This window comes from Pezoporus wallicus, unplaced genomic scaffold (genome assembly GCF_028554395.1).
Source record: "Pezoporus wallicus isolate ANWC-B61680 ecotype Strahan unplaced genomic scaffold, APGP_CSIRO_Pwel_v1 contig_13740, whole genome shotgun sequence".
Lineage (NCBI taxonomy): Eukaryota > Metazoa > Chordata > Aves > Psittaciformes > Psittacidae > Pezoporus > Pezoporus wallicus.
Genome location: NW_026639057.1, coordinates 773669 through 1061333, shown reverse-complemented (window position 1 = coordinate 1061333; position 287665 = coordinate 773669). Strand labels below are relative to the sequence as shown.

Sequence of the window (287665 nt, the reverse complement as noted above, 5' to 3'; positions counted from 1 at the left end):
CATTTACCTGCTCCACTTACACCTGCTCCCCCACGTTTCAAACACTCTTTGACACCTCCGGTTTCAGTTTCGAACAGAAATCGGTAGGAAAGCAGTGAGTATCTAACATACAATTAGCAAAGAAATGAGTACGAAGCAGAATTAGCAAACCTAGAGGACTTTTCAAACAAGATGAAAGTGCACAGCAGAAGGACAAGGTAAAACACTTGGGACTGGCAGCTCCATTTGGAAGAAGGAGCATCTTAGCAACAAAGCAAAGCCAGGACTGTGACAGAAGCAGAGAAGGATACACTAGGATGCTTAAGATACTCTTTTAGGCTGCGGTGGTCCCTGACTATAAAATGCAAGGTGCTAAGCTGCTGTTGAATCATATTATCTATCCCCAAACAGGATGTTTCCCACTTTGCCACTCACTAATATTTGCTGGGCAACCAGAAGAGCTCAGCAGAAACCTAGGCTGAGATTCATGTCTGTTGTTAAACATTACATTGCTCTGCACATGGGAGAACCTAACCAGCAAGCCATAGGCCTCCCAGCTCTCCACACTGCAGGAGCATACTGCATTTTTGTCCAGTTTCTGGTGGTTCTCACCAATGTGTCCTTCTGTCAGCACCATACATATCTGCAGAGTCCAACACTGTTGCCCTCCAACACAGCTACACAGAGCAGTCGGGTGGATCTCTGAGCACACTGTGGTTACATTCAGCAAAATTCACCTACAATAACCAGGTAAAAAGTCATTTTGGGGACCTGGTAATTAAAAGGGAAAGGAAAAACAAACCACAACAAACCACAAATTATGTGGACAGGAAATAATGTCACCATTTCCCCAGTGCTGGAAGGATCATAGAATCACAGAATCAACCAGGTTGGAAAAGACCTTTAAGATCATCAAGCCCAACCGTTACCCCACCAATACCACCACTAAACCGTGTCACTGAGGGCCTGATCACTCATTTGCCTTTCTAACAAATCGAAAAGTGCTTCAGGGCGACTCATAAGACCTTCCCTCCGTATGACTGAAAATGGCCTTGCTGATAGAAAAGAAAACCAGTGCTCAACATCTGGGAGCCCAGTTTATGCTGTTTAATGAATCAGGATGGGGTTAAATAGCTAGGCAACAGAAAATAAATTACAAGGTACCTACAGCTAACTCCTGGGTACCCAAGCTGTTCTAAAGGGTACCATTTCTCACACCTGAAAAACAGTTTCTAAGGTCTTGGATTCCTGTTTTTATCTCTAAAATCAGCCATTCAGCCTGCTGGTAAGTGTTGCAGAAATATGACACTGCACTAGTTGCAATGTAGAAGTTATAAATGTGAATAAGCGCAAAGTTGTATTTTCTCGTTTAGCCAAAAACTTGTGACACAGTTTAAGTATGTCCTCACTTGAGACAAATACTATGAGAACTCATAAATCCACCCACTGTATTATCTGGTAACTGATCACAGTGTAAACAAGTGTATTTAAATATAGAATTTACCTGCCATCATGCAGAAGGTAACACTGTGAAAGAAAATCATAGTCAGGGTGATTCTGATAAGACAAGGACAACAGGAAAATGCTTTGAGGAACACAAGTCTAAGATATTATGTAAAACGATTACAAAACACCCCTTCTGAATTTCTGCTGTAAAAAGCATTAAGCACAAAATGTCAGGAGGCCAGAAACCCATTTGTCCTTTCAACGCTTAACTGTCTCACTGCATCATCTGAAGAATTACCCTTGAAATTTCCCACCTAGAGCTTTTCCTCTACAAGAGAACCAGGCAACGTTGGCCCATGTTCTCTGCAAAAGGCCCAGACCTTTGAACTACCAGCAGCGTTTAATCAGCTAACACAAACACGCTCAGCCCTGCTCCTGGATACAGCCCAGTACCCCTGCATGCAATAGTGCAACTTCTGTCATTTCATATGGAAAGAAATCTTCACTGTGATGGGGGACACACACTGGCACAGGGTGCCCCAAGAAGCTGTGGCTGCCCCATCCCCGGCAGTGTTCAAGGCCAGGTTGGACACAGAGGCTTGGAGCAACCTGCTCTAGTGGAAGGTGTCCCTGCCTGTGGCAGGGGTTGGAACTGGATGAGCTTTAAGGTCCCTTCCAACTCAAACCAGTCTGGGGTTCTATGGTTCTATGAAATGCTTCATATCCCTAGTAGCTCTACAAAGATGTAGCACAAAAAGAGATACTACACCTTGCAGTGGTGTAGCATTACAAGCAGGAATAAGTCCGGAGGTAACAGAACTAAGACCAAAGTTGAATTTGGCCTTCACGGCAATGTAGAGTTACAATGAGATAACAATGGGATTGAGGTGATTAGCTATAAACAGAAATAAACCTTCTGCATCAAATATGCAACTGCAAACACAGTAATGCCCTGCTCAGCAAGCTCAGACTGTTAAATAAATTTAATAGCAAGTGGGACAGATATTAAACTGAGTTTTTATTTTCAAGATTTTATTTCTCTCCCTTGTATCACACTTAAAACTCTAATCTTACAGACCACTCAGAGTGGCATGAACACCAAATTCTTCCCAAAGCAGGAGTACAGTTACTTGAGATATAAGCAAGACCTTGGAATTGAATTACACACGCCGATACTATAACTCTTCTCTGGTCAAATACTCTGCACTGTGTTTTAACATCAGAAGTAGTGCTTTATATCCACTCACCCCAGAATGATTTTCATTCCTGGGACCCAGTAAGTCCTTAATGCTGCAACTAAGATGTAATCCTTGTCTCTCTACAGGGAGCAACCTGTTCTTTTCACTATCATGACTTGTCTGGTTTAGTTCTTTGCCTAAACAGCAAATCAGAGGATTTCACAGCAGCTGTGAATCTGCTGAGCACCATCAGGCCCACTGGATCTTTAGACATCCATTGCTAACACATCTATACATTAAATTACAGAATTCTTACTATCTCTTTTTTTAGAAACAAGTCTTGTGTAAGCATTAAGTTTAAAGTCAGGGCTTATAAGGAACTTAGCAAAAACATGATGGGAATGGGATGCCAGGGGAATAGATGATTCTCTCATCTGAAATGCACAATTAGCTTTTGGTTAAGTGTGCAATTAACATTAAAATTTACAATCAAATATGATGATGTTCTAATTTTACCTCCTTTAAATGAAAAAAATAATCTTAGTTACCAGATTTGTTACTTTGAATCCGTTCCCTATGAGGCAAGCTGCACAGTAACATCCTGTTATGTGAGTGACAACAGATGCAAAGAGCTTTTAAAAACACTGCATATATGCCTTCTAGACAGCTACACGGCTTAGGTTTTAATGTGGGTTAGACTTTTCCTGGTTAGTAATGGTGAATGCCATTCAGCATAATTAGCAGTTGTCATATTCCTGTTTGTAGAGATCCTTCCAACAAAACCACCCTCTTTGCACCCTCTTCCCAGCTGTGCTTGAAAGCTGTAATGCGTGGTTCAGACATCCACTACAGCTAATCACAAACCCCTCCAGGTTTCAGTTCAGCCATGGGAACATTTTACTAATGGGAAAGAAAAAGCTGTACTTATCCTAGCAGTTTAAATCTGAGTAGCAGCACCTTAAAAGAAAAATCATACTGCACTTTAAATATGCTGTCCCCACCTGAACATCACATCTCTTTGCCTTTTAACCTGAAGTTAAATTTAACCTCTATTTGCCTTTAAAAATGGGGGTTGAAAGTAGTTTCAACTGTAACATCAGCTGCCAAACTCTGCATTTAGTTATGCTCATTATAATCAAATGTATGCTTATGTGTAGTATGTGCAACAAAAATGAGACTCGGCTGTGTAGGGTGCTGTACAAAAGTATAACAAAATTCCTCACGCAAAGCACGTATTCTGTGGTGTGCAAAGTGTGGCATGCAAGGTTTGGGTTAAACGCTGACAGTGATTTTCTACCAGCACTTTTGTGTTACTAGCCAAAAACTTCACAGAATTAACCTAAACTGGGCCAACATGAAGGACCAGAGTTTGCTCCTCAGGCAGTTAACATGAATGCTATGTAGCTCAAGCATTCTGCTGTTATTATTACTCACCACCAACAGACACACAAACACACAGGAGGAAAGAGAAAAAGAAATCTCACATTGCTCCCACCTAAAACCCAAATCACTTTTATTCATTCACCCTTCTTCCACCTGGCTGTGGACGAAGTGGCCTTCTCTAGCTGCTAGGCAACCTGAACACTGCATTGAGTGTTAACTCTGTGCATTTGCTAAAAATATAATAATGTTACCTTTGAGATTTATTTCTAATAAAAACCACGCCTAGCTGAAAATACAATAGCTTTCCTTTAGTAATCAGTAATTAGTAATTCCAGGAATATAAAATTGTTGGTCAAGAAAAAAATAATCAACATGTATACCCCAAATGCAGAGAGATATAAACTGGCTCCTTACAAATATATGAAAGTGTTATTACAGATGACAGTGTGATAAAAGAGTTCTAATCCAAAAATTACATTTATGTACCTATTAGAATATCTACATAATAGGTGAATATATTTACATAAGTAATGTGCAAATTACCAAACCTCATCCAACTACAAAACGAACTCTCTCAGTAAAGGTCATTTATTCTATTTACCATACCCAAACAAGACTGAAAATACTTGAAATTAAACCAGTTAACTAACCTTGGAGTTCTTTAAAGAAAAAAATACAACTACAAAACATCATTTTACATAAACCCTCTCCAGACCATTTTCCCATTTTGTTTTATCATTCTAAACCCACCATGAATACCTTTGCCATGCTCCATTCCTCTCAAACTCAAGACATACTCAAGTCCTTTCAAAGCAGATCATTTTCCAGGCTGCAAGGTCACTAGCACACCTGACTGGACTCATTAAAATAGCAGTGTGGGTGATTGAGGAGCTAATGTCAAAGCAAGAGGCCCACCAACAACCTCAAATTGAAATGAAGGAGAACTCTTTTTTGATCATTACATTTGACAGCTTGCCAAATCCTGATTCACAAACCAGACTTCCTCAAACTTAGCACAAGCACAATAGCTAGATCTCTAGCTTAAAACCACTCACCAATTCCTATTGGAGATATTAACCACAAGACAGGCCAGAAAGACATTTACTGACACAACGATGTGCTGTTAGTCTTTATATGCAGCCACTTGGTAGTTGAAACAGTGGAAGTTTTTCTTAGCTTTAAGAAAACCCAAGGAGCTTTTTTGCAGCCAGGGTCCTACACCCAAATATTCCTCTTTTTTTGTTCAACAAAGGCAAATAGAAACCCCCACTGATCTCTCTGAATCATAACCCACCAGTAGTAAGTTCCTTCCCACCCTGTGATCGTAGGACACAAAACAAGGTTATTTGTGCACAGCTTTAGCACCTCTAGTGTGCCACAGCTGCATACACTTAAGAGCTCCACAAGCACCTATGAACTGAAAAAGACCTGGCTTCATGGAGCAGAGAACACTAGAAGTTCCTAGAAGTGCTTCTCTATGGATTTTATAAAGACATTTGAAGTGGTTAATTTAAACACTTGTACATTCCCCTTCATCACTTAGTTTCACGTTAGTTTCATATTCAGCTTGATTCAGGTGAGACTTAACATCAAGCTTAGGGAAGGCATAATTAAAAGAGCCAAAAAGCCAATGTAACTGGAAAGTTTTAAGTCAAAGCAAAGTGTTCAATGGAGCCGCAGGGTCCCACACTCCAGAAACTCCATAGCAGCTGGAAATCAGACTTAATTGGAAGACAGATTGGTAACAAAACTCCTGTTCCTACACATAGGAACATATAGTTTTGATATGCTAATTGCTCCCACTCCTACTACATGTACCCCAAAGAATACACTGACATTATAAGTTTAGTCTCATGATAGGCAGGAGGTAAACAAGTTCAAATACTGTGGTGTTTATGGATGTACACACTTCCTGTTTTTCTTAAGGTCCTTAAATCGTGACTCACATCAGAGATCCTTGCGAGGAGCACAGAAAGAGAGACAAAAAGAACACCAATCACTCTGGAAAATGTCAAAATTCCACATGAACCTTTCATTGAATGTAAATTTTAAATCAACAGTGTTGATGGTAACTCCAGTATTACAGCTCCTATAGATAGCACCTACCAAGGAATCCACCTGACATCTCTTTTCATAAGAAGTTTAAGGCTATTACAGCCTTTTTCCCCTCAAAGCCTTCAAACATTTAATTAAAATTATTGCTTAATTCATTTTAATCCCTGTACCTTTACAAAAAAACAACTATTTCATGGTGTTTTCTGCCTTGCTTTTAATTACCTCACTAGAAAATGTCATGTTCCAAGATTAAGAAAGACAAACTGGAAATCATCTTTAGCTGCTTACTTATGAGGCCTGAAGTACAAATATCTTTATTATGTAAACCTTTAAATCAACCAGTTTTATGTCAGATTACCTACATTAGTTTCAATGCCAAAATTCTGCAACATAAAAAGCATCTTTGATTAAATGTTTTGTTGTATCTGGTATCTGGCAACACAGCTCTGAAATGAATCATGCAGTTGCAGTAAAAAAAAAGTTCCTAATTTTAGATTCTCTCTGATTTATTGTGACTGTTCGAGAGCATCACAATAAATTAATACTATAATATTATATTTCCATGCAATAACTAGAGATTAGTTATATATCAAGCGTATCTAGACCAGTCAGAAGACTATGCTTGCAGCTGGGGCTAAGAAGTATAGAAATGCTTCTACAGTATGGATAGAAATGCTCTACAGTTTCAACTCATCCTCAAGACTGAACCTTAAGATTAACCTGTGGGAGAAACCACTAAGTAGGCAGCTACTCTGAGTTAGTAAGCCCACTCCTTTGAAATTGTTTAAGAAAATAGTAGCCTCATATCTTCTCTTTGAGATCTTTTTATGCAAAATAGAAGAGAAGAATCTCCATAACTGGAATTCCAGCTGGAGCCCCCTGATACTTTAAAACACAGCAAACTGAGGGTTTGTGAGTAATTTACACAGTGAGTACACAGTGAGTAATTTACAGAGACAAGGAGAGTTTAAGCATCATCAGAATAAACTGCATTTTCACTGCGGGGTTTAAATCATTTGCCAATAAGTAGAATAAAAAACCCCACTTGCTTTCCATAAGAAGGAACATCGAGAGCTCCTGACAATTGCTTGGCCTTGGTCTGCCACTCTGCAGCTCAGGAATGTTCTTTTTGTTGAAACTAGGTTGGGATGCTAACATGAAAAAGGCTGAAAGGGTTCCATGCCAGGGTGTTTGAGCAGAGGGAGCCTCCAGCTTACCTGCACAAGTTCTCCTCCCGTTTGATTTACCAAGAAGTCACATCAGCATAGATGGTTTGAAGCACACCTCTGCCTTCCCCCTGAGGAATCCATCAGATGACATAAGCTGATAGTAGAAGCTATGTGTAGAGTTCACTCACTGAGTGCTCACTGCATTTCCTTGCCTACTAGCGCTCACTCAGAAAGTGCTGCTGAAGGACTCCAGACCTGCTTTGGGTTTGTTGCAGTTTAAAAGTACACTTACTCTGGAGAATGTAGAGCAGCTGCCTAAGGCCAGATCAGGAGTCCCACCAGTTGAGCAAGACAGCAACAAAAGAGAACCTACTCAGCTATACTGCAGGGATACAAATGATACAGCCACACAAAACATGAACAATCAAAATCAATATTAATCCAAAAATCTACTTCCAAACAAGCTATTATTTACCATCATATCTTTGGTAGGATTAATATAAACACTGTCACTTACCCAGATCTGCAGCTTCACCCGCTTGTCATTCCTATAAACTGTTTTCACTTTGAAGTCAATTCCTACCGTGCTAACAAAGGCTGGTGTGAAAGTGTCATCGGCGTATCTGAAGAGGAAGGATGTTTTACCCACGCTGCTGTTGCCAATGATGAGGAGCTTGAACATGTAATCAAAATTTTGATCTGAAGTGTCTTTCTGCCTGTATCTGGCATCTGTTACTGAAGCCATCTAAGAAAATGACAAACATTGAAAAAGAACAGATTTCAGAGCAGTTCAGCATTTGTTTTCTTTAACTGTGTACCATCTGTTTAGCTTCTCTCTCTTCTTTTCAATATCATAACCACTACATCTGCTGAATAAAGAGCAACACACCTTGAAATCTTCTTTTAAATCCTAGTTTTAAATTTTATTGTCTGCTTGTTCTGGTAGTATTTCCCAACCCAAGAAACAAACCTGTTGCACCGCTTCGTGTTTAAAAGAACAGGCAGTAGACTGTTCAAATACTAGTGGGGAAACAGCATTCTTTACTCCTGTGGCAGGGTGCCACTTCTGTTGCTCCAACAAATTGGAGTACTGGAACCAAGAACTAAAATCTTTGACAGAGCATCCAACTATGCAACTCAGTAAGCAGCCTTCAAGGCAGGTAGTATGACTACTAGGGAACAATCTGCATTTCAAGCACAGGCACCCCCAGTGTTTTATCCTTAGGAAAGTTGTGTCCTCAGCATTTACAGAAGGAAAAAAAGCAAGCAAAGGGAGAAGATGAAACACCAAGAATTTCAGCTGAAAACTTTGAACCCATCTAACACCTACCTACTCTCACGACTGCACTTAAACAGTACCTGCATAAAACATGAGGGCTCAGTGGGCTGCAGGCAGTTTTTGGAACAGGTAAATTATCCCTTTTTACTATGGGGACATGAGAGTTGGGGATGTTAGTGGGGTCAGGAGGAGGGAAGATGAAGCCTCAGAGATCTCTGCTCCTCTTGTGACCCCAAATTGCATTCGGAAATCAAAACACTGTGGAATCTGCAGTATCAAGACACGTCAAACCCAATGAGCAGCCCTGGATGCTTTAATGTATGCAGCTCAGACACTCCGTGGGAGAAGGCAAGGTCCTGACTTCTCATCTTTGTACAGAGCAGAAGATAACTACACAGACCAAATTACTATTGAGAGTAGAAAAAGGAAACTTTACATTTTAACAGATATACCACACTTTTAATCTCTAATGCTGTTTCAGAATCTGCCCCACATCAAACAAGCAAAGGTCTCGGCTCCTCATAATCAGTCATGAGGCTGGCAAACTGCAGCAATGACAGCACAGGTCTGATTAGCAGCTACTCATCCAAACTAGACACATTCCATTTGTGTGCAGTGTCAGAAAGCACTGAGTGGAGACTAAAGCCTCTTCTTCCCCTGGCAACCAACCAAAGAAGTTAATTTTCACCTCAACTCATTCATGGGCACCTTTGGGAACAGAACTCCCACCAATATCTACTCCCAAAGTGCCCAAACACTTTCCTTCTCAGCAAGCCTTACCTGCACACCGGACTTCACTCACCCACTGGAAACAACCCGAATAGCTCAAAACTCACTGTAGTTAAAAGCTCTAAACCAAAATTCTGTCCAAAGGCAGTTTAAATAGGAATGCCAATTTGACTTAAATTCCCAGCAGAGGGAAAACAAACCAAAGCCAACCCCATTTAACCTTCAGTAAAGTATGCACGATGGCTTATCTCTGATTTAACACATGCAGCTTTCTCACATAGGAGAAGGCTGGAGCAGCAAACATGTTCACAGCTTGTAATAACAAGGACAGTTTCTGAAGGACTTTATGAGTACCTCAATAGGCAACAGCTGCACTGACTGCAGTAAAATCTTCCCACAAGTGATTCTGTAGAGTACAACACATTTCTGATCCACACTCTTGTGGACTTGAGCTGCTATTCAACAAGACTGCAGTCCTTGCAAACACTCTGGAAAACACAAGCACAGACTTGCTTCTCACCAGTGTATCAGAAAAGGGCTCTTTTACCCATGTTTTGTGGTTCATAACAGGAATTTCTGAAGTGAAGAATCTAACATTCAATTGACTTCCACACACGCTCAGGCCAATGCACTCACTGCCTCAGCTGAAATGTTGGACATCTCGGTTGCAAAAATTATGAATCCAGATGATTAGTTTGATCTGTAACATCCCCAAGTAAGAAGTTACCTAGATGAGTATGCGTATGTGTATCCTCCTCAGACACATACATAACTTCCACAAATGCCATTGAGAACACGCGCTTGCTGAAGAAGAAATAAAGAATAATAATAAAAACTCTCTACTTCTCCATTCCACTCACAGAGGTTTGAAATAGGGAGATGCCCCCATCACTTGAAGCCTGTCCATTTAAAGATTCAGAGGCAGACCTTTCACAAAGAAGTATTCCACTAATCACACCAGAATCAATATCTTCTTTCTACCCTTGCCTTCGCAGAATCCGTCCACATGCTCCAAGCTGATCTTTTAAATGAAACACTGCTGCTTCTATTAACCCCTCTAGATTGCTATAGACAAGAGTGTACCTGGCTACGAACGTGACTTTCAGATGTCAGTTAAAAAAGCAATTGCAGAACGTGGCCAGCTCGAGCAGCTTTGTTAGAAGCACAATGCAGAAAATAAGATCAAGTGATACTTGCAAAGAACGGGGCTGTTGTCATAGAAGCACAACACTCGCTGCCCTGTGCATGCCACTGCGCTGTGCTTGAAGATGCTGCAGGTCAGCTCCTCGAATCATTAGAGGCAGCATCGGAGCATAGAAACAGCAAAGGAAATTCCATGCCCTTCCTTAAATTTGACTTTTCCCTTTCCCCTTCTCTGGTCGATAGAGGGAAACTGAAAGGACTTCAGCACTAATTACTGATCACTCCCCCAACTGCAGCTCATTACTGAAGCTGTACTCTACCAGCATTTGAGCTGAAAGCACTTGCAGGGCTGCCCCTGAATGTGTGCTTGAATCCTGAAGGCAGGAACCAGCAGACCTTTCTCCCAGTTCTCCTCCCCTCCCTTCTTCTTCCTCACTTGTTGCCCTAAGAGACTTGTTCTCCAGGTGATCCCTGGTTACACCAGTCCGAAGGACCACACAGAGAACAGAGAAATCCCAGTTATAAATAAATCCTCCTACAACTTCTCCTGTTTTGCATGTTTTTAAAGTGGGTTCAGCTCCTGATCCAGCAGAGCTGAGGGGACCGAGCAGTGGGAAGCGATAGCAGTTGCTACGCTACTGAGAGAAAGGTCCACAAAATCACATCTCCTGCAGGCCCCTGGGACCTGGTGCAGATTCAGCAGCAGAGAGAAAAGGTGACAACGTGCCGGTGTCGAGCAGCCTCTGTCCATCTCATCACAACAGCTCTGGCAGCCATTGTTCCCAGGGGATTTTAGTCCCTCCTTGGTGAAAGGATGGCAGTGTAACCCCCTGTTCTGCGGGTACACAGCTACATGTGCTCTTTGCCAGCATGACTCCAAATACAGCAGCGCCTCTGCTTTATTACTAGGACATGCAGACTACCTAGGGGTTTATTGCAGAATCAGAGAATCATAGAACAGTTTGGGTTGGAAGGGACCTTAAAGCTCATCCAGTTCCAGCCCCTGCCATAGGCAGGGACACCTTCCACAAGAGCAGGTTGTTCCAAGCCCCTGTGTCCAACCTGGCCTTGAGCACTGCCAGGGATGGGGCAGCCACAGCTTCTCTGGGCACCCTGTGCCAGAGCCTCAGCACCCTCACAGGGAAGAATTTATTCCTAATATCTAACCTAAATCTCCCCTCTGGCAGGTTAAAGCCATTGCCCTTGTCCTGTCCCTACAGGCCTTTGTCCAAAGCCCCTCTCCAGACTTCTTGTTGGCCCCTTTAGGCACTGGAGCTGCTCTAAGGTCTACCCTTAAGGAGCCTCCTCCAGGCTGACCCAGCCCAGCTCTTTCAGTCTGGCTCCAGAGCAGAGCTGCTCCAGCCCTCACAGCACTTTGTGACCTCCTTTGGACTCACTTGATCAGGTCCACATCCCTCTTGTGCTGAGGGACCCAGAGCTGGCACACAGGGTACAAAAGAGAGGCTCATGACTGTTTCCATTTTGATTGCCTGGGAATAATCGTCAAGAAAATACTTACACAGAAAAAGATTTAGCTACATGACAGAAAACCCATTACACGGGAGAATAAAAACCTGCCAATCAGACTGTCCTTGAGAGCACTTCAGCATGAGACCTTGCTTTGCTTAGTTCTTTGCCAGGGTAGCTCACTTCTTTGTAGCTAAGAGCATACTAATATTAACAACCTGATTTCTCCATATGCTTTAGTGATGGGAAGAAGGTCTCAAACACATCCACTTCCAACTAGTTTTGTTAGAATAGGCACTTATGTAGCTATGAGACACCTTATTATTTCCCGACTGAGGAAAAAGCCTGCAGTGGAAGCTTGTCTTATTACAGTGAAACCACTTAGGAGGACGATGTTACAGATGCTCTACAGCAATAAAATCTTAGTCAGAGCTTATTAGCCACCAAAGAACACGTTCCTCAGTCAGGGTGGCTCTTCTACCTTTAGTTTCTATTTTGTTTTAATGAAACTTTAAACAAAAAGAAGCCTATCACTCTAAGACACCTCCACGGCAAACCAGCATTCAGTAGTCACTGAAACGTGTCAGAGATGACTTCACATAGCTGTGCTCTTTGTGACCAGCATCATGCTGAAGAGTCAAATTGTTTTGCTGTGTGACACATTGTTCTTACAAATCACTAAAGGTGGTCACTGCTGCCCCTGTTCTGCAGTATTTACTGCCTACAGCCAACTTCAGCGAAGAGCAGTACATGAACTGTCTAAAGCTGATGGTGTGGGCTAGAAGTCAGCTTGTATAGGTCACCATCCATTTATTCCCAGAAAAATAAAAACAAGGTTGACATCCAAGTGTTGGCAGCCCTTATGGCTTTGGCTACAAACTAACGGAAGGCTGCTGTTCTCTATCCTCTTACAGACAAGAAACAGGAAATCTGATCATTACCTTAGAAGATAAGGCGCCTCCCTATTAGAAACTGCATGGCTCTGCTCACAGACATGGCTATTTCCACATCCCATTCCCTCTCACAACATTGCAAGGAAGAAAACTGGATTTCGAAATGAGTTTCCTTATCTGCTGACCTCAGTTAACTGTGAAATTCAGTCACACTGGTAGAGCTTATACTTCCAACTATATACACGTAGACACACCTGCAATTTCAACTTGTTATAAACCTGTGTATTCTGTATATTACAAGTTCTGTGAATTTCTGATAGTAAAAACATCTTTTACTATTTGGCACTGCTTTATTTTTAAAGCCAAAAATGAAGTTTACAACGTGTGTTTTGTATTACATAGGACCAGTGGCAATTTAAATGTAACTGTTTCACCACCATCCACTAGCACACGTTTCTCTTCTTAGGCAGCTGAGAAGATGGGGATGAAACCACCCCTACATATTTCTAAGAGTCAAAGACCTTATGACAGCGTGCTGCTCCAGTCTGGGTCCAGCTCATTTTGTTTGTGTTCAGCAGCTGAGCCTCTGCTGTTTCTTCTGCCATGCTACTTTACTGCCTTACAGAGCTAACAGCGCTAAATCGTTCCTTCATTTCAGAATCCAAACTTCCTTTTTCTCATTTCCATTTTACTGTTCCTGAGTTCCACTGCTCAAGATCAGCCAACAGAGAAAGAAGGTAATGACTAGAAGGAATAACTGGCACCAGGAGGCAGCAAGAGAAGAAGCAGAGCCACAAACACAGCTGTACCTGTTAGACTCCTGGTTATCCATAAGCATTGAGGAGTGTGGAAGGAAAAAAAGAGATTACTAGATACACTCATTTAGTAAAAGCAGAAATAAAAAGGCTAAATAAAGGTAGAAGTTTAAAACAAAACAAAACACATACTGTTGGAGTCATTACATTGTGCTAAAGACAAACAGATCACACACGTGCCAAGGCTCTTACAGAAGCATAGCACAGCAGCACTGCAGGCAGCTCTGAAGATATCAAAAGACAGTGGCAACTATGCTGTAAGTTGTGGTAGGGAAGAAACAAAGAAGTAGCTAAACCGAAAGATTTCTTAACCTCTAATATCTACAGCTTACCAGTAAACGATGAGGGCTATTACTGACATGCAGCATAACTTCTTTTCAAAAGAGTTAATTCTTTGGGGGAGGGGGGGTCCCCAAAAACATCTTAAAAAGTGCATCTTCATTAAAAATATTCCAGTTCACAAATCACACATTTATGTCAATTTTCTGTTACAGAAACTCACTCCTTTATGTGCTCTGTCATCAGGAAAGTTTTTTGTTTGTTTTCTTTTTCAGGAATTAAATCCTAAATCAGAGTCCTGGAATTTTTTACAGCCAATGTATGCTGTCCTAGGAGTAAAGCTCATAAAGGAAATAAAGCCGTGACCTTAAGGAGACTTACACAAATGCTGGACTAAAAGAGAGATTTATCAGAAGCAGAAAACACAGCACGAGCAATTAACATAACTGCTAAGAAGTATTTGCAAGCAAGCAATAGTTACCAATTGGGATCTATAATCCATGAGACAGATGGAGGCTTTGCTGTGAGTATATGAATCAAGAGAGTGGTCACGCTGTTGTACCTGTGATGTAGAAGCAAAAGGATTACAATGTTTATGATAAAGATGGGCAATGAGAATATCATGCAAGAGACTAATGGGAGGCAGGTTAGACTGTGAACATGTTGCTGTGTCAAGGTCTGAGCTTCCTTCACCAAAGGCAAAGGGTAAAGCGCTGTACAAAGTATACAAAGAACAGAAAGAGTGCTTGAGTTAGTGACAGGTATTAAGATAACAGCAAATACTTGGAGCCATCAGTTTATTAAATGTTTATTAAAGGGAGACTATCTAGATTAATCTCAAAGGAAAGTTCCAGGTAAATCCTACAAGCGGATGCAAAACCTCAGACAGGCATCGTGACATGTTTCCTGCAGAAACGCAGCAAAGTAGATGGAACCAAGGAGCAGCTGAACTGCACCTGTACATCAGTGTTTTGCACAAAGCTTGGGTCAAAGTCTACTGTGCTGCAAAGGCAAACCGCAATAGGATGTGGAAATGTCTGCAACTTGCAGCACATCTATACAAAAATAACTGCATAAAAGTAACAGTTATTCCAGATTTAGAGCAGCAAAACATAACAGAACTCAGTCCTCTTTTCCATGGCTAATATAATCTGAAAGCTAACTTTGTCTCAGGTGCATTTCCTCTCTAGCAAAGAAAGGCACACCACCATTTGTCACCTTGACTTACATGATTGTGCCTTGTGGAGACTGCCAAAACACATGGACAAACTCAGATCTTATGTAAATAACAAGCTGGAGCCACCTATTTCAGGTCAAAATTGATAATCACCTCACTAGGCCCCAAGACAGCACTTTACTCTTACCCAAAGTATTGCACATTTTGCAGTATCAGTTATGTTTCCTCTTGTCCTCGCCCCTGACTGCTGCAACAGTTGTTCCTGTGGCAGCCCCTGGCTTGTACTTCAGTACTGTCCAGAACATGAGTCTGAGGTGTCCTCTAAATAACTTAATTGATAGATCTAGAACAAAAATAATTCAACAGTGTAAACAGAAAGAAAATGGACCCTATATTTATTGGTTAAAAATGTGAGCCCCTCATCTTGACAGCAAACACTAAAACTTGAGTCTTTGCAAGACGATGCTTGTAACAGATTTGGTCCAGAATTCACACGCTACAGGTGAGTTCAACATACACAAGACAAGTGCAGGATAAAAACCTCTAATCAATGTAGGTGGCTATTTATTATTATTAGCTATTCAGACTTGGGAACACAGGCTTTAAAAAGCCTTCTAGGAACTTGGTGGGTGTGGAAGAGAAGTCAAGAACCTGTTGATATCATGCTTTTCCCATCAACTCTATGACTTGACAACTACATTTGGTTAGGCAGCAGCCTGGGACTGCTGTTAGAAAGATTTCCTCAAGACAAGCATCTCTCCGTGTCTTGAAGCCATGCCTCTCCCATTTCCTGTCTAACGTTCAACATCCTAAAAGTCCATTTTAGAGCCACAACAAAACTCTCAGGAAGGAGGAATTAGTCACTCTGATCTTACAATGGCAAAAAATGCAAAGAAATAAAAAAATCACACATTTTTTTTACTCTCTTCTATGTGTGTTTTCATTGCAGCTCTTTTATCATCATAGTTCCATGCCTGCTGGCAAACAGTGGTCGAGAAAAATATTTAACAGTACAAAGATCTCCCCTTCTAAAGGGGAGCCACTAAGTCCAGCTTAAAACTAAGCTTAAAACTAAGTTTTCTCCCAAAAGATGCATGGAAGAAGAGATTTACATCCTCCTTATGCCCTAAAGAGCGGAAGCAGAGATTTCCACAATTCCCTGAATATTCAACTGAGTTTGAGAACCCCAGGAGCCAGCCAACTTCTGGACCTACAGAACTGTTAGCTGAGCCTGACCCTTAATCCTGTCTCCAGAGAACAGCAGAGAACTGAAGAGGTTGACTGCTATTACAAAACTCACTGTCACCAAAGCCCTTGCTTCCTGTCACAAACACTGCAGCAAAGGCCAAGATAACAGACTTAAATCCCTTTCTCATTACTCTCCAGCCTCCCGGTTCTGCCTCAGCTTCTCTGAGAACTAACTGGCAATACTGAAATACTTCTGAGTATCAACACTGAAGCACTCAGAGCAACACACAAGGTTAGTCTAGATCTGCTATAAGGTATGTGTAACCCCCTGCTGATCCTTCCCCAGCTGGAAGGCAGTATGCAGCTCCATTCTGCGCTGGGATACAGCCCTCCACAAAGAAAGCTGTGATCATGCCCTCTCACAGTGGTGGAAGGTAAGGCAAGTTCAGGTACGAGATGGAACTCACACTGTCTGGAGCCAGAGTCAAACCACTTGCAGATTTGGGTAGGTACCCCTCCACCAGTGTGCAGGAGACAGAGTTACAGATTTTTCTGCATCACCAAGTCTAAAATCTTTCATTTACCATTAAAAACAAGCTGGTTTGTTGTCTTCACCAAATCAGATGACTGGAGGCTGGTGTGGTCTGTAAACCTGATCCACATGAAGACAAGGCCAGCTAAGAATGCCTCTGCAGTGCAGCAGTAGTTAAATTTGCTGCCTTTTGTTCCCCTCCTCAAAGCACAAAACCTGTGATGAGCAAGTTAATTCATTTCTCTGTGCTGTGATGTTCTCCATGCTGCAAGCCACTTGCTAACCAGTATTAGAACAACAACCCTCACAATTCCCTGTTTTAATCAGCTAATACTTCCAAACACAAGTCTTACTGCTCACGTCAAAGATCAAGTACCACCATGCCGCAATAAGCTAAGCACACATTTACAAGAGCTCACTAACAGTGAACCTCAAGCACAAGATCTAGTTTCACAGCAAGAAGCACACCTGAAACTACCAGTTCATGACATTTCTGTGCTAGCCACTGAGAACTGCCTCAGGAAAGAATACTCCTTCAGGCTGAGCTAGTAACAGAACAGATATGGGTATACTGGGGAGGGTTAAGTGGATGCGAGGGTCCTTCCCTGGTACCATGAGCTGCCAGCACAACACAAGACCCCGAAATGTGTTGCTGTGACCTCCCCATTTTGATCTGCAGCTGCATCAGATCACATGAAAGTGAGAGCAGGAAAAACTATCTGGACTACACACCAGTCAGCCAACATGACAATCACAACAAGCATGCTAATGAATACTACATGTATTGCTTTGCTGCACATGGATGTAGCAAGAACCACTGCTACTAAAGCCTAAAGCTAGTAAATCTTCTCAATTTGATACCCAAAATGTATCAGATCTGCAAAGAAGGCAGCACCGTTTTGTAAAAACTGCGAAGGGAGCTTGATTTAAAGACTGGTTTATTTGCCTCTCTTCTGATTTACACTACAAATAGTCCTGACAAAAGAGTCCTGAAGGTAGTGGCCACATCAAGGTCTCCCTGAATGCAAATACAACCACTTCCAGGACAGCAAGCACAAATAACAGGAAACAAAAGCTTTTCTTACATACATACGCTTACATACAGCAGCATATAGATTTGATCTTGTACCCACTATGATCCAACGCCAGTGCTTCCATGATCTAGGTACATATTCAAATACACAGATCAAGACTAAAGTTCCACTGACATTTTTATCTTGGGAGGGTGGAGGAAGGAAAAGAAAACCCACCTAAAAGAGGAGGTTTATTTGAACCCAGAGCTAATCCAGGCTGCTACGAAGCCCCACAAACTGTTATTGGCACCACTGAGAGCACAGCACTGGATCAGGAGTGAGCAATAAGAACAAAGCAGGAGAGGTTGAAACCAGATTTGCCACCACCAAGGAAGCACACAGAGACATGAAATACACTTCAAAGGCCACATCGTCTCTGGCCAAGGGAAAACCCAGGTTGAGATTAACACCCACACCCTCTATATTTTGGTCAGGTTAGTCTTAATTCAGGTTAGATCAACCTGATGCACTGCACACACGCACCGCTGCTCCTGCTGTAAGAAGGAATGGACAGCGTGGAGACAGCACCTGAGGAGGCAAAAAGGTGGAAACGCTTGTGCCAGGGTTAGGGATATTGCCTGCATCCCACAGCAAAACGTTACCCTGCGCATCGGGTGACACTGCCTTCCTGCTGGCAAGCACGGAGAAAACAATGCGTGGTCTGAAAACATACGGCAAGAAGGCACAGTATACACCGGGGAAACCGGAGTTTGTACTTTCAATGGACTGAAGGAGAACGATCGATCCGGTCGGCTTTGTGCAAGGGGCTGTGGGTCAGCGTGGTTGCGGCTCTGCGGTGGCCGTGCAGCCGCAGGTCCATCCCCTCCTGAGAGCAGCCACCGCGGCGGCGGAACCCCGCGCGTCCGGCGGCAGCACACCCCGGGCAGGCAGCAGCCGCGCAGGGGGACGGAGCTGGGAAGGTCCCGGTCTCCAGGCTCAGGTTAAAGCCACGGGCGCACCGCACCGGCTGTCACTGCTGACACACGTTTATGTAGCGATGTAACCGCTGTACCTCCTCCCCTTGGCTCCCCAGGCTCTACTTTACGCACACCTCAGCGGCACACAGCACCCGTCCCGCCCTGCCCGCCGCCGTGGGACGACCCGTCGGGGCCGAGGAGGGCGGGGAGAGTTTTACCCCCCCCGCTCCCGGGCGGGAACGCTGAGGTGAGGCGAGGCGAGGCGCGCTTCCCTCACCGTTACTTCCGACGGGGAAGGGAGCGCCCCGACGGCGCGCACAGCGGCGGAGGAACCCGCACCCCTCCGCGGGGCCGCGGCTCTTACCTGAGGCGGAGGAGCGGGAGCGCCGGACAGCGCCGAGCCGAGCCGAGCCGAGCCGAGCCGAGCCGAGCCGAGCGGGTCCCGCGGCCGCTGCTCGCGTGGCGGGAGCCGCCCCCCCGCCAGCACCTGGGGCGGCCCCGGAGGCGGAGCCGCGGCGGGGCGGAGGCGGTGGCCGGCTGCGAGCGGTGGGGCGGGAGCCCCGGCGGGGCTGAGGGGAGGCCCTGCCCGGCCCCGCTCTGCTTCGCGGCCGCAGGAGGGCAGAGCCCTCCGGGGGGCCCGCGCAGGTGCGAACCCTCCGCTCCCCCCCCCGGGAATGTGAATCACCTCAGGGGTTCTGGAGCCCCGGTAGCGGGGAACGACGTCCCAGTACGTGAAGGGGCCGACAAGAAGGGCATGGAGTGACAGGGAGAGGGGGATTGGGCATTAGAAAGAAGTTCTTCCCTGTGAGAGTGCTGAGGCGCTGGCACAGGGTGCCCAGAGAAGCTGTGGCTGCCCCATCCTTGGCAGTGTTCAAGGCCAGGTTGGACACAGGGGCTTGGAGCAAGCTGCTCTAGTGGAAGGTGTCCCTGCCTGTGGCAGGGAGTTGGAACTGGATGAGCTTTAAGGTCCCTTCCAACTCAAACCAGTCTGGGATTCTATGATCTCTCCTGTGATTGTTCCTAAACGCACGCCCTGCCTATATGTTGTATAGCACTATCGTGCTTCAAGGAACACCTCACTGCACGTCAGAGATGCCATACAGCTTCTCCATTTTATCCAGCCAGGGCTACCTGCCAGGCGGCCCAGGGGACAGTTCTACCCATCACGGGAGTGATTTTCTACCCTCACCCAGAAGAACAATGTTGATTTGCCATCGAAAGCCCAACTAAAATCACTCTTCTATAAGCCAGGCCCTGATTTAGCCCTTAAGCAAGACTTTTCCCTCCTTCTGCTGACTGATGCTCCACTGCGAGCAGCAGCCCTGTAACGCACAAACATGGAGGTCAAGTAAGGGCAGATACCTGCACCTTGGATGCAAAGGGCATGTTATGACTTAGGCTCACTTGTGCATCTGCTTATTGATCAACTGATTTAGCATTCCATGATGAGGGAGGTTGGAACTAGATGATCTTAAGGTCCTTTTCAACCCCAGCTATTATTCTATGATTCTATGATCACAGCCACAGGTGCAGAGCCACTCTTCAGCCCAGTTCCCAAAGGCTTTTCCTGCCATCCCTGAAATACTGGTGCTTATACACAAGACCTTTCTCAGACAGAAAGAAGAAAGGATGCACCCTGGTAACTGAGAGACAGGGAATGTGTAATGATTCTTTCTGTCTCTCATGTTGGTTAGGCATGTACCTGTGCTTTATGGAGTGAATAGCTAGGTGTCCTAGTGCCCTTCCCTTTAACGTTGTGCGGTCATGAGTTGCTCACACAACTTCCAGTGCAGGAGGTCTGTGTTGTTTTAGGTTTACAAATGAGAGGAGAGCACTCCCACAAGCCCAGGGAGGTGGCAGGGAAGGGCAGATGTTATGCTTTGTCTTGTTTTCCAACATGTGGATCTACCTCACTCTCTCATAGCAATCACGCGAACACATTTATCAAGCACAACATGCGTGCTCTGCTCCTCTCCCAGCGTTTCTAGCCCGTGTGTTGCATCCACACACAGTGTGATTGATCTAAGGAAACAACTTCAATCTTTTCGGTTCCCCCTTTTCTAAAACCAGTGTTTTGTTTATTGATTTATTTACTAAAGCAAGAGAAGAACCAAAGCTCTTAAATCAAGAATGATGGTAGTGATAATACTAATTACCCTGACTCTAAAAGACCCATTGTCTAAGCTCATGATAAGTACTGGGCATACATAGACAATATTGTATCCCAAAGAAGCAGCTTGCACACAGAGCAGTGGCTCCAGCTCATTACCAGCTGTTGTCCAGGGAAGTTAGGTTGAAAACATGCCAACAGCAAGGAGAAAACAAATCCTCCGTATTTGAATAGGTAGCACTCACCCAGGCACTTCTTCACCTCCATGTGGAATAAACAGCATGTATGCCCCATGCTGTGCCCCCAATGTGCAAATTTCATTCTCTTTTAATAAGTCTAATGCACCAAACCCCTTACAAATGGGATTGTGAGAACTGTTCATAATATTAGAAACAGCACAATAAAGTGACATCCAAATTTGACTGTGCTGCCAATGCAGGTTCTTTTATGCACAGCAGGTTATGTTGTGTCCTGAAACACACTCAGAAAGTGGGGAGAACACCTGCAGTTCTTAATAATTTATATTTCTACAACACATCTACCTACACTATGCTGTACATGTGCAAAATGGTCCAAAAATGAGTATATACTGACAAACAATCTCTAATCAGCAACCAGTTACCTACAGCCTGAGCCTAATTCAGCCCAGGCTGCCTTGCCCCTTCAGCCCTGCCCTAGCTTGTCTCACTGCTCTGATGGGTCTTCACTCCCTGGCTTGGAGTGGCAGCAATGGGATCATGCCCCTTTGAGAAGAGGAAACTCAAGGAAGTTGTCTCCGCTTCATCCCCCACATCACACAGGGACACGAGGGGTGGAGGAGGAGTCACCTGTGCTGGTCGGAGGAAAGCAGAACACAGGAGCAGCTCAGACATGCTTCGTTGTTTTCACAGCACCAATCTACCTGGTGATCCCATGCCCGGGATGTACCCTGCCTGCTCCCGCACCTTGGTTTGATGAGCTGCTCTGCCCCGTCCTGGGACAAGTGCCAGCACGGGGTGGTGTGTAACAGCCTCTGGATGCTCTGAGCCAGAACCTGGAATGCTGTGAGCACAGGTCAGACAGTCCCTGCTCCCAGAGTAGGTATGAACAGAGAAGCTTGGGGTCTCTCACTTGGCTTTTTCAGTCCCTAATCAAAGGAGGAGCCTACTGCAGATGGAGCCACTACACAATCGTGCCATGGCATTTGTCACAGCCTGGAGGGGATCACGCAAGTCTTGGACCCTGTCCCCACTGCTCGTGTCAGGCCACAGGAGTGGGCTGGCAGCTGTCAGTGGAGATTCCTCCTCCTGGGTCATGCTGACGTGGTGGCCCCAGGCTGCTGCTGGTGCTGAAGGAGTGAATCACCACCTCTGGTAGGAGTGGTGCTTCCCGGACAATGGCGTGTCTGGGAACTGTGTGCAGCCACTCCTTACGCTAGGCAAACTTTGAAAGGAAAAGCAAACTGAGTTTATTTGACTAAACTGAACAAATCGGTACCTGATTCATGGAGGAGGGAAGGGGGAATAATGTGCCAAATAGTTGTGAGACAAAGTGACTTTTACTGTTTTGACAGACCTACATCATTGTCTCCTGGTTCCCTCCATGCAGCGAGCTCCCCCATCCAGTTAGCCCCGAAGACAACTTACACAGTGGTCTGGAAGTGGGGTGCAACCTTTTAGATAAGCTTCATCCTTTGGTTCTGCTTTTGAGATGAGCATGAACTTGCACTGAAGTTCCCCTCCTCATCCCACTCTGTAGAGGGTTCCACTTGGTGTAATTCTGCCTTTATCACTTTCAGAATCTCCATCCTCAGGCCTCAAGTTTTGATCGACCATTGTCAAGGAATAGCATTGGAATGGTTCTCCTGGTTGGGCAAACCCAATCAGGCATAGAAGTGAGTCAGCTGCAAATAAATACCACAGCATAATGCAAATGCAAATGTCTCTCCTCTTGCCAAAAGTTGAGGAAAGTTCCATCACCTCCAAGGATATGACCTTGGAAGTACATTCATTCGGCTGCAATAATACCTCACTTCAGAGCTATTCATTACACAAGCTGTGAGTACAATGAATGAAGCTCATTAGCAGCTTGATACAGGCTGACAAACAGCCATGGGGACAAAAGTGTGTTTGAAGTGGCTTACTCCTAAACTCAGCATGCCAGCATGATGGACAGAACTCTCTGGCCGTGCTGGTGCTCTTGGTTGCTGCACCTTTGTTCCCTGCTGCTAAACACAGCAAAGGAGAGGTTCCCTGAGTCTCTTGCTGACACTTCCTTAAAGCTTCAGCCCCAGGTGCACAAAGCAACCTCTGCTCCCAGGCAGCCAGATGGCTAGCTGCAATCCACTCACTCTTTAATTAACTTCGGGTTGTTTTTTTTCTCCCCTCTGTAGGTTGTTTCTGGGAAAAAGGGAGCTGACAGCATGTTTGTTTACACGAGATTGATTTGGCCTAGCAGCCCCCTGGGTCTATACTAAGAATTTGGAAGGGTCTTTGGGTTTTGCTGTCACTGGAAAAGGAGTAGAAGCTGAGAATCCAAGGGGGTTTCTAGGAGGCGTCTAAAGAAGTCAGGTAAGTACGCAGGTTTACTGCGAGCCATATGCAGATGGGCAGAACATGGAACAAACCTGATGGGGGCAAACTAATCTGAGGCCTTAGTTACTGTGAACAGTTGAGCTGCTGCAGTGTGTAATTAACTGTAAACACAACAACAACAAACACTGGCCTGTAAACAGCTCCTCTAAATCCTGTAGAGTTGCTTGTGTGCATAAGGTTACACAACATACATAAAAGTTCTTCCCCTGTGAGGGTGCTGAGGCGCTGGCACAGGGCGCGCAGAGAAGCTGTGGCTGCCCCATCCCTGGCAGTGTTCAAGGGCAGGTTGGATGGGGCTTGGAGCAAGCTGCTCTAGTGGAAGGTGTCCCTGCCTGTGGCAGGGGTTGGAACTGGATGAGCTTTAAGATCCCTTCCAACCCAAACCAGTCTGGGATTATACGATCCCATGAAGTAGAAGTCTGGAAGGCATAAAGTGCTGAAGGAGAGGGGATGCCTGAAAGAGGAGGTGAAGGAGAGCAACTTTTAATCAGGATGGTCTCACATGTAAAGGATGAAGCCTGTTGCCCACATCTGTCACTCTCTAAGTTAAGAACTTCTTCACATTTACTTTGAGGCCACGTTGCTTCTGCTATCTGAGCATGTTGCAAAGAAAGGCACAGGTGATGTGCATCTCACAGGCTGTAATTTCACTGCAGAGACAGGACAAGGGCAGAGCTGCTGCAGAAGTGTGTCTGGGAGCTGCACCCTGCTAGTTTGCATCAGAGATTGTTTCTTTAATTATTCTTTGTTGAATCATCCCCCTGCTGAACAAGCAGTGTCCTCCCCCTGGTGGCAAGTAAAGAAGATGATTTTCACTTGCCAAATAGCAATGGTTCTTTCACAGGCTATTATATGAAATAAGGAGCATCAGACAGGACCTGTCTTTTATTAGGTCAACCGATACAGCTGGGGATAAAAAGAGAAGTTTGCAAAACACAAATCCTTTCCAGGACTTACGCAGAATTACTTCAAAGGCTGATACCACTTGGGAATAGTTTCTGAGTGCAATTTTGTTAATTTATTAGACAATTTGTAAGAGAAGCAAAGGATAAAACCTGTGCAGGGTAATGGTAATGTGCAGTAATCCCATTATTTCCACTGAGTCTTTTAGTGCCCAATTGAGTTTTGGTGTCTACAATCCCTTAAAGGCAGGCTGGTGTGGAAAGTAAAATTCATAATGCTACTGACGAGTAAAAAAGGGCTCAGTAGACAAGTTGGGTTTATTGTACACAATGATTTCCCCAAGTGAAGTCTTCAGATAGCTCTTCAACAATTATCTGTACAAAATGGTCTGTGTTTGTTGTAGGGAATTACAGCAAATGCTTTTTGGACAGGATTTTGGACTAGTTTGGTGGACGTGGAGAGAGCAGGAGGTGTGGTTTATTTCGGCTTCACTAAGGGTTTTGATACCGTTTCCCATAGTATCCTCACAGACAAACTGATGTAGGACAAACTAAATAAATGGGCCGGAGGGGCAGAACTGGCAGAACCACTGGGCTGAAAGGGGCTCATGCTCACTAGTGGGGTACCCCTGGGGATGATACTTTAACATCTTCATTAACAACCTGCATGAACACAGTCCCCCCTCAGCAAACTGGCAGATGATACAAAACTGGGCAGCGTAGCTGATAACCAGACGCTGTGCTGCCACTCAGAAGGACCTCAACAGGCTGCAGAAATGGTCACAGAGGGTTGTCAGGAAGCTCAAGAAAGGGAAATGCAAAGTCCTTCACCTGGGGAGGAATAACCTGTGCACCAGGACAGGCTGGGGGTTGATAGTCCGGAAAGCAACCTTGGAGAGAAGGATGTGGGAGTCCAGGTGGAGAACAAGTTCACCATAAGCCAGCAATGCGCCCTTGTGGCAAAGGCGGCCAACAGCATCCTGGGCTGCATTAGGGAAAGCGTTACCAGCAGGTCAAGAGAGGTGATTCCACTCCCCCTTCTCTTTTATTTTTTCAGTCCTAGTAGATAACTACTAGTTGTTACCCTGCCCTCAACACTATAGGTAGTATAATAATGGCTGTATTGTAATTATATGGAAAACCAACTGTTGCCTTTTAATTACAAAAAGGTGAAACTTTCTCCTGCTGTAGCATTCAACATTAATAACCACTGCAACATAAATATATTCCCCCCATCCTTAAGAACGGAAAGCAACGCCCTTCATCCCAAAACACCGTCTGCATGCTTATGTTTAAAAAGGTTTAATTTTTCACCCAGGTACAAAAATACAGTACAATGTGATGGCAAGGCATTCGCCAAAAAACATTCAAAGAATAAAAAGGGGAGCCCCGTAAAGCTTTAACGTAACCCACCCATAACCTCACTTGATAAAACAATCAAAAGGTGAGTGCATAAGGAAGAAGTTAAGTTTCTGCCCAAAGGCAAATAAAGATGAATCACACAGAGCTTTACACAAAAATATGTTTGCAGAGCTAATATTTTCACATGCTACTTGGACATTCATGAAATTTATTCTACTTGGCTTAGTGGCAGAATTCATGGTTTGGGATACCTGACCCAGGAACATGCTCCATTCATAGGGATCCCCAGTAAAAACAGTGGGATCATGTAATACCAGTGAGAAAAGAGGGATCCAACCCTGATTAAGTGTCAGCATGTTGGCTACTTCTAGTTACTCCAACCACGCTGTCTGTCTGCAAATAACGTTTTGCCCTACACTCCTCCCTTTTAACACCAAGTATCAATGGTTGCTCAAACACATAAACCGATGTGTTTGTGCATCACCTAGTTGCAAATAACCATTATGGTACAAACTGCCAGGCAGAGGAGGAGATAACACTGTAACTGATGCATGTGTGTGAACTCCAAACGGGGTTTAACCTAACGCTGTTGACAGGAGAATTATGTCCCTTCAGTGCATCTACATTCTTGGTCTAATTGTTTTCTTTTAGAGTTTTGAAGTGACGGAAAAGCATCAATCAGTGCATTCATTATAGCTCATCTCCCAGGTGTTTTTTTTTGAAAGCATCACCTGTTAGCTTCTCCTGGGCCTCCTTCATGCCTTGGACAACTGAAAGATTAGAAGAAGAGGTATCAGCTATTAAGCTCAAGATGAAAACATCAAGGTGAACTGGTAATTATGTGTTTTAAAACAGTTACAGAATACAGGTCTACAAAGTAACCTGTGGGTAAAACACTCCTGCACCCTTTTCCCAACTGTCTGTAGCTGGATCACATGGATTGTATGATTTTCCATGACACATCTGGAGACAAAGTTTAGGTCCTATAGACATTCTAGTAGGTATGAATGTGAATCGTGATTCTGAATATGGCTCCTAAAAGCGTAAGAGAACCACTCACTCATGTGGTACCTAACAGCTGCCAGTTCTGCTGTGAAGTATCATCATTTTTCTCCACTCAAAAGTGAAGGTGTGTCCTCCACCTAGAGTTTCATCTCATTAAAAATGCATTTCAAACTCCTTTGCACATACCTTGATCAGCATTGGTATAGAAATACTTGTAGCTGGGGTTTCCCTTCTCATTTATGATTTCAGGGTGGACTTTTCCACTGGGGTCTATGAAACAAGAAGTCAAACATGACATTTAGGTGGTAACAACAAGAACCCAGTCCTGTGAGTGGACACAATAGCTGTGGATGTCTTACCCATGAAAAGGATTCTGGGAATATAACCTCCATCAGGACTAAAGGCTTCATCCTTTGGCTCTTCATCATCCTACCACAGCAAGACAGAAGAGAGAACATATTAGCAAGATACCTAATAAAACACAGCACTCATTTTGAAGAAACAATCTACTGCCTTCAGATTTCATTTCTCTGAGCAATTTACAGCTTGAACAGACACTAAGTAACTGCACTTGCACAGGAAGGATTATTTCTACCTAAACAAGTAACATTTGTGAAAATAGCATTTTTTTCTGTTCTGTCAATTTGTATTGAACACTCCACTTTGGTAGAGAAATGTCTGATATATCAGGAGAGAATGAATATAAATCCCTTTATTGTGGCAACAGAATGACACAAGGTACAAACATTGTTAGACACAAGGTACATACATTGTTAGAGACAATGGCAGAGAGCCAGGTTTAGAAGCACAATTAAAATAACCAGACCAAAGAAAATCCTTCTTAAAACAATCAGCTCTATCAATCAGTCCTGAACACCTATTCAGGAGTGCAGGATTTAGGATGTACACAGAACAGGATGTAATCAGTTAAGTAGGATTCCAAAGGTTTAATTATTAGGCAGTACCATGGATATGTATCAGAGGGCAGCCTACCTCAAGGTTGACCATGACAAAATTATGGGCAAGTTCAGAGATCTCCTTGGATTCAGCAAACTTTGGCTTCAGAGCTATTGAAGGGAGAAAAAGAAGAGGTGTGTAAAGGCAGTGGAAAGTATTTCAGGTCAGCATCAGAATCTCAGCTTCATCCCTCCCTCTGGAGAGCTGGTGCTTTTCAATAAGCAGTGAGTAAATGGAATATACATATCTAACCGTTCCAGGCAGGCTCAGGCAGCAGGTAACTGAAGTACTCTTTGCTGGGCAGCCATATGATGAAGCCTGGCCAACAGACATATGAGGTAATACTGGAACCAATGGAATAGAAGCTAAAAGCTTCCTGTAAACCACTATTCTCACCAGCTCACCCTTTAAGCTTAGTCATTATGCCCAGCTTGCTTACTTGCAACACTCTCCTTTGAAGGAATAAGGCAATTTACACTGAATTCTTGAAGGTTGTTCATTCTGTCCCATTTTTTACAGCCTAGTGCAGTACTACAGATGTTATTTTGCTGGCATTTAGGCATGGCTGGCTTTTGGCAGTGCTAATAGGGAAAGCAGTGCGATATTATACTGCTCTACATGAAATACAAATACCATTAGCTACATTTTAAGTGCAAAGTTCATGCTTCTCATGGTTACATGCTTGGTATGCAAAGCCCATTGGAAATTTCAAGCCAGCTCTGGTATTAAACACACTTACCTTTGCAAGCTCCACACCATGACTTGTGGATGATAACCATAAGAGGCAAACCACTAAAAAAAAAGGCAAGTAAGCAAGAAGATAGTCAAAGAAAGCTTACAGTTAAGCCTCTAAAGCAAATTCATGTACAGTTTAACAGTTGAGACTTCTATGAGGCTAAATGTAACCAAAAATGAGAGATGTAAAGAGTGTGTTCTAAGGCTGTCTTGCAAAAAAGCCTTCCTAATCTTAAAACATGTATATTAATAATGCATTATAACTGGCAGCCAGTAACCGCTCGTGGAGAGGAAGAGACTTTCTCTTTGGAGAGCATGCTCCTACTAGGCCAGATATGCTCAGATCCACAACTGGTCATGTTTTGTACTGGAAGTGGTTAGTGACAACAGCTGCTTGAGACGCCTCAGGATGGATTTTCATGGCTGCTTAAGGTGATCCAGTGGATGAGAGTCGTGTATCTATTCCTCTCCCCTTTATGGTCTGTACCTTTCAGTCACCTCCTGTGACTGAGACCCTCCATTGAGCAGTAATCAAACACAGTAACCCAGCAAACCCCTGCCTGCCAGGCTAGCCTCCTATGTGTTGGTACACTGAAACAGATCCGTGACAAACGTGACAAGTGTCAGGACTGAAGACTGGGATTGGGGGGGCTGTGTAGAACTGCAGCCTAAATAAGCATGATGCAAAAGGACCAAAGTTATTCTTTACTATTCTCTCTCCCTTCCCAAAGAATTCACTTGACCCCTATTACATATGCTTAAACCAGGGATTAAGTTTCCACTGTCCTATGTTTTATTTAACCTTGTTCATCAAAGATGCCTTCAGCATTTCACCTTCTGATGAAGTCAAGCTTTAAATTTCCTTAAGTTCCTTTACAGTATGTACAGGCTGTATTATGAGCTTAGCGAGAGAGGCCTTAAAGACACTATAAATTTCACCTATTTCCTGTCCTTAGCGCTGGTGATCCAATGAATCCACCACTTCACTGCTCCTGACTATTCTGTATCAATTGCTTCTATTATCCAGTTGAACTGGTGAATCCTGACTATGGTAATAAACTAAGGAACACTAAGAACAAGGAACTGGGAATCTCCTCCCTTTTCTCTTACCAATAAATCCCTTAAACTATGGCAAAATATCCAAGAGAAGCTGGTAATAATGATATAGGTTCCAGAACAGTAAGAACAGCCTAGAACTAGGTGAAGCAAAGGAAGAAAACTAGAGAGAACATACTGCATGGGTGCTTCTTTCAGCATATGCCAAGCAAAGCAAAACGTAACCTTTCTGCTATGTAAGCTCTGTAACCATATTAAGGGTTAAAAATAAAGCAGCACTTTCACACAGAGAAATTAAAAATGCCATTGCACAGAATGGCAATAAATTAATTACTACCAGAATGTATAACTTTAGCTGTGGATAGATGTGAAAGGAAATCTCTACTCAGCAGCAATTATGGCCTTCAGAAGCAGGAAAGGGTGGAGGGGAAGCCATTAACATTTAGAGGAGCTCAAACAGAAGCCATTTATAATTAACCAGTATGTTATCACCTTTACATAGGACTCTGCAGTAAGGAGCAAGAATACACATCTTCCTAGTAAAGCTTGTATTGCATCAGCATCCTCCCCCTGATGATGAAAAAGCCCTTTTTAATTGTTTCCATACAATCCAACATGATTTTGCCTCTTCCTTCAAGAGGGGCTGATTTAAATCTGGAAACACACTTCATACAGTTAAGAGCAGCTTTCAAAGCAGATTTTAAATGGAAGTACTCAATCCTGAAACACCAAGTCTTAATCAGTGAGAACTCACCAAAGGTGGATATCCTGAATGTGTTTTCTCAGCTTTATTCTCTTTAATTTGACAGGTAAACTCAACTAATTTACATCAAAGCGTTCTTGTAGTGATTTCTCAGTTCTGCAGTACCCTAGTCCACCTATGTCAGATAAAGAGCCGCTGTAACTGAAGTAACCCTTCCTGCCCCACTTCACCCTCTCCTCCCAGGCAGCATTACTCATGCCATGAAAATCAAAAGCCACAATTTATTAAAATGAGGAAGCATTCACCAGAGTGAAAAGTTTATAATGAGCTATAGATGGGGTACAGCCAAGACTGGGATTGTTTGAGCAAAAAAGTAAGTCACCTATCACAGCTGGCACAGGCTTTCACCTAGAACCCTTTTCCTACAACAGCACTCAATAATTAGCATTTTAAAGGTGCTTAATGATGACCTTGTAGATAAAAGACACATCGACTTATTTCAATGACACAGTCCCCCAGGCAAATTAAGACTTTACTCCACTTAAGGCACGCATTTTATTGTTAAATCTGAAACAGAGGTCTGAGTTTACTAAGCCAGCACCCTTCTGCAGTGCAGAGTTTGCAAATCTATCTCTTGGGTTCAGTGGGATTTTTTGATACAGTCACATCCTAAAGACACAGCCTGTTCCAGTCCTAGACCTGAAGTCTCTTCTGCAGTTTGACATCACCTGGAGACGTCCTTGGAAAAACAATCTTCTTATTCAAGACATACACATGCTAATGTGGAGAGGTAAAGTCTTCCCTATGGTCAGTGCCTTCTGGGCTTCCATGTTCAGATGCTGTTTGATTACTGACGTTTACATCTCCATAGGAGACTTCACTTGCTTGAAGATGCAACAGTGGCTCTCCTTTTTGGAAGATAAAAGTGGGGACAATACAGAGGGATGGGGATGCTCTCAGCGGTATAGCTTGCTGGCTACTGATGCGATAGATGGGGTCCAGGCTCTGCAGGGTCTGTGGCCTCTGTGACTGGACCACGGCCGCTGCTGTGCGGCTCACCGGATGCTGCGGCTCAGGTACTGCAGGAACATGCCCGCCAGCTGGGGCAAGTTCTCATCCCTGGGCTGCATCTTGGTGTAGCTGATGAACTGCCTCCGCAGCCGGCTCAGCTCGGCCATGCTCACCGGCCGGCTCAGCACCAGCCCTTCACTGACACCGGGCACACGGACCATCTCCCCGGGCTGAGCCCCGTTCCTCTGCGCGTCCATGACGGCGGCCAGCACCTCCTGGGTGACACGGTCGAGCTGGTGCAGGAAGCTGGAGGACTGCAGGGGCTGGGTGCGGGTGGCGCGGTGCGGCGGCGGCGGGGCGCTGTCGAACAGGGCGGCGCGGATAGCGTCCAGCGGCAGCGGCTCCTCCCCGTGCACGGTGAACAGCGGCCGGTCCCACCGGTTCTGCGGGTCCGGCGCCTCGAAGGGCGGCTCGTCGGGGCGGCCCGGGCCGCCGGCGCAGTGCAAGAGGCAGCGCGCCGTGCCCGCCTGCCGCGCCGCGCAGTACAGCTCGTAGCGGATGCTCCGCAGCTCGTTACCCGCGTCCACGATCACCACGTCCCGCCGGCTCAGCCGCCGCTCCACCTCAGCCCTCAGCGCCGATCGCCCGCCCTCCGCCTCGGCCACGACGTGCGCCTGTCGCTCCGGCCCGCCCAGCGCCGCCTGCAGCTCCGAGGCGCGGCGGCTCTTGCCGCTGCCCGGCCGGCCGCACAGCACCACCAGCGGCATCCCGCCGCCATGCCGACCCGGACGGGCACCGCGACTGCTTCCGCCACGGTCACTCCCCGCCCCGCCACGGTCGCCCCGGCAACCGCGGCGTGTGCAGGCCCTGCCGCCGGGGAGCCGCATGGAAACCCGCCTCGCAGCCCCCGGGCTCGGGTCCGGCACTACCCAGCGGCCAGCGCATCAGCCGGACAGGGTGTGGGCATCGCCGGGCCTCAGCCCGCGGCCGGTGCAGGGACACTGTCCCCGAGGTGTCCTGGTTAAGTCGCCATTGCACCGCGGTTACCCCGAGCACCGCACACCGGTAGCTGTGTGATTGCTGGGTCCGGCGCACAGAGAACTTAAACCCAAGGCGTCTTCAGCGTCTCTAACACATCCAGACTGACCAGTCCACAGGAATGAAACAGAGGGCTTGAAACCTCCGAGACCCCTGGCTCTGATGCATCTCACTCGATGCGTAACAGATAACTTCGTATCATCTCCTGGCCTATGGTCAGACTTAGACCAAAAGTCTGGTTTTTAAGTTTATCTTCCATTTGTTGTTGTTGGGTTTCTCCCAGTCCTTCAATTCACTAACACTCAAACGCTGCCAAACTCAAACCATGGAATCCCAGACAGGTTTGGGTTGGAAGGGACCTTAAAGCTCATCCAGTTCCAAACCCCTGCCTCGGGCAGGAACACCTTCCACCAGAGCAGCTTGCTCCAAGCCCCTGTGCCCAACCTGGCCTTGAACACTGCCAGGGATGGGGCAGCCACAGCTTCTCTGGGCACCCTGTGCCAGCGCCTCAGCACCCTCACAGGGAAGAGCTTCTTTTATGCATTTAATAATATATATATTGCCCATATATATGTAGGTAAAATACAAACCAGCAAGCAGGTCTGTGTTTCTTTTCCAGTAACAAAAGGAGAGACGGGTGCATTACACCTGTCCCTTGCTGCGGGGCAACACTCACCCTGCCTAAACCTGAGAGCTCCCTCCTCCTCCGTCTCATTTTACAGCTTCTTCACCTTTGCTGCAAAGCAATGCTGCAGTTCCTCCTGCAAATACTGAGATCATTTATTTTCTTGCACAAGGAAATCGAACAAGTGCTAAAATATCCAGTAATAAAACCTTGTGAGGCTTCTGGACTGTACCACCTGGGTTAATTTGGTGTCTAGAGTGTAGAACTTGCCAGATGGATCAGTTTGAGAGCAGAATTCAATTAAGCAGCAAACCTGGAAGGCACCATGAACTTCTGCTCATGCCAGCATTGCCAGATCTAGGGTGTACATTTTAAAGTGTGAGTGGAATTTATAAGCATACGATTTTCCTTCTGACATTTTAACAAGAAACAGAAGAAATTCTGAGGGGAAAAAATGAGTCTGAATGTCTTTGCTTTTAACACTTCCATAGGGACAGTGTTCTTTTTAGAGTTTAAGCTTAACCGAGAGGAGGTTCTACTTAAACAACTCACCTCTTCACTACTGTCTGAAAGTTTCCAACTCTGTCTGCAGATGCTAACAAAGTAATTCTCTCATCTCACACTGAGTTCTCATCTATACAGGCACACTGAGTTCTCATCTATACAGGCACACTGAATTTTACCCAATTACTGTTATTCACACTGCTGAGTTTGAGCAGAGTAAGTACTACTAAAACATGTGTTTGTGGGGTTGAGAACCACCTCTTTCTTTACTCTAAATACTCAAGTATTTTCTTCTCAGTTTAAAGACATGCTAGGACTTCAAGGTTAGGTTGGACAGGGCGACATGGTCTAGTGTGAGGTGTGCCTGCCCATAGCAGGGAGGTTGGAACTGAATGATCTTAAGGTCCTTTCCAACCCAAACCATTCTGTGATTCTGCGATTTCCATCATTTAATTAGACTGCAGTGATTAAACCATGGTGGTGCTTCAGCAAAGTTAACAACACTGTATTTTCTCTCTAACAAGCTATAGGGATCCAAACAGTCTCCTAAAACACTTTCATGTTTGCTAATAATTACTATTTTCTGTGGCTAAATTTAGGATTAATACAGAACTGCATTCAGAGGAGGCCACAAAGATGCTTGTAGGGCTGGAGCATCTCTGCTATGGAGACAGGCTGAGAGAGCTGGGCTGGGCCAGCCTGGAGAATGCTCTGGAGAGACCTTAGAGCAGCTCCAGTGCCTAAAGGGGCTGACAAGAAATCTGGAGAGGGACTTTGGACAAGGGCCTGTAGTGACAGGACAAGGGGGAATGGCTTTAACCTGCCAGAGGGGAGACTGAGATGAGCTCTTAGGCAGAAGCTCTTCCCTGGGAGGGTGCTGAGGCGCTGGCACAGGGTGCCCAGAGAAGCTGTGGCTGCCCCATCCCTGGCAGTGTTCAAGGCCAGGTTGGACACAGGGGCTTGGAGGAAGCTGCTCTGGTGGAAGGTGTCCCTGCCTGTGGCAGGGGTTGAAACTGGATGAGCTTTAAGCTCCCTTCCAACCCAAACCATTCTATGGTTCTGTGAATGTTTTTAAGAAGATGTCTCTGTATTTAAAACTAACATACCTGGCTGCTGCCTCTTTCTTCCCATCTTCCAGTGTTCTCCAATGGATATGATCTCCAAAACCTGCCAGAGAGAAGGGTTTATAAATGCTGCACAACTTACTGCGTCAACCAACAGAGGAAATCAGTCCAACCCTTAAGAATATTTCTAACTCATTTTATGTGTTTTTCTTAAAGCCAACTGTACTCCCAGACCTGGAAAGACTTCTGCAATTACTTATAACCTACATAGGCTTATGAGGAATCCCACTGAAACTAATTAGCAAAAACATACCACTCTCATGAATATTTGATATACATGCAAAAGACACCAAAATCCCTTAAGCAGAGATTAATAGTGAAGGGCCTTCTGATTATTCCCCATTCTTTTTCAGACTGTGAACACTTATTAACTGATTAGTGACACATTAAACATGTCAGCATGTGGCTTTCAAACTCCCATCGAAGGTGAAGTAAAGGAAGACTTAAAAATTCTTAGGACAACATATGATCATCAATTGCTCTGAAAGGATGGTGCTAAGTATTAGCGATGATGATCTCATCCAAGAGCAAGGAAGAGCACCAGTACACAGATGTCTGTTACAGTGATGGAATGACGCAGGGAATATTTTATCCCCTTTCCAGATAACAAATCTGTTGTGTCAGTTGAGATAATGGTGAATGAGTGTACATTTGACAACTGCAATACAGGGACCACAGGGGGTTTTGATCCTGTAGCCAACACAGCACATGGCCAAAAGCCACACGGAGAGCTGGGACAAAGTTCTTCATATGGGACGCCCCTGGACAACCTCCTCAGAGGTCTCACAGCTCCTGTAATGCAGGGCAGTGCTGGACAACCAAACATCAGCCTTGGGCTTCCCCTTCCCATCACTGAGGGTTTGGATTAGTCAGCAACCCCCAGTACTCAGGGGGTAGATTTTGGGAGCTACACAGGGGTCAGGAACCACAGACTGCCCGATGCTGACGCAGTGGAAAGCGAACATTGTGTCCAGTAGACAACTATGGCAAAGAAACAGGAGAAAGCCAAAAGCAGGGTGAGCAAAACCTCACGGCACCTTAGCTCAGTATCCGGGAGGCTTGAACAGTTGGCACAGGATTTTTATTACCTTATCTTACACCTGCTAGGAACGACTGTGAACATACATGATGCAACACAGCAAATATTGAGTTGTGCCAGCAGTGAGGCGGGGATGCCTTGTTCATGTCCAATCACACGTACCAACTGCAGAGGCAGCTTCGGACACAAGGCTATGTTTGCACCCATGGAACGCAGCAGAGCAAAAACCAGCTGCATTAGCAAAAGTCACGTTTACTCAGATATTGACACGTCAGCTATTTCATTCAAAGGCCAATATGCTCCCTGTGAGGGTGCTGAGGCGCTGGCACAGGGTGCCCCAAGAAGCTGTGGCTGCCCCATCCCCGGCAGTGTTCAAGGCCAGGTTGGACAGGGCTTGGAGCAAGCTGCTCTAGTGGAAGGTGTCCCTGCCCGTGGCAGGGGTTGGAACTGGATGAGCTTTAAGGTCCCTTCCAACACAAACCAGTCTGGGATTGTATATTAAACCAGGGAAAACCTATTGTGCGATCTAGGAAACACTTTTTGAAAGCTTTTCTTTTTCCTTTTTTTTAAACTAAAACACACTTCGTGGTGAGCTTCAGCACGTTTTTAAAAGCATTACACATCACATTAAGGAGTGTTTCTTTTGAATGGAACTCATCTGAGGCGTTAAAAGGGAACGGCTGAGATCGCCACCACAAGGCTTTGCTCTCATTGATCGAACTGTGCTCCCACCAGCCCCGAAGAGATGGATTTATCTCCAACACAGACTAAAGCCACGACGCCGGGGTGAAGGTCAGCGCCCCGGCACACCCTTACTGCACAAGCCATTAGACATGGCAATTACACAGGGAAGCCTCGGCGAGCCAGAGGCGAAGTGAGGAGCGGTCACGAAGGAAAAGGGAAGCCGAGGGCGGGAGGGCAGAGCCATTCATCGCCTGCCAGGAGCCGGCGGCAGCGGCCGGCAGAGCTTGGGCTGTGCTGACCGGGGCGGGTGGCACGGGGAGGCTGCTGCTCCTGTCTCCGCGCCACGGAAAAGCGGGACCCCTCCAAAGGGAAACTCGTTGGGAACAGAACCCCAACGGCAAAGATCGCGACAGGACCCCACCGTCTCCCTGTGCACTGGCAGGCTGGACCGTCCCCACCACCAGCACCCCGCGTCCCCCCCGGTCCAGCCCGTCCCGGGGCACCCTGACAGGAGCGGGGAGGAAAACCCGAATAAAACGTATGTCTGACCCTTGCCGAGCCCCTCCGCGGCGGAGGCGGCGGAGGCCGCCAGCACCAGGCACAGGCAGAAGATGGAGGCTCCGGTGGGCTGAGCCTTCATGGTGTCGGCGCGGGCAGCTCTCCGGCCCCCAACCTTTCCAGGCGGCACTTCACAGATAAGGTGGTTTTTTTTCCTCTCTTTTCTTTTTTTCCCCTTTTTTTTTTTTTTTTTTAAAGCCCAGGAAGTGATGTGAAGCGGATGTGGGCGGTGCGATGCCCGGCCGTCTGGTCGGGGATGGCGGGGCTGGCTGAAAGGGGTATCTGATACTGGGGAGTGGGGTCTCTCAGCCCTCTGAGGGGTGTCCGCCCTGTCCGTCTCGGACGAGGGAGCTCAGCTTCGCGCAGGCAGCCCAAGCCTCTGGGGCGGGAGTCCCTCAGGCACACCGGGGACCCCACAGCCGTGGTTATCCCCGTGGGAGCCGGCAGCGAGGGGCGGGCTCCGGGTTTACGTTCCCCTCCCAGACACATCCTTTTGTCCCGCTACTCTGCGGAGCTGCCCAGCCGGTTGGGGCGGCAAAACCGGCCGCAAGCACTTGTGTGTGAAGGAGGGCGCGCCGCGGTGGCGCGTCCGGAACCGACGGGGTGCGGGTCGGTGTAGGGCCGCAGGGACTCCGAGTCCCATAACACACCACAACCGCTGCGCGCGCCTTCCCGCCCTATATGCAAATATAGCTCCGCGGCGCGCCCAATCCTCGGGCGCGCTGGCGTCGTCACGTGGCGTGAAGCTTCCTTTCTCTGTGCTCCTCTCTTTCCTTCCTCGGCCGCCATCTTGTTCCCACCTCGTGTTGGGCTGCGGAGGATCCGCCGGACTCAGGTCAGACCTTTCCCCGCCACCGCTCCGCCGGCGCGGCTCCCGCTCCCTTCCCCTGCCGCTTCCCGGGCCGCGGCAGCTCGGTCCCCTGCCCCATTGCATCCTTGCCCTCCGCGCTGGGCCGTGACTGGGCCCGCGGGTGCCGGCTGCTCACCGAGGAGAGGATGGGCAGCGAGGCCTGGCGCCGGGATGCAGCATGGTGGAGGCTGCTCTTAGCCCGGGTGGACCGCAGCTGTCCCGCGGAGCGGCGGTGCCGGGGCCGGGCGGGTTACATTTGCTCAGAGGGATGGGGTCTTCATGGCCTCCCGCTCCCCGCGCTTTGGGGGCGGCCAGCGAGCCGCTCTGCCGTACCCAGCACCTTCTCCCGCCGCCCCGGCGGAGTCCCACCGTGTGCTGATTCCCCTCGGCCGTGCTGCGGCCTCGGTGGGCCCTCTCCCTATCGCTTCCCAGGCACAATGCACATGCAGGGAGGCTTTTCCTTTCATCGATGGGATCACTGGTGATTTACTGGGGCAGAGCAGCGAAATACCCTCGTTGTGTTGGAAGCCTTAAGGTGTTTTCCATCCGTTACAGATTTTCAAGTCCTTCAGACTTAAAGGTCCTATCTGACCCGTTGAATAAGCCACCTAGTCGGCTAGCTTCCCAGTTATTGAACTGGGTGAATAGCAGCCTGGGGTTCATATAGGAAACCTGCGAAGGTGTGACCTTCGTTCAGAGCTGGCTTATTACCTAAAAATGTCAGATTCGTTATTTGGAGGTGGTATCCAAAATAGTGTAGTGATGAGTCTCTGGGCTCTCTTATGAATAAAGATGTTTAAGGAATGGTTGTGCTGTACGTGTTCATTTGGGTCTGTTCTGAGTCAGTAGTTCAGTCAAATGGTTCCAGCAGTAAACTAACATGCTTGGAAATGTACAGCTACTGCTGCAGACTGATGCAGAATGAAACGTGCTGCTGCTTTGCCTTATCATGGTACAGACAGTTCATACGTGGTACAGACAGTAAACATACTGCTGCAGGGCCACTTTGTGTTATTTAGGCAATGTGGCATTAAAGCTTTTTGTTTATGTGTATTTGATGCCCTGTTTTGGTGAAGTTTAGAACCCCACTGCAAGTCTGAGTGCTTTTAAAATGGATTGTTCATGTTTTTTCTTACTATTTTGATGGTTAACCTGTATCTCTTTCTTATTCTTTAGTCGCAGCACTATGAACCAAGAAAAACTGGCCAAGCTTCAAGCGCAGGTCCGAATAGGAGGAAAGGTAAGAAAACCATCAGACATGAACTGTTCTCTGTAAGTTACAGGTTGAAGGAGAAACATCTCCGAAACCTGTTTTACAGAATGCAGGCTTTAGTTCATAGGAGGGGAGGAATACAGGGTTTTCGCTGTCATCTGGATCATAGTAATGATACCTGAATTCTGTTTTTCCTTGAGCTCACAATTGCTGGATGAGTAGTTTCCAGCACGTAAGCTTGCTTTATAATTCAGTGACTTGTTGTGACCTGTGAAAGCTCAAGCTGAGCTTACCTGTTGGTTGTTCCAGTTCTGCCATTCTCGTCTCTCTGTCGGGGAGTTTCCTCCCTTTGTGCCGGCTCCGGGGCTTATCTGACTCTGCACTGAGGTTCTTTTCTCTGAGCCAGCAGGTAGCTAATGTGACACACAAACAAAAGCATGTAGTTTGTTCAGTGTGGTGTTCATCTCCTAACCATAGGCGGGGTTGTACAAAAGTCTGCAGAGTAGACATTCCAAAATTGCTGTCTATGGAACAAGATGTTAATTACTGGCTTACAAAAGCATCACCTTTGTAAATCAATGTAGTTGTACTTCATCTTGGGGAAAAAAGAAAAGTCCTTTCTTATAAATTGCTTAATATATATTGCTTAATAAAAACAATGAATTTGGCTTGTAGGAAGTAAGAACACTGGTTTGGTGTTTTTTTGGTCTTTTGCACTTAAGAGGAACCTTAACATTGAGACTGACAACTAAAGCTGTAGGTAAAGGGAAATAAGAGGTTTTGACTACAGAACTTAAAAGATCTGTTGCTTAGAGTGTGATATGGCTTTAAAAATCAGTGTTCTGATGTTTCGAGCATACTGACTGTTCCTTCTTTTCCAGGGTACAGCTCGCAGAAAGAAGAAGGTGGTGCACAGAACAGCTACAGCTGATGACAAAAAACTTCAGAGTTCCCTCAAAAAACTGGCAGTAAATAACATTGCTGGCATTGAAGAGGTAGAGTGATAAATATTTCCTGTCTGAAACTAAATTCACTGTCTTGTTTTAGTGGTAGTGGTTTTTTAACAACAGTTTTCCTTGCAAAAGGTCTGGTTACTGATATGTAAATGAGACTGTTGTCTCATTCGTGTTAAGGCATGCATGCTGGAGAAAGAAGGGATAAGGTTCTGCTGGCCAGATAGGGGTTATAGAAGCCAGTAAGCTGTTTGTCATGTATGCATCTTGCATTCATTGCAAAACAAAACTCCTGATACTTCACTTCATGAACTTGATTATCTGCTCTAGAGGGCATAAACACACTTACTATGCAGGCACATTTAAAGCAGAATATAGAGAAAAGCTTGAAAATACCTGGAGTAAGGACTTGTGAGTCTGTGTTATCAAAATAAGGCCCTTTTGCTGCATGAAAATTGCCAGAATTGTTTGTCGTGGTCACAGGAGGTGATGGTTCTTACAACACAGCAGAGGCTCTACAGAACCAGCTGCTTCTGTGTTAATATAATTAGGAATATAAGTGATTCAGATATTCCTTCAATACCTCTATCTTGCATGTATAAAACATGAAATGAAACACTGGTATTTTCCATAACACTGGTGATGCCCATACATGGAAGAAGGTGCTGTTTCTTCATCATGAACTCTATATTACTGTTGCACTTGGTTAAAGAAGCACAATGTTTAATCTGTGTTTAATTAATTTAAGCAGGATTGCATGGTCCCTCCAGAGGTCACTTAGTGCATACCTCTCTTCCAAAGGCAAATACAGATCCAGTGTAGGAGCCTGGTTTGCCTGTAAGTTTTCATAACTGCTACAGAAACACTTCCGTTTGTCTGTTTTCTTAAGCTTGTTAGATACATGCTGAGTTACACGAACCCAAAGACACAGTTTTTCTGTGTGTGTATTTGGTTTTCTTTCACATGGAGGATAAGATCTTCATTCAGACATAGTTGCTAAGCATATTAAATGTCTTGGTGTGAAGGAAGACGATACAGCATGCTTCTGCCTTGATAGCTAGGTACATAATTGCAGTATGTTATATCTAGGTGGACAAAAGCTGACCTTGGAATACTTGGTGTAGATGGAAGAGTTGGGGGAGGCTGGTAATATCGAGTCAAATGTTAGAAACACACCTGTGTGCTTTTTAAGAGACTTCTGAGTAAGAGGATGACGGTGCTTGAAGCCTTTACTGTTTCCCTGTGTGCAAAGGCCAGGACATCCTTCAGTTCTTCAGGAAAGCAACACCTGGTTTTCCTGCAAAACGTATTTTGAACTCTGCTGCTGTGTGAAGACTGATAACTTGCATGGTTTTGGATTTAGGTGTCTTCTTTAGTTCCCAAATTTCTGTTTTCTTCCTCTAAGTTCTACTAAAACAAATTCTTGAGAGCTTTGTCACGTCATTTTATTACTGCTGCTTGGTTAGGTGGGCAGAACTCTTCCTTTTTTTCAGACAGTTGTTTTCCACATAACCATTTTTTTTTATGGTTAAAAAGGAAGAACTTTTTTAACTCCCCATTCAGTTTCCCTTTAGGTTAAAAAACCATAGCATAGGCCCATGCAAATATGGCTGTTTAAACTTCGACAGTAGGAGCAAAGCAGGCTGCTGTACTGGCTGCGAAATGTAATTATTAGTGATTCAGAAAACCAGGGAAGAGGAAGAGAGCAGGATCACTGTACAATATTCTTAGTCTTAAGAGAGTCATCCTAGAATTACTGGGCAGGCACAGAAGCTTGGTACATAAACCTCCAGTTCACTGTGTGTATACGTGTGGGAAGCATCCTTGCCTCTGGCAGCTTCAGCAGGTAGGCCAGAGAGTGAGTCTTGTGCCTTTGCCGATTCCGCAGAAACAATAACGTTTCCCTGATAGGTGACACAGATAGCTGTGAATGGTGATGCCATGTCTGACATGGCAAGGCTGCTCTGGTAGAGTTTTTAGTTTCTAAAGAGTTGCCAAAGAGCTGAAGGCTTTGTGGGTCTTTTTACTTTCCCTAGACATTCCTGATACTAACTTGTTTATACCTTAGAGTCTAATAACCTATGTATGGGTTTTGCCTGTGTTATAAATGAAGTGTGATAACATACAGTCCTTGTATATTTATTACTTGGTATTTAGATAAGTATATTTTATGAAGGAGCCTTAGCTCTTTAAGTTCTACCTTTTGATATAGTATGTACCAACCCATATTTTAGCATTAACTCTTGATTTACTTCCAGTTTAAATGGTGTTAACTCCGGATGCTTTTGTCATGGTTATCCTCTAGGAGGAGTGCTAGTGTTGTAAATTCTATTTTAATATTTTAATGGTTTTAAATACAGATTTGAGTTAATAATTTCTCATGCTCGTTCAACAAGCTGCTGCAGCATTTTGGTAAGCCTTGTTAATATATTTAAACAGGTGAACATGATAAAAGATGATGGAACAGTTATTCACTTCAACAACCCCAAGGTTCAAGCTTCCCTCTCTGCTAACACTTTTGCAATCACTGGTCATGCAGAGGCTAAACCGATCACAGAAATGCTTCCAGGCATCTTAAGCCAGCTTGGTGCTGACAGCTTAACAAGTCTCAGGAAGTTAGCTGAACAATTCCCAAGACAAGGTAGGTCTCTTTGGAATCTTTTATCACTGATTGAAAGAACATAGGAAGTATGAAAAGTTTTAACCCAAATTTAACAGCAGTATGTGTGACAGAGTGATCAAAGGCATATGTGCTTTTATTTATTTACCGCTGTTTTGGAAATACAGGAAGGGAGGGGGCACTTTCTCAGGCATGCTGTGATTCCAGGTGTACAGCTGTGGATGACAAAATACTTGGGAAAGCAAGTTCCCATTTTCACGTCGAAAAACTCAACAGGTTCTTTTTGTGAGGGAATTGATTCAGTTTTCTGTGTTCATACAAAACATTTCTTCTGTGGATATAGAGGAAGAAGTGTTCTTCATCTTCTACTCTACAATTCCATTTGGAATTAAACCGAGACTTATTAAATAAAAATAAAAAATCAGATTCTTTGTTCTATTTATTTTAAAACTACTGTGGGTCATGGTCTGTATTTATGTTTGTGGTGTAACTGTTACTGTAATTTTACAGGTAAGAAATGGAGTCTGGGGACAGTTCCTGTTTAGACTGTTAGGGCCATTAAAAAACCTGGACATGTTGCAGTTGTCTTTATATTGAACTGAAAAATACATGATCTGTTCTAATGTTTTCAACAAAGACTTCTAATCAATAATTTTAACTTCTGTATTTCATGTTGAATTGAAAGTAAAGGGCTTATTTTTAACTTCTCTACTAATATGCAATTACCATTTAAATTTTGGAAAGATGGGTCCTCATAAGTGTATTTCTTTGATACAGCCTTGGTACCAATAGATACCTCCTGTGCTTTCTTAAGCTAGTAGAGAAAGACCAATGAGAAATAGCACTTTCTTCTAAGTTCTTGCATTTCTAGATTACTTGCAGCATGTCTGTGACTTACAGAGATGGGGTTTGATGCAGGACCCTTAATAGGGAAATACTTTTTCCTACCGTAGCTTTTTGGTAATTGAATCATATTGATATTTTGGTCCCTGACTGGTACCACTTTGTGTTGAAACACATGACTTCAGTTAAAGATTTCTGTGTCATTTGATCTTTTGCTAGCCCTCCATTAATACCCATAGCTTTTGAAAATGGCTCTGCTAATACTGTGGTATAAGAATGTTCACAAGTAGACCTTTTGGTCATGCTGTTGATACCAAGCCATTGCTGTGTTTGTCACTATTATGGGCTGTGGAAATGCTTTCTTTTTTCACATGTATATCGTTTTTATGTTGTTGCGTGATTGTCCCTAATTCTGTATGATGAGCACTCAGCACCAAACTTTTTTTTATAGTGTTGGATAGTAAAGCACCAAAATCTGAAGATATTGATGAAGAAGATGACGATGTTCCAGGTAGGCACATATACATTTATATATGTGTTTAATGTATAAATACTCATGCATTTAAATACTTAGCTCTTGATGACACCCCTCACATGCTAAGGCATGATTCATATACTGGGCAGCATTAAAACATGAGCCTGGATTCCAGGTTTTGAAAAACGTCTGTCTTGTGTAAATTGCTTTACTCTTGAGTGAAAATAGGTTAAAATCCTTTCAGTGACACTGAAGAGGTGATGCAAATATCCAAGTAGAGTTTTAGGGCTGCAGAATTACACAATGGGCACAATCATTAGGTTGTCTTTAAGTCATTGTCTGGGCTGGGTTTTTTTATTTCTTATGTCAGTATCTGTAAGTTTCTCTAAATAAATATTGCAAGTTCTTAATTTGACAGTGAATAATTGTCTGTCAGTCACCACATTGTGCTGTATCCATCAGTGTGGTGTATTAGCTAAAACAACAGATGGGTGGGCCCAGAGATTCAATTACTCGTGCTCTGGCACTGGTGTATTCCTTGTGACCTTGCATAAAATTCAGTTCTCAAATTCTCTGCTTCCTGGAGTACAACAGTTAATAGGTGCCTAACTTGGGTGCAGATGGCTCAGGCAGCTAGTAGAGCACCTCTGAAAATCAGGTCTTTATCACCTCATGTTAGAACTTCCACTCTTCTGAGTGCTCCTGCATTTTTAGTTCTTTGTGTGTGTTAAACTATATTTTCTAAAGCCTTTTGAAATCTGCCCATTAAAAATGGTGTACATAAGTATGGTTAAGAGCTACTTAACCTTTCCTATAACATATACATTTTCACTAAACTTACAAAGGTAGTGTTACTGGGAATCACTGCATTAAATATCTTCATCTCTTTCAGATCTCGTAGAAAACTTTGATGAAGCATCAAAGAATGAAGCTAACTAAAACATTCATAGTTCTGGAAGCTGGCATGGACTAGATTTAAGAAATCAGCTATGTGGTTCCAAAGTTTTAAAGAAATGGAGAACATCATCTGTTAATAATTCAGTAATATAAATATTTTGTATTTTTATGATGCTGTTTGTTCAGCATTTTCTGTCAGTTGATTTTGCATTTTGCACTTACTCCCAGGATCTACTCTTTTGGTCAAAAAGAAATGTCAGTGCAGTTTGAGGGGTGTGTGCATGTGCGTGTGTGTATGTGTGTGGGTGTATATATAGTGGAGGACAAATTGGAGAACACTTATTTAACCTTTTCCCCTTTTCCTTTGGAAGTAGAAATAGAATGGACCTTTAGCATTGTTACTTTTGATGATCATGGAATAGTACATGGAAGGTAGTTGAGATGAAAACTTTGTCCGCGTTTTGTGACCTGAAGGCATCACACCATTAAAACTTGGGTTTCATTTGCTGTTAACTGTTGTACTTGCAGATGTTTCTCATCCCTGTTGCACTGTCCACGTGATACTTGCTATCAACCTTGTGTTGATCCCAGATGATACCAAGGACAAGCTGTATTACTGGCCTGTTTGGTGCAGTAACTTCTTAAACAAGAGAACTTGGTCTTGGAAAAGGTGCTTTTTTTTTTTAATTTAACCTTTCTGAACTTCTTTCTTTTTTTTTGTCATCTCTTTAACCTTTTGAGACAAGCTGATGTTTGACTCCTTCTGCGTAAGCTTAGCAGTGTGTTCTCCTCTTGGTTATGTAGAGCATTCCCCATGTCAAAAGGAAAACCAACACCTTGGTTGTCTACTATCAGGTCACTTCCTAAACTTGGAGGTCTAGTCAGTAACAGTCCAGTGCACCAGTTTTGCACAGTAGCAGATTTTTGCTTGAGTAACTTCAAGCTGTTCTCTTGGCATGACTGCATTTACTAGCAGCTGATGATCCACTGTCATTCTTATGGCACTAGGAATGAAATGCATCGTGTGAGCAGTGTTTAAGGTGGGAGGAAGAAGTTGTTGACATTTTGCCTTGCCTCCTGCTGGGCAGTTTGTGCAATGACTAGCTCTAAAGGGATCTATTTTTTTTTGCCTGTAACTTACCTTTGCCTATAACCTACCTCTAGGTTTGGTGTCATCTTTATAGCAGCTTCTTAAAGACCAGAAATGCTCCTCAGGCATAAGGAGGACATTAGGAGGTACTGTTGGTACAGTGCAGTATTTATGACCTTTCTTTAAAATGCTTAATGTGAACTCGTTTTCTCAGAGGCTCTTTCAAGGTTCTTGATGTAATGTGCTTTACAGTGTAGTTAGACATCATTGTAACCTGTGTCAAGGCAGCTGTGGCTTAACAAAGCCAGTTTTGGGGTTTTTTTTCCTCTACATCTGTCACTTAGCTATGGCTTAATTGGAACATATCAGCTTTTTATGTAGGCTCATATGCTAGAGAACTGTAAACGTACACAGTAAATATGAGTTCTGGTGACATGATCAGTAACCCACAAAAGCAGAGCTGTAGTGGTTCGTCACCCGAACTCCTCAGTTTATTTTATAGGCTTTATTCCGTTTTCCGTTGTTTTATATACTACATGGATCTTGCTACAAAATAAAGTAACAGTACAGAAGAGGAAGTGCTTCCTCTTGTGTGTTATCTCCTCTTCCCACCAGTAGTAGCTGAGGGATGATAGACGGATGCGGCAGCTGTTTCAAACAGCACAACGTCCTCGCATATGGTGGCAGAGGAAGATAGATGCAGGACTAGGGAGGATCCTGTTAGAGCCTTAGGATATCACACTCCCATATACCCACTCTCCTCTTTCCCCTGCCATGTTGAATGAAGCTTTGGTTTGTTGTATGTCTAATCTTAAATCAGCTGCCGATGCATTTGTTCTGTGTTTAAGGAGGAGGTGTCTTCATTAATGTGTGCACAGGCATGCTGAACTGTTTTGCTGCCTCTGCAAGCTCAGAAAGCAAATGGAGGATACTAAGAAACAGGTATTTGCAGTATTCTTCCATTTGCTTAAGGGGCATGAGTAACGGATGTTTTGAAGTAGCAACTGTACTGAGTTCATGTATAGGACATCCCCTCCCCTAAATACTAATCAGGCACTGAAAATTCGTGCTCATTGGCTTCTGATAGAGGAAATATGTCAGAAGTAATTTTGTGAGAGATTGAGAGTAAGCATTGGAAACAGTGATTTGTAAGTTTCTATAGTTGAACTTTCTGATTCCTACAGAATACTCAAGTTTTGCTCTTGGTCATGACAATTTACATGTTAAACCCTCACTTTTTCCTATGTTTGGCAACCAGTAAACTAACTAAATATGCTAGCTGATGTAGTTATATTATCTTCAGTTTTTTCACTGTATCTGGAAACAGTCGACCACTTATGATTTGCTGCTGGAAATACTAGAGCTTATCAATGATTAAACTGATTTTAATTAAAAGTAACCCATCAAGGCTGTTGTGGGCAAAGCTCTTTTTCTTTGTATTTACTCATGGTATAAATCAAACAGTGTTTGCACATGCTGATGGAAATGCAAAGTTACTGAAAGTAGTTCTGGGGGGTGTTGGTACAATAAAAACTCCCTGCACGAAGACGAACATTAAAATGTTCTTTGCTTGACTTGAAGCATGATAACCACTATTTTTGAAGCTCTTGAGCTTACTTGCTCACTACTTAAACACTGTTGACATATAAAAGACACTGGTAAAGATATTAAAACACTAAATAAGAATTAAGAAATTAAGAATCTTGGCTAAGATTTAAGGAAGATAGAGCAGAAAGTGAGTTGAAACATCTCTTGCATCCATGAGAATCAAAGCTGAATTAATGAAGGCCAAAGAATTAAGAACTTGGCAAATGTGTTAAGATGGCAAATGCTGGTCTTCCTTCACTGGCTGCTGGTGGATTTGTGTTAGGTCCCTGGTTTATAGCTGGGAAATCTGGGTCTGGCTGGCTTCTCCTGAGTGCATAAAAAAGAAAACCCTTGCAGTTGTGCATTTGCTGTGTGGAAAAAAAAAATGCTCATGTATGATGTTAGTGATGCTGGAGACCTGGTACTGAGTGCTGGAAGGGGATTTCTCTTGCAGCACTTTAAAAAGAGTAAGTCTGCAGCTAGTAGTGTTGGTAGGGTGGAAGGAGTTGGTACAGACCCCATGCTTAACATACAATACAGACCTTGAGGGGGGAAAGAAAGGTGTGGGTTCGTTCTGAGGTTTTTCTTAGTTTTTGTTGTGCATTCTTCAAATATTCCAACATAAGAATGATAAGGATGAATTTAGAGCTGCTGCTGAAGTTTTACTGAAATATGCTGGTAATTCACTAGTATTTTTCAACTTCCCATGGGAACTAGGAGTTGCTATGGACTCCCTCTGCCAGGATCTTCACAATCAGCGTTTTGGATTTGGTGTGTATGCAGTGAGCACTGGAGGTCTTGCAGATGACCAAGTAGTATATTGGTTGACCAATGTATTGCTGTTCAGAGGAAGGAACTGAGGAAGTTAGCTCAGTAAATCTGTGCTAAGTGTAAGAGATGAATTCCTGCCTCTACTGAGGAATATCCCAGGAAGGATCCTCTTGAGTTTCCCTGGAATTGGACTGTGCTGCTCCAGGCAGCAGGGCTATACAGAGGGGCTGAGCAAACTGCCCTGTAGATGGAGGTGAGTGAATTCTTCCACTGGCAGTTAAGACTGGCCTTTTATTATTCAAAGTCAATGTTGATTTGTTCAATGAAGTGAACAGACTGTTCTGGAGATCAAGATTACACTAAGTAATTGATCCATGTTTTCTCCTCAAGCAAATGAAGTGATGCAGAACAGAAGCACATCACAACAGCCACAGCAGCTTTACAGAGGTAACAGCTGAAGTACAGGGAATGGTTATTCATATTCAGCTCTTCGCTGTCGCACCAAGTAATTTTATTACTTATTTTTAATCACCCCCTGCCAAAGACCAGGTTGCAGATGCTGGAGAACTGAATGGATTTATTCAGAACCTGGTTGGCCATAGTGACAATCGAGGCTTCAGGTAGCCAAGCAGAGACAAGTGAAGAGGCCTTGGTATGGTTGGGTGGAAGCTTGGGTTGGCATCTAGAGAAGGGTTATAGGGAACTGGGCTGTTATTTATAACTGGCACTGTGTAGTTGGCACAAAAACCCACACTTGTACCTCTTCCAGTGCTTTGTTTTGCCTTTATTTCAGGAGTGCTGTAACCAGGCATTCTGTAAATTAATGAACACAGACCCTGGGTGCTTTTTGACAGGAAAGAACTAGATCTGTGCAAAGAAAAAAAGCTGCTCTACTTCCACATGATAAAAGCTGGTGGGCTGTGAGTATTAGGAAACACCCTCTCACTAAACAACACACCTACAGCTTGCTCAGGCACTATTTCTTTTCTTGGCAACCTGGTATCTGTCATTCTCAAATATGAAGAGAATTAGGCAGCATTTCCTTGAACTTTGTATTGCAGATGGGTTTTGTAACTATGCTAAATTAGTTGCCTCCTTGGAGTTAAAAGGGATTATTTGCTCATTTGAGATCTTGAAGTTGTTATTAGCATTTTTAATAAAGTATCAGTGCTAAGGCAAACATTGACACAAATATATATCAAGGCCTTTTGACCTTTCAGTGAAGATACCCCAGCTGAATAAAAGGAGTTACATGACCTCTTGCCTTTTCTTGCAACATCCTTGGGCGGCTCTAATAACTGCTTATGTCAAAAAGTAATATTAGAAAGTATTTAATGTATTTTTAGATTGTCTAATGCAACCTGGCTGACAAAGAAGAGCCAGTGCCATGTGACCAGCTCTCTACAGACATTGGGAGATGTGATGCAAACTACGTTCTGGGAACATCAGATTTGATTTTGAGGCCATGTGTGAAGCTGGAAATTTCCAAGTGATGCAAATTCTTGCCAGAGGTAGGTAAATGAAGACTTAAAATCTTAACAGACTGTCAGCAGGGTACCAGACCTTTGCACACGAACAGTGAAGCTCCCTGAAAGGAACCTTAAAGGTCGTCCAGTTCCAACCTCCCACACAGGCAGGGACACCTTCCATTAGGGCAGGTTGTTTCAAGCCCTGTCCAACCTGGCCTTGAACACTGCCAGGGATGGGGCAGCCACAGCTTCTCTGGGCAACCTGTGCCAGTGTCTTGCCATTCTAGGCCACCTAGAACTTCTTCCTAATGTCTAATCTAAATTTCCCCTCTTGTAGCTTAAAGCCATTCTTCCTTATGCTGTCACTGCTTGCCATTGTCAAAAGCCCCTCTCCAAGGTTTCTTGCTAGCCCCTTTAGGTACTGGAAGCTGCTGTAGGGTCTCCCCGGAGCCTTCTTCAGGATGAACAGCCCCAACTTTCTCAACCTGTCTCCATAGAAGATCGTGCAATTTGCAGTTTGATTTTGACCTTTTCAATTGTGAAATAAGGGTTCAGTACAGTTCACTATGCCTTGTAAGGCATGTACACTGCTGCAGCATGTGACCCCAGTGTGCCAATACCACAGCCAGCCTCTGACCCAGCCACACTGCTTTGCTGCTACACAGCACCCAAATGCAGCCTTTCTCCATCAGCCCATTTTGTGTGTGTCTCTTCAGATGAACAGTGATTTTTGAGGCAATCTCAAGGTTTTGATTCATGCTCTGGGTCCTTGTTCACTGAAAATCGCTATTTAAGTTATTTAGTGAGATCTTTAATAAGGAATTTCCATTTCTGTGACAAGACCTGGTTTCAAAGGGTTTCTGACACATGCTGTTTAATTGAAAATAGCTAACTTGCTTACAGCATTTTTAGTCTCCAGGGAGTAATGATGCAACTAAAGTTCTGTTCATTTTGAAAGGCTTGTTCTATTGCTGGAGACTGGTCTGCTCTGTGTGATTGGCAGTTGTCAGTGACGGTTTGCATTTTTGCATGTTTCTGAAAGAAAGGAAATAGGGCCTAAAAGAATTCTTACTTTGAATAAGGGTTTCTTCACCTGTTTTAAGTTTCCCACAGCCTCTTTTCCTCAGCTAGACCAAAAGACGCCAGGTTTTCCTATAATCTGCTGCTGGATATTTGGGTATTTTGCTGAGATTTCTATTCTGACACAAAAGTGGTGCCAGTCTTCTGAAATACATGGAATGTGTTACATCTTCTAGGCTTTTCTATATCACCTTTCTCTCAGCCACATGATTTCTGTGTTGTAAATTATTAACTTTTGAACATAGGGCTATTACTACCTCTCTCTCTTCTGCTGCCCTTTGAGTTGCAGAGTTGCTTTCATTGGCAGTGGGCACTGAGGAATCACGTTGGCCACTTCCAGCCCTGAAATTGTAGTAGTTTATCCCATTACATGGTGATTTTTTCCAGCTCATTTCTCCTGAGAACCTTGAAATGGCTTTTCCATAAAACTAGTCTGTCCGCTCTTTTTCTTTTAAAGGCGATAGTCAAATTTGAAGGGATAATCCAGCTATTGTTTCTAGTGGTGTGTGTGTTCTGTCCTGATGATTTTGTTAAATTATAGAGGATTTTTATGGTGCAGGTCTGGGTCACTGAGAACTCGGTGATTTCTTTGAGCAAGATTGCGTGTTCTTTCGGAGCAAGCTGACACACATCATTAGCATCTTCACTGATGGAAACTGTCCATGAAAAAGCATCTATTTCCTCTGTTTTTAATCTGCACAGCACTCCATGAGTTTGCAGTAAGCTGTAATAAAGGGCTTAGATGTCTTATACTGACATTTCCTCAGTGGCTCACAGGCATCATCAGGAATGTGTACCAGGTGCATTTTCCTATGCGACTGCCAGTTTTGCCTTCCTTTTCTTTATAGCTGAGGTGAGTATTGTCTGAGATACAGAGCTGTTCAGTTTGAGCTTCCTGACATTGCAGTATGCTAATATTTTCCAACTGCTTCGGCCTTCATGTTTGTTATGGTTTGGGATGGCCAGGATTTGTCAGGAAAGAACAAATGAACCAGTAGCTATTCAGAACAAGACTTCACTTGCATTGAATAAGCATGGTGAGAAATTCTTTTTGTTAGCTTCTCTGCTGAGACATTAATCTGTGTTAAAATTTGCATGAGATGTGCCTTGGTTTAATTTTTCCCCTTCTGTGTTAAATCTCAGATGAGCCAAGATGAGAGAGGTGATTGAATACTTGTCCTCAATTGGTCTTACTCTCGGAAGCAGTCCCGTGAAAAAGGCTGTGGGAAGTATTATGTGCATTGTCTCCTTGCACAGTAAAGCAAGCTTTAACAGTTGTTGCTACCATCTTTAAGTAATCCTCTTAAAGCAAAAATATTTGTAGGTTTTATACCCAGAATGTCTCTAGTTTGGTAAAAGCAAACATACAGGAGAGATGTCAAAGATACCAAAGACTTTTTTTCTTTCCCTTTTCCATCAAGCAAGCAGGTTCCTGCTGTGTGTATTATGATTTACTGTGCCCTGTTCTATTGGCTAATATTGTCTTTAAACCTATATGGTAGTCAAAATTGTTTTGCAAGGGTATCTGGCAGTTTGAAATTGCCAGAACCTTTCTCAGCAAGCTCAAAACATTCAGCTGACTGACTTGGGAGTTACAAACCTGAACAACTTGCAGACATCTGTCATTGAGATGTTGAGGAAATGGCTGGTCAGGGCTTCTCAGGTGCTCTGACTCACAGCACTCCACAAAATCTCAATCATGTGATTTAGCAAGGCATAAATAAGCCTGGGGTTTTTTATAGGCTTAATAACACCCAGTGAAGCAATGTCATTTTGCTTAAGCAGGGAGTTGCTGGGAAGGCAAAACTTTGCTAGGAGAACAGGAAGGTTCAAGCAGAACCATCAAGATCATAGGACAAGCGGAAGGAGTGTGTGTACTTACGGCCCTGTCCTCTCTACAAATGTACGCTTCCATGGGACTTAGTGGTGGGGTTTGTCTGTGATGGTAAGACTGAATGATTCCCTGTTTGCCATCACTGCTGACTTAATAAATGACATGACCAAGATGAACATGTGTCTTTTTTTTTTCTTCTCCTTTTCCCCTTGCGTACTAGTGAAAGGGAAATGAACTGATGGGGAAGAGGGCCTGGAATAGTGACATTTGTATTCAGCAAGGAGATCTTTACATGACACCAGTGACATTGTTGCTTTCATTCACACATGCACTTTTATTGTGTGACTTGGTGTCTATATGCCAATGCCTTCAGGATTTCAGACTCATCCAGTCCATGTTCAGCACCCCTCCTGGCAAATGGGAATTCAGGGTATATTTTCGTGTTTAAGGAGGCTAGCACAAGCTGGTGTCCAAAGCATTTGCTGAGCCAGTACAGCTGCAACTGATGGGGTTATTTCCACCATTCGTGGCAATGGGTGTAGCCAAGGCCATTCCAGCCACTGTTGGGCTAATGCTGGATCTCAAGGTTTGTCAGATGCTGAAGGTAAGCCCCTGGGCGAGAAGACTGTGCAGTTAATGTTGCATCATGATCATATTGTGTAATGGGTCTTTCTGGATACTAACTCCTTGTTACACTGTTTTCTGTAAAGATACAGAATAAAAGATGGCCCTTTACCCTACACAGGGATAATCAAATAATTGACATCTGGTTTTCAGTCATTGTAAATGGCAGTAAAGTCCATTTACAGGGCTCGGGACTCCATACAGAAATAGCAATAGTGTCCTAGGACAAGAGGAAATAAGTAGCAGGATCCCCCCAGCACATATTCCCTTTGCAACAGACATAAAACTGTTGGAAGAATCACCATTTTGTGAAAATTGCACTGGGGCATTTATCACCCTGGCAAAGGGAACCATTCTTGTTTTCTGGTCAGCTTTTGGTTCTGTGGCCTGTTGTCCCACACATAAATTATCCTGAAATTCAGTCTTTTCTTCACCCTCTAATCTGTTAATCACCTGGACACTGTCACAGTTCTGCTGAATTCTGAGCTTGCTTCCTTGTAGCCTTACCATTTTTATTCACACACTCTCCGTGACGTACACATTTCCATGTTGCCATACCACATAAAGTTCTGGCTGGGTTTTAGCTTGGTTCCCTTATTCAGTCAACAGACAAGATTTTCTTATCATTAAGGTGCTCAGCCTTTTGCAAACTACAGGGGGTGATGTTTGCTTACGAGTTTGGGGGTTTTCAGTGTGAAGTACTCATTTCCCTTGGAGTGGGGGGAAATAAACCTTTTCTTCCTGGCTGTGCAATGAAAGGACCACCTCATCACCAAAGAGAAATGAGGGAGGAGAACTGCACTGTTTCATTTTGGTTTTGAGATGTTTGGTTTAATTCTGTGTTTGGGCGCTGTTGTTACCCTTTGATGGCTGGTTCAGGCATGAGTTTTCTATCCAGTCTGCTTTCCACTATATTATTCTTTTGGTTTGCTAACATTTACATAAAACTGTTATTTTATACAAAATAATCTATTTAAAAAGGCTGTCCTATAAAGAGAATAAGGGGTTTAGTGCTAGCTGTATAATGGCTATAAATAGATAAAATAATTCCAATGTTTTCCAAGTTTATTCAAGCATCATTCCCTCTGCAGGGAGTTTTCTCTAGTGTCATATGTGTTACTAGGGATTCAGTGAACGTGAACTTTGAACTAAAAGACCAGTAACAAACCTTTCCCAAAGCTTTTTCCTGCTTTACAGTAGCCTGTGTTGTAGCAGTCTGGAGGGAAGGTGCCGCTGCTGGAGCCAGGCCATGTGCATAGCTGCACTGACCACAGTCACTTAAGGCTCCCGTTTTATAACACTTCCAAAACATCAATTTCAGAAAAATGGTTTCAAACACACGAAAGAAACTGTCATGTGAATGTGATCTTCAGAGAGCAAATTAAATGGGGTATAACTGTCTTCCCTAGTGAATTTGTGGTACGGCGAATTTGATGTCAGTTCAGCTGCCTGCCTCATTTTTCAAAGCCTTTCGCTATGGGTTTTACATTTTCGGTTAAGCTGTTGCTATTTAAAAAGATGACTTCCATGTCATTTGCAAAGCATGTAGAAGCTGGAGGCAATTCAGCATTTTGACACTCTTAATTAACTGACGGCCTGTCATGAAAGTAGATTGTAATTAAATGACACAGTAATTTTGGCCATGCTGCTTTTCAAACTATTTTTATATCCTAGCATAATAATTCAGGTGGCGATAGCACGTCAGTGTCTGTGCTTCTCCTTCCTCAATGCCTACTCAAGAATTGTTGCTTGTGGTTCAAAAGAGCTTTAAGAAAATAAATTCCAACCAGTTCTTGTGAAAGAGGAAACAGAAAGTTAAAAGATTTCCTGTCACATACTGTGGCCTGTCATCCTGTTGGGGTCTGTGGAGATGCCATGTAATATGTGACAACCTACATGTCCTGTAAGAGCTGTTCACACATTCAGAGATCTGCGGGGTTTCTAGTTCTTGAAAAATGACTGGAGAAAACAAAGGTATTTTGATGGCTGCAGAGCCTTGTGCCATGTTTTCTCTGGGATATTGCTAATGATTTAAGATTGTGCTTGGATTTAGCCCCAAATATTTTTTTATTAATGAAGATTATGTGGTCTTCATCTAGAGGGGCGGATGTTGAAATGGAAGTGCTTTTACTGGATAAGCAAACACAGTTTTATGGAGGTATTCCAGGATGGACATGTCGCTGACACAGCCTGACAGTGTTACTGTTCAGAAATGAGTGGGAATTTGCCAGAATCCGGTAATACCCTCTGCTTTCTGAGCCAGGTTCTTTTGATGTCCATTTTCTGATGTGCTGCCCTGCAGAAATCTGCCATCTATTCATCTCTTCAACCCTGTAATAACATCCCTTGTGCCAGGAACATCGTAATGCTGAATGCCATGGCTGAGACATTACTATGAATATGCTGAAGATTCTTGCTTTGTGTGATGAAATGATCTTTGGGGAATCAGTGAAACAAAAGCGTGTGTAGGATATCCTTTAATTCAATGAAGAATGTGGGTGGAGAAGCAATTGAAATGAACAAGATGCTTTGGATTTTCGCTAATGCCTTGAATATTTCAGAGTGTACTTGGACAAATTTGTGTGTGTGTGAACAAGAACTGCTCAAGGAACTCAAGAAAGCAGAAGGAGCCCATTTTTCTAACCATCTCTTTCTCTACCTGCCCTCCATTACACCTTTCCCCTCAAATATGGGCACTGTATTCCCTGTGGCTGTTCTGATAGGGGAGAAATAACCATACAAAGAAGTCTAGACCTACAGGTAATGATAGTACAAAGGTAACGGCTTAAAACTTAAACAGGGGAAGTTTAGATTGGATATAAGGAAGAAGTTTTTTACTGTAAGGGTGGTGAGGCACTGGAATGGGTTGCCCAGGGAAGTTGTGAATGCTCCATCCCTGGTGGTGTTCAAGGCCAGGTTGGACAGAGCCTTGGGTGACATGGTTTAGTGTGAGGTGTCCCTGCCCATGGCAAGGGGGTTGGAACTGGATGATCTTAAGGTCCTTTCCAACCCTAACTATTCTATGGTTCTATGTGGCTCACAAGCCCTCTGCTGCTAAAAGCTGCTACAGTGGATGCCTTGCCTTTGCTGCCCTTGGGGGGGCAGTCATTTGTGACTTTCTCCTAGAGCAGTTACCAGTTGCCTCTTTCAAGTGTGGTTGAACTTGAGCAATGTATTCTTGAATTGTTTAAGGGGAAAGGAAAACTTATCTGCATCTGCAGCACAGATGTGTGAGCCTTTCTTCTTTAAAAGACTTAGCTTAAAAAGACTGTATGTACAAAGGATTGTGGTTTTGATGCCCACCACACCCATTGTCATTAAGGAAAAGAACAGCAGATAACCCAAGATACTGTTGCAAGAGTGGAGCCTGCTGAACTCCTTCAAGAATAAAATCCCTTTTGCTGGAGTTTGACTCCATCATGCATTGAGTGATTTAATTACAAAAAAGAATGAGACAGAGCTTGAGAGTCATGTATGGCCATGTATAGAGCTATTCATTTATCTCCAGCACAACAAAGAAGGGAAATGCTTAAGATAACAATGAGCCAACTGCATCTACCACTTCCTTTCAAGTAAGTTTCAGTTCTTTTCCTTTCTAAAGAAAACCCAGCTCTTCCTTTCAATTCAGAAAGACTTAAGGGATAAATTTATATATATACTAGATCTAACCTTTCACATAAACACAGAAAGAAAAGAAGATATACTAGATTAAGGTTTATACTTCTGTTTATTTACATCCTCAAAAAAAAAAAAGCAACCCTCAAACAACAAAACTGACCATACTGGAAATACGTAAGTGCATGTTCATAGGCACGTTGGCAACTTTACATTTGGACTAAAGACTTTTTCTGAAACATATTTCCTACCTTGTTCAGAAGTGATGAGCTTCATGCAAGATGTGTGTTCTCACTGCTTCTGCTGTTCCTCATCCTCTGCCTTCTGATGCCCCAGGAGTCTCTGGTCTCTTTTCCTCTGTGTCCTTTCTTCTCCTGCCAAGACTGGCAGCTTTCTCTCTCCTCCCTCAGGTTCACAGACCTGCAGATCTGTGGAACTGATGAGGAAGGAGGGTATAGAGAAAAAATTATATTGCAGCACTCCCTCACAGTGCTCCACACTAATGTCTGTAAGGCACACAAAGATGGGATGCATCACTTTTTAGTGCTGCTCTTACAGTATATACAAGAAATCAGAAGTAGTAGTTTCTCACCTTAATCTTTTCTGTTCCCACCTTGGCCTTTGTTTTATATTTAGGTGCCTTTCACATAATCACAGAATGGTAGAAGTGGGAAGGGATCTCTGGAGGTCTACAAGCTTCTGTTCAAGCAGGGTTAGCTAAAGCAGATTGCCCTGGACCATACTGAGTAAGGTTGAGTATCTCTAAGAGTGGAGACCCCACAACCTCTATGGGCAACCTGTGACAGCGTTTGGCCACCATCACAGCACAGAATTTTTGATGCTTAAGGTAAATTTTGAGAATGTTAAATATTTTTTACAAAAGCAACTTAAAGCTGTCTAGGGCTGTTCCAGAAGGATGTGTTAATATTTAGGTTTGACCATCCAAGAAGAAAACCTGACTTTTCAGCTGGTCTGGTGCACAAATGGATAGCTCTGCTTGTTGTTGTGTGACTGTTATCCCCCAAAAGAGAGGGCAGCAACACCAAGGCTGTGACAGTGCTTGTCTAAGTTACAAAGTCCTCTCAACTCTGGCCATAGCCCTCAGCATGTCAGTAAGGGTATAACCAGGAACCTAAAAGCTAAAACTGACACCATATAAGATGCACAAAAACTTGTGGTTTAAAGAGAAAAGAGAGTTTGCAGAACAAAGATGAATGAGAAGGAACATAGTGGAAATAAACAGAATAGAGGATTATGTAAAGTAAAATTGATTGTTCCTATATGGGAAAAAAAGGGTATTAAGTTAAATTGTGCAGCAGAGCATTTATATTGGATGAAATATAATACTTTTAAAGTACCACAATTAGTGCATGGAACTCAGTTACAAGACATCACAGATTAAACCAGGATTTAAATATGATTAGATATTTTTCTGTATGAAATGCGTGTTCATTTGTATTAAATAAGTACAACAATGAACAGATTCATTTAATTCATATACCAAATCTGTAAAAAAATCAGACAGCTTTCTTGGTCATAAAATACAGTTACGTTGGGAGAAACAAAAGAAAAGCCTCTCACATCAAAAAAAGCATCACTTCAACATTCTTAGTAATGGGTTATTTAATAATACCTGTGCCAATACGATTTTTTCAGCTTGAAATAGTTTTATTTTGTACTTGATATAATTAAAGTTTAAATTGTAGTGGTGTGATTTCTCTAAAATTGTTTTGCTATTAGAATTTGCCTTGCATCTGAAGTGTTGACACTCGAGGGAGTGGGTTTCAGTTCACAAAACCAGTCATTCAAAAATTCTGTGCAAAATATACTCTGTGCTACTGTTTGCTGGTGGAATTCCTTTCTGAAGTGTCTGATGGGGTTTGTTCTCAGCCAGCATACTCAGTAAGTCCAGCCTCTATGATTGAGTGCATCAAGCACTGAGTATGTTCACCAAAACCCACACAGATGCCTGAGACTGTTGCTATGTAGACTGACTTCATGAGCTTGTAAGCTCTCTTGTGGGCATGTATTTGGTCCAGTTTTGGAGAATCTCAATTTGAAAATCACCATTATGCTTCCCCTTGGCCATGAAATGTAAGTATGTTGGAAAAGTGCATATGGCTGTTACGAAAGGGCTGTCAACAACTCAGAAACTTCATTCTAGAAGCTGTGAGATATGCTGATCACTCCCCACCAATGTATCAAATGTAAGGCAGATTTTTTACACCAAACTAAATGAATTAGAACTCTTCCCCAAAAAATGAGAATCTCAATTATCCTAACTTCCACTATCCACTGGCACAGCTCCAACATTATTCCTGGAGTACTATAGCTTTTTATATGTGAAAGGTTTTATATGATTGAAGAAATTAAATCGCATGACACTCAAGTGATATACCAACATACATGGGATAGTATGCAAGATCAGGAGTTCTATGATTCTAGACCAAACTCTTAAATGCATTTTTTAGCCTGCTTAATCCTCATAGAGGTTTAACAGGTTGCAGCTATTTGTGAAGTACTTTTAGATCTTCAAAAGGAAAATGCATATTTCTCAGCACTTTAGGAAGACGCAGTGCTGTAGATGAAGCCAATCTTTCAAGCTCCTATTCATTTTTGAATCTCAAAGGTCTTTTGTTTCAGTGAACCAGAAAGCACATATTTAGGTGATGATTTCATATCTTCCAAATGATAGTTTTTCAAGTAATCGTCATAATAGCAGTTTTCATGGGAGACTTTCAAAGTGGTTTCTTTGCCCTTCTTAAGGTCTCATGCAATACTTACTCATGCTGTAAATAGAACTACTTTTACTGTACACACCAGGAGAGAGGATCAGACAGGCTAAATGTCACTCAGCAAGTCAGCTGAAAAGTGGAACGAGAACCTGTTCCTCCCGATTCCAAATCTGGCAGGTTTTTTGTTACTGAGCACAGACATGTTCATCTGGAACATCCTCACAAATACTCAAATCCCATGGGTATTCACTAAAGGCAGTTCCAGCTTCCGGCCAGACCGGGAATGTAATCAGAAAGGTGCTTAAGCATTACCAGGGCTTCCAAATACAGATGAATAGGAAAATAAGCAGTAAGAATTAAATTATTCAAATGTTTATTGTTTTCCTGTTAACAGGGACTACCAAATCCTGTAAGTTGACTTCTTGCTTAGTAGAGGCTTTAAAATTACCCAAGATCACATTTCAGTCTCAAAAACTGAGTCCAAGTAACAGCCCTTGAAAAGTTGTCCTGGGAGTATTGGAAAAACAGCCCTTGTTTGCACATAGATTTGTGTCTTCACCCTCTGATCTCTTCCTTGGAATAGCTCTAGCCCTGCCATGTCCTTGGTGACCCTCCTACCACAATGACCTCAGCTTCCTCCACATTCCCTGCAATGCTCCTAGGCTGAAACAGCGTATGCTGGGAGTAACGTGGCAGTGTGTGTATGCTGCCTGAGTGTGCACGTGCAGAGTAACAAACCAGCTGGGGCCACACAGGGTAAGTACCAGCTGAGCTGATCTTGCTATGGCTCATCCCTTTGATGTTTGGCCATGGATTGCCACAAAACTTGTAAGAACTAAATTTCCTTTGAGGCCTACCACTATTTCAGCTGTAGCAGAAATTGGCCAAGAGATCCTAAAGATATGGGAAGGAGGGAGGGGAACATAAAGACAAACAATTTAACTGAATAAATGTTGTTTCCTTATGAAGCTTGGGCTAATAAGCTAAAATGAGTGCCAGAGGGAGAGGAAAAGAAAAAATCAAGATGTAATTAAAGTCCAAAGTGCTTGCTCAAGCTCACAGAAATTTAGCACAAATACACACACAGATCTTTTAGAGCCTCTAGGCCAGTATCCAGAGTATGGAGAGAAAAGTGATGCATGTTTCAAGATTTAGTCAGCACAGACAGTAAAGAAGCTATTGCCCCCTTTAAATGCATAACGAATGTGAGTGCACTGTTGGAAAAGAAAAAATGGCATGTTTATAATTTAAACTGAGCAAAATAAGAATAGGTTTTCAGCATGAAATGACTCTAAATTGACCCATGCAAGGAGAAGGTGACCTAGCAGGTCTTTCTCTTTTCAAGAGATTAAGTCTTATCTGGTGGAAAATGCATCATAGATTAATTTAGTGCCCATGTATTAGTGGCTTTATTGTATGACTCACTGAGTTAACCTTAATATAGGAGCCTGAGGACATTTAGCCAAGCACTGGTATTGATTCAGATTGTTTTGGTGCAGATATTACTTGAGTATAATGGATGAAGCCTACACAGAATTAAAAAAAAATCCAAGATTCAAGGCTGATGAGATCATCAAGGCGTATAAAGACACACACCAGAGGAGCTGGACTAGTCACTCATCCACTAGAGGGCAAAATCAGGTCTGCATATTACAGCTCACAGTGTCTTTCTAAGGGTGTAATCAATGAGTTGTTTTTTTTCACAACAGAAACTGGTTAAATGATCACTAAGCACTCCACTAGCAGTGGTGGGAGTAATGACTATTTAGAGTATTGTTTCTGTCAGAGCGTGGAATGCAATCAGTTACTAGCAAGCGTGTGGAAAAAAGCCAGCATTTTATTCCATGGAGCTGTGAATAAAAGCTTCAGTCACCAATGAGGTTTGGAAGCTTAGGTTCACACACAGGCCTTTTCTACTCGAGGTCTTACATATCAGTAGAAGACTGAGTATTTGTATCAGGAACTATATTTGGGGAGTAATGAACATTTTGCTGCAAGGTTTCCTAATTGAATGTACCTTATCAGATCTGGAGACTCCCGAATGTTTCAACTGATGCCAGATGCTGGAGAGGTCCAGAACCTCATGTACAATCCCCTACCCAAGTCAGTCTTTGACCTTCTTACACCGTGTGTTCCTGTTCTTCTCTCCCCTAGTTCTTGCCGTCTCCAGCACCTATGCCTATTTATTATCAAGTGCCTATTCTCTGCTCCCAGTAGAACTCCCACTCCACTGTTCAGAGATCAGGAGTGGGTCAGTGGTATGGACCTGAGAGACTGCTTGCCATGAGAAAGATGCTGCCTGTGATAGTAGCCAGAAGCAGATGCCAGAGGAAGAGTTTAGTAGTAGGATAATCATACAGTCACACTTGCCAGGAGTAATCTCCCAGCTTCCAGCAATGTACGTCTCAGAGTTCTTGAGTGATAAAAGTTACCTTTGTATGCAAAACGTGTCAAAGGATTAGCCTTCTGTGAACAAATCCACCCATCCCTTCAACCAGTGTAAATATTACCGACCACAGGGCTGCTCCCATCATGTGCTCAACAGCTCATGATCTGTGTCAGATGATGCTGAAAGGATCACAGGTTGTTATTTAGTGCCCAAGGAAACTGGCTTCTGCATAGACTAGTAGCCAGAATCCACAGCTACTGTCACCTGGTTGTACCTCATAGGTAACAGACTTACAGGACTGAACTCCTGCTTGTGTTAAAATATATATAAAACATCACAAATAATGAAAGTTAAACAATTTTTAAAGCACCTGATTTTGACATTTCCAGTGCTGAAAAATCTAACTTGTTTCTCCTTAAAGTCTCCTTAAACTCTTCACTGGTAGAAGGCTCACCAGGAAGCTGAATAAATCTGCCTTTAGCATACAGTCACTGAATTTGGAAGTACTTAAAACCTGTGATTGAATCACCCATTCACCTTCTTTTCTGACACTGAAATAGATTGAACATTTTCACTTTCTATCTAAATAATTCTTACCATTCTTCTCTGAACCAGCTCTTTCCAGCTTCTATTAAGGAATTAAGGAATTAGGATATCAGGCTTCAGGAGCATTTGGACCAGTACCAGAAAAATAAAGACATCTTCCTATACTCTCCTGTTTATAAAGCCAAGGACTGCATTAGCCTATTGGTCACAGCACCACATCACCTGCTCATTTTCTTCTCATTATATGTGACTCTTGAGGTTTTTGAGCATTAGAGCACAAATTCTCTCATCCTATAATAACTGTCTTTATCCTTTTGTGCCTGATTTTACATTTGGCTGTACAGAAATGTGTATTACTCGTTATCAAGCTGTCTCAGATACTTTACATCATGACCTGTTATTTATGCTTACATCACTTGCAAACTTTGTTAGTGATGACTTTATGCTCTGCTTAGAGACTTCAACAGAATGTAGTGTAGAACTAATTGCTACAGTCCCCAAAACCACATTCTTTGATGATGACTTCTCCCTTCCCCTCTTTGTATCTGTCAGTTAGCTAGGGTTTGAATAGTTTAATACATTTTGTGATGAGTCTGTATCATTTTGGCTTCTTGATTAAAAAGCCACAAGTTACCAAAACAAATATTTTGCAGACCTACTTACCTCGGTCAAGTAAACTTTGATGCCATTAAAAATCAAATTATTCTGGCAAGATTTATTTTCCACATTAATTTGCACTTAATGTGTTTTCATCCTTTAGTCCATTTTAATCAAGTAATGTAGATAATGTCCCATTATTTTACCCAGAATTCTTGTCAAGCTGGTAGGTCATGATTACCCTGGGCACCCTGTTTACCCTTTTAAAATACTGGTACAATATTTCATCCAATCCTGTGGAACTTCAACAGTCTTCCAAGATTTATTGAAAATCAACATTAATGGTCTAAAGATACTCTGTGCCAGTGCTTTTAAAACTTTTGGATGAAAGTTACCTAGACCTGCTGATGCCCAACTTTATTAGCTTCTGTTTAACATCCTCCTCAGTGCCTGTTGTAATGCAATGCATTTCATCATCATCATGTGATATTCATATATCATCTGGCTCTTTCCCAAATACAGAACAGAAACAGCTACTGAGCTCTTCTGCTCTTTCTTACATTATTGTTAGCTGGTCTACTATTTCCATCTAGTAACAGACTGATGCCATCACTAAGCTTCCTTTTATCCCAGGTTTCTGCAAGTTTTACCAAGTAGTTAAAAAAAACCCTCATCTTTAACTCTGTTGTTCAGATTACTCTTGCACCATTTTGAATCCTGCATCAATTGCCCATAACTCCTAGCTCTGAGTGTAGAGAGATTGTTACAGACACACATTTTAATATTAACCTTTTAATTCTCTCTGCTGCTCCCTTCAACTAGGGCATCTCACAGCTTCCCCTCACCTTTCTGACTGTGGTCTTCTCACTTGCTTCCCAGTTCCTTGCCTCCTGCAAACTGGAGTCTCCTCTTCTACATGCTCTCCTTCATGCCTCTTCCTTGGTAGCTTCTCATAGCAAGCTGGGCAAAGATGTTAAAAGACTTAAGAGAGGTGGTAAACTCAATACCAAATGTCCTTGTGGGGTACTGTTGGGCATGACTTCTTGTGACAGTGCAGTAGAGGCTCACTGATGTGAGGCTGATTTACATGGAAGAGCTGAAGATACTTTTCAGGGAACTTGTAACTCTGACATTTGTATTGAATGTGCCAAGTCGAAAGTCATGATCCATGTCTTACAGCCTGGGTGGGGCTTGGGATCAAAGTATTGATTTGGGATCAAAGTATCCATACCCAAATGTTTCCTGTTTGGACACTAGCACAGGGAGCACACTGAGAACACAGGCAAACTCCCTGCTTTAAGCTCAGGTGTCTGGCGCCACAACTGCCTGGAGCAGCAACCTGAGTTTTGCTGAGTTCTTACTCCTCTACATACATTTTCATTGGGAGCAACTCATGTGGCAACCAAGTTACATATAGATACCAAGACAGGACGGGGTGTGAGACCATGTCCTATGACCTTAACTCATAGAGACATTTCCCATTGCTCCTAACTCCTTTTTTGCATGTATGAGATGACACCTTGGAAAACAGCCAATTAAGACATCCTTCAGGTAAAAGCTCTCAATGCTTGGTGAGAACACATTCCAATGAATGGCTGTATGCAGAGGGATTAAAGTAGAACAAAATAATGGTAGCGATATGCCTCTGTGAGCTATAGTTATGTGGCAAACCTACACGCTTGCATGCATTTGGCCAGAGGGTACAGAGTGTTAAACTGCTCACCCTTTAATTCATTTCCCTTTTGTTTGTCAGGCACATTGTGTGTTTAGCAGTCTGAGGTGTTTCATGAGAATGGTTTTGAGGTAGTAATTGTGTATTGGACTGATCTGTGCTTTACAAGCATAACATCACTAATTGCTACAGAGATAGCAAGTCGAGGTTAACCAGGAACGCTTTATGGGAGAAAATGAACTCCATCTCCATTAATGTGCTACTACCAGCTATGATTGATCAGCATTTTTGATCTCCTCAGCTCTTTTCCCATGGATTGATGATTCAGTTGATTGGGAGTATCTCGTATTTTCTGCTTGAAAAGCACATAGTTCTACCAGAATCAATGAATAAACATTAAGTGCTTCCCTTTCATTTCAAGTGGGATGGGCTGATGCTCTTGGAGCAAGAAGGCCTAGATTTTATCACCGGGGCTCATTACACCGTATTCACTGCCAGATGCAGGAAGTTAATGGAGAAGCCTAACCTGCTGTGAAGTGATAGCCTGCGAGCGCAAAGACCTGAGGAGCGGGAATGGCGGTGCAACCGCACCAGCTGCCACCACACTCGCCTTTCCCTCCTTCCTAGGGGTGACATGGCGCTCCGCCGCGGCTGGGGGGAAGCCAGAGGCCGAAGGTGAGGGGACGGTGGCGGTTCTGCTCGCCTTCCCTCGGGGATGGGCGAGCCGTTCCTGCGGGGGAGCCGAGGTGAGGCACTGTTGAGGTGAGGAGCGGTCTGAGGCGGGGTCCTACCTGAGGCGGGGGGCTCCTTCAGGCCAGGGACTCCCTGAAGCGAGGGGCCCGATGAGGCGGGGGGAGGCTCCATGAAGCAGGGTCCTACCCGAGCCGAGGGGCTCCCTGAGGTGGCGGCTCCATGAGGCAAGGCGGCGGGCGTTCGCGCGGGACTTTCAGATTCGGTTATGAACGGCACAACCTGTCAGCTTGCCATCGTAGTTTTGACACTGCTGCTGCGAGGAACGACCGTGTGTGTTTTGTTTTGTTCTCCCTGCTGTCTAGCTTTGCTTTAGAGTTAACGTGTCTTTGAGCGGATGCCTCCGCGCACATGCACCCCTCAGGGTAGCTGTATGGCTATGCACGGGCGGCTGCGGGCGTCCCACAGGACGGGGTGCCCCTCTCGTGATTTCAAAGGTACTTCAACATGAAACGGTGAAATAAACCACCTACGGCTCACAGCCGCGAGCCCTCGGTTCGTCTCCCGGCCGCGCAGTGCCGGGTAGCGGTGGGTGCCTCCCCGCGGCGCGGGCAGCGGTACAGCCGCGCCTCACGCAGCCCCTCTGCCGGGCTGCCTGCGGCTGGTTTGCGGCCCCCGCCCGGTGCCGCCCTCCCTCCGCGTCTCCATGTGTGTGGAGCGGTGTGTGCAGGCGGGAGGCCCTGGCTGCGGGGCCGTGCGGGCTTGGCGGGACCCCGCGGCGGGGTGAGCGGCTGGGCTCCCCTCCGCGCCGCCACAGTTCCGTCCCCCCGCCCTAGGTGACTCCTCCCGCTCTCCACCCGCATACGCCCGGCGTTGAGCGGCCAGGCCGGAGGCGGCGGCGGCGCCGCGGCCTGCCCGGCCCCCCGTGCCGCGGGGCGGGGGTGCGGCAGGCTCCGCACAGCCTCCCCGGCGGTGCCGCAGTGCCATGCGCTGCCGCTGGGGCCGGCCAGGGGGCGCTGGCTGCCGGTAGCTGCGGCGGCCTTGGCCGCGGAGCCAGCGAGCGAGCCGGGCCGGCAGGCAGTGAGGGGGGGCGCCAGCCTCTCCAGCGCTCGCGGGGTCTGCGGGGCCCGCCCGGCAGCGAGCGGCGGCGGAGCGCGGCCCCGGGGAATCCTTCTCGCCATGCAGACCCGGTGGCGCCTGCTGCCTCCCGAGGTGAGTGAGCGCCGCGCAGCCCTCCGCCTTCAGGCGCGGGAGGCCGGGGTAACCCGCTCCCCAGGGCCCTGCCGCCCGCAGCGAGGCCCCGCGGGCGGGCGGGAGTGGAGGGCTCCGACGCCTCAGCGGAGCCGCCGTATAGGCGACACCGCCCCAGCACAGGGCTTGGGGGGCTCCAGGTGCCCCCTCACCCCGCCGCCCTTGTCCTCCCCGCACCCCGCCGAAGGGAGAGGCGCCTCGTCGCCGAAAGGGAAAGGCAGCGATCGCCTTCAGCCCGCACCGGCGCTGGTCCTGCGAGCCCCCTCATCGCCATTCTCCCCCGTCCCCGGGTGCTTTGACTGGGTGACCCCCTCGTTCGGCGCGGCCGGGGCACCTTTCACCCCACGCCGGCGATCCTATAGAAGGGGTAAACAGCTTTTGCTGGTCTTCATCGGGTCTGCCCCTCGGGAGGACAGCCCGTGTGTGCTCGGGTGCCGGGTGAGAAGAGGCTGTTCTCGGGCTGGCCGAGGCCCGCGGCCGCGCCGTCCGCACGGAGGCAGCGGGCAGGCTCGGCGCCTGCCTGGAGCGGAGAGAATCCCTGTTCACATCTCGTGCCCTTCTTATGGCCTGATCCCCGCTCTGTCCGCGGGCAGGGAATGCGACTTGCTCATCGCGATGTGTAACAAGTCACTCCTGCAATGGTGGTAGTGGTGGAGGGGGATGGGGCGAGCGGGCGGGATGCGTTTTATAACATCTCTAATTACGTGAAACTGTGGTCATGGCTCACTCTAAGAATAACTGGCACTCTTGGCATGTCGGACTTCTTGCAGAGGTGGGCTAGTTGCTTGCTCATAAATGTTATGGTTAAATAGGTGTGTGTGATGGAGCATGGCTGAAGAACTGTTTTTACCTCGTTAACCAGATTGAGAAACAAGTAGCGGATGGGAATTGATAGACTTTATGTTTTGGTTTTAACTATCTTGTTTATATATGGACAAGAAATTCCTGATTATTTAGTGACAGAGGTTTTTCAGGGGATTAATTTTTACACACATTTTCATTCAGTTCAAATATTAGAAGTTGACTGAATTCCTGCAGTGTTTTTTGCTAAGTATGGTTGTATCAGAAATTCTGACTAACACTGCCCTCATTATTTTAGTCCAGGCTGTATCCAAAAGTGGAAGGAGCTCTGTATAAACAAGTAAGATAATAACAAAAAAAGATGCTGTACTTGAATAAAAGCTTTTCTTTGGGCACCATTTGACTGCCTAGGCAATGTTTTAAGACATTCTAATTAACTTTTATTAGCAAATCATTTTTGATTGCATGGAGAGAATCCAGATTTTTAGATACACCTTCAGTGGCTGACACAACATCAAAATCCTTTGTTACTGGCTGAGCCCAGTAGTGTGCTTCTTTGTATAAAGTTATGGCATGTGATACAAGATGAGAAGAGCGGTCTCCTTGACCCAAGAGGGTTGAAATTAAAAATCTCTTCAGAGGCTTGGGGAAGCTGAAATAGAAGCTGAAGAAGGGCCTCAAACCTCAAACAAGCTTCCCTCCAATTCAGGCCCTGCTCTGCACCTCGCAAGTCACTGTGTTCTGACACCCTGTGATTGATTCTCACTGCTTTATGGCGCTTTCTTTAGTGTGTGAGAAAGGAAGAAAACAACCCCAAAACTGCAGTGCTGAGTCCTGGATTGGGTGTTATTTTTGTGTGGTAGCTTTGAGTCAGTTATTAGGCTGGGGATTAAATACTTTCAAACACACGTTTCAGGATCTGAAGCCTGGGGCTAACACTGAGATGAAATACAGTTGATGTGTTTTTTTTTAGTTTGGCATAAAGTCTGGCTGTGATTGTCTCGGGGAACAAAGGTAGAGGCTGAACAAAGATGCACTATTAAAACCTGTGGCCAAAGAATGATAAGCTTTTAACGTCTGTTGTTGCCTGTCCACTTGCTGTGCCAGCTTTAGCAGAAAATAGCTTCCTAGTTTCCAGGTTTATAGGCTGTCTATAAAACATTACCTGACAATTATTTTGCAAAAAGATTAGCGTGAAGTTTTTCTTTTGACTAGGAGCTGGCCAGAAAGAAATGGATTTTGGGAAGAAGTTGTGTATTTGTGTTTTGTATCTCAGAAAAATCTTTTTGATGCACTGAGATTCTTCCAAATAAAGGTGAGTTTCTTGACAGAAAATCAGATGAGGGATAATAGTGCATGGTTAGTCTGTGTGCGGATGACTCGGTGATCTCTTCCAGAACATTGTACTTTGAAAGCTTTATATAAAGGCTACTGTTTATTTTTTAAATGTAATTGAAGTCTGTAAAGAAACTGAAAGGTGACCTGCTTTAGAGCTCTATTTGTGATTCTTTGAGACTTGAACTTTGAAATGAAATGTGAACTAACATGCTCAGTTTTCCCTCCTGTTGTTTTTGTGAAGGATTGAGAAATGTGTCTTTACAATGAAACTAAAAGTTTACAAAGCTTTTTGGCTTGGTAAGAAATACATAGTCAAGAGTAATGGCTGAAAGTAAGTTACAGTATTGAGTTTTAGGTGATAGAAACAGCTTTTCCTTCTGTGTTCGTTTAAAATGTTGGCTACGTCTTGCAACGTGAATTAATGTAAATGAATGGAAAGGTTTAAAAGCTCTATTAAGGATCTTTCATTGACATAGTAGTTTCTCTTACATTAGAATTCAGAATACATACAAATTTCTTTGACTAGTGGCTAGAGCAAAGCCTGCTGTATAGCTATCAAAAGAATAACACACTTTGAAAAATCTGTGTGATAAAAATAAATTACCATTATAAAACAAATATATATTTTATAATTAAGAATTATTTATTTTATAGTTATAGATAATTCTATTTTTATAGGCAAATAAAGTACTTTCTACTTACTATTTGGCTGGCTGGGTTTCACTTGCTTGAAACTGAAGCATAACACAATTTGTTTACTTTTAATTTAGCTGTTATTCATTGAACATATGTAGATTTTTAAGGTGCCCTGTTAAATGTAATTCTCAGCTAGAGTTTGTGGGAAGGAATGAGTGTGTGTGTTATACCTATAATACTAAATTGTGTCATTCTTTAAAACATTAGTTTCTAGAGAAAATTACAAGACATTGCAGATGCCAGGACTTTTTCATTGGGATTAGTGGAATACTGCACTCAGTGCTTTTGTTTTTGAAATGCATTTGTTTTCTGGATGTGCTTTATGATGTTTTCTCCTTTTTGCATCATACACATGCAAAGTTTGGGATAGTTAGGAATGCTGCTGTTCAGATTGTAATAGCAGACAGGTGGAATAGGAAAAATACTTCTAAGGGCAGCTTATATTTGTTCTTTCACTGAGTCTTTTCAGTATTGTTTATTATTGGAACATTACAACAACAGTTACATTACTGTTGCATTGCTAGAAGAAATAAGTACAAATGTGTAATATTGATACTTACTTTTCAGAAATAACAGCGTTCCAACTAGTACATCAGCATCAAATGAAGGTGAATGGTAAAGGAAATCCATAAAGGGTCAATTAAACCATTTTAAAGGTCATTACTAGAGAAACGTAATTAATTTAAAACCAAAGGTTAAAGACAAACAACGCACAGGCAGGAACTTACGGGTGACAACACTGCATAAATTGTTCCTTCTGTATTCTTTCATCCGGATCTGCTCAAGTGAGAGTCGACTTAAAGAAGCAAGTCCAGTCAGTTGAATTTTACAGTCACAGTTCTGTTACAGTAAAATAAAAAAATGGCCAAAAAGAGAAGAAGGAAAGTGCTAAGCTGTGTGAAAACCAGGTGTGGAGTCACCATCTGTAGATTTTCTGTGGTTTAGAAAGTGTGGAGCTAGCATGCTCTCTGAATAGCATCTGTGGTACCTTCAGTCCAAGTAAATACTAAGGCAATAGTTGTGAAGGCCAGTAAGGAGAGCTTAAAGAAACTGAACATCATTTTGCTTCCATGTAAAATCAGGTAATTTGGAAGTCTTAATATGTGACAGTCTGACCACATGTTATGAGGCTTTGGTGCCCATAGATTATTAATATATGTAGACATGTACAATGGACACTGGGGACAGAATACATTGGGCAAAAAAAACCATGGACATCGGTGTTGGATTTCCATTTGCATAGGTTTTTTGTCTGTGTTCTTGAGTAGCAATTACTAACCTTCATATTGAATTATTTGGCCATACTGCTAATTGCTGTATCCTCTGTATTCTGTCTCTATGTTGTATATAGAATATATAGATACATTTGTTTTATTGCTATATATGTTAAAATTATTTATATCTCTGATAATTTGGTGGCAACTGAAGCTACAGATTATGAGTCAGTGGGGTCACTAGTTTCAGTTAAGGTAATACGCTGAAGGTCCAGAAGCATTCTGGTATGTTCTGCTAGGACCACCTAAGGTTTTCTATCAAGAATTGTGTTGCATGCTACTAGTATATATTCTGCTTCTGTTTTCTGTGCTTTTTTCCCCTCCTTTTATTATCAGGAGGAAGCTTGATTAATGTTTTCAAGACATTGATAGCATAATGAAATTGTGTAGGACTTTGCAATTGAAACTGGTATTGCCAATTAATAATTTTTCTTCAGATTGTTTTGTTGGATTCCTGTTACTGGCTTGGTTCCATCAGAGTAACAAAGGTAGAAAGCTTTCTGCAGGAGGCTTAAGCCATCAACTGATAGTTGAGATAGTGATGCTGAACCCTGGTTTAGGGTATGGATTTGTATATAAAATAAGGCAGTAATGTGTCTTTGCTAGTGTCTTCTTGCTTTTTGGATTGGCTCAAGCTGAACTGATGTTTGCAGTAGTTATTAAAAGAGCACTAAAGCCTAATGTAGATGAAGCTGGAACTGTTTATTCTTTCTGCTATTTTCTATATATAAAAATACTTCTGCATTGTAGATCTAATTTTGATCACTATTTTAGGGCTATTCTTCATTAGTGACAGAGGAATTAGGCATGACCAGAGATGCTGGGAATGTTTTAATCCTTTGCGTTATGACTACACTTACTTGTAATGTTTCATTGTGAGTCTTACTTATGGGCTTCTTGTACTTCAGTTTTGCCAAAGAGCAGTCATGGGCCTGCATAAAAAGACAAAATGTTTAGTGTATGTGGTGAAGTGGTAGCTGGGAGGAACCTGCTATTCCCTCTTCCCAGCGTACAAAGAATCTGGAGGTCATTTCCTATCAGGTGATAATTTGAAATTAGGCCATACTTATGTCAGAGATTTGTGTGTCTCTATCAATTAGAGAAGTGCTGTAGCTGCCCTAGTAATACTTACCAGCCTTCCTTCTGGATTCTTGCAATGTCTAAAATGACTGTAATAGGAAAGGTTTTATTTACTTCTATGATACACTGAAGCCTATTTTTATAAACAGTACAGCTCAGTCTTTATGCATGTGCTCTGTGTACAGCATTTGTATTTCACTCTAAGTTTAACATTTTATTTGGGGGAGCAGTATGGGTGAAATACATTAAAAAAATCATAGAAGAATGTCTGTGAAGGAACATACACTGGTACATTTTTCTAAGCGGTATGATGAACTTAAAAGGAGTTGGTAGTGTTCCGTGTGAGAAGCAGATCAAAAAGCTTTCTGAATCGCATAATAGCTTCTTTATCTGTGAATGCCACTGACTATTAGAGGAGCTTTTCTGTTTCCAGATTCAGTTTTGTAGTGTCAAAACTCTGCTTTGAATGCAGGGTACATGTTGACTTACCTGCTTGCACTCTGAGTGTGATCTAGAAGATTGATTTAGGATGACTAAAATCAAGGTTGAGCCATTTGAAGTTGTGATACTTCTATAAATTCAAGAAGAATTAGTAAATCATGTGAATATGCATAATATCTATTGCTTTATTGGGTTGCCAGTCACATTACTGGAAGTTTGGGAGATACTACAGGATAGAAGAATTGCAGATATTTTCAAATCTGTGACTTTTTGTTAGTTATTATTTACTGTACTTTTCTTACATTTCTTTTAACCTGGACAGTGAAACTGTTCTCTCATCTGTTTCCTTTTCTTTGTCAACTTTATTTTCTTCCCTCCCATTTTTTTAATAGTTGAATTTTTAAGAGGAAGGTTTAAGAATGGTGTCATTAGCAGTAAAATATGGGGCCCGGTTTCTGGTCATCTAGATGTCTCTGATCAGTGTTGCACTCAGACCTCATTCTGATCTTGGGTGTGCCACACATCCAGTATCTCTGAGGTTATCTCTGCCCCAGTCATATGCTGAAGATGCCTGTCAGAACTGAATTTATATTCCCTCTTCAAGTTCTGCAGCTCTGAGCTTTGCATGTCAATTTAAGCATAATCAAATGAATTTTGTTTCTGTTTAGATTGGGAGGTGCAGTGACTGAGGAGGTAGCTCACTGGATTTTTCAGTAGGTGGTGTAGAGAAGGAAAGGCAAGTGGGCCTCAGTGATCTATCATAGGGGGGCAGTGGATGTCTGGTACTGGTGATTTCTTAAGTAAGCATGATATGGAAGAGTGTTTATCTTGGATCTTCCACTAAGTATTGAATAGGGATAATACTTCCCTAGCTTTTTAAGACATCACAGATCCAGGGAACATGTTGCCTGATGTCATGCAAGACTGAGGGCTGAGAACTGGGCTTGATTAAGCCAGTGCTCGAAAGACCTTAGTGGTTCCTGGACTGAGTCAGTGCAGTGTGTTGGTGCAGTGATAAAGGAGCTCCCATCGCTCTCGCTGAAACAGTGGAAATCTAAATCCAGATTAGTTTCTGATAGCTAGGACTTATTTTCCACCCACAATTCTTTAGAATTTATGAAAGATTTTTGTAAGTAGCAGGGAAATTCTTACAGGATCTGGAGATGGAGAGAACTATGTTTTGTTTTGAATTAGAAGATGTGTTGAATGAGCTTTATAGTGTAAACTGAATCTGATGTTTTACATAGCCGTGTCGTTCGAGATACTTTATTGGTAAGCGTCTACCATCAGTGGAATGAGAGAAGCTTGTTTTTCTGTAGATTTAAATCGTTTTTGCCCCTTAGTATCTGTTCCTTCCCTTCCTCCTCTGCAGTGACCCCAGCTTTCTCACATAACACCATGATTCTGTTTTCTCCAGAGCTGTGTGGGTATTGATTGCCCAGCAGGTTGATGCCAAAAATACATATAGCAGTTTGCTTTTCCCTTGGAGGACACTCAGTTGAATTTGTTTTTACTGTGCAGATACTAATTTTCATGAATATATGTATTTTTTAAAAGATGACCATAAGGAATAGTAAATGACCAATATGATCCCATATTCTTCATTTGTGTAGTAGATCAGATTAAAGATACAGCACTTGAAAAGTGATAGTATCTGAACACTTACCAGTATGTAAGTCCTTTTCTTACTTGTATTGCTGAGACTGTGAATAGCAAGTTTTATTTGTAGGGTGGAGAACATACAGAAGATATATGGTTAAAATATACTCAGCAAACCAGTCATGTCAGTGTAATTTTTTATTCCCTGTCATCTGCGCTGTAATGCAGATAAATGAACATTAAATATGAATTGAGATCACATGAGGGGAAAGTTCCTTCTTTGCCTATTATTTTTATTTTTTCATTTTTTTAGGAGTCTCTTTGAACTTTCATGTTCTTCTGCAATGCTGTAGAAATACATGCTATAGCTTGCTTCTGAGGCTTGTGTTTTGTGCAGAAAGGCGCAGGTATGTGATTTACAATCTCTTGGGGTCTATACCTCAGTATATAGGTACTGTGCCTGTTTGCTGTCCAGTTTGATAGCTTAGCAGAGCATATTGGTTGTCCTCATGTTACAAAGTTACATTGTGGGTGCTATTTTGGTTCATTCAAAATTAATATTTTAATGATCTCTTATTTGGTGAACTTGAAAATATGTTCAAAGCCCTCTTCTTAAGCTATGTTCTTAACAGATTGCTTTAAATATATGTATTGAAACAACCTCTTAACTGAAACATCAACTTGCATTGATGTAGGAATTTCATACTGTGTTTTTGTATAAATGATGAAGGTTGAATAAAACCCCAGTATGCTTCATGTATTTCACATCTCTCTTGATTCTTTTGTAAATGTAAAAGGTCATTACTTTAAGCATCAGCCTACCTACGTACTTGTGTGCATTCAGGTAATTATATTAATGTACTGGCGTAATAGCCTCTCCATTGTGTTTACCTTAGTTTTACTTAAGTCATCTGTAAAACATATTTTAACCTATTGCTGGAATTTGCGCATAGATTTTTATTTCTTTTTTTGGTATAGTCCTGCAGAATGAACATGGCTTTTATTATTGCAAGAATTAGTAATGGTTTCTTGAGAATTATGGACAGTAAATACATCTATTTGTAGTGGATTTGGAGGTTGTGTCCTCATTCTTTTCCTGTAATGTCCTTTGTCTCTCTTTGGTATCTCTTTTTTTCTTCCCATTAAGCTTCATTTGTGTACAGAGTGCTTTTAGATGCAGTTTTACCTTCTTCTGCTTTGAGGAAATATGTAATAATGGCTCTTACGTAGTTAATAATACCTCTTAACTTGAGGTTTCTGATACATAAATGCTTGAGGAAAGCAGATAGCTGTGCTCATCCTGGATGTTGACTGCCCAGTGTGCGTATGTGTCAAAAATTGTATTTCATAGACTAAAAGTCTGAGAGTTGAAATGAATTTGTGAAGGAGCCATAATGACGGTGTATAAGGACAAGGACAGGTAGATGGCAGGTTGACACTGAACACAGTTACTATGATTTCGTATGATTTTACTGCTGGTTTGGTCATGTGTTTTGTTTTTTCCAATAGCTGTTTTGTCTAAAGGCTTTCATTTATGTTTGCAAAGTGGATGCATCACCATTGTTGTTGGGTTTGCTCCCTCCATTTCTAGAAGTAAGGAATAATATTGTGCGGTTAATAAGGTTGTTTACAACTGGTTTATGCCAGTGGTTCTGAACAGTAATGTTGAAATGTATTTTTGTCAGAGCAGGAAAGAAACATAGGTAGAGAGAAAGATAACAAGCACAGAAAGAAGTGAATGGGCAAGGGATGTGTTTGAGAGGGAATAAGAAGACTAACAGACAAAGAAAACAGAATACAAAAATATAGTACAATATAAGAAAGAGAGGTGAAGAAGTAGGGATTCATGGCTGAGCAGAGGCAACCACCTGTTCAGTGGAATCAGCAGAGGTTTCTCAGTTTTGGACTATCTAAGAGATGTTTCATCTGAGTTTAGGAGGATTTTATGTTCTTGGAGCTCCATAAGATTTCTGAAAACTGTACTTTGACTCAATAATGAATGCTTTCAAATTTTATTTTTTATTATTATTATATTTTTATCCGTTAAGCCTTTATTTCCCATGACTCCCAAAATAATACTGAATTATGGTTTTGTCAGTGAAACTTTGTTACTGAAACAGTAAATGCCCTGATGTGTATATTGCACCACTGCAGCAGTGAAAAAAACCCAACCTTATAGTGAATCTGACTGCAAGTTACCACTTCTGCTTTTTAGTGCTCAGTCCCATCAGCACTGTTAAAAGCACGTTAATGGACCTCAGGTTAAATGAGAACCGTATGCAGAAATAGCAGTTTCAGTACACACTGTTACCATGGATGTACTGAGTTGTATTGAGTTACTAGTTACAGATGACTTGAGACATAATGCACTGTAAGCATCAGCAATGTGGTTGAATCGTGATCACAAACATGGGAGTGAACTTTGCTACATTTGACAAGAGTGTCTCATAGTGTGTTTGTATTGTGTGTGTATATATATGTTTAACGTTGGCGTGATATGAACAGAAAGATCAACACAAAATGGGAATTAAAAGTTAATAGAATCACAGACTGGTTTGGATTGGAAGCAGCCTTAAAGCTCATCCAGTTCCAACTCCCTGCCACGGGCAGGGACACCTTCCACTGGACTGAGTTGCTCCAAGCCTTGTCCAGCCGGGCCTTGAACACTGCCAAGTATAGGGCAGCCACAGCTTCTGTGGGCACCCTATGCCAGCACCTCACCACTCTCCCAGGGAAGAATTTCTTCCTGGTATCTAATCTAACTCTACCATCTTTCAGTTTAAACCATCCTCTCTTGTTCTATCACAATCTGCTCTTGTAAAATGCCCTTTCCAGATTTCTAGTGTGTTGATAAAGGTGGCGTTAGCAGCTGATGGATTGCTCCTCAGTAGAAGGTGACTGTAGACTTTCAGACTTTCCTCCTGGGCAGATTGTCCTTTCTCTATAGAGCAGCTGAGTGCATAAATTGTGTTGCTTCTAGCAGCTTCTCTCCCCAGTGGGTTCAACTCAGAATTGATGGGTTAGTCAGTGGTAGCAAGGCACTTGTCTGTGTGTGTTGTCCTTTTCCTGTGTCCCATTCCGGTTGCATGGCACTAATGGCTTTGATTAGCAGGTACAGGTTTTGCTCACGGTGCCTGCAATTATTGGCCCCTCGTGGGTTTTTTAAAAAGGACAGTTCCATGACAGTTGTAGACTTTTAATTAGAGATTCTTGGGGACCTCAGTCAATGTTTCCTTCATTGCCCAAATCTGGGAAACATCTGAAACAATGATCAGTGTATTTGGGATTCATTCGTGTTACTGCCCTACATCAGAAAGAAGAAAAACTCACAATTAGAATACAGGATTAATACACTCAGATACATACTCTGGAACATTAGTTTTATTCTTCAAATCTATTAAACATTAATTTCTAATAGTCAAAACCTTATTTCTCAAATACAAAAGCATAAAAGTCATAAATTTATTTTATATGGCTTAGTTTGCGTTTGAATAAAGTTAAATATCAGCTTCAGTTCAGTATGTTAAATGTATTGATTTGTTTTTTAAAAGCACAGTGTTACAGTAATGACATTACATGGAATCCATGCACAAATTAACAAACATTATTTCATATTAAATTTATGTTTAATACACTGTGCATTAACTTCTTTGGTAGTCTACAATATTTATAGTTGGGGGTTGTATGAAAGAAAGTGTTAGAAAGCATTAGATTTATAAACCGCTAAATTTTGAAGTGAGCTCCATGAGCATATGAATCAGCTCAGGAAAGCATTTTCTCTTTTTTTTTTTTTTGTCCAACTGAATTCCTTTGGAAAACCTTGTCGAGAAGGCAGCACTGCAGTGTAAACCTATCTACTTGTATTTCCAAAGAGCTGGTCATGGACACTTTTCCAGGCAGGCAAAAGTAGTTAACGCACGAGGGATGTGTGGTTCTTTGTCTGCAAGTGCAGAGAGCCATGCCTTTGCACTGTTTTGGAAAGGCTGGTTTTTGTATCAAGAAAATAAAGTCTTTCTCCTTGAAATAGTAAAAAGGGTAGGAAATGGAATTTATTTTCTCCTGCAAACTGTTATAAAGCAGGTGTCCTTTTCATTTGGGCTGCTTTCTCTTATTTACTGGGGGACACAGGTTGATAATGTTGCTATAATTTTTCTTGTCTCCCTGTTGCTTTTGACTGTGATACTTTCTATAATGCTCCTTTGAAGTTGCTGCTCTTTTGACTGCCTTACTACTGCTCTGGCATGTGTGAATGTCTCCTTATGGAAACTTGGCTGGAGACAAAAGTGAAAATAATAGCTTTAAAATGGCATGGAGAAAAGTCAAGGGAAAAGATGCAAATATTAGTGAAATAATTAGCCTGTATTTTGATTTAGGTGTTGTCCATCTGTTTGTTCAGCTGGTTAGAAAAAAGGACAAACCAATGCAACACTAAAATAGTTTATCTTTTCTCAGCATTCTTGGGTCCTGAGCTGGTACAAAGTGTTGTATTACACAGAAGTAGCCTGCCATGCCCCAGTCTACTCTTTGGTTAATTTACATTGAGCAGTAGGAACATCAGCAAATTATGGCATATAAAACCAAAAGATACACAACCATTCTGAGCTTTTGGTTCAGGGAAAGGATTAGCAGTGACTGTATCATGTTTGTTACATTTAACCTCTTGCTGCTGTTTTTAGCATTTCTTATTAAATGGATTTATGGTGAGTTTTAATGGGATTTTCTAATCCTGAACTGTTTCTTAGACAAGGTATTTTGAAAAATCCTGTTGTTACTTGCTGAGTCTCCTTTAATAAATTAGAATTTTAAACCTAATTATTTTTCTTTTCCTGCTTGCATTGCATGGCTGCCACTTTAATTTATTCATAGAACAATTCATGTTGAAATGTTAAATTTCCAGCTTAATCCATACGAATTGTAGGTGCTGCTGTGACAGTGTATCCTGAGACAGGTCTGGAAGACTGCCTTTGCTGGAGGAGTGTTCCTGGGTAGTATTTAGTCTTTCTGCTTACATTAATTCTTAAAAAATAATAGAAACACGTAGAATCATTGAATTAACAAGGTTGGAAAAGACTTTTAAGATCATCAGGTGCAACCTTTATCCCAGGACTGCCAAGTCCAGCACTAAACTATGTCACTGAGGGCCTCATCTGCGGTTTTTCAATGCTTTCATGTGAAATTTGACTGAAAGTTTCTGCTTTATTTGAGAGAGGCTGAGAAGGAACCATTATGAAGTGACAAAACATGTTGGGCACTTGGTAAAGTACCATTATCCCAAGCATTTCATCACTTGAGTGAAAGAAAACCACCTTTTCCACTTGTGAAGATCTAGCTTCCAGGTTAACTGATCAGATAAAATAATTCACATTGTAGAAACTACATGTCCTGAAACTTTCTTTTCCCCCTCTTGTCTAAGTACACTGATTTCCTAATGCTATAGTATTTCTTATTGTAGTCTTTATTCTTGCAAAGCTAGGACCTGAATATGTCCCCTCTCTGTAGTCTCTCCAGATCTCCCATCTGAGAGTTCCAGAGTGCAGACAAGTGAGGAAGTTACCAGCATTGAAATCTGGGTTTGCGTTTAAGATAATGCCTAGTTCAACTAATACAGCAATAATGAAGTGCCTTAAAATGGCTGCAAATGTATTCCTGCCTACTCAAAGACATCTCACTGGTAGCACATTATAGAGGATCTGTAGTTTAGTTAAGAGTTGGATTCTTGCCAGTACATGGGAGCATTTTTTAGCATCTCTTCATGCTTTGAGCATTTTCCGCATTTTTTTAACATAGTATCAAAATTGCTTCTTTTTCAGTCTCTTTCCATTTATTATAAGCTATTCCAATTTGTGCTGGTTCAAATTACTTCCATTTGATATTGTAAACGTTTTTTACATTTTTTTTTGTGGAAGATATTTCTAATTTTATATTTTTAGAGATCTTTTCTGCTGTTCTTTATCCTGTCTTTATTCTGGGCATGTCTCTGCTTGTCATATTTCTCTTCAATTCCTGTTTTGCTTTTGCTGTATTTGGCAGTTGCCCTCTTGGAGCTCCTGAGGGAAATCATCCATGTAGGGTATAACCAAAGCAGCACCTGAGTGATACCACTGTAGGGCAGGAGACGGAAGAATTCAGCCAACCATCAGCAGAAGAGATAACAAACTGTGAATTGCTCAAAGTAAGCAAACTGGAACAGCAGGCACTGGGCCTCCTTCATTTGCAATGATCTTAGGTCTCAGTAGGATCATAATGTTTAGGTGGAAATATATTTTTAGCAACATGTATGATTTGTGAAAAACCTAATCCTCATTAGGTTATACATTGTTGTGGATATTCCTGACTCTTCTTTGTAGTTACTCATTTTGTCTTTTTGATTTTAATATAGTTCTCTTACAATACCTTCTTTTTGGAAAAATAATTTGGCTGTTACCAACTCATTGATTTTTTTTTTTTTTTTTTTCTTTTCAGGAAATCCAAACCTTATAATTTACTTCTTTGAAATTGCTTTTTGTTTAAATATATTACTTTCATATCTGTAAGCATGCTTTGATGTCTGCATAGATCTTAGTAAGGGGAAATGGCTGCTGAGTGCAAATGTTGAATTGTAAACAAAACGCTCAAGGACCTCCAGGTAATATCTCTTCAAAGCATTCTTTGGCAGCTGGTAGGGATTGATTGGATCTGTGTTCTTCTGTCTTGCATGGTTATGGATGAAAAAGTTATTACCTTGGAATAATAGAACAAGGAAAGTGGATCAGAATAAACCCAATGAATAATAAAGGTGTACTGTTGCCCTGGAAGGCTCGCTGTCTTAGGGCACTGGTTACAGCACATCACATTTCAGATGTGGGTTGCTAGGACTGATCCATTTCTTACTGGTAAAGATTGGACTTCGTAGTTAATGTATGACCGACTGGTTGCTGTGTAATGTGTTTGATGTTCATGCGGCAGTTCTATAAATCACAGATAGAATTGTCGTTAATTGATTCATCTTTTCAAGGGGGTTATGAAAACGGAACCGTTTTCCTCCTCCTCCAGGCCAGAAGGGGACCTAGTGGTGGTCCTTGCCCTGCTGCCACATGTACTTCACAGCCTTTTGGAACAGTTTATCATTCTGAGGCCTTTCAGAGGAACTAAATTTCCCTCACCTCCATTTTTGCATGCATATGAAGCCTATCTGAGGAACTTCTTGATATAATAATTTCTATTTACCAAGTATCCAAACCCCATCTTGGTTTATCAGAGTAGAGCTATACCTGGCATCAAAAATTTTACTTGCACACAGGAGCAGTTCTGTTGGCATACAAAGCTGTGGGATTTTATTCTGAGCTTGGAAACAGTACTACTAGGAGTGCTACTGTGCAGTTCATTAGTTTCCTGGAATTATTACTGTAGCTTATTTCTGAAAAGAATAATAAACAGCCCTGGGAAAATTGAGGTATAACACTGAATATTGCCTTCATGCCTGGGGAACTGTTGTTTTTTTTTAGCTCTGTTCATTTTGCTGGAGTTTTATTTTATTTTCTAACATATGCTGCTGTTTCATCAGAGCACCAGTAAATATTTCAACTACCTACACCAGGTCAGATACCAGCTCCAGAACACCTTAAAACATGAATTGAATTTACCTTACTCTTTATTCTTCTCGTACTGTTTCTCATATACTAGTCTCATTTCTTTCCTGCGTTGGATTTTTGAGCGATGTTGGCTGTTAGGATGCAGCCTGTGAAAATGAGCACCTGACCTATAGAAATGCTGTTGTTAGAATAACAAGACAGTTTCCTCTGTCCTATTTTTGGCTTTGGCTGTCCCTTCTATTGAAGGTTGATGCCATTGTGGGTTTGGAGAGAAGAAGCCTTTAGGAAATGAAGGGAGCCTAAAATTGTAGGGGGAATAATTTGAAGACAAAACCAGTTGTTTAGCTGTTAGAAAAGCAGTGGGAAGCTGATGAATACAGTTTACAGAATGCACAGGGCTGTGAATTTTTGATGAGTATCAAAGCTACTAGCTCTTTATTTTTGGAAGGCCTATTGTAGTGTAATATAATTAACTTCAGAGGGGAGTTTTATAAATGAAGCCTTACAGTCAAGGTCATCAGGAGTACAAGGAGTGTTGGAGTTGCTGCGTCACTCTGTAGGTTTACAGTTAAATGAAGAATAATAGTAAGTAGGTAGCAATGTGGTTTTTATAAGCAGCTTTTTTCTCCAGCATATTGGAGTGCAGTAGTGGCATAGTGCACAGATCCCTGAATTTAAAGCTGCAAATGTAATCCAAGTCATTTGAAGGCTTGCAGCATTTGCCAAATGTGCCTGTGCTAGCTGCAGTCATGTGCTGAAAAAACATGGGTTGTGGCAGAATTACCAGTCATAAAATACATGTTTGTGTTTTGTTTCCAGGATCAAGTAGAACACACTGATTCAGCAGAACTGGCTGGTTGTGCTGCAGTCATCATGAGTAGGCACAGGGTCATTCGTTTCTTAACACATGTATAAGAGGAAAAGGTAAGAAGCAAGTTCTGCTTTAGAATGTAATGATTCAGGGGTATGTACTTGCAGTGCATGTGTTTGTGTATGCTTATGGATATATATTTATATGCATACACCTCTCTATATGGATATATCTTATATAGAAGATGACGGAGTATTTTTAGCATTTTGTTGTTTTGGCTTTTATTGAGAGTGATTGCCTTGTTTTACAGCAAAGCTGTGGCTTATTTTGTTTGGGGGAGGGGGAGAAGTGGGCAAAGTCTTTCTTTCTCAGTCTGTGCTGTAGGCAGATCTCATCAGTTAAAAATACTATTCAGCTATTGCTAAACTCTCTGAACAAGCTGTTCATTACAGCAAAGGTGCTTGAGTTCTTCCTCCCAGGAGCAGATGATACAAAGATTACTAAAGGGAGCTGCAACAATATGTGACTCCACCGTTGTTTCTCGGGGTTAAAGGAAGTTCTCAGGAGCACTAGATCTAATAAATTAAATTGTCCAGTGGATACATAATTCCCTGTTGTCATGCTATGGGAAAATGTCATTTTCTGGACGTCTGAGGTTTTTCAGCATGAATGAGCAGTGTTTGGTTTATTCATGCCCCTTGTGACTTTCATCTTAGGAGTCCTTCAGATATATTTTTGGTGAAGACTATAATAAACTACTTGAATATTTTCTTTAATAAGAGTTTACTGAAATGTGTATATTCACAGTTTCATGCTGACATGATAGCTAACAGAAAGTCCTTATTGAGGTTCTTTACAATTATTAGCCTTGCAGCAAAGGCCTAAAAATCAGAGAGCATGTATGTTGGTATCACTTCCTTTTGGTGCAGTTTTTTTATTGTAGCATTTTAATGTGATTGTGTGCTGGTCATCTACTATTAGTGTCAAGGAAATTTGGAAGACTTAAGGCTGTCAGTTCCAGTGGTGAAAAAATCTTGAGGGTAAGTTAGGCTTTGCAGTGTAAAAGATCATAAATTACATAATCCCATATTGTAGAGACGACAGCAAATTACGTGTCTTGCTGCTTTGCAGGTGGAGCACAAGGCCTAGTTCTCTGTACAGTTTGCTTCCCAAGAAGAGGCAGTCTCCAAGGTTAAGCCTGTTCAGAATACTATCTAATTTTGAGGGAGGTTTTTCTGTCCTTCTGTCTTCTTCCCTCCTCACTAATCAGTTAAAGTTTGTCTTATATCTGTTGTGGTTTAAGCCCAGCCGGTAACTCAGAACCCCACAGCCACTCACTCACTCCCCTCCTCTTCTTCCCCCCCACTCCTGGAGGGATGGGGAGGAGAACTGAAATAATGTAAATCCCATGGGTTTAGATAAGAACAGTTCAGTAGCTAAGGTATAACACAAACCACTGCTGCTACCACCAATAATAATAATGATAAAGGAAATAACAAGGGGAGAGAATACAAAACTAAAAAGGGAAAGGAAAGAAAAAACGATAAACACAAGTGATGCACTATAAAGATGCCCCTGGCTGTCCCTCTTAAATGCTACAATGGCATGGATAGTAACTCTGGATACATATGACACAGATGTTCTGATATGTGCACCTTTATATTAGGCATTAGAAGAGCGTAGAGCATGTAAGCTTGATGAGACATAAGTTGTTCAGAGTTGTTATCATCATCTACAATGATGATGAGTACATGCTGTTGGAATGAAGAAATTGACAAATAAAACACAGAGTTTCGGATTGATAGGCTGTGTGTTTTTGTTAGCTTTTTGCCATGGGGAACAAGTGATCTTGGGCTGTGGCCTTACTGTACCACTGGATAGCAGCCATTGAATTCTTCTTTTTTGACACAATTAAAAAAAAAATAAATTGCTATTTAATGTTTTTGTTTTGTTTTGGGGGGGTGTTATTTGTTTTTTGCTTATAATTAGTCTTTTCTGCCAAATTTGCTCAGAGGACTGTATTTTTGAAAAGCCATCTTGTGCTTTTAACTCATTAGTGGTTTGTGTCTTGTTTTTCTTGCACTGGCACCATATCTTCTAATTCATATTGTTCATCCCAATCTATTCTAATTTAGAAAGTGTCTCCTTTTTGGCAGTATACAGATAAAATTGCCATTGAAATTTCATAGAATCCCAGACTGGTTTGGGTTGGAAGGGATCTTAAAGCTCATCCAGTTCCAACCCCTGCCACAGGCTTGGACACCTTCCACTAGGGCAGGTTACTCCAAGCCGTCCAACCTGGCCTTGAGCGCTGCCAGGGATGGGGCAGCCACAGCTTCTCTGGGCACCCTGTGCCAGCACCTCAGCACCCTCACAGGGAAGAACTTCTGCCTAATGTCTAATCTAAATCTTGGCTCTGTCTTCCTGATTTGCTCATGATTTCATTCTCCCTTTTCCAGAGTGTAAGTTGCGTATTTGCTTGTCAGCTTCTCTCCATGCCACAGCTTGGAATAGTTAGGCAATGCTGAAGAGTTTCACAACTATCAAGGGTCCTTTAAAAACATAATTTCAACCTTTATACTTGGAGGAAGTTTGGAACTAGGATAATTCCAAAACTGTTCCAAGCTTTTTAGTGGTACCTGTGAGTTACAGTCAAAGTTTCCCAAGATGTGTAAAGGAATATGTTTGGGAGTTTTGTTTGCTTGTTTGTTTTAATTTATGTTGGATATTTTATAAAAATATGAAAAAGCAGTACTGAACCATAGGGAAAGCAGTTCCTGGATTACTACAGCATGTTGGGTTAGAGCACTTTGTGTTTTCTGGTTTGAGCTGAAGTTGCTGGCTATGCAGAGTTAAGTATTAGATCTTCAACTGGCAAAAATATGAGTTGCTGACAATGTATTGGTCACGAAGCATTCCAGGTATCCGTTAGGAACACAACTGCTTGTCCTCCTTTTCTTTCAGGAAGAGGTCATAAGGACTTCTATGGCATTGATGATGTGTTTTGCCCTTGGACAGAAACTTCTGGAAAAGCTGTGTGGGGGTTGTTGTGTTCTAGTGTATAATAATAATAGTAATTTTAGATATTAGACCTGAAGATTTGCAGCTGACCTTTTCTGAGAAATGCCTGCTTGCACAGGCAATGAGATCTCATTTAGAGAGGCTGTCATCTTAGTGGCTCTGAGTTCAAAATGAAAAGATTCTTCATGTATCCTGGTACATCAGTAAGTGAAATAACAATCATGATATGAAAGGTCTTTTCTTTCTTCAGTTTGAACTATGAGCATACATCAGTCTGGGTTTTGGCTCATTGCCTGTTTGTGCACCAGTATTTGAGTTTCTGAATTCATATGGTCGTATATATTTTGTTTACACATAGTTCTATCTGCTTTGAATTTTTAAAAACATAGAAAAAATCCTTCTGTTATATTGGACCACATTTAAACTTGCAAATACAGATATTAGATAATACAGATGTTAATAAAATAACAATGTAATGTAGTATTAAGCACATTGAGATTGTAAGGGAGAGGGAACAAAAGCCTAAATCTTCTTTATATGCCCTTCTTATTGTTAATTGAATGGTCTCCTAAGTCTGAATATTTGTGTTTTCCTAATGTTTTAAAATCACACTTAATATAAAACTTTAAAGCTAAACCTGACTAAGGTAAATAAAAATGATTATTCTGACCTTCTAAAACTGCTTTCTTTGGTTAGGCATATCTTATTCCTGATTTGTATGGCCATGAAAAAACAGCTAATATAGGGCTAAATTTAGGAAATGTTCAGTTTGTTCTGAAGTCATTTTATCAGGCTTTCAGTCAGGTTTTGAAATTGTCTGAATGGTCAGGTCCTAATTTTGATAAACATTTGAAAGTTACACAGAATCAATATGCAGCTGTTCCAAGAGTTACTTAAACCTCTGTTTTCAGCAACTATATAATCAGCAGAGGGTTCCTTCCCCATCAGTGTGCTTGTCAGTAATCATTATCTTCTCTGAAATAAGCAAACAAAACCCAAATCAATGCTTGTAGCCTATTTTTTGGGGGCACTCGTGCTGCAGGGTTTGTGTCCTAGAGAATTCCTTGACTGGATGTTCTTTTTCACTGTGAAAGTGCACGGAAATCTGACAGCGGTGGCTTCAGCCAGCATCACAGTTTATTTAACTCTGGAACACAAAAATTCTCTATGACACTTCTCAGTCTTGCTGTGCTTCACTGACAAATACTCTTTGCATCATTGATCTTAGTAGCAGGACTTTGCCTAAGAATGATTATTCAGATCTTCATCAGTTATGGCTAGACTGGAATTTTATCATCATCATTTGAATTAAATACATTGTAAATGGATGTGAAATTATATGGTGTTTTGTACAGAACAGTCTTAGTACAGTGGGTTAATTTTGGTTGATGTTTAGAACTCTGAATAGAAAAAAAAAGTCACTGGGACAGGCAACATAGTCTAGTGGGAGACATCCCTGCCCATGGCAGGGGGGTTGGAACTAGATGATCTTAAGGTCCTTTCTAACCCTAAACATTCTATGATTCTGATTAACTTTGCAAGATTTAACATTTACTGAGCTCATTGAAATGAATTGAAATGAGGTGGAAAGAAAGGTGCAAGAGAATCTCCAAACTCTGACATTGAAAGTATTTGGTATGAATGTAGTATTTGCAGGTCTGGAGAGAAGCATCTGCTTTATAAAATATTTTGGTTTAATTGAAATGTGTATATTAATTGTTTCAGTTAAAATGATATGAAAGATTTTTAATACAATGACTTGGTGGGCAGATTGAGCAACACAAGAAGACCTTACAGTCTGTATCTAAAGAATCTGAGAGTATGCTCTGGCACAGTTAGAGGTCAGAACCTGGCTTTTGATAGGGAACAGAAAGTGTTGAGCTTCTTTAGATTTCTGCAATGCAACTGTTGATCAAGGTGGCTATTGTTTCCATTGCTTTTTATAATCTGTGCAGCCATGTACAGTAAATTATATGGCCAGCTGTATTTTCCTTGCAGAAAGAGTTAATCATAGAACCATAGAATGGTTTGGGTTGAAGGGACCTTAAAGCTCAGCTATTTCCAACCCCCTGCCACAGGCAGGGACATCTTCTGCTAGACCAGGTTGCTCCAAGCTCTGTCCAACCTGGCCTTGAACACTGCCAGGGATGGGGCAGCCACAGCTTCTCTGGGCAACCTGTGCCAGTGCCTCAACACAGTCTTCTCTTCTCCAGGCTGAGCAAGACCAGCTCTCACAGCCTGTCTTCACAGGAGAGGTGCTCCCCCTTTGATCATCATCGTAGCCGCCTCTGGAGTCACTCAAGCAGGTCCATGTCCCTCTTTTGTTGCAGGCCTGAGAGCTGGGTGCAGTACTCCAGGTGGGGTCTCGTGAGAGCAGAGGGGCAGGATCTCTCAATGTGCTGGTCACGCTCCTTTTGATGCAACCCAGGACACTTGTTTTCTGGGCCATGAGCACACACTGCTGGGTCATGTTGAGCTTCTCATCGATCAACACCCCTAAGTCCTTCTCCTTGGGACTGCTCTCAGTCCATCCTCCGCCCAGGCTGCAGTTGTGCTTGGGATTGCCCTGACCCAGGTGCAGGACTTTGAACTAATCTAAAATCCTAGATCAGGCACAAATCTGGGAGTTTGTAAGATGAGAGTCTAGTTTATATCTGAATTTCTTTACAAAATGGTCTTTGTTTGGGTGATGCTTATTGCAATTTCTGTGTTGTCGTTATACTAATCTCTTTAGGATTGCCTTTTGTATAGATCTTTAAAACATCATTTAATCTGATTATATTAAACACCCATGTATTTATGTTGTAATATGATTATGTTTTAAAAACACTGTCAAATTTTTAGGGCAGCCTTAAAAGCTTGAACTCTGCATATTGTGATGTTATAATGGATAACCTTTTTGTACCAATAGCCTATAGCTGTTGCTCACAATAATGTGAGACTGTATTTAATGTTGTAGTAATTGAAATAACTGGTTGATGTTTTCTTCAAATGCAGATACTATGGGGGTAATGGTATAGTTTAAATTGAAAATTCCTCTGATGTGTTTATCGTGTCTGTTGTACCTCTGGTGCTAAAGAACACGTTTTTAATTGAACTGGAGTCTCGCTGTCAGGTCTAACACCGTTTCTTACTGCAAAACGTTCTCACCCTCTCCTCCTCCATCTTCTGACTGCACAACATTGAAAGCCAGCTCTGAAGAGAATAAGGTTGTTTTGGATGATGTTCAGAGAAAGATCAAATCAAGGTCTCTCTTTATGGTATATAGGTTATGGCACACATTTCTCAGTGAAAATGTCTCTGCTGGTACTGAATGTTTTTAAGAAAATGTATCAGGGTGTCACGTTGCTACAAGCCTCTGGTAGCAAGAAGAGCATATTCCTACTGTTAGGGCAAAAATGGTATTTATTATGTAAAGTTGTAGAAAGTTATGTAGCGACTTAGGGTTGTGTTTTGTTTTGTTTTCATTCCTCCCTTGTTGTCTTCCTTTCTAGTCTGAGAGTATTATCTTTTGATGAGACTATTTACTTCTGTGCGTTTTGCTTGATTTCCAGTGCCTGCCTTTCAGGTAAACAAAGGTTATTAAAGGAGGCATTTTAAGAGCTAGCACAATTCAAGTAACACCCATTGAGTTCTTTAACAACTTCTACATACATGAATCTGTGAAGAAGCTCTGGGAGATGAGGAGTGACACACAATACTGCTAGCCTAATATACACGAAAAGTCAGAAGCATGGAGAGTTTAAACTACTTGTTCAAAGCCACATGAGCTAATTGGTGGTACTATGGAATTGAAAGCTGGATCTTCAAACTGTTAGTTGGCCTTCTGGTTCTCTCTTATTTTCTGACCATAGTCAGAACAGTTTTGCTCTTGCCATTATGGTGATCCTTATGGTTAGATACGTCACTGTGGGAAAGTGGAGGTAATAAAATCCAAAGCAAGTTTGATAAGGTTGTTAATCTGAATTAAATGAGTTTAAGCACACAAATCATTTTTATTCCTGGAAAATACTTCTGATTTGTGCATGTAATGTATGTAAAATTTGAATTACAAAGGACTTCTTTTCCCCTTAAAGGCAATATGTAGTGGAACGCTGCTGACTGAAGGCTACATATCTGATTGTAATTTGTTCTCTGACAGGTTCAGACAAGAATCTGGTGGTCTTTCCCTGACAAATGGAGAACTATTTCCAAGCAGAGGCATATAACCTCGATAAGGTTTTAGATGAATTTGAACAAAATGAAGGTGAGTCATTTAAACAAGATTGTTGATGCACTTCAGATGTTTTCTACAGACAACACCACCGAAGAGGGAGAGATCTATGGTACCCTTTTTTGTTTTGACTTGCAGATTAATCTCAGAACTGGAAAAAAACATCAGTTAATTTTGCATGGTGTATCTTCAGCATTTATTAGTAGTGTTCTCTTCTGGTTCCATTCATCTTGTTTACATCTTTTAATAACAAACCTTCCATACATTTTAAAAATAAAGGTTTTATGAAGCTTGATCTCAGTGGCAATAATTTTAATCATTTATTTTAAACAGATCAGGCAAAACTTATTTTAAGCTTCTTTTGCAGTTTTGGGAGGCTCATGCATAGAAATGTTTTATTAGGTCACATAAATCATATAATGCAAGTTATCATATCTGAAGTATTAGATTTTTTGCTTAGTATAATTGCTCCTTCTGTTCTGTCAAGGAAGTTTAACATTTTATGGGAGTGGGAATCTTTCTAGGCATTTCTAGCTGTCTAAAGTATATTAATCAATAGATTGAAGTTGCTTGTGCAAATTCAGTCTGATATTAATCGTAGCTCTAAACTTCTTGAGTTCAGGAAGCATTATGCAGTTACACTACTAATGGTTGATCAAGGGTGTTAGTTATCTTGGGCCCATTTTTCAACATCTCTACATTTATATTTGGGGTATTCTAATGCAACAAGAGTTAATAGATCTTGTGGTTTTAATAGGGCAGTAAGTTCTCTTATTTAAACACTTTTCCAGATGCCGCTGTTTCACCTACACTTTTGGGTGCCAAGTGGAATCAGATTCTAGATCCGCCTTCTCGTTGTCTGTCATTTAACCCAACCGTGGCCAATGTAAACGAAGCTACAACTCCTAATGAATGTCAGCAGAGATTAAAGTCTTTCTCCTCGTCTCATTCCGTGACTACTCCAACAGGAGGAGGGGATCACTGTGATAATGGGAAGGATTTTAGCATAAGCCCAGAGACCCCAGTCATGTGGATTGATGATCAGGCAGCAGGAGATGATCAGCTGCTTAAAAGAAATAGTAATCGGGATGATCAGTGTAACACTGTGGAAACAGGAGAAAAGAAATGTGGGAATACTTGCTTGCCAGAGGAGAAAAACGTACTAGTGGTGGCAGTAATGCATAACTGTGACAGAAGAACACTACAAAGTGGTGATGTGGTGGATTGTAAAACTTACAACAGTCCGTCCCTAATGGACACTATTAGCTTTACACTGGATAATGAAAACGGACAGACTGATCAGTTTAGTGTTACTGTAAACGGATCCACGGAAAAAGATACAGATACAGAAAAGCAAGTAAATAGGCTGTGCACTGAAGATGACTCTATAAGTCATTTGCTTAATGCTTCATCTGAAAGCCTGACTGTTGCATCCCCCTCCTCTCATTTAAAAGATGATTTTAATATGAATAAAGATTCTCTGTTTTCAGAAGCTACAACTGCAGGGATTAATGCAGTGACTCTCTTGCAGAGACCAGTTGATGATACTGCTAGAATGCAAGAAAATTGTGCATCAGTTGAGAACTTTGCTAGTAAAGCCATTCCTCAGAGAATGGGTCTAGAAGCTAAAAACTCTACTTCTGGTTCAAGTAATGGAAGCTTAATTGTGGAACAGGAAACAACCCAACAGTTACAGTCTAGGCTGTCTGGGCTTATGGAAACTTGTCAACCTAACGTGGCTGGAAGTGGCAATTACAAGGAATGTGTTGCACAACATTTTGCCCCTGAGGATGTTAGTGCCACTGAAAGCGAAGTCATTGAATGTGGTAAAAACCTTGGCACAACAGAATTGCTCAGCATGGCAGAATGTTACCCTGAATCTCAGGAGATGACTAATTGGGAACTGACAAAGTTGAATGAGATGAATAATAAGCAAACTTTGGGAGAGAATGAAGAACTCTTGCAGACAGAACAGCCTGATGAGGCATGTAGTAAAGAAGGTGGAGATGGGATGATGGAGGCAGGCATAGACTTTAAAGGGACTGGTATACATGAGCTTGAAGGGTCCAGTCTCTCTGATGTGATGGCTACATCAGCAGAAAGCTCTCTGTCTAATGGTTGTGATTCCTATGGAATGCAGAACCCAATTGTTGTTCATGTTCCAAAGACTTTACCTTCCAAGGAGGACTCGGTAACAGAGGAAAAGGAGATAGAGGAGAGCAAGTCAGAATGTTACACTAATGTTTATGAACAGAGAGGAAATGAGACCACAGAAGGGAGCGGTCTTATTTTAAACAGCACTGGTGACCACATTAAGAAAAATTATTTGCATAATCTTTGTAGTCAGGTTTCATCCATGCAAGGGCAAACTTCACCTAAACCAGTGACTAATTTGCAATCTATCAGTGTTCCTTTTGGTGGTGCAAGACCTAAACAACCTACAAATCTTAAACTGCAGATTCCAAAGCCATTGTCAGACCACTTACAAAATGATCTTGTTCCCCCAAATTGTGGAGGTAATAGTAAAAACAAAAATGTCTTTGGTAAGACACAATTAGGTGATACAACAAACGTGTTTCCTGGTGAAACATCTTCAAATGCCTCTGTTACTGATGCTAATGGGGAACATTTGGAAGAGTATGAATCTGGAGTCTCTAGTAGTCCGTGCCTTGCTGTAGCCCCAGATAGTCCTGATAATGATCTCAGAGCTGGTCAGTTTGGAGCTCCAGCCAGAAAGCCTTTTACGACTTTGGGTGAGGTGGCTCCAGTTTGGGTTCCAGATTCTCAAGCACCAAACTGTATGAAATGTGAGGCCAGATTTACATTCACCAAAAGAAGGCATCATTGCAGAGCTTGTGGGAAGGTAAGTTTGTATTTTGTAAGCTCAAATCACCCTTTTTTCTTCTGATACTGCACAAAATCAAATCGGAGGACTTAACTACTGGCTGTAGTTAACTGTGACATCTCTTCCTAAAAAGCTGTGTTTGGTTTGTGAAGGAAAAAAAAGGAGTTTGTAATCTTTATTTAGGGTCCTAATAGATGGTAACTGTTATTTGTAACTGAAAGAATTATTAGCCTGTATGAGCAGTGTATTTGTTGATTGCAGCAATCAACATCATTGGGTTCATGTTGAACTGCTACAGAATGGCCAAGTGCAGGAAACTTTTTGCAGAAATTACTGCATCAATAATCCCATTAAAGATACAGAAACCTATTGATGTGAATTGGAAGTGTGCTGTTGAATTGCTGGTGTTCCTGCTGTGTGAGATGGCTGATCAGCCATACATTTGCTCCTGGAAAAGAAAATACAGTAAATTAACTGTAACCTGATGTACATGCACATGGTGAGAAATTTTGTGATGAAGACAACTAAAACATTGTTTTTGTATCATTTTGTGTTGTGCAAGAAATATTTTATTGTTAACTTTTTTTATGTTTTACATATATGCCTTCTAGATCAACACAAATTCTTGGGTGATAAGTTTTTGGTAAAGGATTAGCTTGTAAAGTATTTCCAGGTATCTTGTTACTGAAGTAAACATCAGTGGCACGTGGGAAATATGAATTTAGGAAAAAATATGATGATTCAAAAGCAGTAAACCAACAGTCTTGTCAAGTAGATATTCATGAATATTTTTAAGATTAAAAGAAATGCTATGCTCCACTAAAAGCTGGAGTAAAAGTAACTTTGGTTCACTTAAGCCCTATCCAAAGTTTCTGAAGTTGATTAGAAGACCTCCTGAGTGCTATGGCTGTTATCTTTTGCTACCAGAATAGTGCAGGGAAGCAGAATGGACCAACAAAGGACTTAAAAGTAGCAAATATATCTGGAAAGCTCAAACCCTTATGCCACCTGTTTTTGGAAGCAGCCTAGCAGAAAATCCAGGCTTGCTCCTCTGTAATGGACTATATATGTGTCCCATTTGTCCCTTTGAGTGCTGTGCATTTTGGTTACTAATCTCTTCACTGCCAGAGAAGTAGATTTTATTCAAATTTGATTTTGAGATATGCTGAAAAATCTTTCCCAGGACGCTTTTCAAAGCTAAGGAGACATTCATTGTACACTGGTCCAGGACTTCCAGTTGCTTCTGCCATCCTCTTGCAGGTTGGTGGCAGTCATGATGTGGAGCTAGCAACGCAATAAGCATTACATGAGGTTCCTGCCTACCTTTTGCGAACCTCTTGATTAATATCAGAGGGCTCAATCTTTTTCTCATTGCAGTTAAGGAGAATCTGTAAGGCATGTAAATTAAAGGGTTGTCCCTTTTAGCTTTGCTATATTAACTTATACTGTCAGTTATTTAGGTCATTCTTTTGGGTTTTATGAGTTTAAAAAATATGACTACAATGTTCATTTACGTTAATGCTTTCTACATATTTTTGTGTTTTAAACAAGTTTAGTGCTTGGATTTAATTACTTCCCTGTAGGACTGCAGCCCTGAATTGCACAAATGAGAAGCTGAAAATGAAATTATCTGTAAACAAAATGGATAAAATGCGCACAGGTAGAGCGATGCCAGAACATGTAGTGTGGTTTCTTTTTGCTTTTCAAATTGCTAAAGACAAGCCTTGAGAAGAACATCCAGCATTGTTTCACATACTGTGTGGGGAATGGATAAAATAAAACGTCCCTCTGTAGACAGATTTGTTTCTCAGATGTGAAAAATACATCACATATTAGTATTTAACGTTCTAAGAGTGTTAGAATAATCCTCAGAATAGCTTGTTTCTAGAAGCTTTTGTTAGCTAATGTTGTCTGGACAAAATCTGTACACATGCAGCCAAAAAGATATGGCAGAAGAAAATTCTGAAGAAAAAAAGCCACTCATTAACAAATGCTAGTGATCAGTATAAGTCAAATAATACAGCAAATTGCTTTACAACGCTTAATTCCTGTAACAATTCCAGGTGGAAAGAGACCAAAGGTTTTGACAGGCAAGTTCTGATGAATCTAGCTGGTGGCTTGAGACACAGCTATTCTCAGCTGTCTACTCTTGCTTTCTGATTAAAATCCCCATTCCCAAAGCAAGTCATTCTGACCACGTGCCTCTGGTATAGGTAACTACTGAATCACAGTGACACTTCTACTGTTTCTATTAAACGTATGAATCTCATTTAAAGAATTGAGATCACGTTTTCAGCTCTTGCAATTAATTGTTTCAAGGGAAGGCATGGGACTAAATATTTCTGAACAAAAGCTTTAGCACACCAGTTTCTTTTAAAGCTTTCTGACCATTGTGGCAAATCATTCTGGTAGGAGTGAATGTATCTGTTTCATTTGGGAATGGAAATTGCATTTAAAAATAGGTGAGTGGCACCTGGGAAGTCTGCCTCGGCTTTTAATTTCAGGCTAATAATTGCAAAATTAATGGACGATCTGAACCTCAAGGGAGTGGTAGAAAGTAATACACTTGCAGTAAATTCTGAATTAAAATTCACACCCTGAAGAATGTGTGTGAACACATGCATAAATTTTACCTGATTTTACCTTAATGTATTGTCTTGGGTTTAGCACTAGTAGTCAGTTTTTCTCCTTCTTGGTAGCTGGTGCAGCGCTGGTTTTGACTTCCAGCCTGGGAACAGTGCTGGTGATAACCTATGTTTTCGGTTGTTGCTAAGTGATGTTTACCCTGACCAAGGACTTTGTGAGGCTCATGCTCTGCCAGGGAGGAGGGGAAGCTGGGAGGAAGCAGAGACGGGACGCCTGACCCAAGCTAGCCAAAGAGGTATTCCATACCACAGCATGTCATGCCCGGGGTGGGGGGTAACTGGGAGTTACCTGGAAGGGCTAGGACTGCAGGGTTGGAGGAGGTATCGGTCGGTGCTTGGTCAGGCTGGGGGGTGGCGAGTTATTGGTTGGCTGGTGGTGAGGTGATGTATTCTCTTGTTATTTCCTTTATCATTGTTATTATTGGTGGTAGCAGTAGTGACTTGTGTTCTACCTTAGTTACTAAACTGTTCTTATCTCAACCTGGGGGAGTTGCATTCTTTTCGGTTCTCCTCTCCGTCCCTCTGGGAGTAGGGGGAGAGAAAGAAGTGGGGGAGCGAGGGAACGAGTTACCTGACTGGGTTTAAACCATGACAGTTCCTTTTTTGGCACACAGCGTGGGGCACGAGGGGTTGAGATAACGACAGATCTGACCAGATTAATAGTCACTTGTCACAATGCTGATTTATTGGCTCTCAAGGTTGTTCCTCTTGATCTCACAGTTTCAGTATATCGTACCTTACTTCCATCCCATATTTGCTGTATTAGTGTTTCTCAATTGTCGGGCTTGGGCTAAGCTTTTTGTCTCATTGTATTTTATGGTAATGACTTGTAATACAATAGAATCATTGATCATGAAACTGATCTGGCTTATGTTCCCAGTGTGGTCACCACCTTTATGCTTTGGGAGGTATATGATAGAAGTGCTTAGCAATTACACATCTTTTTTCTCCTTCTCGGGTGGTCAACCTGTGAAGGAGACATCCTTTTACCCTCCCAGTCCTCCCCCCAGACCATTTACCACATCATTTGAGAGTTTTGAAGTTTTTGAATGGCCTTTTAATGCTGTTGAGACTTGTTTGCTGATCGTGATGGGTATCGCCATGTTGACAAGCATACAGAGTGTGTTTTGTCCATGACTGATTTCAGGAGTTAAGCAGAGTAAGGTCTGGGTCTTGTCTGGGGTAAAACGACGATGTAGGAGGACCAAGAGATTTTCCCTGAGGCTGGACAGTCGTGAGTGGCAGGGTGTGTGGGATAGTATGGGCAAGTATCTAGGTCAGTGGGCTCCTTCAGTACTTTGGAATTTCACCACCAAACAACTGTAAAATCCAGAAGAATTAGTAAAACACTCAAATGAGGTGTGTGGTCATTCTGGCCATACCAGAGACGGACAAATCATGGCAACGTGCTGGGGCTTGGCCTATGCTTACAGGGCCTTGTTCAACACTATCCAGCACCTTCAAAAGGAAAAAAAAGTCGGTGGATCTGAGGGCAAAGCAACAGTCAGTGCAGGTACTCCAGCTCCAAGCACAGCAGCTTCACCAACCCCAGTGACAAGTACAGTCGCTACTCAAACTTTGGCCTCAGTGAACAGCGCAGCTACCCCAGTGGCAAGTACAGCAGCTGCTCAAACTTCGACTGCAGCAGACAGCGTGGCTACCCCAGCTCCAAGCACAGCAGCTACACCACCCCTAGCAACAAGTACAGTCGCTACTCAAACCACAGTGATAATCACTGCAGCCAAACCAGAGGACCAATTTGTACCAATATCGGTTGCCCCTGTATGCAAGAGAAAAAGCAAAAAGAAGGCAAGAAGGGTGAAGCAAGATGAAGAAACAGTGTATTCACCACCCAGTCTAGCATCTGATCAGGAGTCATCATCACATGACGAAGAAGAAGAAGAAGAGGTAACTTCTCGACCTCGGACCTCAACCAAGCTATGGAATATGCGAAAAGATTTTACCTGTCAACCAGAGGAGCACATCATCACCTGGTTGCTCCGATGCTGGGACAATGGGGCCGATGGTCACGAACTAGAAGGTACAGAAGCCAAGCAGCTGGGATCACTTGCTAGAGAAGGGGGAATTGACAAAGCAATTGCAAGAGAGAAAAAGTCCCTCAGTCTTTGGAGGCGGCTCTTGGCAGCTGTGAAAGAAAGGTTTCCATACAAGGACGATGTTATGAGTCGTTCGGCCAAGTGGACTACTATAGACAAAGGCATCCAGTTTCTGAGGGAATCAGCCATCGTAGAGATGATCTATCACATCAAGCCGAATAACGGGGATATACCCATAGATCCAGATGAAGCTGAATGTACACGACCCATGTGGCGAAAACTTACACGGAATTCACCGTCCTCATATGCCCTTTCATTGGCAACAGTAACCTGGAATGACATAGTACCACTAACAGTGGATGAAATGGTTCATAAACTCTGAGAGTTCGAAGACAATCTGACCCCTTCCGTCGTCTCAGCTGTGGAAAAACTGTCCCAGGATCTCAAACAATTGAGGGACGATCTGTCTGATTTATCCAGCTCCTCGCGTGTACCAACACACGTCTCAGCTATTAACAAAAGGCGTCCTATTGTTCGAGAGAGGAGATACAGGAGGTATACGCCACAGGGTACCCTATGGTTTTACCTGTGGGATCACGGAGAAGACATGACAAAGTGGGATGAAAAACCTACTTCAGCTTTGGAGGAACAGGTGAGTGAACTGAAGAGGGGAGCAAGGGCCAAGACTGATCATCCCATGAGAGCTATGGCTTCAGTCTCTGGTGAGCAGTTTCCCAGATGGAGTGGAAGAGCTGATTTTACTCCAGCTCCTGTGATAACAAAGAATAATCCCTTTCACCACGTTGTGATGACCATTAGAGGGGCCCTGCCTCCAGCCAGGTGGAGGTAGGGGACAGTCGGATTTACTGGACTGTGTGGGTCAGATGGCCTGGCATATCAGTCCCACAGAAGTATAAGGCTCTAGTAGATACCAGTGCACAGTGTACCCTGATGCCATCAAGCTGTCAAGGGGTGGAACCCATCTATATTTCTGGAGTGACAGGAGGATCCCAAGAGTTGACTGTGCTGGAGGCTGAAATCAGCCTGACTGGGAGGGAATGGCAAAAGCACCCTATTGTGACTGGTCCAGAGGCTCCATGCATCCTCGGCATATACTACCTCAAGAGAGGGTACTTCAAAGACCCAAAAGGGTACTGATGGGCTTTTGGTATTGCTGCTTTGGAGACTGAGGAAATTGAGCAGCTGTCCACCTTGCCTGGTCTCTCAGAGGATCCTTCTGTTGGGTTGCTGAAAGTCGAAGAACAACAAGTGCCAGTTGCGACCACAACAGTGCACCGGTGGCAATATCGCACCAACCGAGACTCCCTGATTCCCATCCATCAGCTGATCCGTAGACTGGAGAGTCAGGGAGTGATCAGCAGGACCCGCTCGCCCTTTAATAGCCCCATATGGCCAGTGCAAAAATCTAATGGAGAATGGAGACTAACAATAGACTATCGTGGCCTGAATGAAGTCACACCACCATTGAGTGCTGCCGTACCGGACATGCTAGAACTTCAGTATGAACTAGAGTCAAAGGCAGCCAAGTGGTATGCCACGATTGATATTGCCAATGCATTTTTCTCAATTCCTTTGGCAGCAGAGTGCAGGCCACAGTTTGCTTTTACTTGGAGGGGTGTCCAGTTCACTTGGAACCGACTGCCCCAGGGGTGGAAACACAGCCCTACCATTTGCCATGGACTGATCCAGACTGCACTGAAACAGGGGCAAGCTCCAGAACACCTGCAATACATTGATGACATTATTGTGTGGGGCGATACAGCGGAAGAAGTCTTTGAGAAAGGGAGGAAAATAATCTAACTCCTGCTGAAAGCTGGTTTTGCCATAAAACGGAGTAAGGTCAAGGGACCTGCACAGGAGATTCAATTTTGGGGAATAAGATGGCAAGATGGATGTAGACAGATCCCCACAGATGTGATCAACAAGATAACAGCAATGTCTCCACCAACTAATAAGAAAGAAATGCAAGCTTTCTTGGGTGCGGTGAGGTTCTGTAGAATGCACATCCCAAATTACAGTTCGATTGTAAGCCCTCTCTATCACGTGACCTGGAAGAAGAATGATTTTAAATGGGGCCCTGAGCTACCACAAGCCTTTGAACAAATTAAACATGAGATAGTTCACACAGTAGCCCGTGGACCAGTCCGGACCGGGCCCTATGTAGGAAATGTAATGCAGCTGGGGAGAACGGTCCTACCTGGAGCCTCTGGCAGAAAGCTCCAGGGGAGACTCGAGGCCAGCCCCTCGGCTTTTGGAGTCGGGGATACAAAGGATCTGAGGCCAGCTATACCCCAACTGAGAAAGAGATACTGGCAGCCTATGAAGGGGTTCGAGCTGCTTTGAAAGTAATTGGCACTGAAGCACAGCTCCTCCTGGCACCCCGGTTGCCCGTGCTGGGCTGGATGTTCAAAGGCAGGGTCTCCTCTACACATCATGCAGCTGATGCTACATGGAGTAAATGGGCTGCACTAATTACACAATGAACTCGAATAGGAAATCTCAGTCGTCCAGGCATTCTAGAAGTCACCATGGGCTGGCCAGAGGGCAAAGATTTCGGAATGTCACCAGAGGAGGAGGTGGTGCGTGCTGAAGAGGCCCCACCATATAATAAACTGTCAGAAAGTGAAAAGCAGTATGCCTTGTTTACTGATGGGTCCTGCCATATTGTGGGAAAGCATCGGAGATGGAAGCCAGCTGTATGGAGTCCTGGATGACAAGTTGCAGAAACTGCTGAAGGAGAGGGTGAATCGAGTCAGTTTGCCGAGGTGAAAGCCATCCAGCTGGCCCTGGACATTGCTGAACGAGAAAGGTGGCCAGTACTTTATCTCTATACTGACTCATGGATGGTGACAAATGCCCTGTGGGGGTGGTTGAAGCAATGGAAGCAGAGCAGCTGGCAACGCAGAGGTAAACCCATCTGGGCTGCTGCATTGTGGTGCTGCCTGGGTGCAGAACTTGGTGATGAAGGTACGTCATGTAGATGCCCATGTACCCAAGAGTCGGGCCACTGAGGAACACCAGAACAACCAACAAGTGGATAAAGCGGCTAAGATTGAAGTGGCTCAGATGGACTTAGATTGGCAACGTAAAGGTGAATTATTTTTGGCCTGGTGGGCCCGTGACACTTCAGGCCATCAGGGCAGAGATGCAACATATAGATGGGCCCGTGATTGACGGGTGGACTTAACAATGGACACTATTGCCCAGGTTATTCATGAGTGTGAAACGTGCTGCAATTAAACAAGCCAAATGGTTAAAGCCTCTTTGGTATGGAGGATGATGGTTGAAGTATAAATATGGGGAGGCCTGGCAGATTGACTATATCACACTGCCACCAACCCGCCAAGGCAAGCGCCATGTGCTTACCATGGTGGAAGCAACCACCGGGTGGCTGGAAACATACGCTGTGCCCCATGCCACTGCCCGGAACACTATCCTGGGCCTTGAGAAACAGATTTTGTGGCGACACGGAACCCCAGAGAGAATTGAGTCAGACAATGGGACTCATTTCCGGAGTAACCTTATAGATATTTGGGCCAAAGAGCATGGCATTGAGTGGGTATATCACATCCCCTACCACGCACCAGCCTCTGGGAAAATCGAACGGTACAATGGGCTGTTAAAAACTACACTGAGAGCAATGGGTGGGGGAACTTTCAAGCATTGGGATACACACTTACCAAAGGCCACCTGGTTGGTCAACACCAGAGGATCTGCCAGCAGGGTTGGCCCAGCCCAGTCAGAACTTTTACATACTGTAGAGGGGGACAGAGTTCCTGTGGTGCATATGAAGAATTTTCTGGGGAAGACAGTCTGGGTTATTCCTGCTTCAGGTAAAGGCAAACCCACTCGTGGGATTGCTTTTGCTCAGGGACCTGGATATACTTGGTGGGTAATGCAGGAAGATGGGGAAGTCCGATGTATACCTCAAGGGGATTTGATTTTAGGGGAAAACAGCCAATGAACTTAACTGTATGCTGTTGCCCGCTGTGTAATACTTTTGTAGCCCATCAACTAGATGTCTCCAGGTCACCAGCGACTAGCTCTGACTTCCCTCCAACCATCATCCCAACAGAGAATGAACTTTGAAAGAACCGGATGAGTTCCGCAGTAAAGGAACGATCAGCATCAGCAGGGAACGATCCAATACTGCACACAGCCTTTCCTGCCCTGAAAGATTGTTACAAGAGGTGGAAACTGACATCATGGACCGAATGGAATCGGCAGCATTATAGGGATTGGTCCATGCACTAAGAAAATGATCTCTTTCTCTTGGTCTGTGTGTATATGGGTGTATATATGTGGGAGAGCAATGGTATATTGAAAATGTGGGATCTGAGCATGACGTGAATGGTATGGAATAAGGGGTGGATACTGTCCTGGGTTTAGCACTAGTAGTCAATTTTTCTCTTTCTTGGTAGCTGGTGCAGTGCTGTGTTTTTACTTCCAGCCTGGGAACAGTGCTGGTGATACCGATGTTTTTGGTTGTTGCTAAGTGATGTTTACCCTGACCAAGGACTTTGTGAGGCTCATGCTCTGCCAGGGAGGAGGGGAAGCTGGGAGGTAGCAGAGGCGGGACGCCTGACCCAAGCTAGCCAAAGAGGTATTCCATACCACAGCACGTCATGCCCAGGGTGGGGTGTAACTGGGAGTTACCTGGAAGGGCTAGGACTGCAAGGTTGGAGGAGGTATCAGTCGGTGCTTGGTCGGGCTGGGGGGGCGAGTTATCAGTTAGCTGGTGGTGAGGTGATGTATTCTCTTCCCTTGTTATTTCCTTTATCATTGTTATTATTGGTGGTAGCAGTAGTGATCTCTGTTATACCTTAGTTACTAAACTGTTCTTATCTCAACCTGGGGGAGTTGCATTCTTTTCGATTCTCCTCTCACTCCCTCTGGGAGTAGGGGAGGGAAAGAAGGGGGGAGCGAGTGAGCGAGTTACCTGACTGGGTTTAAACCACAACAGTATTTAGCATTTTCTGTTGTCAGATGAAACAGTCATCCTTGATAGGAAAACCAGAAAATTTGTATTTCATTTTTATACTGCCAACCAAAGCTATAGTTTTCCACAAAAATATATTAAAAACCCCACCAAACCCCCTAGCAACTAATGCTTTAACAACTCCCAGTGAACCTGAAAGCCCTAATAATAGAAACTCGCTTTGACACTGCGGTGTTATTCTTCTATAGCATGATATACTGAGATAGTGACTTGGTGATTGTTAATAACAAGACTGAATTGTCAGTTGTGCTGGACTGTGTTCTTCCTCAGTGTTACTACTGTTAGAAGGCTGATGCAGCCTAAGAAAGGAGGTATAGGTGTTCTATCATTGCTTCTGTTTTCTCTCCTAATATTAGATCATTGCACTCGGGAGCTTTGCTGAATGCACAATGTGTCCTAAATGCAAAAGGGTCCTAAATTAGGTATTAATTTGTGTAGGCCCTTCATTTATGGTTGAAGACATTGATTTTTTCCATGTTCAGTATTGAACTTTCAACTGGAAGTTTCTCCCAGAGAGCTAAAATGATGTCAGATGTCTCTAAAATATGCTGTGATGTTATTAATACTCCCTAGAATGCTTGTAAATTGGGTTAATGTGTAAATGCAGAAATGAGATTTTTAAAGTACATTTGCCTTTTTTAAATGACTTTTTAAGATTTTCACATACGCAAAAGGGTTGAGTTTATTTTTTGCATTAAAATGCCAGTGTGCACTCACTTCTATTTTGCTTCTGAAATGTTTAAGGTGACATAATTAGGAAACATTTAAACTGGTTGATATGAGGCAGGGTGAGCTCTTCTTTCTTCACATTTGATTTTCAGTTCTCATGGTGAAATCAGAGCTTATTTTATATGTGCTTATTATAAACACTTGCCACTAAAAGACTGCAGATGGAACAGGCTGCAAAGTGGTCATAGTTTGGTGTGATCCTTAACTCAGCTGAGGTTTAGGTAGGCTTACATATATTTATATATGAGAATCCTATGTAGCTTCTTGTCTGTATTACAGAAATACTGCTGCTGAAGTGATGATGGAATAATTGTTTTGATTGCATAATGGATTGTAGGTATAATATCCATCTAGAATGGAAATTTGAAAATCTCTCTTGATATCTGAATTCAGGGTGGCTGCTGCTGTTTCTAGATTTCCTGAGTGTGACATTACCTCTCTGCATGAAATGGGTGTTCATCAGTGTCATGTCACCTGGACTTTAACCTTTTAAATAAAGAAAATACTATTATTTGAATCAAATCAATCATTAGGGCAGCCTGATTTGTCTGTTCTGCAGGATTTTTGGATGGAGGTGACTGTTATAGGATCATATCTGCATGCAAATGTTTGTTTTGGTGCACAAGTCATGCTCATATTTTATGGTTTTGCTTGTGTGGAGGAAGCCTCAAGATTGTTTCCTGCCCAGGACTGGGGAATTGTTAGAGCTTGTTCAGGTGAGAAGCACTAGCGATGCGACAGCATCTCTACAGGAGGTTGTCCTTCCAGGGGTTTTGCGCCAGATCTCCCCTTAGCAGCCAGTGTGTGTAAAATGCAGTTCCTGATTTCTCTCCAGTGTTGAGATGCTGTAGTTTTTTGTAATCATTTAAATACAAGCTGCTTTTTTTTTTTTTTAATATTGAGAAAGATTTTCTTGTAGTATCAATGTCATTCAGCTTTATTAGATGTCTTGTTTTATATGTTGAACACTTTTTGATACATCACTGCTCAGTTAAGTCTCAACTGAAGAACAGCTTGTTCGATATGAAGAGATTAAATAGCTAGAGTTGCTAAGGCATGTAAATTGCCCTGCTGCAGAGAAAAATGACCTGTTTGAATTAATCTGTGCCATAGCAATGTCTTCTGTAGAGAGAACTTGTGCGTTTAGACACAGTTGGTTCTAGAAAGTACTCATACATTTTCTAAGACTGAAATTAATTCCCAGATGGTTAATTCAGTGAGTAAAGTGGTAGGAATTTATTAACCCAATGTCATGTATGCCAAACATATGTTGAAAATGCCATAGTGCATTATCAGAACAGCATGCATCTGTGTGTTCCATGTAATACTGCTTCATCAGGATTAGTAGGAAGGACATCCTGGGCAGGTATTAGTCACTGTGGCTTTAAGAGGAAGATACTAATAATTAACTTCCTTATTTTCCACATCTAGAGCTTTACAAATACTCACTTGTCTGAATGCGATCAGTTCCTCACGTCTTCTGAATAGCACTGAAAGTGTTTCCCCTTTGGTTCCAGGTTTTTTGTGCGGCGTGCTGTAGCCTGAAATGCAAGTTGCTATACATGGACCGAAAGGAAGCCAGAGTGTGTGTAATCTGCCATTCTGTACTAATGAATGGTAAGTGGCAAGAGAATCTGAGATGCAGCATTTCACTGGCTTTGTGTTGAGCTGCAGTGATGCTGTTAAAGAAAATAAATCAAAATACCTTATTTTGAATGGGTAAGTATTCTAAAACAGTGAAAGCCCTGGAGAGACCAGCATGGAAGCTCTGTGGAGAGTAGGGATTACTAAACTAAATATGCTTAACAAAAGGTAAAAACTGGTAAGGTTGCAATGGGTTTGAAAGCTTTAATTTGTAAGTGCTATACCAGCATTGCAGAAACTGTGGATTTGGTGGCTTTTTGTTTTTTTAATTCAGGTGCCTACTCTCTGTCCTTTGATACCTGAGTAGTTAACCTGTTACACTTTTTTACTGGATGTCAAAGAGAAGGTTAATGCAGTTGTTCCTCTTCTAGATTATGCACTATAGGAAACTGGGGAAGTAGTCTTTATCCACAGATTAATCCAGTTTTTCTTCCTCGTTAACTCCTTGGTGCTAGAGTAGGGCATCTTATCTAAAAGCCTGTCCACAACTGTGGACAGCTGAGTTGGGATTATTGCTTTGGGCACGTTACTGGAGAGTCTGTCAAACCCAGGATGGTGCTGTTTATAAAAGCCTGATGTGAACATGGGACATATGAGAGAGGTCACAAGTAGTTAGGAAGTTAACAACTAGAACAAAGAAGAAGTTGTATTACTTCTGCTTGGTGTAAGGAAAGACTTTTATTTGGGTTTGACCAGATGGCCATGGAATCTAATCTGAATTTCGTGCTTTATATTGTTAACACTTCAGATATGTGGTTTAAAGAGGGGCAAACACAGACTATTCTTCCCACTGTATCTTGAGGCCTTTGAAAATTTCAAGAACTTCCTGTCCTGGCTTTGGGTGGTGATGCTGCCCAATCGACTTCATGTCCATGAACCTGGGACGGCTGTTGCTGAAAGACTCAGTGTTCACCTCTTCTGTCTTGAATTGAGAAGGTAGAAAAATTGGATTAGGTTGCGAAAGTATCCATGTGAGTGCTTAAATCATGAGAAATCCTGCCTCACTGTGAGGAGTTCCAGGTGCTGTCTTCAGTTTATTAGTGGTCTTTGGATAACTGGAACCTGATGATCAAAGTAACTTCAGTTGTGGAGGAAGGTCAGACAGGCACAACTGGACATGTAAAAGGTAGAATGAGAAGTGGACAAATCCAGGTTCTCAGTGCAAACTTGGAATCCTGGAATCTCCATTGCTACAAATGTTTAGTTAAACTTTGGAGACTTTTATCAAAGATGGCTGCTGTAGTTAAAACCAAGAATAAGTTGGGAAAATGCTGTGTTATGTCAGCTTTCAGACAGAGCAATTTTGACGGTATCTTTACATGTTACTGTATAGTAGATTATTTGGGCTCCTGGTTTCAGAAAGATCTTTGGATTTGCTAAGAGTCTGGCTAAAACAGTTCATAGCTTTAATTTTCTCCAAAGAAGTTCAGTATTATGCAGGTTTGATTGAAAGTAGCTGAGTGCTTAGGCTTGAGATGAGCATCCAAAATTAGCAGGCACTTTATAGAATCACAGAATACAATCATAGAATAGCTAGGGTTGGAAAGGACCTTAAGATCGTCCCAGTTCCACCCCCCCTGCCATGGGCAGGGACACCTCACACTAAACCATGTCACCCAAGGCTCTGTCCAGCCTGGCCTTGAGCACTGCTGGGGATGGAGCACTCACAACCTCCCTGGGCAACCCATTCCAGTGCCTCACCATCCTAACAGGAAAGAACTTCCTCCTTATAGCCAATCTAAACTTCCCCTGTTTAAGTTTGACCCCGTTACCCCTTGTCCTAATCACTACAGTCCCTAATGAGGAGTCCCTCTCCAGCATCCCTATAGGCCCCTTTCAGATACTGGAAGGCTGCTATGAGGTCTCCATGCAGCCTTCTCTTCTCCAGGCTGAACAGCCCCAACTTCCTCAGCCTGTCTTCATACGGGAGGTGCTCCAGTCCCCTGATCATCCTCGTGGCCTCCTCTGGACTTGTTCCAACAGTTCCATGTCCTTTTTATGTTGAGGACAGCAGAACTGCACACAATACTCCAGGTGAGGTCTCACAAGAGCAGAGTAGAGGGGCAGGATCACCTCCTTGTACCTGCTGGTCAGGCTCCTTTTGATGGAGCCCAGGATACGGTTGGCTTTCTTGGCTGCGGACGCACACTGTCGGCTCATGTTCATTCATTCATGTTCATGTTATGTTAATGACCAGGAACAATTTTTTCCAGTTTCAAAGTGTTTAAAGATTAATCAGTGGTAGGTTTTAACTACTAATAATTCTTTTCTGTAGGCCAAATGTGTGAGGTGATAGGAAATTTTAGGTTATAATATCTAAAAACTGAAACCAAGTTGTGACATTGATGTTGAAGGGGTGGTAAAATATGACATTTTGAGATGGAGAAAGTAACGTATTTCAAGGTGTACAAAACCAAGGAATTACACATACACCTGGCAAAAGGCAGCTGGCTCCTTTTGGTGGTGAGTAGGATTTGTTTTCATCTGGGGGAAGGGAAGAATCTGAAAGTATTTCAGTTGAAACCAGAAGTGTTCTTGTAAAAAGGAATAATAAAATTGATCATATTATAATGATTTCCTTTTAAAAGCCTTTCTGTCCTGTTGCCAGGACAGATACACATTAATGGCAACAAACAGTGACACCACTGTTTGGTTTATTACAGGGAGAGTGCTGCTGCCTGCTTAGGTGTACTTGCCCTGGGCTACCTCTCTCTTTCTATCCCTGCTGCAGTGCTGTGTGATGATGCTTGTGGTTACTGGTTAGTTAACTTGTAGCCTGATCATATCTGATCCCTCCTGATAGCTGCAGTTTCTTTGTGGGTACAGTGTTGGGGTTTTTTTCCACTCAGTGCAGCAGGTTAAGCATTAATCTTTGCACAATCTTGGAACCAGGGGTAGGAATTCTGCTTTCAAAGTAGTTATTTCATTTGGTTGCTTGGTATCTGGTTTGTGTTTCACTGAGGTGTGGGGGGAGGGCTGTATGTTTTCTGGCACTTTTCCATTGCCAGGCTATGTTTAATAAGTTTCCAGTGCTATTTTTACTATCTTTTCAATTGGTAGATGTCCTGAATTGGCACTTTGCTTGATTTAGGCAAGGCTTTAAAAGTTCTTTTACCATGCTTTGACCTTTCTAACAAAGGGATCCTAGAGATGTAACTTTTCTTTGTGCGTCTTTAACGGTTCCTTCTTCCAGGCCCTCTACTCCAAACGAAAGCAGAATTGCTGTTGCAGAAATACTTCAATTCAATTAATCTTCTCAAATGGCCATGTCAGTATCTTTTCCATTGGCAGGCATTTCACTCCATTGGTTTTACAGGTTGAGGAGAGGAAGCAGGAGGGGTTTGTGTTCTGTTGTGTTCTGTTTGGGGTTTTTGGTCTTGTTATTTTCACCTTGGTTTTCTGCAAATTCATAGCCAAAGGAACCAAAAGATGTGCATGATTTATTCAGGCTTTATAGCTGCTCTGAGTGTACAGGTGACATGATATTTATGTCTGACTAGGGAAGTGCATTAACTGTAGCATACTAATATGGTTGAAGGTGCAAATACCCATGAATTTTCTGGTACCTTCCATAGCTACAAGCCTTCTTTATAGATGAAAAAGAAGTAGTACTGTGGAGATACAGTCAAACAGCTATAGGGGAGATTTCCCTGTGATGGATGTTCTTGACAAAGCAGTTTTATGTGTTACTGTTTGGCCAATTGAATTAAAGCTCAAGTCGTGCCTTCAGAATGAATAGCATAAGTTGGTTTTATATATATAGTTAAGAATATAAGTTGTTGATCTGTACTGATCTGCCCTGGATATAAAGAAATGTAAGATGGTTTTTCTCATATACAAAATGTAAATCTGCTGAAGTGTCCTGTGGGTTATAAAACATTTGTAAGAGGAATATCCATCTGTCCATACAGTGTGATAAATATACATATATAGAAGTATTAGTTTTTTTCAGGTAAATCTTTTGAAGAAGAAACAAAACGAAGCATGAGGAGCTAATCTTCGTACATAAAGTATAGTTTTCAGAAAATATTTCTATATGAACTACTTCTTCTGTGGCACAGGACCAGTGCTGTTTCTCCTCCTGCTGTGTATTTTCTTGTTTAACTAATGAAGTATCCTGGGCTTTTAAATAAAGGAAGAGAGATGGTCTTTGGAAGGTGGCAGGGTCCATACCTGCTGTAGGTGAGAGCTTAACACAGTGTTTTGGATTGTTAGATACCTTCCTTTGTGTTCATGTTTCTTGTTCTTTGTTTGCTTCAGCTCAAGCCTGGGAGAACATGATGAGTGCCTCAAGCCAGAGTCCTAACCCTAACAATCCTGCTGAATACTGTTCTACTATCCCTCCTTTGCAGCAGGCTCAGGCCTCGGGCGCCCTGAGCTCTCCGCCTCCCACTGTCATGGTACCTGTGGGAGTTTTAAAGCATCCTGGAGCAGAAGGTAAGAGGGCTTCTTTTTTCTTTCAATTTGCCTATAGCAAGAATTTGGAAAGAATATCTGTACTTCACCCATTCCAAATACTCTAGCTACAGCCAGTTCTGATATTCCTGCCCTCAGTAGGAACATAAGGTTTTTTAAGGACAAGTAAATTATTCTCAGCAGATGTGTTTATACATGATGCTGCCATAGGCAATGCACTAGATGATGTCTTAAGCCCTTTCCAGTTCATATTTCTCTGTTTATTAATTTTTTCCATTTTGCTCTTCTGTACTCAAATTTCCAGTCAATGTTGCTGTGTGATCTTAAATCCTGGTTTTTATGTTCTCTCCAGTGGCTCAACCTAGAGAACAAAGGCGTGTTTGGTTTGCTGATGGGATATTACCCAATGGAGAAGTTGCTGATGCAGCAAAACTGACAGTAGCTGGGACAACTTCCACAGGAACCTTAGCAGTGTCGCATGATCCATCAAAGCCTGTCAACAACAACACTTCAGCAGCAGAAGTAAGGAAGTGTTCTGCTATTCACCACAGAAATACCAAGCTTGCTTTGGTTGTGTAGCCTGTGTCTGAAAGATATTTGTGTAATGCATGTTTTAAAGAAGCCGTGTCCTGGTCAGTAAGGAGTTTGAAACAAGATTGTCATAGCACAAAGCAGAAAAACTGTGACACTTCTTATAAAATGATGTGTGCAGGAGAGTGCAGGTACAATCTAACAATGTTAAATTTACCATACCCTGTGTGAGTGGAATTGAGACTTTGCAAAAGTTCAAATGGGCATAGGTACATTTAGATATTGTGAAGAAATGGGTATGTGTAGTGCTAGAGAAGGGAAGTGCAGTCTCTGTCTAAGCAGACTTTTAGCAGTGGCTCACATACAGGAGGGTTAAAGAGCCAAATTACTTGGTGCTTCTGGTTCTGAAGCAAGCACAGACTCCTTCACCTACATCTAGTAATCCAGCCAGCCAGCCAGCTCATATATATCTATCATTATTACTTTTGTAATCTCATCCTTTTTTGTTTGCTTCTTGTAGACTGATAATGCTTCTGTATTCTCGGGAAATATAACTCAGGTTGGCAGTCCCGTTGGCAGTGCAATGAACCTAATTCCTGAAGATGGTCTTCCTCCAATTCTCATCTCCACTGGAGTAAAAGGAGGTGAGGGTATAATTTGGCAGCTAGCTTTTATGTTTACCAGTTGCGCTTAACCTAATAGTTACTGTGCTGATTTAAAAAACAAGATGCTGGCAATATGCTGAGTAGTTGAAGAGATTTACATTAAGTACTTTTAGCTAAACGTTGTGACAGTCCTTTACACCATTGGTACTTACTGGAATCCAGGAAAAACCCCGTCTTGCCATAGAATTACTGTAAAACATAAAGCAAAAAGAAAATTAACTTCAGTCCAGAAATGTGGGCTAATTTCTTCACTAATCGGACTGTGGGGAATGTTTCACACAGAGATACATTTTAATTAGCCTTATGAATATTCATGCTTCCCTCTTCTGAAATTCTTTTGGATCATCCTCTCTGTCTGAAGCATCCCTAAGCACTGCATTCAACAGCACTACTGTACCTCTTGGCCTACAGTGAAGCTTTTGGCAATTGTGATGCTCCCTTCCAGAGTACCCAAATGGAGGAGAATTCAGAGAAATAAAACCTTATTTTTATAAGATTAAAAAAAATATGTATTTGTTTATCTGACAATTGCTTTCCGCAGTCTGATTCATGGCATCCTTTAATACATTCCTGGGATTAACTTATTTTTTTTCATTTGTTTATTCCCATTACAAGTTTTGCTGACTGAGTGCATTTTTAATGGCATCTGAAAGTAACCTTTTATTGCAGGATAGTCTCAAAACCAAAATGTGAGCAGCACTGAATTTCAAAACAAATCTGTTCTATCCTGTCTCAGCTCATAACTCACCCTGCTCATATGGATGTCTGATTATTCAGTCTCCTCCTCAGAAAAGGAGTAAAACTAGAATAGGCTTTTCAGCTTTTATGTAGATAACCTCACATAAACTGTACTTTGTATGCTAAGTTGATGTTGTTTCATATGCTGTCACATACCAGATTTTCTGTGCAGCATGATATTTTTTATATTCTAATTCTATTTTAAGAAGAATTTAAAATTTTCACATTAGAAAGCAAAATTACCTTTCTTTCTAGATCATTCTAGCTGGAAAGGTAATTTCAAAATTTCTTTCAAAAACCTGTTTTTACCAGTGTAACTATTTTTGTTATATCTTAAATGCAGAGTAGATTATAATCACATGGATGAAAAATGTTAATTTGCTAGTCATCTGGGTCTTAATCACAGAGGGACACTACAAACATCTTTGAAGTTTTATGTTGGGATCCATTTTACACTGGATTTTGACCTTCTATGATTTATGGAATACATTAGTTTATGTATTTCTCCCCTCTTCATTATCTTCCTAGTAGCTAATGCACAGAAAATGTATAAATTATGTGTTTACTTGTTTCTTTCATAGACTATGCTGTAGAAGAGAGACCTTCTCAGATCTCTGTCATGCAGCAGCTGGAGGATGGTGGCCCTGACCCTCTTGTATTTGTTTTAAATGCTAATTTGCTGTCCATGGTAAAAATAGTAAATTGTAAGTTTTTATTATTAAGTAAGGATTCGGCTGGGGGGGGGGGGGAACGTTACCTATGTTATTTGTAGGAACAGCAGTGTATTTATTTGGTGGGATAGTTTGAAAATGTGCATGGATTGAAAACTATACTTAGCCATATTAAGGTACATTACAAAAGGCTCTTTTTCAGTGATTTAGACATAAATACAGAAAACTTTGTGTAGAAAATATAAACTAGACTGATAGAGCCTTAAGTCTCAGGTCTGGAGAGAGGTTTTGTCTATGGAATTGGTAGGGCAAGGTGTTGTATCACCAGTTCCTCCTTTGTTGCTTAACTCATTTGCTTGTCATCCCATTCTGGAAAAAGCAGATGAGATCCCATAGTAATACACAGGTTCCATTTCGCTACTCTGTTCTTTCCTATACTATGTGTGTGCATGTGCATGTACGTGTGCAGGGAGAGGGAGGAATGAATGGGGAGGCATACAGATGGCTTGCCATGTTAGTACCTGAGTCAGTCTCTCCTGGATAAGAAAACATTGTTTGAGAAATTGAGGACAGTTTTGCAGTAAAATACTTTGTTTATGTGAAAATTTCATACAAGAAATTAAGATGTTTATAAACCTTTCAGCATCTGGTTAGATAGCAGTACGGTTTTTATGCATGCATATAAATATGTCATTACTGTGCATATATATACATATTAGATGGAACATTTTATTTCAATAACTTAGTGCTCTCAGCAAATGAATTGTGACGCTTGGAGCATGTGTCATCACTAACATTCATGTGAAGCAGAACAACACAGTGATGTCTCATGAAAATACCTGACATCCAGCTATCCATCTTGAGAGAGACATAACTGTCTGAAAGGGGTTTAGCTGTCAAGATTGTGGTACGCACAGCCAACAGCCTGGCCTTTTCCCAGGTTCCTTCATTCCTGTTTAAATGCTGACCTTTAATTTGGATACAGAAACTGCTAAAAGTTAATACCAAGATCTGATTGGAAACTGTAATGCTTTGGCTCCTCAGCTGTAAACAGGGAATTATCAAGCTGCTTTTGTTTTAGTTGTGCTTTCTTGCAAGTCTACAGATTTAGAACCTAGTTTGTCTGTGTGACAGATATCACAATGAAACACGCTGTAAAAGTGATTTTTGAAAGAGCTATTTTCATATAGTGAATTTGAGACATATTTTATGAAATTTTCATCTTCTGATCCACATTTTCCTCTCTGCAGATGTGAACAGGAAGTGCTGGTGTTTCACTACAAAAGGCATGCATGCAGTGGGACAGTCAGAGATAGTCATTCTCTTGCAGTGTTTGCCTGATGAGAAATGTTTGCCTAAGGATATCTTTAACCATTTTGTGCAACTTTATCGGGATGCCTTAGCAGGTAGGAATGCTCTCTGTTAAAAATGGCTTGAATAGATGATTGTACTGGGTCAGATAATCACATTTTAGTCATTTTGCTAATGGCTATTTTTGTATAAAAGAATAAAATAAGTGAATAAGGATTAAGATTAGGAGGAAAGCGAGGAGTTGTTATTATTATCCAGTGTTACATTCCTCTCGCCAGATGAAGTGCTGGTAACCTGGAGAGCTGCTCCAAAGATCTTCCAGCCTTCCTCTGGGTGCCAGCAGAACAAAGAAGTTTGGGCTGTAAAGGCCATGCATAGACTATTATGGCAATGGAGCAGGGGGACTCTGCCTGTGGCAATTTTGTGTTTGGCAGCCATAGCTGAATGTCTGCTCTGGCAGCTTCTGCTAGGTGTTAGGGTAGGAATCTGAATACAGCTATCATATCTGAAATTAGTACTGTACTTCATTTAGCAGTAGGCATAGTAGGGTACTCAGCAGGGCTCATGGGTACACTAATGACATTACTTCTAATAATTATTTTTCTTTCAGCTTGAAGTCAGGGTAGCTTTTTTAAAGACACAAAAAGAAAATGTTGAGAATCCTTGTGGATAGAATCATAGAATAGTTAGGGTTGGAAAGGACCTTAAGATCATCCAGTTCCAACCCCACTGCCATGGGCAGGGACACCTCACACTAAACTGTGTCACCCACAGCTCTGTCCAACCTGGCCTCGGACACTGCCATGGATGGAGCATTCACAGCTTCCTTGGGCAACCCATTCCATTCTTCACCCTTACAGTAAAGAACTTCTTCCTTATATCCAATCTAAACTTCCCCTGCTTAAGTTTTAACCCGTTACTCCTTGTCCTATCACTACAGTCCCTAATGAAGAGTCCCTCTCCAGCATCCCTATAGGCCCCCTTCAGATACTGGAAGGATAATATATTAAATATCCCCAAATCAGGTGGTTCAGAAATTTGATTCCCACAGTGTGTGTGTCTATTGCCACATTATGGAGATAGTATTTATATTGCAAACTAATAGGAGTACATATATAGGTGTGCCTGGAATGAACCGTAAGGCACTGCAGAAATTATCCCTAAATTTTGAATTTACTATCTCAACTGCAAGATTGCATTATGTAAGCCTTTATACTTTTTTACATTTGCTGTGTAAATGGGCTTCTACTTTTCGCTATTGTTGAACCTTAGAATTCAAAAATTACTGCATAAGGACAAATGCAAGTATTTGGTTCCACTGATTATAAAAGAAAGATAGCTTTCCAGAGGTGAAACGGCATCACATTAAGGTTATGTACTGAAAATACATTACAAAGGGTTCTGCAAATCATTTGCAATACCTTCCCAATATTTTAATAAAATAATGAAAAAGATCTTTGTTTCCTAAAGTGTCTTGGTACAGCAAAGGTTAGCTTGTCCAGAGAGGTTGTTATGTTCAGGAGGTGCTATTATCCCAGGTTGTAATGGGATCTTGTGTAAACTGGAAACGAAACCTTTCTAAACCTCACTTTACTTGCAATGCTTTATATTCTAATTATGTTGTTATACTGAGGGAGATATATGTGAAAAATTGAGTGCATGAGTGTGTGCATGGATATTGTAGATATAAATCCAGCTTGGTGTGTATATTGCAGTGAACTTCTGTATAATCACACTACAGAAATACATAATTTATGACTCCTACATAATGTATTTGGAATCCTTTTTTTGGTGCTGTAGTGGTAGTAATTTGATAACCTACAATTGCACTGGTGCAAAAAGCTGCTTTCTATTGTACAATTCTTAATGAGAAACCAAATTTCACTGTATAAGAATTCCACTTAATGTGTAATGTTCTTTTGATCAGATTTGCACTGTGTTATGTGTCAGACATGTAGTAGAAGCAGATAGACGCCTTGAGTTGCTATGTAATCCCATGTAATACCAAACTGCACTGAAGTTTTTGTTGAACATAGCACCTTGATAAATTCACATAGCACTTTATAATGCACACTCCCAGTACCCTTGCTTTTTCCTTTCCAAGTCATGTTTCTTTGAGAGGGAGAAGTATATATTAGGGTACTTTCAACTCTGGCTGTTTTAAGCATCATTCAGCCAGGGACACAAGGATGTGATTGATGCTGGAGGGGTTTCAGTTTGGTGGTTGTAATCCCTTGGAAGTGGTTAGCAGTTTGCATGCTGTTGGAGACGGAACCATGCTTCTGAAGCTGTTCATTTCAGAGGTACTGCACCTCTCCTGGCAATTAGATGATGGACATTTAGAGTAAATGAGAATTCCCATTAGAAGTCAGAGACTATTTGAAGCACTGCTTCCCAGTTTCATTGTTCATTAGATAACATATTAGTTTAAATTTATTTTGCCGTCAGGAAACTGAAATTACTTTGATGGATGTTTTTATTTATCTCCCTTAGTCAATGTGTTCTTAAAAAGTCATAAAACAAAAAGACACATGCAATATGTTTTTACTGGAATGGAAACAAGAATTACATCTAGCGATGTTGAATTTGTTGCAGAGTGATTTGGGGTTTCTTGTTGATTTTGTTTTCTGCTGAAAAATACAACATTCCCTTTTTGTTTATTTAATTAAAGCCCATATCTATAGCACATTATTTTTTCATGGGTCATATCTATCAGCTTTTCTTGCTCAAGTTTGAATTCTGCATTCAAGCCTAGAAGCACAGACTTGTATGTGCAGATGTTTCTGCTTTCCTTGGGGGATAACTTGTTTCTTGAGGCTGAGTCCTTTCCTCTGTGCTAGGTATTCCTTTCAGAGCATGGCTCTTGCATGTGCAGGTAGTTGACAGCAGCAGAGCTCAGCCTCCAGACCTGCAGGCAGGGACATTTAGTCTGCACACTCAATGCTTTGCAGTTTGTCCTTCAGATTCATCTCCTGTTTCAGTATAGGTAAGATGTCAGGCTGCTGCAGCACCAACTTTCCTTAGTTTTGTTACTAGAAATCCTCAACCTCAAGCTATGGTCTGGTGTTAGGACTTTATAATAGTAAAGCAACAGAGAGGTTTTGAAGGAAAAATGGCATTTTTCACTGTAGGCTGTATGCATGTGAGTTATAGATTGTAAAGCTGTTAATTAAGGCAACTCTTAATTGCTGTTCAGTTTCCATCACTTTATTTTTCCTCTGGCCCCTCCGTCATCAAACTCCCCGCTGTGCTGTTTTTCTTGTTTGGAAATGGGAAGCTAATGATTTCTGTTGTGGTTGTAGTAGTTGTACTGTTGTAGTAGTAATCCCATGATTATCCTTGTCTGTTGGCTATAAGCCTGGCAGGAGGTCTAGTGAATGGAAAAATGAGAACTTCTGTCTGTCTGAATGGGTACTTTGAAGCAGTTGCATGTGTCAATATAGAGCTGCCAGATACGCCCTAGTGCATTAGCTCTTTGATGGAATACAATAAATGCTACTGTTACTTTGGTAGTGAAAATGCAAATCTGGCAACTGCTTGAAATAGCTTTGTAATTGCCCTGAGTTTGGGGATATTCAGGGTCAGGATGGATCTATCCCAGTCATGGTCTTGTGTGTATTTTACCCAGCCTGATTTTAATTAAATAAGGTGGTAGCTAATACAGAGTAGATGTATAAAGAAGCCCATGTAGATGTTCTGAACAGAGAACAGATTAACTGAGTGAGTAATATACTCCTGCAAGTGTAATGTGGAAAATCAAACATCATATAAGGTGTGATAGTGATTGATTAGGAGACTGCTGCAGAGTAGTCTGAGGAAGTTTTGAATGCTGGTAACTGCTACTCACAGTGATAGTAAGTGAAGCATTATGGCCCTTGCCAATACAAATAACTTGCTGATGTGTTTCAATAAAAAGATACTGAGCATGGTCAGAATGTTGAGTGTTGAGTTTCATGGGTTTTCTCAATGTTGGCGTCTGCTACAGATGTGTCATCAAGTTGCATTCATGGTCTTGTCTCTTCTGTACCTCTCTGTCACTCTCGATATGGTAGTGACAGGGTTTGTATTGCTTTTTGTGGTCATATGCTCTTGAGGAAAATCCGTCTGGCAGGATTGTTCCCAGGTGACTATTGCTTTGCATCTCTTGCTACAGAACTGAGACACTTGGGTTTTCAGGATGCTGGCACGGGGTTTGGTACTTGGCAGTTCTTGGTTGTTACTGATGACAATGAAATGAGGCCATACAGATGCCCAAGCCACATTTGATGCCTTCCCTGAGACTGGATGCTTTTTGATCTGGGATTAACCAAAAGATATGAAGCATGTATAAGGAGTTTAAGCTTACTGGTTTTGATAAATGCACCTAACTGGCTTCACTATATATTGAGGGCAATAAACAAATGCAGGAATCTATTTTCTTTATCTTTCCTGATATAAACTATTTTATTTGAGTCCAGAGGGGATTGCCAGACTGATATGCAAAGTATATTGTTCATCAGGGGAAGATACTTACGTGAAGAATTCAAAACAGCATAGATCGTGACTGAAGAGAAAGTCACATCAGTGGTTAAAAGTGTGGGATTTTTTAAAGGACTTTATAGAGCTGCTTAGGATTTAAAGTCAAGGGTAACCCAGCATAACTGAGAAGAGAGTAAGTACTAACCTCCTGCAGAGCTGCTTTAGATGCATCATCCACACTTCAGGCACTTCTGAATAATGTCAGTTGTCTGATGTCAGGTGCTAGAACTTAATATAAGGAAAAGCACCTTTCTGTTCACTCTGAGATTACTTGTTTAGAAAGGAAGTTGTGATATTTTGTAAATTACATGCTTTTGAGAAGGATAGCTTTGTTTGAAAGCTTTTCTGAGAGCCACGCTTCCTCTGAGCTTCTGAAACACAGTTCTTGGCTTAAAATGTGTAACAGTGCAGTGGGTTGGGTTTGACCATGTCAGGCTGGTAATAGCAACTCATCAGCGGGGGCTTGACCTGGAACCACCTTCAGAGACATGACAGGAAAGGCTGGCAGGCCCTGGTCAGTGCAGAAATGTTTGTGGGACAAGCTGAAAGCCCAGAGAGGGTTTTTTGACTTGGGTTTGCTGGTTAGGCACTAGAGAGGTGTGTATGAAAACGCTTGATTCTTCCCATGCTCTCCAGACGGCAGGCTCTTGCATGCTCTTATGAACAATGAATTGCAGCACAACTACCTAATCCCAATGGTTTCTCCTTTTGTTAGTGGTACCCTATTGGAGTTTGCACTGCGACAGTTGCATGTGTCAAAAGGAGTAACTTTCAGTGAATGCTGTGGCTTATGGTAGCGCAGTGCTGAAAAGCTGAGTTGCAGATTCCACTCTGAGGGGGTTTTTCATGTTTCTGTTGGCTGAAAAAATTCCTGTTAAGGCATCCCAAGCCTGGAGCCTCGAAGCTCCATCTCCTGAACGGAAAACATAAGTAGTCGTCCCCTTCTGCTGCAGCACTTGGCATCAGTCACAAGTGGAAATGTCTGATTGCTTTGTCATCCCAGTGGGCAGTATCACACGTCTCAGAGCTGTATGGCATTGTACAGCTTCACTTTGCCTAGCCTCTTTCACGTAGAAGGTGCCTCAGAAAAGGGTGCACAATTCAGTTCTGCTTAGCAGTTCATATGCTTTAAACGTTTTAAGGTTAGGAAGGATTATTATGGTCATGTTGTTGGAAGTGAGAACCTCACCAAGTAATTTTACTATCAGGCCCTGTAACTTCTATTTGGGTAAGAACAGATGGGAAGAGGAAAAGGAAGTTATAAATGAAGAAGAGGAGATTAGTGAGGGTAGGTGGGAACTGCAAAAGCAAACGAGTGGTGCTGAGATAGAGAAGTGCCAGCAGCTATTTTAGATACGTGAAAATCTTTTCCATGAGCACTAATTGATACATTGGTTTGCACTCACCAGCATGATGCCTGACTTGGTGCATTAGCGGTGTATTCACTGAGCAAGCAGTAGTGTCACAGCACAGGCTGACAGGGAAGGGCATTTGCACATGAGCAGGATCGATGCTTTTCAGCAGCTGACAGCATTTGATGTGGCTCTATTAATCATGTTAGTCCTTCGGTTTGACCAGTAGCTACTTTTCATCAAGTATGCTCAGCTGAGCATTGCAGAAGTAGCCACTGTAAGGGTTCTGAAATACGATCTAGGTCGATGGTGGCAGCTCTGTGTGTATCTGTAAAATGACAGATCAGCTTCACAGGACAGTGGCAATGTACAAATGAGCTGTACCCTGCCATGGAGTGCCTGGGCTGCTGAAGCAACCTTGTAATGGAGAACTTGAGAACTTGGTTTATGCAACAACTTGTGGGTACAGACCAAAAAAAAATTCCACTAAGATGCTCATACATTTGGATAGCAGGGAAAGCCCTGAGCTTTGTCAGCTGGAGTATAGAAGGAGCCTTTTGCTTAAAGACCAGTAGCTGTATTTAAAGCTGGAGGTCTCAAGGTCATGTGAAGGAGGTAATGCTCAGTGGTGGCTATGCCCACGTGGTCTGTTTGGAGGGGTGCAAAGTAGCATGGCCACATCTCCAGAGCAGGGCAGGAGCAGCTGTATTATTGTCATGCTGGTGCTGGCTTTGTGGAGAGGTGCTGTCATTTGAGACTTTCACAGGGGTCTGATGTAAGGGCAGATCTGAAAGGACTCATCAGTTATCCTTTCCTTTGCTGGCCAGAACAGTACCTCCTGTGTTTATTTGTCTTGCATTTTTAAATGCTTGTGTATGATCTTTAGGCTGTTTTACAGCATAAAAATAGAGAAGGCTTAGCTTGAATACCATACTTGTATTACTGAGGATGTCAGAGTTGCACTTTTGTGACTCATGTTTTTATGTACTTAAAACCTAGTGTGAGTGTGCCTGTATGTGTCTTGTGTAAAAGGGAGAAACCCTTCAGTTACTGTCCAGTTGATGTGCATGTTGGAGCCTGCCTGAAGTTCAAATACAAACACTCCATTACAGAATCGTAGAATAGTTAGGGTTGGAAAGGACCTTAAGATCATCCAGTTCCAACCCCCCTGAGCAGGGCCACCTCACACTAAACCATGTCACCCGAGGCTCTGTCCAACCTGGCCTTGAACACTGCCAGGGATGGAGCATTCACAACCTCCCTGAGCAACCCATTCCAGTGCCTCACCAGCCTAACAGGAAAGAACTTCTTCCTTATATCCAATCTAAACTTCCCCTGTTTAAGTTTTAACCTGTTACCCCTTGTCCTATCACTACAGTCCCTAATGAAGAGTCCCTCCCCAGCATCCCTATAGGCCCCCTTCAGATACTGGAAGGCTGCTATGAGGTCTCCACGCAGCCTTATCTTCTCCAGGCTGAACAGCCCCAACTTCCTCAGCCTGTCTTCATATGGGAGGTGCTCCAGTCCCCTGATCATCCTCGTGGCCCTTCTCTGGACTTGTTCCAACAGTTCCATGTCCTTTTCATGTTGAGGACAGCAGAACTGCACACAATACTCCAGGTGAGGTCTCACAAGAGCAGAGTAGAGGGGCAGGATCACCTCCTTGTACCTGCTGGTCAGGCTCCTTTTGATGGAGCCCAGGATACGGTTGGCTTTCTGGCCTGCAAGCACACACTGAAGCCGGCTCATGTTCATTTCCTCATCAACCAACACCCCCAAGTCCTTCTTCGCAGGGCTGCTCTGAATCTCTTCTCTGCCCAACCTGTAGCTGTGCCTGGGATTGCTCTGACCCAGGTGCAGGACCTTGCACTTGGCATGGTTAAACTTCATAAGGTGGTGAATTATGTGGTGGTGGAGGTGGAGAAGGAGGAGAAAGTTCTATTTACTGGTCTGTGTCTGCAGGTGGGAAAGCCTGGGATTGCTGCAGAAGCCCAGGAGGTCTGCATGAGTGTCTCAGACCCATGTGGTTCCTCATGCGTGGTGTGATCAATCACACCATGAGCTCTGAAATTGCTTGTGTTCTTCTTTGAGAGCAAATCAGCACTGTTAATATTCACATCTTCCTATGGAGAAATTGTGATCAGCTGTTCTGTACATTATTTGCATGCTGTTGTCATTTGATAAAAGGAATCACACCATGGTTCTTTGCTTCAGTGTTAAATGCTGTGTTAGATGCTATAATAGTCTAATCAACATTCAGAGTCATTCAGCCCTTCTGGAGTAAACATTTTTGGAAATTGAGAGCATCAAAGAGTAAAAATGGGAGTAAAAGTCAGTGATGTTTCTCCCCTGTGTCTCTCTCAGTTGTGTTTTACATTAAGTATACTAATGAAATAAACACCCTTTTGTGTAATTCTTAAAATGACCCAGATTTTCAGTGTGTGTCTGAGCAGGCACCCCAGCAGTTTGCTTAAGTAGAGGGACAACCAGTGGGCACAGATTATTTGATCAGGTTCACAGCTCTCCTTTAATCATAGCTGCATCTAAAAGTTCAGTCAACAGCAGCTTCTGCAAGTGGAAACCCCTTGAGTATCTGCCAGACACTGAAAACAGGCTTTCTTTGGTGCTTGTGTGGTGCTAGGGTGAGGTTGCAGGTACCACTTCCTTGGCAGCAGTCCTGACCTGAGCCATCCTTCCTTTCCCTGGCTATCCCTGGGATGCATCATCCCTTCTGTTATACTGCCTTTACCACTTGAAACAGACAGATCACTGGTCTCCCTCCCTGCTGTCCCGGGAGAGGTGGTAAGTCTGTGGTTGTATGTACTGTCCTGGTAACACTTGCAGGCATGGCTCTCTCAGCCAGGTGCAGAAATGAAGGTACGTGCATGTATTCCCACGAAACCTACCTTCCTACTGGTGATAGTCACTGAGTACATGTGTCACCAATGGGGGATCAACCAGAAATGCCATGGCTTTTGGTGGCTTTAGTCTGCAGCAGTTATTCCATAACAGTTTTGCATAAGATGTAACCTGAGCCCCTTTGTGCAGCAAAACATTGTTTCTTGTGTAATAAATAGACATCAATGGTTCAGGAAACAAAGTGAGTTTAATATGGACTTTTTCCCCCTCTGGAAAACTCTACATTCTTAATATAGCTCTCAGTCCAATGAAGTAATGAGCATTTGTTTTTCATAGGTAACATTGTTGGCAACCTGGGACACTCGTTTTTCAGCCAGAGCTTCCTTGGAAGCAAAGAACATGGAGGGTTCTTGTACGTGGCAGCTACATATCAGTCCCTGCAAGACCTGGTGCTCCCAACCCCACCGTACTTGTTTGGCATCCTCATTCAGAAATGGGAGACTCCCTGGGCTAAAGTGTTTCCCATTCGGCTGATGTTGAGACTTGGAGCTGAATACAGACGTAAGTAACATGCATTCCTCCAGCTGCAATTAGTTCTGCAGGGGAATGTATTCTGGTGTAGGGCACACACCCAGCCCTAGATTGTTACCTGTCAAAGACACACAAGCTTAAAGAGGCAAGTATCAATTGTGTTGGATGCCCACGTTGCATCCAGCTAATAGCACAGAAGTACTGAGGTGGTGGTAGGGCTTGCAGTCTATTTACAACTGTACTGGCTCATCAGGCAGATTTCTGTGGAGACAAATCTAGGTCTGAGCATGTTTGTAGTTCAGTGAGTGACCTGAAAGACAGTTATGTGCAGTTAGGACAAGGGAGAGATGTTCTTTCAATGCTGAAATGGAAGCTTTTGCTTTTAGGCGTTTAGAACCACACTCATTTTCCAGAGGGTAACAATATGTGTGCAGGGGCAGCTGACCTGGCAGTTTGCTGCAGAGGAGAACGTGTTTCAGCTGGACAAAATCATAGCAGTTAGCCTGAAAATAGCATAAAGTTAGGATCAGATCTTTTTCAAAAGACATTTGCTATTGCTGGAGCAAATAGGTTACCGGGTATCTGTCCACCCTGGTGGGCTCATCTGCAGTTTTAATTGGAGCATCCTATAAATCTGAATTACTGTAAAAATGGTCTCTGCATTTCTCTGCAAAACCTTTTCATTACTTATTAACAAAATAAGTTTTAGAATATGCTTTCTAGGGATTTGCAAATTTAACTTGAGATGTTTAGGGAACACTGGGATTTATTTATAAAATACCAATGTCATTGGAGAGGAAAAGGGAAGTCTTCAAACTTTGCCGCCTGAGGATGAGAGCTGTAAGGTAGACTTGTCAGAAGAACCAGTGTTAAAGGTGTGTATGTTTTTGTGTGTATCCATGAGGTTTTTAAGCAGTGTATTTATTCCCATCAACATTTAGAAAAGCAAACAAAGATGCTCATATTTTGGATGTGACATCTGTTTTTTAGCACAGAAACAAATGATACGAACAGAAATACCTGCTTGGAGTATGTTGGGCAGCAACCAAACCAGTTCTATAGCTGTGATTTGGATTTAGGGGTATTCATTTGTGCTGTGACAGTTGTGACTGCAGGTCACTTGCTCAGTCCCCTCTGGAAAAGGGCTGCATTTGTATCCCAGATGTTCTTGGATACATCTCTTTTCTGGTGGAATGGCAGATATCAGCCATTTGCTCAGCACTGCTGGCTGTGCAGCAGATCAGATGCAGGAGTCACTGTGGGCTGCTGCATGTCCAGCCAATGTCTGCTGAGCATCAGCAGATCAATCACACAGCTCAATCTTGGGGTATTTTATGTATCTGGGACGTAGCTGAGCTGCTGTAAGCAGCCAGGGTGGCAGGCATGGGACGTTCAGCACTTCTTGGTGCCTCAGGACACTGGGCATGAGTTGGTCAGCTGTATGGTGTGCGTGTGGGAGCTGTGATGCTGTCCAGATATCGCATCAGTGAGCAGAAGCTGGAGCTTATTTCCCTCAGGAAATCCTGATGATGTTCTTCCAACCTGCTGAGCCCCTTCTGGCTGCACTGGGCGCTGTGAAGATGTGTGGCATTTTGGGAAATCAGGCTGTGTTTGCCTGAGGGTAGTTCAGGAACCTTCCTTCAAACATCTGTTTAGAAAACCTTGGCATTACGTATTACTGTGTGAGTCACGGTTCAAGCATTGTTATGGCTTCTGCTGCAACATAATGTCATGCAGCCAGATCCATACACTACACTTCGAATTGCATCATAGATGTTTTACAAGGATGGCTAAGTCAGCCAAGGAATGTGGATGGTTTGCATTGCCGACATACCATAAATGTCCTTTTAATTGCTTTTGACATAATCCTGTGGAGAATTTGCAATATTCTTCCGAAAACATGAACACAGAAAAGGAAAGAATCTGTATTACCACTTGAATGTCGCACACATCAGCCACAGAAGCTAAAAGCTTACAGTGCCATAGTGGAGAGCGGCAGGATGGTCATAAGAGAGGAAGAAGCTATTTCCAAGAAGTGGGCTGAGAAAAGCATTTAGAAAGGTCATCTCTGCAGTCAGCATCCAGGTCACTAGGTTCAGTCTTGCAGCGTGGCACTTGTAAGCATCCCACATAATTCTTACTGTTTCTAGTGTGGTGGGCAAGGAGCCACGACACACATATAGGGAGCATTAGAAAGTTAAAGCCTTCTTCCCTTTTGCTTCTTAAACTGGCCTTCCAGGCTCTTCTTTTGCTGCTGCTTACCATATTGAACTAGAGAGATTGTATGCGAGTCTGGTTTTGCAGAATCTCAGTGTGTTAATTTCAGTCTGACCTGTTTCTGTTTTCTTTTATCCTAGTTTATCCATGCCCACTTTTTAGTGTCAGATTTCGCAAGCCTTTGTTTGGAGAGACTGGACACACCATCATGAACCTTCTTGCAGTAAGTGCTGAGACTCAATTCGCGTGTTCCATCAGTGTGAATGGGTCAGTGTGGGGAGAACTGTACTCCTGTTGTGTGCAGTAGTAGGCAGGTTTAGAAGATGACAGGAGGAAAATAGTGGGCATGTGGGTGAATTTGCCTGATGTTGGATGTTAGCTTTCAACAACACAGTGAATTGTAACAAGGTACCCAAATCAACATCCAAAACCCCACCACCTGAGGTGTTTGGATCTGGAAGCAAGTGCATTAGTTGCTTGAATTCTCTCCTCAGAAGTGCTAGGTCATCAAAGTGTGCAGTCACAGCTCTCTGATTATACAGCACTTCAAATGAAGTAGAATTATTAGCTCTTCCTAATTTGCTAATGTTTCCAATATAGAAAATTCTCTTTGATGTGTGACTTAATCTCAACTGCTAGAAAGGCTAATATCCAGTAATGTAATGGCATACAGAGGGCAAATTTTCTTACCTATAGTGATGACATTCAAGGCTGGAGAATATTAATTTTGATGTAAGAAAATCACTGAAATGACTTAACAGTCACGATGATGCTTTTTCATTTGTGTTCTTCCATTATATAGGTTACAAGCTGTGATGTCTGCATCCCTCCCTGCCTGTCAATCCCTCATTACAATTGTTTTAATGGGCTAACTGGTAGTCACCAGGATAGTTATGAAACTACAGTGTTAATGATGCTGATCATGCCTAACTTTTAAAAACATGTTTTAATTACCAGGACTTCAGAAATTACCAATACACGCTGCCTGTTGTCCAAGGTTTAGTGGTTGATATGGAAGTCAGAAAAACCAGCATCAAAATTCCCAGCAACAGATATAATGAGGTAATGCTTATAAGAAATACATTTGTGTGCAGCTTCTTTGTGGTTGGAGGACTTGGGATCTAAAGGCTTTTTGTTTTATGCGCTACCACTAGGGAAAACTGCCTCAGATGAGAAATGCAGGATGCACACATCTTTGGAAAGGGGGGGAGGCTGGCTTCTCCCTCAAATGCCATTCAATTTAGTATTTATTAAACTCTTAGACTCCTTTCTCTTCAGGTTTTTACCTGTTGACATACGAAGTGTAATACTGGTTTGATTTGAGCAAATAAGCTGATGAACTTGAGGTAAACTGGGAGGAAAAAGTGCATTAGCTTTCCTCACATATGTTGTGTGTGCATTTATTGGTGCTTGGTTTATTTTATTTAAAACTTCTCTCGACATCTAAATTTTATCCTTGATTTCTGGTGGGCCAAAACCAGTTGGAGTCTTTAGGATGTGTGGTGCTGTTGAGAACCAAGTGAGAAGGGATTTGAACAACAGTGGAAGAGAACACTGGAGAAAGTGACTGATTTTGTGTTCTGTCTAAAGAGGAGAGGGTAACTTGGTATTTTGAAACCAGTCAGCAGTTGGGGTGAGAGCAAATCACCTGGGCAAACTGGTATTTGTAAGGTTTTGCAGAATCAGAGCAGAATGCAGTTTTATCTCAAGAGAGTTTCTCTGCAAGAAGCATTTGAGTGAAATAGCAGTGAGGACAAAGAAATAAATTGAAATAAAGGAAGGAGTGTTCTGGTGCGAGGTTTGTAAAAGATGAAACTGCTGAAGCAGGAAGATAAAGGGTCTGTTAAAGGGCATATTAATTCTTGATGCAGCTGTAAGGTAACAGAAGAGGTCAGTGAAGTTTGCATGAATTACATAGGGATTGGCACAGGGTGCAGCTCAGGGAGCGTTAGCTGTGCGTTATGCTGGTGAGCGCATCAGCTTTGGTCCTGTTAGACACTACGCTAAGCTGGGCTGTGATGATGCTGCTGCGTTAGGCAGCTGAGCAAAATCTCTGCACCATGCTTGGATTCTCCTTCCAGAGTGAAGCAAGGATTCCACTTTTTAAATGAAATCGGTGTTAGTTATTTATCTATAGAATCACAGAATGGTTTCCATTGGAAGGGACCTTAAGGCTCATCCAGTTCCAACCCCTGCCACAGGCAGGGACACCTTCCACTCAAGCAGCTTGCTCCAAGCCCCTGTGTCCAACCTGGCCTTGAACACTGCCAAGGATGGGGCAGCCACAGCTTCTGTGGGCACCCTGTGCCAGTGCCTCAGCACCCTCACAGGGGAAGAACTTCTGCCTAGTATCTAATCTCAATCTCCCCTCTGTCAGGTTAAAGCCATTCCCCTTGTCCTGTCCCTACAGGCCCTTGTCAAAAGCCTCTCTCCAGGTTACTTGTAGCCTCTTTAGGCACTGGAAGCTGCTCTCAGGTCTCCTCAGAACCTTCTCCAGGTTGCCCAAGCCCAGCTCTCTCAGTCTGTCTCCATAGCAGAGGTGCTTCTTGGAGAACAGTCATGGCCTCCTCTGGACTTGCTTCAAAAGGTCCATGTCCCTCTTGTGGTGGGGCTCCCAGAGCTGAACGCAGTACTGCAGGTACTTGCAATCAGGATGGAAAATTGAATTACTAGAGTTTTTTCATCTGAATGTAGTTTGAATTAAGATGAATTAAACCACAAGACCTTTTCCCCATGTAAAGCAGTATTTAATTAGAAGCGTGTCACTCAAGCTATCTAGAAAGTGAAAAGCTCACTTTGAATTCTCCACGTCTAATCAGTGCATGAGATTTAGTCTGCAATTAACAAACACTAATATATAGTTTTCCTATGAAATACATATTTTTGTCTTCAAATCATTTAAATTTTCTGCAGCTTACAGTGATAGTTAGCTGCCTGTTTAGTCCCTCAGCAAAGGTGACTGTCATTTTTTAATCAGTTGCCTTGTCCCAAAGCACAGTTGCCATAGCACCATAGCATGGTTTGGGTTGCAAGGGACCTTAAAACTCATCTAGTTCCACTCCCCTACCGTGTCCACTTGTTTTCTGTTACACAAAAGACAACTATGAGGCCCCATAAAGCTGCTGCTGAGCTCTGGTCTTGTTTCTGGAGCACGACATGATGAACTAGATAATGAAATACACTGTTGTCTGATGTGAAATCTTAATTAAGTTTGCTCCCCAAACATTACACCTGTGCACATTTGTCAATAGCGAGCATCAGCTAATGTTCCTGACACTATAATTAAGGCTTTATGTTAGACTGAGAGAGATAAATGCATTGTGTGTAGGGTGCATGCTTATCAGCTGCAGAGGATGGGAGTGCTGTTAAGAGATGTCAAATAACTCAGCATTTTCCTTCTCATAAGGGTTTAAGTAAACATGATTTTTCGGGTTTGAAGCAAATTGCGTAGATAGGTGACTCCCTCAGGTTTAGTTTGGATAAAAACCTCATAGTCTGAGCTTCCATGAAGAGGAAGAGAGGAGAAAAGGAAAGAAACTGTAACTCACATTTGTCAAGGCAGGTAACTGGGTGTGTTAGATGATAATCGGCAAGACTGAAGTGCAGATGCATCACAAATGTTTTGGAGGCCTCCTTTGCAGAGAATTAACCTTATTCTGGGGATTTATGGTTCAGATCTCTTTAAGAAGTCTTCAGATTGGCGACTTTGATCTCAATTTCTGCAGTTCACACAGGTAAAGCACAGGGATGCTAAAGCTTTGGTAGCTGGTCGAGGCACAACCAGGATTAAATGCTGCAGCTCTGAGTGTCAGTCCCTCACTGAAGTGGGGAGGCAACATGATTTATGTTATAAGCAACTGTAGCTGTGTAAAAAAGCCAGGTTTTGTCTCTCAGTGTTTTTCTAATGTGTTTTCCTGTGAATTTATTGTTCTAAACCAGCTAGTGATAATAGCTTTTGCAGCCTGGATAGCTCAGCTAGCCCTTGTACCATTTATCTTAATTACATAAAAGGTACTTTAAAGCATCTAAACAGGACAAGACCTGAACCCTCTTTTCAAAAGCAGCTTATGGTTCTGAGTGCTAAAATCTGACATGAGAATATGAGCGCTGGTGACAAGCTTGCTCTCAGTGCTCTGTCCAATTGAACTGTTCCAAGAATCCCCTATTTATGGTAGCTCTTGACAAGCAGGGTAGGAATGATAAACCTTGTTGTTTGCAGATGATGAAAGCCATGAACAAATCCAACGAGCATGTCCTAGCAGGGGGAGCGTGCTTCAACGAGAAAGCAGACTCACATCTGGTGTGTGTTCAGAACGACGACGGGAATTACCAGACACAGGCCATCAGCATCCATAACCAGCCGAGGAAGGGTGAGAATGGGGGTCCACGAGGAGGCTGGACCCTCTTTGCCCTTTGTGTTACCTGTCAGAACTGGGTTTGTCTGCGTGTAACTGAGTTTGTTAGACCCTGAGAAAACAATTCTGACTGCTGGGCAGCTTTGGGAGTTAGACAAGTGCAGCGCAAGGAATAGTAACGTGTTGCTCTGTCTGCCCTTTACCCCTTTGGTGTTCTATTCCTCTCACACAATCCATGATCTCGGATGTCAGGGGGCACACTGTGCAGTTTGCACATCCCTCCTCTCTAGGCCAACAGTGCTGCTCTGGATTTGTCCAAGAGGTGCTCTAGCCAACTGCATAGATCAAGCAGACATAGAATAAAGCACACAACAGCTTCCCCCCTTGCAAATATAGTAACGCTGCTTGCACAGTACAGCCCAGGACTTGTGCTGCTCCAGAGGTCACAGTGCTCTAACTGGCTTAGGCAACATCTCTAGATTATTAATGAGAGGTGTCGTTAGCACAGTTGGAGACTACAGGTGAGGCTGTGGCTGCCTGTGCTCATCCTATACTATGAGAAAGGAGGAAGCTTAGGTTTAGTCTGAGAGAAAGGTAAATAGGAATAACCAACCACAGCAGCATTTTAATAATGCAGCTTCAAGAAACGTTTGTTCCCTTCAATTAGACCATCTAATTTCCAGGCTTTATTTTTGTTGGAGGCTGAAAGGCTGCAGCAGCACTGTGCTGGGAATGAAAATACTGTGGGTTTGGGGAAAACTTCTGGCAAAGACATTTCAACTATCTCTAAATGAGAACAAGCGAGACAGAGGCCAGCTTTTATGTTCTGCAAGTATCCCCAGTCACTCCAGGGAGTATATTGGGACTGATGGGCTTATCTGACTTTTACATGAGGGACAAGAAGAGGGATTTCCATCAGGAATTTCACGATGCTCAGTGGTCATTTAAGAGCATTTTACTTTTAAATCAGGCGGCTTTGAGCTGTGGCCTTGCCAGCTGTGTGGGAACATTTAGAAGGTAATTATGTACTTGGTTACCCTAAATTAATAGTCCTGAATCTTAAAGGTGTGTGTGGGGAGAGTGATGAAATACGAGCATTCATTAAGGTTGACAGAAACTCTTTTCCAGTTTAGAAAATAACTCGGTGAATTTGGCCTTCCATACATCAGCTGAGAGGTGCATTAAAGTCGCCATAATTCTAAGTAGTGTTTGATTAATCACCCTCAGATGCTAGGGCTGCATTACCTGGTGCTCATGTAAGGCATCGTTCAGACAAAAGCATCACTAAGTCACTCCTGTTGTTGTTGTTGCAGTGACCGGTGCCAGCTTCTTTGTGTTCAGTGGAGCTTTAAAATCCTCTTCAGGCTACCTTGCCAAATCCAGTATAGTAGAAGGTAAGAACTGAACTGCTTGCTTAAAGCACACTGCTTTCTTAATACAGCTTGGCTCTGTGGTTAGCAGGGCTCTGCTGTTACGCCTTGGGCATTTGAATCATGTTGCTGCTTCAGCTTTAACCTATTTCTTAGCAAAAAAAACCCCAAATCCCCTGTTTCCTTTAATGAGGAGGAACTTGTCCAGATGCTGTAGAACAGGGACACAAGAATATGAAATACCTCACTTGTGTGCCTCTGGCCAGTTTACTGGTTTGGGTTGAATGAGGACATTGTGAAGCTAAGAACTATGGAATGCGTATTCCACAGACCAGGAGAGAAAGCCCTGCTGAACTTATTCTGTTCACACATAGCTCTGCTTTACACACAGTTAGGGATGTGCATTGTTTATACGTTTGTATGTGGGCAGATGAGAACACAACAAGTTGAGATTGTTGAGCTGGTACCTCTCTGATGCTGTTTGTTCCTCTTCCACCGGTTGTCATGTCACAGAGACAAACCCTGACTGCACACACTGCATTGAAAACTGTTCCTGCTCATTAGCTGAGACAGAACTTTGTAGTCTAACCTCACTGCAGATGTGACAGTGCAGGCAGGAGTGGTTTAAGTGTGCTCCTTACAGTGCGAGTGAGGTATGCGAGAAGCCCACGCATGCAGTCAGTCAGTGAGCTCCACTGATGAGCAGGAGCTCCTTCAGCTGCACCAGCTTGTGAGCTGGCAGCTGAATGAGCGTGCAGTCCATGGGTGCGTGGTCACCCTCTTGCTGTAAGTCACTATCTGTAGGTCATTGCACCATTTTGTGTGTCTAAATTGGTGGTTTAGTGTAAGCACTGTAAGTGGTTTAATGGTGGTGGTGGTTTAATGTTCAGTTTAACCTCTGTTAAACAGAGGTACAGGTGGATTCAGGCAAGGAGGCTGTACACAGGGGAAGTGTTTCATTCTCAAGGCATTTCTATGGTAATTTAGACTGACCCAAGCCAAAGCTGTATCATTTGCCACTGTGTAGCAAGCACTGACTTCTCACAAGCTCCTGTCACGCTGGAGTGCTGCTTTCAGTGCCAGCAGAGGTGGTAGCAGGAGGGATGGAGGGACATGGGGTTCCTGAGGGTTGCCTAGAGTGGGTGTCGTGTTCTGAGACAAACTAATGTGGCTGTTGATAATAGCTGACTTCTCCTGATAGAAGGACTTCCCTCACCCTTGTGTGACCCTAGTCAGCACTCATCAGTGCCGTGTTTTGGGTATCTGAGAGTTCAGAAATGGTCTTCTGTAGCACTGCTGCTTATGACTCCTGTACTAGATGTTTTAACCTTTCTGTTGGAAAAAGAGGAAGGATGTTTGTTTCTTTTTCTGCATAGGCTCTGTTCAGTGTGGCTTATCTTGGCTTATGAGGGTTTCTTGGTTCCCTAGATGGAGTAATGGTCCAGATAACCGCTGAGAACATGGACTCTTTGAGGCAGGCCTTGAGAGAGATGAAAGACTTCACCATTACATGTGGCAAAGTAGATGCTGAAGATCCTCAGGAACACGTTCATATTCAGTGGGTAGAAGATGATAAAAACTTCAGTAAGGGGTAAGCAGAGGAGCAACCACTTGACATTGAATGGTGACTGCCTGTGTTTGTGAAAACTTCTAATTGCTCTTACAAGGTGCATGAGTCTTCACATCAATAGGAATTACAAGTCTGTGCCTCTATTTGGAGTGATAAGGTGCAATTAAATGTAATGAAAATGGAATTGAGGTACCAGAGCTTTGGGGCATCAATCTAGAAAGTTGTCTATGCTATGGATTTTTTGCCATTGCTAATACCCAGTTATTGGAAACCACTAATCTGTCTCCAGCAGTCAGTGCTGAACCTTGCATATTGTGGTCACTTTGCTCTCCTGGTGCTTAGTTTGCAGTAAGTAATGCTGGAAATGAAATTGCTGAACATCAACAGTGTACCTGGATTCTTCATAGTTAAGACAAAACAAAGAGGTTTATGTCAGCAAAATGTTATTGTGATGGGTACATTTAAGGACTCAGCATCTAGAAGGAAGAGTAGTTTTGGGCTCTTCAGGTCAGTCTTAGGCTCTGTGATCGAGTTCTGGGCTGTGTAAGTAGTGTTTCAGGTATTGCTGGCCTACACTGTTACAAATGCATGAACCCCATGCCTTATTGCTGTGTTAGCACCTCTGAGATCTCAGCTCTGGTACAAAGCTTTGCTGAAAACCTGCAGGAAGATCCCTCCCGCACCTGGTGTGTGCACATTGACCAGGGTGGGCTGCAGGGGCGATGCTGCCTCAGCTCTGAGCCCATTCTTACAAGGCTGCTCCTGCTGAAGCTCCAGGCCCAGCACCATCCTCACAATTAGCAGTTGCAATTAAGATCACTGGTTTTGGCACTCTTAAGCCTTTGGGTTCCCTTCTGAGGGTAATTTTGGTCTGTGCCCCATTAAGCTGATGGGCTAGGCTGCTGTGTTGTAGCAGTTCCAATTGCAGAACAGTTACGAGAAACCCTGCAGTGAGGCAGTTGAGGATTCAGGTGCAGCAGCAGAGCTGCCCTTTGATTCTGATGCAGTTCTTTTGCAGTGGTATCTGTTCAGCTCATGTCTTCTGCTGAGTCCGAACTTACCCTTTTCCCTCCCTTCCAGTGTTGTGAGCCCTATCGATGGCAAATCAATGGAGTCTATAACAAGTGTGAAGATATTTCACGGCTCAGAGTACAAGGCAAATGGAAAGGTCATTCGGTGGACGGAGGTGAGTCAAAACAAGCTGCATGTAAAGCAACACTTGGGCCTTTTGGGATTGCAACTCCAGCCTTCTGCTGCTTTCGACCTGCTCTCCCCACTCACCAGAATGAAAGCAGTAAATTCTTCAGAACAAACCAAACCTGTAGTAACTTTCCTGCCTGCAAGGAAACATTCAGTGTGGTATCGTGCAGGATAAAATACCCTATGGCTGGTACATGCGCGGGCCTGGCCACCTCCTTGCATACGGTTTGAGAACAGGGGGAGTGGGACCAGAAAAATACTGTCTTACCCCAGGTGCCAGTTGGGTTTCACCTGCATTTGTATTAAATCCAACCTTTTAAATGGAGATGAAATAACTGTTTTTATAAAGTGGTTCTTTTGAGCCACCCTCTCTAGCCTGGCGCAGGTTAAACTGGAGGTGCTGTGGCATCAGTCACTTGCAGAAACTGCTTGCCTTGCTGATGGACCTGTGACTCTGCCAGCACACAAATGCTGATGTTAGAAGATTTCTTCAAGTGTTTCTCTTAACCTGCCCAGGAGGAACCACATTACCCCCTTGGCAGCTTGCCCCTTTGTATGCTGCTTTCCCAGGTCCACGGGGCTCAACAGAGCCAAGTTCACTGACAACAGCAGTACAGATCTAGGAAAACTGTGAAATGAACATCTGTTTAAAAGCTGGTATTGATTAAAAACTATGTGCAATAAATAGTGCATTTCTAGTGTGAGGCTTTTGCTCAGAACAGGGTTTTGAGAACACAGCTGTTCAAATCTTTCCTTTTGAAGTTTGCTTTTTCCCCCCTAAGTAAGTGTCTTGTCTTCAGGGTCATTTGCTGGTCATCCCTGAACAGCTCTTCTTTAAGCCCTCACTTGTAGAAAGATTAACTGGTGTCTCAGTAACCTTATTTGCTAGAAGAGCCAAGGGTTGTGTCTTGTCTCACCTCTTTCCTGCAGGTGTTCTTCCTGGAAAATGATGAGCAACATAATGGTCTGAGCGACCCAGCTGATCACAGCAGGCTGACTGAAAACGTGGCAAAGGCTTTCTGTTTAGCTCTCTGTCCCCACCTTAAGCTGCTGAAGGAAGATGGAATGACTAAGCTGGGTCTGCGCGTTACACTCGACTCGGATCAAGTAAGTCCTGAATAGTTTTAACTGTTCCCTTGTTCATTCCTCAGAAAGGGAATACACACTTCAACCAGTCCCTGGGTTGAAAAAGTACCACTATCAGATGCCAGTGTTGTGGTGCTGACTGGTGTTTGGTGTTCTGGGCCATCTGTTAAAAAGGGAAGCTAGTGCCTATCCTGAATTAACACCAGGCTTGATCCCTGTGTGCCAGCTGGCAGCACCTGCTCTGCAGCCAGAGATCCAGGACCAGCCCTGTGAGCTGCAGACCTGCCACATGCTTGGAGAAGACTCTGAATTGGCCTTTGCACCAGAAATGAAGATATGGGAGTGTAGGAAATGTATTATTGGGGGAGCACAAAGCATTCCCGAGCATGGGTGGTCTTAGAAGATCACACTGCATGTGAGACAGAGGAGCAGCTGAAAGGTCCCTTAGGGAGTGTTCTGCAGCAGAAGCCAAAGGCAGAGATAAGGGAGCACAGCTCCCTGGGAAGGGAACTGGCCTTGCCCTGGAGTGGAGGTGTTCCTGGTGTCAGCCAGCTTTTAAACACTGCCTGAGCTAATCTGATAACACAGGGGCGGTTCCTGCAGGTCTGAATGATCTGCTTTGACAGAGCAGTGGGGTACTTCTGTGTAGGTGGCCATTGGGAACCTAAAGGAGAACAAAAACAAGGGGAAAAGCTGCCTTAGTGCCTGCTAAATCCAACTTCCAGGGCAGAGGCCACAGCACCTCCCCCAGCTCATCCTCCTGCCCACCAAACTGCCGCCTGTGTCCTGTCCTCTGTAAACCCCCCCACCTCTCACTTTGTATTTTTTAGGTTGGTTATCAAGCTGGGAGCAATGGACAGCCACTGCCCTCTCAATACATGAAGGACCTGGACAGTGCCTTAGTTCCAGTGATTCATGGAGGGGCATGTCAGTTGAGTGAGGGGCCAGTCATAATGGAGCTCATCTTTTATATTCTGGAAAACATCTCATAAAGAGGACTTCATTTTCTGTTCAGACCTGTTCCAGCAGCAGTTGTATCTGAATCATTTGCACTTTAAAACTGGAAAATTAAGCTTTTTGTTAACACTATTGGGGAATGGGAGGGGGGAGGAGGGAGGGACAGTTGTTCCATAACTCTAAATCGTCTATGCATTGTCAACAACCAGAGGATCAGGGCAGCTTCTATACTACAACATGGCTATGCTATCCTTGCAGCTAATACACTTCTGTTACTGTTTAGAGAAATGCTCATGTTTAAAGACTTACAGTCATGTAACTCTAAATGCTCAAACGGGTGCGAAGATCACTGGGGCATAAATAAAAAGTGAAACTCCACTCTTGTCCTGGTTGTAGATGGACATGTGAGAACCACCCCCCCCACGACCACCGTTCTGACCTCGTCCTCATGGCGCTGGTGGCTGTGCTGTAGACGTTCAGAAGTCATGTTTACATTATTTTGACCAGATTATTGGTTGAAAGACATTTGGAGTGGCCCTGGAGACGGGGGCAGGTTACCCAGCCATAACTGCATTGGTCTGTGCCTCCAAAGGAGCAGAAGGGCAGGTGGGATTACGTAAACTGCAGTTTTGTGTGCGTGATAGGCTAGTTCCTTTTTTCCCCTCTATTTACTGTAAACCCCTGTCACCTCTGCCAATTCCTGTGATGGCTCCTGGAACAACTCTGCAATTCTGTACTTTGTTTACAAATCTGTTACAAAGCAGAGGGAATATTAGCCCTAAAGCGTGGTTCCGTCTCATTGCTCTTCCCCAGTAGGTCCTGCTTTTAAAGAGAAGTAACACCCAGGGCAGCTTTGAGTCTCCTCCTCGCTGTACGCTGTAGTGTAACGCTTGTGTCATGTAATACGAGGCAGCTTGCACTTCATCTTAGCAGCCCCACGTAAAAGCTTCCCCATGCTAAAAGTCTAGAGTTGCTCTTTCCTGCATGTTCTGCTGAAAAAAAGGCTTTGTGGGCAGCTCCCAACACTTGCACCTGGCCCAGCTCATTCGAGAGGGCTTTAGTAGGGAAAGAAGCTGCAACTGAGACTCAGTCGGAGACAGGAACTGTGTTTCCACCTTCTCGGTGGGAAGCTGCTCACCTGTGGCAAGAGCTGAATGCAGGATTAGGGGGTTGGTTTGTTTAGCCATAGCCATGTGGAGCTGCTGGTTTGGGTCCCCCGCGGAAGGGGACGAAGGTTTCTTCTCCTGTCTGTACAGAACGTTAACCTGGGAAGAGAGGTGCTCACTTCTGGTGACCCTTGCACTGTCCTTACTCACAGTCAGTTCTGGTGGATGCAGCAGGGGTTACTTTGGGTTTGCTGTAAATGGGTAACACAGGTGCCCGTTCACACCCAAAGGGAAGTGTGAGGCTGATCTTTAACAAATACACAGTATTAGCTGGGAAAAGGAAAAGGTAACCACACATAGCAATGTGTTATGCATAGAGCACAGTGTATGTACAGAAGGTACTTGTGAATAAATAGTTACTGCTTTTGAAACAGTCTGACAAACCCAAGGTGGCAAATGATGGCTGTCCCCAGCCAGCACTGGGAGAGAAGGTGGCTTGAGAACTGGGGTCCAGCACCAGAAACAAAAGCTGGGCAGTAAGAGGTAGCACACTACTACTGCTAATACGCTATTGGGTTAAGTGTGGCATCAGAGCAAGACCTTACCTCTGTGCCGGGGAGGAGGTGGCTGGCTTGGTGCAGCTCACTCCATGGGTCACGCTGGACGAAGCCCAGACTCTCACACAATCCCTGTTCTCCCCATGGATTTGTGTAGCGGAGCAGAACTGAGGTTGCTTCCTGATTCCCCTCTGCACACTGGTTTGGGACACACTTCACAGTGTAGGCAAGATTTGGTTCCTGGAAGAGCACTCCATAAACTAAAATTGCCCATCTTCCTTCCAGAGCCTGCTCTCCAGCTTTGCCACAGCAGCAGCTTTCCAGTTCCTCGAGTTGCATTGTTACACTGAATCATGCAGTAAAAGAGGTGAAAAATCTTTTCTCTTCTCTTCCTTTGCCCCAAAAGTCTTTTAGGTTTGGATTATGTTTGTGCAAAACACTATCAACTGGTGACTGACATGTTTGCTTCAACCATAGCCTTTGAAATGACCTTAATTACCATGTTGTTAAGAAATGAGTACTTGTTTTAGAGAAAAAAGAACTGTACTTTTAAAATTCAGTTAGTTAACACTGCAAAAAACGGCATATTATATTTTTATTTTCAACATGTAGTTTTGTATATTAAATTTATTGAAATTAAAAACTAAACACTGTATTGTCTTCATCTGCTCAGGAAGACAGAGGCAGCGCTGCCTGACTCTTACCCGCCTGGACCCTGCTTGTCTGTGCCCTGCCCTGCCTAAAGAGCTGGTGCAGGAAAGGCTCCGACCCCCCAGCGCAGGCACGTCCTCTCCTCTGAGATCAGTCCTGTCTCTGAGCTCACAGAGGTTTAACACCACAAACGTATTTGGTACCATTTTGTTGTATGCTGCTGATCAGAAGCATTCCTGAAAATAGTCTTAATCCCGTTTCCTACGTAACAGTGGCTATTTTCCCCAGCACCTGGAAGAACTGTAAAAGCCTATTTCTGTACAAATACAAGGAACATTTGGGAAGCAGCAGTCAGAGCTTACTTCATTTTCTCTTCCCCTCCTTTTTACATTTAAAGAGAAAAAGGATGAAGGCACAGTACCAGGGCTGCACTGACCACGCAGGGCAGACAGCTGGGAGCCAGAACAAGAATGTACATCTATAAACACCTGCTGCTCTGGAGCCTGCCATTCCTTCCTCCTCAACAGCAGCATCCCACTGAGCTCATGCTGTAGTGGCACACACAGAGGGATCCACTGCCCGAGTTCCCTCTCTAGTTAAGAAATGAAAAGAGATACATCAGAGAGGTCTTGATAAGGAAACAGAAGAAGCAGTAGCAGACTGCTGGCTGTACCACAACACTGGAAAACATGAGTTCTGGTAAAGGTCTTACCTGTGACTTGACCAGAAAGTTCTTGCACTGCCTCAGGGAATTCTGAAGGGGCTAAACTTTTCCCACACCACTGTGCATAGTTAGTGTAACATTCATCCTGGTGCTACATTAGTAGTCCCACGTTAAGGCAATTCTGTCTATTTTGTGTAGACTAGTGACAGTCCCCTGCAGCAGCAAACTCCCAGAGCCTTACATCTGCCCCGACGTTATTAGTAAGCACTATGGCTGTTACCAAAATAGACATTAGGTTCAGTAGTGCATTCATTTAACATCTTTGGTGCTTGCAGCTAGCAGCATCTCTCTGCAGACGTTCATCCCACATCTTTAACTTGCCAGTGGAGCTGGGGAAAAACAAAGGGAAAACACCAGAATTACTTGATGCAGCTCTTACCAGATGTTCACAGTTCAGGGTCACATTAGATGTGAAGTGCTGACATTCATTTTCTGGATGGTCAGCTACAAAAATCAATGAAGCAGTATTGTTAAACTCTAGTGATTGGAGATGCTTAAGTGTCCGGTCGCTTGGTCTTGCAGATACGGCCATCAAATGTGTCCCTTCAGAGAAGCCCAAAGCTCACAGGCAGCTCACTGACCCCCATGGCTGCAGGGCAGAAATCCCCAGGCAAACAGTCCCTTTGGTGCTACAAATTCGGATTCATGCACTGAAACAAGACCTCCTGGCCTGTAAATCCTAACACAACGGGGAAGCAAAGGTGTGGCAGAGAGGTGCTGTGGCCGTGAAGCTGATCACCATTAATTTAATTGCCATTTATAAATGCAAAGCTATGCTGAAGAAGAGGGGTGCACACCAGACTGCAGGTGATTGCAGTGTACTAAGGGAGAACTGACTGTCACCAGCAAGTCAGCATCCCTCTGTGGTTTATCAACACAGGCTGTGGGAGAAGTGAGGACTGAAAGTTTCAGGGTGTCAAGTGATTGTGTCCAACTACTCTGAATTTCTTTCAGACATCAGACACAGAAGTGGGCTGAGTTAGAGATTCCACGGGCAGGGGCACTGCTGGTGTTCATCCTTCAGTAACTTTATGTAGGAAATGGCTTAAAAAACAAAGACACCAGAGTTTGGTGCTAATTTGCTTTGGATTTGTTTTAAAGAAGAGGGAATTTGTGATACCTAAAAAGCAGAGTCTGAGAAAGGAAGATAAGCTGCCAAGCCAAGCAGTTTCTGCAGAGACTGGCAAGAGGAGGAAGCCTCCCTCTTTCCCATCCTGCTAGTACACAGCTACTTTGGCAGCTCTTCTGTACTTGATCTGAGCACAGTGGGGCATCAGCCACAGCTCTCTGGGAAACCTGTATTCAACTGCACGGCTTCTCCAGCCTTAGAAGCCTCCAGTATCCAGAAGAAAGCCGGTCTTCAACAGCTTCCCTGTCAGATAAAGTCAAGCAGACTTCCATGGGACAAAAATTCCTTCCTCTAACTTCTGGTAGGGGCGGAAGGGTCCCTGCCAACTCTGACAGGTTCTTTGCTAACAATAGGGATGGTCAGAAAGCATTGTCCCTCCTAGAAGGGACTCACCAGTCTTGTTTTCTAAATGCCATTCTAAATAAGGGGGATGTTAGAAGTGATTGTGAAATAACATCTTTGATACACAAACTGATCGGAGATTGGGTAACCTCATTTCTGAAACTGTGCCAACTCACCACTACAGCTACGAGAAATGATCCCAAAGCCAGAGCAATGTAATTAGGTCAATGTCAACACAGACATTAGTCAAGCAGAGTTCCTCTGTACCCTGTCAGGTTCTGTCAGCCCATCGTTGGATGCAGCATTCCTACCTCAGGCAGAACTAACGCTCAAGGACCAGCCAGTTTTCTGTAACTGTTTGAAGATCTTGACCGCTGAGGGGCTCCCTGAGTCTCACTTTCACCTCCAGTTTCCCTCCAGTAGGCTTTCTGCCATCCAAAATCTGGAAGAACCACAAAGAGCAGAGCAGTCAGCACACATACAAGTGACACCGTCAAACCAGGGTGCCTCAGGCATTTCCCCATGACTAGAGGATGACAGAGATCACCTGCAGGTGACCACAATGCTGAGGGCAGTGTGTCCTGGGCATGTCTGTGTTGCAGCCCAAGGCAGGGGGTTATTAAGGTTCCAGTTAGGGAGCTCCTGCTGGATCTTGCAGCAGCTCTCTATCCACTCGGGCAGTCTTCACTTGACCCCTTCATCTCTTAGCTACCAACACAAATGTTTGGGGGAATCACCTCAATTTCTGGTCCTGACAAAGAAAACTCTCCTGATACAGGAAATTTGAGGAAGAGAATCCCCAAGACGGGGCTTGGAGCAAGCTGCTCTAGTGGAAGGTGTCCCTGCCCATGGCAGGGGGCTGGAACTGGATGAGCTTTAAGGTCCCTTCCAACCCAAACCAGTCTGTGGTTCTATGAATGGTAACAGCTAACACAAGCTTCAAGAGATGACAAAACAAAGAGCAGCCCACTGTTTATCAACCTAACTAAACAAAACTCAACTGTGCACAAACACATTCATGCAATGTGTATTCATTTTCCTTTTGTATTCAAGTACTAAACCAGGAGAACTCGCCCCACCCAGAAAACGTACCTCGATGATCTCTCTGACTTCACATTCTGACTCCAGCTTCTCCAGTTTCAAGTGTGCCGTTCCCACTTGCTTGTCACTTCTAAAAAAGGACCTGTTTCAAAGAAATCATCTTTAATTCAGTGGGTAAGGTTTTGCAGAACATGAAAGAGAAAGCAGGCTCAGGTCAGCACTGTTTGCACCATCCCTGCATCCAGGAGGGCCAGCCAAGAAGTGTGACAGAACCCTACAGGCCAGGGTGCAAGAGGCAAACCCTGAGTGAACCAGACTACAAGGACAAGATACAAAGTGCCCAATTACTCCCTTGCAACCAAGTTAAAGATGAGGACAGTGGTGAAGAAAAATGAGCACTAGGAATGGCAGCAGCTTGTGTCCCTGCACAGCGCAACAGGGAAGAGTGGCCTCACAGCCAGGACAGACAGCAACCTTCTGCAAGGGGCTGTTCAACAGAAGCTGCATCTTTCATCTAAACAAGCCTTCACAGGCACGTGCTGGTTTTGGCAAACTACTTATCAGGAAAAAGTCACTTGGATCACTGTTTCCTTTTGATAAACCTGTTTCAACAGCTAAGAACAGCTCATTGCAGCTGTTGGTTTGATTCACCTCCACACCGGTAGTTTGAACCATCAGGAACCATTGCTTCAGACTTTCCAGTCTGCTGGAATTAAGCACAAAGCATTTCATCCTGCAAGGGAAACAATCACCTGTTCTCTGCTACAGTCACTTCTGCTCAACAGTTTGATCAGCAAGACATCCATCTTTACCTTAAGAGGCAGGTGGTGCAATCCTTACCCACACAAACTCCCCCAAAAGGCAACAGCTAAGACTAACACACACTAATTCTACTGGGTTTCTCTGCCTGCATCCAAGCATTTTCCTTGCTTTGGGAATAAGTCTCCAAAAGGCGTGATAAACAACTAAACTGTCCAGAGTCTGGAGGCAGTAAAGCCAACCAGCCATGCCTGTGCCTGTCATGTTTTAGACAGGAAGCCTGCCAAGAATTCAGGCGCTTCCTTTTTTCTGCCACTATCTGGGAAAAAACAGGCAAGAAACCCAACAAATATACAAAAAATAACCCCATTAATCCACTCTTATCCCTATTATATATATTATCAAGCAAGACTTGATGTATGCAATGAAAACTTTGAGGATTATTATATAGAGCCTCATGATCATGTCATCTGTGGCAACAGCAGCCAGTATATTAATACACAGATCTGATGTCAGTTTCCAAGGGAACCTCTGTGAACTGGATGGTCTAAACTTTGACTGGGAAAGGGGGAAGGCTGTTTCCTCACATCCACCACCTCAACAACTGCTCCACCCATATATTCTCCAAATAGCTCAGATCAATCACCGTATAAGGCACCTGGCATCCAGATTTTACCTTCACTTTCTGGCCTGTTTGTTCAGAAACAGCATCAGGAAGGGCCCTACAGCACCTTAGAAATCAGGTACCATCAGCCCAGGCTGCAGCGAGCTCCCAGCAGGGAGCTCAGACACTTCTGGATGGCATAAAGACCCCAAGACCTCTGCAACTGAATGCACTGGCACATGCAGCGAGTCACTCTTAGGAAGTACATCTCCTCCAAGAACCTGCTGCTGAAGGACATGAAAGACTCCAGCTCAGTTGTCAGATTACTCCCTAGCTGTCAGTTTGTCCATCTCAACACAAAGTGCTGCAGTAAAGAAAAAGCAGTGCCACAAGGAGTCACCTCAAGGGCTGATAATGCTGCCCCAAACACGATGCCTAAGAATTCTCTTGGCAGAAAGCCCTCCAAAGATAAGACCTCATTCTCCATCGATACGACTACATCATTTAGAGACAAAGCCATTTAGAGAAGTTCAGACTTGACTCTCTTACATGCTAGAATACTTCCTTGACTTCACAAGCACCTTAAAATGAAGAGGGATTACATAACCGTGCTGCAGTATGCTGGCACCTTGTTCATAAACTCAGGGAATCAGCGATTCTTCTGGCTCAATGCTTCTTAAAGCATTTTTCCACTTTATAATTCAAGACACAATAAAGACTGGTTCAGCCCCCATCAGTTCTAGGGGGGTGGCTGTGAAGGATGTGAACTTGCTCCAGGCCATGGCTTCAGAAACAGCTATGGGGAATCTCCTTTTATCTTCAGAAGCTTTTAAGAGAAGCTTAAGGAGAGACTTTTCCTTTGGAGAAATCGCTGCTGGGATTTTTAGTTTAAAGTGTTCTTTAAAGCCAGGTTTAATATCTATGACCTGAAACAAGTCTCCTCTGCTCACTGACAGAAAACAATTCCTGGGAGACGGTCAAAGAGCTACCAGAGACCCCAAACCTACAACATCTACAAGCACTTCTGAAAGTATTATTCATGTATAGTCTTACAGACAGGCAGGGAGCGGGCAGCCTTTAGAAGAGAGCCTGCATCATTAATCCTCTTTTCTCCCGAGAAGACAGCCAGGGGAAGGTGCTCAGTGGGCTTTTCTTCTCTTCCTCATTCCCTATTGCTGTGGGCCCAGGGAAACTGCCACCCCTCCACCCCACACCAGCAACAAGCACATCTTTATCTTATTAAATTCCTGTCCTAAGAACAAAACCAAAACCTCAGACCTAGAAAAGGGACGACCTGCAGAGAGTTTTTTGCTAATCTTCAAAAAGGCTTCAAAGGACAATCTGGAGCTGGCACATAACTCATGAATCACCGGAGAGTGTTTCCAAAGGGTGAAGTTGAGCCTGAGCTAAGACATTAAAACCAAGCACAGTTCCAGCTGGTGAGAGAACAGGATGTGCCCCACATGTACAATGATGTGCAAAAGATAAGGGAAAACGTTTTAAACCAATGTAAGTACTGAACAGTTCTGTGCATAAGAGGCTGGATCTGCAACAATGACACCGTGAACAACAGAGCAGTAGAGCAAGCAGGACGGGCAGAGAAAGAGTAAGAAAATCAGCTTTTGCTTCAATGGAGATGCAAATGGAAGACCTGGACTTCAGCACACAAATTAAAACATCTACAACTTGAAAACCACCCCAGAGAACCTATGGATCATTTCTGCAAGTCCCAGTAAGAGGAACAAAGAACAGCACAAAGAATCACCCAGACAAAGCTAGGTTAGCTAACATCTCATCCACGTCATGGATCACAACCAGCTCAGGGATCAGGGAATACAGGCCACTGATTCTGAATAAATCAGTAATAAGCATAGACATAGGATGAACATTACCAACTGTTAACATCCACCTCACCATCTTGATCCCTGAGATGAGTGGAGTCTTCTGTCTCTCTCAAGACAGTTTGCTAGCAGCGCTCAGTAAATACTGTAATATCCTCAGAATGAAGTACAAAACCATAGCACTAGCTCTGCCATCATCTGACAGCTGCTTTGCTGCTGTTCATGTTTTGCTGTTACTTGTACTTCCTATTCTACAAAGTTACCCACTTGAACACATAAATCTTCTGATGAAAAACCAAACTGGGTGAGAATCCAAACAATCTGAACTGAACCATGATGTTGTCTCATCAATTCCTCTTGCACATGAGCCCTCCACTGATGTGACAGTTAGGAATCAACTCCTCTGAACTTCTGCCTTTTCTTCACCCCCATAGGGGAACATAACAGAGCTCAGACACGAGAACCAGCCAACACTTTACTGTTGGCTTAAAGATGGGGCTTCATCAATTTCAGCTACTTCAGTCTCCTCAACTGTTTCAGAGAGACAATGAGAGGGAGCAAACTGGAGACTTACCCTTTATGAAATACTTCAAATTTAATCCCTTTGGATCGAATTGCTCGCCGGAAACCTCGGTGATTTCGGTTGATGTTCAGCTTAAACAACTGGTTATATTCTACAGTGAGGATACAGAGAAATGAAGGTAAAACATGTGCTGTGCTCTATTACATGCACATACTCAGACTCCTGTTTATCTTAGTTTTGTCCACTTAGAAACACTTCGCATCTTTATGGACCTGCTCCTCAGGAGGTTATTTCAGTCATTAACAAGGCATCACTTTACAGGGACAGAAACCAAGCAGCAGAAAACCAAATCACGAGGTGACAGCAAATTACTGGAGAGCCAAAACTGGAGAATCAAGGTCTTTCAGCAATAAACAGATTGTCTGTGGCTAAGAAAAAGGTACAAAATAATAAGGAAACAGCACAGGAAGCTTGGAATGACTGGCAAGGGGGTGTGTGTGATAATGCAATTAACACTGGTTTAACACCAGTTTGATTAATGAGGATAACAAGAACTATGCCACAGGATACCTGTTTATCAGAAAGGCCCACAACATTGTGCAACTAATGTTCAAAGACTTTTATCTGCTGTGCTTCCCAGGAACATTCATCTCCGCTTGTGAGCCTGGGATCCCAAAACATTACAGCTATGCGGCTGCTCAGTAAGCGCCAATCATGTTATTGGAAGACTTGGAACACCACTCTTAGCATCAGAGCTTCAGGAATTCCACTTTTAATAGGAAACACATATGAACTCAAAAGATACATATTTCTATATCCATATGTATCTATCTTGAGATAAATTCACAACTAGTAATTTGAACACTGAATTCAAAGGGGTTTGATAGTAGATGGCTGCTAACTGCAACAATTAAAGGAAAAAGTATAGAGCAATAAACCAAACTCAGTACAAGAGGTTTAATTCTAAACCACATGATGAGTCTAATGGTGGTAGTCAGTGGCCAGGTACAAAGGGGTATTTTTCAGAAGGTACAAGGGAAGTATTTTAGTTGGGTTTAAGACACACTGTCTTAAAAAAATAGCTATAAGATCTATTTCTGCAGCACTGCTTTGTCAGGTTTAGAAGAGGCAGCTGACTGCCAGTTCTGTCATGATCTTTGCTAACCTCCAAGGACACAAAACCCAACTGAAAAAGATCTGATCCACGGAGATACTGAAATTGATGATTTAACTTATTTAATATTTATTTATCTGGCCCATCTCCAGCAGGGCTGATGGCAACAGCTGGAGCACAACTGGTAACTCGATGATTTCACTAATTCATAACGTAACAACTGCCACCAATACTGGGATGAAGGGGAAGAAACTCTCATCACAGCTGGACTTCACCCTACAACAAACCCTTTCACAAAGAAAGAAGGCCTCTGGCCTGGTTCGCCATATGGGACTAGCCTATACTCTCCCATGATCCCTAAGGTGCAATGTTTTTCCCTCTGTCCCAGATAAAGTACTAACCTGGAGAATTGTTATTGTTTATTACAGGTGTTTTACTCTTCTGAGGTTGCTCCTATTAAAGAGAGAGACACATTACATAAACCATCAGATACTGTTGCAAAATACAGAGTAGTAGTTTCTATTAGCAGCTCTTTTTTATACCTACACAGTGAACATGAGGTTTTAGGAGGTTATGAGAATGATAAGAGCAGCCATGGTACATTCAAGACTGAAATATTTGGGTTTCATTGTGGTCACAATAGTAGATAAAGCGTAAGTCAAAACATTACATTAAATACAAGCCATAGATAAGCTACATGGTCACACTCAATTCAATCCAATCATCACAGAGTTACCGACTATGGCTGTTCAACTACATGATAAACTGCACACGTTCCACGACACAGTAATTCTGTTCCTTCTGCATTCATTGGAATAATAAAGCTACACAAGGAATTCATCACAAATCAGTCAGGGAATTGCCCTACTATTATTTTTCCTGACAATCAATCTGCCACCAAAATGAATTAACTTTTAACCTAAAGTGGAGAACAAACCGAATCTCGGGGGACTGAACAAGGACAATGTGACCTAATTACTGCAGCTACTTTGCAAACCTGATCCCAGCTATGAAGGGGAAAGGTGGTGGATTGACTGCTGGTTAAGCAGCAGAGACCTGGTTTCTTTAAAACAAAGACAGATTAAAAGCAACTCTGCTGAGTCTTACTTATTCCCTGGAAAATTCTTCATACAGACCAATTCTGGTTTTAGCCACCCCTCATGGAGGGGGGGAAACCCTCCATTAAGGCCCCATGTAACTCAAACCTAACCCCAAACCTGATCTGACCATCACCAATTTCTCACAGGTAACTGAATTTGATTTAGTGGAACTGCTGCAAATTTTATTAGGAGCAATAAATCCTAGGCTCTGCATTCTCACAGGGGTAAGTATTAGTCCTGTAAGAGCAACGACTGCTATTGGCCTACAGCAAAAGCAGCAGAAGCCCTAGCACTTCTACTAAGAGTAAGACTAGACAGCTCTCAATGGTTTCTGTATGTCAGCTCAATGGTTTCTGCATTTTTGAGACCAGAGACTGCTTCTAAAAGTGTGGGGAACAGGATGACACTGAGGAGTTTCAAGGAAAGAAGCCATATGTATGTGTACTGGTATTTTTATACACATACATATGCGCATATATATATATGCACATATATACATGCACGTAAGTATTAACTAGAAGGTCAAGAAACTTGTATGGCCTAAGTCAGATATGCACATACATATTTGCTAATTGAATCACCAGGAGTCACACGCATTTATTTGATGGCAAAGATAAAGCTTTGCAATCCATTTCTATAATTAAAGAGATGTCCAAAAGCAATGCCTTTAAAAGCTTGTTTTCTGAAAGGAATGGGACTTAGAGGGAGATCCCATCTAAGGTGGCCCCTCTCCCCTACTGACAGCTTTGCCTGTCCTTGTGTTTGAAGTCACCAGCGATTTTGCACCCCTGTAAGAAATGAACTTCTACATACTTTGCAGACACAGTCTGATCAGTTATCTTGACAGAGGAAAATGTGGGCATGGCTTAGCCCTGTGAATGCTGTTCAGCAGAAAGCTGGTGGTCAGGCAGCCAGAGAACATGCAAGCCTAAAGCAGGTTCCACGCTGCTAAGTGTAAGATGTGGAGAACATCAAGGGGCAGCAAAGCTCAGATCCGCAGGAAACTCATTAAGCAGTTCTGTTTCTCAGAAAAGCCTCTGTTTTAGAACTAAATTCAGGCAGTATGGCTGGAAGTGCTCTCCCTTTCTAGAAGAAAACCCACACTTCCTCCTTGAAGCCCTCCCACACTAACACAGCAGTGGCAAGGGTCAGACTGAGTAAGGGCAGAGCCAGGACACACACTCACCGCACTCGGGTACTGAAATTCAAACTTCACAAAGGGATCCAAATCTCTCGGGGATACACCTGAATGAGACAACACCATCAATTCAAACAGCCCATATAGGTATGTTCATTGCATCTGTAATGCTGAGCAGGGTTCTCAAGAGCACCCGAGTGAGTTTCAGTAGGACTCATGACCTGTCTGTTGATAACTGAAATCCAATGCACCAAAATCCAGAGAGAGCTGGTGTCCAAAGAAAAACACCTACTTCTCTTAATGCTGCTGTTAGTCCTGAGATAGACTGGCACAGATGGTTTACAAGCTCCCAGAAAAAAGGGATTAAGAGCAGGAATACTGGCAGGAACAACTCCTGTCTACTGAGGGGTCAATACACATTAACGTGGTGCAGAGTTAAGGCGGGCATAACAAAATAGGAGATAAACACGAAACTAAAACTATGACCCAGTTATGAGTGAACCCAGGACAATTTAAAGTTCTTCCCTCTGTCCAGATGGATCCCAGATTCTCTTTATTCTTCTGGGGGTTTTGTTTGTTGGGTTTTGGTTTTTTTTAATACTGTTTAAAAGTTTGTGGGGGCTTGAGCCTGAACCTTGGTTACTTCGTTTTAATGAGTGCTGGCTAAAAGTCTTGACTCCTAAAGTGGTCTTTTAAGGTAGAAAAATCTCATGCCCCACTACTTTCCTTACCTACCCAGGGGAAAAAGCCCACGTGCCCCTTTGAGTGCCTACCTGGTGGAGCTGGTAGGTTTATCCCCCTGACAATAAGAAGGTGCATTTCTGTGCTGTTGAGCTCAGAAAATATCCTGTTAAAAAAGAATGACAAAAAAGTGTATTCATCCCAGTAGCCCACCGCCAGATCCACTGCCAGACCAGGACACCAGGAATGTGCCAGACTGTTTTCAACTCCTACACAGAGCATCTTCATAGGTTACAAAAGAGCAAGGAAAAAGCACAAACCAAGACAAAAACATCTCTGAGGTAGAATGGAAAATGCCATCAACAAAGCCTAAAGGCAACAGGATTGAGGGAGGAACACAGAGGAAGGAAGAGTATCTCGAGTAACAGAATATGACGAGATGAAGCTGAAGATATTTTGAAAACAAAAGAACCCAGAAGAGAAGTTAGAGAAGAATTTCTGTGTATTTAAGTTGTTGTGTGTCTTTTAAGGAATGCTGAGCATAACCCTAGGTGCTACCCAAGTCTGCTGAAGCCCACAATTCCCTAAAGAAGATCTAGAAACCAGGAAACTCATTCCAGCATGCCTGAGAAATCCCTTTGGTTTTCCATACCTTATCATCTTGAAAGTTCTTTCCTCAAAGTGATGGCTTGGAGGCTCCATTCCTTGTGCTCGTGCAAGCTGCAGGATGTCCATGTCCTTTCTACAGCCTTGTGCCATTTTCTCAAACCTATAGAAAAGGCAAAGAAACAACAGAAAAGCTACAACACACACTGGGACATCAAACAGAGCATTCTGCCAGATACAGCCCAGACAGTAAGCCTCACACCAGAAGTCTGTAACCTGGACATGCAGGAGGCTTCACAGGTCCTGACCCTTTCACTTAATGAGAAACAACCTGAAACCCCATCATCTTCAAGGGGGTCAGGCAGACTCAAGCCTGAACTGACCACATTGTGGGATGATTTAACAGCGGGTCTTACCGAGTCGTTTCTGCTACATTTCCCAGATGCATGAATTGCTTGGAATACTGCAGACATCTCTGTCAACAGAAACAAACCCAAACAAATACAGTTGCACTCAGTGATCCTTATACACAGACTTGTGACTGGCAGAGTTTTGAGGCTGATGACAACCTAAGAAATGGCAAGAGTTTTCCCAAGACACCCAAAACCATCCACCCACCATTCCCAGTAAAACAGCACAGCATTTAAGCTGTTCTGCCCTTTTTAATTGCTTTTTAATCACTTCATTTCCAAATATGAGGTTCAGTCAAGGGCTGGTCTTAATCATTCAGGTACTATTTACAAACCGGAGTGCTCATATTAACAGTGGCAGTTTGATAGTCCCGAGGCTCCAAGCACCGCCACTGACTTCAACAAGTAGAAAATCTAACTTTGAAAATGCTCCCCTTTAGGACACACAAAATCAGAAGTAATTTAAAAGAAAAGCAAAAGACCCCACAGAAACAATGATGGGATGGATGATAATATTAATAAAACCCAGAGAAATATTAAAATAACAACACCCAAAGCCTCACTAAAAAAGATAAACTGGTCACCTCATACTGGTCCTTCAGCAGCTTTATGAGCTGTGCATACACTTCATCTGCTTTCTGAGACAGTCTGACATCTTCATGGTGTATGAAGATAAAATCGCCCTCATCATCTGTAGGGGGTGATGGCAGCTGCAATGTAAGGACACCACATTTCAGAGCCCTTATAGGGGAAAAAATTAAGGAAACAAAAAGCAGCCAGAATGTATGGAAAGGTCAGTGAAAGGAGGGGGGTTGTGCTCCTTCTCAAGGCAATTCCAACCCAAACCATACTCACACCACTGACAACTGCTTAAATCATAAACCCTGCAACATGTCTTACAGGCCTAGTTCCCTGATTATTCAGGTCAGCAATAATGAACAGTGCAGTTTAGTTTCCCATCTAGCCAAATACCAAGAGAAACCAGGGCATCACTCCATCACATGCACCTGATCCTCATCCCAAAATGGAGCCAGGACGTAGCTAAGAGATGTACTCACACCCTAACCACAGGGGATACTTCTAAGCTGCATGGTTTAGGTGTAAATCAAGGAGCAAACGGTTCATGGAGACTAAATGTTCTCAAAATCTGGAACACTTGAGCAGCAGAGGAAACAAAATGAAATGAAAACTAAATCAAAAATATAGGAGGATTTCAGAGCTCAGCACCCAGACTTAAACTAACTTAATTGTGTCAAGAAACGTTTATTAAATCATTCAGTGTTTGAAGTAAGCACTTAGATGTCCAAGAACATGAAACAAAGCAAGATACTGACAGTCCTACTAACCTTGGAAATATCAACAGGTTTGCCACATTTTGCTTGCTGAATCTTTATGTCAAAGCTCTTGGCTGTCCTGAGATACATCTTGGCCTGTTCAAGGTTATTCTCCTTCTTTGCTTTGACAGCTGCCCTTATGTATTGCTTCTTTCTGTTCTCCAGAAATTCCAGCTGTTCCCTCACTGAAAAACAGTTGAATAAAAACCTTCATTCATCTGACACTGCCATGCTCCTGAAACAGGTTTATCATGTTCCATTTATAGCCAGAAAAAGGTCAGCAGAAGTACAGCTATCCAATAAGGACATTTCCTTACTGAACTTAATTGTTTCTTGGCCAGATTCAATGTCAAGTATCAGAAAAAGAAACAAACTTCCTTCTATCACGGCATCTTCATCAAAACCTCCTAGCACATCACAAGTGTCACAACAGTGATTACAGCCCTTTATTTGCAGATCCAAAGCAGAAGGTGAATACAAGCTTTCAGCTTGACATGTTAACTTCTAGAAGACAGCAAATATGAGCATCTTCTGCACTCATTTATTCCCTCAACCCTGAACTGTCAGGAAAGAGACACAGATGAACCAATATGCAGGCACACTCAGATTTATCACCTCTGCTTATTTGTGATTCCTTGCCATCTTCATTTCTTATTGGGTCTCCTCTTTCCTTCCCATAATATAAGGACAACTGTGCAAGTCAGGAAAGAACGCTTTACATTGTACCAGGTGAGTGCATCCTGCCTCTTTCTATACCTCACTTAGAAAATGCACAGCATGAGCCATTTTCAAAGACACTCGTATTCACCACCGCACTCTACTCGTGATTACACAAGCTAAGCAGCACTTGCAAGAGGTGCCTGTCTTGGCAAACAAATACACCAATAACTCTCACACTATGTTCACTGCTGGCAGATGACAATCACCTTATTCCCATCTTCACAAAAGAGCCACTGTCCTGCTGCTGTGAGCAATTTGCCCAATCAGCCAAACCCAAATTAATTAGCCAAGGTAACTAGCCCAGATTCCATTGAGACAAAACCCACAGTGTGCTCTGTGAGCCTGAGACACAGAGCACAGGTATTCCAAAGAATATCTGTGGAGAATGCACTGAACAAAGCCATTAATCCAACTGATCTTGGCTCCTTGCCTTTCCTGGTGGAGGCATTAAGTGCAACTGCTCCACTCTCACACCTCCCTATGCCTTGTGCCCTCCAACAACACAGTTCTGTTACAGTCGATTTATCAGCTGTAAGTTGCATTTGGGAATTCTGGGGGACAGGAGGTAACATCTGGATCACAGAATGCACTTTGGCTAATGAAATACAGCTTTACATTAGTGAAGTACTGACTGTTTCACTGCAGTGAAAATCATGTCAGTATGATCTGTCTAGGCTCCTGTTGCACCTACTGGTCTTCTTTTACAATACGTGAAACACCCAGGAGAAATTACTGTAATATCAGAGACCAGATATCAGTTCCTTCACACTGTAAGTCGAGAGCAATTCACTCAAAAGATTAATATGTCAGCTAAAACTGCAACACCCCAAAATCCTGAGGATTCACAGATTTTCAAAGTCAAAATGGACAACTACTAAGTTTTAGCAGTATTTATAAAACAAGTCATGGAATTTTTCTAGACAGAAGGCTTAAGCTTGGCACTGTGAAATGTTTGTCAGCCTGTAAAAGACCCTGCATCAGCAGTCCTGAGGGAACCACCCAGGGCAGAATGGAAGGAGGATGGGATTATGAATGCTCCATCCCTGGCGGTGTTCAAGGCGAGGTTGGACAGAGCCTTGGGTGACATGGTTTAGTGTGAGGTGTCCCTGCCCATGGCAGAGGGTTGGAATTGGATGATCTTAAGGTCCTTTCCAACCCAAAGTATTCTGTGATTCTATGATTCAATTACAGTCAAGGCAAACAACAGAATCAGTGAGAGCCTGAACACTGCTGGTGTGTGCCCAAATCACACCATGAGGAGGCGGCTGCCCTTGACTATCTGTACAATTAATCTTGTACAGACTGTTCAGTGACCTTAGCAACAGGAGACCAAGAAACTGATGAACTACTGCCTATGTATCAGTTTGAGATCCTCAGATAAAGCACTAGGCAAAAACCATTGTTTGATGTAAAAGCTGCATTAGATCAATGAATAATTCACACTGGCAAGCTGTCCACTTCAATGAGAGTACACACAGAGTTCAACTGTAAACTGAGTTAAACATTATGAACGGATACATTTGTTACATCAAAATTAATTAAAAACCCAATCACCCTTAGAATTACACATTGCTGCCTCTATGAAATAAAGCTGCATGGCTGGTCTGGATCTGCCCTCCAGCAGACACATATACTGAGGCCCCTGCCAGAGGACACTTATGGCACATATTCACAAGCTCATATCTAAAAGATAATGAAGTCTTTACCAAGGTATTAAACTAAACTAGTACAAGCAACTTGCTAATGGATCACTAGGAATGACAATCCTTTCATCTTACCAGCTGGAGGGAGGTGATCCATTGACTCTGCCTTATGCACGGTGGAAGGTGATGAAGCTCGTTTCACATGCTCAGGAGAGCTCTCCTCCCCAGCTACAGCAGATGGCACTGTAATTGGCTTAACAACTTGAGTCGGCTTTGCAGGCAGCTGAGCAGGCTTCTTGGCAACAGGGGCCTGTGCCAGAGGTTCAGTCTAACATAACAAAAGGAATTTCATATTATATAAATAAAAATCTATTCCAGGGCTGAGGACAGCATCAACAACCATGGTTATCATTTATCAGCCTTCTGGTATCACTTTTGAGGGGAACATAACATTCCAGACAGCAAATTTTAACTTCTGGAGGTTTATGAGTCATGCCATTAGGTAGTTAACCTGTGCAAGTGGTCAAACCTCCACTATAGAAGGGACAAAAGGAATGTTCAACAAGGCACTGACTTCAAAAACAAGCAGATGCATGCAGAAAAAACATCATCTAGCAATTCTCTCCGTTAAAAGCTACTCCAGTTGAAAGCATAAACAATCAGAAACCAAATCCAGAGACAGAAAGAAATCAAACCGAAGTCTAAAGGCTGGTGCTGCCTGACAAGAAGTGTTGAAAATTCTGGGAAAGCACAGAGGAGCTACTGGGATGCAGGATGAAAATACAGATTGAAGTACTTTAGAACAATGTGAGGGGGTGACTAGGATCTGAAGTGTTTGCTTTGAAAATAAAAGCCACACGTAAGACAGTTATGAAAAAGCCAAACTCTGGACTCAAAGACTCTGTAGGTAATGACTCTAATAACATCTCATCTCTCTCCTGCACTATAATACAAACTGAAATTACTACTGAGATCATATACTCTTCAGAGTTATGGGAAATGTATTTCATCTTCCTTGACTGGAAATCCAGTGGCCTCATCTCTGCATATCAAAGAGACAGAGTTTTAACTTTTACACATCCTACTAAGAAATACAAACCTCCTCGTCATCTTCATTCTCCTCCATGTTTGCCAGCTTGCCAGCACTTTCCAGAACAGCAGCTATTGAGCTGTCACCATCCGTTGCTGCAACACCAGGAAGAGGGGGAAATCCTGTGGAGGAAAGGAACACAGAAGAGGTGCATAAGACCTAAGATCTGTCTTCCATATTTCTTCTTTTCATAAAGCTATTTCTATCCAAGCATCTATTACCTCATTTATTTCATAACTGAGCATAACCACACTGAGACCAAGGCCACAAAGCCTTGCTAGATAAAGTCTGAGTGGTGGACTTAAGATCAGATCTCTCACAGATATACAGACTTTAAGATAATGCAGTAACAGAGCACAGTATTCTAAGCTGAGCAACCGGTAGCCAGCCACGGAACCATGCAAACTCAAGACTTTGGTAACAGAGATGCTTCCAGGACCAGCAAAGAATTCAGTCTCCTTTGCACAAAGTACAAGTTGTTGCTGGCTCTTTTTCCCCTCTCACTGCTGCCTCACCTTAAAGGTACATAGTCCAGCAGAAAACCAGTGCTATTCCATACAGTAATAAAACAACACATCGCTAACATCTAGATAACACACTAACAGCCTCTGCTGAAAATCCACAGCAATACAGAGGTTGCAAAGTAAGGCAGAATCACAGTAATTAAATGTGAAGTATATGAAGAACAATCCTTTTTGCTTTTATTATCCTTTTAAGGACGGGAGGAAGGCTGGATGATGGAAAATAAACTCACTTCCACACTCCCACTTCAGTGTCAGCTTTGAACAAGACACAGAGCAACTACTATGAAATGTCTGTTAATAAGATTTATCTTATTAATATGTACCAAGTATTCTTGTTGCTGGTCTCATCAGAGGTGCCAAGAAATAGCAACTAAACTGCTTCTAAACCTAGAGATAGCTCCTACAGGGACAGAACATGTTTAGAGGTACAGAGACAGGCAGAACCCTGTGCTGCTGCCCCCAGTTTGATCCATTATTCAGCAGCGTTTCTGTCTCCAAGGAGATCAAGGCTGGCTCTTATCATCATTCAGATGCAATGAAATGCACTGCCAGTCTATTATAATCTCATTGCTGGTCCCAGTGACTGCTTGATGGTTGTCTTCAACCAAAATCATATGGCCTCTAAATGATGGCTGAAAAATATGTAGCTAATATGTAAGGAAATGGAGGAGTTATACGTATTTTCAGAAGTGTAAATATGGAGTACCTCACCCTTACAGAAACTGGGATTTACCAAGAAACTGATCACTCTCTAGAACGAGGGGTGCCAAACTGCTTTTCATAGAATCACAGACTACCAGGTTGGAAGGGAGCTCAAGGATCATCTGGTCCAACTTTTCAGCCTTCCAGGAACACCTTCAAAGCAGGGAACCTTCACAGCAGTACATGACCTGACAGAGCTGGCACTGCCTACTATACTACTACTACAGTGCTTGCTACTGCCACATTTGACAAAGACAAAAAAGCCACAAGGTCCATGTCCTTTTCCTAAAGTAAAAAGCCTAGGCACCTCTTTGCAGTGCTAAGTATCTTTTCAGGAGAACACACCAGGCACAAGATAAAAGGAATGATGCTTCCTAGGGGAGAAACAGTATCATGCAAAAAAGAGGTGGAACATTCATAGACGACCTTTTACAGATACAGCACTACGTGTGCTCTGAAGAAGTTGAAAAGAACACACAGTCTCAAGAAGCAGCTTCAGTTTCTGCCCATGCCAGTGTCTCAGTGTGACCACAGGCATGACTTGCTTCATCTCTGTACACTGATTTTACTGGTCATCAGAGCTGAATTACAGGTCTGACTTGTCAGGTGCAAGATGATGATTAATTAGATAGAAAGTTCTGAGGCTCCTGGTGGAAATCAATAGAATGGGGTCAAAAATCTCCTTCCTGTAAATTAAAAAGCCAATACATCCCAAATTCAATCTTTCCTCTAGGAGGAAAGACAAACCAGGGCAAATACACAGGACAAACAGGCAACATTTTCAGCACCTGCCCATGGTTAAACTGTAAAACTTTTCAAACAGCACCAGTTTTAAGTTCCAATACTGTCAAACAGGCAGTTTGGAACTTACAGTCGACAATCAGGACTATTCACCAGTGTTAACATTTGGGTGCATATTTATAATCACTTTCACAATACCATCAAACAGCAAGGCCACTGAGAAATACGAGGAGCTGTTCCACAGGATGAGGAGGCAGTATCTGCACAGCTCCTTCAGAGCCCAGTAAGTATACAGAAGATGGCATTAGGACATTTCATATTCACACTTACCAGGAGGAACAGGTAGCTCAGAAAAATTCACTTTTCTCCCTGCTTTATGGGCTCTTATGGCGTCCTGGTATTGCTGCAAACAAAGGCACTCAGTAAGACATAAAACAGAGTTGACTATAAACCAGCAATCATCTGCACTTAGCCACCACAAATACTGCAGAAGACACAGTATTTTACTATAATATGTGCATTGTCTCTCTATATTCTTCCCTCTGTATGCTTTACAGCTTTCCTACTGGAGCTCTTTACAAACAGAAGAACAATACACAAATTATTTCAGCCCTGAAAAAGTTTTCAGCAAGAGAACTAACTCAAATGGCTTTGCTGGATGCAAGCAGCCTGCCACACTTTCATTTACCTTGGCTATTCTCTCGTGCATCCTGCCTTTCCGATCATCCCCACTCGCTTTAGCCTGTGCTGCTGCTGACTTGTACTTCTCAAGCCTTTGCTGCAATGCTTCCAGCACTGTTTTTGGCTGCTGCAGGGAAGCTTGAAATAAGACAGACAAAGAAATGGTATGTGATTTGGATTTCAAAACATAAGAGCTGCTTTCTTCCTCCCCTTCCTTACCTTCTGCAGAGACAAAAACACCATTGCAAAGTCTTACTATGAATACAAAAGTATAGATGGGATCAGGAGCAAACAATACTCAGGACCTAGGTTTACTCAATTCTGATGCAGTTCAGTGCGATAGGGCAGGCTTTAAAGTGCCTTTCACCTGTGCTATTTCTATGGCTTGCAAGAGAAACCCACAAGTCCTACCTGAAGCTTCTCGGGTGTGAGGTTCAGGTGGTTTAAGATCCTGGGAACTTCCCACTGGAGCAGGTACCTTTTGCTTGGATGCACCTTGTACATTTACTAGGCTCTCAAGATCTGCAATGCAAGGAAAGCAGGAAATTTCACTTGTTCCATAAACACCAAGTCAACCCATGTTACTCTGAAAACCATCAATTCAGTCACATCACCTTCCTGAAAGCTTTCTGGCTTCAGAACAGTATCTGCATGGCTAGATAAGTGTAATGTTCCCATCATTCAGAGAAAATGCTTCATAACAGGAAATCTCAAATACCGATTTAATGTAGGTTAGTGCTGCTTGCGAGAAAAGGGAAAAAAAAAAAAGCACAACCAGTTCAAGTATTCTAAGAATTCTCTCCTCAAAATACAATTTGGTGTGGTGGCAGATGGAAGGAGTGAACAAGATTGCTAACTGACTAAAATATTCTAGTAACAAAAGATGTGCTGAAAAAGGAAAGCAAGTAACACCATCCATTCAGACACCCAAGTTTCTGGCATTGTGTAGCAGTGGTTACTTCAGAAAACTATAGAACTGCAAAAATCTTGCACTTTTCAATGTAAGATTGTGTCATGAGTGAACTTTCTCTCTAATGCCACTTGGTGATCAGTTTCTAACCTAAGGAATCATAAATCAAGTAACTTACTGAAATAATCTATCATTTAATTTCTTAGAATAAATTAATTTACTAAAGTAAATGGTTTAAAACATTAAGTTCAATTAAATGTTGGTGGCAATACCAGACCTAGTTTAAAAAGCCCTCTCTTAAAAAGATAGAAGTATCTTTAAAACCAGTAACTTCCTTTAAAATTAAACTTCACTGCACTGCAACCTATTTGGTAATCTCTTAACCTGAACATTACGAACTTCAGTTGACAACCCATAACACCATCAAATATCACAGTAAACTTTAAGGATTCTTTCCCTTCCATTTTTAAATATGATCTATTGTATAAAGCTATAAACCCAGGAATATTAGACATCACTGCCTACTTGAACTTGTAATTCACAGAGAGTAACTTCAATATAAGAACTCGGTTTTCTTCTTAGGTTTTGATTAGAATTTGAACATGCAATAAGCCTCAGACCTATGTGATCTTCAATTCTTACAGTTTTGCAATCAAATGCAGAATCATTTCATTACAGCACAGAGAGACTTCTAAAAGGGCTTCTGTAAGGCAAATCTTACCCTGAGGAGATGGAGGCATATTCTCCAGGTCTATTGGCTGCCCACTGTCCAAAGCTTCCAAGACCACATTAAATTTCTAATGCAAAAAAAACAGAGGATTTATTCTAGTATGTCCAAGTCTTTCTAGCTGCCACAATAAATATTTGACACTCAATGCATGTTGGTAAAGCACAGAGTATGTTTATAATTCATGACTTCTTGTGTGCACACCTTGCCTGCCTTCATGTATTCCTTTGCTTTCTCCAGGTCCCCTTGCTGCTTGGCTTTCAGAGCTGCTAATTTATACTCCTTCTGCCTCATAAGTAGTATTGCTCGTGTGCTGCTCTTCTGGAGATCTGTGAGAATGAAACAGAACATTCAAGACTTATACAGAGCTTGCAAGATGTGCTTCCATTGCTATGTCCATCTATTCAATACCTGCATTTGCCCTCTTTTGCTCTGAACCACACAGCCATCTTAAGTAAGTCCTTTTTTCACCAGTCTCCAGAAGTTCTACCAGACATCATAATCCCACTTTTCCCAATTGAAAAGTGGTCTTTTGGTCAGTATCTCAAAACCCCTTAAAGCTTGGAATTCCACTTGACAATACTGAAGGAGAAACTGAGGCAAAGGAAAAGTTAAGTGAAAGATACTGATACAGTGCAGGTAAGAGCTCTCCAATAATAATTGATGCCACTGCCAGAAATTCAGCATCTCACTGACTACTCTATCTGAAACATTCAGCAGGGAAGTTCCAACATAGTGCTTTGCTATAAATATCAAGAAAGATATAGCTTTAAATAGTGTTGCGATTGCTTATCCCCTCAGATCAGGGTACCTGTTTCTGCAGTGGGACTAGAAGCATCGTGACCCTGTAGAGACTCTGATTCCACATGTTGCACTGCTTCATGAGGGGTCTTCTGCTCATCATCTGCAGCAGACTCATCTTTATTCTCCAGTAGGTCACCAACTGAATCTCCTGTATTCTCTAGCTCCACTCCTGTAGCTTGGGATAAGTGAGAAGAACTCTTTCCTGTTGCAACAGGAGGTGGCATTTCTTCCTCATTGATTTTTTTGCCTTTCTTCACTGCAGCCAGCATGGTTTCTAGTGTCTGGCAGAGATGGAACAGCAAAGTCAATAGGAATTTTCATCAAACATGCTACTAGCATAAAATCATTAAAACACAAATTCATTCCCTTACACCTGATGAGATCTATTACACACATCACTACAGGCTGCTGCCCTTTAGCTCTCTATTTCCCTGCAAGGCCAACTTCAGTGCTAGTGAAAGGTGTCCAATTATCAGAGCAACACAATGCAAAGGACTTGCTACCCAAACTACATAACTGCAAGTACCTCAATACCCAGAACTGTTGGATAACTGATGTGGCCCACTCAGCTCTGCCACAGAAAGTCACCAAGGAAGCCATTTATACTAACTGCAGATGGATTTTGTGTCTTCAAAATAAAATACACTACTGTGAAATGCCACTGCCTATGTGGATTTAGGGAAGAAAGGAGCATGCATACCTGCCCAATGCAATGAGAAAAGCCATTAATTATTAACAAAGGAAATGGAGCTTCAGCTAGTGACCTACGGCAAGCAGCTCTCACCATACGTAACATGGGTTAACTGCTGCTCGTATTTTTAAACCCCTTCCTCCAGCACAAACACTACCTTCCTCAGTAAGTTGTTGTAGTTTTGTTTGAAATTTAAGGTTCAAAGACCACCATGCACTTTAAGCCAAAACAAAAATTCTACTTCTTTCATCTTCCACAGAAACCAAAATAGAAGCACAGAAAGACAACAAAATAATCTCATCAGTGCCAGAATTGCTGCTATTTTTGGCTAGCCATGACATTGTTTGACCTATTAAGCAACAGAGATACCGGGACCGACAGCACGCAAGATGGGGATTCAGACCAGTACAGCAACCCACACACAGGCCCCTCTCCTCCACATGTGGGATGACAGACTGACGGGAAATGGAATTAAACATTGAGATTAAACTTCACAGTTCCAAGAACTAAGGACACCTTTTGTTGGCATGTCATTTTGCTAATTAAGGAACTGTGAGCTGTGAAATGCGATCTGCTCTATTATCCTTAGTTACACTGCTTAGAGACAGAGCAACTCCCTGCCTTGAAAAATAAAGGAAGTGGCAAACAGTGCACTAAGCTTCGGTGTTGGATGAAATAAGCTGCTTTGCCCATCTCGCTCTCTGAAAGGTCAGGTAGTTTAATGTATGTTCCTTTCAGAGGTAGCAGGCAGAGGACGCATACAGACATCTTCTTTCTTGTGCATTTCCTCCCCTGGGTTTGACTTCAGCTGTTCCCTTTGTACCCTTGTAGCTAGTGAGACATTCTTCCCCCAGTGGACACTGCTGAGCTATAAAGCTTTGCTCAACAAGACCAAGCCGGCTGCTGTGTGAGGTGATGCAAGGGACCAGATAAAAGCGAACAGGGAAATACAGGCACTCTGCACAGCAGCAACCACCAAGCACTATCAACGAACTACAAGCACGCCACCTGGCTGAGAAGATGCAATACTGAAGAGAACACTCCTTGCTGCAATTTTTAATTGCCTTAATGAAAAATCCTGTTCTATTCATTTTCAAGCACAGCCAATGCACTCACAGAAAAGGTTTCACCTTCCTTTGTCTCACAGAAGTGAGTGGAGGGTTAGTATTAAGGTGTTTGTGTTAGGAATGCTCCTAAACTTTGCTTTAAAGTAACATGGAACAGCTATCACAAGTCAAATTCAGATCTAGATTGGCGAGTTTAACATCAGCATTTGCCACAAACCTTGCCTCCAGCTACCCTTATTACCCATTCAACAGAAACAAAGCTAACGTATAAAAGGCATTTGAAGTTACACTTTATCTGTATATCTGTTACATCAAATTGGTAGTAACAAGAAATGCCTTTAAAGTAACTCAAGGCAGCATATTAGAATTTCTCTCCCACTTCAACAAATCCACACATCTGGAAAGACTCTAACCACAGTTTAGAGAACAGACTTTGTCCTCGCCTCATTCACATACCCGATGAACCCAACTCACCTTAAGGCCTCTTTCGTATCGGCGTATTTTGGCCGACTCACCCGACTCCTTTGCGTTAGCAATTGCTGTCCTATAGTTAGCAAGCCTCTTCTCTATTGTCTGTTGCAGCTCACTGGTAACAGCAGGAAGTGAGGTGGTCTCAGAAAAGATAATAAAACAAATCAAGAAAACTTATTTCATCCAACTATATGCGTTTTCTCACAGCACTGCAAAAACAAATACTCCTCTTCCACACACACTCCTGTTAACCAAGAGCACAAGGACGGAACAGTCTCTCAAACAGAGGAACACTTGTACTACCCTAACAGTCCCTGGATCCACCTCTGGGCTTTCTCTCAAAGGCCTAATAGAGAAGAATGGGTGGAGACATCTAGAAAACTCACAGTTACAGGGTAATTGGAGCCATGTGGTTAGGGAGTAGGTGAGCAGAACAGTGAAGTCTCTCAAACACCACACAACAGAGGGTGTGAAGAAGTATTCTGGCACAAATCTTGACTTTTTCTTTTCTTATTTTTAAAACACGCTAGTTTACTCCCTTCTGGGTTTCTTCAACCTGGTTTTACTACAAAAAGAGCTCTTTCTCCTCCTCCTACAGCCTGGAATTAGTTCAGTGACACAAGCAGCCTAAGCAAAGTTATGAGTAGCTACTTACAAAGACTCCCCAGCTACAGGGCTTTTTCAGATGGCTACTAATGCAATTACTGCCATTATCTCTACAGAAACTCTCTCAGACCCATTTATTAACAGGCCTAATGCACAAGGGCACCGGAATCTGTAGCGTAAACAGAAACATGGCAGTAACTGAATAAACTATTTGATTGCATGAGGATTGACAATGAAGCTGAGAAAGCAAATCCTACTGAGAAAAATTCCACAAAGATGCCAAGGATGCTGAGTGCTAACAAGTCTCACAATTTTGGCATGCTGCTCAATAACGGGGAATACAGGAACTCTGGAAGCCTAAGCTGCAGTCTGTATGCTTATATACATGAGGGACAAGACATGCTTGATTCCAACTGTTTACCTCCTCAATTCTATGCTAATATTAAAATATATCTGCTGAACAAAGCAAAAAAAATCACCTGTACCAACACAGCACTGGTTTCCACAGAGAAGACACCAATAGCATAGCTTCTCCTTCCTTGGAGGGCAAGAAGACCTCTCTAGATCCTTGTTTATGACTCTTGTATAAGCAGTATGACAGCAGTGATTCAGCAAAACTGTCAGGAACATGAAGCTCTTTCCTACCTGTGGCTGCAATTCCGGTTCCTCATTTTCTGGTTCAGCAGTGGATGGCTCCATTGCTATTGTTTCATCCTCACAGTTTTCCGTCTCACCTTCCAGAACTTCCTGCAATTCTGCCTAAAGTAAAAGTAAAAGCCAACAAAAGGCTTTTCCTCATACTTTTCTATTTTCTAAAAAGACAAAATAACATCAAGTCTCAAGCCCCAAAATCTTTGGATGGACTTTGAACCCAACCAGAGAGTCTGAAAGTCTTCTATTCCAATCTTTTATTTTATTTTATTCTATTTTTATTTTTAAATGAAACTGGTCACACTTGTATTCACAATAGGAAGCCAGACACCACTTAAAAGCTCCAGGATCACCACACAAATTTGCAGTTAGAGATCTGAAACTGGAGATGTTCAGAGAATTACTTCTACAAAGTTCATTCACACCCAAATTTGAGATTTCCAAAAAGCATCTATTAACACTGGCAGTAAAAACCACTGCTTACCACTCCTTCCCTTAGATCACTCACTGAAATGATAAAGAATTTTTTGGGAGATGCTCTCTCAGGCCAAGCACTATGCGAAGCAGTAGCTAAACAGTGACAGACGTCACTTTAAGGAGAATGTCCCTGGTGGTATTCCCCCAGCTGACTTGGAATGGGATTCCTGCTGTTCCCCCAATTCTTGAGGACCCTCTTGCATATGAATGTTAGTTAGGAAACTCTTATGCTTGTGCACAGGGGGCTGGATCCTGCGAAGCTCTAGATCTAGGGAAACACTTTTGCAGTATTTTAGCTTCTCACTACATAGTTAAGACTTTTTTTGCTAAATGTAGTTCCATCAAAAATCAAAAGCAAAACCCCAAACACAATAAAGACGCACTGAAACTTCTTGCTAACAAAGTTATGCATACCAACAGGTCTGTATCTTTCTCTAAGTCTTCATCATCTGCTTCGTCTTCCTCGTCTTCATTCAGGTCCTTCATACACTCTGCAGCCATCTTTTCAATATGATCCATGGGCAGAGGAGCTGTAAAAAGAAACCACAAGGAGCCATAAAGCCCAAGTAACAATTATGCAGTCACTGGATGTAAATTTTAAAGGAGTTGCTACCAGCTGAAGAAGAGCAGTGGCTTCTTTTGTTTCCCCTTATCAGATACTGCCATAATTAAATGAGAGTATAGTCATGGATAAAGGGCAAAGACTGGGAAGTGAACAACCAGGAAAAAACAATACCAGTATTTCTGAGAGTGACAGTCAAGGCAGGCAGTAAAACAAAGAAAATGACTGCATCCAATAACCTAGCTCAGAAATTAGATGTCAGAGAGAAATAATGTCTGCTTACTAATACTAGGAGCCTGAATGGCATAACCATAAGCACTGTAATAGACTAGCTGGTATGGTGGGACACAACAGTGCTCAGAAAGGACAGACATAAAAGAGAAAGGTATTGTGGCAGACTTGCACAGTACTGACAGTTAAGACTGGGCAAGACAGACAAGCGGGACAGGATGAAACAACTGCTTCAGGAAAAACTTAACAGAATTCACCTCAAGCTCCTTGGCTGATTTAAAATACAGATAAATACTTCTATGATATTATTTACAGAAGCTCTGTCTTTACAAAGTCTTCAGTTTTTCACAGAAAAACTGGGGAATACTACTATTCTTGGCTGTTATATCAAAACTGTATTCTTCAAGATAAAAATCAATGTTAAGATAAAAATCAGTGGTGGCACAAGAGAAAATTAATATAAACTGTTGATAAATAGACCTGATTAGAACTTTCAATGCATGAAAGGGAATTACTGGGGCAGCCTCTGTCCTCAGTAGGAATAAACATCTGATCTAGTTTTAAGCTGATGCTAGGTACTTATGAAAGGGATTTATGACATGACTGTCCGTATTAACAAGGCCTGGATTCAGCATCCCCACTAGGTCTGTTATGTGTCCTTTGCCTCCTGTCAGTTTACCCAAACAAATGTAATTCACTCTTGGTGTAGCCCCTGACTGACAGAAGTAACTTCTGACTCAATATGGAAGAGAAGTGGTCCACAGCCATCCATCCCTAAGTGCCAACAAACTATTTTTTTTCCCCAGTTCTGTCCCTTTTCTTCTCTCCCTCATGTTGAACTGATTGGAGTTAAAAGTATTCTAGTTCCCAAAGATCTGCTGTTATGGATATAACTGAGTTAGCCCAACAGTTAAATGCATGAGATGCAAACACTTTCATTAACCATCCCAGCACACCTGCCAGTGAAACTTCTGTTCACATTTTCTTTTAAAGCCCCAAATATGTTATTCTATGTATTACAACAGCACATACATCTATAAATCAGAACAAAGTTCAAGGCATTTACCATAAATGGTGCTGAGCTCAAAGACTTCCAATGAAACACCAACTAATTAAATCACTGGAGTTTGTATAGGGTCTGCATTATGCTTGAGACTCCAGCTGCTGATCCATTTTCCCAGTATACAGTCTACAAGAATGTCTCTCTCTCTCCATCTCATGTTAAACTAGGTATGTATCCTTTGAATATGATGAGGCACATTAACATCAGTTTTGGAGACATACTGAACAACACAAGCCTTAAGCCAAACTCCTGGTTGTTACAGCTGTTAACATGACAAGCAAGGAGGCACAGCAAATTATCCATATGCTTGAAGACAGCCAGAAAGACAGACAAGGATATCTTTCTACCTTGAAAAACTATTTGTTTTATACATCAAACACCACTGCAAAGTCACACTTGGCATACAAAAATAGAACACTCCACATCAAGGCATCATACTTGTCCTGAGCCTAAAAGTAGCAGCAGAACACTGCAGAGAGAACTGCTAAGGAAATCAGAGAAAGTGTTGTTTCTTCTACCTCTCTAGCTACACTTCTTCGTTTTCTGCATTGCTGTCTAACTCTGGTCTTAACACTGAAAACTCTACTTAACTCCTCCTTGGAGATTTCTCTGCTTCATGCTGTGGCAACCGAAGTTCCTTATCTATCAGGTTCTTTCACCAACTCTCCAAGGTGAATTTATTTGCATACAAACCCCAACCATCCACACAAACGCCTCCGATACTTCCTGATGCAGACACATGACTGTGACTCACAAGTGTCATTAAATGTTGCATAAAATATACATCTTCAGGACAGAGCTTTACAGTCAATTTAAATGCATCTTAAAATGGATCCCATCTGTCTACTGCATTTGCTGAATCAGCTGAAAATGAACTCAGGTACAAAGCTGGTTTTGTTCACATAACTTAATCTACCATATCAGTGCTTCAGTATCTATATCAAACATGCTGCTCATGGATTTAACCTTTAGCAAAACTCTGCAACTAGGACAGTAGGCCATATCCAAAGGCAACTGGCTGTAGTGCAAGGCTCAGAGTGCTCCTTACATGAAGCCCCACTAAAGGCAAAAAAGCCAGTCAAGCCTTCTCAGAAGCTCTAATCCAGTACAGCAAGCTGAGGCTATGATTTCAGACATCCAAGTGGCTGATCAGCTGGCATTTATCAGTCACAGATAGCAGATATCTCCGTACTTAAGATGTTGCAACAGTACAGCTTTTGTTGCCTGTATCTTCAAGGTAGAGGGAGAGACCACCTTCCCCCTTCCCCTTCAGAGCTCTGGAATGTAAATCCAGGAGTGAATTATTGCACCTTGTCATAGCCAAGAACTGAGCACTTGAATGTACTGTACTGGGTCCCTTTTTTTTGGTCTTTCTCCAGACAGGAAGTTTCCTCCCGTCCTTACTGTACCCTCCTCCTTTCCAGGTGCCCCTACCATGCACCATGCCCTCATCACTACACAGTACCAGGTCTCATGAGTCCCCAGTGCCAGCTATCCAGTTGTTCATCTTCCATGAGCTTCTAATCTACATACTCTCAATTCTACCAGGAAAACAGAAGAGCTGGAAATGATTTTGATATAAACAGATTTAGGAGCCATAGAACAGAATCATAGAACACATAACTTTAAAAGGCAGAGTAAATCTTAGTTTTGTACTGTCTGAAGTTTCATTTTCCTCATATGAATAGAGAGACTGAAAAAACACATTAGGTGACATAAGCAAGGCAGGAAGGAAGTCAGCATTTGAAAAGCTGACAGTTCAACGGACACAGATTCACCCTCAAAACACTTTCCTGCATGTTTTAACGATGAGCAACCTTTGCCCAATGGCAGAAGTTCTGCTATTGCACTTCTTAGTACAGTTATGCTTATTAGATTTATGGGTTTACTACAATTTTGACATCTGGAGAGTGGAAATGATTTAAAATCTAGTTTTAAATATAAACACCTCCTCTGCCTCTCACCAGTTACAGTGTGTAGACAGTCTCTTTTTCTAAATACTTGAAATTCTTCATTTCCCTGCAGCTCTGTGTGAAGTCCCTTCAAATATTACAGGCAAAATACTGCAGAACTGTAGCAAGGGTAGGTCCCACTCTCCTTGTCCCATCTCAACCACTTCCTGCTGCCCCTCCCTTGCAGCCACAGCAGCTTTCAAATAAGCAGGTAGCAAACCAGATCAAGGAACTGATTCAGGTGAAAACCCAGCACAACAAGGGAAATGTATTTTTACAGATCAGTTTCCTCAAGCAGCTCAGCCTGCAGCTCTGTAAATATGTACAGCAGCAGCTTACAGGCAGAGCATGTGCACAAGGGACTGCCCCTCTCAATGGCAGCCTTCATTAGCAGCAGTTTATAGCAACCCTGTAAACCACTGAATAGCTGCTTGCAAACACCATCAGACAACATTAACACACGCTTAAAATGTTAAGAATAGTAAGGATCCAGTCCAAGAGACACTCTAACCTCCTGTCATTTCATCAGTTTCACGATCTCCCTCTTAGAAGGATATTCATTGTTGTAACAAGTAACAATATTTGAGTACATTCAGTAAATTCAGTTTTCAAACAACCCAAACATAACAACCAAACAACAACCAACCCTCCACAAGAAACAATTCCCTTTTGATGATTTAATTCATCTAGCACCTACTATACCTTTTTATGGCTTCATAGGCTAAACAAGCATGTCTTTAGTCTTTAAACTGGCTAGCCATCACGCATCCTTATCCTGTGGCTATAGGAGCACAGACAAATAAAGCTCATGCCCATCTTGTGGAGTTACAACTTAAACCTTTCAGGTTTAAGAAGAGTCGTTGCAATTTCAGCTTCTATCAGTGGTGAAATAATAGTTTAGATAAGCCAGTGATTTGTAAGTAAGTGGCTTAATAATTTTATTCTGGTTGTCAATAAATAAAATCCAAACACTATAAAACTTACTTTTCACTTTTGGTTTTGATTTCTCTTCTTTCACTTTCACTCCTGTGATAGCTGCAAGCTCTGCTTCAAGGTCCCCATCATCCCCACCATCCTCTGCAGCCAGCAGCATCTCTTCTGGATTGAAATCTACAAAGAGCCCCAGCTGGAGCCAAGGGAAAATAAAATACCACAGTTAGAATAGAGATGACACTCAAACCCATCACATTGCGTCAATTACTGAAACACTGTCATGCATTCTGGATTCTGCTCTTTGGTTTTTTTAAGGCCCACTCTCATACCACTTCTATTACCAAAATAATGCACACCGGGCATTAATCACTAACTGACATGAGGCACATAAATCTTAATAAGCCACAAATACTCCCTCTAAAACTCCACACAATCAATGATTCCTTAAAATCAAGCCTTTTTAACAGTCTGACATAATAAAGTAAAACAAAATGATGTCTGTTATACTGAACCTCATGAAGCAGATATCATCAGGGAAGTTCAGGGCAGTTCCTGCTAACAGCTAAGCTAAAAGGTATGTAATCATCATTCACACAATACCAGTCTGACATGTGTACACTGCAGAGATTTACCCCTTATGTCTTGGAAGAAGCTATATTCACATATACAGAACTGCTCTGTGCTTCTCCTTACCTCAGTTTGTAAATCACAAACACATGGAAGATGCATGCGCACACACAGCCTTACAATGTATCATGGATTACAAATCCAGGATTGCCTATGGTACACTGGAGAAAACAACCAACTGTCTGGACATATTATCAGCTAAGCAACATATCACCATATGCTGCTTATCGTCATATCATCAGCTAAGCAACAGCATCTTCAGCAATCTTATTAATAACAGTAATCAGAATTTGTCAAAGTAGTAGGGTTATCACTCAATTGTTGTAAAATATGCCAAAGGACATAGGTATCAGAGAAACCTGAGGTCTCAGACTAAAAGATATTCTTCTAAGATACCTTTTTATCACAATTGTTACATTGCTGGTTAAGACACTAACTGCCCCAGAAATAACATTTTTATTCACAGTATGCTAAGCTTTTTTGATAAACATGAATTAACTGAATTAGGTTCATCCTCTGAGGTAGTCAGAATAACTTCCCTCAGACTTTTTCTAAGCACAGGCCTCAGTGTGACTTATCCATCTTCACATGGCCAAGCAGGCAGCAGTGCAGCCTCTCTCAAGCCAAGGAATAAAACTCAGTTGTCATTATTACAACAGTTAACAATCTCTTCCTGCCTCTGAGGACGTGCAGTGCTGCCAGAAGCTGAAGCTGCCTTGTGTAACAACCTTTTTTAACCCTATAGGAATTGAGATGTTGGTGGCTACCGCCTTGAAATGTTTTATGACTCTCTTTGAACTCTTCCAAAGAAGAATGTGAAATATGGCTGAGAAACATGGATTCCAAGGACCAGGAACAGTATTCAAAAGTAGCAGCTATTTGCTAGCCCTGATCCTGCAAGACACTGGGCAGATCATTTAGCCACCTTCTGCCTTATCCACCTCCCTTCTGTAAAACAAAACTAATACATTTGCAGTCTTGGATAGAATGGAAAGAAGATCAGGATACGATTTAGTTAGGAAATATTTATAATGGAGATCTAAATATTAAAGTGCTCTGGAACATGCACACACATATCAATGTGCAAAATGGATCAGGAGCACATCTGAGCCATTCTTCACTACAAGTGCAGAAAGTTAAACAAGTGTAGTAATGAATTCAGTCAAGAACAGAATCCAGCAGTTCAAGCACTGAGTCTCTCAATCTGTTCAGTAAGCAGCATTTCCAATGAAATGAATGGTATTAAATAAATACTTAATGAAGCAGAAAAAGAGGTTCTAAAAAACTTGCATTTGATACACCACATAGCACAAAACCAGTTTAAATCGAGTTAATTTGCAAGTGAGCAAGCTATTAGTGAATCTGCGTCAAGAAACAACCCTCTATGCTGTCAGGCTGAATAACCAACTGTATTGAATTAGTAATTAGTAAGATATCTTAATCAGATCCTTTGTTTATTCTTTATCTGTTTAAAGTGCGGTTCTTTTTTTTTTTGGAAGGGGGAAAATATATTTTCACCTTTATCTTCTCCCTTGCTCAAACAGACTATCTATTACCTCTCCAATTCAGAAACGCAAACTTTCATACTAGAGCAGGAGCAATGTTACAGATCTCTAACTAAATCATTCTGTTTCCAGTATGAGAACGCTGGTTCCTAAGACATCACCAAAAGAGAATATCTTAGCTATTTTTCTATTCTAGCATCCTATTCCAATGTCTTTTTGCATTTCCTTCTATTTTTTATCAGTGACTCCTCCCTCTTGTTACCTGCCTTTATTCTATCTCCAAAAGTTTCTAAAGTTCCACTCTGGTTCTAACGCATTCTTTACCTGTTCCACCCACAATTTGCCTTGGCTGTATTTCTGATTTTGACACTGTTGCCTGACTCCCCACACTGGCCAGGCATGACTACATCGTGTTTCTCTCCTGAAGGCTTCTGAAACTACAGCGAAAGGTAAAGACTGTGAAAAAACCCCAACAGCCACACACACACATCTAAGCTCACTTTTAGTGTGATACAGACTTATTGGTCTACCTGCTCCAAGAAAAAATGATTATATACTAGGAAATTAACTGTTTCTGGTGTAGCACCTTAATGTTCTCCCATATGTGCCCCTGAATTTGTTATCTGATACTACAGTCTTTTTATTTCTGTCTTCTTGGAGATGCAAGACAAGCCTTGGTATAGTTATTGATAAACCAGAGTATACCTGAGGTAGTAAACTACTGTAAGCATGAGTCATGAGGTCTCCTACAAAGATTACAGCATTACAACATTGTGGTTTCCCTGCAAGACCTCCACTGTTGCATATCAGGTATTTACTTTTGAGAAGAATGTGCTGAAGGAGAAAGCAGGAAAACAGGCACCATGCAATTTAATTTTGCCATGGTCCTGCAGTATCTTATTAACACACAGGAAGATTCTAGCAGGAAAACAGCAGGAAGAGGCCTGAGCTGTGGGAGTAGGTTTCCCTACCTGCTTTGCAACCACATCTCCCTAGCCCTTTACCTTCCTTACCTGCTTTGCAACTGCAGCTCCCTGGCCCTTTGCCTGAGGGCTTTTCTTAGGTCTTCTGCCAAGCATGTTGGTTCATTAATTTCAGAGGGCTGTGTCTCTAAGGGACTGAAAGCACACGAAACTGAACGTCAGTATCCCCACCTGTCTCAACGCACCGCCAACCGGACGAAGGCAGGCGGCACAGAGCAGGCTGAGCACACCCCTCCAGCACCCCCAGACACCGGGCAACACCAGGAGAGGGGCGAAAGGGGGCCACACACCAAGGAGCACACTCCCCAAGGCCCAGGCCCGCCAGTGCCGCCCTCCCCACAGCCGCACCCCTCCCTCGGCCTGAGGCGGCTCACACCCGGCGCGGCCCGGCCCCGGTGGCGGGCACCGCTCGCAGGTCAGCGGGACCCCTCCGTCCCCAGCGCCCCGTGAGGGCGGGGCAGGCCCGGCCCGCCCCGTACCCCTGCGGAGCCCTCCCCGCCCCGGAGCAGGGAGGAGCCGGCGGAGGCGATAGGCTGAGAGCGGGGTAAATAACCGCCGCCTGCCGCCCAGGGCCGCCGCGATGGGTCAGCCCGCAGCGGGCAAGCCCCGGCTCACCTCGGCCTCCTGCAGCCCGCCCAACGGCGCCCGGTGAAGCGCCTCCCGCCCGGCACGGGGACGCCTCGGCCGCGGCTCCAAGGCGGCAGCGCGCCTGCGCGAAGGGGCGGGGCCAGCGGAGGCGGGACCCTCGGGGGCCTCACGGGGGGAGCGGGTTTGTAGCATGGCGGCGTTACTTGAGGTAAATGGTGCGAGCAGTGCCTCTTTTAAACCGAAATGAACCCCAAAAGCCCACGGTGGTTACTTGAATGACAGTTTTTCTTCTGGTGTTTTTATTTTCCTAGTAGGAAACAGCCTCCTCCCTTCAAACTAAAGTTCCTTTTCATTATATCATTAAGTTTAAGCATATCTTAACGTGTCTTTTACACTCAATGAAGAAAAGCTATATAAACAGCAATGCCACCAGTCTTAAAAGAAGGCAGTGATGGAAGCAACCTTTCCAAGCTTCCACACCTCAGCTGAAAGGGGACCACTTACCACACTATCTTAAAAACAAATAGCTTGATTTCAATTATTTAAAATGCTTTGAAGCAAATTTATTATATCAAAATATACACCAAATATTCCAGCCAGCTATTTAAAAAAAATACATATCACTATTTCGTCAATAAAAATACATATTAAAACCTCTATTTTTCCTATTCATCCTTGAGGGCATACATGATGTCGTCCTGGCTGACGTTGAGTCGCACCCGCAGCTCGAGGTACTTAGCACTGGACTCCACCAGCAAGAGCCTGCAGGCACCGAGTCTTGAACAAACTGCCATCACTTCTGACACTGTAGGGCTCGGGATGCCTTCCATTCTACAGAGAGCTAGAAGGTGACGGTAGACCTGTTAGAGAGAGAGGGAGAACTAACTGTTAGGGCTTTCTTGAGGAACAAGTAATTCCAAGCTATAATTTCCTTTTTTCATAGAGCCAAAAAAGCAAAACAATTTGCAAACCAACTTGTCTGCAATTTAAGTAACTGGATCATTTCACCTGTTATTACACCTCTTGACTAGGTGGCCTAAAGTTTACCCAAGCAGATTAAGAGCTGCCATACAATTACATATCAATTCAATTCACTCAGAAGTGATACTCAGGCCCCAGTGGCTGGTAAACAAAAGCCACACTGACTACAGACATAGAATCATAGAATGGTTTGGGTTGGAAAGGACCTTAAGATCATCCAGTTCCAACCCCCTGCCATGGGCAGGGACACCTCACACTAAACCATGTCACCCAAGGCTCTGTCCAGTCTTGCCTTGAACACCACCAGGGATGGAGCATTCACAACTGCCTTGGGCAACCCATTCCAGTGCCTCAACACCCTCACAGTAAAGAACTTCCTCCTTATATCCAATCTAAACTTCCCCTGTTTGAGTTTGAACCCGTTACTCCTTGTCCTGTCACTACAGTCCCTAATGAAGAGTCCCTCCCCAGTATCCTTATAGCTCCCCTTCAGACACTGGAAGGCTGCTATGAGGTCTCCACACAGCCTTCTCTTCTCCAGGCTGAACAGCCCCAATTTCCTCAGCCTATGAAAGATCACAGCTTAGAAAGGCATGATGCACCTTTAACCACAGGAGAACACACTTCTCAAATCATGCAGACTGGTAAATTTGTAACAAGAATTAGTTGGGGTCTTCTGCTTTGCTATTTAGAAAAAGCAGATAAAAACACTTTGGATGTTAAAGGAAAACGAAGGGGAAAACAAACCAGTCTAACAAAATACTCTTTGAAGTTTGAGTAGTGATCGCACAGTGTATCTATGCAATCAACTGATGCAGATGTTCAGGAGCCAGTAACAGAAAATGCATTAATTTTAATTAAAATTTAAAATCATACTTATGAAACAGCAGAACCAGAAAACTGGCAAGTTATTTTAGATATCTAGTTCTAAACATTTTTCTAAGTGTTAACATCGAGCTTCCATACTGTGAATCATGAAGACTCTGTGCAGAGACTTCACAGCACTGCTGGTACCAGGTATTTTATGGTCCTCCTAAAAAATTGATGTACCTACTTCTATTGAGAAGGACAGTGCTATGGAAGTTGGAATCAACTTTCAGTTTTCCTCCTTGAACTACATTGCCTGATTATATTATATTGTCTTCCATCAAGTTTTAAGACTAAAACTCCAAGTATTTAAATAGTTACACTTTGGCCTGACCAAAAAAAGAAGAGGTGTAGAACTAAGGGGTAAAGTGCCAAAATTAAGGGGGGGAAGATTCAGAACACAAACATACCTGTTGAACTGTTGCCTCTTCAACTCCTGCCCTGCGAAACTCTGCTAAAATTGCCTTCAAAAAGATTTGTTCATGGAGCGAGGCATTCCTGCATATCAAACAAACAGACAAAAGTCAATCTGTGAAGTTCAGAACTTATGAAACATTAGAGAAAAAGTCTGGAAGGGAAATTACTTCTTGGTAACCACCTATTTAAATGCAGGTTATCTTTCTACCATAGAGGGGCAGTCTGGGTCAACCAGCCATTGTATTACAGCCTGCAGCTCTGGCACCACAATGCACTGCATTTCATTTCACCTCACCTCTCTTTCAATGTATCTGAACACAGCATTTCATTCCATACATCATAAATGTTCTGCAATGTGTATTGATCAACTTACATTCATGAATTTACAAATTAACATTGAGGCTTCCAGGCACAAGTAGCACATTAAAAGCAGCACTTGCATATCCAGCAGAATATCCAATTTTCATCCCTTACTCCACCATCTGGGATGAAACAGAGTTTGGGATGTTTTGTTTTTGACCAGAACTGGTAAAGCACTTTACCAGTTCAGCTTGTGCAGACCAGAGAGTCAACAGAATTTCTCATTTATTCCCTTAGGAAACGTTTTGGAAGTCCTAAGAATCTATTTATATTAAAGAAAGAAACCAAATGGGAACTTCTTGCATCCTGCTTAGGCATCTGTGGCTGCATCTAAGCGAGCAAAGATGGTGGCATGATACAAGCAGATGTGTAGAGGGGAATACTTTGACTCTTGAGGACCTGATGACTACACTATGCACCTCTGAGTGGTTTTTCCTTCAGTCTGGCTCAAAGTCTGGTCCATTAAGCTGATATCAGTAGTGTTTGTAGTGGTGGGCTCATGGGTAAATTCTCTAGATTTACTCCCAACTGAAAGGAATTCAAATACATGTACTTGGAAACTGCTGCCTAGTGAAATCAATGTACAGTACGCAGGGACAAACAGGAAATTCCAAAAGCCCCCTCCTGATCTAAACATCCTGTATAAACCTGTACAAGGGTTTCTGTGACTTTGTTTCCCCTTTAATTCCTGTTTTGTACCTCTCCCAGCTATGCTACAAGGTTTGTTTTGTATCACACTTTAATAAAGCACAGTGCATCACATATGCTCCCAAACAGTGGTGAGGACAGACTGAGTGGTTTCGGAAAAGAAGTGAAGTGAAAGAGATACAAAAGCAAGGAGATTCCTCTGGGATGTTTTTACCTGATTGCATTTACATATGGTGATGAGAACATTTCATCTATGGCTTCAGTCACATGGGCCATCCTGACTATCTCAGGGGTTCCCTTTTGGCTATCGAACTCACAGATCTCAGTGGCCCTTCTGCAGATGTCAAGACAACGTCTGGCATCACCAGACAGTGCTGCTACCTGAAAGTGAACAGGACAGGTTTGTATTTACTACAAGTTGAAAAAGCGAACAGAAGAATCAACAGACAAAAGAAAATCCAACAAAACAACCCAACCACAAAACAGGAGAGCAATGCTACTGTGAACTATGTTATTCAAACTGGGATTCTAGGAACAATCTCACTGACCGAAACCAACAGAAGTAGCCCTGCTACACCATGATTTGGTTATCACAAATTCAAGACTGATCTTTTTTCTGTAATCAAGAAGTCAGAGGTTAAAAAAAATAATGTAGGAAATTCAATCCACTGCCACACAAGGGTTTTTTTTAGGATCATCCAATGACTCACATTATACAAAACACTGGAGAAAGCTGACATCATTACACATGACTTGTCATATCCAGCTCTTGGAATATACTGCCGCCTTCACAACGTAGGTGGGAAATGCAAGGACACTGCTTTAGCAATGTTTCCTGCAAAAATACCCTGTATACCTTACAGAGAGCATAATGTGAGATCTGCTATTTGCACCCCACTTGTCTCCAATACAGAACCACAGACCAAGTCTGACTACTAACATTCTCCCCTGCTGTACCCCACACTCTCTACCTAGCACAACACAGAGGATGTACATCTGCACTGTGCTTACCTTTCTGGAAACCAGCTGAATTGCATCCTCTTCAAATGCCTTTATGTTGTTCAGTCTGGATGAAATAATTTGCTGTAGCTGTTTGTAGGTGTAGGGCTGAAAGGACATTCTGGTGAGGCCCTACAATAAACAATACAACACAGTGAGAAGCATTTGTAATGCTTGAAAACTCTCAACTGCTCAAGCATAGCCTGTATAGTTGGTTTTATTTTCTCTACTAGGAACACTCTCTCTTTCACATCCTTCTCCTCCAAGTGATATGCTCCAATCAGTTGTTCCACTTTGTGAAGTAAAAATGCAAATCCACAAAACTGACTAAGTGAGGATCCCTGTTGGAACTCCCCACTGAAAGGCCTGAGGAGCAAGTGAGGTTGCTATCAAAGTTCAAATTCCCTCTTACAAAACTTGTTTACAAGTCGGAACCACCTAATATGAAAACCTTTGATTACAACTGGTGTACACTTTAACACAGAAACAGCAGAAGCTCTGAAAGAATATTCATCTCTCCTTTAGCAAATCTGTGTACATCTTTAGTTATACTATTGACTTCACGTTAGCAATCAAACTGCTTTCAGAGGAGGAGGACTATCTGTGTTAGAGATGGTGCGCTGTCTTTCATATTCTACAGGCGGCCCGAGTTTTGCATTTCTTATGCAAAATTCTTCCCCCTTGTGACTATATGGACTCAGCTGATATGCAGGTTTAGTGGGTGGGGGAAAGCAATTCACACACTGTGGAGCTATTTGAGTCACGGAAGGTTGGAGGCACAGAGCACTGATTTTCGCAAATCACTTTTCAGAGCAGCAATAAAGAGATAACCCAGGAAAATGTATTCAACATCTAACTTTCTGTCCAAAGGTATCCAACAAAAGAAGTCTACAAGCTGGTGATGGCTAACAGATAGAACTAACTAGGTGGCTGGAATGCAAGGGGAAGAGGAAGGGAAACCAGAAGATAGTTTTCCTGAACTCCAGAGTAAGCAGCTTAACCGTGAAGCACGACATTTGATTATCCAGATTTTAATATGTTTAAAAGACATCTGCATTCCTAATTTATTCTTACAAGAACATAATGTACTTACACAGCATAACATCTGATTAGCAAGCCAGCTCTTTGCTAAAATTTATGTGTTCATTATCAGCCCTCTGGAGAGGGAATTACAAAAGCATTGTTCAACCTTGGATGTAACCAATCCTGCCTTTCTCCTGGATTACTTTTAATTGCATATAGTATTTAATCTGTTTTCATTCTACAACATAGCAACAGAACTGCTAGGACATACCAGCCTGCTAGCTACTCTGTTCATCATTATTCTCTCTGGCAAGTCCATGGTGTTAGCGATGGCCAAGATGATTAATTTGGAGTGCTTTTGAGTTGGCCAGTCAAATAAATTGTACATCACATTCTGTTTCCGGGTCCACAGAAGATCAAGCTGCAGAGATAGAAAGAGAAGAATTAGACTGAAAAAGAATAGCTTTGTATTTACGAGACCTGATGGGGGTGCGAGAGCCAACTCTGCTACATAAGACTTCTTACGTGATTCTGAACAAGCTGTCTCTGTTGCATTTCCGTTATCCATCTACTGGTAGGACTGCTTCCTCTGAGTTAGGGCATTAATCTCTTTTGGAAAAGCGCAGTCCCACTACATGCTTGAGCAGTATTAATCACAGTAGAGTGATTAAACAGCTGGAGATTTTAAACACTATTGTGATATTAATGCCACATCTAACAAGATTAAAAGACCCTCCATGTAAGAACCTGAATAAGCTCACAGCAAAAAGAAGTATGTATTTATTTATTACTGAACACAGCTTACTTGAAGGAGTTTCAAAACTGGCTATGATTTATTTCACGCTGAGTTTTCACACTGGAAAAGCAGCAGCTTCCAGACAAAATACAGTTGAATTCTGTGGCATTTAGGACTTGACAGAACAAGTCATTCTATGACTTGGACCAAAACAAAACATAAACCCAATGTGAAATCCATGGCAGAGAACAACATAGGAACAGGATACTTGCTTATTTAAATTCAGTTTCCTAATAAGGCTAAGAGGAACTCCTTGTGCGACTGATCTGCCAAGTCTGTTCCTTTTACATCACATGATATACTCTAAGCATGTATAATTTGTCTGTCTTCATCCTCCAAAAAATAATGTCCTATGATACATCAGGGAAAGAGAAAGAAGGATTCTTTGTCTCACCTCATCCACTACCAGCACTGTGGTCTTCCTCTTTGGTCCAGGTGCACTGAACAGTTTTCCCAACAGTACTGCAGCATGGGTTGCAGTCACCTTTTGACCTGTCAGTAACTGGACAAGGATTAAACAATGCTGCAGGTTAATCACACCAAAACTCTGGAAATAGGAAGTTTAACTCCTATTTGGTTTTAACTTTCCTCTAGCAATCAACACAAAGCATCTAGATTTTGGCATGGGGAAGCGGGGTTGTGTGTAAAAAAGTAGCTCATAAGATACTCAGGTCTCCCAGAAGCTGTCCATAAAGGAGCACAGAAGAATACATAGCTGAAGAGAAAGACCTTTAGAATTTACTGTAATTATATAAAAACAAGCACAGCCAGTAGTCCCAGATGAGGTAACTGCAGATTAGTTTGTCATAGAAGTCCAGTATTGTTGACAGAGACAGTCCCTCTTTAGCTGGATTGCTATCATGACAGGCTAGTTAACAATTAAGACCCTCTTAGTAATTATTGTTCTGTTATACTGACTTCCAGAGTTGTCATCTGAGTAACTTTTTAAACAGAAAAAGTTATAGAAGTGGAAACTATAAAAAGAATCTAGTTTAGATTTAAACCTGACTGCATGTAATCAGGCTATTCCCCAGCCACTGCCCTTACGCAGCTGAAAGCAAAAGAGTTCAAGAAGTTGTCCATCACCTCAAGTTAACTATTTTTGATCCTCCTCCAAGACAAAAGCATATAGTCTCTCAGAGGGACTATTTGATTTGGAAGTATTGATACATTAAGTGCCTTCAATACTGTAACACTGTAACATTGAGGATCTAATGGCAAAGCATAAAATCTCCTTCAAACCAGAAAGCCACTGACAAGGCTTTACTTACCTCTAGTATCTGCACATAAGCTTGGTGAGGGTCAGTCAGCTTCATGCCATTGATCTCTAGAAAGTGGAATGATGGTAGCTCATCATTCTCTGCAGCTTGCTGAAGAGAGCACATCACTTCACGGACAGTTGCAGTTTTACCAGTACCAGGCACTCCAGAAATGTACATGCACCTACAAAAGGAGAACACTCAGCAGCTTGAGCAGAATGCTAACACTCTTAGGATCAATGAGCTGGAAATTCCTGGGCTCAGAGACCAGACTTGAATACTGCTCCTTTGTCACTCCAGGCAAATACTTTATGAATATAATTTACCTCTTTAAAAAGAAAGAAAATAAATGGTTTCTGAGACATCTAAAATTGACTAGTTATATTTTGGTCTTTAACTTGAATCTGTACAATAAAGGAGCCCACATTATTTTTATGCACAGCCCTTCTTAAGGAAGCAAAATACCAAGAGAATTCAGCTAGAAACTTTAATTCAGCCAAATGATGATAACCTTTTAAATAAAAGCAGTGTTGATTGTCTGACACCACAACACTGCTGTTATGCCATAGGGAGATGTGGTGTTGGCTACAGTCTCAACAACAAACTCACCCTCCTGTTTCATCAATAAGCTTGCTTTCCACAAAGTTATAGATGTCCTGGTACTCTTCCTCACGACAGGGCAGAGATTCTGGGACAGCAGAAACATGCAGCCTTTGGATTGAAAATAAGAACAAGAAAAAGAAAGTTTAAACAGGAGGTCCAAGGTTGGCATTTTTGCAGTTCTACATGAAGGGCCTAGTGGGGAACACAAGGAACGAGGTGCTCCACCTCTCACAGCTGCGTGTAGCTTTCCAAATCTCCTACATACTTTAAGCCTGAGCACCATTATCAAACATCCCAAAAGAAATGGCCTTGTCTCTCTAGATGTATTATAGGCTTAAAGAGGGCTGAACAATCATCTTCAGAAACAATCAGCACGAATATGCAGTAGTAAAGATCTAGTTGGTTTAATTCACAAAAATAACTGCCAGTGTAGAGGTGGGATAAACCAGGGGAGAGTACTTAGAAGAAACTGAGAAAGCTACAACTCAGTTTGAAAGATACAGTCAGTCCTAAATGCCTCCCCCGCACTGTGAACATCTACAATGAGAGCTATAAAGCTTTTTCATACATTAAGGGGAGACAGATACTGTACCTTTAAAATCTAAAGCTAGTGAAAGAGGATATTTATTCTGTGCAACATTAGAAAAACAAAGATATTTAATTCTGCAGGACTTACCATGGACTGGTTATCATAATTTGAAATTGTAAAAGTATATTGTAAATGCTGCTAGTATTTGCAAATCTGGTATTGTACTGTAAATTCATAAATGCTCTGCTGGTATCAAACCATAATGCGTTTTTACCAAATTTAGACACCATGGTAAAGAGAACATTTCCCTCCTTCAGCACAGCCTACTGCTATGCACACCTGATGCAGAAAAGATTATATCCTCCCTGAGCACGCATTACAATTACCTTAATCTGGCCTCTTCTAGTACACTGGCTGGTTTCTGTGTTGCATTTTTGCGCTTGGGAATCTCAGGAGTCGCATTCCGGGGTGTCTTGGGTGTGCCTGGCAAAGGCTGCAAAGAAAAGTTACAACCTCATATTGATTTTCTACAAACAGCAATTTCTGTTGGAGACTGATCATTCATAAAAGTTTCCCAAACATTGCTTGGGGATGCCAGAGAATAAGATGAACAGAAAAAACAATCTTTACAAAGGGAATTACATACATGCCTCATACCCTTTTCTTCCCAAAGATAAAAAAGAAATTGGAAAGGGATGGTGACACCAACAATTACACCTTTTAACTGTCTGAAGGACTTTTAAATCGTGAATGCTTTTCTGAAGTGTTATGTTACAAAGTGATCTGGTTCTTTAGAAACAGCAAGCAACTAGGAGTTGATCTACCCGAATTTCATTGTCCAAATAGACAAGTGTTTTATACATTTATATATCCTACCGTGTCAAAGATCCTATGAATCAAGATAATGTTTCATTAAAAGCTAAGGGGTTCAGATACTTCATTTGATACACAGGCATCAAACATTCCAATAATTGGCTTGGAAATAATAAACCATCTCTCTCACATGGAACTTACAGTTTTCTTTGGGGTCCTGGCAGGGGTGTGAACTGAAGACTTCCTTGAAGATTTTGGGGTGCTGACTGTTCCACTTAATTTAGTTTTCTTTTCTGGCGTAAAGCTCTCATCATCCTCTTCTTCCTCACTACTTGAAGAGAACAAGCTGTCTGAGCTAGATGAAGACTCCTCTTCCTTGTTCAACTCTAGTGCATTTAATATGCTACGAGAAACAGAAATGAAGAGTTTTAAAAAAAACCCACATACAACAATGCACACTGCAAAGGATCATTTGTACATTTTCAGCTTTTTCGGTAGTTATCATAATGGATAAGCCAACATAGTTGCCACTTGAGCTGTTCATTTGCCATAGCTATTTAACGGACTGGTTTAAAGGAAGTCAGTTTTCTGATGAACACCACGAGTTGGCTTTAGTTTTTATTCACATTGCAATTGAGCTGTGCTACTAGAACCACTTGCATTTCACTATTAAGCTAGACAAACGTCTCAAGGCTTCAAGCTGTCAGTAGCAACGTGAATAAGAGAGCACAGACACAAAAGTTCACCTGATTTGCTCTGCAATGCGAGAGCTTGTCTGCTGCACACAACTTCTTCTAGAGCGAAGGGTCAGTACAGGGCTCCGACTATGCAGCTCCCAGCATTTATTTGGACTGTAAAGAAAACACAAACTGTTTGTATTTCTTTGCATTACACTTGCGAAGATGAAGCCTTTCAAACTTCAGGCTCAATTGTTACTACACCTGTCAATCCAGTATGAATTCTTGTTGACAGTTATTTACAGACTGGCTACGGCATGGATACCGACAGTACAATTTCTCCTCTCTTCAATGTATCTTTGCCAAGAAAAAAAACCCAAACAAACAAAATATTTACTACAGTAATTTTGAATTAGCAGCCGAATTATTTTGCACACGTAACACTGCCAAAATGAAGAGACAAGGGCTCCAAGGTTTGGTTGGTTGTGGTTTGTCTTTTCTCTTTCTTGGGCTCTTCTTCATCCCTATCACAGGAACATTTTACCGTTAATACAACCTTCCAGCTAGTTCAAAGGACACAATGAGATGAATTATAGATGTTTTATTTGTTGATGGCTCTTAGAAATTATTTTAGATCTAGAAGTACTGCTGAATGCTGTTACCTTTCAATGAAGGGCAAATGTTTTTATGCTATACAATAACTGACAAAACCAGAGTGCAGATCCACCAAGTGTTGCATCCACATCTTTACACTTTGAAAGGAGGAACGTGACTTTGTTTTACCTTCTCGCAACATTTTACACAAAAAAGTCTGATCCATTCTCATCCTGCCCCAGCTTAATGCCATTTTTAAAGACTGTGTGAAGACAGACTTAAATATTTATGCTTTATGAGTTTTAATTTCTGCATAAAAATTAGCACGAAGTATACATCCAAATATGAGAACGCTCATGAGGCCAATCACATCCCTTTCTATACATCAACAGTTGTCACAAATAGGGCACATTTGAGCCTGTGATGTGTGCTGCTGGGAAAATGATTTTTATCCATGTTGATGAGTACAAACAATAATGATCAGTAATATAGCTTCAGTTCCCTTTTACATCATCCTACCATTTCTATCTACAGCAACTTCTCTCTGTTCTTGTAATCACAAACAGTGTGCATCAATCTCTTTAAAGTCAGCTCCTCTTGTGATCCCCCTAATCACTCATTCATCTCCCAGGAACATGCTTTCTAAAGCTTTAGTGCTACCCCCCTTCTCTCAGTTATCTCAACAGGCAAAACATGCTACACTCAGAGACTTCACCTACTTCACCCTCCAGAAGTCTTTCATAAAGTGTGCTTTAAGAGAACTACACACAAACAGAACTCCCATACAAAAGTAATTACAAAAAGGCACTTACGATACAGTGTCATTTTTCACATCAAGATTCTTGGCTTTCCCACTGGAGTCTTTGACTTTAAAGGGGGATAATTGTAATGATTCAGTAAACCTCTGCCAGTACTCTTCACTGTCAAATACTGAATTTTCCTTATCATTGGTATGAGGTATTTTTGGTGGTGAGCTTAAAATGCCGGTGAATTTCACTTTTCTTTTAGTAGCTGATGGTTTTAACGGTGCTATGGCACCAATGTCATCATCCAAAAGATCCAAAACTTCACATCCCAGGAATCTGTCTTTAGGAGATCGTGTGGGACCTAGGAATCAAGAGCAAAACGAACTTTTGTCAGGCTTTAATATGACTGGTTTGGTTAATTTTCAGAAGACGTGGCAAGACGGGTTCAATGGCTGTCATTTAAATGACAGGATATGGCATTACAGTCCAGGAACAAGGAACTGAATCGCTAGAAGGCAGACACTTCCTCCGAAATGACAGCTAAATAGAATACAAACTGGTGTTTTTCCAGTTTTCTGACCCACCTCCATCGCTTACAACTTCAGTCAGGCTCCAGTTTGAAAATGCTGCATGTTACACAGGATCCAATGTGCTTATTCAGTGTAAGCCCAATAGAAATATTCTAGCGCACCATTAGTCAGAAGATTCAAGTGAGATGTTCTGAGGTCAAGTTAGGCTGGTCAGTAACATTTCAGCACTTTAAATTTAGACTTACCAGTTGCAAATAAAACATTTGTAACAGCAGTTGGATATAAGCAGTACAGTTGCTTGGAATAACAGACATGAGACAAACAACTGACGCACCCAAAAGTCAGGCTTGGGCTAACCCCAGAACCTGCATATGATGACTAAAAATACTGATGTTGAATATTACCATCATCTGAACTACACAAAAGGAAGAGGCACTAAACATACTCCATTCAAAACTACCAAATAGACAGGATATTGCCATATACGTACTGTTCAACTGTAACTTCTTCCTCGCTGTTGGAGTTTTGATGCCATTAGCCCCTCTTTGTGAATGTCTCTCCTTAGCGAGGGAGGACTTGGAAGCAGAATGTTTCGATTCGATTTCCAACTCAACAGGTTTTGGTTTTGTGGCACTCCGAACACCACTTTCTGTCTCTTTTTTCAGAGGGGAAATGATGTCCAAAGGAATAAATGAGTTCGAAGAGTTTAGGATGCCACCTCCTTTCTTATTAGCGTCTTTCAGCTTAGAGAATATGTCAGGGGACAAAGTCTTAAAGCATTTCCCATCCCAAGACTGTTTTACATAGAAGATGTTTTCCTTGTGCAATGCAGTAGGCGGTTCCTCATTCAGATGTAGGGGTATTACCTGTAAAAACAGAAAGTACCAAAACACACATACCTTAACATTTACTGTTAATTTAGCATTCAAGTATTTTCATAGCATTCAACTATTTTCTAATCATATATCTTGTTATTGGAACTCATGCAATCCTTCGTTATATAGGGAAACATGTTCAACCTACATTTGCACTAGCATAAGCTTATTGCACTACAGAACTCCCATTCACATAACTTTTTCACATACAAACCTGTAAATGAGCTGGCTGCCAACATCCAAAGCGATTTTAGGATGGAAAAAAGAATATTAAGTTTTCAATGATCCTAACATATGTCAACTGCAGTAACAAATACACATCACAGATTTGGTCTGGGAGGGAATAAAGTAGCTGCACTGTTCTATTATGCTTTCCAGATTGGTTCTGTTTCTTCCCTGTGTGTGTAGAGGGGCTGCAGTACATACCATGGTGCTTTTAATAATGGTCTCTGCAGCAATATCAGTGTCAAAGCCAGGAACCTGATCAAAAAACACCTCTTGGGAAGAAACCTCTCTTTTAAGCAGTTTCCGTTTGTTCGGTGGTACCTCTGTAACACGAGAGAACCACTGCACAACCGCACGTTTCACCTGAGCACCTGCAACAGCGAAAACAAGTCAGTGAACAGTAAGAATTTTATTGTATCCCAAACAGTTATTACCAGACCTCAGTGACTTGAAGCTGAAATGCCATCAAGGATTGAAATCCACCCTGAATACGAGTGAGAAAGCATCAGAGGAGAGATTTCAATTCCCATTTTCTAAACTAAATTAAAATGTTTGACCTGAGACTTTTAAGGACTAAGACAACCTACACAAGGGTATCAATGGGAACACCTGGAGACCAGGCTCCAGACACTATTACAAATGAAGAGGTTCCTTATTTGCATAGATGTGATCCAAGTGAACCCCACTATCCAAAAGCAGCAGCATAAAAGGAGAACTGAGAAATTTCCCAATGTTATTTTTAATGTCAGTGTATTTTAAAAGTAAGGCAGGAACATATTCACTGCCTAACAAACCAGCACATCCTGCTGCTGACAGATCTAGGAGGAAAATCTGTTTGTAGCATTTATTCAGACTAGGTGTGTAGAGAGCTGAAAGAAACATCTGGAACATACTACAACTGCATACTAGGTTACTCTCTACATTATAAATGTTCATCTTTGAATGAAAACAAAGCCACATTTCTTTAAACAAACTTCTCAAAGATATATAACAAAAGGAGAATCTTGTTTTCAAGGACGCTTCATGGATTTCTTTCCAGCACGAGAAGAATATTCAGTTATGTTACAATAAATGTGTATTAGTAAATAAAGAAGCTGCAGTGAGATGCATTTATGTTTTTAAAAAGAAATATAAAAAACCCCAACATTAAAACATTATTATGCTGGCCCAAAACAAACCACAAGTGTTCAAAGAAATCAGACATTGCTAATGAGTAGTTTCTAATCCAGACAGTCTTTGTATAGCCTTCCATGATTTATCTTTTTATATTTATATTTACCTACAAACAATCAGTTCTGCAAGGGGCAGAAGTGATGAGCCCCATTTATCCAGCCTTGTACCTTGCTGCTAAGTAACCTGATGTCTAATGAGATGCAAGTTCCAGGGCTGCAGTGCCCTTGCTCCACTTGGATTCTGCTGTCTAAATAAAGCATGAGCTCACAAGGTCTTCTCAAGAGCTGTTTCTTTTAAATTAGGCAACTAAGCAAGAAGATTGCAAGTATTTCATCTTTAAGCTGTCTATTTACCTATAAAATCTAGCTGAAGTTTGCTATCAGCCCCAAATAACTGGGGAGCATGTCAATATAGAAGCACTGATTTCCTTAGTAAATTAGGTCAGTGGTATAGTGTGAAAGCTCACTTCGCCCCCATGAAATAGGCAACTTAAGAACATTTTATGATTTCTCAGATAGGAAACGAGGTTTTATTTCTCACCATCTTCATACAGATCCAGGAGCTGTGCCACAAAAGGTTCATCTGCGTTCTCCCCTTCTACTAAAATAAAGTCACCGACTCGTATGCAGTTTTCTGTTCCGCTTCTTTCTGAGGTAATAAGGATTCCCCTATAAAATGAAACACATGTGCAGATGAACAGGATTTCATATTCCTCATAAGTCACATATCGCTAAAGCTGATGGCCTGTCAAGTTCAGAGCTGCTTACGCCCCTTCCTGCAAAGCTTACAGTTTAGTTTCCCAATTAAAAGCTTACATATGTATTTCAATTTGAGTTAATGCTTATTCACAGATTACTTACATGTCTTTGGTTACACATTATAGACTAATAATGCAAAAGCCTTATACTTTAGTTATAGACATGCCACGTCCTAACGCAATGCCCAAAACTGACTGCCACGTTAACCTAAACAATGTCGGAAAGGCAAAGAAACCTTCATGGATGGAGTTTCCCTGAGCAAGCCAGAAATAAATGTTACTTACTTGTACTTTGTAGTCCTCAGTTTCCTGTCCAAGCTCATGGGCTTCCCATACCAGGAGTAGATAACTTTGCTTTGCTGCCGGGTGTTCATGATTCCCAAGGAAAAGCTAAAACAAATAAGCAATTGTTTAATTAGTGTTTAACAATAAAAGCAGGGAAAGACTCAAGATGTTGAGATACAGAAACCCCATCCCCTCCTTCATCGTGCATGAGAAACGTGGTGTGTGTCTGGTGATCCAGACAAGCCCTACCTTTCCCAGAGCATGCGGGCGCCTATCCCCTGAGGGTGGACGGGAAGGGAGGTGATTCGCAGTGGCTCGTTCAACACTGGGCTTTAGGAGCACACCTCACAGTCGCTGATACACTTCCATCCCTGGCAGTGCTCAAGGCCAGGTTGGACACAGGAGCTTGGAGCACCCTGCTCTAGTGGAAGGTGTCCCTCCCCGGGGTAGGGGTTGGAACCGGATGAGCTTTAAGGTCCCTTCCAACCCAAACCATTCTGGGATAACTTTGTGACAAACACACAATTCCCTGCCTGCTTTGCTTATTCACAGCGGTGGTTATCAGCCGTTCCCTGCTTACCGCCGGGCCTTCCCTCTCCGCGGGGCCCGCCGAACCCCGCCACGACGGTTGCTTTAAATTTCAGGGGTTCTCATTATTTTTCTCTTTTCCTCCCATAAGGAAGACCGTTCCCTCCGGAAACACCCCCCTCACCCGCCCCAGGCCGCTTAGAGAGAGCTCGGCCAGGGCTCTCCCTCAGGGAACCCGCTGCCCCTCCGCCGGTGCGGCCATGGCGCCGGACGGGGCCATCAGCACCACCGGAGGCGCTCCATCACCTCGCACAGAGCCACTCACCCCGCGGCGACACCCGCGCGCGTGCAACGGCGCGCTCCCCTACGCGCTCGAGAATAGAATTCCGCGCCAAACCCGTCCCCGGGGCCCCGCCCCCGCGGCGCGCGCAGAAAGGGGCGGGAAAAGGCCGACCAGGGACGTGCGCCGCCATGTTTGTTCCTGGCGCTCTGAAGCTGAAGGGGGTCTTCTAACCCGAAGATAAGATGGCGGCCCCCAGCCGTAGCCCGGAAGCGGAAGCGGGCGCAGCGCCTCACGGAAGGGGTAGAGGGGCGGCCCGGCCCGGGGCTGAGGTGTAGCGGGCGCCATGGCGAACCGGACGGTGAAGGATGCGCACAGCATCCACGGCACTAACCCGCAGTACCTGGTGGAGAAGATTATCCGCACCCGCATCTACGAGTCTAAGTACTGGAAGGAGGAGTGCTTCGGGCTGACGGGTACGGAGGGCGGGCTGGGGCGGGAGGGTGCGGGCGCGGAGCAGCGCTGACGGCCGATCCCTCTTGTAGCCGAGCTGGTGGTGGACAAGGCCATGGAGCTGAAGTACGTTGGGGGAGTCTATGGTGGGAACATTAAGCCTACGCCGTTCTTGTGCTTGACGCTGAAGATGCTGCAGATCCAGCCCGAAAAGGACATCATCGTGGAGTTCATAAAAAACGAGGACTTCAAGTAAGTTGGTGGATTCATTTTTTCCTCTTTTGGTTGCCGTACTGAATGAAATTAACCAAAACAGCCGGGGAAACTTCAGGGTATGGTTTAGTGGGTCCTGATGAACTCTTCTTGCTAAAAGGTATGGTTTTCCTGGTGCTGTCAAGAGTGCTCTGCTGGTCACCTGGTCGTTGGAAAGCTTGCCTCTGTGCCATGGGGATAGAATGCCTCCTGTTGATGTGCTGGGAATAGGACACCACCACCCCAAGTATCTAGGATGCGGTGCATTAATCAGCTTTCAGTACCTAAAGAGCCTGACGGGGAATCTGGAGGGACTTTTTACAAGGGCCTGGAGGGACAGGACAAGGGGGAACAGCTTTAAACTGACAGGGGGGAGATTGAGATGAGACATTAAGAATAAATTCTTCCCTGAGAGGGTGCTGAGGCGCTGGCACAGGGCGCCCAGAGAAGCTGTGGCTGCCCCATCCCTGGCAGTGTTCAAGGCCAGGTTGGACAGGGCTTGCAGCAAGCTGCTCTAGTGGAAGGTGTCCCTGCCTGTGGCAGGGGGTTGGAACTGGATGAGTTTTAAGGTCTCTTCCAACCCAAAATATTCCATGGTTAAGGGAGCCATGTTCATCTACTTTTCCTTCAGTATTTTTGTCATCTTTGTGAGTGCTAATGCACTAAAAATAAATAATGAAAATATGTATATAATTTATATAACATAATAATAAAATGATGCATGTATAGTTGAGTATATAGATACTTACATATATACTTCAGTACTTTAAGGAGAAAATCTCAATGGTTATGTGCTCTATTTCAGTGTACTGAATTGCTTCAGAATCTTACAGGGAAACCTCTTAACTTCTAACTTTACCAAAAGCCAAGTTCCACAAAATGGTTTCGTTTCAGGTACGTCCGAATGCTGGGTGCATTGTACATGAGGCTGACAGGCACTGCCATTGACTGCTACAAGTACCTGGAACCCCTGTACAATGACTATCGGAAAATAAAAAGCCAAAACAGAAACGGGGGTAAGCACTCCTGCTTGGCGGTGGGTTCTTAGTACCTCATAGGTGACCTGTTGTTAAGAACACACGTCCTACTGGGTGGAAATAAATATTCTTTTTAGTGATATAAGCCTGAAAATTGTGGCATAACCACCTTTTTGAAATCTTACTTTTTCATTGTTTCAATAGTTGCTGGTCTTGCTGACTTACACAAATGGGAACTGCCTTGCTTATTTTGCTTTCCTCAAGTGCTTGTGTTTCCTATTGGGCACTGAAATGCAGTTCTATAAATTCCAAAGCAAACAGCATTTGAGTGCTGTTTTAGCACTGTGAATCTGCTAATCCCAGCTGTGCAGTAATTGCCTTTTTGCAAGGCAGGCCTAATGATTTTCCTCATCTTTGAGAAGGATTCTACAACTGTTGTTTGTACAACCCACTTGAAGTGAATTGTCTCAAGTGTTTCATCTTTACTGTAGCCACCAGTGTTCATCTTCTTTGTCTTTTCAATGCTGTTTTTTTGCTCCCCCAGAATTTGAACTGATGCATGTGGATGAATTCATTGATGAATTACTCCACGAGGAACGTGTATGCGACATCATTCTGCCTCGATTACAGGTTTGGAAAAGTAGATGGTAATGGAATTCTTAACTGCATCAGATTCAGTGGTTGAATCAGCTGCTGGCTTGCTGTGTAAAACTACAATACAGGCCCTTTCAGCACACAAGCTGCCTCCTCAGGTGTTTGTTCTTAACTGGGGTTGAAGATAAAGTTGTGATTTCTCATAGAAACGATACGTCCTGGAAGAAGCTGAGCAACTCGAGCCTCGTGTCAGTGCTCTGGAAGAAGACATGGATGATGTAGAATCTAGCGAAGAGGAGGAAGAGGAAGATGAAAAGGTTGGTGAAGTACTTTGGGAAGGGATAGTTGAAGCTGGGGTTGGACCACTGCAAAAAAACTTTATGGCCTGTGAGAAATATTTGAGGGGAGACATCAGGAGGCTGCTTGCAACTCCTATCTCCCCCTTAATATATTTCCATATACGCTGCTTGTAAGAACTTGTTACACCTTGGAATGGTTCTCAAGTGCTCTGTGTTTGTCCACCTTTTCTGTCTCCTCAAATTCACAAATCTGGACCTGCTCTGTGTTAAATAGGTGATGATGAAGGTTATGGTAATCATCATAGTCAGTTCTGCTCTACTAACAAACAATCAGCAGGGAGAGGTGACCGGTAATTTCCACTTGGCAAACTCGGGCATTACCACTCACTTCTGAATATGAAAGACTTGAGGGTGGGGCCACATCATCCCGGGGCTGTTGTAATTTATATTCCTTGCTCAGAAAGCTTTACCGATTAAAAACTTGGATGAAACAAAACCTCTCCCCTCCCTGCCATGGTTTCCAGCTGGAACGAGCACCATCACCTGACCACCGCAGAAGAGGCTACAGAGACCTGGACAAACCTCGCCGATCTCCTGCTGTGCGGTACAGGCGGAGCCGGAGCAGGTCTCCAAGAAGGTGACGTGGCTCTTTTTGAGCAACATTTTTACCTATCATACTGCAGATGGCTGGAGCAAAGCATAGGAGATGACAGTTCAGCCAGGATCTCTTACACCTCCCAATTCCTTTAGCTGCTTTCTGAAGGAAGGAGCTGCGGTGCACTGTCACAGTCACCCTGTCTGCCTCTTTCTCTAGCCTGTAACTCTTGAACTTGCTGGTCAACTCTACTGGACGATATAGCAAAGATACTAAGGAGAACCAAGTGCCTTGTTTTCCTGTAAACCAGAGGGTGCAGAGATAATCCAGTTAACAGTTCTTAGATAGTATGTCAGAAAAAATCACTGACCTCATTTGTTCACTGTATGGGCCAGCCCAGAAACCTCCTGTGCAGCAGGCCAAACACACACTGAGGACACAGGGGGAAGTCCAGAACATAAAACAGCTGGTTCTGCTAATGATTTTTAGTGACTTTTTCTTTTCTCCCCCAATCACAGGCGAAGCCGCTCTCCAAAGAGAAGGAGGTAGTGTTTTACTCTATTATTTAATCTTAGCCTGTGTGCATTTTTAGTATGGCTCTCTTAAAAGCTTCCTCTCTCTCAGCCCATCGCCACGCCGAGAGAGGCATCGCAGCAAAAGCCCGAGGCGACACCGGAGCAGATCCAGGGAGAGGCGGCACAGATCGAGATCTAAATCTCCAGGTAGTTTTGTCACTCACAGATTAACTCTGGCAAGTCTTTATCAGTAGAACATCCACCTCCAGAAGTCAAGGTATCAAGAAGGTAGCATAGGTGCTTAATCTGGCTCATAAAACTGCTCATTATATGAAAGCACAGCTGGAAAACTCCTTTAATACATCCAAAATTGCCTTCAGCAACTTTTTCAGCTAAACCAGGAGGTTAATATGAGTGCGTAATTAAGAGTGGGGTTGCTCTGGCATTATCTAGGATACTTGGTCACTAGAAGCAGATTGCATGAGCAAAACAAGAAAGAATTCAGGGTCAATGGAAGTAACTGTTACTTTTTATCTCCTAGGTCATCATCGTAGTCACAGACACAGAAGTCATTCCAAATCACCTGAAAGGTAAAAGTTTGGCTTGTTTCTTAAGGGTGTGTGTACTGCTGTAGGAGCTCTCCCTTGTCATTTAATCTTGGCAACTGAAAGTCTTCTTACACGGTTAGAGATCAGGTATTTCATACAGTTCCCTTGGTATTGCAGTCAAGTCACACTGTCAGTATTTGACCATAGAAGACACCACTTAATACTGTCAATCACTTTGGTCTTTCCAAGCAGTTACTAGTACTGTGTCATGTGGCCTTTCTGTTTTTCTGCTTCAGATCTAAGAAAAGTCACAAGAAGAGCCGGCGAGGGAATGAATAACAGACTATATCCAGCCCACAGTTCAGGGACCTTGAACTGCAGTCAAATACTGTTCTATCTGCATTATGGGACAGCTGGATATGTACTGGCTGCTTTAGCAGTCCATTCCTTTAATCCTCCTTCTGTACAAGTCCTGTTTGTTTGTTTTTAACTAAAGGAAAGGTAAGGACATTTTTTATGTAGCTGCATATCCTCATGATGTAACTCGAGATCTCTTTTTAAATTGTTTTTCTCAAGGCCTGTAAAAAAACAGTGAAGAGCAATAAAAAAAAAATGGGGCTTCTGTCTTTAGACCTTTGTTGCTGTTTCTTTCATTATACTTTGTTTAGTTGAAACTGGCTTCATTCTCAAATCAGGTGCTCATGTGAGAGTATGTTCAAGTTACAGACACTGAAGAGCCACCAGCCTGAATGATTTCAAACCTCCAGTACAGGAAAGAAATGAAGACTCTCCTAATCCAGTATGTCTACTAAAAGCAAGAGTTAAACAGCTCTCCCACACACAAAAGAATCAGTAACAGCTATGTAAGAATCGCCCTTAGTTCTAACACTGTCGGACAGTTTAGAAGCTTCAAGTAGTACAAAACACTGCAGCTCTTTAGGCAACAGGTTACCTGCTGTACTTAAAGACAGTAAGCCACTACTGTGAGCATAGTTCATGGCCTGCATGTGACAGAACATGGCACAACTAGGCTCAGCTCTGCCTTCTCTCAGTGAATTTAGCATTCAGCAAGTCTCGTCTTTCAAACAGAGAATCATTAAGCTCCTATTCTAGTTACAGTTCTCAATACAATTATGTATCGCTGGAAATCAGTTGTTAACCCCCTTGTGTACCATCCCTTTATTCATAGTCTTACTTTGAGAGCAGGGATGACAAGTTTAGCTCCTGAACACTGCATTTAACTGACATTTACAGTGTTGACAACACAAGAAGTAATATGGAAAAGTCCCTTTCAAAAGGCAGAGCCTGATTTGCAAAAGTTTATGAACACACAAGCACCTATACTCTTCCCTAAAGTGTTTTACACCACACGCAGTGGCTGTGAGCAGCACGTGCAATGGCAGCAGCATGGGGAAAACCAGATCTACTGCTGGTAGGACTCGTTCAAGCTGCTCACCTTTCATCTCTTCTTTGAGATACCTGAATTAAAGCCATTTTTATTATCCAGGTTTCCTGATGCCAGTTAGATGCAAGCATGCATACAAACAGGGAAGACGAAAAAGTCTTCTGTCCTTTTTTTTGCAGTTTTATTTTTCTTTTAAAAAGGTTTTTGGCACTACATCGTTCTGTAAAGAATAGAAGTGACAAATTTTTAAACACATGAAATCCCCTTCTAATTTTATTCTTTTCTTTTTTTTAGAACAATATATATAAAGTCTGAAGCAACCAAAGTATGAATACAGCTAATAGAAAATAAAGAACTTAATTTTAAAAATTCTCTCTCTTTACAGTTTATCAAGATAAACCAAAACACAATTCCCCTTAAAAATAGGGTAATAAAATAGATGAAATTTGTATCACTCGGCTTCGTGATACGAGTAAAAACTATAGTTCATATCTATGTACAAATGATACAGTTTAAAAACAGTCTTAAATAATCTTGTATCTAAACACGTTGCATTAAGGTTTTAAATCAGAACCTGAATTTCTTCCTCCCCTCCTCCCCCCACCCGCCCCAGTCCCACTGAATTTCACTTTTTCTGTTGAATGTAATTCAGATTCAAGTGTGGGTGTCCTTGAGACAGAAGCGAGAACCGCTGGTTACTCTGCATCAGTGGACCAGCTAAAAGAAAATGGATTACAATTACTTCAGCAACTTAAATATATTTAACAGTGCTTGGCTATATTCAATGTACTAGTCTTACTTAGAAATAAATAGAAATAAAGCCATTTACTAGCCTGACACAAGTGCTATCTGAACAACTACCCCATTTAATGGGACAATGCAGTCATCACTTTCATCCTAGCTGCAAAATTCCCTCACCATCATCAAGACATCATTTTGGTGCATTGGTTTAGTTACTTAACAAATAGAACTTCAGGATTTTTAAATCTGGGTCTCACTTGGACACCTTGCTACAGCAAATGGATTTTGAAAAACAGATTTGGTGCCAGTATCTCTCATTTTATACCAGGTGACCCAACTAAATGGGAATTGCAGGACTCTCAGTAAAATTTGGGTACAGTTTCTCTTTTGGTGGAGCCAAAGGTGGTCTTCCTACACCCTACCAGATGCTGAACACCTTTACCACTCACTAGCATCAGAAAGAGTGGAGATAAAGTCAGTCCTTCTGAACCTGACCTAACTGCCCCTAGTGCTGCTCTGACTGCAGCTGGGTTGGACTGGCTGACTCCAGAAGCCCCTTCCAACCTGGATTATTCTCTGGTCTTGCAAGTTTGTATCTATTTAAGTCATTCCCACAAGAAAAGGAATTAGGACAAAAATTTCTTCATTTTAACACATCCAGGGGCAAATCATCTTAACCTCTATTGAAGCAGAGATGGCTCTACAGTGAGGCAGCAGCAGTGAAGGAGAAGAAGCAACAGACTGCAAACTGGCTCAGATCTCAGGATTTGATATAACCCCATCCCTCCCACAATGATTTTCATCCATCCATCCATCTATCCATACAGGAAGCCGAAGTGTTGATTTGACTCTTGATTTCATTATGGTTCCGGGAGCCTAGCAATTGGAACATGATTTCCTTGGCTTTTACAGCCTTTGAGACAGTAAAGAGACATGTTGCATGAGCTGTTGATTCATATACTAATTCTAGTACCTTGAGGGTAGAAAGGTTTGTTCGGTGGGTAGCTGGCATTTCCCTGCTGCATGTAGTTCTGAGGCATATTGTAAGGCCACGCTCCTCGGAGGAGAGGAAAATGGGTAGGGGTCCCATGGTCCCAAGGGACAGAAGGAGGGTTCATTTTACCAAACTGTCCTTGGAAACCCTGATCTAGTTTTCAATTGAAAGGGAAAAGCACATTGCAAGTTGAAATAATTAAACAGTAAGTCACAAATACAGTTTACATCTTAAATAACAATTTGTAGGGGACTTATTGAGATTAGTCTGATGTGCTACTCTTGCTCTTGTTAAAACATACATCAGTAAAAATTACCACCTAAATTACTTTGTTATTCACTAGAACAGAATTTATTGGGGAGAAAGACAGAGGATGAATCAGTATTAAAATCAAGACCTACATTTTCACTATTCCTATGTCATTCTCGTGATGAAAAACACAACGGCTGAACAATGTTACTAATATCTGATCCCACAACAATATTCACTATCACTGACATAGCTGCGACACGAAAGCTATTATCCTACTGCAAGAAATCTTGGATGTACATTGGAATTCCACTAATTCTTGTATGCTTAAGAAACTTGGTATCTAGGTCATCAGACCAACTTAAAATGGAGGTTTAGAGAGGAAAATCAAAGCTTTTTAAGTGAGTACATAAATTGTAACTATTCTATTTACAAATCCAGTATTACTGCAGCATTAAGGATGAGAAATCAAGCATCCAAGGAGTCAGGACACACAACAGTTGATGGCAAATGCTATATTCATAGCTCCCAATTTTGTAAGACAATTAGCTATGCCTGCTAATATAAATACCTCATCAATGTACATTCAAAAATGAATAAAGACATTTAAGTAACTATCCTTCAGTGTATCAGTTCCCCTTCAGACAGACTTCCATTAAATAAAATCGACATGTTTATATAATAAAACATGGATCATGGCTCTGGAGTGTGCATGAAAAAAAGTTGTCTGTAACTCCTAACGGTCTGGTTTCTGATCAATTGTCTGCTGAAAACAGAGCTCCTCCTTCCAAGTCAGTGAAAGAATGTGAGGAAAGAGTTTCCACAAACCTAAGTGTTCTCAAACATCCCAAGCAAGTAAGAAAGCAAGCTTCAAACACAGCACACAGCTCATCACTGTTTGTGCCTTCCCAGCCACCCCACTTTAATGGCATTTAAGCCAAACAGAAAACAAAACTGATTTAAATACAAAGAGAAAAAAATACTGTAACTGGGAACTAGGGAAAGCAGTGTGATAAGGCTGGAAATACATGGAAGCTGAGCAATTGAGGGGAGGAAATACTGTGAACGAGAGTACAAGAGCACTGGGAAACCTGTACAGGCACAATGACAGTGGAAGCAAACAGACTGAGAGTGAAAGGAAAAGGGACTGACTGACTAAATGATGAGAAATGGGATGTGTTGACGGAGAATGGAGAAGATACTAGGATCTGGGGAGCCTGTCTGAAAGAAAGCAGCTACCTGGATAACAAGACTTGGATTGGAAGGAGCTGCTTGAGAAAGTCAGAGCAGGAGGTGGACATGGAGGAGGGGGCAGATGAGCCTGGACAGAGGATTAAGATCAGAAATGGAGAGATAGAGACAAAGCCCACTGAAGGCACAAAAAACACTGGGAGCAGTTTTTGCATCGCCTATTCTCCACAGAGCTCTGAATAGAACAATATCCAACATTTCAACAAATACTTGCAACTTGCTGGTGAATTACACCTCATCCAGCACTCTTGGCTCAGCTGAAAATCTACTGTTGCTGTCAGTTGCCTTACCAGTTCAGAGAAAGGCTGTGCAGAAGGTTCAACATTTCCATCTCGTGGTGAGCAACTGCATTAGTACATTGTATGATGGATACAGTTTTTTAAACATAGGAGAAGTTACACACTTGGAATAAACCAAAACACCATTATTATGATTGAAAGATCACAGTTAAAATTTAGGGGTTGCCATGGTTTCTACTGCACAGAAAACTGTACGGGCTTTAATCACAACACTGCTTTTCTCAGCCTCAAGCACACAGATGTGCTTGGCTTTGGCATGAGGCAAAAGGCTGCTGCCCACTTTGTCACAGGGAGAATCTATGAAGTATTTTCAGGAAACAACATTGACATTATGGTGGTTAAACGTGGCAGGATAAACTATAGGAAAAAAGAATGCCTAAGATCACGTTATATTGCACTCAGTGCAAGGAGGCAATATTCAACTTGCACTAACATAATTCTGCCAGTCTCTAAGTTTGTAGCTGCAGTCTCAACATGCTCCTAATAAGCTACCTAACACAAACAGAAGCATAGTCACAGAAACATGCTTTAGACTCAAACAATCACTAGACCATTTCTCAGTTGAATGCATGATTTCTCATGTCTTGCACAGCCACTAATGGCAGACAGGACCAGTGCTTAAAAGTTACGATGATCAAACACACCTAGTTTTTTTTCCTATGAAAACATTAAGACAGTGAAGGTGATGACTTAGTTTCTTAAGCATCTTATTTGTAATATCAAACAAGTTGAAAGAGTTAGCTGTTTCTGTAACACTTAACACTTGTACACAAAGTGCGAGAGGTTTGATACAACAGAGAAGAGTTACCTGAATTCCCCACAGTGCCATTGTTCACCAGTGAGTTTGGAGTCACAGGATTGTGCCAGTGTCCCTCATGAGAAGTGCTGGGGATTCCCATGGGCCTGGCAGCAGGCTGTGCAAAGATGATACTGGGATCATTCAAGCTTACACTGCTCTGGTTATTTGGGGTGCTGCTGCTGCCAGATCTCATAGAAAATGGAACATTTGTAGAATGAGGAGGGTTACCCGGTGCAGAGTGAATAACGGGCCCATGAATAGGCCAAGAAGTGTTGGGAAGCTGAATTTGGTGGTGATGGTGCATCTGAAGTAGTCCCAGGTTATGCAAGGTGGAATACTGACCTGGGGGAGATTGGGGAAAGTTAAACAAAGGCAGCTGGACCTGATGGGGTGGCTGTGCACCCTGCTGTGGTTGCGGAACGTGCTTAGACTGGGATATTGGTTGTGGCTGAGTCTGGTTAATGGAGGCTGGCTGAGAGGAATTCTGTGTAAATTGTTGAGGTTGTGGAGAGTAAGATGACTGATGCGAATCAGACTGGAGGGGAAAAAAAAGTATGTATTTCTGATTAGTTCACTAGCTATTTAATGGTGTTTAATAAGCACTCACTGTATTAGACTATGCATAAAAAAAGGCAAAGCACTCCCCAGCAACACCCCAAATACTGTGCCCAAGCTCCTGCTGGTTTAAGTAAGTACAGTTAGACTGACACTGATTTTCACCATCAGATAATTTGGTCTGTTAATGTGGCACATCCCAGAAACATCATTCTGAGCAAGCATTAGCCCCAAGCTCTTCATTAGACTCCTCACACATCTGTTTTTGGCTTTTAATCACTGTCTTCCCCACCCTACTTATTTACTGCCCAGAATCTCTTAACACATTACCTTACCTCTGAATAGAGTCGTTCTTATTACTACAGACACTTTTTAAAGTCATTACAAAGTAAGCTCCTAATATTTAATTATTATTTAATCTGTTAAACAAGAAATTGGAACTCCAAACCCCCAGTTTCAGCCTCCATATCCTGATGTTAGGCCATGGCTAAAAGCACAGAAATAGCAGTTACTACTTTGCAGAGCTCTTACAAAGCCTCCCCTTTCACCAGCATCAGAAACAGGCATGAACCTGTTTCATCTCTCTGGTATTAGAACTAAGTAGAGAAGCACTTCAAGAGCTGAGGCGGCTCAGAAAAGAGTTTCCCTCTTTATTGGCCAAAATTTATTACCAGTGTCTGGATTAAGCCAATCTGGTTTTAAGCACTGAAATAAGATAGTGGTGCCATCAAGACAGATGTCTCCAGAGGGAAATCCAAGTGACAGACAGCTACCTAAACCAAAGATGATTACCTGAATCTCACATCTCAACTGCCCCTGGAGTTGCTTGTCTCCCTCCATAAACTACAGACAGCTCAGCTCCAAGTAACTCAGCTGCTGGCAAACATCTTTAGTTAAAGGTCTCTGCAGCTTGTCACTATCCATGACTGCTTGCCTGTCTGTTTAAAGTGGCAGTCACTTATCTTCCATAACCAGAGGTCTGCAGGACTTCTCCATGCCAGCCTTTCAGAGTGTTCCTTACAGCAGCATGCTGTGTGTCTGTCTGGGCAAAAGATGAAGCCCAGAAACAGGGCCTGCTCCCTGCTGCTGTCCCAACTGTTCCGGTATGAGGGCCTCCTATGCCTTCCTATCAAACCAGGACAAGAAGGTAAAACCTGGGATTTGAAAGACAATAACTAGTTTAACAGCTTAAATATTTAAAAAACAGAGCACACGCACTGATTACAGCCTTCCTGCAAACATTAAACCACCACAAGCATGCCATGGACATGCCAGCAGCAGGAGAGATGTTAAGCTCTAGCCTCTTGGTCTGCTTCCACACTCCTGCTTTTCCTTTTCTTTCCCCACTAACATTCCCCTTCCCATTCTCCTCAAATAATCCCAGGACAGCACATATTCACCAAGAAATCCTGGACAAATGACAACCATGCAACACACAAATACAGAGCCTGTGACCTCCATATGACATAAGAATGTGCACATGCAGTAGGTCTGGTGTGCATGATGTGCCTGACTGCACCCGCATGTCCAGCTTCAGTTTCCCAAGCAGAAATAGAAGGCTCCTACAGAGACACTCCTGTGTCATGTGATAACGTGGTGGCAGTTCAGCCTTTCACTTAGTTTAGGGCTGTATCAGTCCCTCGTTAACAGAACATCATAGTAAAAATGACTCCATAAAGTCTCTGTTACTGGAGGAAACATTCCAACAAACTTGCTTATCAGTAAGGAAATACTCCATACCTAAAGTAGTAAACTGAACAAAGAGCATTTGTGATCAGCAACCCTGATTACTGTTTGCTTACTTGCCAGCTTCATTAGCAGACAAGTTTCTCAGAATAATATCTTGAAATTAATCAATTTCTGCTGTATCCTGTACTCCAAAACACAATAAATGCCAACAGCTGTACTTGCTCAAATACCCAGGTTAAACATCTTTCATCTAATTCTATAGCGACTTGAACAAATTCTAGAGCAAACTACTAAAATTTGTGCTTTTGTGTGCTCTGGCAGATTTGTGCCTGTGTGACAGCTGAAATGAAGGTGCAATTCATCTGTGTTCCCTGCATGTTCATGACAGTGCCTTAATACAGTTCTCTTAAACCACAGAGAATCATGAGAGTCACAAACCTAAGCATGCTAACAATGAGCTCTACTTTACCTCCTTTAGTAACCCCAGAATAATGAAGCACAAGACTCCAAAAAAGCAACCTAGCTTAAATCTCAAAGATCATGAAGTTGGCCTTTCAGAACTGCAAGTTCTTAGATGAAATCTGACAATTTGTTTCTGTACCGATAGATCACAAATGCTCTCCAAGAGACACAACATTATAGGTATTATACACATTATAAATCAAAGTTTCATTAACTGGCAGAGTGCAATGTTGTCACTATCAAGTCCAGAATCTGTTGAGAAAACCCTGTGCAAACCTGTTCCTAGCATGGCTCAGGATCGCTGGTTTGCTACAGCTTGCTTACTTCAGTACTATAGCTAATTGGAACTTACACATTCTGATGACTGTCTAGTGCGCAGGGGTCGTTCTGCTTGTTGTTGACCCACAGCCACTAGCTGTGAATTTACCATGCTTCGGACCAACTGGGTGCCTAATCAAGGAAAAAAAGTGTTAATAAACCCCACAAGGTTATGGATGACAGAACAATGAACACAGAATTGGAGTCAGCGATCCCTTAACCCTCGCATGAGGCAGAGTAGGTAAATCACTTTAAGGTCTCCTCTAAGTGGAAAGCTTTCCCTCTACTGGCAACAGTTGATATTAATAGGTATAGCAGCTAAACCCAAACTCTGAGTAACACAAATTCTAGCATGAACAAAGGTCACTTTGGTATCAGGCATGACTGCTACTTTAGACAGGTTCACACAGGTTTCCACACTACTGCTGTAAGCAGTGGGATTTTAAATAGCGACAGCAGAAACCCTGGGCAAAGGAAAACCAAAAAAGAATGTAAGTGATATCAGAATACAGAAAAGCAGCAAGTTTGTCTCAGAAGCTCCTTTACGATTGCCTTCTCTACTTTTTCATGGACCTCTTAAGGTTGAATGTGTTTGCAATTAAACTGATCTCTGATTACTACAAGCAACTTGAAATCTAGCTTCCAAATGCATCCGTACACTCTTGGAAGTTATTGTAAGAACACTGATTTTTGGTGAAAATATATTTACTTACCTCTCACAGACGATGGAGGGTTAGCTGAACCCAGAACAATTTGAGAAACATTTGGAAGAGGAAATGCACTCAATTATTACTACTCCTAAATGCACCCATTGTGAATGGAAGACAAATAACGTAATACCCTGTAGTACACTACACTTACTGCTGAGTACATTTTTACCACCGATGCAAAGACTGTACTTTAGGAGGCATTACTCCCCTTGAAGAAAAACAACACTTAGACTAAAAACTGTCTTCACAATGACAGAAATAATTAGTTGCAGGGTTCTTTCTTTAAGATAATACCAGGCCTGTGTAGAAACCTAGAGAGAAAGGACCTCAAATTATACTAGCACACATGAACTAACTTACCTGGCACGCTATTATTTCTCTGACGGGTTTGTTTGAATTCAGGACAATCTCTTCTAACATGACCCACATCGCCACAGATGAAACATCTTTTCTCTCTTGTTTCTCTGTCCTCTTCTTTCACTTCTTTTTCATCATCTTTCTCATTCTCCTTTTTCTTCAACCTGAATAATAACTTTCATTAGCAGTATCACAAAACTACACACAAAAATCTCTTGTTGTTATACCGATTACATTCAAAGGAAATGGTCACATAACCAACAGCTGTACCAGAACCCACGTATCTTAGGAATCCCAGAAAAACACTTTTGGGATCTGGCTCATTAACAACCTGTTTGCAAAAACTTAACGAATTTAGAAGCTCCTCAGAATAATCCAGACGCTGAGTTATCTGTATTAGTACAGACTGCGTAAATAGGCTTAATCTGCCAGTTAGTTTGGGAGTAGTTCTTTCAATAATCCCACTGAGTCAGAATATACATAAAACAAGTGAGCTGTATCATGTGGATATAACCTCAGCCTGACTGGAGATGGCATATTTCTCTGTAAGAGTGTATCAGCATCCTGAGCCTAGACACGATGTGAAAGAAAGCACTAAGGCTCTTTCAAACACTCAGTAGTAATACAACAAACAGAAGAACTAGTGATCAGGAGCCAAGACAAGAAGTAAAGGCCTTTTTTCCACATGGTTATCTGAAGGATTGGGAAATATTAATACTATTTTGTGAGCTGCATACACACTTTGAGAGAGATTCTGTGTGGCTGTGCTGCAGCAGCAGCTCATGTGAAGAGCAGATCAACTTCTTTTCCTGAGGTAGATGTAGGGAAAAAGGTGATGCAATTCAATGTGCTTGTGAGCAGTATGTTAAGGGAGCACCTGAAAGAAATAGTCAGGCTGTCACCTTAGGGTTCCAGGCCAGTTTCATGTATCTTGGACTCTACTGACTGAACAAAAAGCTGTAAACAAGGACTTTGTAGCAGGAACAGACCAAGAATCTTATAAAGACTTATGAAGAACCTAAGGAGTAAATGAAAAAGCCCGGAACCTAAATTCTAAAGGTTTGAATGGGTCATTAAAAATCCAAAGACTCAAATATGTGAGGAGTACACATTCTCTGTCGGCTCCTGCTAAACTCTTCTGGAGACATTGACGTGCATGTACTAGGGACTCCTGCAGGAAATCAGGATCCAAAACTCCTAAGTGCAATTAATGTACAAGTGCAAATTCAACACGATCACTCCAGGAAATCAATTTAAATGTATTACAAAATGTGCAGTCCATCTGAATGTTTACACTATAAAAAGATCATTTAGTCATCTAAATTTTAAGCTAAACTGTAACCACAGACAGATCACAAAGCATAAGTATTAACATATTGCAGACTGTTCATTTTACTGTGTGTGCTTGCACAAAATCTCTTTTCAAGAGATGACCAGAAACAGTCTTCAGAAAGCAAAAACTGGGTAGGAAGCAGAGGATGAGATACAAAGCTTTGATTTTCTCTGCAATTCAGCATATTCTTCACATCCATTAAAATTTCAAATATCCAAATCTCTCCTGATGTAATCTCCAAGACTTTACACTAGCTTTGTGTATTGCTTACCTCCTCCTCTTGGGGCAGTCTTTCATGTAGTGGCCGATCTTTCCACAGACACGACAACATCTGTCATTGGGTGCCAATTCCCCATCTGTCAGCACTTTTGAGTCAAAAAAGTATTCCTATCAAAACACAACCAACAGATACCATATATAAACCATCCACCTAGAAGACTGAGAAATGAAAGCAAAAAGGACAGCTCTCATTTCATATTGTTCCCTGAATTTTACTGCTACTTGGATTATACGTAGTCCTTTTTCTCCCCTAGATAACAGCAGCTTTTTCAGAGACGTGGAGCAGTTTGGGCTAAAAAAGGGTATTTAGTCTCAGGGCCAGCAGCTGAATTTGCCTGCTGCCTACCTTCTGCTTCCCCACAGACTCTTCAGAAGGCAATTTTTTGCATATGATCTATTTGGTGAGTCACTGCTCGTACATCCTCCAAAGCAGCCTGTGTCCCCTCCCAAGTGACATGATTGTATCCCCCTAGACAGAACAAAGCTTGGGTGGGAAACAGAGCAGCATGCTGACCTGTACCACCCCCTTCCCGTGGAATTTGCTAAGGACGGCTGCAGTTCTGATGTGTGTCAGCACAAAGGCCACACTTTACAGCTTCTAAGTAGCATAAATGCTGTGAAAGGACTATCTTGCCTGAAAGACTGAAACAGAGGTACAAACAGAAGCATCCCAACCCCAGCTCAGGAACAAAGTCCTACTGTAGACAGGTAATTTACTGAGTATTTTTGCTAGTTTCCTCTCTGTACCACTAAAGGGCATTGGCTTAAAAAGAAGATAGAGAACTCCTTCTTTGTTGGGCACTTTGGAGAAATAAAATGCTACTTAATACTACTACTAACATTCCTTCCTTCACAAAAGAGACAGCTCATCTGCATCCCAAGGCTGCTTTGTGTCTTGCTTTTATCCTTATGGAAAACGTTCAGTGAAAATCTGAGGTGAGGCAGAACACGAATGACCACATACACAAACACACAGTATATGCTTTCCAGAAGCACTATAGCCTTGTCTTGAACATGTATGCGAACAATTAAATAAACTACTTAGCAAAAACATTTATTACATATGCTCACATATTTGTCAGTTACAGATAACTACATCCACACTGTAATTCACTATTATTTGTATCACAGTAGTACTCAAAAGCTCCAGTATAAAAAAAAACAGTCTTATTTTTATTAGGCACAGCACAGAACACAATCACTGCAGCAAAGAACATTTAATACACACTCAGAAAAGAACATTGCTAAAGTAAGCAAATAGAAATGATGAGATAGGGAAGGATGAGGGGAAATAAAACTTCCAAGACTTTCAAAATCTCCTGGAAATACAAACCCTGGAAAGCCAGTGGGAGAACAGACCTCTAAACTGTCTTAGAAACACCTAAGTAGATAGCAAAAGTATTAATTTCAGATGATTTATCAGCTCATACAAAAACAGTTCTCTGTTACGCATCGATGACTGGATCCTGTAGCACAAGAGGAGCACCTTCTCTAATGTGATGTAGCATGAACACACTCCTGACCCTGACTCACTATGCAAGTTTTGAAGGTGAAATGATTAAAGGAAAAAGAAAAAGAGTTGTTCATCGTCCTTTTCCTTCCTTAAGCAGCAATCCTTTACTTTCCCCACCAACTGGAAAAATAAGTAAAATGTAAATAACATTTAAGTTAAATGTCCTTGTGAGTCTGTTTTCCTTAGCCACATGAATACCCAGTAAAGTTCCTGAAGCTGTTTCTGGGTTTTGCAGCCAATTTAGCACTTTTCTACAACACTTGATGTCACACAGTGAAAAGATTTATACAAATCTGTCAAAAATACCCATCACCCATCTAACTACTCCTGTGAATTTAGCAATCCATACGCCCAATACTAAGCTGTACATTTTATGCAGATGATGTGTAATTACATATATTATGCATACCAAATTGACAAACACATATAAGAGATTTGCTTTGGGTGCGTAATTCAGTGGATGAAGTAAAAAAACATACTAAAACCTATGACAACTTACAGCTTCTCTTCCAACAGTTGGGTAGAATGGGGTGCCAAATAGTTTTCTCCCATTGATAAATGCCTTCATTATGAAATTGGTCACTGTTGAAGAAAGAAAGTTATTTGTAACAACAGGAAAGGCACAACACATTAGAAATTCATCATCAGTAGACATTAATAGCTTACTTTTCCTGGAGACTCCAGCACCGAGATTATGATTCAAGTCAAAAGGATCTGTGTAAAGAAGGGGAAAAAAAAAAAAAAAAAAGTCAAAGAGTTGTAAAAAATACAATAAAAACTCTTTGTTGCAGTGTAACACAGAGAATTCCACTTTAAATGCCCTTACAGAGTAGATCATAGCAAAGCAATGCTGAGTGTTTTAAAAATGTGACTAGCCATAATAAAGTAAGAGCAATTTCCTGACACAGAGTAAAAGTTACGAGTCTAATCTCGTATCATGAACTGCAGGAATTGCAAACAATGCTTTTTTTAAACACCGGTAGTAGTTTCCTCACATAAGGATCCTAGAATCATAGAACTGTTAGTGTTGGAAAGGACCTTAAAGACCATCTAGTTCCAACCCCCCTGCCATGGGCAGGGACACCTCGCACTAACCCATCTCACCCAAGAGTCCATCCACCCTGTGCAACAAAGGAAAATAGGGCCTGAAGCAACAGTGTTCGTCACTCCCTCATGAATAGAATACAAAATCAGCAGGTGAATACCTTCAATAGCAATACATTTGGATGTCCACTGTTTCTCAAACGTAGTTAACAGCTTCTTCTGCCGGATGCTGATCACATATTCCTTGAAGTCAAATTCTTCAGTGTAGAATCGCAGCAACCCTAACCAAAGTTCTCCAAGAGATTCGGTGTTCTTTCCAAGAGCAGGCAGACGCTTCTTCTGTAGGCAATTGAAAACACGATTTATCCAGCTACAGCTACTGAAGTCTTCTCCTCCTGAACTACTGAGTTTGTCTACCGTGAAGTTTTCTCTTGGTTAAAATAAGGTTATATCAATGCAGTCAACACTACCTCAATCCTGGACTGTTTATTAAGAGTAAAAAGTATTTCTTCTGGTTTATGATATTTAGAAGTGATTTAAAAGAAACCAAGAAAAAGCAGACACTGATTTCAGCAAAACAGGACTCATTTAGGAAATTGTAATGCTATGGATATTGAAGTTTAATTCTTTTATACATTACACTGTTAGAAATGCATTACTTTCCCAGAGAAACAAGCTTTTAGTGACTTTTCTGGAATTAAGACTATTACCAGTTCTTCCATGTCATCAAAGAAAAAGGCATTCCATCCATCCACCATTCTTTGTGGAATCTGTTTTCCATCAAATATCTGCCAAAATAGAGAAGAACACAGTTATCACTCTAATTCAAAGTCACCATAATGCTGCTAAGTAGTAATATGAAAATATACATCTTTTAACAATTACTTCTTATAAAGGCAGAGTTTCCCATTGGTAAAAAGCTTAAATGTCTTTTTGCATTATTGCTATAATGCTCTCAAATTATTGGATATTTTATTTTTACTTATTTTTTGCAAATCAGAAAACATGACTGAAATTACTTCATCAAGATTCCAACGTCCTTCTTGCCCACAAAATCTCTAGGGAGACTTTATATGACTCCTATTACATTCTGACTTTAGCAAAGCCAAGGGGAAATTCCACTGTTATTTAAATGCACTCTCAGGGTAACAATAAAATAACAACCCCCCATCCACCACTTAAGTATCAGCAATAAAGTCTGAGTCTTCACTGCAGGGCTTAAGCCAATTTTCCTCTTGCATGAAGGCAACAACGAAGTCAGAAAGGGCTTATTTTAAGAAGTGCTTGGGAGTTCCTGAGAGTATCCAGGAAGAAGCAGATAGCTGACTAATTATATTCTCCCCACCCATGCAGTGGAGGTACAGAATGTTATTTTCTTAATAAAGTTTCCTGGCACATGTGAAATAGTATCTTTAAAGCTGCATCAATGCATTAGTTATCTTATTCCCCCCCCACACCCCATCAAATCATAAAATAAACCTTTTCTCTTACAGATAAGGTGTTGAGCAATAAATAATACTTCTGACAATAAACAGTGGAAGAGCTGGACTTGCATTTAAGAGCATCTGGTGCAGCCTCATAATTACAATTCCCTCTCTCCACACCACCTGCCAATTTTTTTCTATCCTGTTCAGCATATAAATACCATCATAAGACCAAAATCCCAGAGTAAATGTAACAGCGGAACCCAGGTCCAACAGATTCTCCATTCTGTTGTAATTTTCTTGCTTGACCCAGTCAAACCAAGTGGGAGTTAGGAACATGCTAATGCAGAAGGGCCCCATATTTCATTCATCCCCCTGATCCTAAAAGCCCAGACCTCTCACATTTAGCTTGAGAAAACAGCACATCTATTTTCATAGCCTCTTTTTTCTGAAAACCTACCTCCTGGAGAACTGGAATAACTGGTGGATTTCTCTGCTGTAGAAAGTACAGAACCATGAGAATATAGGCATATGAAGATAGACTGCCACGGGATGCATCACCAATATCGCAGCGCTGGAGAAATACATTGTAAAATACACTGTAAAAATGCTGAATTTACAGTTTATTACTCAAGACTAACAACTATGTCAGAGAGCAGCCAGAAACACCACCAGCAACAGAAAACACATTCATCTCCTCACTAAAAATTGGTTTATGAAGACTGAAAAATAAATATCCCTTGAGTCAAGTGCCATCTGGCACATCCACAGCATAATTTGACTAACAGAAAGCCAGAAAAGCTTCTCATAGCTGAAGTTTGTTTCTAGTTTCTTTTGTGCCAAATTGAAGACAACAAATCAAACCCCCCAAAACAGAAACCCCAACAAACCTCCACGTCTGACGTCGTTTCAGTATTGTAAAATCTTATCCTCCTAAACTCATGCCTCATGTTACTAGAGCTGTTTCTACGATTCCTTATTGGTTTGGTTCTCCCCTTTTAAAAAATAATGAATTAATAAGCAAGTATTTCCATGTTGTACCAGCAGCTTAGGCAATATGTGGCATTTTGCTAGCATACATACACATACCTAATTGAACCATGGTCCAGCCTGTACAAACATCAGTGAATTACCTTACTATGCTTGAAAATCATATTACAGTATAACCTTTCCATAGCACCTGCTAGGTTCTAAGATACCCTTTGCTTCAAGTATGCGTCATAACAAACAACACATTTTTAACCTTCTAGGTCTGGAAAAAGCAGAGATTCACAAATTACTTTCACATCAGCGGCAGCAGTAACAGCTGTTCCTGGTTTTTCTGCCAATGCAAGCAAAGGAGGAAGCATTTTGCTTAAGCACAGAGTATCTGTATGGTTAGGAAGTCACCTCGGTACACATACATCAAGACTGTATGTGCCACAACTTGGAAACCTGGTCTTTACAGTAAGATTTTTAGCATTTATACAGAAATATGCAACACTACCAAGAAAAAGTATTCTCAACACAAGGCATTTCTCATCTGGACACAGAAAAGACATGGCAATATTCTGCATTACTGTGACCACACCAAGAAAAATATCATTTGTAGTCTTGGTGACAGTATAATGAACATGTCCATGTCGTTCTGGAAAAAAGTTATCTCATTCCTCTTGATATATTTTATTACATTAACATCTGGTAGCATGATGCAGTCTCTGTAACTCATTTTTTATTTGCCCCTGTTCCACTAAGCTTTCTTTGGATGTGCTTGGGGTCTGCAGCTTGAATAAAAAGAAACACCATGTTTGAATTATCAAAGACTCTGTGATAGTGTAACATTGTTTGGTATTGGGTATTTCCAAACTCTTAAAGTCAAATGTATGTCCTAGACAAATCAAGTAGAGATTCAGGCATTCATTTATCAACTCATACCTTCTCCTGACTTGCTTGGTAAGTAAAACAAGGCAAGTATGCCAGAAGAAAGTTGCAATAATCTCTGGGCTGATCCTAGATACGGAAATTTGGGATGCCCATGCACAACCAGGTACTCTTACATCTCACAGTTACCATTTTCCCCAGTTTTGTTTGATTTTGGTGATGGATTTTTTTTTTTGCATTGAAGCTGGTTTGATTTTTTAAAAATTAAAGTTTTCCTCTCATCAGCTTCCTTTTAAGACAGAAATCAACAGACAGAGAGGATACCAGGACTAAAGAAGCGCATTCTGACACACACAATCAGATGGAGCACAGCAAGCTTAGGAAAGTGCACTTCATGTTAGTAATATTCTGACATATCCTTTCCAGTTGGTATTAGCAAAAGGCTAACTCAGTGGCTGTGAAGAAAACGCTGTATTATACAAGTAAGTACCTTCTTTTTGTATTACCTTTGCAAAAACTTTCATTGTATAGCCCAGATATTGCACTCTAGGATCAATAGCTGCGTATGTAGCCAGCATTCTTGTGTTATGCTGTGCCTGAGGATACAAGAAAGGAAATCAAACAGGAGTTTCAATGTCATTTATGGTTAATTACGGCCCAGTCTGCACTTCAAGCACAGGAGCTGCATAATGCAACTGGGGGCAAAAAAAAAAATAATCACAACAGTATTCCTTAAAATTCATTCAACTTCTCCTACACAAATATACCTGAATGGTATGATTGCTGCAGTCTTAATGCAGTAGCAACAATAAGAACCTCGGAAAACGCCAGCAAAGAAGTCTGTAAGATGACTCACACTGGAACAAGTTCCACGAATTGTTTCTTCACAGGTGAATGTGAGTCCATTATATAAGAGATCATGCAAATCCATTGTGTTACATGAAGGCTGGGATGAGATGCACTGATATTCACAAGGGCAGAAAGGCCACAATGAATATGGCACTAACAGCTTCTAAAAAGCATTCACAAAAATACTTTGTGTGGTGCTGCTCTGCATCAGCTTACAGAGCTACTTGGGTTGGGCTGAGGGTATAGGCCACTCAATTTAACCCATGCAGGGGAAGAAAACAAACACACAGCATTTTAATTCTGGCTTCGAAACCATTCCCTCAAATTATTATTTGAACAAATTACAGTGAATTAAAAAGCTTTCTTTGAACACAAAACTAAACACATACAGGTGCTTACCAGTGTATTATATAAACTGATGTCTCCTTCTAAGCCACTTCGTCTGTGTTCAAATTTTACTATAGGCACTTTGGCTGTTGTTATAGGCAAGATGTTCCTCAAACCTGGGGAAGCAACACTTTAGTACATAAAACATTTCCATTAACTACAAATATAGTAAATGTAAATACAAAACAAGTAACACTTTAACACACTTACCTGGATGCTTCTTAAGAACTTTTGCCAAACCTTCTATTATCTCTTTGCAATTTAATTTCTACAAAAAACAAATATAACAGCTTCAGATGGTGAACATGGATCTTATCCCAACAAGGACATTTACTATAAAACATACATTTCATAGAGGAAAAGGCTATGCACAAAAATCAGTAAGCAGTAAGCCAGCACGGGGTAAACTGTTGACTCGTATTCTCTATGTGGACATCTACAGTATGTAGATGTACAGTATGTGTGTCTATAGGGCATTAAAAGTAAAATATGCGGTATCTTGTCCAATTGTGCAGAGTGCAACAAGCAAATGTGCCACTAGTAAAATCCAACCTCTTCTGTGTTCAGAAATCTTAACTGAATTAAAAAATCCTTTAAGAATTCTTGGATTTAAAATAGTACATTTTATCAATTTCAGAACTCTTACCTCTGCATTTTCATGGCCTTCCAACGTCATGCAGATATCGAGATCACTGTCCCGAAACCCAAATCCATTCTTTGAAGAGCCAAACAAGCAAAGTCTGGCTTTGTCTGATCAAAAGAGTAGACCAAAAAAAGACAAATTCTCTTATAGTTGAATAGTTAAGCGCTTACTGTAGAATACTGCTTAAATGTGCAGGTGCCCATAAAAAATGAGTTAGAGAACTCACAGTGTCACTTCTAACACTTCACCTCTGATAACGGAGGAAGAGCAATACTTGAAACATTATTCATAGAAAGTAAGGCAGGATAAAGCCCATATAATTCTTATGAGTGAGGTAAGCTACAGAGTTATTATAACCATTAGATGGCATCTCCAAATGTGGTGCAAAGTTTAGTAACTGCATTTTCCTGTTTTAAATAAATCAAAATAATGTGTAAACCTAGTCACCAGTACAGCCTTACCCACAGATAAGACAGAGTTATTCTCAAGGTACTCCAAGCAGTATTTCTGGTTCCACTCACACTTTATCTAGGTTGCATATTTTACTAGATAAATTTGGTCAACCAATAAGTTTCTGTAACTACAACATACTGTTTAAGAAGATATAAGAAGTAAGATTAATATACTTTATGGAACATTCTTTCACAGTTATTTACATTGTTGTTTGAAACACAGTATTATAATGTATTTTCCTTCCTGTAAAGTGAAATTATGTAACTGAGAGGAAACTTAACTGAAAAGAATACATTTATCAGTTCAGTTGAAAGCAATGCTAGGAAAATATATTTAACACCTATTCACAGCTTTTTCCTCACCTTTAACAGAATTGGAAATCTTAAGCTTTTCAAGGTTCTGTAACAGGTCTCAACCCTCAGCTGCTGTCAGTAAATGGAGGGCACAGCGGGTGGATGGAAGCCCTGCTCGCAGTTCCTTGATCACAGGCCAGCTACAGCAGAAGGGATGGCCTGCTGTGCAAAGCAATGGACTGGACAGAATTCAGGAGACCTGGATTTGGTACCTGGCTCTAGCACTCCTTTACAACACCTACAAAAAATTCACTTTGCCTTGAACTCCATCATTATAGGAAGATACTTTTTTCTATTTTTGTATGGAAACGTGAAGATAAAAAGGTTACTAAGATTTCTAAGATCATAGAACCACAGAAATGTTTGGGGTGGAAGAGACGTTAAAGCTCATCCAGCTCCAACCCTCCTGCCATGCGCAGGGACACCTTCCACTAAACCAGGTTGCTCCAAGCCCCATCCAACCTGGTCTTGAACAGTGCCAGGGATGGGGCAGCCACAGCTTCTCTGGGCACCCTGGGCCAGTGCCTCACCACACTCATAGTGAAGAAAAGACACTTAATGCTGGCAACAAGAATACTTGCCCCACAACCCAGATAACACTAAGGCAAACTGGCCAGGGGCTATTCAAACTTTTTTTTTTTTGCCCCAACTACAATAATCCTGTATCTGCATTATTACTCTGGCAGCTCTTACTCCATTCTAGGGGCACTTCTATGGAATAGCATTGAGGGATGTTCAGTTCAGGAGTCTGCAAATCAGCTTTGCATATAGAGGAAAACAGATGCCACTGCTTTAAGCAAGGAAAATGAGCAATAAGGAGACAAATTACATCTTCATGCTCTGAACAACATGAATAAAGAAAGCATTATCAAGCATCACTACTTATGTTACATACCATTATACTCTTTACGAATAAATCTTTCCAGACTTGCCAGAATTTGTTCTCTGTTTTGTTGCTCAGACAAAGGAGGGGATAATTCATCTAAGTAAAAACAAGTTAAAACACAGTCAGATGTGACATTCAGCTACCTCAAAAACCTTTTTCAGCTAATGAAAAGTCTTGGTTACCTTTCTCTTTCTTTTCTGTTATAGTTACTTTCCCTGAATATGTGTTGGGCTTTTTTTTGTATCACTAAAGTTGTTAGGATTTTATTTCAGACATTTGATTTCTTCTGTAATTATTCAAACACTGAGAGGCTTAGTGGGCACCTGGTGTCCAGCCAAGGTGAACCCACCACAGCACCCAAAATGGGCTTTGTTCCAGAAGAAGCCATAAAAATTGACACACACAAAACTTAGTTTTGCCCAGATCTTAACTCCTGGGAACGCAAAAAACCTTTTACAAACTCAGTGAAAAAATCCTGTGTTGTATTAGTTTCTCAAATCTGTTATAAGAATTTGATATCACAACCACAGATTATATGGAACTAAAAATATTGATCAGTTTGTAGCCTAAAGTACCTGGCAGAGCTCCTTCACACTGAACATCTGGAAAAAGGAATTTAACCCATCTGCTCCCATTTTTTCCAGATTACAAAACACCGTTCACAGTGGAGTACAAACACTTTTCCAACTTACCAAAACATCTTTTACAGACTATATCAAGTATTTCCCGAAATCTGTCTGTCATTGGTGGTAGTGGTTTTAGATCAATTTTCTTGAAATCCTCTGGGCAGTCATTTTTGGAATGTCCATCCCGTTTGCAGATGCTGCATACTATAGTTGGTGGCTTGGGGGTAGAGGAATGGAGGGAGAAAAGAAAAAAGGTGCACAAACACAATTTTACTTCTAATAGTTCAAGAGCCCTAACATTGCCATGTAAGTCATGCAACCAAGAACAGTTAACATACGAACAGCAATAGATTCCCCACCTCTAAACAGGCTGCATTTAGCTCTTACAGTGCATAGGAGCTCCTGTAAATTCTACAAGAAAGTAGGAGAGGAAGGGAAAATAAAGAAAAAAAAACCAAAAAAGAACCAAAACCAAAACCCAGGATTATTTTCTCTGTGTGTGGAAATCAGAAAGCTTTGCATAAGGCAGGTGTAATAAACCACCTAGTCCAAATGGTTTGGTACTTTCTAGTCCTGTGTAATAGGTACTCTGAAAAGGCCAGACCTATCATTCGTAACAGAGACTGCAACCATCACTGGGAAAATCCTGTCACCCATCCACCCTTATTTTTAGTCACTTAAAAATAATGGCTCACTGGTACATGACCAACACTGCTTAAATACACAGCTTACCTTTCCTGAAGTAAAAATAAACTTATCAAACACATAATGCATTTCTTCTGTAGAGAGCCTGCCTTCATCTTTGAGATCATGAGCTTCCACCACTGCTTTGCAGTTGGGCGAGGTAGCTGGTGTGCCAGTGCACTTATTCTTCTGCGAAGACTCTGTTACCAAACTCTGCCTACTTTCAGCATCAGAAAACTCATTACTAGAATTTGTGTCATGATGTTCGCTGCAGTTACTGTGGTGGCTTAGCTCACCTTCACTTACACAAACTGACGTTTCTAAATCATCCCTCTCTTTAAGTGATTTTTGCTTTAATTCACAGCTTTCGTTAGAAGCAAGGGATAATGCTTCTTCTTTGTCTTCATCGTAACTAGAGTCCAATGTCGAAAGTAGTGAAGAGTCCATGTTCTTGGAAGTACATCTTTTGGCTACAGCTTCTACCACTTCATTGCATTCAAGTTCATTCTCTGGTATGTTACATCCACTTCCCATATTTTGCTTATCTACAACTTTTTCCCCTTGTGGAAGGCAACAGTTGGCTACGGGCTCTTCAGCTTTTGGGGATTTCTTATTATTCATTTTCCCTTTTTCTTTTTTCTTGGTATCTGGCTTGGATTTAATCTCATCTTTACTTTGTGGACATGCAAAATATTTATATGCTGTCCTAAATCTCTCCAGGATGTACTCAAATACCATCTGGCTATTTAGACTTCGTGCAACATTCCTCTTTAGTGCAAAAGGATCTAGGAAGAAAAGGAACAACTTCATTAGTGATTTTTAATTTCTACATTTCACTAAAGCAGCTGAAATACCTAAGTTATGATAGAGCAGTTAAAAAGAGATTCTTCTAATACAATCCAGATTTGTATTTGGATATGCTTAGAGAACATAGGGCCCACAAGGTTTTTTGGACTTCTTCCATACAAAACACAACACATGTGTGGCTCTGAATGGCTGGCTATCATAAACCATTCTGAACAGTGTTATTTAAAAAGAAAACCACAGGTATATTGTACCATTATATTACGGTCAATCTCTAAACTAGGAATGAAAATAAACATACAAAGGCAAAATAAATGTAGGCCTGCCTGAACTTTTTCCCCTCACTGAAGGATTTGCATTTCCCTTAAGAAATTAATATCTCTGAGAGTAAGATGAAGGTTATAAGGATTATATGAACCAATCTCACCAGGTTTCATTCTTAGTCCTTCCTAGCGATTTCTAGATCAAACATGTTTTCCAAGTAAAAAGAGCACTTGCATAGTTGCTATAAGTTTGCCTGGGAAGATAGTATCAAACTGAGATTCTGTTACTTCATCATTTCAGTTACAAACTTAAAGTCAAAAGCAAAAACGAAAAACAAACCCTCATAAAACAAACAAAAGAAACACAAAGACCAACAATAGCAGGTATCAGAACCAGAATGCAATCTGTTGTTTGAAATTATTTCCTGTTTCTTCCTCAATAATTTGCCCTTTCATCTTACAGGTTTTAGTTTTCCACATGGAGAATAAACACTACTAGAATTAGAATTCTCTAGCTAAAAGTGATTGGAAGAAAAGAATTAGGAGAGGAAATAAAAGCCACAGGAGTGATCTCAAGACCCACTACTCAATATGTGCCTCAACAATTCATTCCTTGTTTTTCTGCTTCTTACTTTTCCTTCTTGCTCTTCCTGTACCTTACTGAGTCATCCTTTAGTAGTAACTCTACGATTCTCTTTGACCTATTTCTCCTTGTCCTCTCCATCACCTCATCTGTGTTACAGGAAAGCTTCTCCATCGACATCTCTGAATGTGATCAAAGGTCATTACGCTTCTATGAAAAATCACCTTAAATGGTTTCTCAACCTTCCTCAAATACCCAATTTCTCTATTCCTAAGGCCAATGCTTTGCTCTGTGACTTTCCCTGTTAAGTAGTGTTCACACATTTTCTGAGCTGAAGAACAGAAATAAAGATGTCTTCCAGTTAAAAGGAACTAACAGACAAAGTAATTGTCTTTGTTTCTCTCCCCAACATACGTAACTCAGGGTATGCACTATCACCAAATTCACCCTGAAAAAAGCACTTCCCTTAGAGCAGGATACTCAGGCCCCGAAGCACAGCCAATGACATGACACTGCATTTCATGGCAGTATGGAAATACTACCATCAGGGAAACAAGCAAGGGAGGGTGTTGGTGGGGCAGGGGGAGTGGAGTGCTGTGTGTGTGTTACTTTGAAGGGTTTGCTCCGGTTCACTCTGATCAGAGTTGACCTCTCTGCTCGGTCAGAGGAAATGAACGAAGAGCTGCTAACACTCAAAATACACAGCGGCTTTTGGAAACGCAGCTAACGGTGCTGAAATTCATAGTATCAGAATTATTAAAAAGCAATAAAAAATAGCTTACAGAAAGAATGAAAGAGAGACAAGAACAAAAAGATAAAAACCAGTGAGACAAATTTACACGCAGTTCAAGGATGAGAGTTTCAAGAAAATTTGTCTTCAAACAGACTAAGTAACTGACAACATAGATATCAAAAAAATAAATCACTTCATCTTCCAACTACTTATTTACTTTATTATCCAGACTTCTTGTGACAGACCTGTAAGTATTACGCAGCTAGAGATAATAATGCAGGATGACTACATGGCTAGAAACACAGGGTATTATCCTACCTTCAATGGCTATTCGCCTCTTAGGCCAGTTTTTATTCTCTCTGGTTAAGAGCTCCTGTACCCGTATGCTGATGACATATTCCTCCAAAGCAAATTCCAGTGTGTAAAACTTCAACAGTTCTAACCACAGCTGCCCCAGTGAAACTTGGTGAGGGGTTTTGAAAGCTAAGACAGACTGAAACACATGGAGAAAAACGCTCAACTGCAATAAGAAATGAAAATTCCCACTTTTCCTTCCCTGTTTCCACCCAATATTAATATTTAAAGATAAGACATAGGGATGTAAGATAAAATACAGGGATGTAAGATAGAATATGGTTCTCAGTGAAATAAAGCCACTTCTTACATTGCCTTGTTTCTCCTTTGCATTACTCTGGTTGTCCACTTCTGAGTTTGTTGCCTTCTTGCCACCACCCTTTTGCTGGTCAACTTTAGTTTTACTTTCTGCTCCAACTGAGTTTTTAGCTGCACCATTTGTTGGTGGTTTGTACTCCCACCGTACAAACTCCTCTTCTTCTACACCCTTCAGCTGGTGGTCATCTGGTCTCTTTGAGTCAAAGCCTTCAATCTATCAACAACAACATGGCTCTGAAACAAGACTGTTTCTAATACGTACAACCAAAAGTTTTCAGCAAAGGTTACACTGACAATTGTGACATTTACCCCCCTTAAAAGTAACTGATGTCAGATAAATAAATTCAGAGAATTAAACAAGAAAATATTTGCCTTTTCTCCAAAATACAGCATGACACAATTGCACAGGCTATTGCAGCTGCCTTTTCAGAATCATCAGGCATCAGCTGTGTGAGCTGTGTAAGTACCAGTGGGGTTTGTTTACTAATTTCTTAGGCAACTGAATGATGCACACTTCATGACCTTGCAGAACACAGGAACAATGTCAACAATTTAACAATAAGGTTACCATATTACCAAATCACTCACCCAGTTGCCCAAATAGGATGGTAAAATACGTGGTTTCCTTTGTTGAAGAAAAAATATCACCATTAAGGCAAAGGAGTACGAGGGAATCCCACCTTCAGCCTGACAGTCAATGTGACAGAGCTGTAAGAGAATATATCATTACTTTCCTGATGCAACATCAGCATTTTAATGTAAAATCTATCATAAAAGGACAAATATTAAAGAAATGAGACAGATACTACAGTGATACAGAAAATCTTTTATCTCAGAAACTGCAGTTGTCGTGCCATGCCACGTACAGACAAAATGCAAATTATAGTAACTTTATAGTAATTCATACAGTGCCTTATGTTATACTATATATGTTATTCTCTCCATTTTCTGACTGTGGGACACATTTATCTTCCTAACCATAAATTCATTCAACAATCACATATTTGTGTTACTGTGTGATACCTCACGTATGGAGATGGCAATTCTATGCGTCTGGATGTAACCTGGCATTGATCTCTGCTATAGGAACTATATAAACAGAGATGTACTAAACGTATTAGACATGGAGCAGTTCTTTGCAGTTTCTACTGCTGCTACTTACATGTTGTAAAATAAGCATTTTTGTAAAAACACCTTGTTAAATCAAGCAAATTCAATCTCATTCTGGCCTGTTAAGGTAAGAGCTGAATTAATGACATGAATTTCTCTTCTACAAACATATTCATGGTGTATTATACATTACATTGTACGCAGTACTTAAAAAGCAGAAAGTAAAGTAAACACGTGTAATTATCCTTAATATTTATAAACTTACTCTAGCCCAGTAGCGGAAAGCCAAAACTAAGGGAATAAGGACAGGCTCCAGTTTTCCAAGTGCAGCCAGCAGGTCAGTCGTAAGGCAAGCCACATCATTCCTAGCACTTACTTTACATGTCAAACCACTGTAATTACAAATGTAAACCAGAAAAAGAGTTACTGCCTTGTCTATCCAGATGATGCCTGCAGCAGGAGGGAGGTGGGGCATCACATCTACCATAATAAAAACAAGCATCAGTGTCTCCCTTGTGTAAGAACCTGAACTTCTTAAACAAAAGCTACAAAATATAATCACATTTTCTTTACTGTTAACTCATCAGTTGGATCTAGAACTTAAAGTTCCTTACAGCTAAAAATATAAAACAACATTAAGAATTTGCTCTAAGTTCTGCCATTACTATATTGTGCAATCTTACACAACGTAAACTCCATGTGTATCTTCAGCATACCAAATAAATAAATAAATACTCCAGACCTGCTGCATATTAAATTTGGGAAGTCCACAAAACAGCATCTCTAAAAACTTTTGGTTTACTTCTCAGATTAATTATTTCTATTCTCTTAGACAAAGTATTTGCATGATTTACAAGCACAGGAAAAGATATGGCTACTCTTGTTCCATTTACTTCCTCTGAATTTTCAGTCACATACCTCTAGCCAGTCAAAGCAACATGGACATACAGCAATCATGTTTCATTTTGGAGGTTGCTACTACTAAGGAATTTACTGAGACTGTCAGATGATGTGTCCTTTCTGGCAATGTGTATCTTACAAAATGTTTTTAAAGCCTTGGATTAAGCCGCTGGCAGAAACTTAAAGTATTAATTGAAAACCATTCCACTTTTCCCCTATTTAACTAAAAGTAGAACTGGTATTTTCAGACTCCTACAACTAATGAGCTCTCTGAAGCACAAAAACAAAGCTAACCTTTCTTCCTAGACTGTATTTTCAATTACGAGCAATTCCCCTTTAACAGGAATGTTAGCTAAATGTGACAGTAATACTTCTTGTCAGGAGTGCAGGGAAGCAGCTGCTGTGAACAAGAATAGTAGAAACTGGCATCTCATTAAAAATCCTTTTTAATGACATGTACCTTTTCACATCTTTGCAAAAGACAACAGGAACTTTGGCATGGAAATCTGACTCCACGTCTGAGTAGACAGCTAAGCAAGGAGAAAAAAAAACATCCTGTATTAAAGTCTTTTATAGTTTTCCCAATTGGGTCTTTGAAACTATTACACTTACACCACGCTTTTACAGAACAACGCAAATTAAGTGCTGTGCAGTTAACAAGGAAGCAATATTCTCTGGATACTTTTGATTCACACCAGCAGTATCACACAGCCAGCAGGGAAAGAAAAAAAGAGAAATCCTTGTCAGGAAATTGGGCTGGCATCTCTTCTAGAACCTTTGCACCTTTACAACATTTGAAAGCCACAAGGTTGAATGACTGATGATACCATCAGAATAGTTTGAGAGCCACTTAAGGAGCCAACCTATCCAAATTTCCTGAAGGATCAAAAATGCTACGCTATTTGTGACACTTGGTTCAAGATATGCAGATTACAGGGTTAGATGACTTCCTGAGACAACAAGGAGGCTATAAGTTTCAGAAGTCTTGTAATAGTTCCCAACGATGTTCATATGCAAGTGGAAAGCGGCTTTTGGGTTTACTGCTCAGAATTTCTCCTACAAAGCTAAATACTTTTGACCTGGCATCTAACACTATTACCATAAATTCTGGCAGCCTGAACTGGACTACCTGGGCTGCCATTCTCCTGCTGCAGGTTCTCATCTCTCACTTACAGAAGCATTGGTATTCATAAAAATCACATTCAGAACAACAGCTCAGATACAAAAATTGATCAGCTTTCAACCAAAGTAAGTTTACAGAAAAATTAAGCATAAAAACTGAACAGCAGTTGGAATGTTAATTAAATAGAAATGAGATGTAACTATATCTCACCGCTGTTCTTCAAGATTTCAAGCACCTGTATCAGAACATCCGGTTGACTCATCTAAAACAAGAAAATTAGAGCAGGTTGCATTATTCAGACTAACCCATTTGATTTTACACTGTGCTTAACACTACCTGGATTGCACAACTAGGAGTGCTATGTCTTTTCTCAAAATGTAATCATGTGTCAGTATTAATGAAAAGGTTAACTGCATCAGTCTGCACCATGAAAACAGGTACTAGTGAACCTATCAGCCAGCCTGCTTTTAGCCTACAGCTTCTTTACTTAATACTTCTGTTCTAGTTCTGTATTAATGGAACCATAAAGTTAATACAAAATTATCTGCCATATATGTTGACACCGAAATTGCTGAATATGCCACCAGAAATACACAACAATAAAGAATTTAATGTCAGTGCTTTCCCAGGGGTTTTTAAAGGTTATAGTTTTCAAATGTGTTTTCTCCCCAGAAATCAACTGAAGTGGTGTTTCAAAGATAAGCTGTACATAGTTCAAAGAAAAGCTAAAAATTAGCACCACCTTTCAGCCTTTGTGAAAGAAAAAGTGACATGGTACACTTCACAAGCAACTGCCTGAAAAAGGACTCAGTTCTGCTTCCTAACTGCAGCACCATTTCAAAAAGCTGTGTAATTATGTACCCAAACTAGGCACCTTGAATTCCACTATAAAATAAAAAATCTTATGCTTCCGCACAAGCATAAGATTGTCCAAAAAAACAGAATTAAAGTCTCCTAATAAACACAGAAAACTTTACCTACTTGGTTCACAGCACACCTGACACCAACTAAAAGACTGGATGCTCTGTGCTAATCTACCACCATATGTCCCAAGAGGAGACAAAGGCAATGAAGCAGAAATAAATGTTAATGGCCTTGATTTAAAAAAACAGTCTTAGTTAATACAAGATAGTAACTACACACCTTCGGGGGGAATTTGATATCAATGTTAACATCGCTGGTCTTAAAAGCGAATCTGGTTAAACAGGAGCCATACATCCTCAGTGAACAGTCTAGAAGAGAGAAAAGTAATTATTTAGCAGCTAGTAAATAAATTATTCTTTAATGGATGACGTATACCTTTAGATCTTGTCCCTCCAAAGCAATACTCCTAGATGAATGAATACTGAAGCACATTCTCACTCCCGTGAGGACTAATCACTTCCATAAAACAGCATCACAGGAAAACAGGTAATTCAATTACTGTAATTACCACAGGTCCAAAACTTTTCAACCTGTTTAGAGTATTTTTGCAATGCAGCTTTAGTTTTGTTTGTTCTAAATAAAAAAATAAACAAAAAATATTAATAACTGTCATTATCTCTCTGCAGGACTTTATTTGACAGCTTTTGCTGACTACAGCTTGATTCTCTGCAGCAGGTGGACACTTAAAACATTCTTTGTTGCCTCGTACACTTGTCAAGAATTTTTCCATATGTGCTACAACCTGTTAATTTCATTAGCAAGTTCCTATAATTCATTACAAAACATGCATATAAAATGTAACTTCAGTATAATCCAAGGCACAAAGTACAGTATCCATCTAGCGGTTTTGTAGTTAATACAGTTCCTGCAAAGATGTACAACAGATCTAAACTGATGAGAAAATAACTATTCGATAATAGCATAATGAGAAATATCATTCCACTCCATAAACATCACTTCATGATATAATTTTTGCAGATAAAAACTTCCCTGTAATATGTATTAGGGCTCAATTTTCAACTGAAAGTTGACAGTGTTCTCAATCCCTTCCCTGCTCCAGCAGGGTACCTATAACTGGTTGCTCAGAACTGTGGCCAGCTGGGTTCTGAAGATCTCTCAGCATGGAGTGTCCACAACGTCTCTATGCAGCCTGAGCCAGTGTTCAACCAGCTGCACAGTGACGAGGTTTTTTCGTTTTTTCTTGTATTTTTTCTTAGTACCTTTGTGTTCTGAACAAACTCTCTCAAACAGATCCACATAAAAATAATTCTTAAAAGAGAAAATAAATCTTAACACGTGCCCAGCTTCAAAGAAACCTTTCTCTATTTTTTACTTAGAAATTAGCCCTCTCAAAACTAATTAATTTATTGTAAATAATATTAATGCATGATTGCAATGATTTCCAGTGGCTTTTTGTAGCAGTAACAATTCTTGCATAGTTCTAATGTGAGCTCAAGAGAAAATCATGCCAGAACATCCCAGGTTTTCTACACTGTGCATGAATTATTTTTTTTCTATTAGGGAAACAGATTCACTAGAACATGGCGGGCTTTGAAAAGTGGGGTAATAAACTGTCATTTACTACTACAGACTCCCCCTCCACTTCTACTACTCCTCCACATCAGCTCATCAATCCAAACAACTCAGCCAGCCGAGTAACACTAATGTAGTAACTTTCATGAGTATTTATGTAAAAGTAATAATTTCCTTTGCTTTGTCTTATGCTTAATATAGTATCAGTGGAAGCCTCTGTAGTGTCAGAACAGAAGTTGGCACTAGAAGCCACATACAGCAATATTATAGAGCAAGCGAATTAGCAAACCTCCACCCTACTTTTCCCTGTTCTATACAGCACCTTATTTTTAAGCATATATTTAGTACGTTTCCTAAAACTAAAGCTCATCATCCTGCAGCAAACAAAATCTTTCTTACTACTGTATTTTTACAGAGCAAAAGGAAAAAGATATTTCTAAAATTAAAGGACAGTAGAGAGTATCAACCCAGTTTCAATATAGATTAAATAAAAAGATTGAAAACTCATTGCAAATGAGATTAATACTTTCTCTTCTGTTCAGATTCATTTCAAAACAAACCATTGTTAACATAATGTCAACATTACCATAGCTCCAAAACACAGCTCTCAAACACACAGTGTATTAACTAGAGGAGAAATGATGAGAATAGATGGGAAATCAATGCAAAGAAGTAAATGTCAAAGATTATCTTGTTACATTATTTATCTTGTTTTCCAACAGTAGTATAAATTGGATTTGAATGTTTAACATGCCCTATTGAAGTAACATAATGTACTTCTGAAGGGGTAGGAGGGGGAAGGAAGACTGTATCATTCAACTTACCCAGATAATTCAACTTACCTCAGACAATTTTTACGAACTAAGCATTTAACCTACTCAAGACCTTTCTTCTTTATTATACTCATTTTTAATCAACATAAAGCACTTAATCAAGAAAAAGGCAGATGAAGTATGATACTGATATGTGATTAAGGAAATGTAGTATTTTGACCTATTTAAGGTAATTCAAGAGACTCTGGGAAGCTACAGTTGACCTCAGAGTACATCTCTCCTCATTTTAGGTCCCATTAACCAGAAATATACATGGCCTGTTAAGCAATAACCCTTGTGGATTTTAACGGCTTGCTTTAATGAACAGTTACTGATGGGTACCTGCAGATATTTCACACCACTGAAAATATGCTTACCAAAATCATTCACAGGCAAGATCTGACTTGTTTTCCCAAAACTATGCTTTAAAAAGAATATATAAGTGCCTTATGGAACTTTCATCTACCCTGAGAGATGTTATAAACAATTAAAGAACCAGTAAGAAAAAATATATTTCCAACTCCTTCTCATTTTCCCCTCCTGCTACACTCATACAGGTTTAGTTAAGTGCACTTGTGGGGAGAAATCTCTACTGTTAACAGCCACAGACATTCAGTAATGCTAATTAAGGTATAGGTGGAAAGGTTTCTTGTACTAGAGCCTGAGGATCCTCAGTGGCTGAGGCTTTAAACACAAGCAGGTAGGAAATATTTCATGCCCTGGAAATTTCCAGACTTCATCAGAAATCATCACTTTAAAAGAGAACCAATAGCTTCAATAGAATCATAAAATGGTTTGGGTTAGAAAAGACCTTAAGATCTAGTTCTAACTCTCCTGTACAGCCTGGCCTTGAACATTGCCAGGGATGGACTAAAAGCATACTAGAAAGAAGGAAAAATAAGCACAATCGTATTTTCCTCCTTTTTTGTAGGTTTGTTGGTTCCTTTAAGTCAACTGCCAGTCTGTTTTAAAAAATGCCTGTATATATTAATACTGTATCATATAAAGATAGCCCAAAACACATTAATTCACCACTAATGATGGTGTCAAAAACTGTGTATAACTAAAGAAAAATTAAATGGGGAATATTGTGAATACCTGGTAAGGGCTGTTGAATAATTTTCTCCATCTCCTTCACAATGTCTTGACGAATTCGGAAGTCGTCATCGGATATGCCTTGCTCATTTGCTGCCTCAATGAGGGTAAAGCTCAGAGCAGCCAACTGTGCAGAAGAGGGAGGTGGGAGGGCTCGCAGCTCATTTTCTTCTTGTTTTTCCTGAAGAGTTATTAGATGAGAAAAGTAAAAACTGACATTTTAAGAGAAAAAGGTTATATCATGATACTAGAACGTACTGTTTAGTGTATGTGCTCTTCTATTTACATCGTGCTCTGACCAAACACTTTCAAAGGTAGGAACTCTGCCCGGCCTCACTGGCAAATGTACTAGAGTGGCTCATAGAGAGGACAGTAGATGCTCAGTGTTTAAAAGAGAGCGTGTTGTTTCACAACTGGCAACTGGGGAGGAAATCTGCTGTGTTACATTCCTGAACCACATTTTCTGACAGCTTTGAAACAGAATTCATCCAAGGAAATGAAAAGCTGTAATTGTTCCTACATAGTAAAAGTAACTGAGCTAAGAAAGTTCTTCTAGAGTCACACAGACTTTTTTCTCAGAGTGGATTGTTCTTGAAGGAAGGATATGCGAGGCAGAAGTGTTCCTAGCTCCAAGAAATGTTGATTTGAGTCTCACTGCTGCCTAAACAGCTGGTGCCAGAACGTGCTATTTTTAGTGCATCAAATTGATATCCTTCTAATCCAACAGCAAGAAATACGTCAGATGCATCGAGTCATCTGGGAGTAAGTACAACAATCACTTGTTTCACAAATTCATCAACTAAATTAAACAGGTGACTGACAGCAGAAATAAATAATAACCAGAAGATAATTATACACTAAGAAAACACAGTCCAGGATGAAAACGTTAAGTCAGTTCTAGGCTGCATTTCTTAACTCTTCTGTTCTGATTTGAATAAATTTAGTGTAAGAAAGAATTTGTGCATTTTCAATGGGCTATGGTTTTTTTTTTTCACATCAGTGCTTTGTGTTTTTTCTTGAGTGTGGAAGCCACAGCTGCTGCTAGACTTCTTTGATAGCATGTACCTCATAGTTAGAGCTGTAAATAGGTATATTTTATAAAGCAACATTTAGACAGTTACATACTTCTTATCACTGTAATGTGGCACACCGCATAAAGCTATTTGAAGACAAGTGTTAAGAACTGAAACCACTCCCTGTCCTCTAGCATTTCCATCTGGTGATAAAGAAACCTCATTCCTCAGTTCTTATCTCCATGCCCAGATGACAAAGTATGGTACCAAAGTGTTTCTATATCAAACATGGAGCTTGTTTATTGCCACTTTATTAGCATATTTCCATTATGGAATTTAGCAGCAAGAGAACCAGAATCCTTTACAAATAATAACTAAACATAATACAGAAATGCTACTGTCTGAGATGTAATGGATTTATGATACTCGAGTTTTCTAAGTGATGGCTTATATATATGATAGAATCAGAGCATTAATTACAAACAGAAGTATGGTAAATACATGGGAACAGGAGTAATTGACAGAATTTTGGGGAATGGTTGTAGGAAAAGTAATTGTAACCATGTGAATCACAAACCCGTAAATACTGGGGAATTTGTAGCTCTTCATCAGCACTTACAAAAACGGGCTGGCAAGAAAAGCTGTGTACCTTTCGTTGGATTTCATGCATGTAACAGTTCTTTAAAGCAAAGCACACAGTAACACCACAGTATCTGATAAAGAAACTGTTCTTCTCCTTGAAATCAAACTCATACATAAACCCAGGCAGATGATGAGTGACTCAGGAACTGAATCCCTTCCTACTTTAACTGTCTTTTTTTAGTCTAGACGTACTAATCATTCCACTCACCCATCACAGAGAGGATGTAGATAAAAACATCACAAGTCAGACAAAAAAAGAAAAAAACCCCCAAAAAACACCACCCCCAGCCCACCTCCAGTCTCCAGAGGTCTCGCTACCAATGATACTACTTTTGGAAGAAACAGAAATACTAAGTATATTTCCCACCTAAGTTACCTTGCATACTGGTACTAACAGTATGATGAACTGCCCACTATTCAGAGACATGAATTCAGAAGCAATAACTAAGAATGTTCTTTCCTCTCTGCCTGGACAAACACATCATCAAACACTTCCTGTCAAACAGAAAACGAGCAACAGAAATGTGTAGATCTCTGCTCAGCACACAAAATTATCACCTAAATGAAGATGACCGAAGAAAACAAACCACATAACTAAAACCCCCCCTTTTTCTTAAAGAAAAAAACCCAAACCAGTGAAAATCTTATCTGTTAACTTACCATTATGTTTTTCTTATGACGTTTTTCTTTAATATGCTTGTGAGCTCCCTGGATGTTCTCAATGTGAACTAAGCAGAGCTTGCATAGGTACTGACAGTTGGTGTATTCTGGGGAGCGCTGGGGAAAAATGGCCATAGATTAAGCTAAATTTTTTCTGCCAACAGTGTCTGAAAAGCTCAATTCTTTAAATAATAAATTGTATTTCACAATTACGTAACACTTGTAATGTCAAGGTGCTCTGTAAATATTAAATGGTCTCCAAAAAACACAGCAGAAATGGATTTTTACCTGTATGACAAGCAGGGAAAGCAAGGAAAGGAAGTGAGGTGACTTGAATGTTACACTTCTCAGTACATTTTTGAGAGGCAAGATTAAGACTGAAGAGTTTACACCACATAAGGCTGACCTAAAGGCCAGTAAGCCATTCCCTTGCCAGCTCAAGCTTTAATAACTATGGATTTATTAAATCTCTGCATCTATCCTCCCCTCTCTGGAGAGAAAACGGGAAGAATTCATTGTGTTATCTAGTACACACGTTAGGACAGATGGTGGTGGTATTTGGCTGGCATATTTACAGCAGACTCTGCAAGTACTGCATTTTTTGTTCTATTAGAAAGGGTGCAGCTAGCCAATAGGGAGGAAGAGAGCCAGTTTCTGACTTAATAATGGCTGTGCTCTGGATAAAGTGGGATCCTCTGACAAGGGGTAAGATTATTCCATGCTGATTAATAATTTGGGATACTCAGAATTCAAGAAACATGCAGAACAAGCATCTTTGTGTACATAAAGGCTGGAAGAGATGAAGTACACAAATGGAGAGCTGCTACCCAGGAGACCCCTGTGACAGTCTGTAAGAAGCAGCCAAGTCTCAGATGATGGGGGCAGGAGATCACTATTTTCCTAGGGTCCAGGAGGGGATACTGGGGAGTTTATCCTACCAGGAAACCAGTGAGAACTACCAGACTAAACGACAGAAAAGACTACCTCTGCAAAGACAAGAGGTTACTGACAAATACTCCACTTTAGTATGTCTCATCCTGCAGTTGCATTTTCTTGCTCTACTAAAACACAGCTACAGAGATCAGAAACCTTTTGATATGCTCACTGCAAAGACAAAAGGGCCCTTTACTTTTTCTACAGACTTGTTAGCATTTTTATGTTAGCATTTTTACAATAACTGCTATCAGTTCTAATTGGGAAAGAAAAGGCCCTACTTAACATTTTCATCCTAGTTCTAATACATTTATAGTTCCTGAAACCAAAACGTATTCTGAAAACACCAGATGTTTAAACAGTGACATAACAATGAATGGAGAATGCTGTTTTAAGACACTAAGGTGGACTATAGATCAGTTAAACAAATTTGACTTACTAAACCACTACTAAATTTGGGCAAGTTTTTCCACTTACTGAGTTTGGTCATTTGCTTCGGAGGGGGAGGGGGGCGGGGAAGAGTGGAGGAAACTGATACTTTCCAACTGCAGAGTACCTATCAATTTAAAATAACATGGTCATTATCCTTTCATTACTAATTCTCTTCATCCTTTTATTTTTTTTTATGAGACAGATACCTAGTAAGAAGAAATTAAACATCAATTCTGAAAACAACTTGGCTAGCTCAAAAGACTCAAGTGTTCAACACATGATGACTGAAGTAGATGAAAACTATTTTACCACTCTTCTGAAATGGACTATCAGCAATATTTTTAAAATTGGGTATTTCTTTACAATACTGATCTGCAGTATCATAGCAACAGATGTTGCCAAATGGTTGAGTCATGTAATGCCTTTTATTTTGCCTTTACTGCCTTTTTAAAGTCATTAGTTAAGCTTAACACCAATGAAAAGGGCAAGAATGTAGTGAGATAAAAAAAAAACCTACAGACTACTACTTGAGTAAGACGCATGCATCTAAACAAGCAAGGCCTTACATATGTGTAGTCCTGACTTAGGATAGCCACGGAGCTAATCCAGCTCAAAGCGAGCTGTATTTTAAAGCACTCACAGAGAATGGGAATGTTCCAGATGACTAGGAAAGAGAAGAGGATAAGCCAAAGCGTTAAGAGACCAGTCAGAATGAGTATCCAGAAAAATACTGTAATAAATTATTACTGAGCACATAATAAAGAAAAACAGATCATAGGTGACAAACTGATCTGCTATAAACAAATTGCACAAAACCAATTTTAGGGTTGTTTTTTTAAAGATAAAATCATAAGGGCTTGAAGAAGCAGATGTACCTTGAATTCTACACGGTTTTTGTCACTTGTCATAGTATCAGTCTCAAAAGGAGACCAGAAGTACTATCTAAATAAAGAACAGTAAGGTGGGAGCAAAACTCCTCCGAGAACAGTCCTCAGAGCACACACACACTTAAGTCTGGCTCACCACCAGTTTAAAGGCTTGTGCCAGGTACTTTTCAGCAGGGATCCTTCTGGGGTCAGAAATATTCATGTTTTTGTTGAAGACTTAGGAAATGCAATAGAGGGTGTGCTGACTACAAACATGAAACATACCAAGTTGGAAGAGATTACAGAAGATGTAAAATGACAAAGAAAATCAGTGATGGCAAGAAATCAAAGAAAGTGAATAAATAAGCTACAATTACAGTATCAAAATATAATTCCTGCTTAGGTACTAACTGCAAATGATACAAGCCTGGGAAGATCTGATTAGGCATTTCTTAAGAGAAGGATATGGGGATCATTGCCAGTCAAACTACAAGCCAACCTCCTACTGGTGCTAAAAAAGCAGAGATCCTCAACACAGATACTGTATTTCAGACAGATGAAGTCAGCTTTCTTCTTTATATGCAAGACCTAAGCTGAAAGTGTATGTCCAATTTTGGGTAGCAGCTACATGGTAGATGCCTACAGAAAATCAACAATAATGAACCAGTAACTAAAAACCCTCTCAGACCAAAGAGCAAGCCTGAAGAAAAACAGACTGCATTAACAGAAATGATCTTCAAATATGTAGGAAGCTGCAGAAAAAGTCATAAACTTTATTTTCCTAGGACAACACGTAATGGATCAAAACACTACAAGAGATGCTTACATTGGACATGAAGAAAAACTTCTGGGTTACCTATACTTACTTTGTTTCACTGGAGAGAATATTAAGAAGAGTTCTGATGAACATTTTTAAGGAGTTATCTTCAATACATGTGCTTCAGACTAGTGGAAGGCTAATACACTGAAGATACCCCCAGGGTTCCTTTCAATACTGTACTCTGTGTTTCTAGGTAGCCAGACATTCTAGAATATCTTAGGTAAGTCGTGGAACTGGAAACCTTTAGGTCTGCAGAGTTATAAAATATTGTTCTACAAAGGCTGTGTGTGCCACAAAAGGAACACCAAGTTTCCAATCCTTAACATCTGCCCCCATGAATGACTAGCCAACTACTAGGGATAGTATCTTAGATCAATAAAGTGATTTAGTACAAACAAGAAAGAATCAGAGGCAAAATGTTCTACTAGAAATAGCACCCATGCAGAAATATGGTAATGATAATGACAGAAAACACCCATTTTCTTTTTTTTATCTAATAACTCAACCTACTTTTTCAAGTCGGGAGATATAATCTCTTTCCAGACGCTCTTCAGCTTGTTTCAATCCTAGTTCCTGTTCAGCTGTCAGATTAGATTCATCAATAACAGCAGTGCTTTCTAAATAATCAGCTTCCAAAGTATGTTCTTTAGTTGATTCAGAATTCTTTATTTTACCTAGAGAAAGAAACAGTTATTTTCTCCAGAGTAACTAAGGAGAGGAAAAATGAAAGTTAAGAGTGCAGAGCAGTTAAGAGCATCTCACTAAAGAGTTGGACACAAATCAGAGCTGCATTCCAATTGTTTGTCCAAAGGCTGGCCAAAATCACCTTTAACGTTAGAATCTTCCCAGTATGCTTACTGATATTTTGGAGAGACTTCAGCTACTAAAAGTGCTATCAAAAAGAGGAGAAAAAATACGGTAGATTGATTTTGTGTTTCAGTCACAACTCTAGAGCCTCTATTAAATTCTTCAAGTCAAGAAAGGGTTGGGGTTTTTTGTTACACAGAACAGAGTACATGAGATTGTTATGCTCTACTATAACACAAATAAGAAATACTAGGCTTAAGATATTTTATACAGCATGTTTTGTTAAGGAAGCAGTCACAGAACCGCCTTAGACATTCACCCAAATGACCTCACAGAGCCAGTCATCAGGCATGCCAAGCCCTACATTCAGGAGGCTGCTGGAGTTACATCCAAACACCTTCTGACACCTTGCTGCCCTCGGCTATCAACCACAGCGTTCTGGAACGCTGCTGCTCACAAACACGCAGGTCAACTCTGACAGGCCAGTTCCTCCAGATGCCTATGAATTGTTCATAGGCCACTCATCTGTACAAACATCCACAGCTGAAATTATTCCAGTAGTCTTTACATCAGCAAAAATTTGTGTTTTGTTCTTTTTTTCTTTCCTTTCAAATGAGGTATGTGCTACTACACTAGCTAGGAATCAAAACTGAGCAAGTTTTCAACTCCTGTTTTCTCAGGGACAGAGAGGGTCCCTACAGTACATGATGGTGGTTTACAAAGAGCTGACTCATCATATAATCACAGAATGGTTTGGGTTGGAAAGGACCTTAAGATCATCTAGTTCCAGCCCCCTGCCACGGGCAGGGACACCTCTTCCTAGACCATGTCACCCAAGGCTCTGTCCAACGTGAACACTGACTGCCAGGGATGGAGCATTTATCACTTCTTTGGGCAACCTGCTGCCATTTCAGCTTGGTTTTGCCGTTAAATTTTATTAAGATAGCTAAAAAAAATTATACTATTCTCCCAGTATTTCCATACAAGCAATTACTGTAGCTGTTGAAATAGTGAGAAACACTTCAAATAGAAAGTCTGCACAGGCATGCTGTCTTAAACCAGCATTTTAATTTAAAAAGCTGTATTCTGAAGAAGTGTGACAAATTCTACACTAAGGAGTTAACCTGAAGTGAGACAAGCCTGATTCATGTATTTAGTTGTGAAATTGAAAAGTATGTATAAGAATTTAACACTCAGAAGGGTAACCACTGGTGGATGATATGTATGCCAGAGCTCTCTAAATCAAAAGGCCACCTACCAAAACATATTTTAAACATAAAAGAGCATAACAATCACACAAAAAAAGGGAAGTATTTCCCCTCACCCATAAAACCCCGCAATTTTTCTTGCGGATTTCTCCTCTGATCTTTCTGAACAGCAATAATAGCTGTCACTTCCACGAGTGGCAATGATATGATGAAGGGTTCCCCCCCAGATGTAATATTCACAAAACTGCCTGAACCCTCCCCAAAAAAGGTATTTTGCAAAGAGTTCAGGTCTTAGGCATGAGAAAAAAAGACAGTTGTTATCATAATCTCTTATTCTCTAAGTAGCATGTTTGTATTTAACAGCAGCTTCTCTAATTGCCATCAACAACTTAGTACATGTGAAAAAAAAATATCCAAAGAGAAACATTTCAAAGCCCATTTCAGACTGTTAACAATTTTACCAGAAGAAAATTGAATAAAGCAGTGTTGAACACTCACTGAAGTCATCAGGTTTATGCTCCATTTTCCTTTGATCGGAAGAAGTCTTACCAGCATCACCAGTCTGATCAATGTTAGTCTTTGAAGTATGAACTCCCAGTGGGTTTTCCAACAGCAGTTTCCCTTTCTGTGTAGCTGTTAAGCTTTCCATACCGATCCCATTCCCCGAAACATGGGAGCCTGGAAAGTTTTCTCCCACTGGTTGAGCTTTTGTCTGTTTCAAGTTTTCCACTGCTGATGATAAATTAGAAGATTTTTTTGCTTTTCCATGACTTCGCTCCTGAAGGTTTGTTCCCGTCTCTTTAGTTCCAGGAATACAACTGTTCACTTTGCATGATTTATTGTCTCCTTGTTTTTCAGAACAAACATCATTCTGTTTGCTTTTTTTGCTGCTATTCCCACTTGGAGAACTTCTCCCAACGTCCTTCACAGATCTGTCATTTCTGTTATGTTTGTAATTTTGATTATTTGTAACTTTGACTGCTTTGCCTTCCTCACAGACAAGACGGACAGACTTCCTTGGGTCATGATTTCCATTCTTTGAGCTCTGGGCCTCTTCCATTATAGTGAAGACCTGCTTCTCCTGTCTCTTGAGACCACTTGAAGTGCAATTCTTCAGCAATAGGCAGTTGATTTTAAATCCACCGTGCAAGCAAGGATCGTAGCTGATTGTCTACTGAAGAAATAATGATAGACATTTTTAAACTGAAGGAAGAACAGCAAAGCTCTATGCAGACAAGACATTAAAATAAACCTCTCTAAAGCAAATCAAAACTACAAATGATAGGAAGCATCTTCCCCCCAGAGGAATAGGTGAATTCTCATAATACATTCTGCATTAAACTCATGAAAACGTTGATCATCTTGACTTCCACTGAAAAGAGGAGGGGATCTGAAGAGATGAAAAATGGCAGATCATGGTAAAAACACTCAGTGATAAAACTGCCAACAGCTTGCTTTTTCTTTCCTTCCTATTTCTGGCTTCCTGAAAAAAAACCAAGAACCAAGCTATCTTCAACTACATGGAGGAAAAAAAAATAAGGAAAAAATTTAACACATCTAAAAAATACCACTCAACAAACACACAGCTCAAATCAGCCGCTAGAGAAAGCTGATTCAGTTTCCAGCAAGCAAGCTCCATCTTATTAACTGATTAAAAAACCCACAAGTTGGAACTATAGCTCAAAGTATTAATAATAAACCTGACCTATCACTTGTATCCACAGACACTTGAGCAAATTCCTGATATGTACAATTCTCATCCAAATTAATTGCCATCAATTCAGTAAGAGTTTGCTTAGCTCAAAAAAACACAAGCAAGAAGTATTTTGTTCAGCTGCAGATTAATTTTACTTATCTAAACCTCAGTCCTTTAGGTGGTGTATCAGCTGAACTCAAAGATTGTTTTCCCAGTGGGAAGCTAAGCATGAGTAAGTGGGGCTGTTTGTAAGGCATTCCTCATACTAATATATAAAACCAAGAATTGTTCTTCTGTAACAAGAACTTGGATTTTTTGGTTTAATAACCTTGAGATAGCAATACAAACCTATGATAATAAAGTATCAGACATAGAAGAAAACAAATTTTATAAGGCTATAGCAAGATACAGAGGTTGGAGTTTCTCCCTTTCCTGTACAGCTACATATTCGGTAAGTAAAAGCATGATCCCTGGAAATTTCTGGGGTTTAGAGAACCCATCAATAAGTACCTTATTATTTACTGAAGGAATAATAGAAAAGTCAATGAACTACAACTATTAGAAGTATCACAATGTACTTTTGTACTTAAATAATAAGAACCAGAAGGAAGGACCAGATTAAAATGTCTGCTTTAAAAAAAAAAGCCCAACCAAACTGTCTGAATATTATCAGTATAAAGAACAGTAATTTTTTTCTTTTCAAGCTATATACTGTAGTTACGCTCTCTCTCAAAGAGACACAAATCAGGCTATACTTTAGGACAAAACCCACATACTAAGAATTGTTATCTTAAGCCTCTAGTGACATAACTGAAAGCACATACTATCTTGCAGAAATGAAAATCAAACAAACAAAACCTACCAGAATTTTCATGACCTTCATGTTAGCAGCACAGTCTTTAGTAAAATATAAAACTTGACAAAGAAAATCTGTATTCCTAAATTCATTCCAACGGTGAAGTATTTTAACTGACAGATACATTTAGTTAATATTACAACTCTTTTCCATTAAACACTGATTACACCTGGCTCTTACTTCTAGACCAAAAGTCAAAGACCAAAAACCAAAATGATTAAATAGTATTAGCCTTTGTATTGTAGTCAGTCTTTCCCGTAGCAATTCCTACTGGCTTGGCAGCAGGAACTAAGCCTCGGTGTGGTAGGAAGAGCCTAGGGTTGCTACAGGTTGGCTAAGTTATTCTGGTCTCTGACCACCAGTATAAAGCACTGAGCTATTGACTGGTGAGATGTGGTATTTACGTACAGGATGTCGCTATCTTTAAACTGTACTCCACTGGGATCTTTTTCTTCTGTAACCAAGTTACAGCATGAGAGTAGGTTTTCTCAAATTCTAAACTATTCCTTATGCTTTAGTTGCTCGACCTGGAGAGGGAATAAAACCCAAACAACAACAGCAGCAAAAAAAAAAAAACACCCCAACCCACACACATCAATTCCACTTTCATTTCTGATTCATTTCTGACATGCACATCACCATTAACTGTGGACACTGAGGCCACACTTCCACATTCACTGAAAAGCAGCATAGGTCAACACCACCTAAAAGACAAGCAACAACACCCTTTCTCCAACCTGGTTACTTACTCCTACTCCTGGGGCTGCTCCCTCCCTTGTGCTGCAGTGAATAAAACCGGAAAACCAATCCAGCTTAACATTAAGCTGGCACAAGGGAGGAGGAGGAGGAGCAGGAGCTGGTAATAACAAACAACTAGTTGGGTGGGGACAACTTCTCTTGGCATCATTTCCAGCTTAAAGCTACCATGGAACTCTAGCATTGGAGGAAAAGTGGGGCTTCATTTTGCTCTGCTTTTTGCATGTGTTGCATTGTTAGGTTCATATTCTGCAAGGAGGTTTAAAAAAGAAAAACCACAAAAATTCTATTGTAGGCTTAAATGACTTGATCTCATCCATTCACCAAAATACCCAGTTACATATTCAAAGAGAACAGATAAGCTTTAATCAAATGTACAAATGTGATGTGAATAAAGCCACTCAGAAAACTGCTAGGAAAAACTATAATCCAATAAATTGAGTACTGTGATAATGTCACATATTAAGAGATTAATTAAATACAAGTAGTTAAGATCAAAAAGCACAGATACATTCCTTATTCCTCAGAAATATGAAGAACAAGTCTTGAAATTTCATAAGACAAGAATATTTTGTACAGAAAAAGGGTTCTACAATGAAATTTAGAATCTGAAATACAATTACAATAATAATGTTGTATTTTGGCATCTTTTTCCTCTTCTTTCTTTTGAATTAAATACTGAAATGATTTAGCAAACAAAAAATATTCTAAACTGCTGTAACATACTCAATAGTAACCACGCTGGCAAGTAATGAAACTTAACATGAAAAACAAAGAGACCACTACTAAGCCTAAGACAGTCTCATAATCTTCCCTCCTCTGTCAGATATTGGCCATCTATACAAGAGAGAGGGGAGAGAGTGAAAGAAGTGCCTCCAAAAAGAAGAACATGATAGGAAACAACACACTAGAGGAGTGAATCACTGCTGAGGTGGCATCTTTCTAGAAACCTGGATGTCTTATTCACCAGCTCAGGCTCAAATTGCCAGACCTGGAATCAAAGAAGAATTTTCTCCCAGGCAGGCTGGCAATAAAAGCAGAATTATTCACCTGCGTCTGCAAAGCGGGGTATGATTAACCTGCTGAAATCATTTCTGCATGTTTCATTTATTCAACATCCTGCTGTTACAGGGGACTTGGGTTCCTCTGCTTTCTGAACGTACAATCAGTTACTCCTCTGAAGCCTACCTCAATTCTTGGCTCTTCGCAGAAAAATAATCTGGCTGGAATACAAGAGTTTGAGGTCAGACACGACACCAAGTGACCTCAAACTATGAAAAAATTATTGAGCCTATACATAGCTACAACAATCAAATTAAAAATGCTTAACATCAGCTTCAATTTTACTAGAGCAGAATTCATTTCAGGCTCACAAAACGAAGGAATAACATTGTTTCACTTTCATTTATGCCAGTTTCTTTTGTTTCCTCCTACTCTCAGTCTAGCATTAGAAAATTCTGCATTTGAATTGCAAAACCTCTGGGTAACTTACTTCCAAACAGGGGGAAGAAAAACCCAAACACTTTCAAGAAGGCATTTCTACCCATCTGCCCTTCCACTCCTTCCTCTCAAGTTGTCCAACCATATTTAACTCCTTCAGAAGCACACATTTTGCATCAGAGACTGCCATAACAGGCCCTCTTCCAAGATGAAGGCCAAGTTAAACTGTGAGCTCCTGCATTCTGAGCTGCTCTTTCGCAAAAGGATTTATTTAATCATTTCACTAGCAGCAGAACTGAATATACCTGGTTTCCTATACATTCATTTTGTGCTCCTCTGTCACACTCTGGATCACAGACCATTGGGCAAGCAGAGGAGACAAGCTGCAGCTGAAGGAACATATGCACTGACTGGTTCTTTTAACTACTCCCTAAGTGGAAACTGTTTTCCCCTCAGCAGAGACCCATCCTCTGATGAGGCATCATTTTTCCAGGAAACATAGAGAAATGCAACAATCTGCTTATATTACTTCAAATATGTTCAAAAATTTGGTCCCAACTGGCTTAATGTCCAAAAGTTACGACACGAGTGTAGAAGAGCAACTAAATACAAAGAGAAACAGTCTCACAAGTTTCATTTCCCAGGGAGTACTAGATTAAATATAAACAGCTAAAATACTACAAACATAATTATCACTCCCTCCTTTGAGATAGAGGCCTGTATTTTATCCAAGACCTGCTTTTATCTGTCCCATTATGATTGTGCCTTAAGCACAAATCTCTCAAACCAGCCTTCCAACAGTACAAGGGGTGATTAACCTCAGTGCATCCAAGCCTCCTCACCTGATTACCAACACAGCCCAGTTGAACTTCCCCAATGGAAACAGGAAGAAATTCAGCAAGCAAAGTTTACAGCCACAGAGAAGAATGAAAGGAAAGGTTGTCTTCTGCACTCTGCTCAGACAGCAGCAGACGCGATGTCTACAGACAGCCCTCATGTGCTGGTGGAGGTATCTCTTTTCTGTACTGTTTGCAGCCTTAGGCCCATTTTTGTTTCTGAGAACTTCTACAAGATCATTCAAGCTTCTCCCATGTTCTATGACAATAGTTTTTAAAAAAAAGCTATTATACATTTATGCTTATTATGCATTAGCCGTAAGCGTATCCATAAGCCAGTTAGTACAAACTGTTATCAGTCCTTGATGTTTTTCCAATGTACTTACAACTAAACCTATCAGAGATTACTGGCCACTAACACACCTCAGGCTCTTACCAGTAATAAACCCACCAGTGTTCTTAGTAACAAACATAAGTGCTAGACAGTATTTCAGACCTTCCTGTTACTACAGGCTATAGAATATAGGCTAGTAAGTATAATACCACTAAAATCTATCTAGAAGGAAGCCAGGGCAGAGCACAGAAAATCTAACACACAAAACAGGGATGCAACAAAACCTGTTGCATCTGGGCTTAGTGAAGATACGCAACTCAGTAGGAAGCTCCCAGGTTTGCGTACAGCATGGAGGATTGAAAACATCCAAGGAGTGATCATTAGATAAACAAGTATATATAACTGTAACAGGATTATCTGAACTATGAAAGTACCACTGACTAACTAACAGGAAAGGCTTTGCTTGATGCAAAACTTAATAACATACGTAGGTGCAAATATCTTACAACTGAATTATGAAATGAGCAAAATATGCTGGACAGGAGATCCATAAAGAAGTGCTTGTTAGAGATGATTCTCTCTTAGCACTGATGGGTGCTGTCTGCTCTACAACATGGTATGACTCACTGAGAAGGCAAGAAAGAGGCATGTCACAAACACCAAGAACTACCGCTTTCTGAACCTATTACTGCTGATGACTCCCATTCCAAACTCAGGAAAGCCACCCCCTCTCAGTCACACCAGCTATGTAACTAAGTTACAATGGCTTTCCTTACCTGTTTTTCATATAAAGATTCTGGTTCTGATCCTAGGTTTTACTGTAATAGCCCTTTAAACATTTCACAATCAACTTAAGCAAGCACTAAAGCCAGAAGAGGGGTACCACCTGCCTCAAATGTCCCAGTATGCTGCAAGATACATGCTGTAACCAGAGCAGGAAACGGATCCAAGGCAGCTCTAACTTCAAAAACAAACACAACATTTGTACCAATACAGGTGAGGAGACTGGAAAAACACAGTGCAGCACTGCCTAGGTTTAAAGCCTTTCAGAGGCTGAACTAGCTTCCAGAGGCCTGAACTGATCATGAAACTGGTTTAAGTGGCAGCTATGCATTTAAGCAGAATTTATCCATCTTAGTCTTAAATCTCCATTTATATTTGGCACTTATGCTAAACAAAAATACAGCAGTATTTATTTGTGGCATAGAAGTTTATCTGGATCTTGTGTTTAAGCACTAGAGAGGTTTTCACCCAAACTCCAATCTCTGAAGAAGCAACAGCCTTTGAACTACTTCATACCAATCACAAGCTAGTTCACAAACCACAGGTAAAGCAAATGCATCTTCTACTGGTATCCTTACATCTGCTTTACCAGCATCCAGCATTTTCACTACCGAAAGAAACATGCTGAAAACCACTACTTTAAAAAATACGGGAAGTAAAAATACATCCATACAGTTGACGCCCAAGCTCCAACTGGTTCCAGGCTCCCAAGCCAAGCTTTGCTGACACCAAAAAACAAAGTCTGAAAATGCTGGAAACAGTATTTTATTCATTAACAGAAATAAAAAATAAAATCTAAGAACATCTGACAAATTGCTTGGTTGTTGTTTGGTTTTTTTTTTCCCAAAGATCTGCTAAAACATTACCACCAGAATTAGGACCCAAGGATACAGTAATGAGTACACATACATGTATGCCTGCATCTCTGGTAAAAAAAAAAGGTAAATATTAGATTCATATGCATTGTGACTAAATTTAGGTAATAAGATTTTAGTGCTTCTAAGTTAAAAGTGTTACTGATCTATCACTTATGTGCATTTAAACAATTTATCAAATAATATACAATAGAATCTTAATGTGCCAAAAGCATCTAAAATGTTGACTTCCCCTGGATTGCTTCCATTCTTCAAATTAATCCACTAAGCAAATTGCAGGCTCCTTCCTTCTATGAGCTGTCAATGCAAGTCAGGACGAGCATTCCATTATTTCATTAAGATAGGGACAAAAATAAAGTTAATTTAGTAGAAATACTTTGTAAAATTTCAAGAATACTACAACTACAACACACGATAAACTCTCAGCCCGGCAAAATTTGAATTGCCTTATGGAATCAATGTGAATACACAGCCCCAAAACATTACTCTGACAAGCAGATCCATGAGACACTTAAGAGGAGCTCCCCAGGGATCTCTTACTTTCATATAAGATACAGGGAAATCCTACTTCCCTCCCTTTTTCTCCCCACAGCAGCAATTTCCTTCAGAGAAAGAACCAGTAAATGCCCCGTGGCATCCAGCAGTCTCTTTTCCTGTGTTATTTGAGGTACAAGAGAAAAGTCCCAGTTGTCTTCTGCACAAGAGCAGAACATGTAAGGAACTTTCTGATCCCTCTGTATTTACCTTCTAGGAATATAACCAAATATTTATGTTCTGGGAAACTGTAATTTCATCCCAAAATTTACTTTTTAAAGGCATTTTCAGTAAGGTAGGAAAAATTACTTAAAAAGCTCCCTGCAAAAATGGTGTTTGTATCCTAATATAGCACCTTCTGCCAGAGACTGTAATTAAGTCATACTTCCATGGCCGATTTACTTTTCTCATAATGGAAATAATTATAACTATCTGGGGTCAGACTATCCAAAAAGCACCTACTGAAACACGGAGCACAATTCAAATGAAAACAGAAGCAACACATCCTCTATTTTAAAGCAAATGCAATGACTCGAATCCAGGGCACAGTGCTCAGGAAGCCAAGTGACGTAGAGGTGGCATGAATATAAAGAAATCATTAGATCCATAGATTTTACTGTACTAATCCCCACCTTAGCCTAAACCTGATTATATTGTTTGTCTGCATGTTACGAGCTTGCCTTCCTTTGACATACACAGAAACAACCTTAAAAGCAAGAAAGCCTCAGGTAATATGACACATTCAGCCAACTGGCACATTGCAACATATTGCAAAAGCCGGAGAGTCGTTCAGCTGTATTTGTATACAAGATAAGCCAACAAAAGAGCACAAACACACGGGTATAGGGATGCCTGTGTGTCATTTCAGGCACATCACGACCTACAGAAAGGAGAACCTTCGCTTTGGCAATAGGCGTCAGAGGGGGACACGGCTCATGAGGACGGCACGGGAGAAAGGGCCATTTCCTCGGGGAGCCTCAACAACCGCAATGGTCCTCCCCCCAGTGTGGAGTTACCACAGGCCGTGAGAATAAGCGCCAGCACCCAGCTCCTGCTCTGCAGACCCCAACGGGCGTTCAGCCGGGCACTGCCTTCACAGCAACCGCCCGCCCGCCTGGACGCTGCCGTGGGGCCGGCTCCCGTTCCCCGCTGACCTTGCGGCCGACTCCCTCCCACCCCAAGCCCCCGGGCCACAACCAGCACCCCCGGCCGGGTGTGCAGGGCAGCCCCAGCGCCGGCCCCCTGCCCGGGCGAGAGGTGGGGAGGCCGCCAAGGGCCATCGAGGCGGGGCGCAAGACGGAGGGCAGGGACAAGGCGGAGCTGGGGCGCCGCAGGCTGAGGCGGGGGGCGCCGGCGTGGACAGGCCCCCCCCTCCGGAGCCCGCCTCCCCCCGCCCGGCTCAGCGGGGGGAGCAGAGAGCGCCCAGCCACCCCCACCCCTCGGGGGAGGCCCAGGGAGCTGGGCGGAGCACCCCTAGCCCCAGGAGCCCGGTACCTGGCTGCGGCGCTAGGGGTGCCGGGGCTGCGCCCCCGCCATGCCCGGCTCCAGCTGCTGGAGGCCCCGACGCCAGCGGCTCAGTCCGGCCCGGCCGCCATGTCAGTCGCGCCGCGCGATGCATTGTGGGGCGAGGGCGGGAGGGAGAGCCTCGAGGGCGGGCGGCGCTGCTGCCGGGCGGCGGCGTGCGGATGCCTGGGTCTGGTGCGGTGCAGCCCTGCCCTGCCCCACCCTACCCTACCCTACCCTACCCTACCCTACCCTACCCGGATCGTGCCCGGCTGATGGAGCCCCCCTTGCCCCGCGGAACTGCCCCTCCTTTGGGGCAGTGTCCCCCTCCCATCACCGCCGGCATTCAGAGCCTTCCTACCCCAGTGCCACAGCAGGAAACAGGAACGCGGGCTTAAGCAGCTACATTTTTTCCTTACTCCCCTACGCTCATCCTAATTTTTATCCTATTTTGCATTCCAGGTCTCTCCCCACGCACGCCAGGCCCTGTGGAGCTGGGTTAGGGCCCGCCTGGAGGGTCGTCTTCCCCCGTTCTTCAGGGCGTCCCTCCCTCTCCCTCTGCTCCCAGCGCTGCTTGGGTGGAGAGGGGCGGGTGTGCTGCACACAAAGCAGCCTGTGGAGAACAGGGATGCCGGGGGGAAATGGCTGCTGGCTCCCTGACCTTGACATGAAGCTGGCCGGCGTGTCTGCTGGCAGCTGTGCAGGTCTCGGGGGAGACAGAGCTGGCCCGCCTGGCTCTTGGCAGTGCTGGAGAGTGACCTAAAGAAATTGGCAAGTGCTTCTGTAAAGCAAATCCCTCTGTGATCCAATACAGTACCCCTACTTGGCAGTGAAATGTCATGTTGTTGGCACTTTCTAGCCCAGGATAAGGAAGCCTTTCCAGAAAAACAAGGCATGCAAAAGATTAATGTGGAAATCCCTAAGGGGTTCAAAGGAAAGTATTAAAAATAATGAGAATAGGAATGCTGGAAACACCACCTCAGAGTCTCTGTAGGTAAACAAAAGTTGCAAGATCTGTAACAGTGGATTCACTAAGTATGTTATTTCTGAATGTATTGTGAAGTCAGTTCAATCCTTAGAGCTAATCTGCTTTTTTTGTGGCTCACTTGAAATTTATGTTTTACAAATGAGGATTGGATAGCTGCAGGCATTGTAATGGATGTAGTGTGGAGCTTTCACCTTCAAGAACATGGGCCAGTCCAGTCTGGGTCAGCAGTGACAGCAATTGCAGCGGTGTTTGGGGACAGCTGAGGTTAGGTGGTTGGTGGTTTCTGTCCAGTCCTATTTGACAAAGATTTTTATTAGGTTTAGCAAGCCAAAGAGGAAATTTTGAAAGTAAATTATACTTGCTACTGGGTACAGTCCTCCTAGATCAACATTTAGACATGCTAGCAAGCAAACACCATTTTGCAAACCTGACTGGCATTTTTCCTGCAAGCTGAAGTTCATTAGAATATATCATATTTAAATAGTTGGATAGACACTAATATGAAACGCTAGTGCAGTTGGCTCTGAAAACTCAAATCATTATAAAGCCAACAGCCTTTGACATAGTCTTCTGTGTATTAAAGAACGGTCTTCCTTCTTTGCTGATGTTAAAGAATGTACTATTGCAGGGAGCAGTACAGACACATGGCAGTAAAAGAGGAAGCTGGATTCTATTGCCAGCTGGCCCTTATTTAAAGAATTCCCAACCCAGTGCCAGTGACCAAAACCTTTCAGATCTGGGGCTCAGCTTGTAAAAGAAAATATAATTCTGAAACTTGTTAAGTCTAGAAGTCGGAGACAATCATCACAAAGCTGTAGGAAGCAGATTTTATAAAGTCCCTTTTCCAAAGCAAAACCTTGCTTGTCTCGTGTTGTAGCATGATGCCTCATAGCACTGCACCAGTTACTAAGGAGAAAAATAACTATTAACAGCTGAACCCAGGACATAGTCCCATACCCAAACTACTATAACATTATGCCCCCAAAAGTGTAAAAGTATAGTGTATATTTCTTTTAAAATTTCTGGCAAAAAAAAAAAAAAAAGCTTATGTTGAATTATCTTCATCATTGGGATGATTTTTTAAACTATTGTTAGGATTTACTAGGTTTTTAAACTATATTTAAATGTATATACTGTATTAAAGCCCTATTCTCCGTCTCTAGCTGTGTGTGAACAAGCCTCTTAGATTATTTATAAAATGAAGAAAACATATTTGACTGTCAGCTAAATGAAAGGGTTTTGGTTAATACTGCAGCCAGGAAAGTATATCAAATATACAGAAAAGTAGCACTTACCTGTGAAGGTGAGAATTTCACATCCTTAGCACAGTATATCTTCCGCATAGACAGCACAGTAGATTTTCCATCTATATATTTTTGTAGTATTATTGCATTATTTCTTGATGCTGGATCTGTACTTTACCTGAAATACATAATACCATGAAATACCTGAAATGTTTAAAAACTGTCATTAAATTTTTCAGCTAGTTATACATGGCTTCTTCCGCTATAGTAATGCTATTTATGCTTGAATTACCCAGCCAAATCTAATCAAGATATCAAAGACCTACCAAAACTCAGTTAAAAAAATATATCACAATCACAAAGTGAGATTACGAAATATAATTTGCTCTTCAGGAGATAGATTTCCAATACACCTGGGATGTGCTACTTAATTGTTTTCTGTAAATCACTACATTGTGCTTTGCTTTGCCAAGAATTACCACACTCATAGGCATGGAACACCAGTTCCTCAGTCCAAAAAGAATTCAGTGATCATAAAATGCTTTCTATTGTTGTTACTTTAAATATGCATACCCTCTTCTCCCAGCAGCCATAGCAGCAAACTATGTACAAATGGCTGTTTTTTCTTGCAGACAAGTAAAGAATGACATCAGTGCACTGAAGCAGTGGTTTGGCTCTGTGCATCTGAAAGCTTTGGTACCAAATTCAGTTTGTGATGCTTAATGCCTCTTTCTTCCTTAAAAACCTTTTGGTAATGTGGTTTCTCCCAGATCACACTGAAAACCAGTTGTCTGGCCACTCCTTTCATGCAAGCAGGTGTATGCAGAGATGAATTTCCTGAAGGCCTGGCTAACGGTTCTCCATTTCACATGATACTGTGCACGGTATGTGCCTCATCCCTGGCAGTGTTCAAGGCCAGGCTGGACAGGGCTTGGAGCAACGTGGTCTAGTGGAAGGTGCCCCTGCCCATGGCAGGGGGTTGGAACTGGATGAGCTTTAAGGTCCTTTCCAACCTAAACCATGCTGTGATTCTATGTTTGTAATTCTGTTTTTTGCTGACTGTATGCTGCAACTCTCATTCTGAGTACTTGCATCAGTAACCACTAGCAACCAAGCCACTGGTATCCTTTGCCATTACACCCTAGTTACCAGATGCTGTAGCCAGCGTACTAAAAAAAAAGGCACTTATAAATCCATCAAAAATCACAGTTAACTACCCCTTATTTTTCTAGGACATGGTGAAAGCAGATCTCTGATATGTCTCTGGTACCCCCCAGACCCATGCAGTATTACTGTTCTCAAGCCAACGAGCACTTTCATTTATCGTGTACCCATTACTTCACACACCACCACCACCATGAAATACTCCATTTTAGAGCATTCGAATTCCCATGAATACATCCTCCGAGCTCTGGACACAGCTCCCAAACCTCTGCAGAAGCCAGACTGTTGCAAAAGCTCCGTTTGCAGCAGTCCTTTCTTTGCGGCAGCGCTTTCCTACCGTGGCAAGTGCCTGCAGCACGGCCGTGCAGCATGCTAGATCCTGAGGGCAGTGTGGAGCACAAGCCTTCCTCTTCCTTCCCCAAAGTTCTCCTCATCCCTGTAGCCATGCTCCTTGCAATTGCAGCGCTGCTGCTCTTAGCCTTTTCCGCTACGCAGCAGAAGGAGCCTGATTTTTACACTTTCAAAGTCGTAAACATAAGGGGCAAACTAGTCTCTCTGGAGAAATACAGGGGCTCGGTAAGTCCGCACGGGGATGGGCGCCTCTCGCCCGGACTCACTTAACAGCCAGTCCTTGCATGTCTGCAGCAGCCAAATGGGGGTGGAGAGGTTGTACATTAACTTGGTGCACACATGCGGGGAGATTGGCGTTCACGGCGCCTCTGTAACCGGTCTGGAGCGTTGCCTGCATGCTGCTTGTCATACAGCTCCACTGCGCTCTTTAAATAAAACGTTTGCGGTCCTAACCTCTGTGTGTGTGTCTCCGCGTCTTCTGCCGGTGCGGGCTGCAGCCTGTAGACGTGGCAGGCAAGGGAATGCCTGCCTGACTTCCCTGCCTTCCATCCAGCAGGATGAATTGCACTGCCTTGTGGCTATTATATTTGCACTTCAGGAAGTTTGTACCAGTGTATAACTCACTTTTGGAGCTTATTTGAAGGTTGGACTTGATCTTAAAGGGCTTTTCCAACCTTGTTGATTCTATGATTCTCTTTCTGCCTTTTAACTGCATGACTTTTAGGAAATTATTTTTACCTGAATCACAGTTCTTTGTATTATTCTAAATGAAAAAAAAAAAAATAAAAAGGGGATTTAATCAGTGGTTAATGGAGTTAACAGATTCACCACAGTAAAAAATTGGAGACATTATAATTATTTTCAGTATATAGTGAAATTGTAGCAACACAATACTATTCCCATTGTCACTTTTTAGCGTGCTAGAGCAATATGGGGAAGGGCATGTAGATACTTACATACTTCTATGATGTCTTTTAGATTTTATTTACATATTACATTAAGTATTTCTAAGCAGAGCTTTCCTTCCCATTTTAAGAACAGTTTCCTTGAATGTAGCCTGATGTGATTTTTCATTTCTAGTGGTATGACCAGTACCTATGGAAAAGTGAAAAGGGAACTTAGCATGTGGGGGATGTAATACTATAAGCTCTTAGAGCCACATTTACAAATTACAGAAACTAAAATCAACATAAAGCCCACAGCTGCCATCCTCAGTGCTCAAGTGACACATCTTCAGTGATGCAGCCAGGCAGTCCAACAGCTTGGCTGCTACTCAAAAGAGCAGGCAGCATTGCTCATGCTCACTCTGATTCTCCAGCTTGGTGTTTCCACTTTCCTTTTCCCCCATTGTCAGGGACTTCACTGAGGTGTTTGAGCTCACTAATCCACAGCAGTAGGTCACTAAAACATTGGCAGGAAGACAGAGAAGGTATATGGGAGGAGATGGGACACTTTCCTGAGCTCAGTATAAAGGGATACTGGTGAATTTGGACCAAATGAGAGGTCTGAATCTTACCTGGTTGAAGCCGTCCTTCCCCTTTAGGTATTCCTTCCTCCTTCGTAATTCAGAGCAGAATTGGTCCCATGCCCATTCAAATACCTATATTGAAAAAAAAACGTGGAAGCTATTTAAGCAATATTTGCTTTTTGGTTTTTTTTGAGTACTTTCCAAAGGCTCTGTCAATAAATCCTGTTACTGGGGCATATTTTGTCTGCAGGTCATCTGCAGATATGCCTGAATAAGCAAATACCACCTGTAGCTTCTTTACATCAGGGCCAGAATCCACATGGAAAGAAGTAAAGGGGGAATTCAGCTGATCTGGAATCTCATGGACACACCAGGTTAGGGGAGGATACCTATATCTCCAGTGGTGCTATGGTACCAAACCATCCTCAAGGTATGACTGGCTTCAAAAGGGAGAGCACTAGAGCCATACCTTGACAAAGGTAACACCATCAGTACATGGTACTCTGATCTCTGCTAGGCCATATGGAATAGTTTATTCCAGCTAAAAAACTGATGACCGGCTTCTGTTTGGAACAAAAAATTTGAATTCAGAGAGGTTACTAATATTGAGGCTAGATGTTGTTTGATAGCACGTGCACTATTTTAAGGAATATTTTAGCAATAAAACACATCTCTTTCTGTTATTATGTTGTCAGAAGTCAGTATTGAGGTAGAAAGAGGTTAATAAAAGCTCCCAGTTATTTCTTAAAATGAACCTGCTTAAATATGCAGTAAGTAATGTTTAGATGTAACTTTATCGTAATATTTTAAAGCTATTTAAAGAAAGCAGGTAGTATGTGCTACGTGTGCTGCTGGTGTTACAAAGAAAGTGAGTCACTAGTTAGCCCCTGGAACAATAGTCTGCTAATTGCTAAAACAGCTTTTAACATTCTTAAGCTTTGCGGCAGATGTAGAGAAGACATTCGATTCAATTCAACTCATTTGATTCACTCAACTGATTTAGTTAAATAATTACTTCATTGGTAGTCAAGAAACTAACTGGGCATTGAAAAAATACAGAGTATTAAAGAAAACAATAAAGTCTGCTAATTCTAGAGCTGTGCTAAGTCTAAACAACCAGTGCAATTCATGACTTGCAGAATCTTTCTTCAATACCTCAATATAAATTATTGTGCATTTCGATAATTGAAACCATTTTTCTTAGTAAGAAAAAAATAAGGCTGGTTGATATTGATTCAATTTCTATTCAAGCACATCTTGATACAAAGCACAAGTACCCTCTGTTATAGAATAAATAAGAAATGTACTAACAGTTCTGAAATAACAAAATGAAAAAAAGAAGGGAACAGAGTAATTTTCTTCCCTGAAAGAAATGTGTGCAGACATAACCTATCCTCCAATTTAATGAAAATACCAAAAATATGATAGGGAGTACCCCTTTTTATGGGTGCATAAGAAATTATATAGCCAGAATGCTAAAAAATTTGGCATACGTGCTACAAAATCAGGTATCGTATGGCCTGAAAGCAAAGAAAGGGAAGACTATTACAACTGGAAAAAAGCATACCACAAGCAAAATAGATCAAAAAGCTGTGTGTTTTACTCTGTTGTGCATAAAGGTCATCCTTCAATGATTATTCCAGGCTACCAGACTGATGTTGACCCATCTACATTAAAAATGAAGGGCAGTGATGCATTGTTGGAAGAAAATTATCAGGATCCAAATAAAATCAGTTTTCTCTCCTAAGGCTGAAAGAGCTGGGTTTGTTCAGCCTGGAGAAGAGAAGGCTCCGGGGAGACCTTAGAGCAGCTTCCAGTGCCTGAAGGGGCTGATAAGAAAGCTGGAGAGGGAACATTTTACAAGGGCCTGTGGTGACAGGACAAGGGGGAATGGCTTTAACCTGACAGAGGGGAGACTGAGATTAGATATTAGGCAGAAGTTCTTCCCTGTGAGGGTGCTGAGGCACTGGCACAGGGTGCCCAGAGAAGCTGTGGCTGCCCCATCCCCGGCAGTGCTCAAGGCTAGTTTGGATGGGGCTTGGAGCAAGCTGCTCTAGTGGAAGGTGTCCCTGCCTGTGGCAGGAGGTTGGAACTGGATGAGCTTTAAGGTCCCTTCCAACACAAACCATTATCTGATTCTGTGATTTCATGATTCTGTCTGATCTATCCACCCATATAATTCAAGAAAGCTTCTATTATATTTTATGATTTTCATGAGATACACAGTAAGAGGCAGTATTCTTCTCAAAAATAGTATCTGTTTGAGAGTCAGAACTCCCAAGCATCAACTATTCCTGCTATGCTTATACCTATCTAGATACAATAGTGCCTACTGCCTGCCTGCGTATCTACACACCACACAGCAAAGTACAGCATGCTGAGGTGTAATTAAGCAGTGTTAGTGCAGTGCTTTGGAAATGTTGAACTAAAGGTAGTATAATAATGTAAAAGCATTAGGCACTTCAACAATGTAAAGTATTATTTTACTGTTGATAGTAATGCTAGGCAGTTTGTATCACAGCTGTCTGCAATCTGAGAATGTAGTATTACTGAATGTGTATAAACACAGAGTATAGCTACTTCATTACTTGACAAAGTATTGCTGTTTCTTTCCATGAGGATAACAACTCCAAGCTGGGCTAATTTGACACTTGTGACTGGTTCTTCTATCAGTCAGATGAAGCCAGTTAAGAATCTCAAGGTCTAAACCCCATAGTATCTGCTGTCTGCTACAAGATCCACAAAGGGTTACTTGAAACTACAGCAGATTGACAAATCTGTCCAGGGATCTTTTCCTGAAGGAGGTACGCTGGTGTAAGCATTAAGTAAATCAAGAACTATATTTGCAGTGTTAAAAAATGAGTTCCAGAATGCATGGGTTTTCTAAGCAAAGGGAAGGAAAGGATAGTATGAGGAAGTCAGACAACAGCTAATACAGCATTCAGCTTTAACGAAATGATTTTGGTAAGGTCCAGGCTGAATTGTTTGCACTGCACACTAGGTGGTGTGCTTGACTTGCACTCTCAAAGCCTAAAGTCAGGCAAGAGGCACAGGGAACTTAAATCATTAATAGTTGTAGGAAGTCAAAGTACAGCCTCTGGAAGAGAACATAAAGAGTATTTGTTAAGAATACAGAAAAAAAAGGATATCACTGCATTGAATCATTGTATGAAGAGGCTGAAAAAGTTGGGGCTGTTCAGCCTGGAGAAGGCTGCGTGGAGACCTCAGAGCAGCCTTCCAGTATCTGAAGGGGGGCTATAGGGATGCTGGGGAGGGACTCTTCATTAGGGACTGTAGTAGTAGGACAAGGGGTAACGGGTTAAAACTTAAATAGGGGAAGTTTAGATTGGATGTAAGGAAGAATTTCTTTACTGTGAGGGTGGTGAGGCACTGGAATGGGTTGCCCAGGGAGGTTGTGAATGCTCCATCCCTGGTGGTGTTCAAGGCCAGGTTGGACAGAGCCTTGAGTGACATGGTTTAGTGTGAGGTGTCCCTGCCCATGGCAGGGGGGTTGGAACTGGATGATCTTAAGGTCCTTTCCAACCCTAACTATTCTATGATTCGATTTCTGGTGCCAGACACTTGAAAGATAACTTGGTAAGGATTTTTAAACAACCATTTTGAACATTCCTTATGAAATGCTAATAAATTCAGACAGTTTCGCATTATATTTGTTAGTTATACTCTTAGGAGGGTTGCAGCATTGAATTACAGAGTTCAGTAACAGAATGCATTTTTCTAAGGAAAAAAAAAAAAAGGAAGCACAATGTGCCTGCCATTCTAGGAAATGCTGCGTATAATTTCCTCCTATTTTGTGGGAGAACATTTGGAAGTTTGCACCATTGGCAGTGTGATCCTCTCATGCCTTTCACCACCATGCCAAGTAACCACTGGTTTTAAACAGCTGGAAATTAAAATTGTTTCTTTTTGAGTGAATTCTTTCAACCCTCCTAACTTCAAAATCATGTAAAGTTACAAAAGCTTAGTTATTTTCATTGGCAAGTCACCCTTCCTGTCTGTTATAAAATGAACATAATACCTACACAACCTTGTTTCCCCCAAACCTCCCATGATAAATTCTTGCATTGCCATTGTATTTGGGATGGAGTACCAAGAAATGTGAATACAGCAAAGTATCCAAATAATTCTGCATCATGAGAATGCTGAGTCTTAAACTGTACTTTAAAAAGCCTCTAGAAGTTCATCTGAAAGAACTACATGTGGCTTCAAGTCAGCGGTACAACCTATTTTTACTTCAATCACACTAAACTACAGTTACCACTATGCGGATTATTTGACATGAACAGAACTGCCAACAGTTATTTTTTATGTCCAATATCTATTTGAAATGATGACAGCCTGCATCATAAAATTGTTACTTCTCTGAAAATGAAATATCTAATTATATGCCTGTCTTTGGATGTTTTAGGAGATTGAATTTACAAGTTCAGGTAGAGCTTATAAATGTTGTCTGAAGGAATGTGATGCTTTGGTAGTTAGCTAGATGGCTCCAGATCATATTTCATGTGTAAGTGTACAGGGACTGCTTAGATTGTATGCTGCTGACCACAAGGAAGATTACATAATCTTGTACTTTATAAGATTACCTGTCTTTCAGGGAAAACAGTGCCACTCTGAAACCACTTTAAATATACCAACATATCTACACAAGGTACAAAATACAAAGTAAGTGCTAATGTTTAATGTAAGAAATGCTAAACACCAACGTCTCCTTAGCTTTTTCTTTACTTCTACTGCTTCAAGGGATTTCATTTTATGATCTCCTACCTTATCCACATTATGGAATGTTATATGCTAGTTTGTTTTCTGGCCTTAAAAACAAAATAGACTTGGAAACCTCATAGCGGCCTTCCAGTATCTGAAGGGGGGGGCTATAGGGATGCTGGGGAGGGACTCTTCATTAGGGACTGTAGTAGTAGGACAAGGGGTAACGGGTTAAAACTTAAATAGGGGAAGTTTAGATTGGATGTAAGGAAGAAGTTCTTTACTGTGAGGGTGGTGAGGCACTGGAATGGGTTGCCCGGGGAGGTTGTGAATGCTCCATCCCTGGTGGTATTCAAGGCCAGGTTGGACAAAGCCCTGGGTGGCATCTTTTAGTGGAAGGTGTCCCTGCCCATGGCAGGGGGATTGGAACTAGATGATCTTAAGGTCCTTTCCAACCCTAACTGTTCTATGATTCTATGTAGTAGCTTATTTTTCATACAATTTATTTGAATCACTCTATTCTTATTCCCTATATACTTCTATATTTTGCATGAAAACTTACAGACAGGAATATGGAGCAATAGTAACATAAGAATCCAAAGCTTAAATTGAGCAAAGGCTGTGGTCACAGACACAAGAGTCTGTGATTTGGAGTCAGGATTTTTTACTTCCTTTTCTTGCCCTGCACTTACTTGCTGTCTAATTTGCCTGCAGTTACTTGCTCTGCAGTTTGATAAGGTCAATTAATGTGTCCAAGCTTCAGGCTTTCCTCTTGCAGCACTGGGCCCTTCAACACTGCTGTCTCACACTGACAATAATAAAGAGAACATGCCAGCTTCTATGAGACATCCAAAGTCTCATAGAAAGATCCAATGCAAATGGCCACCATTGTTCTGCTGGTACTGGGGAATGTGTTGGTTACTTTGATTGAATTTAAACTTTTTTTTGCAGTTTGAGAATGAAGAACTAGCTGCTGGGCTGATGTATAATCTGTAGAAACCCAGCAGATTTAGCGTAAGCCAGGTAGAATTTTGGTTCCCAAATCACAATGCTTTTTTTCTGCACTATGCCCAATATTAATGTAGGTGAGTAGAAACATTTTTAGCATTATAATATTTATATTGCCTTATGAGTCTTGCATATTGGTCTGAAAAAAGGAATAGAATGTAAAAGAAATTACTATAAAGTGCATAATGCTATTTTTATTCATAAAATCATCCTGTATCTAAAATATCTGTGGCACACACAAGAAAACATTAGAATGGACTCAATTCATGTATAATGAGTGGCAAGTCACACTTATAAAATTGGTAGGAATAATAAAACCCCTAAGTCTAAAAGTAGTTTCTAGGAGTTATTTAAGGAGAAAATACCTCAAAAACCAATGGAAAGCTCTTCAAGGCCTTGAGAAACTGTGAATATGTGTCAACTCAGGGTTAGGTTACTTCATTTCCCTAACAAATTCTTGTTGGAATCTGTTCCAGTCTGTATTCTCCTTACATACACCTCTGTTTTCACGTAGTGCTCTCCTGTGTTTGGTACCTTCCTCTCTGCTGGATGTGCACAGGCAGATACATGCCTGGTGGTAATGTCTGAATGACACAATGTGGATGTCAAAGATGATCAGCTACAGGAATGACTTTAAAGGGTAGTGGGCACAGTCTTCACTTCTTGGAGTCTCTAATGGAGGCAGTAAACCTTTATGCAAAAGGTTGTCATTTTATCACAACTGAGTAGGTTTACTCTAGAAATGGTGGGAAATTTCACAACCCATACTGCACAGACCAACCCAAAATCCTGTAATTGCTTCTGTTAACTTCCAGGCCAAGGCATCTACACCAGCAATGATGGATCAGCCAATTCTTCATGAATACTAAATTCTGTGCAAGGACGGATCTTGCAGAACAGATGCTTCATGAAAGATAAACAAACTACCCAAAATACATTCATTGGCAAGTTTCATTCAACTTGGTATATCTTAGCTGAATAGTAATTCCTTGAATGTGATTGGAAACCATGCAAAAGGCAGAATGGAGAAACATAGCTTCTCTGTAAACTCATAATTAAGATTACTTAGCAGTTTATTCATTAACTCCATGGTAGCCAAATGGGAATACATAAAAGAAAGATTGAATCTTCCTGTTGTGAACAGAACTCTGTGTAGTTTCAAACACAGGTGTTTGGTCACAGTTCTCTAGATGTTCTCATTTCAAGCCTTCCTGTTGGAAAACTGACATGTGCAGCACATCTTTTCATCTCTCTTGTTCTTCAGGTGTCACTAGTTGTCAATGTTGCAAGCGAGTGTGGGTACACAGATAGCCACTACAAGGCCTTACAACAGCTACAGAGGGACCTCGGCCCGTATCATTTCAATGTCCTGGCATTCCCGTGCAATCAGTTTGGGCAGCAAGAACCAGACACCAACAAAGAAATTGAGAGTTTTGCACGAAAGACTTACAGTGCCTCCTTCCCTATGTTCAGCAAAACTACAGTCAGCGGAGCTGGTGCGATTCCTGCCTTCAAGTACTTAATTGGTGAGTAATCTAGATCTCCAAGGATGGACAGTATGATAACAGATGCCCTGTAAAAGCTAGTATAATAAACCTCTACATGGAATACAGGTCTTGAAGTACTCTCCTGTATGCATACAACACCTGATCTTCCTTTTTCCACTTTGGAGTCTCGTAAGTGCTTCTCCTGTGACACAGATGCTGCAGGTTGGATTTATAAAGTTCATCTCAAGAGCTGTAGAATAAGTGGAAGCAAAGCACCTACATAATTTACTTCAACAATTACAAAGTGAAACCAGGCAGTAAGAGATGTCCTTGAATACTCCCTTCCTTGCCAAGCATCAGAACAGCCATACTGTAGGGTCCCTCCAGTTCTATTCTGCATTACAGCTGGCACTGAGACCTGAAGAGGTTTTGCTGGTTCTTAGCAGACAGCTGACAAACTACACTGTAAAGCAGAATATTCTCTATCAGAGCACTACTTTTCTTGTGTGGGTGAATGCTCTAAATACCATTTAAATGCCAAACAAAAATGTCAGTCTTTATCCAGGGTGAAGGAAATGTCTTCATTGTCAAATGCCTGAAGCAATGATATTTAATAAAGCCCAATATGATACGGTATCACCTGAGCTGCATTCTGCAGGGACCATATCGCTGCTGCTTCTCTCCAGAACCAGTGTTCTCCCACATACCACCGACTTTAAAGGAGTATTGGTAGTATTTTTGACTACCTCAAGCCCACCTCCTTCCAGGTGTCTGTAATGGATTTTTCTGCCAGCCAGACTTCCTGTTAATCCCCTTCACATTCTTCTATTTCTTTTTGCCAAGCAGGGTTATTTATTGTGTACATGTCACATGAAACTTGCAAACCTTCTGTTTCTTTGTTGGTCCACACACTTGTGCTATTACTGCAATGAGGCTCCTGGTCTGATTGAAAATCCTGAGCATTCTATTAGTCATGTAGCAGAATAGTAAAGAATAAGAATGCGACTCATGTAAAATGACTATGTGGTCATGGAGGGAAAAACTCATAGATAAGGATTAACAGGAAATCTCCTGCAACAGTTTACTGTGTTATTTCTTCATGTAGCATTTCTTGAAACGTTCTTCTGAAGCACATGCTACTGGAAAAAATCTGGATAAGCAAATACTCCTAATACAGCTATATTGTTATGCCCAATTCCATTTTCCTATCAGTGTTCAACTGTTTTGGATTTGTCTATATAGCACAGACACACACATGTGTAAGCACACACTTTTAAGACTGATTATAGTGCTTTCTCCTGCCTGTCTCAAGCTCGGCTGTTTCCATTAGTCTCCAGGGCGCTACTATCTGTCAGAAAATGAATCTCATTACTCATTCTCAACTCCCCCTTAATTTTATGTTCCTTCTTCCTCTGAGAGGGTCATCATCAAATTGACATGAACAAATGTCAGGAATTGGCCAGCCTGGTTTGCTTTTCTAAGTTCCCACTTTTTTTTATTTCCCCACACCCTTATAGATTCTACAGGAGAAGAACCAACCTGGAACTTCTGGAAATACCTGGTGGACCCCAATGGGAAAGTAGTAAAGGCCTGGGACTCTACAGTCACTGTTGAAGAAATAAGACCTTATGTTACAGAACTTGTAAGGAAAATCATCCTGAAGAAGAAAGATGAATTATGACTTTTGAAAATCCCAGCATGCCACTTACAGCCTTATTGAGAACTGGGACTGGACTTTGTCTTCTCACATTCCAAAAGAGAGTATATGAGGAAAGGAAATTATGACCAGTAGAATCTACATTCACCATCCTAAGAATGTAGAAACCAGCAATTTAGCGTGGTCAAAGTAATGTAAATTTTGTCTCCAACTGAATTCAGTTTGACCGTTCTGGGAAAGAATAAACTGATCGGCAGCTGTTTCTTTCCCAGTTCAAATAATTAATTATTGGTAATCCTCTATGAAGTTACTTCATGTACCTGTAGGAAGAAGGCTCAGAATAAGGAGAACTTCCCGACTGGGATCTTATTGTTATCTACAATTCTGTTGTCATATTTTGCTTGTGGACTGAATGAGAAAATAAAGAACATGTGAAAACAAAGTGCATGATTGACTTGAGGCATGTGCTAGAAAGAGGGCCAGAACAGATACCTTCAAACCAGGCAGACTTACATATAGGTATATGTCCTTCTAGTTACCAAGGCCAAACATACCTCATTTCATCTGTTAAGAAAGTCAGTTAATAAGGGCATGGGGAAAATACATCTATAAAACTTAAATGAAAGAAATATTGTCGTGGTTTAAACCCAGTCAGGTAACTCGTTCACTCACTCCCCCCCTTCTTTCCCTCCCCCTACTCCCAGAGGGACGGAGAGGAGAATCGAAAAGAATGCAACTCCCATGGGCTGAGATAAAAACAGTTTAGTAACTAAGGTATAACAGAGATCACTACTGCTACCACCAATAATAACAATGATAAAGGAAATAACAAGGGAAGAGAATACATCACCTCACCACCAGCCAACCGATAACTCGCCCCCCCAGCCCGACCAAGCACCGACCGATACCTCCTCCAACCCCTTCCGGCTAACTCCCAGTTACATCCTGGGCATGACGTGCTGTGGTATGGAATACCTCTTTGGTCAGTTTGGGTCAGGTGTCCTGTGTCTGCTTCCTCACAGCTTCCCCTCCTCCTTGGCAGAGCATGAGGCTCACAAAGTCCTTGGCCAAACCAAAACATCATTGTTATCAGCTCTGTTCGGGAGCTGAAAGTCAAAACACTGCACTGCACCAGCTACCAAGAAGGACAAAAATGACTGCTACTGCTGAACCCAGGACAAATACAAAGACATAGTCTCTTGTAAAAGTTATCCAAAAGCTGTGAGAAGAATTTCTACATTTTTTTCACCCAGTAAAGATTGTGAGATGATTTTTAAATAGCCATTTGGACATCTCTAGGAGCAGAGCTTACATAAAATAGCTGTTTCTCTCTTCTATTAGCATTTCGGTTTAGAATTATTCTCGCTTCATACAACTGATGTTAAATTTGTCAATTCATAACACCATCCAGTTTTTCTTCATGTACAGGCAAACATTGGAGAATCATCATTTTTCCATGGAAATAATTTTTCAGATATTTAATTGTTGCATAATGTTACATTGTTTAATATCACATTGATGTCACAAATGTTTAATGGCACCTTTTCCAAATGTAGCACTCAGACATCTGCTTGGACTGCAGAACTTCTTAGCTTGTACTACAATAATAGCATTAAAAATTACAGCCTCATTGTTTCCTGACAGAAACCCTTTGAAACTCTTGTCAGCAAGAACTCTTTTTATCTCAAAACCTCCACAATGTACAGGTCCCTGCTCTTAACGCTGGGATGCTTTAAGAATCTTGTCCAAATGCAGTATTATTGACAAGTGAAAGCTTTTTTCATGCTTTGTAACACTTTTTAAAGTAGCACAAACAATATTTGTCCATCCAGTTGTCAGGTCCCAAGTGTACAAATAAGCCTTAATTGACCAGACCATGATAAAGACTTTTTCTAACTCACCACAACCATTATAGCTCTTCAGTATCCAGACAGGCTCTACTTGAAATCAAAGGCAAATATTATAGCATGCACTGGCTTGCAGAACTAGAGGGGAAGGAAGAGTACTGATGAACTATTGCAAATAAAAGGGTTGATCTTAGAGTACATTATAGTTCCCATGCTTGAACAGCTGCTGTCTCCTGAGGTCTTCAACTCATTCTGTGGAGTGGACTAAGGAAGTAAAAGTTGGAGGTACTTTAGTGTGTGCAGGAAGAATCTGAAGGGCAGAGACTATAAGGCACAAACTCAATTTGCCTGAAAGAAGCCAAGAGCAGGAGTTTTTAGGTTTTAGTGGTAAAAAAAAAAAGGGGGGGGACACACAACACGACACACAATAAAGGAAGAGGTAACGTAAGTACAAAGAGAGATCAAGTAAGAAGGGAGGAATGAGAAGGAAATTAAAAGAACATTTGCAGCCAAAGAACTTTGGGACAAAATGGGCATGGAAATGTTCAGGTCCTGTTGATACTAATGAGTATGTAGCAAGCTACATCAGCTACTTCTCACTTGGAGTGTAACTTAAGAGTGCAGGAAATGGGTGCTTGTGGCAGTGAACATGTCTACATTTTCCTCCTCTGATGGTGAGAAAAGTGAACCCTACCATCCATGCAGTCATTTAGTCTATTCTTGTATGAATCACTCCAAGACAATGGTTGCTAAGGATATAACAAAGAAAGGAAAATCAGGCCCAGCTAATACTGTGCTGAGACAGAAAATCCAACCACTAGAAAACGAGGCCTTGTATTACTCTGTAGACTGTGTCTCTGTTGATACTAATGCAGTGCCCCAGCATGCTCTTAGCAAGTGCTGCAGGGCTTCACATTTTCTCCTTATAAAGTGTGTTTTTAAAGCTGAAGCCACATGAGCCCAGACCATAGTCTGAAAGATATTTTAAGCCCTCTATTTCGATTTTGGGTGTCCAACTTCAAACAGAACTCTGGATTTACATAGCTGGGATCTTGCATTCTCTATGAGACAAATTCTAGAAGTCTAAAGAGATACAATGGCAATGATCAGTTTGGAAAAGGTTCATACTCTATGGACAAATATTGTTTGTGCTGCTTTTAAAGGCATTACAAGGAACAAAAGAGTTTAACTTGTCAATAATACTGCAATTGGACAAGAATAGATTCTTCTTAAAGCATCCCAGGGTTAAGAGCAGGGACCTGTACATTGTGGTCTTATTGAGATAAAAAGAGTTCTTGCTGACAAGATTTTCAAAGGGTTTCTGTCACAGAACAATGAGGCCATAATTGTTGGTATTATTATTGTAGTACAAGCTAAGTTCTGGAGGCTGAAGTCTGAGCAGACGCCTGAGTGCTATGAATAACTTAATCCTGAAGACAGTTAAGAGCTGTTGTTCTTTTTTGGTGATTTAAAGATAACTAAAGTATTACATATGCAAGCTTTGAAGAACAACAAATTTGAGCAGGCATATGTTTTTAAGCACCTAACTACTTTCTCTGACATGAACAGAAACATTTTTGTGATGTGGCATATATTGCATCCTTTGTTGCAGTGGAATCAGTTTGATTAAAAGACCAAAATGTTTGTTTTACAAAGTTACAGAATAAAAGTAAATATTCTTGGTTGCAGATGAATTCATATATAGTTATGCTATAAGTACTTCATGACTTCCTGCTCAGAAAAATGGCAAAGCAAATTGCCTGGGTTGAATTTTTCTGTTGAGACTATATAGAGGGCATGCAGAGATCAGAAATGGCTTTTTTTGGCTCATGAGTTCCATCACTGTTTTAATCTGACAGAGAGCTTCTCTACAGCAAGTCCTCAAAGCTGTAAACCAGCTCTGAATATGTAGCATGAGGTTAGTTTCTTTGCTGCTTGTCTACTTTGCAGAAAAAATGGTAGTGCACATTAAGAAAGGAGAACATTTATGCATGGAAGGTGATTAATTTGATCATCTAAGACTTGCTAACTTACAGTTGCAACTTCGAATGTGTAAAGGCTTTTCGTGTTGGTTTAAATGCTAAACTAAGTACCTAGACACAATTGTATAGTCATGTGCCCCCTGTGGCAAGCCAGAGGGGAAAGAAATAATTTTAAAGCCTACTTCTAAATACAAAAAGGGTACTTTGAATCCTTCAAGATTTTGTCTCATAAAGTCTGTAAAATCAGACCTCTATATATGCAAAGCTTTGTTTTGAAATGGAATATGCTACACTGAAATAGAGCATTGAATAGAGCAATAGAGAGGGGTTTATCTCCCTTTTTTGGTATTGTAAGGAGAACAAACCCAAATACCCTGGTTATCCTTACAGCCACATCTGCTAATTTAGTTACACGCCAGGGACACTTCACTACAGTTTCTATTGTGATTCCTGTTGGAAACCTCAGTAGCAATCCAGACACAATTTCTCTCTACCGGATGGTTCTCAGTTTATTGTTTCAAACAGGTCAGCATCTGTTTCAATAAAGAGCTAACTGACTAAATGGTCAGTACTCTCAGAAGACTGGACATCCCTTTGATTAAGTAAAACAAATCTTATGCTGCCTTCAGTTATTGGATCAGCCAAGTACATTCTATATACACATAAATTTATACTGCAGCTACTCCTAGAGCCAAATGGAATTTAACAAGCTTAACCTCTGACTCACTCACAGGAAGAGGCTAGTAAGCAGAGAAGTCAGGTATTTTCTGTGACGTGATTAACAGATCCCAGAATAGAAACATCACTGACAAAACACAAAGGAGTTTTCAAACCCTTTGATGGATGCGATACTGAAAGCACCAAGAGAATGAGAATCTGAACCATATTAAAGCACAATAGCAGAGCCATATGCAGAGAAGAAGAAAGTTACTCAGCTGTACCTGAACATCACCACAGAGGTGACTGATTGAATGCTACACAGCTAACTCATCTACCTACCCAGCTCACACACAGTGATGCCCACAATATAGGATAAAAAACAACAAAATTCAGCTACATCTTTATGCCAACTCTGCAGCATCTTGGCACAGGCAACAGTGGGGGCTTGTCTAGTGATAATGGTTGACCTTTTCCAGACGGCTCTACACAGGAGCTGAAGTCAGCCCTGAGTAACTTTCCATTCTTAGCCTAGAAAACCTGATCCAAGCTGTCAATCTAGAGGCCTACTAGATCAGACATGCTGTTTTATCTCAAAGCATTACAAGATATCTCCTGAACAAGACCTATACTAATTCCAGAAAATGAGGACAGTTGAAGTGTCATTGCATTTTAAGTAAGCCTAAAGACTTGTATTTGGAAGGTGAGCTGATGTAGATTCTTTTCCCCCACTCGAGGAATAACAGCATCTGCAGAGTCAGGCACTGGTTCTTTCCTAATTACTAATTGATGGAACAATGACAATAGAAGGAGATAACAGTATTCTAGAACAACAGAAAAGACTGAAGTATGATTTCTTGAAGAGCGAACTTCTGTAACACCTGATCTGTAAATACAGTTCTGTGTAATGCTTCACCATCAAACAAATCACAGAAATCCTACCTTCAGGGAGCTGTAGTTTTAGTTTCCCTAAGTGGAAGATGCAGCCAAAAAGCTATTATTGTATTATATAAAATAGTCCTCTGTCTTTTTTGTCCCTCTTTCCCTAAAAGCGTTGCTGTTTCATCATGAGTAGTGCTTTCATCTGAATGATATGATAAACCATTATATTTTTATTTAGCAAACAAGTAAATCTGACAATGATAAACAAAGACCAGATGCTGAGGAAAATGCCCATCACCCACAGATTGTTCACCCATCCTTTATAAAAGGGCACAATCATGAAACTGTGCTTGTAATCAAAGAGCTTGCTGAATTCCCAGTTTAAATTATACATCAGCTTCTCTAACCCTCAGAATGACACCACTCATTCTGATCTGTCATTACTTCTATATTCAAAATACTAGTTATTTTATTACTGGTACTTTACTGTCTTCTGGAGAGACCACTGGAGAGATGAGGGGAAATGTTTTCCTGTCATACAAGCATTTTATATTGGAAGTCTATCCAAATCCATACAGAGTATGAATATGTTAGGTTTTCACACAAAAGTAATCCCCAAACAGGCAGTTTGGTTAAGCTGAAGCATTTTGTTTGGATACAATCAATGGGAAATGTTTCAAAATCGCTATTCATATTTTCAAGCTTAAAAAATATAAATAAAATATTTAAAGTGCAAATAATTTCAAACCAAGAAATTTAATCTAAATGACAATATAGACAATTTGATGATTTTCAAACTTAAAAATTGATAGTGTGAGTTTTGTGAAAACATGTTTTTCTGCAAGTTTCAGCTTAGGGAACAATTTGGTTAAAACCATTGACAATTCCCAATAACAAAACATTCTTCTGAAGAAGCCTTCAGAGGCTGCCAGTCTATTCTGCCTATAGCTATACCGAAGTCAAGAGGAATAGATCATTGAGAAAAACTGCAAGATCAAGTCTCTGAATTATATGAATCATTTAGTCTTATTGAATACCAGCAACAGCAGGACACCATTTCTACTTGTCAACTACATGCATGGTTTGTCAAGCCCAAGACTAATTTTATGACAGTATCAATAGACAGAAATGACCCAAGTTTACTGTGCATCCCAATCTTACAGCGAATCATAGAATGGTTTGGGTTGGAAAGGACTTTAAGATCACCCAGTTCCAACCCCCTGCCACAGGCAAGGACACCTTGCACTAGACTGCATCACCCAAGGCTGTGTCCAGCCTGGCCTTGAACACTGCCAGGGATGGAGCATTTATAGTTTATCTTATATCTTTAAAACATCATTTCTAAGCACTTTAATATTTATTGAAAATCCCCCTGAAGAATCCTTGTTTAAAATAATATCTGCTAGTTTGAAATGCACTCGATCCTTCCAAATAAGCTATGTTCTGGATGCCTTGTTGAAGACTCAGTGCTTTGTCAAAAAAGGGATTTTCTTCTTCCTGCACTAAAGCACTGCATGTGAAAAAACTGCTGCAGGTTTCTGCATCCTGTGATGTCCAGACCAGTTACTATCAGTGCTGGACTTTGCTTCTTGCATTGTGTCTCCTTTCTGATACTAAGCATGTGAATTAATCACCCTATAATCTCATTTTCCTCTCATTTAATAGAGATAATACTATGCAGAATACCTGAAGGGAGCCAACAAGAAAACTGGAGAGGGACTTTTTAGAAGGGCATGTAGTGACAGGACGAAGGGGAATGGCTTTAACCTGGCAGAGGGGAGATTGAGATTAGATATCAGGAAAAAATTCTTCCCTGTGGGGGTGCTGAGGCGCTGGCACAGAGTGCCCAGAGAAGCTGTGGCTGCCCCATCCCTGGCAGTGTTCAAGGCCAGGTTGGATGGGGCTTGGAGCAACCTGGTCTAGTGGAAGGTGTCACTGCCCATGGCAGGGGGTTGAAACTGGATGATCTCAAAGTCCTTTCCAACCCAAACCATTCTGTGATTCTATGAATTTTAGTGAGCTAATTAATGAGTGCATGAAATAACAACCAACATGGAGGCTGGTGCTCAAAGAATACAATATGATATGAACAGAAGTCATAAACCAAAAAACAAAGAAAGCTGTATCCTAGGAATAGCTACATAGATATGATGGAAGATCTGAGTGTCCAGCATCTATAAAGATATGGCCTTTTTTGTATATTGCATCACTAACAGCCAGATATAAATTCACTTTCTTGCAGATCTCTATCAGCTCAAATGGCAGAAATGCATTTAATGAGCTCTTCTCAGGAACCAAAATCATCTTGAGCCACAGCACAGGGGAATAATGAAGTGAAATCATTTGAAAAAACCAGATGTGCTTCCAGCCCCTCACTATCAATATAGTTTGGTTAGCAGTCTTGGGTTTTGCTTTCAAAATGCTAAAAAACCTCAATACATACCCAAACTCTTAGAATTAGTATCACACTTACTGGTTCCCTTTCCTATTTGCATTAATTACCTGTTGTGAGTAGTAGGATGTCTCTGGGACTGGATGGTGACTCATTAAAAGTGACTTCATGGTGGCAGACTGTCTTTGTTACCACTATTCCAAATCAATTTCGGCCCTTGATTTGTGAGCTGAATTGTTTGCTTTCTAAAGGGAACAGACTGGCATCAGTAAAACGTCTATTATTTCCAGAAGTGTAATGAATGCTCAGCACTCTTCTCTCAGGCCAGGTTTACTTGCGGCATAGGCTTGCAGCAGTGAACCAGTTATTTTTCATTTATCTTCCTTTTACACTCTCATGTGGAAGATAACTACTTTTAAAGTTATGATAATAACTGGTACAAGACTTAAATACAAGCAATCAGACAACACTGCATTATTCCGAAAGGAGTCCCACAAAGTTCTTTAACACTTCAAGGCATATATTTCCATACTGCTGATGTGATCTCATTCCCATTCTGCTCCAAAAGCTGGAGAATTTCCACAGATAAGGCCTACTTTTGTAGTATAGTTAGGCTTTCAAAAGATCTGCCCCCAAGAGATAATGTGGAAAGCGTTAAAGGTTAGGAGATTACCATTTATGTTTGGCCTTATATAGGACTCTGGCTTTAATTTATACAACCACAATTATTGTATATCTGGTTTTGGGGGTTTATTTTTTAAAGCAAGATCTCAGACCTGAGAACAAATTGCACTAATATAAAAGCATTACAGATTTCCTATAGGCATTATTCTGAAGCAGAAAAGAGATTAGAATAGAGAGTGGGAGCTTCTGATGTAAAAATGTCTAGTGTGATAAGAGGTCTGAATTTTAGACCTATAATGAGATAAAAATGCAAACTTCCTTTGGAGTAGGCAGATCAGTGCTTGTGTCTCAGTCCGAACATTTTGGATGTGACATTTAAAACAATCCCATTGCAAAATAGCAAACAGTGAGGCAAATAAAAGAAAACTGAAAATCCACCCTCTTATTTTTGTCCTTCTTTACCTTGGTATGAATGCTGATTTAAAGTCATTAGGAAAAAGAAGCATGCAGAATCACTTAAACTGCATGATTCCACCATGTTTGCATAGGTGCACTCACAGCTAACAGTTACGGCAGTGGCTCTAATGCAAAGAGGCTCTGTGTCATATATATATTTACAAAGCTGTATATGTGCAAGATGGAAGCTTTCCCTAATAACTAAAGCAGCTGATTTGGAAAAACATCTGTGTGCTGCATTAGAAAACTTGCTAAAGTGAATCAACATGCCTGCCAGCAAAGATCTATGATAAACAGTGATATGGTGACAGCCTTTTCGTAGCCTTTTTCCACTGACAGTATAACTTAATCAGCTATACATAATTCTGTTCATAGGATCTAGCTTTTATGAAAGGAGGTCCTATAGTAATCATAAGGAACAGTAAAGTGGAAGATTCTTACTTAAGGATGGTAATGACTGTATTCTGTTACTGAGACTCGTAGAAACCTCACAGCATCATGAAAAAGGGCTTGATATTGATCTTATAGATGAAGCAACTAAGCATGTGGGTGACACCATTTTCTCAATAGCAGGTAACAAGTGAATAAAAGCAAAGAACAGAAAGAACTTAATATTCTGCTTCTGAGTTTGTACAGATGTATCTATCACCTTTAGTTAATCCAACAAGAGAAAGCAAGTTATGTCACGTAAAAGCCGATTGATTTGCCAGTAGTTAATGTGACAAATTGACAGCAACAGACAAATTAAGTAATTACATTCCCTTCCAGAAGATAAACAGCAATATTACTGTAAATTAAGATAATTTAGCTTCATTCTGCTTTGACTACTTCTGCTGAGATGTTCATTGTGTCTGTGACAGTGAGCTGTACTTACACATTCTGCTTCAGTAGCAATATAGAAACAATTCCTATCAAAATCCCTGGTGCAGATTCAAGGTATGGAAGAATGATGAATGTCATAGGCTTCATTAAAGATGTATTGGCTTAGACTTGGCTGGAAGAAAAACTACATCTACTAGCATATTAGTGAACACACTAAAACATATCTTACTCCTTACTCATGGGTAATAAGTTTTCTGCTATGACTATCTCCAGTGAAAGAGTTTTGAAGATATGCCTGACACTCCCTTTCAGGCCTTGGACCTTTCAGTATGGCACCTCCCCAGCCTGTTCACCTTCTCACTTCCTGTCAAACAGAAGTGTTTAAATGTCTTTTTTCCTCAAGTCAAAAAAACACCTATTGTGAAAATACTGGTGGTGTGTATCGCTAAATGTTTTTAATTCCAGGAAAGCAGAAAAGACCTTATGTGGAAGATCCCTGTCCTTTTGATATCTTAGGCTGGCCAGGAAAAAACATGAACAACTAAAGGCAGAGAATAGTGGAATTTGGCACTTGCTCATCAACTTCTTCCAAACACTGACCAAAATGGATGCCAAACAGGTGATAAAATTCAATTAGGAACTGTGCTGTTGAAAAGCCAATTCTTGTCTCTTCTTGAGCCACACATCTGCTATAGTTGAGATAAATGAAGTAAGCAATTAGGAATTAGCACAAGATACAAAATAAAAGGACTGAGTGAAGGAAGACATTGGAGATCTTGTTTCTTCACAAGAAGTGGAGAAAAGTACTGAAAAGTACTCCACAAATGAAGTACTTTACTCAGGAGCAAATGGAGAAATTCTCCCCCAGGTTTCAGACGGGTTCCCTGTCAAACCTTTCCTTCTTAGACTGAGAGGAGGTCACTTTGATCAGTGCTGGAGAAAAGTTGATAAATGGGATTGATACCAGCCTGTATGTTTTTGCCCACACTCTGTGTGGCCACACTAGACTTACTGAGGGCAAAAAGATTATCTTTCAACCCTAAAGGCAGGACACAGAACTCAAAAGCAAAACACTGAAGAAAAGAAAATGCCAAAACAAAACCACAAGTAAGACTGAGGGTCAGAGGTTCAAAGCAAGGACACCACTTAAAGATGACACACAGAGGACACCAGACAGACGAAGATTCCAGGGAGCCCCTAGATTCCCAGAGGAGCTCTGCAAGGTGTGCAAGACAGAAAGTAGGGCTGGTTTCTCATGCACATGATGCTTCCGAATAAGTGGTGTGATCTGAACTGTGAATGCTCATTTTAATCAGTGCCTTGAAAAATCTGAAAACCTAAAAGCCTTGGAAACTGAAGTTTGATGTATCCTCAGAGCAAGATAGGATGAAGAGTTCCTTCCTATCATCCTACCGACAGACCTCAGCCAAGACTTGGAGAAAATGAACTAAATTGAGTTTTAAGCTTTTGGCACATGACATTTTGATCTCTTTATATGAACACTCCCAAGAGAACCAAAATGGGAAGTAATTTCGAGACAACTAGTGGGAGACTAAAACCAATTCTGAATACATGGCCTGTGAAGCTCTAAGGTTTCTTTATTTCTCATTCTGTGTCAGCAGTTCTTTTCTGTAGCGATTTAGTGTGGTCAGGCAGCAAATATGATTTAAACTGGAGCAGCTTAAGACGTCATTGCAGCTTATTTTTCTTCCTGAGATAAAAGAATTCTTTATGAAGGCGTGTAAGCATGCCTCAAACAAACCAACACAAAGCCACCTGACATTTCAAAAAGCCGCCTTTAGCTACTTGAATTAAGAGGGCAAGTTGTGTACTGAGGCAGTGCTGAAGCATGCTCAGGCTGTTTTGTCAACTGTTTCAAGTAGTATCTAGAAGATGGTTAGGAGGAACAGATGTAATAGATCTTATTGCTTCATCCAGTTCTAAGAGAACATCTGACTACTGACTAACACAGATAAAATGAATCATTCACCTGAGATGTAGCTGGTGACCATTTCATTAAACCAGGACTGACGAGGTGAAGACCTGACCCAGCTTCAAATGAGAGTAATTCCACCCATTCTGGACTGTGTGGCAACCCGGTGTTCTGATAATGAGGGCACACAAGATTAACAGATTAGGATCACATGCCTCGGTTGCCTTTTAATAGCTATTGTGCAAACATAATTGAGTTGAAACACCTCTAGTGTCTCAAAGACATACAAAACCATTTAAGCCCCAGTTATTATTAGTAGCCTATAGTTGTTTAATGTTATGAAATATGTTATCAAACCATAGGCTATGTTAGGTGTTCATAATAAGAATATACCTTTTATCTTTCCTTTCAATTATCGGCATATGTTGGACAACTGCTTCCTGTCTCCACTGCGGAAGTGAAAAGGGATTTCAAACAGAATAAGGCTTTAGAGCTTCAGCCAAAGGTAGAAGGGCTATGGAAACGAATTCTCTTTACAGCATCTCAAATCAAGTAGTGTTCCAAAAGTGGAAAACAAACTCAACTCCAGCACCAGAAAAGAGGAATAAAAATGAGCTTTTGTAGGTAGAAAATAAAAATGAAGCTCTGTCAAGAAAGCAACTATTAAGAAAGGCACATCATTGCTTGTGACTAACACATCAGTATCAGGAGTGAAAAGGACAAATTCCCGTCTTTCGTAACTCCATGTAATACATGAATCAAGAAGGAATGCATTATGTGACTTCTTTGCCATGAAAATTAGAGCACTGCCATCAGTAATGAGGTTGAACTGACATTTCTGTTATGATTCTGATTGCTTATGGAATTTTTCAGTATCTTGACTTCTATGTTTTTAACTGAGAACACCTTTAAAGTGCATTTTTAAATGCAGAGGAAAAATGCATTCTAGCTGTCAGCCAAGTGACAGACAGAAAAGTCTCCTTTCCAGGATTAGTAATAATGGTTTTGCATGTTAATAAAATGTTGTTCTAGTCATTAGAAGCAATACTTTGAAGTCTTCTATAATTTTCTGCTCAAGGTTGTCATGCATTTTACAGATATTAAGTATGTCTCAGCTTTCCTATAACAAGAAAAACTATTGGCCCTGCAATAGACATCTGGGCCTCTGGAGCCAGGTGTGAGAGACAGGTATGTAAAAAATTATTATATCTGAAAAACAGATATATATCCCATCTTGTCATCACACAGGGCACTGGAAAAATGAATTAATATCTGTGAAGCAGTCATAAGTGTTAAAAAAAAGCAAACCCAAGGCTGAAATAATTCTGCATTCACAGTAGGTATGTTAATGTGCAGTACATAAACATTTGACCATGCATTAGAAAAGAGTAAGAAGATAAAACCCTTAAAAACTCCATTGCCAAAGGAAATGGAATCTCTTCAAAAGCAGTGCGTGATCATATTATTAGCTGTAAGTCTGGCATTTCTAAATTCTGAGCAACCTAGTGTTCTTTGAATGTAATTTGTACATGTAATTTCTTGTGTTTGAAAACAAATAGAGAAAACGAGCAGAATTTCATCTTGGCAACCCCACAGGTAGTCTGAAATATTTCAAACTATCATACAGAACTTTGCCACATGGATTAATGAAATAAATAACAGTCATTGTATGTGTGAAAGAGAACTAAATGGATCTAAACTTATTTGCTGACAAAGGAAGGGGGCCAAACCTTGGTTCCAAGCTGAACAGGTAAATGACCTCTAGTGAGCACAGGCTTTTTTCCTGTTACTCCAAAGCCTGGTCCTCTTTGCCTTGTCCCTTCAGTTTGCCTCTGGTCACTTTTTCCTACTCCCACCTCTTCATCCTAGCCCTGTTCTATTTAACCACCAGATCCCAGCCCCTGATCCTTATGTTTCTAATGCCAGTTCCAGTTTCCTACCCCAGCTGGGTCAGAGCCCAAACCTTTGGCCTTAACATCTTCTTTCACTCCATTCCTGTCTTATCGGTTGTGCTGTTGCTTCTCCATTTCAGCTTCAGACCTCCCTTCCATTTTTTTGTTTTCAGCTCCCTTTCATCTGTCCTCCCACTGGTGGCCCTATTGGTCTTTTTGGACTTCTCATTCAGTCTCAGTCTCTCTTTCATGACTTCTACCCTCACAACACACTCCTGAATTAAACTAAGAAAACCCACAGTTAGCTGGAGACAGAAAACACAGGAGAGAAGACTTCAGTACAAAACTGCTATAAATCTAGAATTTTCCATTCTGTGTATTAATGTAGAATCAGTGCTGAAAAGATGAAGCAACTTACATAGAATCACAGAATCATAAAATAATTAGGGCTGGAAAGGACCTTAAGACCATCTAGTTCCAACCCCCTGCCATGAGCAGGGACACCTCACACTAAACCGTGTCACCCAAGTATGTTTTACAAGGGCTCTCTCCAATGGATATCTTGCTTAAATGGTCTGAAATAACAGGCACATCATTTCTAATTTCCTTGCAATTGAGTAACTCAGTTTCAGAATTATCCCCATAATCATCCCTTATATGCAGAAACTACATACTTACTAGAATCCTTTAAAATTTGTATCCTCCTACTCAGGTAGAAATTGTATTACAACATAGAACTGTATTTCTAAAATTACAAAGAAGTCTATTTTACAAGCAGAGTAAATAAAAGCAAAGTTAAACGATTGAGGCAGCGTCCCTTTGTGAAAGTTTTGGTAAGGTGCATGTAAATTCTGTGCTAAAGCTCAGCTCAGTAAAAAGAATTTTCCCCTCTGAAAAAGAAATGAAAACTCCATGAAGACAAATTGCAGTCAACACTTTTTGTCTAGGTTCATTATTGGAAACTATATTATCCTGTATCATTCTATTTCTAGACAAATGAGTAAGTGCAAAAGGGTAAGATTTGCTTAAGGGAGCCATTATTTTGAAATATTTACCAATAACAGAACATAAAATATCATAGATACTGTGGCCATTACACATACAAACACAAACTATTTATCAGAACTCCATCCTCACCTCAAAATTACCAGTGTCAACACTGAAAATAGATTTTGCTCCTTCACTCTGTTTCACTGGTTCACCCTCTTCCTTTAAATTTTGACTGAAACCTCTTTTTAGTTCCTGATACTCCAAATTACTTTCTCCCTCCTCATTATTTAGCTCTGTAAAGTAGAGACAGTATAAAGACAAAATCTATACTATACATTGAGTGGGGGAATCAATTAAAGAATAATGTGTATAAAAGACAGTTAAAATTACTAGAAAAATTAGTAGGCTCTAGAGTGACATGAAAAAATCATAACGATGCTTTCTACATGTGTTCACTTTCACAGAGAAGACCTCAAAACACCAACTTTTTAGCAAACAAGTGTCAGACAGCTCCACCATTCTCCCAAATTTACAGAGTTAAACTGAAGCACACACTGGGAAATCAATTTGCTTACAGTGTGCATCATCTGAATTGAGATCAGAACCCAAGATGTATCATACTCTCTTGTCAGATTTCCGTCCTTCACCAATGCACAAGAGTCAAATAAGGCAGTGTCAAACCAGATCCTCCTCTTTAGAATGCACCTAGCATCAGTCCTTCTCTTTTAGTCCTCTGAGTGACAGCATCTCACTGTACTGCAAACATGCACCCCTTAAACTTCTGTTCCCCTTTCAGTTTTAAACCTTATGCTGTCATCTGCCTACTACTTACGTGTGATAAAACATGTTGTCTACACTAACCCTGATGTCAGTTTGAGCTGTTACTCCTCATCAGGGCTAGTTACACCATCTTGGCATGACAGTTTGGTTTAATTGCATAATTTGCCACCAGATTACTTCTGAAGGTAATTTATGCAGCTCTTTGCCTATTAATAATTGGATTATGTGCCTAAAGAAAAACATTCCATGTAGGTCTGAGGGTGAGGATTGCTGCAGATCCAAACAGCTCTATCAGTAGTTCATAATTAATCTGTTTCTTAGAAGCTTGGCTGGTAGACTTGTGTCCCAAGAATGTTAGTATGAATGCTTGTTCTCAGCATTTAAGTAGTGGTCACTGCAGAGGTACAATTAACTTCACTGTAAATGGAACAGCTAAATCAGATGGTTTAGCTTCTTCCCCAGGTCCCTTTTGCTCTAAGCTGTGTTCAGTCAGAGGAACTCTTTCTATTTGCTGGAAAATTAAACCATCCCAGTTCTGGTGGCCAGTAAATTGTGGAGTTAGGATAATTAAATAAGAGGCTGCATACTTTTCACATTAATAGTAGTTTAGATAAAGATTGCAATTATTCTTAACAATTACATGAATTGCTACTGTTATAATTATACATATATTTATGTTTATGACTTCACTGGGAAGGCTTGTAAACAGTTGTAAGAAATAGAAAGCCAAAGAGACAGTTCCATGGCACCAAGTATTGTGAAAATGGGATTTAAGTACAGCCAAAACAATCTCTTGGAAGTCAGTATCATCACCAGTAAGTCAGTTAAAGTTTTGCAGAAGAGTCTGGGTTGCAAGCATCTGCCAAAGTTGGCAGGTTTTATCAGGCTTGGTAGAGCTAGAGCTTCACTGCAGAAAAGACTCATATTTACAAGGATTATAGTTTGGCACTCAGAGAATAGAAGTATCCTGTTTTGGATACAGTTCTGAAAGCTGCTCCTGAATTACCTAGATAATTTGTCTGCTATTGAAGTGTGTCCTGCAAAGGTCTTTGATCTGTGTTTGTTTTTCTGAAAGCTGAAGGACCTCGTTGTTAAGTTGAAACATACTCTTCAGCAGAGAGAACTGTTGCAGGCATCTGTGTAGTAACTTAAATTGATATTAGCAATAGTGGACAAAAAGAAAGGTCAAGATGTGTTACGGAGTCCAAACCACTAGTCCTTACTGGAAGAGGTCTGTGTTTTGCAATTGGAATGGGAAAACAAGGTGATGTGGTTTTCTTCTGACATAAAAGATGATGCCCATGGTCAGTGAAGAGCCTCCCACTCCCACTTCAAGTCCTTAACATCTCATCAAAAGAGAAACTACTTTTATTTCAATCTTCCAGCCATTACATAGTTAATTCAGTCACTGAGGCAGGTAACTCAAAGTTCATTTCTAATGCTTTATATAAATAATTCCAAATAATTGAAGAACAGAGCATGTCAATTATTCTCACCCAAGAATCATGGCAAGTACAAATTAATTGCATTGTATAAATGAGTATACTAATTGATATAAAAAGATTTTGGCACTTCATAACATTTCAGCCTTCTTTGGAGACAAATTTCATTAAGTTTGGAGAAAGAAACCACCCTTACTTCAACTCCAACTGAGTTCTATCTTATACTCAGTCAGTACAAGTGGAAGATTGTGTAAGACTGATCATTAAACTGTGATAAGTAACTTTATTTGTTCCAAATCAGTGTTGTAATAATTCCAAGTAGAAATTGTTACATGGGTTCTGAAAAATAAGAGAAAAATGTCCAAAAGTAAAATAACATGAAATACAAAACCAACTGAGAATGTCCTATATTCCTAAACATCTCTTGACTACTTGATTTGGGAATACTCAAGTTGAAAAGATGATTTGAACCCTTCTGGATTCAACTGGCTGATAAATCTCTTTTTACCCTGGTGGTTGAATTCTGGTATGAACAGGAAACAAAGAAAGGATAAGTTGGAAAATAAACAACAGAGGAATAAGGGGAATCACAAAGAAAAACAAGGACAGGAATTCAGGTTTTTGAACAAAATAGCTATTAGCAACTGAACAAGATGCATGAAGACATTTCAAAAGACAAATACCTGTTAGACTGGAATTAGATGTTCCTGCACCCCAGGAAGTTGTAGGACTTACATGAGTTCTCTCTTTTCAACACAGTATTATTAACCTCACCAAGTCTTGAATCAGACTCTGAAACCATGACATTTACCACTGTATTTGGTTTGGGTTTGTTGTTTTTTTTTGTATTTTCTTGAATGTCTTCTGCTTAAACTTAGCTGGAGAGCAAGGTCTCTACAGCTATGCTGCCTGCGGGGCTGTCAATCCTGCAGTTAGCTGACTGGTGCTTAAACACTATCTGGCCAACAAACTGATGGCTTTTGAGCTGAGGTTCACCCATCCTTCCCTCACTAGAGACTCTTTTCTCAACCACAGAAACACAGTCCCCATGTCTTTGAAAGGCAAAGCTACTGTATTGAAACAAAACTCACTCTGAATCAAATGACCAGGAGCTTGATCTTTAAAAAGGACCTCAAGTATCACAAAAGTCATTATTAAATGCTAACACGTAGTGACACTACTGACATAACTGAGGTTAAAAGGCTGCTTTCTAATAGAGTATTTTCCTAACATACATTCTAAATAAGTTAATCCTCAACTTTACCATAAAATAATTGATCTGATTAAATCTGATTTCGTCTGAAAAACACAAGTGATGCAATTACAACTGTCACAAGATCTGATGGCAATCTAGCCTTTTTCCTTGTTCATGTCCAATACTCATTGATTCCTCCTGGTCTTCTTTACTTGACTCTGCTCCAGCCACATCACTGTCATTCATCCTCTCACTTTGTACAGTGCAACTTCAAGCACTGAGCCTGGTTTTGAGGTCCCTAAGGTAAAATTCTCAAACTGCTCAAGCTTAAGGCACCCAGCAGTTGAGTAATTTGACTCTTCCCTGACTATTCATATATGCATCTAAATATTAGGAAGGCAAATCTGTAACGCAGCAGATAGACCCTGACTGAATTTCTGACTTCAACTGGTGCTAAGTCAAGGTTGATTTCACAGAATAAAATCAACCAAGCAACTGGAGAATATTTATACTTTCAGCAAGTACAGTCAAACACCATAACATAGGGGGACTACATGTCATGCTGGAAGATATCTGTGTCAGGGCTCTAAGTGACCACTATCAGCCCCTGACCAGCATCACCTGGGTCCCCATCATACCCACAACCTCTGCTCATTGGTCCAGGAGCCACATTTAAGCTCCTGCCAGGAGAGCCTGGCCTTCTCTAAGGTATACCTGAGGTAGTCTTATGTTCACTGCTGTTTCCTGCTGGCCTGGATTGCTTGCTGGTCCTCCTGGATATGCTTTAGACCTATGCTGTAGGTAACGTGCCTCCTGTCCTGTCTCCCTAGATGGACCCTGGACTTTATATGGTAGCTCACCTTACCTGGGACTGTTGATGGTGCCTGTCACCAGCCTAGAAGTGTTCAGATCCTGCACCCTGGTTGGTGAGGACACTGCCTCTCCCTAAGCTGCCATTGTTCCTGGCTCTTGCTGCTGCCTGGCAGTTAGCTCAATGACATGAAATTCCCACTTGTCTGGAGTTCATCTCAAGGCAAGACCTGAAATTAAAAGTGAAGCGTTGGTTGAATTAATGTGGCCTTATGAGTTCAAGTCAAGCTCTGCTGATACTGCACAGCTTCCCTTTCTCTCTAAAACCCGAGCGTTTCCTTGAGGCAGGTCACTGTGTGGCAAAGCACTTGAGCTGGGCTCTGTTGTAACCTGGAGAGGAGGGCCAGGTCCTTGGAGGGGGTTGTGTCTACCCATTGCTCTCCTGGAAGCTTTTTATTATCCTTTTTTCTGAGTTGCATACAGAGGTATGCATTATCTTGAGCTAAGGTCTACCCACCTTTCCCTCAGGAGAGGACCTTCCATATAATTCACAGAATGACTGTCCGGGGCCCGCTTTTAAAACTGAAAGTTGCTAAAAGGAAATGCTCTCTTAAGTGTAGGATACCGGTCTCTCAGAAACACTGACTGTTACGTGGTGGTTTTACCTCTCATAAAGCGAAGGTGTGATCTCTCTTAACTCCCTTCTTGCTTTGGCTGTCCTGAGGCCCCACCGAGGCTAATGGCTAAGGGCAGACACCTAAATTATCTCCTCAACGTGGGACCGATCGCTGAGGGGAAACCAAGCCCGAGGGAGAGACGCTGCGGGCTGCCTTTGAGGTGAGTCCCCGGGGGGACCTCAGCCCCTCTCCCTCCGTCCCCGAAGGGCGGGAAGCGCTCCGCGCCCTTCCTCACCTCAGGACGCGGGCGGCTCCTGCCTTGCGGCGACCCCTCACGGGAGGGGGGGGGCGGTGGCTCCCGCCCGCCGCCAGCGCAGCCCCCTGCCCGCCCGAGCTCCGCCCGCTCGCCGCCCCACCTCCCGCCCGGGTGCCGCCGGAGCCGAGGAGCCGGGCAGCCCGGCGGGTGACCGCTGCACCATGAGCGCCGAGTGCAGCAGCTACCTCAACGCCGACAAGGTGCTGGTGAGCGGGTTCAGCTGCCCGCGGACGGGCGGCGACGCCAGCGCCGTTTACTGCTGCGGCTTCCAGGACGTCAAGTACTGCTGCGATGACCCGCACAGCTTCTTCCCCTACGAGCACAGCTACATGTGGTGGCTCAGGTAGGGTGCTGCCCGGTCCCTCATGGCGGGTGGTGTGGAGGCTCGACGGCCCCGGGGGGTGGGAGACCTGCGGTCGCCCGAGCTTGCCTGAGGGTTTGTTTCTGAGGGACTTGTAGCCTTTGTCCCGCTGAGAGTAGCGGCGGAGCTGCAGCTGCTGCCGAGAAAGAGTTCTGCTTGTGGCAGGGTGGTTTCTGACGGAAAGAACGTGTGGTTTTGGTAAGGAAACGCTCCGTGCCCGTGTGCAGAGCATCCCTCCGACTTTTCGGTGTGAGGTGAGCTGCTGGCTCGGGGCCTGAGCGTGTAAGATGCTGTGTGAATAAAGTTCCCGATGACTTCAGCTACTTTTCTGTGTGTTTAAGGTCAAGCACTACATAACTTTCATCTTGGAAAGTGGCAGATAATCAGACTTGTGCTCTTCTGTGTCCATCTATATATCCCAGTTCATCTCCAGCAGTGGCAGAGCTGCACACACCCAGCCTGACTGCTCTCTGTGCCCCATTCCTCTCAGGCTCTTCAGCGTCCACATGTCAGGGTGTTTGTACACTTCTGCATAATGATTCCGCTGTCTCTTTATGGACTTATCTAATGATTTTGTCTAACCCCTGTCTGGACTTGCTTCTGCTGCCTACTTCTGCAGGTCTGGTGGCAGCACTCACTACCTGCTTTATGAAGATACATCCTTTACTCTGTTTTTTACTGTTTCCTACTATTTTTCTGGAGTACCCTCTAGCATTTGTATTGTGAGATTTCGTGAACAGCAACTGCATGTTCTATTTCTGCACAACGTTCAAAATTTTGTTTGGGGTATCAGTTGGGAGCATTCATCCCTCCAAATTGAACAATCTTAATCCTTTGGAGTTACCATTAAGGCAGGTGCTATGTTGCACTGATAATTTTAGTTGCCTCTCATCCGTTTTGAGCTCCACAGTGCTGCTCTCAGAGGGACAATCTGGAGCTGCCTTCTGAAGGGGTGGGTGTAGCAAGGTTTTGCTACAGGGACAAAATGCTGCCTTTAATCCTGCTCTCAAAATCCTTTTTGTTGGTGGCCAGCGCTTTCATGTCTTTGCCTGCTGGTGCACATTGAGTGTGATTTCAGTGAGCTATCACTGATGTCTCTCAAACTTTTGCTGAGTTCAGAATGGCTAGATCCAAGTTCACTGTCCTGTAGGCTTGGTTTATGTTTGGTTGTACATTACATTATGACACTGAAGTTCATCTACATCACTTTTGCCTGCTCACTCAGTTTTCTGTAAGTCTTGTAGCATTTGATTGCTTGCAGAGGCTTAGGATCATCAGAAACTCAGGTTTCATTGTTCTCCAGGTCATTGATGGAAGACACTGAAGAAAGTCTCAGAACTGATCTCTGAAAGCTTTTCTTTATGTTCAAGACAATTCAGCCGTGTGCTTCATACTTTTAAGCAGTCTTGAATCTGTAACAAAACCTTTTCCTAATCCTGCATCAGTTCAATCTTTTTAGACCCACTTTCAGTGTGGGGATTTTCCAAAGGCTTTTTGAAAAATCTGTCTGCTGGGTTCCTTTATCCATCTGCTTGTTGACACGTCGTGGACTCCAGCAGGTTATCAAGGCAGCATTTTCCACTTGTAGTAATACTGACTCTATAATGAAAGATTTTGCCAGGAAGCAGTGAGTGCCAGCAGCTTCCTGAGAGCAGAGTGTGGTAATAAGATGGATGGGGGTAGTGGCTTCATTGTCAAAGGACTGGTTTCTTGTATACAGGTGGGGTGATTCTGAGACAGACCTGGGAATCATAGCTTGGAGGTAAAAGTCAGGGTCAGATACAACCCAGATGTGCTCAGTGCCTTGTTGTAACGGCCCTGATGCTGTGTTTATCTCTTGGCTTAATGGTATTATTCCTTTTTTTTACAGACCTTTCTGTCTTGCCAAGGGTGGAAATCAGATTTACTAGTCTGTAGTTCCTGGGTTCCCCTCTAGAACCCTGTTTTAGGTTTGAGTTATGCTCCCAAGCTACCAGTCCTCTGACAGTGTCCTTGCTGTAATGATGGGTTGCCTTGGGCAGCAGTTTTTCACTTTCACATGTGAATTTCTTCAGGGCTCTTGGGTAAATGCTATTGAGTACTGTAGGCTTGCTTTCATTTGATTAGTCTTATCTACTATTTAATGTATAGTTATTTAAAGCCTGGTTAAAGTAGTCAGCTGAATGTGGGAAATCTCCCAAGCTATCCACAGCTGTGACTGGCACAGAATTACTCAGCTTCTCTGATGTGAGAAGATATCCCTGAGAGTCCTCTTTTACACTTTTCTCATTAAACAGTATCCATACTGTTTTAATGTTACATGATCTTTTTGCACAGTCTTGGGCTATTTTGGTCACAGGAAAGCTTCCCAAAATGGCAGAACTACTGAAAGATTAAGTTAATTTTGCTCTTGCATCTGGATGAGATGTTGCAGTGAAGACTGTTAAAACTTCATCTTTTCAGAAGGCACCTCAAAGAACTGAATCCTATGAGAGGCTTTAATGAAGCATCTCTGAAGGATCTTCCTTTACAAAGAAGTGTGACTGCTTGGCCTATACCTAGGCCATAAATTTGAAAACTTAAGGATTTGTAGTTTTTTTTTCTCTCTGTGATGGCCTTAAACTACTGAAAGGATCTGAGGAAACTGCAATTGATAGGGTTTTGGTTGTGCTTAACTTCTGCCATAACTGTGAAGAGATGAATAAATACAATTTACACATCTAAGCAAAATTACAGAAGGGTTTTCCAGTAACAAATCACAAAGTTTAGTTGCTAACACACTGGAAACCCTATGGTATTGCAGCACTTTGGAAACTGGATACATTTGTACATGATAGTTCCCTTAGGAGTTTAAGGAAAACATAAAAAACCCACCGTAACAACAATATATTAAAGTAGTACTTCAGGTGCTTCTTATAGCCTTTGAGGACATGCTTTTAAGACTTGAAACCCTTAAGACTTAAAACTATTCAAGAGTTAGCCAAACCAACCAAGGTAAGTCTGGAGATTGAATGTACTGAGGAAGGGAAAGGAGCTGGAAGCTCTGATGGGGTTGCAAGATCTGCTTTACTCCAGAACTTTAAGTTTCTCATTCTAAATCTGTCTTTGCTTGACTTGCCACTGATATGAAAGCAGCGAATGAACCACGAAGTGGTTGGTGGCATCTCAGGGATTATTTCTGTTTGGTGACACACCATGCAGGATTTGAGGAAACTGTTGCCTATTTCTCTTGTGTTTTTCCTGCTGTGGGAGATGTGTTGCCAGACCACTTAGCAGCCAGCTCTGACGGAAGCAGTTCATGCAATAACCAGCAGCCTAGGCAACCTGAAGCAATAGTTGCCTATGCTATTTTTTTTGTCACCAAATCACTGCTGCCTGAACTATGTTCAGAGCTGTATACTGCACTATTTCTTAGCAAAACAGAATCATCTTTCCCCTTCCACTCCTGCAAAAACTGCAGTATTTGACAAGTGCATCTTAATACCTGCTGTATTAGGAGCTGCTGGACAATCATAAATGACCTTTGAGCAACTTTGACACCTTTCGTATTATCCTCTGAATTTATTGTCTGTGATACTATTAATTTCTCATGCCTTTTTTGTTGATACTTAAACAGTGTAGGTTTTGGGTTTGTTTTGTTTTTTGCCAAGATTCCTTTCCTGCATTTCTTGTAAAGCTGATATCAGCAAAGAAGAGTGAAGAATATTTTTTTCTCTCTTATAGCAGTCAAAAGCCCATGGAACAGGGAAGGGAACATTAGGAAAAGTCAGGGGTGTACAGAATTCATAGACTCATAGAATCAGCTAGGTTGGAAAAGACCTTTAATATCATCAAGCTCAATCAGAAGGTTGTGTAGCTTTTGAAACCACAAAACACAGGTGCTGTAAAACACTAGTGAGCAGAACACTGAACAGAGCCATGTGCTGAGCGTGCACATGCAGTTATCATGACATCTATTTATACTCCAGAGTTGAGTGGAGGGGGAGGAATGCTGGACATGCGGTATTTGTACTGCTCTGTGATGCAGTTAGGTTCAGTCAGCACCTTTTTTGTTTCTCATTAGTATGAAATATTTTAGAATCATTTTGTCACTGTTCAGTTAAGTTTTAGTTTGCAAATTTCATGGCTTCTTTCAGTATCAAATACAGTTATAGTATCTATTTCAAACCTGTACTTTTTATAAGTTTCATGTCATATTACATACTCTGTTAAAACTCCAGCAGACCGAGTGCAGATTTTATTCAAAGTGCTTTACTAATGAATACTCATAGAACCATTGTGACTCGATGCTGTAGCCTAGCTTTGCTGTGCAGATCTCCAGAAGTCTGTTTTATCTCTCCCAAATAGCAAGTCTTTTGTTCCTGTATGCACATTCCTCCAGTCTCCTGGGAATATTTATCTGTTTGCTTTGCAAATACCATGTACAACATGTCGTTGCAACAGTGGCATTAGGAACATCTGATTCATGTGGATCCAGATGACTTATGAGCATCCTTCCAATGTATCAGTGGACATACTGCATCTGCTTAGTGATATTAAATTTTTCTTAGCTGTTGTTGGCATGGATAGACTAATTTATGGACTAAAAGTAACTGTAGGTGTGTGATGCTGAGCATCCACTGACAGAAATGTCAATGACCAGCATCTCTCTAGGCAGCAGCCTGGGGAGTCTGCTGATGAAGTGGAACCTCTCTGCTCAGTAAAGCCTCTGGCTGTGCAGAGATGTGTGGCAGTGCTGCCAGTGTGTGTGTGTTGTTGGGGCACTTGGTGCAGTAGGAACATCAGTGAAGTGTGTGGTATGACTATTGTAGAAGATTAATTGGGGGGGTTCTGTTCAGTCTGTGTATCTTCTATCAAGCATCACTCATGTTTGAAAAGCTGTGTAAATGCTGCCAGGGTTACCCCGGCCCGCCCTTGCTGTTTTTATGCTAGATCACCATTTTGGGGGTGGATGAGAAGCTTGTTAATGCCAGTTTTTGTTAATGAGACCACAGCTGGGGGCAGAAGTAACTTTTTAGTTTGCTTGTTTAATGCCACACCCTGAAGCCTGTGAATGCTGAGTGGCCTTTAAACACCTAGTGTTTAAGGTAAAGATGGGAAGATGATAAAACATTTTCAGCAGGGACATTCCTAGATGGATATGCAGCGCCATAGTAACTGCTGTAGAATCTAGAGGACATGCTGAAGTGCTGTCTTTATTTTCAGAGGAAACTGGTCATTAAAATGATCAAAGAACATACTTATTTTGGTATTTTGCTTCTGATACCAGTTTTAACTTTTTTAAAAAAGAAAAGGTTATGTTCTGACTGAGAAACTTGAGTATTCAGAGCTGTGGAAGGCATACTAAATGTCTCTAAATTAAGCAACAGCCCTCCACCTCCGAACTTTAACCCCAAATCAACCTTAAAGGACTTGCTAATATATTTTAAGAGGTTGATGGCCTCAGCATGTTGAGAACAATCTGGTGTTGAAATGTGATGTTTAAAACAGTAAGTACAAACTGAATCTTAATTTCCAATTGATTTAGGAAGTGGAATCTGGGGTGTATTTGTTTTTGTGATGCTGATCTCCATGTTTTGGGTGATCTTTTCACATTGCTGCTGAAGCATGACAAATACTTAGTGGCATATAACTGATCATAAGTCCTTGAGCTGTACTAGGAAATAATGTCGAGTTCTTCAGGAACTGCTTTTCTTACCTTTGGCGCTTGTAACTCACAAAGCGTCTTACACAAGCTCCGTAGTAATACGGAAGATGTGTGTGCTATACAGTGCAGAACTGTATTGTATTCTACAACTGCATGGAGGAGATGCCCAAACAAAAACATATAATCATTAATATGTACTCAAACTATTCAGCTTTAGAACAGCTGACTCTGCTTAATGTTTGAATAATGGTGGGCAACTTCTTTTGTCCTGAACTGCAGACTGTTATTTAAATGGAATCTTAAAATAGAGCTAGTACAGACATGACAAAAAAAGCACAGGTACCTGTTTCTGAAGAGCCTTTGGGTTTCTATTACTTCCTCAAATAGATTCAGCTATGGAGATAATTCTTGGTTCAATGGCTGCTCACCTCAGCCTCCTGTAGTGTATTTCTTAGGTTTTGTCTATTTGGGTCAAGGTGTTCGAAGTGAAAATGCATGAGTAAGTCCAGAACCTAGATGACATCTCTGACGGCAAGCTTATATTCAGTTCCATATTGAGCAGAATACTGCTTGCCTGTAAGTTTGGTTTGAGCAAAAAAAAATGAGGAAAAACTTGCTTAATATGAGCATATATACACAAACATAAGAACACTCTAGTTCATGCAGATGATAAATACCATGGAAGATCTGTGTAAGGGTAAAGTTATTGTTTTGAGAACCAATCATTTTGCTCATAACAAATAATTTTAGTTATGCAAGGAGCTAAATGTTGCACAAACTTCATTAATGGATTGGACCAGTAACTGATGAGATTTGTATATTAAAGTCATCCTGATATCTGCTCATCTTAAGAGTTTCTCCTGTAGACATGTCTGTCTACTGGTGTTACGGGAGCTTGGAGAGAAGCTTTGCAGTAGCTTGAATGTAAAATTCATGAAAACATTCCAGGGCACAGTTCTTCTCATATCCCTATAAGGCCATAGTAGAATTGACTTCTCACCGATAGTGATTCTATATAAAGACATTTTTATCACTAGAGGATGGAGTTTGTAGAATTTAAGACATTCATCTCTCTTCTGTCCTTTTTATATCTGTCAAAACTGTAAATATACCAGAATCGTAATATAAGGATTCTCAGTCCTTGGATTCTTATTCATCTGTGACCAAAAGACTCCTGTTTAATTTCACCAGAAATCAGGGTCTTTGGCGTAGGCTGTGGAATAGAGGACTGGAACACTGTAGGTGTCAAATGGCCCAGGAGAGGTTGGCAAATGATAGCTACACTATATTGCAGTCAGTTCGTTATTTCATCATGAAAATTTTATAGTAGGAAAAGAAGGGTTGGAAATAGGGAAACTACTAAAGAGATACCATCTCACTGAATGTTTATGGAAAATTATAAAGTAGCTTCTATCCTGCAGAAGTAGTATCTTCATAAAATCTACATATACAGCTATATGTTTGGCCTCCTGAATAATTAAGGTCCTGTGTAAATTAATTAATCTTTAGTCTTCCTTTTACCCTGACAAGGATCATGGAAGAACTTCTCCAGTCTTGTTTGGTGGCTTATTGCATGCCTAGCATGAAGGCACAACAGTGATCACAGTACTGCACCCTGCTCTACAGAGCTCCTAACAGAACTGAACAATGTGGCTTGCACACTTTTCACTCTGTTTTTTACAGGCATGTCAGCCTTGGTGAGAAGTCTGTGACAAACATGCACTTTGCTTAAAGTGCTCTAACAGGCTCTTCTGGCAATAAAAATGACCTTTCACACTTAAAATATAGCTTTAATAGTTATGATGTTTGAGAAAAAGGAGACTGTATGGGCTGCCTGATCTCTGGAATCCCTCTTTGTGTGTGCATGTGATATAATACCATGCTTATCTGGGAATATACACTGCATTGGAAAAGTTCTTGATCTCACTGATGCCAGTTACTGCATGAAGTTATTTCTGGTTTTCATAAACACAGTTTAAATCAGACTCAGGATTACTATGCGTAGATAAGAGGAAATGTCACCAAGGGCCAGATGTCCAACTGCTGTGTAATGGCATTGATCCTTCCAAGGGCAATGAAATAATTCCAGTTTATGCAACTTAAGTATTGAGCTCTGAACTTCTGAGTATAGTAAAATACATAGTCACTCCCCTGCCTGAGTACAAGGAACCTCCAGATATGATCCTGACCACTGTTTTAAAGGGTATCCCAGGCTGTTTGTGCACTTAATTTCTTTGTTTTTCCTCTCTTCTCAGTGTTGGAGCACTTGTGGGCCTGTCGATAGCAGCAGTGGTCCTCTTTGCTTTTATCATCACTGTGTGTGTTCTCTGTTATTTGTTTATCAGCACGAAGCCACGCAGCAAACTGGATACTGGTTTAAGCTTACAGATGGCAGGTAAGACCAGTTGTTATTGACATACATGATTTGCTGCAGAGATAAAACCTTATTCTGTGTTTAAACGGAATCTAGCAGTGTGTATTTCTCATGGGGACCTCAAGATGTAGACAAGCTATCCTGCTGTTTTACCTTCTGAATGCAATGTATACCAAATGCAAATAAAAAACATCAACACAAGGTCAGTGTATTTATTTAGTAGTGGGAAGAGTAAAGCTTTGCAATACTAAGTAAGGGTGCAACAAATAAGTCCCTTTATTAGAACAAGGTCTAATAAGTTAGTTGCTGTCAGGAGTACATAAACATACAGTAGTGATTTCATTCTAGGAATAAGAATCTCAAAAGACATTTTAAGTGTATTTTCTTGTGACAGGGAGAGATCATTCTTTTTTTCTTTCTGACATAGGATCCAGTCCAAATCTAAGACTCTTTGCTTCAGTCCCAGTAATCCATACCTTTGTGCCCAAACTACATTGGCAGACCCCAGCAGGAGCAGTGCATGTAGCCAGCACTGATGTGGGAAAACCTGTGCTGCTGCTATATTTCACTGCCTTTGTGGAATCTGACTGCAAGTTTTGATGGCAAAAAGCTTCACCCTTTGTCTTGGACTTCCTGAATGTTTAAAAGTGGGTTCCTACATCCACTAAAGCTGTAGGAAGTAAAGAGAATGTTGTACTTAATTAGGCCTTGAAAGTTGAAAAAGGGGAATAATGACCAATGAGTTACTGTAATTGTAGCCTATTATACAGCAGCAGGTCCTCTCCCGAGTTCTAGTTAACACAGTCCACTTCATACCAAACTTCCTGTGTCTTGTTCTCCAAAGAATGCAGGCTTCAGTCTAAAAGTGTTTTGCAGGACCATCAGGAAATGCAATGCCTTCCTTTGGAGCTGTATAAGCTAAGCAAGCTGCTGAAGTGGAAGTCACACATTCAGCAAACTGCTACTAATCTGCAAATTGAAAACTTCACACCATCCTGGAGAGAGCAGAAATCAGACCTGCTACCTAGAGCAATGTAAATAAACTTTTGGGTGGGGTGAGCAAAATGCCTAGTGACGTTTTACAAGATGGTTATATGCTTTTGAACGTGTTGCTGTTTAACTTCTTCCCTCAGGTTTTCCTGTTATGGCATCGGCTGTTGATCCATTGCCAGGACAGTAGTGCTGTTTTTCTCATGCTTTGTATTTTTATGCCAGACATGTTTGGTGTATAAGGAGCTGGAAGGAGGCAGGTGCTCCGCTGCAGCCAAGTGATTTCGTCCTTCTCTACAGACTCGAACCCTGCTGCAGAGCCACATCCTGCTAGGGCATTAGAGATTATTCCTTTCTTCCTCCCATGAGGTGAACAACATCCCAAGCTTCCCCACTGATGACCCAGCATTTGTGTAGGCATCCTGTCTCTCATGATTCCAGGTGTTATGACTCCAGGAAGCTGAGAGATCTTTGCTTTTTCCAAAACCTGTGTTGTTTTGAGCTTTATTCAGCCTGCATTGCTTTGTGTTTAAACACTGTTTTGACTTTGCTCTCATCCCGTGTTCTTTCACTTTTATTATTCTGCTTCTTTGGCTGCTCTGAATGACAGTTATTTTACATCTAAATTCTGGTAGCTTTAGCTGTTGATGAGGTGGGTTGCCAGAAATTGAAAGCCAGTCACTTTGCCAGGGTTGAGAAATCTTGAAAATGTTAAAGGATTTCACTGACAAGCCGGAGTGCTTTCCTTCATCATACTGGGTTTTCTTTAGCATGGTAGTCATGCAAGGGCTGAGCATCTTACAAGATGACTGGTTAGCTGCTTTCAGGCCTGGGGAACAATAAAAGCAGCCTTTTTTTTTCTTCTTTCAGTTCTTCTGAGATTTGAGCATAATCATATATAGGCAATAAAAATGAATTAAAAAAATTGAAACAGTTTTCAGAAGCTGCAGAAAATGTTAGGCCTGAGGACCATATATTTTAACTGTGAACTCTGCTCAGCCCTGCTTTTTCTGGGCTAGCATAATCTGCTGTTCAGACAAAAGCTGCATCACACATCAGGTGTTGTGCATCATCTTTCCCCTTGGAGCATTCAGAGAGCACTCATTCATAAAAGCAATATTTTTTATTATATTCAATTTCACTGATAATACATCAGCTCAGTTGGAGCTTTGTATTTCATTAAACATAAAATTGATTATTGTATGCCTTTCCTCCTTCATGCAATAGTCAAAGTTGGTCATTGTTCCGTGGGCTCATCCAAGATGTCCTAAATATAGAAGTAGAATTGCTGACTTTTTTACAGAAGTGACTTCAAGATTGATCATGAATCTACCGATAGAGTGGATGTGCAGCCTTTGTTAAAGCTTCTGAGTTCAAAAAGTACATTGCCTATTATTTGCCTGTATTTAGTCTTGAACAAATGGTCTTTGGTGGCATCAACACAGATATTATATATGGGGTTTCTGAGTTAGCCAAGCATGTTGTTAGCCCTAGTAAATATTAGCATTTTAATCTGACTTGAATTTCAGGAAAAATGAGCTCAGTCACTGGTGTAGACTACTTAATGTTCTACTCATTTCTATTTCTAGTAGCATAGTGTAGAGTTGATCCCTTATGTGCAAGACTGTGTCCAGGCAAATGAGAAGATCCCATATCTCAAGGACTTTACAGTTTAGTTTCTTAACAGATCTACTATTTCTCAGTAAAAAGCAGCAACATACTTTATGTATTGAAACAAAATCCTCTCCTTTATAGGCCACATCTCAGCCCTTTATACATTGTTTATTTATTGTTTGCACTCTGCTTTAGGGTGTGAGGTTCACCTAGGGTTTGGCTTGTGAGTTATAATGGTCTGCCTTTCTAAAGTGTCAAAGTACTTCAGTTTTAACTCTATCCTCACAGCTACCTTTCTGAAGTAGGGAGAAGCTATTAGCCCCATCTCACAGAGACATAACTGCAGGGAAGTGTCATATTTTTAATGCTTTGTGTGTCAGTTCAGACATTAATGTCCAGTGGAATTTTCAAAAGGCATCACTAACCAGAAGCCCTTGGTCCTTTTGCTTATGATATGTCAAGACTAGCTTGACACTGAAATTTTGTGGTACAGAGAATTGAGCCATGCTTTTTGAGACCAAGGGGAGTATTCAAATCATTGGAGCATACTTTTTCTTAGTATAGTGAACTTGCTTTTTAGTCATAAAAGTTGCTCAGTGAGCTCTTTCTGAGAGAAAGGATTTTTTCATTGTTTCTCCCATTTGAAGGCTAGGGACCTATAAAAGTGTTTCTTGGTAAACAAAAGCCCCAAAGAAATCCAAGCCCTGCGAATGCAAACTTTATGGATTTTCCCAAGGCAAAAGGGAATTTGGTCATCCACTTTGTCCTCCTAATCAAAAAGCTTCTCTTTATGCAAAAGGTTTATCCGCTTTAAAAGGTAGGGAACTAGGGAGTCACAAGATTGCAAGTGTTTTGTTAAGGCTGAGTGAACGATGCTAGAGCATCTAGGGGAGATGAGGAGGACTGCATCAAGTTGACATAATTGGCAGGAGAGGAGAGATAAGCAAGCAGAAAAGGAAGAATCTAGAGGCATATCTGCTGCTCAGCTCTGGGAAAAGATGCACATGTGCTTCTCTGGACCACGCAGCTGATAGGAGAGGAGTGGTCACCTCTGCTGGCCCCTTAGAATGGGTTTTGCTGCCAGAGGTAAAAAGGAAGATAGAGACTTCCCTCCTTGGTGACCCAAACAGTTTGTAAATGCATTTTCTGAGTTGTCCCTGTGTTTCAGCCAGAATTAGTCCAGGAGGACCTTTGGGGCGAGGTGTCCTATACCACTGCGAAGTGAGAATAGCAAATTAGATTTTATGATGGTAACTAACATTTTCCTTTAAAGCTTAACACAAGAAGACCTCTCTAATGCATTCAGAGTCAGACAGCAGGGACCTTTGGGTTGGAGTGTGAAGAGAACTGTGGCCTTTTAAATTACTCCTAAGTGCTGGGGAAAAATCTTCTTTAATAGAAGAGATTAATTCTGTGTTCTTACACAGCAGTGACATCATAGTATGCAAAAGTTCATGGTTTCATTTCATAAGGAAAAACTCAGCTCAAAAAATAGCCAGATGACCTTCCTGTCCCTATTTCTCTCCTTAATTGTGATTCCTCACGGGACACTCTTCAAATATACAAAACATTCGGATATTTTGATGAAAAAGCACTGAACTCTCACATTCTCCTGCTTAGCTCTGTAGTTATCTGACTGTTGGTTCTGAAACCAGAGCTGCTGTCTGAATTCAGTGACACTGTGCTTGTGTTTTGGATTATGCATTGATAGCTTTGCTTTCTAGGCTTATCAGTAATTTCCTCTATGTGGTCTTTCTGCAGCTGGCCTTAAATTTTCCCTAGTTAGGCCACCTTTTTCTTTGCTAGCCATCTGCCGCAGGTACTTGTATATGGG

At 41.7% G+C, this 287665-nt stretch overlaps 11 protein-coding genes and 1 long non-coding RNA gene across 22 annotated transcripts in view; 6 read left to right on the top strand and 6 right to left on the bottom strand.

The window, feature by feature from the left end:
* The window catches only part of RAB3B (RAB3B, member RAS oncogene family), a 57654-nt gene extending 38441 nt beyond the window's left edge, over nt 1–19213 (bottom strand). The window contains exons 1-3 of one of the 5 annotated variants that reach the window (XM_057413537.1): nt 19067–19202; nt 14297–14377; nt 7728–7955 (exon numbers count right to left, since the gene is read on the bottom strand). In XM_057413537.1, the coding sequence (XP_057269520.1) occupies nt 7728–7955; nt 14297–14317 (249 nt within the window). In that variant the 5' untranslated portion in view covers nt 14318–14377; nt 19067–19202. Of the gene's footprint in view, nt 1–7727; nt 7956–9765; nt 9876–10078; nt 10214–14296; nt 14378–18979; nt 19040–19066 lie in introns of those variants that run through there. The other 4 variants (XM_057413540.1, XM_057413542.1, XM_057413541.1 and 1 more) reach the window with 4 other exon arrangements.
* Nucleotides 19214–25573: 6360 nt separating this feature from the next.
* On the bottom strand, nt 25574–36853 carry TXNDC12 (thioredoxin domain containing 12). The gene is made up of 7 exons (XM_057413535.1): nt 36680–36853; nt 34390–34450; nt 28351–28403; nt 27648–27721; nt 27014–27083; nt 26841–26924; nt 25574–26419 (listed from the first exon to the last, which is right to left on the bottom strand). The coding sequence occupies exons 1-7, from the start codon at nt 36768–36770 to the stop codon at nt 26340–26342; spliced, it is 513 nt and encodes a 170-aa protein (XP_057269518.1). The 5' UTR covers nt 36771–36853; the 3' UTR covers nt 25574–26339.
* Nucleotides 31157–32869, bottom strand: KTI12 (KTI12 chromatin associated homolog). Its single transcript, XM_057413543.1, is given in 4 exon segments — nt 31157–32011; nt 32014–32070; nt 32073–32217; nt 32831–32869. Coding segments are annotated over 4 exon segments (1092 nt in total). The 3' UTR covers nt 31157–31160.
* A 526-nt stretch (nt 36854–37379) lies between the features above and the next one.
* Nucleotides 37380–47032, top strand: BTF3L4 (basic transcription factor 3 like 4). Its single transcript, XM_057413533.1, has 6 exons — nt 37380–37523; nt 38715–38778; nt 39633–39746; nt 42144–42345; nt 43619–43678; nt 44535–47032. The coding sequence occupies exons 2-6, from the start codon at nt 38725–38727 to the stop codon at nt 44579–44581; spliced, it is 477 nt and encodes a 158-aa protein (XP_057269516.1). The 5' UTR covers nt 37380–37523; nt 38715–38724; the 3' UTR covers nt 44582–47032.
* A 19225-nt stretch (nt 47033–66257) lies between these two features.
* On the top strand, nt 66258–134999 carry ZFYVE9 (zinc finger FYVE-type containing 9). The gene is made up of 19 exons (XM_057413564.1): nt 66258–66450; nt 82109–82213; nt 89263–89367; nt 90126–92197; nt 104148–104247; nt 108535–108711; nt 109043–109212; nt 109742–109865; nt 111206–111328; nt 112546–112701; nt 121672–121896; nt 124224–124306; nt 125041–125145; nt 128303–128453; nt 129752–129832; nt 131237–131399; nt 132459–132564; nt 133509–133685; nt 134495–134999. Exons 3-19 carry the CDS (start codon nt 89298–89300, stop codon nt 134654–134656), a joined length of 4245 nt encoding a protein of 1414 aa, XP_057269547.1. The 5' UTR covers nt 66258–66450; nt 82109–82213; nt 89263–89297; the 3' UTR covers nt 134657–134999.
* Nucleotides 135000–136866: 1867 nt separating this feature from the next.
* On the bottom strand, nt 136867–171406 carry CC2D1B (coiled-coil and C2 domain containing 1B). 2 transcript variants are annotated; one of them, XM_057413562.1, is made up of 25 exons: nt 171258–171406; nt 170673–170777; nt 167579–167720; nt 163201–163316; nt 162304–162417; nt 161056–161193; nt 158831–159104; nt 158224–158348; nt 158014–158089; nt 156794–156904; nt 156390–156520; nt 156032–156104; nt 153744–153856; nt 152780–152972; nt 150294–150466; nt 149532–149657; nt 148954–149012; nt 148584–148700; nt 148024–148097; nt 147299–147357; nt 145414–145465; nt 143950–144049; nt 140223–140313; nt 139442–139572; nt 136867–137988 (listed from the first exon to the last, which is right to left on the bottom strand). In XM_057413562.1, exons 2-24 carry the CDS (start codon nt 170736–170738, stop codon nt 139453–139455), a joined length of 2643 nt encoding a protein of 880 aa, XP_057269545.1. In that variant the 5' UTR covers nt 170739–170777; nt 171258–171406; the 3' UTR covers nt 136867–137988; nt 139442–139452. The 2 variants fall into 2 exon arrangements, with proteins under 2 accessions (XP_057269545.1, XP_057269546.1); XM_057413563.1 differs by lacking the exons at nt 167579–167720; nt 170673–170777; nt 171258–171406 and having other exon boundaries at nt 161056–161167.
* Nucleotides 171407–171895: 489 nt separating this feature from the next.
* On the bottom strand, nt 171896–186509 carry ORC1 (origin recognition complex subunit 1). The gene is made up of 16 exons (XM_057413536.1): nt 186388–186509; nt 185886–186013; nt 184374–184543; nt 183563–183938; nt 182609–182903; nt 181272–181376; nt 180727–180928; nt 180099–180205; nt 179190–179291; nt 178593–178764; nt 177716–177823; nt 176797–176946; nt 175515–175634; nt 174718–174884; nt 173489–173576; nt 171896–172090 (listed from the first exon to the last, which is right to left on the bottom strand). Exons 1-16 carry the CDS (start codon nt 186474–186476, stop codon nt 171896–171898), a joined length of 2574 nt encoding a protein of 857 aa, XP_057269519.1. The 5' UTR covers nt 186477–186509.
* Nucleotides 186510–187518: 1009 nt separating this feature from the next.
* PRPF38A (pre-mRNA processing factor 38A) lies at nt 187519–191991 on the top strand. The gene is made up of 10 exons (XM_057413547.1): nt 187519–187671; nt 187741–187900; nt 188795–188916; nt 189422–189507; nt 189678–189788; nt 190295–190407; nt 190884–190910; nt 190990–191087; nt 191422–191470; nt 191725–191991. The coding sequence occupies exons 1-10, from the start codon at nt 187542–187544 to the stop codon at nt 191765–191767; spliced, it is 939 nt and encodes a 312-aa protein (XP_057269530.1). The 5' UTR covers nt 187519–187541; the 3' UTR covers nt 191768–191991.
* Nucleotides 191992–192751: 760 nt separating this feature from the next.
* LOC130601463 (uncharacterized) lies at nt 192752–193116 on the top strand. The gene is made up of 2 exons (XR_008972676.1): nt 192752–192860; nt 192955–193116. It is a non-coding gene; the product is annotated as an uncharacterized LOC130601463 (long non-coding RNA).
* On the bottom strand, nt 193077–241284 carry TUT4 (terminal uridylyl transferase 4). 3 transcript variants are annotated; one of them, XM_057413544.1, is made up of 30 exons: nt 241129–241284; nt 232023–232698; nt 230020–230183; nt 226459–226575; nt 224147–224324; nt 220923–221011; nt 219990–220041; nt 219117–219186; nt 218022–218148; nt 217235–217354; nt 216639–216860; nt 216293–216467; nt 213640–214376; nt 212974–213124; nt 212291–212377; nt 210593–210696; nt 210157–210214; nt 209959–210062; nt 209217–209306; nt 207311–207424; nt 206137–206214; nt 205588–205765; nt 205049–205096; nt 204882–204964; nt 202862–202977; nt 201261–201421; nt 200225–200322; nt 197176–197701; nt 194548–194721; nt 193077–193550 (listed from the first exon to the last, which is right to left on the bottom strand). In XM_057413544.1, the coding sequence occupies exons 2-30, from the start codon at nt 232582–232584 to the stop codon at nt 193459–193461; spliced, it is 4875 nt and encodes a 1624-aa protein (XP_057269527.1). In that variant the 5' UTR covers nt 232585–232698; nt 241129–241284; the 3' UTR covers nt 193077–193458. The 3 variants fall into 3 exon arrangements, with proteins under 3 accessions (XP_057269527.1, XP_057269528.1, XP_057269529.1); XM_057413545.1 differs by having other exon boundaries at nt 232023–232695; nt 241129–241269; XM_057413546.1 differs by lacking the exon at nt 194548–194721.
* Nucleotides 241285–244697: 3413 nt separating this feature from the next.
* Nucleotides 244698–255854, top strand: GPX7 (glutathione peroxidase 7). The gene is made up of 3 exons (XM_057413548.1): nt 244698–245109; nt 253350–253611; nt 255090–255854. The coding sequence occupies exons 1-3, from the start codon at nt 244903–244905 to the stop codon at nt 255251–255253; spliced, it is 633 nt and encodes a 210-aa protein (XP_057269531.1). The 5' UTR covers nt 244698–244902; the 3' UTR covers nt 255254–255854.
* Nucleotides 255855–274803: 18949 nt separating this feature from the next.
* SHISAL2A (shisa like 2A) overlaps nt 274804–287665 on the top strand; it is a 20355-nt gene continuing 7493 nt past the window's right edge. For 2 of the 4 annotated variants that reach the window (XM_057413550.1, XM_057413551.1), the window contains exons 1-2: nt 274813–275209; nt 283109–283248. In XM_057413550.1, the coding sequence (XP_057269533.1) occupies nt 275028–275209; nt 283109–283248 (322 nt within the window). In that variant the 5' untranslated portion in view covers nt 274813–275027. Of the gene's footprint in view, nt 275210–283108; nt 283249–287665 lie in introns of all 4 variants that reach the window. The other 2 variants (XM_057413552.1, XM_057413549.1) reach the window with 2 other exon arrangements.

What these genes read in the sequence shown, in the direction of transcription:
- CC2D1B (XM_057413562.1), bottom strand. Translation starts at nt 170,738, where the DNA reads ATGCTTGGCAGAAGACCTAAGAAAAGCCCTCAGGCAAAGGGCCAGGGA. An exon ending in AATACATGAAGGCAGGCAAG is followed by an intron (nt 158,090 to 158,223) that starts GTGTGCACACAA and finishes TTTTTGCATTAG; the next exon opens with AAATTTAATGTGGTCTTGGA. An exon ending in TGCACGAGAGAATAGCCAAG is followed by an intron (nt 156,105 to 156,389) that starts GTAAATGAAAGT and finishes CTTTGTTTGCAG; the next exon opens with CAATACCAGGACGCCATAAG.
- ORC1 (XM_057413536.1), bottom strand. Translation starts at nt 186,476, where the DNA reads ATGAACACCCGGCAGCAAAGCAAAGTTATCTACTCCTGGTATGGGAAG. An exon ending in CTTATTGATGAAACAGGAGG is followed by an intron (nt 178,765 to 179,189) that starts GTGAGTTTGTTG and finishes CTCCTTTTGTAG; the next exon opens with GTGCATGTACATTTCTGGAG. An exon ending in AAGAGGCAACAGTTCAACAG is followed by an intron (nt 172,091 to 173,488) that starts GTATGTTTGTGT and finishes TCTCTCTAACAG; the next exon opens with GTCTACCGTCACCTTCTAGC.
- BTF3L4 (XM_057413533.1), top strand. Translation starts at nt 38,725, where the DNA reads ATGAACCAAGAAAAACTGGCCAAGCTTCAAGCGCAGGTCCGAATAGGA. An exon ending in AGGTCCGAATAGGAGGAAAG is followed by an intron (nt 38,779 to 39,632) that starts GTAAGAAAACCA and finishes CTTCTTTTCCAG; the next exon opens with GGTACAGCTCGCAGAAAGAA. An exon ending in AGAAGATGACGATGTTCCAG is followed by an intron (nt 43,679 to 44,534) that starts GTAGGCACATAT and finishes CATCTCTTTCAG; the next exon opens with ATCTCGTAGAAAACTTTGAT.
- TUT4 (XM_057413544.1), bottom strand. Translation starts at nt 232,584, where the DNA reads ATGGAAGAGGCCCAGAGCTCAAAGAATGGAAATCATGACCCAAGGAAG. An exon ending in ATATCTCCCGACTTGAAAAA is followed by an intron (nt 226,576 to 230,019) that starts GTAGGTTGAGTT and finishes ATTTTTCCCCAG; the next exon opens with CGCTCCCCAGAATACACCAA. An exon ending in TTGATGACATGGAAGAACTG is followed by an intron (nt 205,766 to 206,136) that starts GTAATAGTCTTA and finishes AATTGCCTACAG; the next exon opens with AAGAAGCGTCTGCCTGCTCT.
- PRPF38A (XM_057413547.1), top strand. Translation starts at nt 187,542, where the DNA reads ATGGCGAACCGGACGGTGAAGGATGCGCACAGCATCCACGGCACTAAC. An exon ending in CGGAGCAGGTCTCCAAGAAG is followed by an intron (nt 190,408 to 190,883) that starts GTGACGTGGCTC and finishes CCCCAATCACAG; the next exon opens with GCGAAGCCGCTCTCCAAAGA. An exon ending in CATTCCAAATCACCTGAAAG is followed by an intron (nt 191,471 to 191,724) that starts GTAAAAGTTTGG and finishes TTTCTGCTTCAG; the next exon opens with ATCTAAGAAAAGTCACAAGA.
- GPX7 (XM_057413548.1), top strand. Translation starts at nt 244,903, where the DNA reads ATGCTAGATCCTGAGGGCAGTGTGGAGCACAAGCCTTCCTCTTCCTTC. An exon ending in TGGAGAAATACAGGGGCTCG is followed by an intron (nt 245,110 to 253,349) that starts GTAAGTCCGCAC and finishes CTTGTTCTTCAG; the next exon opens with GTGTCACTAGTTGTCAATGT. An exon ending in TGCCTTCAAGTACTTAATTG is followed by an intron (nt 253,612 to 255,089) that starts GTGAGTAATCTA and finishes ACACCCTTATAG; the next exon opens with ATTCTACAGGAGAAGAACCA.
- ZFYVE9 (XM_057413564.1), top strand. Translation starts at nt 89,298, where the DNA reads ATGGAGAACTATTTCCAAGCAGAGGCATATAACCTCGATAAGGTTTTA. An exon ending in ACAACACTTCAGCAGCAGAA is followed by an intron (nt 109,213 to 109,741) that starts GTAAGGAAGTGT and finishes TGCTTCTTGTAG; the next exon opens with ACTGATAATGCTTCTGTATT. An exon ending in CTCCACTGGAGTAAAAGGAG is followed by an intron (nt 109,866 to 111,205) that starts GTGAGGGTATAA and finishes TTTCTTTCATAG; the next exon opens with ACTATGCTGTAGAAGAGAGA.
- TXNDC12 (XM_057413535.1), bottom strand. Translation starts at nt 36,770, where the DNA reads ATGAAGGCTCAGCCCACCGGAGCCTCCATCTTCTGCCTGTGCCTGGTG. An exon ending in AAGAAAGAGGCAGCAGCCAG is followed by an intron (nt 28,404 to 34,389) that starts GTATGTTAGTTT and finishes CTTTTTTTTTAG; the next exon opens with TGGTTTGCCTCTTATGGTTA. An exon ending in ATGGTGTGGAGCTTGCAAAG is followed by an intron (nt 27,722 to 28,350) that starts GTAAGTGTGTTT and finishes TCCCTTCAATAG; the next exon opens with CTCTGAAGCCAAAGTTTGCT.